This window comes from Tinamus guttatus, unplaced genomic scaffold (genome assembly GCF_059628265.1).
Source record: "Tinamus guttatus ecotype Peru unplaced genomic scaffold, ASM5962826v1 Tinamus_guttatus_pri_ptg000086l, whole genome shotgun sequence".
NCBI classification, from domain to species: Eukaryota; Metazoa; Chordata; class Aves; order Tinamiformes; family Tinamidae; genus Tinamus; species Tinamus guttatus.
The window spans coordinates 1,862,239-2,133,924 of NW_028288620.1; the positions used below are offsets into that span (position 1 = coordinate 1,862,239).

The following is a 271,686-nucleotide window of genomic DNA, read 5'->3' on the forward strand; positions in this document are numbered from 1 at the left end:
ACATTAAAAGCACAGAATTTGGAGATTCTGTGTTTTAACAGAGTTCTGACACTGGAGAACTGCTTGCTCTGAATTATGTTACCTAAGCCAGGAGCACAGGGTTCACAAAACTGGTCCGTGCCTGGAGGCAATCTGAGTTTCAGCTGTGTCCTCAAAGCCTCCCTTAGCTTTATGAACCATGAGGTCTCTCTGTAGCTTAAGCTGCTGCTTCTGGGAGCCAGACGTAACTGCCCTGGTCTGCAGCTAACATGGACCAGTTGCAGAGGGGCAAAGGACATTTGTAGCAGCTGAAGGGCTCTAGCTTTGATGGAGCTTTTCTAGGTTTTCCTGTCAAGATATGTGAATTGCTGTAGAAATTGCAGGGAAAAATCTATCGCCATGGGTTAATGAAACAGTCATTTAAGAAATCTGCCTAGTGGTAAGTATTTAAAAACTTTCTTATGGAGGCAGTGTGCAAGGCAAGATATAATAATACTGCATATTATTTCCACCGACCTCCTTTCAACGCTCCACAGGCAGCATATTCATCATCAGCTCCTCTACAAAGAACTTCTTTCCAGTCTAATGCTCTGGCACCATCAAACCAGACTTTAAAGACAACCTTCAAAAAGTTGACGTCACTTCCTAGTTAAGACATTGCAAAAAAAAAAAAAAAAAAAAGGTAACAGGTAATGAAGAAAAACATACACATAAACACAAACATGCTACTTAAAAATATATATGTTTTTAAAAATTTAAATACTCCCTGCAACACTAACAGAAGTAACTTTATGTTATTTCCACAACAACAAAACCTGTTTTTAAGCAAAAAGCATTCAAAAATACATGAATGAAAAAAAATCAAATTTATTTTAATTTATTCAATAAAAATAACAATTTTTACTCAGCACCACAGATAACCCAAATAAACGCTCCAAGTTGAACTGCAGGAGATACCACTCCTGCAGTTTTAAGGATGTATTTATTACAAAACATTTGTCACTTGATAACCACCACAACGGCATCTCTGTAGCGAAACAAACCTACCTCAGCACCAAAGTTTTCACTCAGAAGGTGAAGATTATGATACTGCAGATTTAACGGTAAGTTTAAAGTTGGATTTCCCTACATAACCCATTACCACACTTCCAGCCTAGAGAATATGCATATCCTTAGCAGAAGTCCCGCCACACCTGGATAGTCAAATGGTATTATCTCTCCCCAAAAAAAAAAACAGATAAGAAGTGCTTGTTTGCCACAAAAGCTCATCTGCTTCTTCTGGACAAACGCATACGTACCTGAGCTGCCTGCGGTTTCAAAGCACAGCGCAGTCGGCGTGCAGAGCTCTGGTAACTGCTCAAGACCAACTCACGTGCACTGATTTCCGAAAATGCTTTAGAAATCACCTTTTTTTGGGTCCATCGCATTACCAATTCCTTATGCAGTCACAGAAACTGCTCTCCTAAATTGTTTAACACTTTGAGTGAAGTGTTAGGTTTTTGCTTGTATCATGTTTTTGTTTTTACATTTATAGAATATAATTTTCTCTGGCAAGAAGAGACTTACGTGGAATCCAGGTAAGCACAACATTCCAGATTGGTTTATTTATCATGGTGCAAGGTGTTATATTAAACACGAAGGTCTGAAGTATAGTATCTACAGGACAGAAAAGCATTTCATATATTTAGTGTGAATAGACTTCTACAGTAAAATAATAAAAGCATACATGCTTATTTTATAAAAACACATATATTTTAAGTACTTATTTAATATAAGGCACATACTGTAAAATTATATAATACAAAATATATATAGCAAGCAGCACGTTATATTTCACAGAATCACAGAATGGTTAAGGTTGGACATTGGCAAAGGGACCTCTAGAGATCATCTAGCCTGACCCCTCCTGCTCCAGCAGGGACACCCAGAGCACGTGGCATCCAGGCGGGTTTTGAAGATCTCCAGAGGAGATTCCACAACCTCTCTGGGCAGCCTGTTCCAGTGCTCTGTCACCCTCACAGTAAAGAAGTTCTTCCTCACATGGAGGTGGAACTTCCTGTGTTTCAACTTACACCCATTACCCCCTGTCACTGTGTCACTGGCCACCACAGAGAAGAGCCTGGCCCCATCCTCCCTACAATCACCCCTCAAGGTGATTAACATTGAACATGTTAATCAAATCTCCTCTCAGCCTTCTTTTCTCCAGACCAAACAGGCCCGTCTCACTTAGTCTTTCCTCCTAATTTCTGATTGTTCATATGCTTAGAATTCAAAACTAAAATCATATTAAGTTCAGATTAAGTTATAAGAAAAGTCAATTGTTAGGTTGATATTTTGTACACAAACAACTGGAGGCAAAAGTACTTTTGTTTCTATTCGAAGACACACGCTTTTTATTAGCCTTATGTAAGCATGGTCCTCTGATGAAAATATCCCTTCTTATACTAACCACAGAAATTGTAGAAACCTGCTAACAGCAGGTAAACATGATTTTAATGGACCAGCTTATTTTCCAGAATAAACTAAATGTGACTATATTTGCTTTATGACTGAGTCCCTTCACGCTGTATATCACAAAGCAAATCTCAGCATTAGATGACGCATATCTAATCAAATTCAGGGCCTGATACCTGGTATTTTACTTAAAAACCATCATTTATTACCACCCTTTGGAAGGAATTCCATTCAGTACTTTTATCTTAATTCTAGAAACTGCTTCTTCTGCTTTTCTAAGCATGTTCCTGTTAAACACCATGGGCTTGCAGATAGGGTGGGAGGTGGATGTACCTGCATGCTAAGCTGCTGCTCACCTCAGAGAGCAAAAGCAGTGTCATGATGACTTGAAAAGAGAAGTGCTGCCCTGTATTTTGGGGATTAAAGCAACCAGATGTGCAAAGGGAAATTGATTAAATATCAGTAATCAGCAACCATTTTCTTATGACAGAAACAAAAATGCAGGAAAATATGACAGAGAAAGGGCAAACATAACTGGTCTCGAAGGCTCAATTTGCAAGCTTAGGGGGTTGCAACGTTTTACACTTGTTAAATTTAAAGAGTGGGCATTAATTCAAGGCAAAGTACATAAAACGAACACTCCTTCTTGTGCCTTAATTTATATAGCTATTTTCCAAGTGATATGCGCTGGTAATGCCCAGAGATTTTTAAAAGACATGGTCTTTTCCTTGTGAGATATCTCCTCAAAAGCCCACTTTTTGCTGCTGAGTTCACGTGGGCACCCTTAAACGGACCTCTGCTTGAGAGGTCTCCTAATATCAGGGCTTACTTATTACAAAGTCCATGAAAAAAAATCAGTAGGAAAGTAGATAGATCCAACAACCTATAACACAGACATGGCAAGGGAAGAGGTGTGAATAGTGTTGTCCCAGAGCACAACAGGTTCCCCAACCCTACAGAATCTCACATTAGGCCTTCCTTTTCCCCATACACTTAAAGCTATTGATTCAAATGCATTGGTAAATCCACGCGCATCATTTAGGCAATATGGTGCTCACAGATCAAGTTTAAATCTCTTACCTTTTAATTTTTACCTAAACCAAATTATGATTGCTTTACTTAGTAGTAAACCTCTCTTTTTTCATAGTTGATGCAACCAGCCTTGTATACTACTTATGCCAATGCAGTGCAATTCCTATAACATGGTAATAGTAACAGAAATACACTCTAATTACCAACCAATTTTCTTTCTTTTTTCTGTATTCATCAAAGAAACAAATGAGAAAGATCACATTTCCTTAGGCTACAGTAGCTATTGTGCAAATACCATGTAAGAAAAAAACAAGCCATCTTTTACTTACCACAAAAGGTATACGATATTTCCAGATCTGATGATTTACAAAGCAATTCACTGTTTCCAGCGGTGAACAAAAAGAAAAGAAAAACTTGGAACATATTTACTTTTCTTGGTTTTATACAATTTGACGGAATGCTTCGTTTCGGCGAAAGAGGAACAAAAAAATAAGCAGACTCATCCTCAGTCACATAGTTTCAAGGAATATTCAGCTATTCGGTCAAATTCTCTGCAATCTTAATTAATCTAACTGTAGCGTTACCACTTTTATCATTGCTAATTTGTGAAGAAAAAGAATTTCTGCCTTTGTTGTTACATTTTGTCCAGACACTGTAGCTCAAGTCATGGGTGAAAAGTGAAAGAGAAAACTGCGTAAAAAGGGAAGTGGGAGAAACTAAAAATAAGATTACCAGAAACACGTAAAAGGCAAGTTTCGTTGACTCATCAGACATAACATTTGTTAAGGCATAATTTCAAAGGCTCACAAAGTTCCCCATGCAAAATAAAGAGGAGAAAATCTCCTTTCAGATGACGAAAAACAAGGGCAATCTCTTATTCGAATGTTAGCCAATACTTTTCACAAGTTCTCAGAATGAATGTCAGTTCAAGCTCACCCCACTTTAAGGATGTTCTGGTACTGCGGAGGAGTCTAATTAGATGACATATTTCCAAATGTAAGCACGGATGGGAATTTATGCAGCCATCTGATATGTTATTGACTCAAGCCACTCATGTTCTGTACTCTGTCAGGTACGGCCTTCGAAGCTAGCACAGTGATACTCTTTGTGAAGAACAGTTTAAAAATACAGAAAATTACTGCTGATGAGTCTGATCTCCCCCTTCTTCACTTCTCTCCGTCCTGTTCTCATGCTTTGCGCCGGAATGGCTGAGGGAAAACCTTGCCCTATGCAATAGCAGAAGAGCAGAAAGCCCAAGCACTGGATAATTTGGCAGCCCAGTGCACAGGCACGTGGCCAGAAGGGTAGGAACAGGATGCAGTTAATAACAAAAGCTGTCAAATTGTGACTGAGAGGTTTTCGTAGGAAAGCATAATCTCCCTGTCATAACTAAAGATAGATTAAGAGTCTGTTTTTAACTTAGGGTAGGACTATGTTGAAAAACAGCAGATTCTGCTTCTCAGGTCTGAAACAACAAAAGAAAAATTATTTCAAGCACATTTGAAATTAAATTCCTTTGTTTTTGACTGTCAACGCAATACACAAACACACGCACAAAAATCTATTTTCCGTTTGTCTGCTATATCAGCTCTGTGGACTAAACTGGGTCAGCTCCTACTCCATTAAATCAGCAATATTGCTAGTCCCAACCATGGAAATAGATAAAAAAAGTTCAGTGCCTCATCTAAGAATGCACAATCCCCATCTAACTGAGAGAAAATAAAATTATATATATATTTTAATATAATAAAAATATGGAAACTTGTATTAATTGAATTATTTCTCGTGACTTACCTTCCTGATTTATACATATGTCCACAGGCTCTTTATGGATCAAAAATTGTATTTGTTGAAAGTGAAAAAGCAGCAGTATATGCAAGACATAGGTATTCAATTTTATGCTATGCCAGAAATCCAATAAAAAGTACATGCTACAAATATAACATTCTAATTTTTCAATTAGACAGACATAGTATTTAAAGCACTTCCAGCGTTTATTCACATAACGTGTGCATATGCTAAGGGAATATTTTACACATATTAAAGAAGCCAAAAAAAAAGGAAAGGCTTTCAGAAGCCTAAACTTATTTAACCCAAAAGATGGCTCAAGGAATAGCAATACTCAGCAAACTCAGCTGCTAGTACCCAGAAAAAAAAGGAGTACACAGACTAGTCAAGAAAGATGAAGAGAATTTGATTAAAAGTACTTGCAAGTACCAACTGCTGAGCTAATAAATGTAATAATTCATAATGAAAGAAAAATCTTCAAAGTTCAATAAGATTAGAGAATTCTTTTTGGTATTTTAAGTGTTTCCACAGACAAGAATTGTACCACCTAATCAAGTACCGCCTAATACTTGGCTTTTAAGCCTGACTTCAAAAATCACATAGTTTTCCTGACAGATCTCCATGGTCCATGCATCACACACAGAATTTAGCTGTTGTTCAATGGGACACAAACTCTCTTTAAAATGGACACGTTATGTTTCAGAACTGTGTTTCAAAAGGGCAAAATTTGGCTTAAAATATTATTTACTTAATTCCTTATTTTAAAGTATTATTATTTGCTTTTATATAGTGATAATGACAGATGATAAAAACATACAATGAAACTAAAATAAAGCAGGAAGATTTCAGTAGCTACAAAGGGGAGGAATGCAATAGCCACTAAAGAGTAACTGCCTTGTGCACTGAATCACACAGAAGGGTGAGGTTGGAAGGGACCTCTGGAGATCATCTAGTCCAACCCCCCTGCTCCAGCAGGGACACCTAGAGCACGTGGCACAGGGCGGCATCAAGGCAGGGTTTGAAGATCTCCAGAGAAGGAGACTCCACAAGGAACCTCTCTGGGCGGCCTGTTCCAGGGCTCTGTCACCCTCACAGTAAAGAAGTTCTTCCTCATATGGAGGTGGCACTTCCTGTGTTTTAATGTATACCCCTTGCCCTGTCATGGGCCACCACCGATAAGTGGTACAGTCTCCGTGCCAGAAAGGCTTCGTGTGGCTGTTTTTGTGGCCACAGATTTGCGAGCTGCTGAGCTGAAGCGAGACTAACGGGCAAGGAGGCAGCAGCAGGGGCTGCGCTGAGGCGCCTGCCGGTCCCATAGACTTAGGGCAAGTGAGAGGTTGGTTCTGAGAAGGTGTGAGGGCCTGTTGGGGTGCAGGGCCCAGCTCAGCCCACTGGAAGTGTCTCCGATGCTAGACTTGGACTGGCTCTGCTGCCATCAGCGTCCCATAAACTCAGGGGCAGACTGGAAAAAAAGGCACTGCAGATTTATGAGATTTTATATCAAAACTCTTTTAGGTTGCAGGAACATAACCTCTCAGCAGAACCCTGTCACTTGCTAGAGCTGGATCTAGAGGTTTTTTTTCTGGTACTTGCTTCACTGAATGGCATAGATGAGGAATGAGTCCCCCCTGGTGGCTTGTACAGACTGTGTTCTCGGTTACTCCTTACTGGAGTTGTACTGCGTAAGTCAAGACTATTTGTTCTAAAATCAAAATAACCTCAGTAATTGTGCATCTTTTCAGCTAATCCAGGTTTAGTTGCACGTGTCTTCTTATCAATGGCATCCATATAGCTGAACTCCTGTGATGCTTGTCGACAAAATCCCTACAGTACTGCCCTATAGGGGTCTGCTTTGGCCCCTATGGGATAGTAGAGCACTGAAAGGAAGGGGATAAAAATATCTACATTTTATTTTCACTAAATACTCTTTATAGTAATCTTTTTCTTATATACTCTGAGGAGGAAAAAGAAAAGAAGAGAAAAGTGAAAAGAAGAGAAAAGTGAAAAATGAAAAGGAGAGAAGAAGAATTGGGGAAAGCTACACAATAGTGCTATTCTACTAGAGTTTTATGCAAATTAATTCACTTGTTTTGAAATCCTTTGTAACTGCATTTAATAGGAATTGATTCTCATATCAGGTTTTAGCCATATCTAAAATAAATGCAAGTCCAGAAAATTCAGAGCTGCATGCCTATGACTTTTCATTTTCTTTACATTTGAGATGCTAAGGGAAGTTTAACACTAAGCTTCCTTGCTGATTTATGTTTAAAAACCTTATCCCCATATATGATTTTTTAAAATTTTCAGTAAACCAAACATGCTCAGTTTATATGTGACTGCTTTTCAAACTTATTGCTTTGTATCGAGTGTGTTGGCTGCAGATGAGTACTTTTGACCTGAAGAGTAGTTCAGTTATATAAGTCATTGAAATCTCCCTCAGGAAATATTTATATACATTATCATAATATCACAGGAAATAAATATTAACAATATTCCAGTGTAGCAAAGTACTCCATTTCAAAGTGCTAATTAGACAGAATTATAAGTCTTGAGACACGTATGTAGATGCACTTCCAGGAGACACCAATACATCCATGTTCTCAAGATGTAACAGCATAGTTGCCAAAATCTCATGTTAGCTGAAAACTCTTTTAAGATGTTTTTCTGTGTATCCAAAAGAAAAAAAATAAAAAAGAGGAAATGATAGTTTAATTTTCTTTGCAGAATCATTTGTGACAGTTTTCAAAAAAGATCTTCATACAAGTGAAAGCAGACACAACTATTGCTTGCGATTCAGGGTTTGGGATTGCTGTTGCAGATACTCCAATACAAAAGGACTATATATATGGCATTTGTTCACATGACAAAACATCTGACAGTCAAAATGGAGAAGAGAAAATAGTAGCAGTTCCATAAGTAAATTTCCCATTTTCAATCTTCTCATCCCATATTTGACAGTGTTTATTTAGTGCATATTTTATGCATAGTTTAAGCAAAAAGTCATGACAAGGGAGACTAGAGAAAGAAAGAGGATCCACCTTCTCTGCATATGGCTGATGAAGTATTTTGGCTTTCTGTTTTAAGCCGGACACTGTTAAAATGAAGTAAAACACAGACTAGGTGCTATCCTATGGAAACAACTATGCTGAAATAGCCCTGTGCCTGATGCTAGGAGGGTCACAGTTTGTTCTTTTCAAGCCAAGTTTAGGATTAAAGCTTATAGCTATGCTCTAATGAGTACATTAAACCATTAAGCTTGGCAGGAAGAGGAGAAATCAGAGGGTAAAGAGACAAGCAAGGGTTATGTCCTATCTGATGCTGATATCCAAAACAGACACTACAAGAGCACAGTCTGCCATTGGTATTCCAGGAATGGAGCTGGTTGGACACATTTTGTGACTGTGTGCTCTTGTTCTCTCTTTTTCCGTGCATACCATAGTGTCTCTTTATAGCTCAGGTGTGCACAGCTGCCAGGTAATCTTATCCTTATCAGTGGATCCAGCTCTGAGCCAGCAAGCTGGCTCCCCTTCTTGGCAGGAGGGAATATGCTGCGCTGCACGTGGGGTCACGAAGAACCTCATGGCACAAGCACACAGCACCAGGGCAACCAAAGCACAGCAGCTTACCAAGTTTCCACCTATTAAGTTATATATACTGAGCAATTATAACTCTTCACTCGTGTGCTCTAAGTTTTTATAGCACCATCAGAATTTCATGATGTTTCCTGGCCTTAATTCTACTCTCTGCAGTGTGAAAGAGTTATATAACTTTTCTTCATCTCTGCCAGTGCAGTGATTCTGATTTGTAGTAAAATAAGCTCAAGCGAAAAAAAAAAAAAAAAAAAAGATGCTTTTTAGTTCTAGAGACATTGGTTGAGAGCCTGAAGTACCTCAGAGCTTCAAAGACATCTCTTTAAAGTATCTTAAGGGGGTAATTTTCTCATCAGAAATTCTTTGGTGACGAATAATTTAATTTAAAGAATAAAATAAAAGAATGATAAGAAGCTTTGTTACAAGTTAAGTAAGGATGAGTGAATAATACTGTGGACAAAGCCAAAAACTTGAGGAAAAGGGAAAGGAGCACTGGCAAGAAAACAACATGTAATCAGAGAGTGAAAAGAAAACCCTCTAAGAACACATCCTGTGTGCCTTCCTAGGAAAAACAGCAGTCATCTCTGACCTTCTGTGGAACCTCTAAGGGCTGGAAGGGAATAGGAGACGAGTCCAGGAAGGAGCTTTGAGTCATTTCATATGTCCCTGCTCTTCATGCCAGACTGAGGGGAACAGGCAGCAGCGTGAGTAAGACGTGAGACCCAGCTGCTGGTGACAAGCGACCGGCTGGTACTGGGAAGGCTGCAGGAGCTGGCAGTTTTCACAGCAGCTCCAGTCTTGCAAATAAGACAGCTCGTGGGTCACGTATTTAACAAGACTGGGTCTATGAATCAGTATTTCCTTCTGAATCTCCACCCAAATGTATGAGAACATCGTGTAGGTCTTATAAATTACTCTTTCTTCCACACAACACCAAAAAGAAATGGCAGGAGGAAATGCTGGCAACTTGCAACAGCTCCGTGGTAAGAACTGTTTTACGCCAAAACTAAAGAAAAATAAATAAGAAGAAACGAATAGCTTACAATATTAACAGAATTGTGAAGGATATGGAGCTGATGTTAAAAAACAGCACTTAATCAGGCTTTGGGAGCTGCTTAACTTAAAGGAAACTTAATCCCAGTTTCCTGAAACACTCACGGCAGGATTCCTTAGTAGCAAGGGGGCGGGATTTGCTCTGCCAATGTTTCACAGGGACTGCCTGCAAGGCAGGAAGCATCGGCCTCGCGCGCAGGAACACGGCATTCTGGGATGGTCCTGGGATTCTGGGATGATCCTGGGATTCTGGGATGATCCTGGGATTCTGTGAGCGTGCTCAGCCACGCACCCGAACCCTGGGATCCGCGGAGAGGCCGCGCTGCTCTCATGGAAGGAGTGAGGGGCTGCGGCGTCCGCGGGCTTGACCTGCGTCCCTCTGCTTCAAGACCTGCAGGCAGAAGAAAGAGAATTTTAGTTCTACATGTATAATGTGTATATATGTGTATTTAGTATATGTATTTAATCAACTTAGTCCCTGAAATGGAAAACTCTTACCATTATTAGATAAAACTGAATTAGCAAAGCCCTCAAATTTATTTTTTTTTTTTTTGCAGTAGAAAGAAAAGGATGATAATTTTGTTGTTTTCTATGTGGGTTTCTATATATAGTTTTTGGGCCCTTTTCTTTACCTTCTCTTGCAAGCTCTGATTCCTGCTCTCCTTTTATTGGGCATTTAAAGATGATGATGTTAACTACATCTGCAAGCACAATACAAAGGGTGTGAAGGCAGCAGGACTGGGAAGAACAAAAATATTATTTTTAATTAGGTGAAAGATCATTTTCAATAAGCACAAGTACTAAAAAAATGGTGATCAGAACTGCACGTTGCCAGTTCGTGTTTTCTGTATAATGTATGGATTTTTTTGTGTGTGTGAATTACTGGTCACTTAACCAGTGTTACTGACTTAAGGGAGGCTGAATTGGGCTTCCAAGATTATAGCTGTTCCAATATGAAAGCAATATCTCAAAAATATCAAGATGGGCTGATTTGTTTTTAAATCACTCGGCAAACACATCGAGAATAGTTTCAATAGTCAGAACAAAAGTATTTCAAATAAATAGTACTTTACTATGCTCTATGGTATCATCCTCTTATAGATCATTAATAGTCTTAGAAGCCATTTAGATTTTTAACATAATTCTTTTTATGCAGTTTGCATTTAGGAAACATCTGTTAAGATAGCTATAACTGTTTTTCCTTATTTGCAACATCAAGATGACTTCATTAGTAGCAACCATCAGATGTACTTACTACAAATTACACTGCCAACACTAAAGGAATAACGTGAATTTTGTTCCTATTCTTTTTCAATTTGGTATTTCTTTAAACTTCAAAATGTTTAGGTCTTTCATTGTTAAAAATAAAAAGTATCCACCATTTTACATGGCAAAACTCCAGCTGGGCTGAAAAGAATTTAAATCCAATTTCATGTTCAGAGTGTAGAACCCCTCTAACAAATCCAGTCAGGCAAAAAGATCCAAAGGTCTAATCCCCCTTTTAATTGAGCTACAGGTGTCTTTCTTGGCAGAGCTAAATTAAGAAATAAATAGATAGAGAAGCATTTTTAAAGACAGAAAATCTAACCAGTACTCTAGAGAAGATTCCATTTGCTCTCCCAGCAAGGTTTCCACTTGAATGTTGCCCATTTTCTATTTGAAAGATTCCAGTTTAACCATTGTGTGCTAGGGTTTTCTTTAAGTCAGTACAAGTGCAGCACGCACTTTAGGCAGTGTTTTGACCAAGCAGGTATTGTGCCAGAAGGGTTTTTCCCTCCCCGCTCTATGAACAGAAAGACTTGGTGAGGTCGCAGCGCAGGCTGCTCAGGCTGTGCATTTCACAGCTCTCCTGGACGTTTAACCATCGAAGTCGAGCCAAGAACAAGCAAGCACAAGACAGACATAGGCATTTGTTTTACTGTGGTTTGTGTCATTAACTCTGAAGAAACCCTTCATGTTGTTTACAAGTTATTTAAAAAAAAAAACAAAAAACACAGACTTCAAGTTTTTATACATTCCAAAATGCATCTGAAGAAGTCTAACAGTATCTGATAATTAAATAAAAAGGCTACAGAATTTTACATTCTTCTACATAGGCAGCACTGTGTACCACAAATAATGACATTCATTATCTTCAAATCATTTGCTTTCAGTGGCTTCCTTTTCCTCCTCCAAGTCAAAATAAAAAGGCTTGTCAAAACCCATGAGATGTTCATAATCCTGGGGATTCGGGAAAAGCACTGGATTAACAAGCATGGACTTAGTTTTAGCATAAAACGTTGTGAACATCCTGCTGATGTCCGGCAGCTTTACATCCTCCTGCCGGAAGACGGTCGTTTTCTCTGCCAGGATGGCGTTGTACGTCACGGCCGTGTACGTGTCCGTGGCATCTCTGTAGTAGAGCCGAACCACGTAGCCCTTCGTGAGGACGTGCAGCGTCACCGGCGTCACGAACGTGAAAAACCCGATCAGGCCGCAGAAGGCAGCTTGCACCAACACGCTTTCAAAGCCAAGGCCAGTTTTCAGCATGATGTAGGGCATCATGAAGAGGTTGAAGATGCTGGTGGAATAAGAGAAAAATTTCACGCCTGTGCCAAGAAAAAAAAAAAAAAGGGTAGAAATCCAAGGTTAATATTTGTGGGTAAAATTATCTCTATAATTATGTATGTTTTGCTCCATATCACCATTGCATTAGTTGAACAGTTAATATTACTGAAAAATCTTCTTAGTTTGTTTATTTGTTGATTATTTTCTTGGGTTTTACACCCAAGAAGATACGAAGCCCTTGCCAGGAAGCGGAAGGTTCAGCCCTTTCCTCCTGCCACTCTTGTGGTTTGTTTGTATGTTCGTGACAGGGTTCATCAATGCCAGTAGAGCTGGCTCTATTTCTACAAGTGACACAGCTACTAAACTATCAGCCACCATGAACAAACTATTTGCTGAATAGATACAGTACATGTCTAAGGGAAAGCATCACCTAAGGTTCAGCGGGGGAGGGGGGGGAAAAAAAAAAAAAAAAAAGAGGTGAGAATATGAGAACATTTCACAGAGAAAGAGAGATTTCCCTTTGCTCCTGGGCAGGATAATGCACTCCAGAAGCGAGCTGAGAGACCTGGAGATGCAAGATAGCTGCAGAGTTCCCTGAAGACCCCCAAAAAAGGAAAATAATATTAACATAAATCAGCATAAACTATGGAAACAAGCATTAAGGACCACAAAATTCGTTTTTGTGTGTAGACAATCTTGGTTTTCACACAGGTGGAAAAAGCCCGATCCGCTCTTAACATTTTCCAGCAGTTAAATAGTTTTTAAAAAAGAGGCAACGCACAGCACTTGGAGGCACGCACCTAGCACGGCCCTGGCGAGGTTCCCTTTATAGATGAGTCTTCCATGCTCGGAGGGCTCCTGCGCCGGGGTCGCGCAGAGGCTGCGAAGCGCCGGCACTCGGCAGGACGCGGCCTGCAAGGCAAAGGGCAGTGAGCGCCGGCACAGCCCGCCGGCACGCGCGGAGCTGCCCTCCCGCTGCCGGGTCTGCCGCCCCGGCCTCGAGCCCAGGCAGCAGCAGGAGCGGCACCGCGGCGAGGCCTGGAATGGGCACTGTGGCACGGCCTGGAACGGCACCGCGGCACGGCCTGGAACGGCACCGCAGCGAGGCCTGGAACGGCACCGCAGCGAGGCCTGGAACGGCACCGCGGCGAGGCCTGGAACGGCACCGCGGCACGGCCTGGAACGGCACCGCGGCACGGCCTGGAACGGCACCGCGGCACGGCCTGGAACGGGCACCGCGGCACGGCCTGGAACGGGCACCGCGGCACGGCCTGGAACGGCACCGCGGCGAGGGCCCACGGGCGCCTTGCTCAGCTGCAGGGCAGGTTATCGTGGAAACACGGAACCATCAGGGTTGGAAAAGCCCTTCAAGGTCATCAGGCCCAACCGTAATCCATCCCCACCCTCCTGTTAAGCCATGTCCCCGAGTGCCTCAGCCACCCGGTTCCTGAACGGTGCCAGGACGGGGACTCCACCGCTTCCCAGGGCAGCCTGTTCCAACACTTCACTACTCTTTCCATGTAGAAATGCCTCCTAATGTCTCACCTGAACCTCCCCTGGCCCAACCTGAGAACACTTCTTCCTGTCCTATCCGTAGTTATTGCGGAGACTGACCCTCGCCTGACTGCAACCTCCTTTCGGGCGGTTGTAGAGAGCCATAAGGTCTCCCCGAGCCTCCCCTTCTCGAGACACAATAACCCGGCTTTCCCTCGGCCTCTCCTCACGAGCTCTCTGCTCCAGCCCCTGCACCAGCTTCGCTGCCCTCCTCTAGACCCGCTCCGGTGCCTCCATGTCCTCCTGCTGGCGAGGGGCCCCGGTAGCCATAAAGCAGCCTGCCCCGGGGCAAACCGGCACGCGAACGCCAACCACGCGCCTCCCGCAGCCCCGGGCCGCACCGGGCCTCCCCCGGCCGCACCTGCAGGCGCCACGGGGCCGAGGCCGGGCACGGGGCGGCGAGCAGGGCGGGCAGAGCGGCCCGGCGGCGAGCGGCGCCCCGCAACCACGCGGCGCTGGCGGGTCGGGCGGCGCGGGCGCAGGCCGCAGCGAGCAGCAGCATCGCGGCGGCGGCGCGGCGAGGAGGACGGAGGTCGGGGAGCGGAGCCGGCGCTTCGGTGCCGCCACCGCGCAGGGCTCGCACCTCAGCGCGCCGCGGCCGCCTCCAACATGGCAGGCGGGCGCGGGACTACGCGCCCCGGCGTGCCCCGCGCGCGCCGCGCGGCATGGTGGGAGCCGCGCGCCTCGCCGGGAGCCGCGCGCCTCGCCGGCCGGAAGGGCGCCGTGACCCGGCGGAAGCGCTCGCGAGGCAGCTGGCCCGAGGCGGAGGGGCCCTGCGCGCAGGGCGGCGGCGGCGGCGGCGGGTGAGCGGGGAGCGGGGCCGGGAGCGAGCAGGGCCGGACGGGAGGGAGCGGGGCCGGACGGGAGCCGGGCGGGAGGGAGCGGGGCCGGGCCCTGCGGAGGGGCCGGGAGCGAGCGGGGCCCGGGCCAGGCGCCGGGACAAGGTGCGGAGCGCAGGTTGCGGCGCGCTGTCTGGGGCGGTGCGGCGAGCCGGAGCGCGGCGGGTGCTGGGAAGAGCGGTGCGCTGCCTTGTTTGCATTTAGGGGAAAGCAAAAAGGCAAAATCCACGGGGTCTTTGCTGCGATCTGCGCCTCACGGAGCGATTTTACCTTAATGTAAGTGAGCACAGGCCTTGGCAAGTGATTGCCTAAAATGTTCGCGTGACAGAGAAAGGGTGGGAGGCGGTATTTTCCTCAGGCTCGGCTGTGTCTGGCTGTGTGTAGAGCTGGTATCCACAGGTGCTTCCCTTGCTCCGAGCGGTGCTGGAGGTGTTGAGTGCTCCAGGTCCTGAGATGGGGCTCGTACTGCAGGGGAGCTTAGGAAGTCGCAGGCCTTTGGTTTGCTCGAGTTTGCAGCGGGCCACTTGTAGAAGTTCAGCTTGGAAGGAAGACAAAAAAATACCTGCTTCTCTCACCCTTTGTGGAAGCATTTACATTTCTCAATATTTCTTCCCATGCTCATTTTTTTTTCCTGTAAGTATAATAAGTAAAAACCCAGAATGTTTGTAGAGAAATATTATTTGATAACCAGAGCGTCATCTGGAAGGGGAAAGTGTTAATTCCCTGCAGCTACCCTCTCTGAGTGTGTGTTACACGTTGTGTTTTCACACCAGCCTTCTAGCAGGTTAAAGTTACATAACTAAAACTTTCCCTACCAAGATTCCTCGGTGCTTATGTCCACAGAGTTAACATGAGCGGGAGTTTCAGGGCAGATGTGCTTTAGAAACTTTCAGCACTTTTAGCATTTTCTTTTCGTTTGCTGTAAGAGCTACAAGTTAAGCTTCTCTGTTTCACTGTAATGGGTGCTGTAGCAGATGTACATCTACGTGCAGATGTAGCTACTGTCCTGAAGCTTGGTATGGAGACGTAACGTTGGTCCCTGTGCTACAGGACAGTGAAGAAGGAAATCCAACTGGTTCTCTCAAATACCTTTTCCTTCCTCTCGCTCCCACCTCCAGATTGTGCCAATCCCTATTTTGTGTTCATAGTCATGTCACTTATGCTTTCATAGAATCACAGAATGCTGAAGGTTGGAAGGGACCTCTAGAGGTCATCTAGTCCAGCCCCCCTGCACACACAGGGTCACCTAGAGCACGTGGCACAGGACTGCGTCCAAGTGTGTCTCTGCTGCATGGAGGCGACTTAGTATCTTTTGGGAACTTACCTAGCCGCAGATGTTCTGCTGTCTTTTTGCAGTTCTGTGTACGCACTGCGAGAAAGTCTTGACTATTTTTCATAGTACTTCCCTTTTTTGGTGTTGGGCTTTTGACAATTTTTTTTCATATCTAGAAGGATTTGAGAGTTCATAATCTAGTTATCTTCATGAAGGGATAATTTGGGTTTTGATGTATATTTGTCATGAGAGAGGGAAAATCCAGTGGAATACGCTGGCATTTTTCCCCAATATGCCAAGAATTATTCAAGGCTTAGTAAAGGTTATAATCAAGGCTTTTGTTGTAAATTGGGGAAAAAATCAATAAAGGAGTTACTGAAAAAGAAATTTTCCTTAGGAAAAAAAGAAAATTTTGAGCAAAGTGTCATCTTCAATACTTCACACACACACACACACACATGCAGAGTACAGTCTGCCTGAGTGCTCCAACTTGAGGATTGGTGTTTATGGTATATGTATATGGTGTATATTTTACCAAGTCAGCTGGTTTGGAAATCATCTTGTGTGCCACTTTTTCTCATAATTTTATAAAATACACTACAGTCCTTATATTGAGTGTTTCCTAGTGTGCCCTGGGCAATGAATGCTAAACTGAAGTGCGTTATGTTTAAATAAACCAGATTCTAGTTGTAAAGCTAGAACAGTGCTAGGACTTGGTTGCCTTGGGACTGAAAAGGGGGCTGATGCTTTAACACATTACAGCATTTGCTTATTAATGAACATTTAACTTACTAAAAGCATCCTGCAAACTCACATTTGATTTTTAAACTAGGAATTGTGAAGGCATTTGGGTAATTTGCCTCACATTTTCAAAAAAGGAAACAACACAGAAGACACAAGAAAGATCCCGAGCTGAAGTGCACAAAAGCTGTGTGTGTGTGCTACAAAGCTAGAGAATGGAAGTCATTGAGGTGCCCTGGACCAGAATCAAAAACTCTTAAAGTTTTCTGTGGGATCAAAGCATCTGAGTGCTTCTAAATGTTTGTGTAGATTTAACTTGCTTGCGCTCAATTAAAATAAAGCAGCGGAGATCTGGACTCCGCAGCGCGTGCACATGCTTGGTTAAATTATCACGTGCCTCCAAAGTGATGTATATTCCAGTCTGTAGACATACAAGGTGTATAAGGAAATGTCATGCTGCAAATCTGGGTAGAGACAAGCCCTGAACTTGGGGAGGAATGGGGCATGTCCATGACATTATCCCTTGCACTCCGTGCTCCGGAGAAGCAGGGAAGGAGTCACGTTTGCTCTGCTATAGTATTTACTCTTGAGGTTGTGGAAAGGAGAACAAAACACTGAGCATGTGTACAAGAGGAATGCTTGGCCTGTGTAGGTTAATAATCACTTTTTAGGATACAAACCTGAATTTTACATTGTAGATGTAAATATTCTAGCGACCTGTGAAAAGTTTCGGTTCCCTAACTTCTGGGCAAAATGTTGTCTCTTGCAGCAGCAACAGCTTCCTTCTTTTATACATATTTTTAAAAACATTTTTGAAAGTTCTCTCTTCTGTGCTAAATATTGCTTTTTATTTTATTTATCTTTGATGGAACTTTTTTTGTGCAATCTTTCTCTTAATTAATGCAGTTTTAGCTTTTTTTTTTTCCTTTTTTTATCTTGTATTAAGAAGGCATGCAGGAAAACGAGCATACCTAATATATATAGATTTTGAGAGAGAAAGCAGGAAGAAGAGCTATCTAATTCAATGCCACATAAGCTTCTTGAAGGGGAAGAGAAAATATATTTTGAATAAAAATTAGTGATTTTTTGCGTGAATCTCTTCTCATGTTCAGGAAGCTTAGACTGATCTTGCATTAGTGTGATTTTGGTGAAGTCTGAAAAAAACATCTATAAAATGTATTACCTAAAATACAGGCACCTTCATAAATCTCACCAAGTGTTTTCTTCATATTGCCTTGACAAACATCCTCTGCATCATTTCCAGTATACAGAAGGAAAACATGAGGTGTTTTGCAATATTACAAAATACATCCCAAGAAAAATAATTCTGGCAAGAGGATATGCTCTTTGACTCAAGTTTCTTGTTCCTAATCTGTCATTTAATACTTAAGACCTAATTGTCAATCTCTTAAAATACAGAGTGTGGGGTGGTATTTTTGTGTGGAAAGAATTCCTTCCCACACCTTTTCCAGCTGTAACGTCTGCGAGGCAGGGATCTCCCTTATCATTTACCTGCTGTTACTCCCGTTCTAATTTATTTTCTCTGTGGATTTGTTTTCTGTTCTTTAAGATGTTGAGTATCAAATCAGATTTCTATGGAAAAAACGTCAAATGTGCAGCTGCATGTTTGTTTTTATGCCAGCTTTTCAGGGTGTTTATTCCATTACCTTTGTATAAACTCATAAGCTAATAATATAGTCGACGGAGGAAAGGAGGCTGTGGCTTATGTGGGATCATGTTAATGCTCGCTCAGTCAACTTGGGCATAGTTGCTGGGATGAAGATATTTATCACAAAAGAACCATTTCTAATGCAGTAAATACTAAGCTAATTCAACACCTCTAGATCCAGTAGAGAAGCCCAGAGACGCCTACAGGTTGTTGCTTTTCTGATCTTCTGTTTGCCCAGCTTTCCTGTTTTGTCCTTTCCTTCTCTCTCCTGTTTTTACGTTGAGCCCTTTAATCTTTCTGTGCTCTCCACTGTCTGTAGGCTGTGGTTAAATCTACCATGCTGATACTACTCATGAATCTTGTTTTGTATTTGTTCAGAAATTGCACATTCTTTGTTGTGCTGGAATAGAAACTGAGTAAAACCAAACGTAGTCTCTTGTTTAAACAACAAATGCCTCATACAGTGGAATATATACATATTTTTCTTAAAACTAGTTTTTAGTTTTTAGCATTACAGTTAGTTTCTACATTCCCCTGGACTCAGATTCTGGAGTAGCAATATTGATTTGTTATTTGCTAGTTTATGTTTTTGTTGGACTTAAACTGAGGAATAACGTTGGAGTGCTCCTTCCACTTCGATATTTATCCTCATATTAAATTATATTTATATTCTTTCCAGCTTTATTTTGAAGAGTAAGCAAGACTTTTTCTCATGCAACAAGCTCTTTGGTCATGTCAGTTCCTCCTTTCTGTAATTTGTTGAATTTGAACTTCTTATCCTTGAAGACAGGTAATTAGAATCGTATGTGGTACTCCAGACCAGTTGTCACCCTAATGATATTCCCCTAAGTCCTTAATTTTTTTTTTTTCTCCTCTCTGGGGCTCCATCAGTTTATAGTTGACCATAGGATGGCTAGAACTTCCAAGCCCTGATAACATAAAAGAAACTCATTAATCCCTACCTGTAGGCTCTTGCGTTTCATATGATTTCATTTCATCTAGCTTCGAGTATGTTATTTTTCAATATTGTTCACTTGTTTATTATAAATACTATTGCTTTCCACATTTCTCCCATCTTCTTTTGGTAGCATTGTCAAAAAATAAGTCGTATGTCATTTTTGGAAGAACTTCACTAGTATTTTCCAGCCCCATTGTTTCATTTTTGTACTGTTATGTGGCATTGCTTTAGAAAATACGTATTTTTTAAGATTCTCCTCTTATTTATTTAAGCTCAGCTGATTTACTGAGTCCAGATTATATCTAGCTGCCATTATAAAGGAAATGACTGGTTCCTTTTTTTAGCTACTGGTTTGGTCTAGCATGTCGTAACTCTGCTAACCCTTACTGCATTTTTATCCTGTTTTCATTTATATTTCATACACTTGAATTCAGACCACTGGACCCAAACGCATTTTTTTTTCCATTGGGTATAACTGCTGTATTTTTTTCTTTCTAATCATATGAGCATATTCCATTTCATTTAATTAAAAGACTAATTAGTTTCGCAACTTTTTGAAGCTGTAAGGTTTTGGGTCAGGAATGGTTTCAGTTTTCCCAACTTTAAGGTATTAGTCCCTTCAAATTATGCCTTCACTTTGGGAGGTGTTAATGTACTCCCATGCCCACTAACTAGCCTGTCTTTATCCCTCCCTGTAGTTAATGATATTATTTATATTGAAAACAGACATATTTTATCCTACCACTGTTACTTACACAAAATAGTATATATTCTTTTGTTTACAAAAATAAGGTGTTTTGCCATCCTTTTGGAGTTTAGGGAAGAAGTTTGTGGCTAGAGAAAGGGGTAGCACAAGCGACCTTCTGATGTGAAAAAGATATATAATAAAGTAAGGTGTCCTATCAGTTTCTGAGCAACCATGATTTGCCCATAGGGTGTTTGAATTCCGTTTGCACAACCTGTTGAAATGGGAGCAAAGATCCCTTCAGTTTTGTGCTGTTACTGTACCTGAGCGTGCACCAGTGGAACGTCGTTTCCTTGGAGGAGTTCCTGGAATTAATGAAAATGGCACTGGCATTTCACAGTTCACACTGGGAGATCTCTGTGCAAATTAACTCAAAGGGCTTTCTTGAATTTGTGTTCAAAAACTTTCCACTTGCAAGAGTGCAGGTGGAGAGTGGCCCTGTGTAAGTGGGAAAGGAAGGTATTTGTAAAAAGGTTTCTGTAAGATGGAGACAATTTTTAAAGACAAAACCAATGTAAGCGGAAGATGCGCTTTTCTCCTCAGCTAGTCAAGGACTGTTGTTTTTTCTCGTGTCATGCCTAGGTAGTATGCAAAGCGTCTTCCTGGGGAAGCCTGAAAAATAACAAAAACAACATTCAAGCCACTTCACATTCATTTACATGGGATTGTCCTGAGAAGAGAGGATGGAAAAATCAACATACCCTGCTCCAAACTGCAGCTGAAAAGTGCAGCTACCGAGAATGGCAAAGAGCTACGTTTTCTCAAGAGCTGAATCTTTCATTTTGCTCAACAGCATTTCTAAAATTTTCCCTGGAAAGTTTGCGCTGGAGGGAAAGCTTCCCAGGCCTCCCTTCGGCTTGCCTACGTTGTGGGCATTTAGCCAGACGTGGGAGGTGGGGTTTGGTGGTCTCCGTTCTGTTCTCTCCCTCCCTCATACCAGGGTCCATCTCCATAGCGGGTAATTCCAGCTCATGCCTCTGCTGTTGCTCACTGCTTTTCCAGGCAAAGGCAGGGATTGCCGGAATGCTTAGCACTCTCTTTGCTGCCCTCAGCCCTGGACGTCAGCTCGGAAACCAAGCAGAGTGGCTGGGGAAGTTTTCCCGGATCTGCTGGCTCCCAGCAGTACTTCAGTGAATTGCACTAAGTTAATGATTGGAGAGTAGCTGTTGGCATGTAATTGGGTAGATGGAATTTCTGTTCCAAAGTTTTCCTTTTTCACAACAGAAGGGCAGTTTTAGTGTCCAGAAATATGTCTCGTGCCTGAACATACCAGCTGTGTTTTGCAGATATGTGCTTTCATTTCAGTACCTCCTAGGATATGTTTACATGGGAAGCCTGTGTGTAGCAAGCTGTTTTGAAGGTATAAGCTGTGGCAGCTCCTGGGTAATTTACTCTGTGAATACTTACGTTCAATGTGTAAAGTAGATTATCTAGTTGATGCTTATGTGCTGCTAGCTCTCTCAAATGCTTATCTGTGCATTAAGGGCTCTTAACTCCATCATATGGTGGGTTCTCCAAAATCTGCTGTGCCATCCTTGGTTCCCGTGCTGCGTGTTTCTAATTCTGCCTGTATATTCACTGAGAGGCAGACTTGTGCATACACAGAATGAACTCGTCATCCGTTAACGTGCCTTGTCTCTTACGTTAAGCAGAATACTTTGAACGAAAGTGCTGTCACTAAATACAAATGGCAACAGTGGCACCTCAGTGCTGTGTGGGGAGTTAACAGAACTGGGTGAATCTGCAGCATCACTAAATAGAAGGGAATGGGAAGGACTCCTGGAGATTCGGTCAAACACTTCTGGTCAGAGCAGGGTCCATGGGGATTGTTGCATGGAATCTTGTCCAGCTGGGTTTTAAATCCCGCCAAGGAACCTCTCCGGTCGCCTGTTTCAACCACTTTTACATGAAAAATGTTTTCTTTAAATGGCACATCTTGTGTTTTGCTACCTGCCCAGCGCATCTTGTCCTTTCCCTGGATACCACCGAGCAGGGTCCGGCTCGGCCCCCTTTCCCCTCTACGCGCTTTACAGAGTTGCTCAGATCCCCCGAGCCGTCTCGCGCAGGCCGCGGCGCTCTCGGCCTTTCCAGGGTGGCTGCCGAGCGCCCTGGGTGCCGGCAGCCTCCGGGCCCTCTGCTGCTTCCCCAGCGCAGGCCTCTGCGTTCCCCTTCGAGCTTCCCGGGACTCCCTCCCTTCCCCAGCCTGGAGCATCTACCGCTCCTCGATTCACATCGTCCTAAACTGGCCCTGGCTTCTCTTCCTCTCCGGACAAGCTTCTGCGCTACGTACTGCACTGGCTTGAGGAATAACTCCGGCTTCATGGTCGAGGGCCTTAAAGAGCTTCTGGGTACAGTTTCTTTACAAAGTAAGCTAAAATTTCGGTTTAGAGATATCAGAATATGGCGAGCAGGTAAGGATCTTTGGGCAGTGAAGATAAATTTCAAAACCTCATATTTTAGGTATTCATCAGCATTGCATGTTGTATATCATCATATTTTTCCCTAAGAGTGTTTATAACAATATAACTCTAATAACAGAAGCTGACTTGAGAAATGACCATACTGCTGACTGAAAGCTCTGCCACTTGTGTGTTTTATTTCAGACGCTCCTATAGCAAAAGCTGCTGTTGCAAAGAAATAAGAATTTTTATAAGAGAATGGGTAAGTTCATTTTCTTCAAGCTTTTTTTTTTGTTTATTGTAACGCGAAACATCTTGCCTCTTACATTGGTAGAGAAGGTGGATTGTAAGACTCATTGTCACTATTTTTCTTATACCTTAAAATTATTACAGAATTACTGGAGTGTGCAAATATAGTATTCCATGGCACACATTTTATTTGTTCTTCCAACATTGTTGTTCCTGGTTATGTCAGAAAAAAAATCATAAACCTGAGAAAGCTTTAGTTTAAATAGCTTTTAGGAGGAATTTCTCAAGTTGGTTTATTGGAAGGCTTATTCAAAATGGATTTTTTTTTTTAATAAATTCCATTTTACTTAATGGATATAGCTCTGAAAATATGCATGCTAAAATAGATTTTCTGTAGGTTCTGTAACAAACTGAGATCATAGACTGGAAAATGACATGTGCTCTTAAATACTTTTAATTGCTTCCTGATGTCAACCTATTTAATTCTGGCTAAGGACAGACATTATAAGGACAAACTCTTTCTGAGATACTCTGTGGTGTGTGTACATTGACTTTAAACATTTAAAACTCTTTTCTATATTCAAATGACTGGTCAATGAAATGAATTTAAAACAAGATTGGGCAGATTCTGGTTTTATTTATATTTTTCTGAATGCATTTTAGCATCCTTAGCACTGGAAATACTGTATTAAGATTAGCAATAACTGTATGGTAATTCCATTTTCATTTCAAAGTCATAGAGCAGTATAGTTTATTGGAATGTTGTATTTGCCATAGCTCTAGGTAAGACGGAGTGCACTTTAGTATTTCTATTCTTTATTTTGTGAGCTGGAGAAACAACACCAACAGTCAGATTTTGAGTTTGCAGTCTACATCACTTCTATCTTTCCTACTCCTATATCCTTCTGAAAAGGAATAGGTGGCCAGTATTTCATAGCTGCGTTATATTTTTCCAAGCTGTAGGAACTTTAGAGATTTTACATTTCTGGCAAGAGTGTTAGTTTTCTGAAGATAAAGTCTACATGCAATATAGAGCTCAAATGTCTTTAATTGAATTCCAGCAGGACTCCTGTAGAATGATAGAATCATTATGGTTGGAAAAGACCTTTGAGATGAAAATAGCCTGAATTTGATAGAAACTGTCTATTTATCGCAGAGTGTTCAGCAATTCCTACCCCAGAGAGCTTGATGCCTGAGCAGCTGAGAAAGGTGCAAGACAAGGAGAGTGCAAGAATGCACAAAGTGAACAGTGGGATAGTAGGAGAAAATAAAGGGGGGGAAATAAAGAAAAAAAGAGAGGTAAGAAGGCTAAGGGTCCATAGAAAAGTAAGGTGGAAAGCAGGTATAGTAAGACAAAAGGGAGAAGGAGGGGAAAAAAACCATTAAAAAAAAAAACCATTAAAAAAAAACATTAAAACTGCTGTGGGAGGAATGTCCAAGTTTCCTTGATTTTTTTTTCGTCGGTGTTGTGCACTTTCCTTATTTTCCACCAAAGGACATAACGTGGCTTCCACAGATGCCTTAACCCTGTGTGACTTAGGAGAAATAAATCCTATTTCAGGTCCCTTCAGCGCAGGAACGCCAGCTCTGGCTGCTTTTGTTCTTGTCTGTGCTTCCTAAAGGTCTTTTTGCCTTACAAGCTATTTTTCTTTTAAACATTGATAGGTATTTAGATAGCTTTTAGTACACTGTTAGCATGATAAATGTGGCTGTCGTCTCATATGGAGGGAAGAAGTAGCATGCTCTTAAAAATACTTTCCATTTGATAATTTGTCTAAAGGAAAATTTGAGCTCTTTGTAGATTTTTTTGAAATCATGTCAATATTTGGTGATTGAGAAATGAAGGAGGAGGGAAGTTAAATCTACTGAGTTTTTCTTTTTTTTTTTTTTTTTTTTAAATCCTACTTTGAAACAGGCTGCACTCTCTTCAAAGAAGTTTGCTTTTTTATTTTTTTCCCAACTATAAAAATACTTCTGTCTTTTCTGTCTTATTTTTGGTGGTATTGGAAGTTGCAAATGCAGCTGTGCACAAGACTGCAACTTACATTCTTAGTAATGCTCATTGTGTCCTGAAACTATTAATCTGTTTTCCATTATAGATGGAGAAGAGAAAACATACGGTGGCTGTGAGGGCCCAGATGCTATGTATGTAAAGTTAATATCCTCTGATGGCCATGAGTTCATTGTAAAAAGAGAGCATGCATTAACATCAGGAACAATAAAAGCTATGTTGAGTGGACCAGGTAGGTACAGAAAATATCAATACCTTCATGTCCTTCGTTTTCTTTATTGGGAAGCTTGAATTTATATCATGCAGTGAGTGAAAGTGGAAGTATGTAGTAACTTTCCCCAATCTGGACTAGTTCCTGTTTCTGTTGGAACAGAATTCCACACTTCTGTGGAATTGTACTCCCAGCCATGTAATTGGACTGTCTACTTTTGAACTGTTGGCAATCTCGTGGTGCTGTTGCTACTCATTTCCTCTATTATGGGAATTTAAGGGCATTAAATGAAGCTTGCAGCTGTCGAGAGCAAACACCCAGGAGCTGGTAGCCCTTGCTGGCTGAGCCTCTTCCATAGGACCTTGTGAATATCAAGAAATTCCTCGAGTTTGTTGGGAAAGTAGCTAAATTCACAAAAGGAAAACTCAATGTTACTTGATATTTGAAACCACCTCTAGCTTAAGAAGCCTGAAGGGCTGGAGAAGAGAACAGGGAGGTTACCCCTCTTCTGGACCCACATCTTGGGTGTTTGCCCTTCGCCGCTTGAGCAGCCAGCAGCAGCATGGATGGGCAGCAGGGTTCTCACCCCCTGCAGTTGATACTGGAGTCCCTTTCACATTCTGGTGTGGGGAGGTTGCTGGAGAGAGCTCTTGTATTATACATTTTGAAAAATTTCAGCAACTGGTAGGCAGAAAAGTTGGAATTTTTGGCTTAATGACGCACTAAATGTCGCTGTAATGTTTGCACTTGGAACAACACGGCAGAGCTGTTGTCTGATGCAGTTCCTAGCAGCAGCCAGGCATGTAAGAGGAGGGAGGTTTCCAAACCCGCTCTGAATTTGTTCTGTAGTCTGTGTGAAGACATAAAAGTCAAATCACCCTGCTTAGAGGGCTAGACGCTGCAGAGGAATTGGTGTTTAAGCACCTTTTGTATAAAAACTTCTAAGAAAATGGGCTTACAAGGAGAGGCAGTACAGCTGTCTGGTTTAATACGTCGATGTGTAATTGATGTGTGAGTATTCTCTGTTGCAGTAAACGTTAGTATCTTGCTACTATCTGTGTTGATTCCTACTTTTCCAGTGCTAGAACTCAAGCCGGACTGGCTTCAGTTTGTCTGCTCAGATTTCTGTGTAAAAATCAGTGAATAACTCAGTTTTGTAGCTGGTATGTAGGGGATTCCTGCAAGGGCAGCAGAACTACAGCCTGCTAGGTCTCCCACAAACGCTGAGTTCCTGCTATTTTTTGTCTTTCAGCTGTATGAGTTTACAGTCTAGAGAGATGAGGAAGAGAAAGGGAAAAGATAACAGTGGTAGGGAGGCAGTGGGACTAATTACAGGATAATTTTGCCTTTAATTTCATGCTCAGAGGGACCAAAGAAGGCTCATTTCAGTTATACTTGTGTTCTGAGATTTGAGCTTTTGGCTGGGTTCTTCGGTATCCCAGATGATATTGACGAATTCAGTTCTCAATTCTTCATCATCCTGGAGGATAAGACTGGATGAAATCCCTGGATAAACTCATCCCGGATCTTTTCTCTAGTACAATTGGAGCTAGGGTTTCCCCTTTCCTTCTGCCTGTTCCAGAGAGTTGATGAAGTTTGTGCGTGTCTGAAGTGTCTTCCCTCTGGCAGGTTTGCCCCAAACTGGCCTAGAAACTCAGAATTAGTAGGATCACTAAAGGGACAGAACAGGAATGCATACATAAATGTGGCAGATGTGTAGGCTCTTTTATTCCTCTCTAGACAACCATGGAAGCCAGCTAAAAATTTGGATTGGTACCTCTTTTTGTAGACATATTGTTACTGTGGGTGTCATAACTGTAAAGGCTACGGTCTTAAAGCACCTTTAGAAGGCAAGCAGATCAAAATTAAACCTTAATTTCTGGTGTCTTGTTCAGAACATTGCTGATAGGCTACACAACACTTTCTAGTGCAAATGGATCCTCAAGAATATTTCCTTGAGGACTGTGATTGTGGCACATACTGTTTTACCCAGAAGAATCTACTGCCCAGCAGCACAGGGCTTAAGCAATCTTATTTAGAGCGTGTTGCATTCAGCAGTGTGGTGTGTGCTTCATGTTGCAGTGAATTGAAGTGCTATTTTTTTTTTCTTTCCCTACAGGACAGTTTGCAGAAAACGAAACGAATGAGGTGAATTTCAGAGAGATCCCATCCCATGTCCTATCCAAAGTATGCATGTATTTCACCTACAAGGTCCGCTATACTAACAGCTCTACGGAGATTCCTGAATTCCCAATTGCACCTGAAATTGCACTGGAACTTCTGATGGCTGCAAACTTCTTAGATTGTTAAATAAAATAAATTATAATAAAAATGTAAACTTTTTTTCAGTATTTAATACCAGTAGTTCAGTTAGTTACTTTTTTTCAGATAGCATGCGTGTGTGCTGTTGAGAACTGTAAAGTTCACTGCAGAGGCAATTGCCTTCAGTCCTTTTGCATATAGCAATCATTCAGTTGAAATTTGTTTTGCTGCTTTCACAAATAAGGACCTTTTCACCAACTGAGACAAATAAACAAATATGCCAATTAGTAGATGGCTATGCCTTATCCTTTAGGTGTGGTAGAACTTTCCTTTAATGCAATGACCATGTAAAATACTGGAGTGTAGGCTAATGCTCTCTAAAAGGTAATGATAGCTAAATACAAGTCGCTGTTTAAGGCTTCTAACTTTATGTTCTTGTTGCAGTATCTAAACATCTGAACTTAATCTCCTTTATAAGATAGTTGTCCTTTTGGCATAGCCCAACCACCTAGCTTAGAACTGTCCCTCCAGGGTTTGTTTGCTAACAGTGCTACTCCATTGAGGTTGAAAGTGGAGTAGGAGAATGTTTAAGGCCGTTATTTAAAATGATAGTATAGATGTGAAGAGCGTACTCAATACATTTTTCTTTTGTAACCTAATTTTTCCCCTTTATCAATTAAAGATACTGAAGTCACGCGTCTGTATAGTAAGTCCATGACCCTACTGACAGTGGCTTTTAAGGGAAAATACAACCGTGTTACAATCTTTGTGTGTATTATCTTCTGTATAACATTTACAAGGTTGGACTAGATGATCTCCAGAGGTCCCTTCCAACCCTAATGATTTTCTGATTCTTAATGTCACTTGACCTGATAAGGATTTTTCTAGAAGTCGGCTATGTTTCTTTATTCTTTTTTTTTTTTTTCGTTCCTTGTGATTGGTTATGGAAACTCTGTATTTAACCTTTAGAGTAGTAGTCATTTAGATTTTCCAGCATAGCCATTGAAAGATACCCGTTATCCTTTACCTCTCCCATAGCTTCTCTTTCACATTCACAGAAAAAAACTGAACTGCAGAGCCCTTTTTTATTTGAAGGAAAGGTGCATTAAGCAGATGTTTAAGGAACTTTTTATACATTTCTTAGATATTTCCAATGTTTTTACAAATATTTTAGGGGGAAAAGGACTGGCAAGCCACTGACATAAGTACTTGATCAGAACACATTATCTCTGGTAGTTCATGTTGGTAATTGCCTATGCTATCAATTCCTGGTTCAAGTTTACAAAAAAAAAAAAAAAAAAGTGACAAACTGCATTTTTTTTTTCAGCAACAGCCTGAAGAACTCTTCTGCCAAAAGCATCTGTAAATGAGAATAATAAATGTACCATGAAAATGATGCAAGGGCAATGTAGTGAGCACTTCCCTAAGCTGTCACTACTTGAGATGTTTTTTATTAAGAATTGGCTATGGTCTCTTCTGAAAATGCCACTGTGAGGTGCCGGGGCTTCTTTATTGATGTGCTAACTTAAATAATGGTGAATTCCAAAAAAAAAAGTCTCCCAGCCTGCTTGCCAGCATAAATACAACAACTTCTGAAGAGATTGTCAAGGCAAAAGCTGGTGACCGCCGTGGACAGTGCGGCCTGGCGCGCGCCGAGCCGGGGCCTGTGCCGGGGAGCAGCGCCCAACGGCGCCGCAGCCGCTGGCGCGGGGTCCCGGCGCGCTCCGGCCCGGTGTGCGTTCACATTGGGGTCCCGGCGCGCGCTCCGGCCCGGTGTGCGTTCACATTGGGGTCCCGGCGCACTCCGGGCCCGGCGTGCGTTCACATTGGGGTCCCGGCGTGCTCCGGCCCGGCGTGCGTTCACATCGGGGTCCCGGTGCGCGCTCCGGCCCGGCGTGTGTTCACACTGGGGTCCCGGCGCGCGCTCCGGCCCGGCGTGTGTTCACATCGGGGTCCCAGCACGCACTCCGGCCCGGTGTGCGTTCACATCGGGGTCCCGGCGCGCTCCGGCCCAGTGTGTGTTCACATCGGGGTCCCGGCGCGCTCCGGGCCCGGTGTGTGTTCCCATCGGGGTCCCGGCGCGCTCCGGCCCGGCGTGCGTTCACATCGAGGTCCCGGCGCGCGCTCCGGCCTGGCGTGCGTTCGCATCGCACCCTGCGGAGCAGCTTGTTGTGGCCATCGTTCGCAGCCAGGTTGGCTCTGCGCCTGCAAGCTGCAGCGCCCTGCAAGGCTCTTGGCAAAAGGCAAAATCCTCTGTTCAAGCACTTGGGTTAGTGCTGTTAGTCACTAATTTTCAAGAGCACTAAAAAGATGAAAAAGACACAAAACAGAAATACCTTTTTATGCTGCTTTTATTCAAGCCACTAGAAATACCCTGGAAGTTGAAGGAATACCAACATGGCTCTTTTAGTCTCAGCTTCATTTCAGACTGACACACGCTTGTTCTTTAGCCATATTTTAACAGGCTTCAGGTTAGTGACTTGAAGTCTAAAATTTTAGCTTGAGATGGAAGTGGAAATTGAGCTTCATTTAAAAATGAGTGGGCTTTTTCTATTTTTTTGGGGGGTAACATTTCAAAAATGTGTTTAAAAATGCATTGCATTTTATGATTGCCTATTTCAGCGGTAAGGTAAAAACAGCTGTTTTATTTCTGGATTATAATTTCATGTTTTTCCTGCAGCCCAATGTACCATACAGTAGCTTTGAACACTCAGGAAATGCAGTAGTGTCCTCGAACGCACTATTCGCAAACCCTGGCTGTTAAGAGAACTGACCTGCAACTCTCTAAGGGGGAACTGGGCAGAGGGAATTAGTGCAATTTGCTCGACACTCACATTCGTGTGTTATTAACAGACAATTGGAAACGTACCACGCTTAACCCCAGTTCTAAATAAATTTCAAATTTGAAAATTTTTAAACCTGTGTTTCTGTTGATTTGTGACTTTTTTACAGCAAGGTTTACTCTGAGGAATGACAGTTTCCGTGACTATTCGGTGAGCAAACCACTGATACAGAACTCGTATTTGGGTAGTATAAATGGCTAATGGCTAACGTTTTGTTTTCAAGACTGTCATGAAATCGAAGTGGTCAGATGTCTTCACAGTCCTTTAATTAAAGTACTTGTCATTCTCAAAAAAAAGCAACAACCACTAAAAAAAAAACAGATGATACTCCTCAGCAACGTAGAATAGGATATAATACTTCATATGTCACACCTCCCTTTAATTTAATGAGTGAGCCCTGTATCTGATGCTTCAAATTTTAATCTGAATCAAGGATTTTGTCACAAAAAGTTGCAAGTATTTGCCAAGTGTAAGCAATGAGGAACGTCTTCATTGCTAATCATTTTTCCATAGCTTGATTAAAGGTTGCTAAGGAAGTCTTTGATGGCCTCCAACACAAAATAGTTACTAATAATAAGAAAAAGAAAAAACAGAACGTTGTTCTACAAGACATGAAATTCCTTTTTTGGTCTTGAACTGCAAGAAAGGGGAATGTTGAATGGCCTGACAGAGCTTGATGAAACAGTTAGGTTGGACAGTTTAAAAAGCACTTATTAAGGAATGACTAATAAGTGCAGAAAAATGAGTTGCTTCTGTCTGCATTTTATCAGTGTATGTCATACTTCATGGGCATAAGTTGCAGCAGGGGCTGTTTGGTTGTTCCCCGTCCTTGTTTTTATTGTGCCGTTGAGAGGAGTTTCCAACATCTACATCTGTTGGCTTATACGATAAATTGGACAAAAAAAAAAAAAGTATTTAATGAGATGGGAAAGTTAACTTCTCAATTCATGTTTTGTGCCCCAACATATAGGTGCTGCCTCTCTGCTTTGTTTTTTTAATCTCAAATTTGTCATCCTGACTGTAACAAGGCTGCAGCTGCTGTCCAGGCCACAAAAGCCTGTTACTGTGTGGGTGCTAAGGTGAAATAGCAGGGGGTTTTTCACAGCATCAGAGAGTGACTGAGGTTGGAAGGGACCTCTAGAGATCATCTAGTCCAACCCCCCTGCTCCAGCAGGGTCACCTAGAGCACGTGGCACAGGGTGGCATCCAGGCGGGTTTGGAAGATCTCCAGAGAAGGAGACTCCACAAGGAGCCTCTGTGGGCAGCCTGTTCCAGGGCTCTGTCACCCTCACAATAAAGAAGTTCTTCTTCACATGGAGGTGGAACTGCCTGTGTTTCAATTTGTACCCACTACCGCTTGTCTTAGGTCACCACCAAGAAGAGTTTGGCCCCATCTTCTTTACATTCTCCCCTCAGGTATTTGCACACGGAAACTAATGGTGGAGGCTCTGGTGCTTACCTGATTTCAACAACCAAATGAGAGAAAAACAGGAGCAACTCTATTTTGAGATGGACTGGACTTAGAAATTAAACTATTATGCTGCTCTTCAAAGGCAGGCAGATCAGAGCTTTGCGGTTAGCAAAAAGGTGTCTTTCTCCACTCCCTGCAATGGAAAAAGTTCAAATTTGAAAGTTTTTGGTTTTTTGTCAAACAATATTTTTTGCATTGGAGTTGGGTGTTTTTTTAAAGTAACTTAGTAGATGGTGTGGGAACACACCGATACCGTGAACTCGTGTTGCGTGAGACTGAAGCAGCACACAGGAGCTTTGGGGATTTTTCCTCACCTGTGAAGGGTTTTCTCTAGTGTCACCACTCGGACAGTGCAGAGGAGAGAGGCGGCTTTTTGTCAATTCAATAATTACTTGAAACCTTATTTTAACAAGAGCTCTGTGTCGTGAAACGAAGCTCTGAGTATGTTACATCTGCAAATGTATGTTATGGGGCAAACTGTCTTATATGGGAGAAAGGTCACCGAGATTCAAAAAAAATCTTTCTAGCACTTCTAAATTACCATTTCTTGTGTACAGAATAGAGGATTTTCCTCCTACACTGTGGCAAACCAAGGATTTTAAGATCATAATTATTTTTTGGCAAATTTTTGACAAACATTTTTTAACTGAATTTACTCAGCTTTTGAGACCTTAATCATATAATCAGTTTTGTAGTCTCAGTTGTTGAGAGCAGGATTTGAAAATTAAGTTTAAATTGCCCCTGAAATATGAACTGCTTTTTTGACTGGAGAAAGTAAAAAATTCAGTCTTTTTTTAATGCAATTTTAAATCTCATTGTATAATGATAAAGTTACTGGTTTTAAGGATCATTCCCTGGGATAATTTGGGAGGGAATACATGTGGATTAATGGTAGACCTTCTTTACTTGTTGCTTCTTTCTTTTCAGTTCAAAATTAATGACAATTCAACCAAGTTACTCTGAAATTAAAAGCAAAAATACTGTGAATTCTTTCAGTTAATTCAAATTTACCACTGCCTTTCAGGTAAGAATTCACACTGAAGGCTTTTCCTCCACTACAGAAAACAAGCAAACAAACAAAAAACCTGCTGATATTGTATTTCCAATTACTCATAAAAACCCTTTAAAATCACCACCACAGAGAGCCATAAAATACACAGTTCATGTCTTAGGTTACTATAAATTCTCGCTACTCTGACTAGTAAAACCATATTTGTCAAGCAGGTGAATTATCTCTCACAGAAACAATTCTCAGTTTTTTTTTTTTTGGTATCACTAGGCCTAAACATAATCTTGAATCTATTTATATTTGGCACAGGGATTTCATTTATCCTTTTACACCAGGAAAAAGTGTTGTGTTTTGCCATTTTAAATTGACGTATACTGCTTTCCAGAAATGACATTCCACCTGAGTAAGAATTATTTCTAGTAGATTACTGGAAACTTGTAAATTCAATGTTGCTGTAATACTGGGGTTGCTTTCAGACTTCTCCTAGGCATTTACATTTTAAGAAATCTTTAATTTGCAGTTATGACTTACATGAAAAAAGAAACTGTGGTGTTAATGTGAAAATATTTAGCTAAAACAAGCAAGTAACTGCTCATCCATAGATAAAACCTAAATTTCTGTATCAGCATCATCTTCATGAGTTATAAACTCAGATTCACTTCTGTGTATTTCTGATAAAGAAATGTCATGTATGTCTGGGTTTTACCACAGATGGCTTCAGGTTACAGTCTTCAGAAAAGAAAAATAAAACTGTGTACTGTATTTGAATCTTAAATCTGAATCTTAATTTGAACCCTTGTACTCGACAGATGCAGCAATCACCCTGTTACATGGGCTCTAGAAAAGGATGTCTTCTTAGGTGGGAGATTACCTCAATGATTACATTAGATTACACTTCTTAATCTATTCATTTATTTGAGTATGGGTCCTACATGGTCTTTTTATTATTTTAGTATTTTATAGCTTTTATCTTTACAGGTATTTCCCCAGGCAACAATAAGAGATGTATTTTGGCAGTAGGATAGTCTTCCCAAAAGCCACAGATCATGCCATGGCAGCCAAGCTGTTGTCTCCTCTGTAAGGGAAGAAATGGAAGCACATGGCAATGTTAGAGAGCAGGGAGAGCCTTCTCTGCAGGCGTTGCAGCTGCAGCAGATCACGCAGCAGGAGCAGCCTCTCCTCAGCCTCATTCTGTCCCTCCGTAACTCCCCGCGTGCTGTGGTAATGCGCCCCTCAGTATTCAAAGCTAAGAAAGACATAGTAAAACAAACCATTGCTGAAATACCTACCTTAGCACAAAGGAAGAAAATGACAACAAAATCTCAACAGCTCAATATCTTGAAATGTTCAAAATCTTGAACTGCATTTTTCATTTTTAGCTATGGATGCAGCTTATTTCACCTGCAGTCTCAGGATCTACTGTCTTGGTTTGATTCCTCATCTTTTGCTAGCGAGATGCAGTGTTTTCTGCAGGGCAGCCAGGTTTGCGTTTGTCAGATCTCCGTTTCAGAGCTTTTTAGTTTAGTGCCCTCCCTTACCCTGGCGAACAGCAGCCACAGGAGAAGTTGGCACAGGAGGCCTGGGAGGCAGGTTCTCCTCCTCCTCCTCCTCCCTCCTGAGCCCTGCAGCGCTCGCTTGCTCCGTGGCTGGAGTCACACAGGGGTTAACATGAGGCACTGCTGAATCCTGTGTGAGACGCAGCTAAAACGCAGAGCTGCAAAAGCACCGTGGCTCAGGCAGAGGAATGCAAGCGTGACTCTTAGATGGGCAGAAATTGTAAAGCAGAAAATATATAAAAGCGCAACATATATATATATGTATATTTATAAATAATACAGGAAAAAAAGGAACATCAGAGGAAAAAAAATAGTTTGGCAATGTTGTGTGTTGAACTGAAGAGATAATGGAAGAAATGGGACATAGAACTGTAAGGACCCAAATAAGGAGACACATTTGGCATTTGTGAAACTGGCTAGACACACCAGAAGATAATCTAATAAATGTACTTTGAACATTCACTGCCTTTTTTTTTTGTCTTTAATGCAAACTATCAAGGTCAAAGTGCATGGAATATTTGTATATTTAATTAGAACAATGCAAGATATCTCCTGAAATAATGAAGACAGATTAAATTCACATCAAAAGTTTTGAATGTTTGTCCTTAGGATTCTAATCTTCGAAGGTACCAGGAAAACTTAGGTTGACTCTTGCAGAAGTGGATTGTATAGGCCAAACAATAAAGCTTTCTTTAATAAAAATAACAATAATAAACTGCAACTATTGTGTTGGCTATCTTTACACCTGCTACAGAATGATAAGGGTTAATTGCAAAAGTAAATGTTTTAAAAGTCACATTTAAGGGATATATATATCTCTATAGCATTAGAGGCTGTATAAACATTTACTTTAAAAAAAGAGCTCTCTGCAATCTAGGTTACTGATATGAGACATGGGGAAAAGAACAATAAAACACAAGGATCATTCTCCTGCTTCCCTATTTCAACAACGACGAGAGGAGCTAAAACTGTTGCACATGTGTGTACAGATTTTTATATATATATATATATAAATTATATATATATATATATAAAAGTGATTGGCTGACACATGAGAAAATGAACAGGTGAAAATATTAAACAGAGATATCTTTAGTACTCCTGTGAGAATTAACTCCTCTCAAAGTGAAGCACAGCTTCTGCTCCCCGATTTCAGCTGTGCAGTAACCACAGCTGTTCTTACACTTGCAGTGAAGCCAGGGGAGGCTGTGATCCTCCCCTGGAGGGGGGCAGTTTATGGATGGGCAGATTCTACTCTTTGCTTTCCATGTCTGCTGCCCTCAGGAACAGGATTTTGCAGCCTGGGTGAGGTTATCTCAGTAAATGTTATTTTAGTCCAAAATGTGGCAGACCTCTGTTTTAGAGATTAAAAGCTCTGTAAGAATTGCAAGAAAAAGAATTCACAAACAAAAGAATGGTATAAAGCTACTCACCTTGCTTTTTTTTTCCTTTTTATTACAGAGTGGAAGTCATATTTGTACTGATTACAGCCAGCCTTAGTACTTGGAAGCTGCTGCTTTCATTCTCCGTATCTGGTAACGGATGAAGAGCAAAACCGCTCGGCGGTCTATGAACCTGAGGGCAATCTCACACCGAGGCCTTTTTGTGTCTTCTGACCTTAGAGAGGGTTTTGCGTAACAGGGTTAAGAAACCAAACACAACGGACTCAAATCAGTTTTATCCCACTGTGATTATATCAACATGAGCAGTCAATGTGTCCGTGTTTATAGCTGAACACATGTCCATTGCCTAAACTTGATGTTCTTGCTGTCTGTGCGGCATATGGTGTTAAGAAATGTATTTTAGGATAAACATATGTCTGAATCATGCAACACAACAAAGTCTAGTAAAACAGTAGTAACAGCATTGCGCTTAATACTGTAGCTGCCTAAGCTAGCTAGGAAGGATTGCAGGCAAAAGAAATTTTCACCAGTTCTAAGTGCCCATTTAACACAACAAATCTTTTGCAACTCTAACTGTGTTGAGACATATTACAGCACATAAACACTGGCTTCCAGGAAAGAGGGAGACAGAAAACCCTTACAACTTACGGGTCACTTTATTCAAGTCACTAGAGCAATGCCTGTTTACACTGCTCAAGGAGCCTACAGGTTTGTGACTGAGCTAATAAAAACTCAGCACAGCTGGGTTGGACAGGAGTCACCAGATGGAGAGTCACAGGATTTCACCTACTGGGTGCCCTGCAATGCTTTTCCCATCATTACTTTTGGTGGTGCTTTCCCACTCGGGAATCTACACATACACTCCCGTCATCAGCAAATTCCTGCACCCTGCCGGGTTCACTGCCCTCCGCAGCTAGTCCATGTCGGAACGTGATTCCTGCTGCCTCCGAGCTTCCCCGCTTAGCTCTTGCACAGCCACTGAAGCTGGATTCAAGCTGGAATCTGGCTCCATGCTGTCTGCTGGTTTTTGTTTTCCTTCCAGTTACCAGTTTTCAAAGCTGGGCGTAGATAAGAGCATAGGGGGAAATAAGGGAGAGCTGCAGATAGAAGTGACACATTCTGCAGCACCAAGTAAGTACCAAGGTTGGAGAAGGGGAAGTTTCCAGGTGCACAGCCCTTCTTTGAGTCCAAAACTGAAGCAGGAGTCTTCACAGCTAAATACCAGCACGGAACAACTGCTCAAAACGTTACCCGGCCATCTCCAAAGGCAAAGGTAGGTGCCACCTGCAGACTACAGAGAAGGCGAGCTGGAACGCATTCAAGGAGATTCTGTAGAAACATCCTTCCCCTCGTGAAGGGAAAGGGACAATCAGGTAGTTTGCTGGGTTTGTAATGGAGAGAGGGGATAGCAAGGACATGGGGATTATAACAAGCTATAATACCAGTATCTTTACCAGGTTCTTGTTTTTAGGTATCCACTATCTTCGGAAAAACTTTTTGCAGGTTCCTTTGGAGAATCAGGTAGGTGTGAAATACATCTGGGATAACTGTTTTACGTAAAGTGGTTCCCCCAGGGGGTTGATTCACTGATCGCAAGCAAGATAATTCCAGTGAGCGCTGCTGTTTATTTTCACCCACGCACAGTGGCTGGTGCGAAGGACAGAATCCCTGCAGCCCCAGCCCAGGGTGCTTAGCCTAAAGCCCGGCATCCTGGCGCTGCCCGCTGCAGATCCCTAATCCCGCTTCCCCAACGCTACAAATCAAACGGGAGCCCAACTTGCAGAAACCCGTAAAAGGAAAAAGCTGGCATTAAGTAAATCCCTTAAGGACCCTAGATGTGCAGTTCTCAAAATCCTTTAAAAATATGTAGGCCAAAGCTCACACACCACTCCCAATAACCCCTGCCAGGCAATGCTGTCCATCAGCAGGGAGAACGGTTCACATTATTTATTTATGGGGAACTGGTGAATCCCCTCCAGCTTTCAGAAGAACCGCAGCCGCTTGCTCCTCGATGTATGCCTGTATTTATTAACTGTGAACTGCTGAACCCCCTCCAGCCGTTAGAAGCACGGCAGCCACTCGCTGCTCCACGCACACATGCCCCATCCGGACGCTGCTCCGCCAGGGCGGCGGCAGCGAGAGCCCCGCACGGCGCCCAACGGCCGCCGCCGCCTCCCGCCTGCCCCGCGCGGCGCCCAACGGCCGCCGCCTCCCGGCCGGCGCTCCGGGGCGCATGCGCGGGCGGGGCGAGGCGGCGGCGCGCACGTGACCGGCGGGGCGGGGCGCGCGCTGCGTCTCCGCGGGCCCGGGCGGCGCAGCGGGGCGGGGGGCGGATCCATCATGGCGTCCATGCAGGTGAGCGGCCGGCGGCGGCGGCGGCGGTAGCAGCGCCGCGAGGAGCCGCTCCCGGAGCGGCGCCCGCGAGCGAGCGGTACCGTTGGGCAGCGCTTGGAGGCGGCGGGGGAAGCGGGGCAGAGGCGGCGGCGGTGGTGCAGAACCAGGAGCTGCGGGGGAGGCGGCGCGGGCGAGGCCGGGCCCGGCGGCGACGGAGGGCGGGCAGGGCAGGGCAGGCCCGGGTGGCGGCGGCGGCTTTTCCCCGAGCCGGGCTCGCAGGGCGGTCTCGCTGCCGCCGTGTCCGCCGGGGGCTGCTGTAGGGCGGGCAGCCGCCTGCGGCCTGGCAGGTGTTTCCACCTGGATTATTTGTTTAAAACCAGAGCTTCCTCTGGAGCAGGTGGAAGCAGTGGCTGCAACGGTGGGGGGACGTGTAGGAGCCGCTCGCGCTCCCCGCGTGCTCCGCGGGCCGCGTGGGGACTTCTTCTGTGGCACGGCAAAAGATCACTTGTTTTGTGGCTGTGTCTGTGCGTATTTCACCCAAAATTGAGCCGTTTGGGGATAAATGTGGTAGTTTTGAATTTTATATTTGAATCTGGGTGATCTGATACTTTCATTTTCCCTCAAGCTGCTGCTATTCTTTTTTTTTTTCCCTCTCTGTTTTCATTTTGGCCCAGTATAGCTTGTGCTGTGCTTGTCCCTGCTCATGGGGCAGCACGGAAGGAGGGTGCAAACTGAGTCAAACTACACGGAACTGGCCCCTCATTACCTGGGATCAGTGCTGGCCTTAGCATCGATAACGTGAAGTAAAATGTCACAACATCAAACCTAATTGGGTAAAAAAAAATGCCGTCTGGAAGAATAAAAAGGCATTGTATGTCTTTGAGTTATTGAAATGAAATGAGATCAAGAACATGAACATGCTGTACGGAACATTCTTGATTTAGTAGCAATTTAGATACGATAGACTAATCTGTCTTTATCAGCTCAATCTGGCAAATGTATTTTGTAATGCCTTTTTTGTGTGTGTGTGTTCAAACTTCTAAAAGCGAAGCTGCAAAATAGAAGCAATAATTTATAAAGCAGAGTCTTGTTTAGAACTGTGTAAAACCCCAAGGGAAGTGGGAGTTGTGAAACTTTGAGGAGAGGCTCCCCGGCAGCCTGTGGACCCGTGCGGCGCTGCTGTCGCTGGCCTATTAAATGACCTTGTGCGGCTGCCTCGCCGGTGCTGCTGCTGCTGCTCCCCTTGCGACAGGGAAATGGTGACTGTGAGCTCTGGGAGAGGGAGGCTCTTTAAAACACGCGAGCGGCAAATGCCGTGTGAAAGGAAAGATTACCAAAATGCGCTGAGGTAGTACTCATTTCCTGAAAAGACGGCAGCGGTAAGTCTGCTGTTGCAATGGCTTTCGTTTTAGGAATACTGCGTGCAAGATTTTCTTTTTTTTTTTTTAAATGATGTGATGTAGTGTTTTGATGAGAGATTCAAGGGAAATTATAAAGTATTTCGCTGCTATTCATAGCCATACAATTGTCTAACATTTTGACAGAATTCTTGTTCTCATTATCTTAAAGATGAGCGGTAAAATGGGAAGTATGTCTTTGTGGAGGTTTTCTTAAACTGTTTAAGTAGCTAGTGTGATATCTTGATGTGGTATTTTTATTTAAAAAAAAAAAATCATTTAAAAATTCCACCTGTATCTGGAGAGCTAATAAGCCTGGAGGGCTGATGACCCTGACATTAAGAAAAGATTTGAGAAATTGAGTGATAATTACAATTAACTTGGTTGACATCACACAAACACTCTCTGCACTATTATTTTACTGGTGGCTCAACATTTAAAAAAAAAATTCAATGACTCAAAATTTAGTTTAAAGTGTGAAAGTTAACAGCATGAAAAAATTGGAAAAAAAAAATCACTGATACATGAGCTTTCATTTCCAGTCAAAGACTCAAGGATAATAAATATAATTTTGGTCTTCTAATTCTAAATACATGTTAAATGTTAGATAGATTGGGAGGGCTGGAAAAGACAGACTTGTGCAGTTTCTTTATGATAAACGGTAGATTTTTAAAAATTGAGAGGTATATGGAATAGTGATGAGTAGAATGTATAGGTTTAAGAAAATGTAGTGTAGAACTTCTAGTCTTAAAGCTCTAGATAATATAAAAGTGTACTCAGCACATAATGTAACACAGTTTTTCTTCAGGCTTCAGTGGCTCATACACATTTTCCTCATCCCCTACCACACTGCCTAAAATGGTTGGGATGCAACTTGTGCGAAGCTTCTGCATTGCCAGTGCCTTGGATTTTGTGATAAAGTTCTGGACAATCTTAACTGTAGCATCAATTCTGTGATGCCATTTAGCCCCAAGAGTGTTTATGTTCTTAAGTGACTATTTGGACAGATATTTTGCAGAAAAAATCAAATCCTATTGCTGGAACAGAGGTTTAGTATGTTTTATTCTCATGTGTACATGTACTTCACCATTTCACTGTGTGTGTATGGCAGTTTTCAAGGGCAAAAATCCTACTCTGATACGTGGTGAAGGCTAACATTCTGTGCACTTTAAATACAGCGCTAAGGTAATTAATGACACAAGAAGCTTTATTAATCAAATTTGAATATCTTCTTTGATAAACCTCATGTGCCTAATTTAAATGAAAAGAAGCTTTTGTAGTGATAAAGTTCACCCTTAAAACTGTTTCCATAGCTGTGTTTTTGTTCAAATAGATCTGTTCAGAATCCATTTTTTTTTCAAGGAACTCGGTATTAAAAATATGAGGAGGGGAAAAGCAGGATGGTAGTAATTTAAAAAGTCAGCGTTATGGATACCGTGCATGCATCAAGTAGAAGGCATGAACTGTTGAGAAGATCTGTGCTTTAGGAAAAGGTGTTAATTCAGAATGTGACACTTCGTATAAAAGCAATGTATTCTTTTCTGTATTTTCAGCTGAGCTTCCTTGTTTTTATCCTTTACCTGCCCTTCCATTCTTGGAGCAAGTTCTATGTTTCCAGCTGCTCTCAGCTGGAAACTGTTTAACGACTGTTTATTGCTTAATATTTCTTCTGTATTTGCAACATTTTTATTTAATAATTTGGAAATCATTTCCTCTTTGCTGAGTTGACCACTCTGTCCAAAAAAGTTCTAAACTATTTTTAATGCAACTTTAAAAAAACCTCAGTGAAAAAAAAGAATATCAGTGAATAAAAAAAAAATCAGTGATGTTGCATGTGTATAGCCTGCTGTTACGAGTAATAAGACAAGGTGGTATTTATGTTATTTCACGTAAAATATTAGAAACAGTAAATAAAAATGTAGTTATCTTGTGTTAATATGTCAGAACTGATTTCTGAAAACTACCAAATTATTGGTAGTTACAAACTACTTGAGATATTTAGTGATGCCACTAGTAAAATACTGTCGAAGATGAAAACTTTAATTGTGCCTCTAAATGTAAAAATTCAAATAACACAAGTGAAACTATAGTGGAAAGTAAAAAATATTTTTCCTCTTGTCTAAGTGGTTTAGTCCTTTATGTAACCTTCAGTTATCTGTCCCTACTGATATGTAATATATTAGTTTTGGCTTCTAGCCATGCTACAGAAAAATAAGATAAATGCAGAATTTATTCTTGTTTTGCCAAGATAGTTTTGAAAAGACAATAAAGAAAGCAAGATTCGGGTGACTTGCAAATCAAGCACAGTTAAAAATTTGTACCCCGAAAGTGAGTAGAGGTAAATAAAAGTTGCGATTTGGGTAGTAAGGAGTCTCACTTGTTGGTTTTTGCGTCTGACTATGTAAAGTAGGATTTTAGAGCGAAAAACTGTACTGTGTAGCAAGCTTGTAATTTTAGAGCTAGAAGGGAAAAGTTAATTTTGTAAAGAAATGTATTAGATTTTAGTTTACATAAATGCCCAGGATATCAGCAAGTTTTCCTAATAACTTCAGCAGTTACATAGCTAGAAAACTGAATGCTTCTCACTTTCAACATTGGTAATTATATGCTTTAAATGAGGAAAATAAAGGCAGGTGGATATTTATTGTGTAGAACACAAGTCGTTCCAGTTGATTGTAAATATTTTCTACTCACCTTTTGATAATATCTTGTTCTTGCTTTTGGGTCGAGCAATTAGAGCTCTCAGAAGGGGAAAAGAGAAAACGATAGATTTTCCCAAGCTAGGGAATGTTGTCTTATTAAGCTGTAAACTTGGAAAGCTCGGAAGGTTTATAATTAATAAACTCAAGCAGCTTAGTTTGAATAAAATGTAAAACTTAGTAGGTTGAGCACTTCCCTTAACTGTTTGCTAAATATTTAACAAGCCAAGAGTTGCAAATCTAAGGATCTGAACTAGACAATATGATGGAGTATTTACCAATATAGCCTCTACCTGCAGGAGATACAATGAAATTGCCCCTAAAGTTATGAAAGAAGTAAGGCACAGCTTAAACTGAACTCTTGGCCTTTTGGAGCGTTCAAGAAACACAAAAGTGTTTAATATAATTATAAAAGACAAAAAGCAAGCTTTTTAAAGGAGTTCTCAGATTCCTGTTTTGTGGGGGAAGGGAAGCAAAGCTTTTTTTAATCTGTATTTTGAGACCAAAAAAAATGCGTGTGTCTGACATGCCCTCGCAGTAGCAAAGGGCTCATAGAGCTGTCCAGCTGTGGCTTGGTTGTTTTTTGTTTGTTTCTTTGTGGCTTTTGCTTTGTTTTTAAGGGAGGAGGAGACAATATTGCACATTCATGAGACCTGTTACAGCTAAGCTAGTTAAAAAAAAAAAAATTAAAAAGAGCCAATAAATAACTTTTTTTGTGATGAAGGTCAGGTAACCTGTCTTATGCCTGTCTACTTTTGACAGTTAAAGGTTCTAAAAAAAAATTCTAGAATCTGTGCCTGTTCTTGGAGATTTTTTTTTCCTCTGAAGTGACCTCTATCACTGGAGTAAAAAGCAAGTATTTGTTCTGTGGGAAAGAAGGGGTTGACCTGTCCTTTCTCATCTGACATATTAATATTAGTCCCAGGGAGCAGAAGTTATCAGTGGTACAGCAGGAATTGCTGAGACTCCTTGTTTTGGGTAATGAAGGATTTCAGGGAAAATGTTAACTCCTTTCATAGGCAGTTAAAAATCTCTTTCTCTTTGGATGATTATAAAATCTGAGTCACTTGTTATCTTTGTATTCAGTTTATTTAAAAATCCTGCTTGATTCACCTCAGGAAAATTTCCTGTGTATATGTTAATAAGTATGGTTTTAATAATAGAGTATAGTAAACATTGCTTCTAAAAATCTTCTAAAAATAAAATCCTGCAGAAACTTAGGCTACCTGTTTACATCAGTTTGTTTAATTTGGATGAGAAGTTGGTGATCAATAATGAAATGAAACAAGAAAGCCACATGGACTGAATTTCTGAAGAAAGAATTTCTCTCTATCATATTTAGGGATACAGGCTTAATAACTATTTAAATCCTTTTATATGTGGCTGCTTCTAGCATTTCGCTCTCCCTGCCAAAAGGCTTTTTGTCAGAATACAACGTTTTATCTTGGTATAACTTCTAGAATATCCTTTATAAGAATAAGATTTGCTTTAAATTCACAGGTGTTACGTCAGAAATGGGATTATCTGGAAGAAAAAAACCTTTAGATGCGGCGGTCTAGGGAGTGTGTGTGTGCACGCCATTGTCAATGATTGCTGTTTAATTGTAGCTGAATACTAGGTTGATCTTGTCTCTTACTGAATTTTAAGCCAGTCATATCATTGCCTTTGGAAGACAATGTTATAAAATTGTTGCCCACAACGGTGTCATCTCTGTTGCTTTGAACTTCCAGGCAAATATTGAGAAATTCACAGCTTGCCATATTGCTCTCTTTGTTTTAGACTGTCTGGAAGATAGAATCTTGTTTAGTGAACTGGGAAAACAATACACAATGTTGATGCTCCCTCTCCTGCTTCCTCCCCACTGCCCCGCACCCTCCCAAAAGAAAGAAGAAAACTGAAACACTAAAATTGCATACAAAGAAATTAATGAAACTTCATAATATCTCAGAAGAACAAATGGGTGGTGGAAGCTTCTTTTTGAGTAGTTCATTAAGACAGTCACGTGCTGCCTGTACGTCTCCTTGTAATGAGAGAAGCATACAGAGAGCCTGACATTGAGAACTTGGACTACGGATTGTTCTGGGAAAATAATATTGTAGAACTGGGTTGCCAGATGTTAACATGTTTTATTAGAAATGAGAAGGAAGAGACTAATCTGCCTCGGCAGTGCGAGTACAGATTGAAACCCTGATATTTAGCCAAAAATAGATAAAATTGAAAAACGATTCTTTAAATTCAAATCCGGGTATTAATTTTCCTAGCTGTAGTATTTTGTGATACAGTTTTGTTGCATGTTCTGCTGAAGCCTTAATTGGGCACATGCACTCAATTTATCCTTCTTCCCCCTCCTCATTTCTTCCTCTCGGCCTTGATTAAAGCTTACTATAAGAATTGTTAACTTCATTATGGAAAATTCTTGCAGGATCATGGTAGTCAAGTGTCTGGATAGCTTGTGAGAGTGGGAGTATGGGCCAAATGTTCCTATGTGAATAATAGGATATACTTTACAGCAGCTTTTTTGACTGTCCTGATTATTCATTAGGAAATGAGGTTTTTAGCCTTGTAGGAACATCTTTTTCATCTTTTCTGTAGATTATGTAGTAAGGTGGGCAGTAATAGATATATTTTCTGTAAATGTCACCATCTTTTATCTGTACCTTGTTTCTCTTTATTCTGTTTGAAAGCTTTGGCATTTGAAGTTAGATTTCTAATTAGAGAGTAACACAAAATTAATTCCAGAAATACTTACAGTGTTAAAAATACAGCTTTCTGCAGAGGACTCTTATTTGAAAAGTAGGGCTGCTTGAGCAGTATTTAGAATTTCCTGTTTTTGACTTGAGATGCTTTTCAGTGTGAAAAGTATGAATGTAAGAATCAAAATACGTAAACGAAGGCATTTTTGTTAGCCATATTCTTTTGGACTGGTAGTTTTATATTCCAGGCCAGCAACCGTTCCACATATGCAAGGATACAGTGGTGCTGTAACAGCAGCGTTGTTGTGGGCTGGCGGTAGCTCCCGCTCTGGTTCCTCATGTGCTTCCTTGAGGGTGCACTTTCCAGAATTATGTTGACTGTGTTGGAGGAGAGGAAAAAAAAATCTCCAAATCAGAAAGGATGTTTTGGGGAACAGAATAATATTATAACTTGAATGGGGGAGGAGGTGACTTGGAACTCATAAAGGTTGTTTTATTTATTTATTTATTTTTAGGGCCAGGATTACTTTGTAGGACTAACAGTAGTTCTATGCTAAAATGGAGTTTACTGGCTAAGCGAGATCTTAAGCAGTGGGAGAGAATCATTAGTAGTTACTGAAGAAATATTGTTGTGTGGTGTTTTTTTTTTTCTTTTTTTTTTTCCTGGGATGCCACTGCTTCTTCCATGTAAATTAGAATAGTTGGGCTCCTGAAAATTAATTCCATAACTCATTTTCACGCACTGTCATTTTCTTTTTGTGAAACAGTCAAGATTAAGATTGGGCCTACAATTAGCAGGATTTTAGAAGGGCCTTATGGCATTGGAACAAGGAGGAGGGAATTCTGTTGTGTAGAAAGTTTTTAAAGTTCAAGTGTAGTTGTTTGAGACACCCATGTTTCCTGGCTTTGTAGTATTTCGAAGCTGCTGTTCCATCATTTAGGTTTCCGACTTCATCCTGATACCCTGTAATTAAGCATGGCAAGCTGAGTCTGTGTTTGCGGCTCCAGGTGGAGCGGCCACCACATTCCAGCTTTTAATCATCCATCACAGCTGGTCTCAGTGTTAAAGGAAGGTGTGGATATTCACTTCAGCAGAAATAAAAGGAAGCTCTTTGCCTCTTTTCTGCTTACGTTTTCTGCTCTGCTGGCAGAGAGATTTCCCCCACCCCAACTGTTCCATAGCAGTCACGGTCCCTAATACACCCCACTTTGTACGGGCTTTCCTTTTGGGTTAATCAGCCCAGCTTTTTCATCTCTTCTTAAACTTCCAAGCCTTCCTAAGGGTTGTTCACAGGTAAAGTGTTTATTTAGGATAGTTGTTGGTTTAGTTTTCAGTGTACCCATTTAGAACCTTGCACACCTCAATGCATATCTTGAAGCACGAGAGGCGGAGCAGAGTCTTGAAGAACTGCAAGATCAGGCACTTGGACGTATGTTTTGAGGTTTCTTCACTTTTATTTTCTTTGTATCATTTGCATTTAGAATGTTTATATACTCAGGTGTGAGGAAACAATAAATGGGGAGTATGGGCACGCGATTGAACTTAATTGCATTATGGCAGGTTAACGCTTCATGCTCATTGGCAAGGCACACAGGCTTTGCCCACACCAGTTATGAAATAAAATTCATTAGCTAAAACAATATTCATTGGCTGCCTTAATTGCTGTCAACTTATATGCACATGTTCATGCTTGTTGCTGACCCTTATAACTAAGTGCGCCTTGTGTTTTCATTGTAAGCCTGTTTTTGTTTGCATAGAGTTTTATTAAACATTGACTCTCTCTAGGCTCCAGTTTCCCAAGGGAGGGGCAGAGCTATTGTAAGAGTTCTGATAGTAAAGGAGTATCACAATATCTGAAAGATATTTTCATATACTGACAGTCACCTAGTCAGTACCGTGCAGTCACTAACTGTTCCTAGCTGAACATATTGACTAACGAAGAGGACTCATACCTCAACAGTTACATATTTTGAAGTTTCTTGAGAAGAAAATACTTCAACTCTTGGACTCAAGAATTCAAAAATCAGTATGGGTTTGTGACCAAGAGGGAGATCCTCTGTAGTCTTACTGGTACTTGCACCAAAGCCGACGCACTGTCGGGCAAGTGAGATGGGCCTGTGTTCTGGCTACTTGCTGCTGAGACTCCCTGTAATGCTGCTCCTCTGAGTAAATAGTCTGTTCTTTAGAACATGTTCTTCATGTGCTGAAGATAAGAGGCCGCTGAGTAATCTTGCCAATGCTTCCTCAGAGGCAGCCTGCCCTGAGAGTTTACAGATAATTTTGTGCAGAGTTGAGCTACCACAGTTTGAAGAAAGTGTTGCCCAGCATAACTTTCTGACTACTCCAACAGAGATTTTTGCACTAAATTAAAAGCAGTGAAGCACATTTTTTAGAACTAGGTGGACTGCCTATACTCTTGGGAGTTTTAGTGTACCAGAAGTTGATGCATGGGAGAACTTAAACCTCTTATGAATTTAATTGTGGCTTTTGAGATCTTACCCCACCTGTTCCAGAGCTGGCAAAGTCAGATGTGTGCTAGTGGAGGAAGAAGAGTGTGGGTTTCTGCCTGGCAAAGATGGTTAGAAGCTGTTGGCTCTGCAGTTGTGTTTAACTTGGGAACTGTGACAGGCAGTGGCTGCCATATTCTTGGCTTACAATTATTTAGTTTGTTGTGAGCAGTCTTGGGAGGCAGCTGAAATTTTCCTCCACTGACACCTTGTTAATTTTGTGTTCTTTGCTGCCCATATTTCTACTTTGAGAACTCTTACGAGCTTGACATTTCTGAAAATCTGTGAAGGGTAACTGGGGGGGTTGCACAAAATCCTACTCGACAGAATTAGCAATGGAATACGAGGTATTACTATGTCAGACATGTCAACTACTCGAATAAACTTTCTTTTGGAATGGATGTTTGGATGGATCTTAAGCTGTGCTCTTTAATTTCATGACTGAATCACTCTCCCCTATAGAGGTAGGAGAATAAGTCATCCTGGTTTCAAAGACTTCTAAGTTTATGAAAATATCTGTGTAAACTACTAGTTCTATCACTACTTGACCTTTTGCAGTTGCTTTTGGTTTATTTGGGGGACTCTGGTGTTAACCAGTTGTGGTTTCTCAGCTCCCTACTCTGCTGTTCACTCTCTTGGTAGTGAATGTTGTACCAGATTGTACTTTTTGGTTTGCCTGGACTTTGCATTAGAAGAATGTTTAAACATAAAATCCCTTCTCAGAACTAAAAAAGAAAAATAAAACGCCTGTGCAAGCTTATTTCATTCCCCCTTTATGTAAATAGCTCCATGAGTGTAGTCTGCTGGCTTTCTCGGTGGTCTTGAATAAAATGTTGGGCTGTAGACTGACAAGTAGGAAGGGAATTTCTATATGGAATCTTAAGATGGTTAGGAGAAACATCAGAAAGATGCTCTTGAGGTCTGAAGAGAACCGCACAGCAAGCACAGATCCCAAGAGTTTGTCAGTGTGCAGAAGGTGCCTGTTTTAGTGAATGATGGAAATAACTTGGCTGTAGCTGCACTAGATTATATTTTGACTTAAAGGAGCTGGTTGCAAGGCTGGAAACGACTGAAATACATGATAGGAAGATGCATGTTTCAACAGATTTTGAGATTTAGGAATATGGAAGGTATCCTGATAACTCATGTGGGACTGCTCAAGTTAAAGATTTCTAGAAGAAAGGCTACTTTTACAGTGACAAGCTGTTTCAATATGGAGAAAAGTGTTTAAAGTACAGAAGAAGTCAATATGTCTATAATGAGTAGCAGTCTAATGTAGATCAAAACCAGTTTTGTACAAAAAGTGGAAATAATAGTTACTGCTGCAGCTCAGTATAAAAAGGGGCAGGCATGCAAGAATGAAACCAGTACATTGTGTTCAAATTAGCAGGTTTGAAAAACATTAGTAATCTCTTAGAAAGATGAAGAAAAGGATGAGCCCATTAATGGAAGAATAAAGCAAAGAACAGATGACACAGGTGCTTAAAATTGCACTGTGATTTACAGTGAGACAGTAAGTCACGCTTAGCAAAAGGGACAGATTCACTAGTTTTGGGGTGTTGGATGTATGAAAGTCAATAAATTCTACTATTTGTCAGGTTTTTGGGTTTTTTTGTGTATGTGTGTTTCCTTTTTTGGAAAGGCTGTTTAAGCAACTACAGTCGTCTGAGATTTTGGCAATTATATTGAGTATGTTTGCAGATAGCAGAAGAATATGAAGAATCTGTCAGGGTGCCTTCTGGAAAGGCCCACTGGTGGGCTGAATGGTCTGTAATTCTAATAGATAGAAGTAAACAATTAACCTGCAAGTACTAGGTAAAAAAGCATCCAAAATGCTTTTCCTAAGAACAAATCGCATTAAACTGACATGATTTCCTCCCTTGCTCGTGTGGTAATGATTGCCTCAGAGAGGAGCAGATGCTCTGCTTTCTTTTGATACAAATATTGACCTGTGTTTGTGTAAGATTTTAGTAACAAAGCAAATGTTGTTCAAATCTTTGGGGTCTAAATTTTTTTTTTGCCCTTTTAACTGCAGAGACCACTTCTCAAGGAATTGCTCATAATTTGGTCATAGTATAGTGACTTTTTTTCAAGGTAAGCGTCTATTTGAGAAGTGGCATTTTGTTCTGTTAAGTCGTGAGAATGTAACAAAGGGTGTTTTGAGGACAGTCTGTTCTGGCCTTCTAAAAATGTCTTGGAAGATTTGAATATAATCATTTTTTACAAAATGCATAGGTGACAGTAAATGGAAAAGCTTCAATTGAAGGAGCATTTAAATCAAGAAGATGCAATTCAGTAAGACAGGTAAAAACAGTAAAGACGAGTGAACCAATACTTATTCAGAAGAGGCTGTAGGTTACAAATTTAGACTTGAATATTAGTCAACAGGCCTGTGTTACTATGAAGCAAAAGCAAATCTCTGAGGTATATTCATATAAGTACTGGGATAAGACATTCTTCTCAACTGTGCTGCTGTGAGGCTTCAGCGCTTTGCATGCTTTTGAGTATCATGTTTCTGTATCTGAATGTTTTAAGGAGTCAGCTGGAGAGAGCAAAAATGAAATGCTTAGTAAACAAGACTTCTGTGGGGGAAAGTTGAAGGAATTAGATTTATTCAGTGAGGGTTAGGGAAGGAGAGCAGCAGTAAGTTTTAAGTAAAAGATTTTTTGTCAATGAGTATAAGGGAAGTAATTTGATGGCAGTCATTCATTTAGATCTCTTACAAAGAAAATTCTAATTATAAAAGCAGCAGAATGAGCAACAGCAGAGGCAGTGTGCTGTGGAAAACATTTTAGTCTTTTAAGAGAAAGGATATTTTAAGCGTACTTGATCTAGCCAAATGTTAGGAGGAAGGGGAGGTGACTTTCACGAGTCTTTCTTCTAGGCTTCTAAACTTTTAGAAGTGACATAGTTAAGATTGCCTGAAGATTCTTAATCCATTACACTTTACCCTGCTATATATGTCCCTGCTGATACCTATAGAATTTTGTGCCAGAAAAGCAGTTTTCTATGCTTGTGCCCATAAAATACAGGAAAGTCTTCCTTCCCTAAAGCTGTCCCATTTTAAATGCTTAACTTTAGAAACCTACAGTTGCAGGGTGTTTTTTTTTGTTTTGCATAAATGTCTGGAAATTCAATCTATTTTATTCTTTTTTTAAACATATTTTTGAACAATGATTTATTTTCAAGCAGTCTTACCACTCTGCATTTCTGATGGTGTGAGATATAATGCTCTTTAGATTTAGCTGGTCAGCTAGTACAAACATTTTTAACACAGAAGAGGAATTCATTTTAAGTTGTTGCATTTAAACTTTGGGTGTTTTCTGAATTTCTTGAGCTGAAATTTCTTGTGAAGCAGTGTGAATCTCGTCTTTGAGGTCTACACTTGAGCAGTTATTTTAGCTCCTGATAATCTAGTGTTGGGTTAATGAGACACAAAGCAGCAAACAAACCATGCTGAGTTGTGGTGAAGGGGAAAAATAAACATTAAAAATAGACCTTTATAATATCTGGAGATTAGCTTCAGGGTTTTCTGGATATCCTCAGCCACATACTGGGCTGTGTTGTGTGTGTATATAAATGTAGCCATTTAGAGAAAGGGATCCTTCCATCCGCTGTCTCGCGTGCTTGTGAGGTGACATCTGCAGTGTTCGGGGAGCCCCAGCGCCAGGAAGGCACCGCTGAGTCCCACAGCGCTGCTCGATCAGGGCCTGGGCTGCATCCCTTGCAGGGAGAGGCCCAGAGAGCTGCAGTCCTTCGGCATTGAGGAGGAAAGGTGAAGGGAAGATCTTGCCACTGGTTATAACGATCTAGTGGGAAAATATAGAGAAAACAGGTCTTGACTTTCCTCAGGTACGTGGTAGAAAGACAAGAGGCCGCAGACACCGTTTGAAACGTGGAAAAATTCCTGTAAGGCTTGAAGAAAACGCCTTGTACCACGAAGGTGGCCAGAGGCAGGAGTGGGTTGCCCAGAGAGGCTGTAGAATCTCCCACCTGTGGGAATACCTGAAGCTCGGCAGGAGGAGGCCCTGCTGTGACTGGAGCTGCCTCGACTGGCCTAGGTAGGGGCCTTCCGGAGGCCCCTTCTAACCCATGGGTTTCTAAAATAAGTCAGGTGGGTTATTTGCTTAGGGAATTAAATAGGGTTCACTAGAGAAACTTGTTTTGCTTTAAACTTAATAGGTCTTTCAATGAAGTTGGACCTTTTTTAATGTCCCCCCTTGGATGTAAGTTTCATCCAAGTATATAAATTTTGCATATGAAATATTAACTTTTCTGTCTTCACCTTGCTTATTTTTTCCCATGTATTGATCCCTTATAACTAAGAATTTTATTGCAGACATTTTGGATATGAGATAACATAGTGTTTTGTTAAAATATAATTGCAAAGGCTAGGAGAATATTTTTTGCTAGTTTTTTAAGAAAATGCTTATCTATAGTGTTTGCAATACATTAAGAGTATTCTGAGCATATAGATCTGATTCTTGGGTTCAAGATATTTTTGTACAGTAATGCAGAACAACTTCATTAGAAGATAGAACTCAAGTACTGTAATATTAAAAAGAGCAAATTTGCTCAACTGTTGTTAGACCCTTTCTTAAAGGAATTTTTTTAGTGGTCGATTGAACTCTGTTTAGCAGACCATGCTCCCACTAGCGATTTTGTTCTGTTGCTGTAGAGAATTCCTGGGCCTCTTCTGGAAAAGTTCTGTAGGCAGCAATTCTGTAGTCTATGCAGGAATAACCAAGTGAGTGCTTGGTGGGCTTTCACCAGAATTTTTCAAAATTTGTTTTGTACTGTTAAAGATACTCAGACATGTTATCCAGATATAATTCAATTGTAAGGCATGGTTAATGGAGCAGTAGGAAGTTGTAAAATAAATGGTGTCCCTTATTATTCCAAATGAAGGGAAGGGGGGGGAAAAAAAACAGGAGCTTGTATATATGTAAGTGTCAAAGCTTCCATGTCGGTTGTGCCAATAAGTCTTTATTTCTCTTGCTTTCTGTCATTAGATCATACAGAATAGAGTAAAACACTCTTAAAAGCATTTTTTTCCCGTGAGGTAATGCTTTGAGTCCCTTTCATAATGGATATTAGAGGAATGTATCATAAATTTGCATTGGTAGCCTTTAATTTCAAAGAAAGTTATGTAGAACATAAGTACAGCTGGAGTTGCATCTTTCTCTGTTAGAGAATAAAAACGAAAAGACACTCTGCCCTTTTCAGCAGTAGCTGTTGGTCGCTTGGCGAGATTTTTACGGTGGTTTGTGAGATCCTGTGTGTGTGTAACCGTGACCTCAACATGAACATTATAGTGCCATATGGAAACCATGAGGGCACGGTGTAGCGGAGAGCGCTGCTGTCATAGGCGTAGGATTAAAGTGGCAGTAATGCTAAGGCTGGAGGGAGTACCACCTTGTGCTGGTGTTTGCTTCTGATTGAGAATTGATTCTGATTGTTCTTCTGGGGTGTGCAGCAAGTTTCTTGCTTTCCCCCTCGCCTTTCCGGAGAGAGACTATGCCCAGGAATCTGCTGTTATTCACATTTGCATTGGAGTTTTCTTCTCAAGGCAGTCAAAATCAGATTTTCTTTGTGCATTTCCATGTTTCAAGGTGAAAAAAAAATATATTCTGTAAAACTTGTTTGCATTTGCTCTCCATTGGCTATATTATAGCCTTTCTTATTTTGGACATTTGTATTATTTAATCTACTTGAAAACATTCAGTGTGCGTGTCCATTCTCTATTGTGTTTACTCTTTTCAGCTTTATATGGGAATAAAGTGGATAATTTTTCTATTGCCATTTTCAATGGGAGCTGCATGATCTTTTGTCGATACCAGTTGACCTGGATATCTTGGGGGAAAAAAAAAAACATTTTCTGTGGTCTTTAAAAATACGATTTTGTTTACTGTGACACCACTTACCATTTGAGTCAAAAAGTATATACACTATTAATTCTTGGGGGTGCATTTTCCCTGTATTTCTTCTTGGAACTAAGTATATTTTTGGTATTGTAGCTGATGAGAAGCGATGTGTTGTCTGTATATGTTAGTTGCATTTAATGGGCAGGCACTCATGAAGGTGACAACAGAGATTTAAAATGAGAAGAATGGGACATGTCAGTGGCAACTCTGTTTGTCACGTACAGATTTTTCTTGTTTTACTGCTGTTCTAGAAAGAGCCACGTGAGAACTGAAAAACTGGGAAGCGTTTGATATTTTTGCACTGGTGAGATAAATGAAAAACTGACCAAAATTTTATTAGCCTGAAAATAAGGTTGCTGGAGAAAAGCATAGGTATAAACTTTAAATGCAAAGTTATTTTAAGTGATAATAATGTGGGGGTGTTGTTTATTTGCTTTTTATTTTTTAGTAGGATACAGAGCAGCCAGAACTTCCTCTTTTCAAATTGTCACTGTTTGATCAGATACTGATACCTTAATGTGAATGTTTTAGTTGAATTTTCAAATGAATTTTAGGCTTTATCTTTAAAAAAAAAAAAAAAAATCAAGTGTGTGGTCTGTCCACATGTATAAGTAAGGAAATCCACAGAGTCGTTTTCTGGTCTTCTGGTCTGGTATATATTAATTCCTTCATTGTTTTTTATCTAACATTTCCAAATTTCCTCTCTGGAAGGGAGAGGAAAGGGAGGGAAAGTGGAAGAATTTTCATTGACTTTATGGCAAAAAGTTTCCATCTGAACATTTTTTTTCCTTTGTATTTCCTCATGTGACAGTCCAAATGACAAGGCATATAGATTGAATTCACAGGTTGACTATCCTTGTGCTGCCTTTTATATATATATATATATATATATATATATATATATATATGATGATTTGTTTTGTTGTTTTGAAGTCATTTCACTTTTTGATTCCATTTTGATTCCATCTTTTCCACTCAAATTAATAATTTATAGAATGATTTGGGGATGTCATTTCAGTAAGTTTTATTGAACTTAATTCAAAATGTTCTATGAACTACAGTTGCTGTTACCTGTCTGAGACTTTTCTTAAGCTAGATGTAGAAAAGCAAATATTGAACACAAGGGATCTAATCTGATTTTTGCTGCATAAATAAATTATATAACTTATGAAAATATTAGCATAATTTTTCCATTTGCTTTTCTTCATCAGGATTATAACAACTTTTAATTAAAGTTGTTTCAAGGCTAAATTTTTCACTTCATTTTGAAGTTAACTACTACTAAACATGTTATTTAGACTTTCAGAGTATGTGCAAGGGTTGCCCAACTGAAGCTTTCAAAGCAGAAATGCCAAGCAAATTTTCAGGGCCATTTGATGTATTTTGAAAGGTAAATTGCAAATGTTTCTCAGTAGTTAAGTAGTTGTGTGCCTGGATTTAGTGTGGGCAGTTTTTAAAAGGTATGAATGAGATACAGGATGTATCTCTGTGCTGTCAACAAGTGTTTTAAAGTTGTAAATGGAATAAAAATAAAATACTAGAGCAGGTTGTCGTCTGAGTGGGTTAAATCCCATATAAGATTATTTTGATTTGTAAGGATAAAGGAAATGAAGTTGTAGTGGTAATTAATAAAATTAAAAAATACTGGTAGGAGAAAGAGCAAGAAATGAGCAGGCCTTGCACTTTGTCTAGTTGATTTGGAAATGACAAAACCTGTTGCACAACCTTTTACACGCAGAAAACACCCTCCGAAGGCATGGCCAACACAAACGCTTCGCGTAGGTTTAACTCCCCTCACTCGAAAGAATTTACAGCAACTGGCAGGATTGTTTCACACCGGGAGTGGTTGTGCTTGCTGATCTTTATCAGTGGGTCGAAATAGGCAAGGATTACTTGACATCCTGGCACAGCAGCTTTCAAAATATTGCAGCTGTGTAGGTTTTGAGCTGTAGTAACTGTGTAGTGACAGTCGTCTGCATCTTATGGTTTGTTTTGCACATGATCTTTTTTGCAAATGATCTTTTGGTTTTGTTTTCTGTCCTCCGGGGTTATTCAGAACAAAGAAAAGTTTTGCACAGACATCAGGCTTAAATATCCATTAAATGATGGGGAAGAGAAGGAGCTGTGCCGTTAAGAGAATTAACGATAAATCTGATGTCATCTGAGGAGTATGGAATCTGCTGTTAAGTGTGAAACCGTAACTGACGTCATTATGATACGACAGAATCCTAGGTGCTGCAGTGTGTTTCGTGATGCAATAATTCTTCACTTGGTAGCATTGCAAGCATAAGTGGAATTGCGTATAATAAAGACTATAATGAAAAAATACTAAGTTAAGATCCGTGAATATTTCCCTTCAGTTTAGTTTCTGAGAATGAGGTCTTCCTTTTCTCTTTCAATTTTGTATCTTATTTTTTCCAAAAAAAATTGTTTTACCTTTCCAAAAATGATTAAAATGTACTTTAGAGCATGATAATTTGTTTATCGTTAAACTTACTTTGCATAATATTTCAAGTACTCTATGCAATTTCTTTCTAGAAAAGATTACAAAAAGAACTATTGGCATTGCAAAATGATCCACCTCCAGGAATGACTCTAAATGAAAAGAGTGTGCAAAATTCAATCACACAGTAAGTATATAAATACACTTTTATTTTTGTCATCCAGCTTAAAAGTACAAGTGCTTGTAATGAAAGTATATAACTATGCAATGAAAAATCCCATGTGCTACTTACACCACTTGTTCCAAGTAACATTCTGATTTTATTTTATTTTATTTTTTAATTTATTGCCTGAAGCGCTATTCTGGTTAATAAATCTATTACTTAATGTGCAGACCACTCTCTGAAACTGAATAGCCAGTGCTTTGAACCTATATTAGGCATTTTACTGTCTTATAAAATGTCAATGGTTAAAAGCTTCTGCACATTTTAGAATAAAATAATTGAAGAACACCACTGTTTATAGCCAGTAACCTGTGAACCCTTCTAAATTTATGAAAATTGCCCACTACCTGACTTAGCTTCTCTCTAGTACTTGTGTTGAATATATTCCACAGTTGTTGACTTCCAGGGTCATCTTTCTTGAAAGCAAGTGGAGAGAAGTTCTTAAAGAAGCAAGAGAAACTTAATTTGATAACTCTGATTTTCATCCCAGCTGTGCTTTTATATATAGCTAGTATAACTGAAAGGGAGGCATGGTTAAGTGTTACATATATTTGATTGAAATGGACAGGTGTAGTTCCTGATTTTAAATTAAACTGCTTTTATTCATTTGTAAGTGAACTGGAGCCCAGAATGCTTTCCTGGGCTACAGTAGCATTTTAGATACTTTTGTAGTTATTTTTGTTAGCAGCTGTATTTGAAATCAGCATTAGGAAGCTCCTAGCAGAGAAACTCATTTGTATGAGTAGAAATGCGTGTTCTGGACTTCTGTGTTATTCATTGATGGTTTCGTTTTTGTCATCCTTCCTAAAAGGGTAAGTGATGAGAACTCTCCTTCATGTCAATTCAGTAACAATATAGAGCTAACTCTGATACTACTTCACATTTGCATTTTTGATAGTGGCACGCAGTGACCTTGCTAAGGAAGGCCTTGGGGCCCTGCGTGCTGATACACACCGAGTTAAATATTGTTGTTTTTCAAATGTTGCTGTTTTTTGCGATCAAATATGACTGAACCAAATTGAAACAGCACATTGCAGAATTAGATAGGTACAATTAATAATAAACTGTTGCCACCTTTAGCAAATTATAAGCTATATATTATTTTGAGTTTTCTGTGTCTACTGGAAAAGCAGAATCCTGCATCTTCTGAAAAAGAAGGCTCAAATATTGCAAATACTCTCTACTCTTATTTAAACAAAAAAATATAAAGTGAAAGTTCGGAGAAAATGGAGATGGAAAAAGGGTAGAAGAATCTGCTTCTACATATACTTCAGTTTCCATTTTCCTTAGGAAATCTCTTAAGTTACCAAAGTAATTCTTTATTGGTTTTACATGATGTGTTACTTTTCCACCCATTAGCAAATAAATTTACCTCTTGCTTATTGTCATACTAGTCTTTCAAATTTTCAGTGTTTAAAAGGTTTGTTTACTAGTAACATTAGTTTTTGCCATTTGAAGGTTATTGACACCAAGTAATATGTTCTAAGAGCATTGGTCAAGCTACAGCTAGAGCTGGTGCAGTGTAGATTTGTGTGGAAGTGTTAGCAGGGGTTTGGAAAAAGTCGAATTAAATAGTGGAGTAACTGGATCATTTAACACGCAAAGCAGTTTTCTTTTAAATAGCTTTTTCTTAAACTTCTAATTGTAAAAACTTAAAACACACAGGAAAGACTGATTCAATAAAGGAGGAGTGCCCAGGCAGAGCTGTTCTCCTTTACTTTGTAAACAATTATCTAAAAACGTGAAGGTGCCCCTGGGTCACAGGGGCGCCCTGAGCTGAGGACGTCGGTGTAGCAGGGGTGTCAGTGCAGAAGCAGAAGGTGGCTCAGGGTCCACGGGATCGAGCCCAGCTACATGAAGTCGTGGGACGTTCCCAAACCTGGGGCACCAGCACAGCATCACCCCGCCGCACTGAGGGGCTTTCCCCCGGAGAGCTGCACCACGCTTCGTGCGTTAGCAGAGAAGGCACTTTTCTTACAAGAATTAATGTCGTAGAGGGGAAGATATGTGCCAGGACTTGAAAAAACGACAGCTTAAGTACATGGCAACAGCTTATATGGCAGGTAGGATAAAGAAGTTGGAAACAGGGTTACAGACTGAAGGAGATGCCTTTTTTTTTTATTTCTTTTTCCCTGCTGCTCTGAAAAATCTCAGCTGCTTCACTTGAGATGGATGCAAGTCGTTCAGTGTGGGCAGTGGTGTTGCCTCTTGCTGGAGGTTTGTGTTATAGTCATATTCCTCAAATGTGTAAGCTCAGGCTAGGGTGAAGGATGGAAAAATGCAGGAGTGATGGTCGTTACTGCAGTGATCTGCAACAGAACTGCACAGTGGCAGGGATGTTATATAGCAGCGTGCTGGTCTACCTTCTGACTATTATTAAATGCATCTTGTTTAGCTATTTTGAAGAAGAAAAATAAAAAATACATATTTCCATGTTATGATGGAAGGAGCAGAAACAGAGGAAAAAGAAATCTGTGGTATGTTGGGATGTTATCTTAATTACCTGCTGAGCTAGATAAAGGGCAAGGGAGGAAACAGATCACTGAGCTGGTCAGTTGTAAGTCATTAGCAGCTTCCTTTTTTTGACCTTTTTTTTTATGCTGCTAACTTTTCCAGTCCTGTCTAGCAAGGACATGGTAGACTGTGTAACATTTCACCTTTGACTTGTTCGTAATATAAGGGGAAAGAGAGAAGTATTTCCCCTTCACCGCTCTGATGTTGATGTTTACTTTAATAAGCTGCACTTAGGTTTTCTCACAGGAAATAAAAACCAAAAACAAACAAACAAATCCCCAAAACAAATGGAAAGAGAGTATGCACTACTTTATTTCTGTCCTAGGTTGTTTTTGTATAGGAATAAACTTTGGAACAGGCCTTCTGTTTTGGCTTTACTGTCTCTTGTTAACACAATTACCTTATTGGGAAATGACAGGTCTGACCCGAGTTCAAGTGCTAATTGTTTGTATAGTTTTCAGTGCTATAGCAATGACTAAATGGAAAACACCAAGCTGCTTTCTGGCAAATGCAACCTTGACATTTTATTTGCTTTCTTGATAATTATCAAGATGGAATAGGAGAGTTTGGTGGATTTTGTTATTAGTCCTGTGTTTCAGGAGTAAAATTACAGTTTGGTAGTCTGCAGTACTAACTGTTACTCTTATGTTCCTAGGTGGATTGTAGACATGGAAGGTGCTCCAGGAACGCTATATGAAGGGGAGAAATTTCAGCTTCTATTTAAATTCAGTAGTCGATATCCTTTTGATTCGCCTCAGGTAACTGCTTGCTTTCTGCCTTCCTACCTAGCTCCGCTTTTGGGTTATAGCTGCGTGGCACATGCTGACTGGTGACATTGTCCGCACATTGCCGTATGTAAGGAGAAGTCAGTAGCTTTGGTTTGTATGAACACGTGGTGCGGGTGCCATTTCTCCATTTCTTTACAAAGTGACCCTGCAATGGAATACAGTGCCCATGGCAGCCCACTTGATGGCACAGAAGATTAAAGAGCAGAGTAACTTGAGGGTTGTTTTTTCCCTTTTTGAGACGCACAGGTGACTTTTTCCATCACATTAAAGAACCTCCCAGGAGAAGGTAGGCAGGTGATCCTTTATGGGGATACAGGTGCAGAGTAAACAGCAAACTGCTGCTTTGTCACCTCTCCTTTTGGTTCTCAGCTCTTTTTTTTCTCTCCTCTCTCCCTTCCCTCTCTTCCATCTGCTGTGATCGCTAGTACAGCTGGGCAACTCTTGTGACTTCAGTAGCGATCCTCAGAGGCATCTTAAAGAGGCGCCTGGTCTGCAAAGCCAATGATGAGAGTTGAGGTGTAAGCTGCTCTGTTGCTTTAGTGACCCTGGGAGAGCTGAAGCACTGCACCTGCTTCCATTGCCCGAGGGGAATGTTTCCAAGCATCTCCTGTAAGCGGAGGAGATGCATGTTCAGCTGTCCCCCACTTGGAAAAGGAGCAAGAAAAGCAAGGATGCCTCAGTCTGTCCTTGATGGTTTTGGCCTTTCAGCTCAAAGCTCTGAGAAGGAGAGTTAAGAATCTCTGTGGTGCTTTTCTCACTGTTGAAACCCATGCGGAGAGCCATGAGAGACATAACTATAAACACGTGGTATCTTTAGGTACCTGGGTAAAAACCAGATGCTGACTTTTCAGCCTTAGGTGGTTAAGGAACAAAGTGCCAGCTGCACCTGTCACGTTGGCATAGAGCCGCTCATAGGGGATCCACAAAGCAGTAGCCACTTTGGTTTGGCTCCAAGTAGGTAGTGCTTGTAACTACCCAGTGTGTGTGCGTGGCTGTGTGCAATTCATCACAAAACGTCAAACCATATCCGAACGTATGCACAACTTTTTTTAGCACAGAAAACAATTAAGTATTTTATCCTAGGTCTTGCATTGTTGTAAATAATTAGAATTTCCGTTGTGAAAATGGTGCTGTGGAGTGAATTCATTTCTTACTGCAATTCCTGGATTATAATTCTCTCCCCCAAATCTGCCTCCTGTGACTGGAGAGTTTAAACTTCTGCTTTTTAATCACTTGGTTGTTTTCTATCTCGAATGCATGTTGTCTATCATTAGTGTGGATGCTTTTGCTTCCTTAGTATACCTTGTTCTTGCTTTCTGGTAAAGGGGAGACATTAGTTTGAATGGAAATACATTACTGGATGAGGAAGGTAAGATGTTCCAGTGCACACAGCTTTAGTACAGAGGAACCACAAAAGGCAGACTGCGAGATTTTAAAAATTTACTTGGCTGTCCTTGCACTGTTGTAATTGTGAATTTATCTTTGCACTTTCTATGCTCTTCATAAATAAGAAAATAATAGTTCTTTTTTTTTATGTTGACAATAAGTTACAATAACATTTATTCTTCTTTTAGGTCATGTTTACTGGTGACAATATTCCCGTTCATCCTCATGTTTATAGCAATGGTCATATCTGTTTATCCATTCTAACGGAAGACTGGTCTCCGGCGCTCTCGGTGCAGTCCGTTTGTCTTAGCATTATTAGCATGCTTTCCAGCTGCAAAGAAAAGGTACGAGTGGGTTTTGTTTGGTTCTCTGAGTAAAATAAAAGTTAACTAGTAACTGTACAAAGCAAAGTTGCATATCTCAAATTTTAAAGCAGACAAGCTACTATATGTTGCAACAACCGAGGGAAAAAAAAATCCTAAGCTAGAACTGCCAAGTGAGCAGTGCAGGAATTCATGGTAATCTGTTCATATCATTACTGGAAAAGAGGCATGAGAAGAATTATTCTAATTGTACTGATTACAACAGTTCTTTGTAAAGTTGTTCAGACTATAAAGCCAGTGCAAGATGATTGTGTAGAAATGAATATTTTGCATAGTGTAGATATTTGTCTGTATTAGAGTATTGTTTTGAAATTACTACAGCTGCACATACAGCTGCAAAAACTTTTTAGAGTTAGTTATTTCTTTTATCTTTTTCACTTGCAGGAAAATAAGTAATGCTTTCCTGCATCTTTAGGCATAATTTTTTGGCACTGATACTGTAAACAGACTTTTTTTTGGATGAATATTCTATCATTTTACTGCTGCTTCTGGAGTGAAATTACCCAGGGGGGTAGATTTGGTCAGATCTCTCATATATCTGTGTTATTCAACGTGCCTATTTATATCATATCCCAGTCAATCCTAACCATGTGTATGAGGTAGAAAAAAAGCCTCAAATTGCTTTGTACTATATCTTGTAGCTTTGGTTTTGCACTGTAGCTTAAAATTATTATGAAAAAAAGAATATTTGATATAGTAGGTCTTTATCTGTAAGAGAGTTGAAACAAAGTTCATTTTTAAGCTACTCCAAGCTGTGAGTGAATGTGGCTTGGTTTTTAATTTTGATATATAGATCCAAACTGCAGAGGTTGTATTTGGTTCTTTTAAATAACCATTGGTCTCTGTTTTCTTTTTGCGCTGCCACCAACCCCCCATTTGGAATTTTCATGGAATTTGTTTGAAGGATCTCTACTCTACTCAGTTTTGTTAGAAGGATTATTGAAAGATGATTTTTTTATTTTCTTGAGCAATGCCTAGCACTCTGCTCATCATCAAAAGCATCTCCCTTTCCCTGCATTCTTGTGCCAGCATTTCATAAGCTTATTTGAATAGTTCATGTATTTTGATGTGAGGATTGCTTGATTATTTGTAGATGTTTTTTTTTCTGTTGCAGAGGAGACCTCCGGATAATTCATTTTATGTAAGAACATGTAACAAGAATCCAAAGAAAACAAAATGGTGGTATCATGGTAAGTATTTAACTAGAACCAGGAATTTTGGAGTGTGGTGGGGCTTTTTGTTTTTGCGTTTTTAGGCTGAAGACAGTGAAAACATAATAGAGTAGGATGAGTGGTTTTTTCCAAAGCCCTTTTTAATATTCAGTTTCTAAGATATGCATGGTGATTTTTTTAATCATTCTTTAATTGCTGAGTGAAATTTAGCACAGGATTGCATGAGTTTTAACCTGTAGGATTTGATTTGAGTAGGAGAATTCTTGTAAATTGTATCAGTCATTGACAAGTCGTAAAGGCTTGGGGAAGCTACTTGGTGAAACAGGTTTCTTTAATCAGTATGTTGGTAGTGCTTTAAAAGCTTGCACTACCATTAAAATGCCACTCTATTTATAAGCAGCTGTGATTTCAATAGATTTCAACTGTTCCACAGATCTTCTAATGGGGGCCAATTGATTTAGAGGTTCCTAGGAACTAATAGGCAGTAATACGGCAGCGTGATTCCACACGTGCATGAATAAAGATAGATCCTGAAGTTGAAAAGTGTATCGCTACAGTCTCTGCAGCATAGAGCTTCCTCCTTTCCTTGCCACATGCTTCTTCCTGTCCATACAGGAGGGACGCGGACTGTGTCCGTGTTGCATTAAGGTTTGTCTGTCCTTTCCTTCCACCTTAGCACCCGTTGTCCTCTCCCCAGAGCTGGGGCTGGCTGCATGTGCTCGGCTTGCCCACGAGCCACGAGGAAGGGAAGGAGGAGGAAAGATGAACTCTTTTTTTCTTCCTCCTCTCCTTGGCCACCACTTTCTTTGCCTTGCCTAGGAAAATGCTAGTTATAGGAAACCCATGCAATTTTCAGGAAGGGATATGTCAGAGCAGGAAATACTGTGTGCCAGGGTGATCAGGAGGAGCAGGTCCCATAAATATCTTTCCCTGAGCCCTCCATCATGAGCCATCCTCTTATTTTTCATTTTTAGCTGCCTCCCCACCCCAGGGCTTGTTCTGTCTCCCATATGAAATAGGATCAAATATTTGAAATTACAGTAGTCAATGAATGGAGAGAGAAAGACCAAAGCCAATGCTCACATTCTTAAGCCCGTGGGTGCTTTATTTTAAGAGCCTGATAGTTCCGTAATACCTGCTGACACTCATAAGGCTTTTTTGATAGCTCATAATGCAAAAATGAGCTCTTTATCATAGTGTAGTATCCTAACAGTCTCTCAAAAACAAGTTGACTTTAATCACAGCCGGAGGAGTGCTACATGTCATGGGATTAGGAAATGTTTAAGATGCTTAAGACTATTGATCATGTGACTTGCATTATGTTGCTTTCAAAATTGTCTCCAAAAATAAAAAAAAATCATTATCCAAAAGCCTTAATAGGGTATGTTCTTCAGCCACACTAAATTCTTTAGTAAAAACCCTTTTTTCTTCCGCCATCTCCTCACTCGTGTAACTTGTAGGGTGCTTCTTCATCTCTCCTCTTGCTTTCCCTCTGTTGTCAGTTTCCTGATAATTTGTTTCTGGTGTTTTTATTTTATTTTTGTTTGCTAGTTTTTTTAAAGAGAATCAACTGAATTTTCATGTATTAACTTTTATCTTGTGATTCAACTATATTTTGTTTGCTTTAAACCTATAGAAAGTCCTGTTTTGATTCAGGACTGAAGTCTCTCAAGGAGAACAGTCTACAGATGCTACTTTGATTTCTTATTCATGCAATTCAATTAGAGAAACTCCAAATGAATATAAAAAGACATGTGATTCTACTCTGAAAGTCACTGTATAGTTATGACCAAAAAATCTAACTTCTTATATACCATTGAATAAGTCATTGAATTATTTGGAAATAATTACCCAGTGTTTGCTTTATGAAAGTCAGAAAACTGAATAATCCAAGAGCCAACCTAAAATTCTGGAAAGAGTCGGTTCATGTAAATAACTCTTACTGTTTTTTATTTATTTCAGAATATTTTCATTTATGTGACTTTTGAATTTTTTAACAATTGAATGGGGGAAAGGAGAGAGAGAGAAGCTCATTCAACTTTTAAATGTGATCACTTTTGTAATTAGTAATTAGAAATTTCAACCTCTTGATGTCAGTTGGGCAAACAACTTTTCATAAAATTTAGAGGTTTTTATTCTCAAATTTTGTGCCCCTCTTTCTCCTTTCTCAGCTTCAAGTGATTTGCTTCCCTTCCGTGGCTCTATGACAAAGCTGCCAAGGGAGGATGTTCACATTTTCAAAGTTTTTCCTAGTTGCTTTGAAAAACTGCTGAACTGCACCAAGGAAGTGTACTTTGATACCTTCACTGCTAGTTTTAACCCCTTCTTTCTGGGCAAGAGCAGTTTCCGACCCTAAATCTTTTGACTTGAATGGATTTACCAAGCCTTTGAGAAAGGTTCTTCTGTCGTCTTATTTTCCTGCTCCTGTTTCCTTTGGAGGGCCATGCGTCTAACCGTGTGGTCGAACCACTTTGACCTAGGTGGATTAGGGCAGGAAAAACATAACACTAAGAAAAGAGGAGGAAAAAAAAAAAAAAAAAAGGAAAGAAAAGAAAAGAAAAAGCCCAAGGGTGACCACAGGGTGAGCTAAGCGCCAACAAGAACTCGCGGCAGGAGAGGCCGTGGTCCTGCTGCTCCTGCTGCGAGCTGGCCGCTGGGCTGCCTTGCTGTGCAGGGAAGTTGTGTCTTCGTGTTCTCCTACACTTGTGGTCTCTCCTTGTGAAGGGAAGGGTCATCACTTCTGCCACGTGCCTCTGAAGGATGTTTCCTGTTCAAGGAGGGAGCTGGAGCTTGCTTGGCTGGGAGCAAACGCTGCATGTTTGGGGATCGGTGCTCAAGCAAGCTGATGCAGGCACAAAGGGGACACAGTGGCTCCGAGATACTCGCACGTCTAAATGTGCTCTCTGCATGCTTAGTTTAGTAGAGCTCTTAATATCTTTCTTCCTCCCTGCCCAGCATAACAACTTATTCCACAAGTAGCAAAATGAAGAGGTTTTGGTACAAACCAGCATAACAACTTATTCCACAAGTAGCAAAATGAAGAGGTTTTGGTACAAACGGCTCTCTTCTCAAGCCCTGTCCTAAAACTCCTTCTTCCTCTAACTTTCACTCCCTTCAACAGCTAGAAATATCTCTAGATCCTCTCCTTTGCTTTACCTGTATGTTGAATTTCATGCTGCCCATCCAAGAGCCAGTCCTGCCCTCTGAAAGACACACGAGGATTTTTCCCCTTGTGGGGAGGGCTGTCCAACTTTGTTCCAACCTGTTGTTCCTTGTGCTGTAGGGGCAAATTCTGTGAAAGAGGAGGCTCCAGTCTTCCTTCAGAGCCAGCACCTCCTTATTGTGGTCTTTTTTTTTTTTTTTTCATTTTTTAAATTTTTTTTCTTGAGGTTTGATTCTGAGAAAGTGTTTTCTCCAGTATTTGTCCTAAACTTCTAGTATGCAGGTCAAACGCCCCTTCTGTCTCCATCTTTGTCCTTTTCAGTTTTTTAATTTTACCCTCCTGTCAAGATGAGCTTTCTTTCATGTAACACAGCAAAGGTGTATATAAACCTTATATATGCTAGAAATGTATATGATGAGGCTACATTTTTTAATGCATATTGGTGTAACCTTGCACACAAATAGTGAATTTGCTGTCTGTTAACAAGTGGGGCTTTTCCTGAAACACATTTTCCTGGCCTGGTGCAATAAAGTGGCACTGCGAGGACTTCTTTTCCCATGCCAAGCTCTTATCAGATGCAGTTGCATTGTAGGCCAAGGTCTGGAAAAGCAGCTGTAAAAGGGAAAGCTTTCACAGATGTAAATATGTCCTTAAGCATTATTCCAAGCATAATGCAAAAAAATTACTTGGAATATACCATAGGAAAGGCATTCTAACTGTAATATCTGAAATGCAGTGAATGCGAGCTGTTTTCCCATGTAAGACTTGAGCATTCCCGTGGCAGCATCCCGCGTAGCACCGCGTGGGGCCCGGTGTGCGTGTTGATTCAATTCCGGCGCGTTAGCCGTGCGCGCGGGGCTGGAAGGGAGCGCGAGGAGCAGCGCAGCGCGCTGGCCAGCCCTGCACATCCCCTCGGCGTGCCCTGGGAAGCACCTGGAGAAGTGTCTGTAGCGTGTGCACGAGCCTGCCTTCACGGGAACGTGAGGCGTATCTGGGGTTTCACTTTCCTAAGGAATGGGTTTCTTAGCCACGTGTGAAAGTACTGTGCTTCTAGTGGAATATTCGCTAAAAATGGTGTGCTGGGGGTGTATACAGATAGAAACTTGGGAAGCTTTGTTGGACGGGGTCTCCTTTCCCAAGTCCTTACTGAACAGCACCCAGCGTTATCCATGTTTCACTGCACGATCTCAAGGCTAAAAGTTGTTGAGCACCTAACCGACGTGGGCTGAGAATGTTTGCGTGTTTTCCATAAACCCTTTTTTCTTCTCTTTTATCTTAAAGACGACACGTGTTGATGCCACCGTTTTGTGATCCTCGTAGCAGAAGATAGTCCTACTGAGAAAATGAGCACTTTGAGCATTCAGTCTTTGAACTTAAACCTTTGACTGGAAGTGACCTATAGGCAATGAAGACTACTTCCTTTGACTGCATTTTTACTAGTGTGCATTCTGGGCGCATGTTGATCGCTGGTTCAGTCCATGCAACTGACATGCTTTTCTTAGTCATACAGTATTAATGCAGGTGTCCAGAAATGTCAGAATAATTCCATTATTTTTATTTTAAGCTTTTGGAAGAATTCCAGGTCTTCATATATTGTGCAATAACACTGAGCTCCTTGACGGTTTTGGTGCATCCATTGCCGGCAATGGACATTGTACCAGGGAAAATTTTTGCTCCTGCCACAAAAAGATTGCATGATAGAGCTTAGGAGAGTTTCAGATATATTTGGTTTATAAGCAAGGGATCCACCATGACCTTAAAAGCCACCCCATTCTTTTATATTTGGATTCTATGCACTGTGATCACAAAAATAACAGCATGACTTAACATGCTTAGCTGAAGGACTGTAATAAGATCATTGCATATTTATTAGATTGTTTATCTGCTGTCAAATTGTTTTGACATGGAAGGTTTTCAGGTGACGGTGGCAGAGAGGTACAATGTTATCCCTATGGTGAAATAAAACTACTTCTTTTGTATATAGTTATTCATATCTCTGAAGCAAAGGTATGAGTAATTTAGGGTATGAGTGATTTAATCAAGAATTTATTTTGGAGATGAGAGAGGATGGCAGTGATATAACTGAACTTGCTGCAGTCCATAATTGGGCTTGTAATTTGTACTTTAGAGCTTTTTTTCCAAATAGATTGCACACTGTTATTTCCTGCTAGCCATCAGCATGAGCCCTATTGCCTACATCAATATTTCATTTATTTATGTGTTTGAGAGCAACCCATATAACATTTTTTGTTTGCATTCACGGTTTCTTTTGTTGTTGTATGTCATGTTTGAATGTTACAAAACAATATTTTGATTGAAAAGCTTTGTCAGAAGATATTTTCATGTAAATTATTTCTTTACCTTGTAAGCGTCATCTTGTCTTTTAATCCTGTACTATAAAAAAAAATACATTTTTGACAGAGGCTTAATGTTTTGGAGAAAAAAAAAAAGTGTGGGCCTTTTTATTTAAGTTTAGACTAAAGTATATTTTATTAATTTGTTTGTCCCTGGCAGCCATACCAAATTTCCCCAGACTTTTCCTCATTAAAAAGGAGGGGGGGAGCGGGGAAAGCCCTAAAATCAGATAGACATTTTTCTGCAGAACAACAATTATTGAGGATGGATAGTTGTTGTCACCATTCTGTAATATTTTGATACTGTGATAAAGTTGTCTTTTTAGGGAGCACTTTTATAAACCGAATACCTTTACACATATGCAAAATTTCTATAACATTGCTTTTTTTTTTTTTTTTTTTTTAAACTGTTGCCTTATTGTTGCACTCAAAATCAAGTGGTCAAAGTGTGAATGTCTAAATTGAATAACTACTTGATTAAAACAAAAAGCCAATCTGGAATGAATAACTTCAATAACAAAAAAAAAAAGGCTGAAAATACTGAAGTGTTTTTTCTTCTTTTTTTACAGCTGTGTAATAACTGACAAATTTTGTAGTCTTGTACATACTTCTCTGTTAACGTTTAAAACGTATTTTAAAGTATAGATGCTTTACTCAGGGTGGTTAAATTCAAATGGATTTGCTTCAGAGAAGTGTTTTGTACAGCAGCTGAATTACGGATATTACTAGTTAAGTGAGGCAACTACGAACTTCAGGAACTGCTGTTTGTTTTTTTTCTACTGTATTGAAAATATTTCTTTAGAACTTGATGGTAAAATCTAGCTGTGGATATAAATTTGATGTGTATATACATTTTTCACAATGAGCCTTTAAAACACAGAAGTTAATTTATTTTAAGAGCCAAAAATAATCATTTTAAGCAAAGGAAATAGTTGTGCTTCTAGCTTTGGTTTAGTAAAATTTTACAGGTAAGAGTAATCAAATCGACTATTTTTGCAGATGATAATATGAAAGAGCAGTAATCTATCCGCCTCCTTAGTCTGCATATCCACGTGAACTGCTCTGTGTAATTGATGGGATGAGTTGATGCATCTTGGAAAATCCCCTGTATTTCCACACAGCTGGGGCACTTGAAGGCTCTCTTAGGTAGTCCCTGGCAGTCCCAGAGCCGCTGTTGGGACGCGAGGTGCTGTCGCTGAGGACACACACGGAGCATCCTCGCAGGCCCGTGTGCGTCTCCTGCCCGGACTGCCCGGCTGCAGCGCCGGGGGCAGCGAGGGCAGGCGGGAGCAGCGTGTCCCCACTCACTGCAGCTTCATATGGGCCACTGTGAAGTTAACCACACCTATGCTGCTCTTTAGTAATAACCTCACCTGTGGTGTACTGAAATCCCTCCCCGAAAATGCAAGGTAGATGAGAAGAGAACGTGCATGAGGTCTTTTGGTTTACAACACAAATGCCGCCAGAGTCCTGTCCTGGTCCTCTTGCGGATAACTGAGCGGATAAACTCACCGATGTACAGAGGGACAAGGCAAAACCTGTGAACCACTCGAGCCCTCAAAATAATGCAACTATTCTGACAGTGCTATGGTGTCCCAAAATGGGGTTTCAATGAGATGAAGGTGGTGCCATCCTTCCTCTAGGGTGACGCTGTGTATGGAACTTTCTTCACTTCAAGTTTCTCACGTGAAGCGGTTACAGATTTGGCTTGGAACAATCCTTGCTTTTCCTGTGTGTCAATGCTCGTGCTGTTAAACACTGTTTTGTGTTTAGTGTCTTTCTACTATAACACAATAAATTCTTGTTTTAAAATAGTCTATTACCCTTGAATGGAAGTACGTGTGAACCTTTTCATGGTGGAGCGCAGAAGCCTTGTCCGTTGCGTTCAGCTACTCTGGGGCAAAGGTATCAGTTATCCCAAAGGGAAGTGATGGATATCAAGGCAGGAATGAGCATAATGCTGAGGTGCTTCTTCTTTCCTTCTCCAGAGGACATCTGTTATAATGGCTGAAGAAAATAGTTCTGTAAAAATTTACTAAGCTTACAGCATCCAGGAGATCCACTGAATCATCAAGTAACCATGAGCCTCCTTTTCCTCTCATTGATGCTTGAAGAAATTGCTTGGCAAAGGGCAAAGAACCATCCCAAGCACTTCACATGCTGAAGGGGAGCTTCATTTCCAGGCTCTTCTCCTTGCTCAGTGCTGTGGAAGACAGATTCATTGTGCGATGTGTCAGGGCTGTTAAACAAGATGTCTGCTGCCTCGTATCAATAATTGAGTTCACTTTTGTACATTTTATTCCTTCAGAAAAAATATGATTTGTCTGTTTCAGACAAAGTAAGGCACTTGCTTGATACCTTTAAAAAAAAAAGTGAAAAACTCCTTTTGAATTCCTGTATCACTTTTTTTGATGTTTGATTTTTAGTCATTGCTTTATTTGAAAGTCTGACAAAATACAATTAACACCTGTGATTATAAATCTGAGAAGACAACATTTCAATGCCTGTAATTTTTGCAGAACAGATTAGAAAATACAGTTGTCAGGAAAGGTAGATATAGTTGGCAGGTAGATATAATTGGCAGTAAGACTCTTCGGGCTTTTCTTTTTTGGTGTACAGAAATGTTTATTAAAATGAATGAAGCTTAAAAAAAGAGGGGAAAAAAAAGTGGAACTCATGTCTTAAACCATGTCCTGTTGAAAGTTTTGTACCGGTACATAATATCTGGCTTAGGGAAGGTGCTAATACAGCATTAATCTGAGGTAAAGTAATTCAGTGTAATGTGCTGCAACTTCCCAGGGAAGCTCCACAAATCCTGCTCATTCAAACAGATAAGGTTAGAGCAAACTAGTTATTTAATCATCACCACTCGAACCAGCTTGGATTTGCTCTCACAAAGCAGTTGTCTCTCTCCAGACTTCTGAGAAGGCTGAAATGGGAGTTAGGCCGGTTCAGCCATCCCATCCTCCCTCTTCAGCGGCAGCCACACACAAGCAGTGGGAAGGAAGACTCTGCAGGTAGTGGTTGGCCTCCTGTTTTCAGGAATTCTGTGAGCACTTTGACCAAAGTAAAACGGAAAGGGTAGAAAGCAGTCTTCTACTGACTGAAGTTTAATTCAGAAATACAAATTTGTAAATATTTAGCCACTGCTATTATTTAATTGTAATGCTAGTAACAATGCCAGAAATTTTCTTCACTTGCCATGTTTTTCTTCCAAATTGTAAGTATTCTTTCTAAGCATCTTTTGGATGCAGCTGCAGAAAGCTCCTGTGCAGCTATGGACGGTGAGAGCTTAAGTTACGCCGCAAGAGAGGATTCAGCAGTTTTGTAGTTCAAAAACAATTCCTGGTACAAAGCAGCTTCCTCAGAAACCCTTATAGATTTAATGCAGATTTTTTTATATATATAAAAATCATAAGTGCAAAACTGATGGATTGCAGAGTACAAGATACTACCAGGGTAGCAAATATATGTATTTAAGTCTCAGTCTGCAGTCTTTTTAGCATAAACCTTAAAGGAATTCCATATCTTTTAAGGTATATCATGTTACCTTTTGAGGGCACCAATAGTAGATTGAACTGTGTTGAAGGCCCTTCAGTTTGCATACATACTATCCACAAGCATAATACTGCCCCTGGAAGTTCATTTTGTTTTTGGCCCCTGCTGGTGAAAGAGCTGCTTATGGGAGGTTTTCTGGAGCAGGAATCCAGTGAAGCACTGTTCACCTCACTAACAGATGCCCATAGAGGTATAAAATCCAGTATTACTGACTACTGCTTCCCTAAGCTGCTCCTACTTCTGGTATTTAACATTTTCGTGATAGATTTTACAGGAACCTGCCCTGTTTTCAGCCCCTGGGAGCTTCTGCTGTTGCAGAACTGTAGAGCGCTTCCTGGGGCAGGTTCAGCCTGCTTGTAGGAGCAGTCTGGGCCTTCTCTCCTCCCGGGGCTGCGGTATCTTGTGGATGGTGCCAGAGCTGGTCTCCAGAGCACGGCATCAACGCCCACGGCAATCAATGGAGCGGGGTTCCTGCCACTCAGTGTCTGCTCTTCGTTTGCTGCCTCTGCAAAGGAGGAAGTCGGATGACTCCTCCTTCCTTTCCAGCCTCATGATTCACGTTCCTACCTTGCATCAAGTTTTGCTGTGGGAGCCTGAGATGATTCAGCTTGTTAAACCACTAGGGAAATGAATTCGGAGAGAAAAAGTGAGAACCTTTCTTCTCAGTTAGGAAATCCCATCAGTCTGCAGCATGATCCAAGAGTTGCAGAGCTAGAGGAAATAAAGATAATTGTGCAGTTGAGGATTGGGATGGGATAGCCGAAACCCAAACCTTGAGACTTTATTTTTTTACGGTATAAAGTACTAAAAACCTTATTTAACATGGAGGCCTGCCTATGACTGCCTGTGTCAGTTTGGGCAGGAGCTGCCCTTTCCCTGTTCTAACAGGGTTGGATTTGTGTTTTTGTGTGTGTGCTTCCCCCTTTGCCCTGCCTTTGGTCCCCAGTAAAAATTCTCAGGATGTTCCCAAGCCTTCAAATGATTTGTCTTCTGTTAACTCTTCATTTGGACACGTTCGTCTTTGTGTCCAATATTTCTTCTTTTTGTTGATGTTCTAGATTTTCATTTTGTTTTTATTTAATGCTAGCAGCCTTGATATTTGGAAGTCTGTGTTGTAGTGTTGTGGATACATGGATACGCTATTGTATTGTTTTATACGTTTCTTAGAAGTCTGCTGATATGGAAGAGTCCCTAGATGCCTGAAAACCCACGTTTGGGCTTGCAGTTGTCTCATCTCTTGATCCATAAACTTGTATCTTTACTTCTGCTTTTATTTCAGGTATGGCCTTTAGAAAGGACGAGTGTCATTGTCACTGTTTTCAGGTGCTGTCCGTGCATCAGAACCGAGTTTGGGGCTGGAGGTGTATTTGTGATTCTGCCAAGTAAACTGCAACGTGGAAGCACAGGATGGGCTCTGCAGCTGTTGCTCTGCACGGGGCAGTTCAGGAGCTTGTGCGAGGACAGAATTTCCCACACAATTCTGGGGACTAGGGATCAGAGTTGACCCATTCTGCACCCGTGGTGCAGGCTGCTCCCTCGGAAGCCGCATGTGGCACCTCCCCACTTGCTGCCTGGTGTTTTCACCCATCTTCTGAACTGCCCTCACTCGGAGCTCTGGCTCATTGCGTTATGTAGAAGCTCAAGTCAGGAGGGCCGAGGTGGTGAATGCTAAAAGGCAGAGTTAGCAGGGGATTGAAACCTCCCAATAAGGACTTCTGTATTTTGAGTGTTCCCTGTTCAACAGGGGGAAAACTCGCAGTTAATCTGCTGTCTTCCCTCTTCCTTGAGGCTGTCCATATGAGCCCTGTCAGGCATCTCTGTTCTGTCATCCCTTTTCTGATATCCTGGCATATCAAGTCTTCATGGTACAGTTGGGCCATTTTAGGAATTATCTGCCTTTGTTTCTAAAAGAAAGTTGTCAAATGTCTATATTTATTTTTTATTTTGTTAGAAGATTTGCGTGTACCAGGATTGCAGCTGAGATACCTAGGGTGTAAAGCTGCTGCTGAAATCCCATTCTGCGTTTACACTTTCCCTGGCGTAGCTGGGTGGTGAAGGAACTGCAGGCTCTGACAACACCTGTAAATGAAAAATATGCTCTTTCACAGACACTAATCTTTGATGATAAGGTACTATAATACTAGGAACCTGTGAAGTGTTATTCATTTTTTTTTCTCCCTCTCCAGTAAAAGAAACTTTTCCTGTATGGAGGATGTATGCTGTACAGGGAATTTCTCCTTTCTGCTCGACTTCATGTATGGCTGAGATAATCCTTGTTCCAAGAGAATAATGATTCTAAAATTTACTGATTTAATATCGGCTTAGATCATAATACAGCTTTATCTTACCTTATTGCCTTAAATGTTTTTATTATTATTATTTCTAATTGTTTAGTATGACTTGCAAAAACAAGTTCCTTTCAAGCTGTTATAGAGTTTAGTCCTGTTACCCACCCACCCACAAAAAAAAAAAAAAAGAAGTCCTGTAATAGGAATTTGATTTTAGAGAATCTATTGCTTCTTTGCTCTGTGGTCACCCTGTGGCTTTCCCATGCTTATCTTATGAGGAAAGCCCATGTTTCCTCAGGAAGCAACAAACCCCAGGAATGCCGAAATGGACCATTCCCACATTTCTGACCGTGACATGCCAATGGTCTTAAACTTTGTAGATTTGGTATTACTGTTATTGCTATCATGAAACTATAGTTAATTTGCCTTCCTTGCCTGTGGTCATGAGGTTTCAGACATTCACTGAGCTGAATTACTTGTTTTTTCTCCCTTAAAATTTTATAATTTGTATTTTACAGATTTTCTAGATTTTTCTAAGTCTGGGAAATACATAAGAAATAAGAGAAGTTCCCTGTGTTCAATTTAAATGGTGAACTTGTGTCCTAAATAACTGTATATACACACAGGAGTTTATAGGGTTAGCATGCATGATAACTATATTATATAATAACTGTATTATAGCATTTTCTCTAGCTGCAAGAAGGCAGGATGACTGTTTATAAAATTTCCTCAGCTCCTGATGAAGCCAATAAATTAGGAAGATCTGTGGTAACAGAAATAGCTGACACAAATGTCTTTGTAACCTACAACAAATTTCAAATGTACTCTAAAAGGAGAGATTTTAAGCCTAATTTTCATGAAGTTTTAGATACATGAACAAGGATAACAAACAATGTGAAGGGTGGGGTCTTTTTGTTTGTTTGTAAGAATAAGTACAAGCCCTACGATATACTATGCAATAACCCGTCACGATAATTTTCTAATTTACACTAGGATAATTACAGTAGTAAAGCCTTTATTTTGACAGGGCCTTATGCTTCCTACATGCATGCAAGAGCAATGGGAGCAGGTAATTACAGGGAGATGCATTTGAACCTGCAAATATTTGGGCTGATCAATGAAGAACTGGGTTTGTCACTCTGATAAGGGACCCAGATATCCTAAACCAGTGGTTGCCTCATTTTGGTTGGATTCACTTTTGTGGTGGGTTCTGAAAATAGCAGTGGTAGCCCAAGGAGATAAGGGCCTAAAACTTGCACAACATGCTTAGCAGCACCATTAGCTTTAGGTGAAGGAAGAACAAGGGAAAGTTGATTATGGGGTAATAAATGGAAATTTTACTTGATTTCACTGTGCTCTTGAGGAGATTGCACGATGCATCTGGTTTAGGGCACTTGAATTTTAGATACGAATCGCGGAAAATAAGATGTTCTGTGAATTCTTTTGAAGTATAATACTCACCATTTTTCCTGGAGTATAAAGAATAAATGGTTTCCATTTACTGAGCAAATGATCGAGTGTTTACTTGTAAGCTCTACAGATGTATTGTGGTTTCTTAATGCTTCGCATTTATGTACTGCACAGGAAGATAAATTGCTTTAGTTAATTATATAACACACATTGTCACCAAAAATGTACTTTCGTGGTTACACTTCTGACCTGTAACTGGGTAAAGCAGCAAATGCAACCCCAAGCTCCTGGCTTTTGCTTTTCCAATAGTTCTTAATTAGAGGAAAAATACTGTTTACAAGTTTTAACTGATCCGTGCTCTGAGATAAAGCTGCTAGAGGCTTCAGGGCCTGGTCAGTGGAGCCAGTGTGACGAATGTAAATAATGCACAGAAGTTCCCATTAGTATATTACAAGCACACCATACTAGTTATTGCTTCAACTTTAATATTCAAATCTAAGTTTATTATTATAGACATTAAAAATACGGCTAAAACCTTTTATCAAAGCCCAGAACAGATGGCTCAGAAGAGGTTGTAAAATCTCTGTTCTTGGAGGTGTTCAAAACTGCTGGATGAGGCCCTGGGCAACCCGGTAACTTGAAAATTGGATCCAGCTCTGAGGCTGATCCTGCTTTGAGGAAGCAGGAAAGGCGGTCGACCCGGGGGTGCTTTCCAACCGGTGTTATTCTGAAGCACTGGCCTGTCTCTGTGGTGCTGCCTCTCTCCTCTCTGTTAAATACATCCCTGAATTAATTTTCAATTTCATTTTCAATTCTACTAAAATTAGCAGTAAAAAATATTTCCACTTGTAGAAGACAGTTTCAAAGTGCCATTTTATGATGTTATTTTCCCTGAATTATGATGTTGGAAATAACAAGACCAAGTGTTTTCAAGTATCCTGCACTCATGTATACAGAAGAAAAGTAGGACTGGTTTCTTATACCTCACATCAGGTGTTCTGCTAGGGTGGTTTTTCTTTTTGCCATTAATACAGGTGATTCATCCAGTATGCTGCCGGAAAACAAAATCACCTACTAAAACACTCTGTACCCACTGCAGTGTGATGAAGCAGAGTGGATGCTTATACACAAAATAAGCATCTGTATGTTTTTGTTTTTACTTTGCCAAGGCATTTTTTGTTTATATTTAGTTTCCTTGCTGGATGAACTAAGTCTCCTTTATTCCAGATCTCAATGGAAAGGGAGATGGGGGGGAGATACTTTATGAAGGCACAAGCAGATCTAGAGGCTGGCTAGTAACTTGATGTAACTGTTCATGTATATGATGCTCCTAACAATTTTCCTCTCTGATTTTTCCTATCAGAAATTTATTAAATAGCAAACCACATCATTGAAATTATTGTGGACATAAATTATTTTGGTCGTCTGCTTTGTCACTGAGAAATACTAGATACAGAGGTCTAGTTACATGGTAAGCTTCTGGATAAAGCTCACTCTGGATTATTCATAGGCTTCTTCAGGGTCAATTTGGTTTTCTTTCAGCTATACGTGTATGGCTTGTGACACAGGACGTACAATTAAGTTTTGAGCTGTTTGAGCTGATAGAATATTTTAAAGGCATAAATATTTTTTACGTACAGTATCAGCACAAATGTAAAAGTACAGACTGCAGATTTTAGGGACTTGTTAGAATTTTATCCAGCTACTGTAGAAAGTTGGGAAAACTTTCCTGATGCTGACATTCCCTGAACACATTTTTCTTGTGGATACACTAAGCATATGCTGTCTTATAAGGTTGACCATCAGCTACTAACCACTGCATAAGTAAGTTTTTATTTTTAAGTTTTTATTTTTATAGACAGTGATGATTCAGCATAAGAAGAATCTTCACTTACGTAAAAACTTGTAGGAGGCTAATGAAAAGTATTTTCATTATTAACCATCACTTGAAGACATCAGAAGAGTACATAGGACATCGCAGTATATACTATGCACTTCTGAGCTCTATTTTTAGATGAAATGAAATACGGGATGAGGAATCTCAGATGCAGAAAACTAAACAAAGAGTAAGGAGGGAAGGGTGTCAAGTTATCACAGTTGGGGGGGAGAAAAAAGATGAGTGTATCTACAACCATGTCTTAGTAACTGCTGATGTCCCAATGTGAGCTCGAACTATCCATGTCGTATTAGTGTTCTGTTAATGTGATCAAAACTGTGATATCACTTAAATATCCAAAGTAAAATCCTGTTACTAGGTGAAATTACTGAAATTACAGTACCTGATGTGTTTATTTCCTTCCTATAAGATACAAGCTTATGAGTAAAGCACATATGGAGGGATGTGCTCTCAGCTTCCAGGTGATGATACCGTTAGCACATGGAAAGCCTGGCAGGATTCAAAGTTTTGTTCTTTCTTGTTCTCAGGTGTACAGCACTTGTTTTAAAGTCACAAATTTATAACATTATAATGGAGTGGCCTAAAAGGATATTGAAGGATATACGACTTCTAAATTCATTCTGATTTTGAATGATTATTTATGTTAGTCTTAAATTATATGTGCTATATACACCTAATGTTCTGTCTCTATTAACTATCATTAGAGTACAATTGCATAGTAAAATGATGTTGACAGTTTTCCTCAAAATTGTATTTTGCTTTGAAGCATAAAAAGTTTAATTAGTTTAGCAGAAATTACTGCTAAATTATGTGAGAATTATGTGATCCCTAGTTTAAAGGAAGACTTTTTCCCTCCCAGAAATAATTTTGTCTTTAATCCCTCTGTTTTGTATATAGTCACATCTGGCAAGACTAAAGTGTTTTGCCTCGTATCCCCTCTGTCCTGATCTGCCTTCTGCAGGTGACATACGCAAAGGCTTCCAAGATGGTGACAAGAGGAACGGTTTGTTCCTGTAAAAATCCCAGCAATGTTGGTGGGAGGCTTTGGAGGTCAGCCCGTCCAGCCTGCCACCCAAACCGAGCTGTCCGAAAGCACTGACGTGATGGATGGGGCCTCCCGGTGGTGGCCTCGTGTGGTGGCCTCTCATGGGGCCGGGCCACCACGGAGGAAGAGGCCTTCTCCAGCGCCCCGCCTGCCGCTAGAAACACCGATTGACCTAACAAGGGATCTAGTTCTGCAGAGAACAAAATGTGCAGGTCTCGGCAGGCGGTTGTCTCAGCAGCCTTGTCTCACTGTTGGGGGAGGAATGGAGCAGCTCCCTTTTCTGGAGATTTTCAGGAAGGGAGTAAAGCTGAGGTTGTAGGAGAGAGGTTAGGCCCGACCTTTGTAAATTCCCTTCAAAACCCCTAAAATAGAAAGACTCTTCATGTAAACTGTTTACATGTTTCCATGGTGCTTTGACTAAATACTGGGAGCTTTACCCAGTACGTAAAATGCACTAAAACCAGGGAAATGTGTAATACAATATAAAAATGAATTCCTTTTTATTTCAAGCTTAGTATCAGATTTAGTACGTTTTGAGCTTTTGCTGCTGGATTTGCCAGGGGCCGTTTCTCAGACTCTTCAGGGCTTCAGTCGCTACCAGGGATGAGCAGCGCTTCAACTAGAGCTGCCCAAGGTCTTAGCTGTGTTAAGGGCTTGCCTTTAATGTAGCTTGAAAAAGAAAAATGGTAATAATTTATTGGATTAAAAAAAAAAAACACTTCTTTTCTCATCTATTTCTTGTCCCACATCCAAAATGTGGTTCTCACTTCTTCCTAACCTTCTCCTTGTAAAAACCCTGCTGAAGAGGGGGGCAAAGGACATGAAAACACAACTCCTGCGCCCAAACTTCTCGCGGGCCGCCCTGGGGCCGAGGCTGAATTCCTGCGGGCAGCCCCAGCAGCCGGAACAGCGGTGATTTCCACAGGGCTGGAGTGCGGGGCGGGCTCTGCCCCTCTGCGTGGGGCCGCTCTGAGGGACGCGCCGGGGCAGCGCACGCCATGTGGGGGGGAAACCCCAAAGGCGCCGCCGAGGGGACGCGGCGGGGCGGTTGTTTCGCCTGCTCCGGGCGAGCGGGGCCGCCTCAAGCCCGGCGCGTTGCTGGCGGCGCCGCGGCGGCCGGAGCCGCTGCCCCGCGGCCGCCTTCCCGGCGCGGGAGCCGCGGGGCAGCGGCGGGGCCTGCGGGGCGGCGCGGCGGGGCCTGGCGCCGCTAGGGGCGCTGCGGGCGGCCGGGGCGGCGCTGCGGACGCGGCCATTGGCGCCGCGGCGGCGGGGGGGAGCGCAGGCCGCGGCGCGGCGGGGCAGCCCGCGGCGGGGCCGGGGCCGGCGGCGGCGGCGGCAGCGCCGGCGGGACGGACGGACGGACGGAAGGAAGGAAGGAGGGAGGGGGCGCAGCGGCTGGGCCGGCGGCCGCTGGGGTCACTTCTCTTTAGTGTTTGCCGATGTTGGAGGCGCCTCCGAAGCGCCCGCGGGAAGCAGGTAACCGGCCCGCGGCGGCGCCGGGGGTCCCGGGAGGGGGCTGCCCCGGCCATGATGCCCGCGGCCCCGCGCCGCCCTGGCCGCCCTCGGCGGAGCGGCGCCCGCTCCCGCAGGGCCGCGCGCCCCGCTGCCGCCGGCGGGGATGGAGGTGGCGGCGGCGGCCGCGCCATGCGCCGCGGTGCCGGCGCAGGTGAGCGCCGCTGCCCGCGCCCCGCCCGGCGGCGGCGGTGGCCGGCGGGGCGGGCGGCCCCGGGCCTGCTCCGCGCCGCGGGCGGCCCCAGCTCGCCCCGCCGGCCCCCTGCGGCCTCCTGGCCGCCGTGGCCGACCCGGGGCCGGCGCCGCGGAGCGAAGGCGCTGCCGCCGTCCGGGCTCCGGGCGCCGCCTGGGCGCTTCGTCCCGCGGGTGGCGGGGGGCTGCGCGGCGCCGCGCTCGTCCCCGCCGCGGGCGACGTGAGCATCGGGCGCTGGTCGGTGGCTTCCTGGTGCCCGCGTTCCCCGGTGAAATCCGGGGAGAAGGAAAAGTTCTCCGTGGTGGCAGCCGGGCCTAGCGCTGGCGGCCGGGCTCCGGCTGTGCTGAGGAGCGCCCGTGGGCCCCGGGGGCGCCGCGGGAGCGGGGTCGCGCCGAGCCCGGCCGCCCGCCTCGCTGCCGGGCCGCGCGGGGACGCGGCGCCGCCGGGGTCACGCTGCCCTGTGGGCACAGGCGAGGCGCCCTGTCTGCACGGGTCGTGTTGTGACAGGGCTGCCGATAAACAGTGCCCGCCCGGCAGCTTTCTGAATGGAATATGTGATATTTTCCAGGGTGAAGTGGCAGCCTAACGTTCCCAGCGTGGTTTTCCAGTCACTGAACCGTAGCTTTGCCCTGGAAGTACTCCCGAAGGGAGAGGTTTCTGTTCTCGTGTGTCTTTGCAAAGTTTCTCGCTGCTCTCTGCCAGGAGTGGGTTTGAGACCCCCATTTGCTCACAGACAACTTCTGAGGTCAGGGGACAATTCAAAATTTTCCTACTTTAAAAGAGGAAATTTCAGTGATGTCATGTCAAAGTGACATGAAAAGTGACCTTGGGAAGGTTAGACAAGAGGCCGCAGTCAAGCCAGATCTTCCCATTCCAAGTCTGCTTCTCCAACCCCTAGGAAAGCTGCACCTGTTATGCTCTATCCACACAGTTTGTTTTGACCTGCCCAAAATATGTGGCTATTGATTTGTAAGTCTTTGAAAAGAAGAATAACCCTTGTGCCAGTTCGATCCAATCCTGCAACAAAAATGCATCTTGTTATTGTGTCATACCATTGGAAAGTGTGCCATGTTTTAGTGATAAATTTATATATACATATATATATATATGCATGCGTGTGTGTGTATGCACAGATATATTCTGTTCAAATATTTACTTGCTTATGTGGGTCCAAGTGACATGGTGGAGAAGGACCTAAACCTCCATTTTTTTTAGGATAACTGTAACAACAACCTAACTTCTGTTAAACAGCCACCAAAGCTTCACTTCTTTCTCTGATTATGTCGATTTTTGTATCAGCAAAGGCAACAAGAAAACCCATAAGATGAGGTCTTGGCCTGTCTTGTTTGCCAGAACCTTTTTTTTTTTTCATCTCTAATCTTTAAATCACTTACAGTCTAATCTTTAAATCACTTACAGGCGACTTTTTTCACAATAGTTCCTGAGGAAGGCGTGTTTGTTTTTTTTTTTTTTTTTTCCAACCAGGTGGATAAAGAGAATGTGCTGTCAGCAGAGCCCATACTGGAAATCTGAAATTCTTCTGCCCTTCTCTGCCTCCTCACTTCTCAGCTGCTCCTTTTGCTGGTTTTGCTATGTTGTGCTCATCACAGCCCTTCTGTAGAGAGTCAAGGGCATCCAAGACCCTCTTTTTGACCTGGCCACCCCTCTTTTCTCACCCGGTTGCTCTTCATCAGCTGGTACCAACACGGGTGTAAAACCAGAAACATAGTGTAAGGGGGCTGATTTGGAGAGGTAAAATACTCCTTTCTAACTACTTAGTAGGCTTTTAAAACGAGATCTGTGCTTTTAGAGATTGCTGGGTCTGCTCAGTGTCATCAGAGCCCAACCATGAGCAGAGTTATCTGAAATAGTACTTATGTTTATATTACGAGATCGGAAGGTCAGGAAAATTCCCAAAGATGTCTTGTCACGTGTTGTTCTAGAAACTCTTTAGAATGAAAAAAACCTCCACTTGTCACAACTTCAAAACTAAAAATGCGTTTTGAAGGACCATCTGTGGTAGTGTCATAGCGAAGTCGCATGTATGTCTGTAGCCGTTAAAGTTTGCTTGTGCTTCACCCCTTTTTTGTTGTTATTTTTACATTTTTTCCTTTTTTTCCTCTAAGATAGTAGTATCTGGCATGCCTCCCAGCATTTAAATCTGTAGTCTAGAGTTCTCTCCTGTGTTGTGGCACATCTTTGCTTTTGGCTCAGTCGAGTATGCTTCCGTACAGTGTATCCTTAGTATGCCACAGATTTATTGTTATCTAACCAAATCAAACCGAAATACGTTTTTTGTGGTAAATAACACTTTCTGGGATTTTTTTTTTGCATGTAGGAATGACTTTATTTTGTCAATCAAGTATATTTCTGTATCTCTGTAAGGATGTATCTCCTCCAATTTGTTCCCTATTAAAATGATGGAGGGTCCTCTTTTTAGACTAAACTAAAAGTCGGTGTTTGAACACAGATTTCGGTTGCTGTCTGGGGAAGTCCCTAGTAAAAAACAGCAGCTAAGTATGCCTGAGAGTGTGGTTTAATCAGCTATCCTTAGTTTCTGCAAAACACAGTGTACTAAACTGTTTATTATAGCACCACAAACTCAAAGGGTGTATTTACGGTCTCCTCACTGCTTGGAAAGTTCCAAAGGATGGTGCAGAAATTGGGCGTCTAATTTTTGCTCTTGGCAGCCTTGAGGAACCGGGGAATTGGTGCTGTTTGCCTCGAGGCTGAAGAGAGAGTTTCTGAGGGCAGGGGATTGGGTTTGCAGTGAAAATAGTCACCTGTTGGAACAGCGAGAGTTCTGTGAGAGACGATTCGTTTTTATTATTATTGCTATTCTTAGTTACTCTTGCTATGCTTAGTTGTTCTTGGCAGCTGTTGCGTGTTTGTGGCTTCCAGTTTCTTTTATACAATAAACTCTGTTTGAAAGGTAGTGTCAGACAATGTAAGATTTCAGTCTGCCAGTAAGTGAAGTTATTCAGATAAGTAACTGTCTCTATGTGGTGGAAGACTTCTCCCATGTCACCCAGGTAGTACGTGCAGATAAGTTTTTGCTGGGAAGAAATATATCCTGTTTGTAAGAGCTTGCTCTTGTTAAGTAACCTAAGAACAACAAGAAACCATCTGAAACTTCTTGTTAAAAAAGGCTCTGTGCTTTTTTCCTGAACTTTTTTTTTTCCCCCTTTTTCTTCCTGATGGTGCCTCCCTCCTTTTCCTTCCAGAATGTGAAAGTTGTTCTCTCTGCTTTTGGTTTGTATTTGTATCGAACGATACTTTAAGCTACCTTCCTCTGTCCGATGAACATTGCTGATTTGTTTTTTGCTTAAGAGAAGATTATACACCCAAGAGATACTCCTTTTGCAAGTGTTTAAAGCCTGAGGATCTTAATGAATATCAGGAACGACTCCGAGAGATTTCCTTGAAAGTATTCCTGTCCTTTTATAATTCAGTCCAACACCCTGAATGGCCTTGTGTGAGGTAGATGTTGTCCCAGCTTCTGCACTGCAATTGAGGCCTCGTGAAGCTGACTGAGAAGCTTGGCTTGGATCAGCAGGCAGGTAAAGCCTTGTTTCTCTGCAAGGCTTCTCCCAGCTGTGCTAGATCAAACCATACAGTTAGACGTGGAATTTGACCTCTGCAGAAGCGAGAACAGCCACACCATCTTTCCATCACCCCTCTTCTTCGGCAGGACAGTTTTCATCACCGAGACGTAGCTTTAAGCAAGTTAAAAGTCATTGAAGAAGCCAGAATTGAATCCTGTTTCCATGGGGTCATGGACTTATCCTTCATGAGGATAGTCTGGATGTGAAGGTGCAACTGTAGAATTTTTTTTTCCAGTTTTAGGAGAAAAATTCACTTTGCAACTCTCTGCAACTGTTACGTTAGTGCCCCGTCCTGCACAGCACTGTGAGCTGCAGGTCACCAGGGCAGCTGGCCTGTGAGGCCCTGTGTCAGTGGACTTTTTCATGTGCCTATACTTGACTCTCGCAGGAAGGATTCTTTCTCTGATTTTCTTTGATTCCTACTGCAGTGAGAGTTCCTTGATACTTTGTAAGAGCCATTTTTGTTAAAAATAGGAGAGGAAACTGCTGTTGCAGCTAGAGAAACTGATCTTCAGTGCTGCAGCTTATGTCAGACTTCCAGCATCTTAAGATATGGAAGCAATGACTTACCTATTCTGGCTTTAAAATTGTTTCATTCCTGATAGTACTTTGAGTGTTTCCAAAGCTTTTAAGGCAACTCCATGTACACTGGGAATTTTCACATGGATCATGAAAAAGAGGATGCTCTATTTGGAGGCCCTGCGAGCGGCGCTCCGTGCCCTCGCGCAGGACGTGGTGGCCGCGGCGCTGCCTGCAGAGGCGGTTCTGGGTCTGCAGCCGAGATTGCGGAGGGCTGCGGAGCCGAGCGCGTCCTTCCCGCGTCGGGGCCAGGGAGGCGCCAACACCCCCTCGACACCCACGCGTAGCCGAACAGGGGATGTCCTCGGGGAGACCTTCGAGGACAGGGTCGTCCTTCCTCCCTGAACGCTTTGTGTTTGTCTGGCTGCGTTTTGGAACGCGAGGAGCTGGCGGGTGAGCTCGCCAGCCAGCGGCGGTGTTGGCTGCGCGGCGGGGGCTGAAAAGCGGCCTGTTCCCTCCGCCCGGTTTCGGGTGATTCCCGGGGAGATTCCTAAAGGCCGTCGCGAGGTCAGCGCTCTGGCTTCCTGCGGGGAGCCGCTGGTGAGGACGCTGGTCCTCCAGGGGCAGCTCGGAGCGCGGTTTTGTCTGTTTGTCCCTTCCAGCTCCATCTGGTCCTGGGCCTGTGCTGCTGCGGATATTTTTATTGTTCCTGTTAGGCTTGAACCTTTTCTGATGGTCCATAGATTAGGATTTTTCCTTGGTGTCCTTTACTTTTCTCTACAGTTTTCTTCACACCATGAGATCTTATTTATTTCAATTTGTTTATTTGTTTATTTTTGTAGATTCTGTTTTCTTTTGAATTGTTTCACTGAATTGCGTTGCTCTTTCACCCAAGGTTGTTTTCTCTCTTATTTCTCTCTTTTCTTTATCCGTTTAAAATTACTCAAGATTCAAAAGAATCTCCAATCCACGCATATATTTTTTCATAAATCAGTTTTGCTTATAATGTCCTTCGATGTAGGGGACCAAGTTATTTAGAATCATCAGCTACAGGAATTGAGAGCGTTTTGTCATACGGGTTATCTTGTTCTATGTCTTCCTTTGTACCCCTTGTGAGGCACATAAGCAGCTGGAAGAAAAAGTCTCCCTTTTTGCCCTGCTGGTTGTATGTACTCACAGCGTGCTCAATTTGAACCGTATCTCTCTTTGTTAGCACTCTTTCTTTCTGTTCTTCTTTGTTAGTTTAATATCTTCCTCACTGATTCAACGACGGGGATTAACCTTTTGCCATCCTGCTAGATTTCTGCTGTCTCTGCTCCTGCAAGTTTCTATCCTTCAGCCTCACACTAATCATGGATCCAACAGCTTTTCTTTAGTGCTCGGTGCCTTTGCTAACTCTGTCAACTGAAAGGACCTCTCAAGTGTATCACAAGGACTTTTTCTTCCTTCCAAGATGATCAGAATCTTCTGTGCAGTTTCTTATGAGGATAAGTCAGTCGTTTGAGCATTTTCCTCACACAACTTGACAAATTCTGTCCAAAACGTGGTTTTGCTACAAGGAATGAACACACCACTGCTTTGTTGTGTACTTTGCTGAGTCGATGATGATGATGCTTTGCATTCTCAGGATGCTTGAAGAGTCTGTATTGATAGCCGGTTGCTACCGATATACCAGGTTATATCAGTGAGTTCTGCTCCCTTTGGCATTTTCTTAGCTCTTCTTGATGTCTGTCTCTTGCCCGCTTGCTTGCAGGAGTGCAGTGTTAGTGGCACCAGGTCATCACTGGCTGCGAATGACTTGCTCACTCTTCGTTAGCGCTGTTACTGAGCTGGATTTGTGTCATCTCTTCTGCAGCACTTGTGGGCTTGCCCCAGCAAATGATTCCTGGGGAGATTAAGCCGTTAATTTTCTCCAGTTGAAAACTTGGATTTCATTTGTTTCTTTGGTAAGGAAGTTTTACACATCCAAAACAAGACCCAGTAAGTATTTTGTCTTTATTCATCAGATGTAGTTGAAAGTGAAGGAAGGGATTTTTCTCTGAAATTGTTCCAGGTTTCCTGATGCGGCTGGTGCTCTGCTCCTGTAGGCGGTGATCCTGTTCCATGCCCTGGTGATAGGGAGCAGATCTTACGGGCTGTGTATCAAGCTCATCTTCTGTACCGGTGTCACAAAACACATGGCGGGGCGGGCTGAGAGGAGGAGAGCTCCAGGGGCGGTTCGGGAACAGGAGATGGCCATTTGGCCCAGATTGTGTCTGGGAGCTGCTACTTTTGGGAAGCTGCAGGAGTCTCAAAAGTCATCGGCCGTCCATGAAATGCTGCTCTTGGTCAAATGCAGTGCAGAGAACAGAAACAAACACAAAACACGGAATTCTCTCTGCTTCTAACGAACATTAAAGTGCAACATCTACCCCTTTAGCCGGTGGAACGTCCTGCTCTGATATTCTCCTTGATAATAGGGGAAATTTTGTAATGTGGGGAGAGCAGGTAGCAAGAACTGAACTTTTTTGGATGAAAACAAATAAAATAAGGCACATTTCTACTACTTTAGTAAGCCATCTTGCTTGAAGTGATATGGAAAGCAGTTTCTTGCAGGCAGCCAGTGAAAACCTGATCATTTTCTGAACCCGTTAACAATATGTGATTTCTGGTTAGGGAATAAACTTTTAGTGGCGATATTTTTTTTCTACTCCAGAGTAATAAAGAGGTTGTAGGGATGTCTTACTTTAGAATAATCTGAGAAATATGTTGTAATATAAAGTTGATCAAACCTCGTTTCCTTGTTTGAGATGAAATAGCTACTAATTGCCAACATAAGTTTCAGTAGGTTTCAGTAATTATTTTGCAAATATATATCACATTTTTTTTTAAATACAATCGAATAAGACACTGGACCATGTAAAGGAGTTTGATTAGACAGTGGTATCTCCAATAAGGAATCAATTACAGCTTTGATGGAAACAATTTTTCAGTGGCAGCGTGTCAAGCCTGAGTCATGTTTTTCTCATTTACCTACTTAATCTCCTTCGGCACTTCTAAGCTGCTGATTGATTGGCAAAGTAGTGGCTTAAGCTTCCACTCTTTTCAGCCCTTCGCCTTCATGAAAGAGCTTAGTAACTTATTTTTGTTTGCCCCGGAGCACCGTGGTTTGCGTGCCCGTCACCTTGAGCAGGGTGATGTGCTGAACTCCGCGTGCAGCCCCTGAGCGCTGCCCTCCAGCCCTCCCCGCCAGAGCCGCCTGCTGCTCCGCTGGCTGTTCGAATGGTTGCACTTGAATGACCTGTGCCAGGAAGTAAAGACCTCGATTCTCTCTGAGTTTTTTCAGCTTTGGCTTCTTTGTTTGCAATTTCTGGAGCTACTGAGCTAATTAGTTGTCAAATTGAACCTTTCTGGCATGTCCTATGTGATGAATTTTGAGGTGGCTGTAAAAGTTCGGCTTCATTTTTTTGTGTCAGTGGTGCTTGGAGTTGCTCTTGAAGATTATTCTGCTCTCCCTTCTCTGAGGATTGTGAAAGCAGATGAGGTCACCTTTTTAAAAGCTTAGAGATACGACTGTGTCTCATGTCATGACTGGATAGATACACGTTTCGTGGGTCTCTGGAATTTTGCACGTCTACTGCATGCAAATTTACATTTGCAATTTTGGATTCAGCTTCTTGAGGTGACTCATCTGGCATCAAATCTGCTTATGAATTAATTCCTTTAATTAATTAATTTAATGAATTAAACCTTTAATTTAAGTGAGGCAGGAACTAACCTCAAAACATTTCACCAAAAATACTTTAATTGAGAATTTAATTGAGCAGTTTCCTTTAAAACAAGTGATTTTCAGGTCTCTCTTGTTTTGTGAGCAAAATATGACACCTTTTCCAATTTTTCAACAAGTCATAGAAAGAAATTTTTAGATCTCTTCTTTGCCGTGACTGTTGGATTATGATAGTAAAGAAATCCATATTACTGGATTTCCAACAGGAATTGCTCCCTGTTATAGTAGACTATTACAAAAAAAAAGAATATTCTCTCCCAGTTCGGTGGAAGCTTGGCTCATCCTGGTGGTCGGGAACTTTCTCTTTTCTCGATCATCACCTTCTCTTTCTAGAACAGCGATGACTAGAGACAAACAGTCTTCGTTGCTGTGTAGCATAGTGGCCATCTCTATAAAACAGCCTAATCTTTCCCCTTTGGGATGTGGGTTACAAACGTGTTGAGAAGTGCTGCAAAGCCTGGCTGGCTCAGTTTCTGCCACAGTGTATTGACTTCTGTTATCTTCCAGCTTTCTGCGGGCATTGAAATCGCCAAGTTGTTGGTAATCTCGTTATCCCCCGTGTCATTTCGGAGTGGGGTTTGCAGCAAAGACCTCTCAATCCCAGTCAAGTAGCTGTCCCTGCCCGAGGGAAGCAGCGTTTGCCCTGGGCATGGCCTGTCTCCTCTGAGGCCTTTCCTGAAGGCCCTTTCTGCTTGTTTCCACCTCTGCATCCATGTGCTCCAGCATCAGTGAGGTGACACCAAACCCTGTGAGAAGAGGGAACTCTTTCCCCCGCTTGGTTCAGCATGAGCATCGTTGCAGTCTCTTCCTTAGGAACTCTGTTACATTCTTGATGCTGAAGTTCCCGCTTGATCTAAGTGGTTGCCCAGCATACGTGGGACCAGGTCATCATCTTTCCATCAGGGAGGAAGACCTGGCTCCTTTCCTGGGGGTTATTCGGTTTCAGAGCCTGCAGGAGGATGCAGTGCTGCCCAGCGTGCTCCTTTCCCAGAGCTTTCCTAGCCGCCTTGCCATTGCCACAGAAGCAAGAGTTACATTTCCGAGGGTCGATACCTTTCACTTCCCACCAAGCTTGTCTTGGTGCAGGTTTTCAGGCTGTGCTACGTGCGCAACGTTAGTCCGTGTCAGAGCGTCTCCGTTGTCCACCTTCCCCTGGCAGGCAGCAGGGGAGCGCGTTCCCGATGGCGCTTCCCTGCTGTCCGCAGCGCTTCGCACGGTGTTCCTGGCTCTGGAGATCCTGTTCTGTCACGTTTAACGAGAGCTGCCCCCGCTTGCCTGTCCCTGAGGAGCGTTCAGCCAGCGGCGCTCGTGCTGCCCGCGGCACCGCGGGTTGTCCCGGCCGACCCCGACACGGGTGCCTCCCTGCTGAGCACCTGCGTGACTCGCGCTGCTCTGGCCGCGCTGGCTAGCGACACAGCGCGTTTCATTCAGTGCGTGTGGGAGAGCCACTGCGGATGGCTGGGTTGCCTGTGGCGGAGGCCACGTGCGGGCTCAGATGGCTCTTTTGGGAGACTCCTGCTCTGCTTCTGCCCCATCTGCAAGTGTGGGAGCTGGATGGGGTGTCTTAGAGCATCTCAAGCAACACCAGCAGTCTAGTAACAGGCAATATCGAATCCTAAGTTGTATTTCCTTTGCCTGCGGCTGAGGCACCTTGCTGTCCTGATGCCTGTGTTTGGGAGTTACAGATGCCTTTAATCCTTGACTGAATGCTCAGGTGTTGCGATACAGCAGCGGCCTAAGGGGTGGGTTACTGTTCTGGCGCAAGATGCCTCATGCGCAGAGATGGTGGCACCGGTCACGCGCTTTTCTGTTCATTACCTCTCTCTGGCTACAGCAGCTTAAGCAGTTTACTAGATTGAAGATGTTTGCTTTTCGGTCTCCTCTTTCTCTAACATATATTATGTATTTCAAACCCGCCTGGATGCCACCCTGTGCCACGTGCTCTAGGTGTCCCTGCTGGAGCAGGGGGTTGGACTAGATGATCTCCAGAGGTCCCTTCCAACCTCAACCATTCTGTGATTCTGTGTAACATGAATATTATCTCAACTGCTGGGCTGGCTTTTGCTGTTTTAGTTCCCTGGTTAACGCACGATAGTGTGGCCATTTGGCCTTTTTTTTATCTTGAAATCCTTTTTTTTAGTCTTTGTTTCTGTAATTTGTTACATGATTTGTTTTGTTTTTTGTTTGGAGGTTTACCTTTCTCAAAATTTCAGAATACTGTTGTTGCAGCAGGGTTAAATCTGGGACAGATGTAGACTGTAATCTAATTAATCTAATTAATTTAAAGACTAGTGTGTTTCATGTAGCATCTTGGGTCAACATAGCATTGGCAGTGAGGTAACTCTTCAGCTTCATAGTGAAAGAAGTCTGAAAGATGGTAGTTTCCAGCTCAGCTGTCTGATCCTTTTCATTTGTTTGTTCTAATGTACTTTTTTTTTTCTGTGTAGTAATGCAAACGGGAAGATGAGCTGGTTGATATTCCAAGAAGTGGCTGAAAATTATTGCAAGATTTCGGCTCTTAGTCTTCTGCTTGATTTCTTTTCCCCCAAAGAGAGCATCCTGCCTCTGTATGGCCAGCTTCTCGCCGAGTTTGCAGGGGAAGCAGTTCTTGCTTCTCTGTAGAGTGTTGCTCTGCGGATGGTAATATCCTTAACAAAAATAACTGCTGTATTTTCTGGCGGGGTTTACTGTTCTGGCCTGGCTTTCTCTGCACTTGCTTAATTGGTTTGGGTGCTGGCGAAGGCAGATGCGAGGCAGGGGACCGTCAGCGGGGGAGCGCTACTAGGGGCCCAGCGAAGCCTGGGTGCTGGTGGCCTTTTCTGAATATGTGAGTAACAGGCTGGTGGATTCGATGGTACCTCTGCCGTGAAGTCAAATCTGATTCAAGAACCGTATTCCTACTGGCTTAGTGAAGTTGCCTTGCAAAAATTCTATATTCTGGTCTTGTTTATTGCCTTCAAAACGCAGAAGGAGCTACGTTAGGGAAACTAGAGTATGAAGTCATTCCTGAGAGGACTGCTTTAGTGCATTGCGTGCCCAGTTTGTCTATTTTGTGTATTTAAAATGTATAAACAGGACAAATTTTGTTAGTATGGTTAGATAGCCATCTGCTTGCTGTTGCTTCAAGTCATGCTCTCGCTAAATTGCTGCTGTGTGGCTACCTCCTGATTTGATTTTACAGAGCAGGAAAGATTGAATTAGCAGCTGCCGCGAAGGTGAGGGCAGAGCTGGATGTTTTCAGTCATCTCCAAGGGAAGCTGCTGAATGTAACAATTCCAAAGTAAGGAGAAAAACCATGAAGCTCAGCACCTAGGAGCAGCACTCTGTGCATATGTATACATTAATGCAAAAATACTTATTTTAAGTGTGAGAAACAGCACAAAAACATGTTTCCTCTTTTGAGAGGTCTGTATGCTTTTCTATATGTGAATAAAGTATCGTAAGGAGAATTAGAGGGTTTAATAGATTTTCTAAGGCTAAAAACAAAACTGAAGGATCCATAGTTAGGAGACCCTTAACTGTGTTGGTGTGTCACCATTTGTGGTTTTTGGGAAAAGAATCACACAGCAGGGATTGCTCGTAGGAGCCGTGTCGCGGTGCTGCCCGCTTGGGCATGGAGCAGGCAGCCACGTGGTGCATTTGTACCTGCTGCAAGGCAGGGTTGGAGGAGACGGTGAACATTTTAGGTGTGGAATTAGAATTCAGCGACAAAGAAAAACTTTGTTTTGTCTTGGAGGCAATCAAGGGAAGGCAAGAGCAGAGCCTCTCGTTGCCTGCAGAGCACTGGCTTCGTGGACAGAGCAGAGCATCAGGTTCTGTCTTTATGGGCCGGCTGCTGTTTGCAGACGGGGTCGGGGCACAGGGTTGTAACCGCCCGTGTAGCAATTCTGCAGAGCCTGGGATCCTAACGTGGAAGGGCAGTGGGAAGTAGGTGCCCTGTTAGGATATATAAGCAAAATTATCATGTATATAAGACACAAGATATGTCAGGTGATCTGTTTTACTCACCAGTGTTGCTAGTTTTTGTAAAGCACCTCACAAATGCTGACTGTGTTATTTATTATATACCTGCATGAAAATGAAATGTGTGCATTTCGGTGCGCGACACAGTAGTGCTGTGCTTGAAATTGCCCTGCTACATATAAATATTTTTGCATTTCGTACAGATAAAATTCAGTTTTTCACTTTGGCTGTTCAGATCTTTAGCTTCTCTTACTGTGTGTTGATTCTTCACATACCAACCTGTATTTCAAGTCAAATTTTTGCTTTTTAAACTTCTCCACATTGTGAAAGTATATTTTACTTCAACTCCTGGTTTCTGCTTTTTGTTCCGTCTTAACCACTTTCTTCTTACTCTGTTACTATTCTATTAATTTGCCATATTGTAAGAATCATTTCGTCTCAGCATTTAATTTGTATCTTACATCATAAGACTTAAGGATATAAAATGGTGTGTACTCCAGAAAGATGCTTATCTAATGATAACCATCAGAAAATATAAAAATAATTCTTTATGTTGCCTGAGGTGCTTTTAGCCTGGCACAGGTGTATTCACATTCAGAATGTTTTTAGCTATGAATATAAGTAAACTAATGTTAGTTTTTCCAACTTGCAGGAAATATGAAATGAATAGCTGATAGTAATATTTTCACTCTTAAGTGTGAGGGCTTTTTTTTTTTTTTAGTGTGAGAGAAAAAAATCACAGCTGTGTGATTTTTTTGTTGATGAATAAGAAAGTAAATATCTAAAGTATTTAGTGAAACCTCTGATATTGCCTGTATGTAAAATGCTTTCAGATGTGGAAATTAAGTATAATGCCACTCTCTATAGTTGCATATAGTAGTATGCAAGTCCTTTTAAGTGCCCATTGTAGGATTCCTGATGGTACCTATGCAAGTTGGAGTTAAAGAAAAACTTTACTGTATTTCAGAAGTCACCAGAAGTTTTTGAACTACAATTCTGCAATCTTAAAAAAGTTATGTTTATAGACTTCGAATTTAAAGGCACGTATGTGCTGAAAACTAGTAGCGTGGGGCCGTTGGTGACTTTACGATGAAACCAAGCTGGTAGTCGGCAGCAGAGCCACAACGATTCCCAACAAATGTCCCCGTGACTGCGGTTTAACATACAGAAAAATTCTGCCAGATGCTGTAATATAATAATTTCATAGCTGTAAATAGGGTTAGCTACTTGAAATGAGGTCTGGAGGCCATCCTAAACCTAATCATAATATCCCTAGAAACTGCCCCTTCTTGTATATGCCAAATTTCACAAAAGTGATTCACATAGAAGGTTTAAAATTATTTGGCTATTTAACTGTATGCACGTCTGAACAGCTCGGTAAAATCTCTTTGCCTCTGAGTCCTAGGTTTTGCTTTGGAGTAATAAATAATTTTATGCTTGTGGCTGGAATGACTCAAAATGTCCCCTTTTTCTAAAATGTTACAACACTGGCATATACAAAGCAATAGAATGGAAAGATTTAGCATCTATGTGTTCTCCCATTTCTTGTATCAACAGGATGGATTATTTCCTTGGTAATGTGAAAATCTCATTACAGCACTGTGTTCCCTCCCTGTTCTCTATATATTACTATATTTTTAGGATTGATTACAAAATACCTCTGCATCTCATGTGCTTAAGAGCTGGTCCCTACACGTGTATTTAGTTTCCAGACAATTTGTCTGTGCAGGTAACTTACAGGGCTGTTGCCCATCCTTGCAGGACTTCCTCAGCTGCAACCTCAGCTTGCTGGGGTTTTAGTGCAGCAGTGCAGGCTGCTCAGGTGGAGCCACTGGGATGTTCTTCAACAGAGTTTTTTGGAGGCCAGAAGTACTGATTTAGTCGATGCGTGTTTGTGTACATAGTTGTGTTGGTTTCAGTAGGAGCTCAGTTGCTTTCTCAGGTTTCTGGGATAGCCCTGTCCCAGCTCTTCCCTGCAGGGCTTTGGGAGCAGCCAGAGCTGTGCCGGGGTGCGTATGCGATGGAAGAGCATGAGGGGGCCCTGCCCTGGCCCTGCTTCCTGCTCTCCTGTAGACTCGGCCAGACTAGCTCAGAAACCCGGAGATGGAGAGAGATCCTTCGGGCTCGGTGCATTCCAGGTGGATGCTTTAGGCACTGGACTGCAGGCTAGAATAGGAAATAGGTGGTACCCTTATAGTCATTTGGATGAGGATTGAAGTTTTATTGGTTGTTGACTGGAAGCAGTGGAAACTTTTCATAACTTCTCAAAATCTCTTTTTTTCCTCCTCTATGTACTTATTATCTTCTTACTTTGGCTCTTTTGTAGTTTGAAAACAGGCGGAGTAACGAGGGATTTTCCTTCATGACCTTGTTTGGTATTTTGTCTGCATCTTGCCGTAAAAACGACCGCTAGTGCAGTATTTTTGCAAAGGCAACTCCTCGTGGAGAAGCTGGCAAGTGCTAATCTCATCTGCAGAAGATTCATGTGGAATTTTATTCCAGAATGACCCTTCTTCCTGCCATATTTTAGACAGGATTATCCCACAGCTAAGCAGTGGAACCTAGAATGGGGAAGTAGGGTTGCGTGCGAGTCAGGTGCTTTGGCCGTGGCCGTATCGCTGTGCCTGTGTTCCAGCTCCGTTTGGAGCTGGTGTTTGCAGGGAATGACGTTTCCCAAGGGCTGTGACCCACGTGAGAGACCCCGTGGGGAGAAGAAGCAGCGCTGCCGCTTGCCGCTTCCCGTCGCCGTTCGGGACGCGGGGCCGCCCCCTCACCATTATCTGTTCTTCGCAGTGACGGACAATGGCACAAGTTAAGATGCAGACCGCAGCCAACCTCTCTGGACCTGCCATGTCCCCTATGGTGCTACCCCTGCCCGTGACGCCCACGGCTCCGCTCGGCCTGCAGCCCTCCCTGAACGGATCCGTTCCCGACTCGGCCGCCGGCTGCGGCAGCCCCGGCGCTGCCCTGGCGGATCCCGCGCCCGCCAGCAGCTCCCCAGGTAGGTTGGGCCAGGTGGATCCTCCTGGCCACTCAAATCAATCTCTTTGATGACTTACTAATGAAAAAAAACCACCCAAAAGGCGATGAAACTAAAGAAAGAAAACTCTGTAGAAAAACATTTTGGTTAAATCAACTGTTTACTAAGTCAAGTTTCTTGCGCTGGGGTCAGTTTTGCAGTGAAGTCTTGGTTAATGATAATAAAAGCCCAGAAAGAACATGCCTTTTTTGTCAGATTCTGACGGTATCTTTTATAGGGAAGTTTTAGTTGTGCAGGAAGGTCTCCAAGTGTATTTCTCTTCCCTAGAACAGAATGTTTTCAGGCTGCTTGGCAGTATTTGGTGTTTCCTTTGTAGCCTAATAAATGCTGTAGTTCGTATGCTAGCTGGATATAAAATACAGAAAGGTTATCCTAAAAAGTTAAGTAATTAAAGTTTGCGTTAGGGATAAGTATGCCTCAGTTAAAAGAAATAAACAATAAAAGGATAACAAATAGCAAAGACATAAACATGAAGTAAATAATCTCTTTAGGAAAAGCAGAGCAAAATCCTTAAAAGGGGTGGAAAGGGGATGTTTGGGAGCTACTCTGAGGATGACTCGATTCTTACGAGGGAAATCTAAAGCATTGAGAAGGAGAGAAAAAAAGGAAACGAGGACCACAGGATTTCACCTGCTGTATTTATCATGGAACTCTTACGCTACCCACCTTTGCAAAATGTTTAGGATTCATTTGGAAAGAGTAGTTAATTGCTGTAACTGCTCTACTACTGACAATAAATTCAGTAATCTTGTAGAAAAGGTAGCATATATATGTCCTCCTACATTATCCTCTTTTATAAAGGCGTTTTGAAAATGATTTTTTTTGCATGTAATTGAAATGGTCTTGATAAAATGCATACTGTCAAATGATTCATCTGTAACTAGTATTTAAGCATTGTGTTTAGCATATTTGCAAATATTGTTTTTAGACAAAGTATTTTCTTTTTAAGCACTCTACTGCTTTTGCAAAGCTGTGAAGAACATTTCTCCACAAAAACTTTACAGACTCTTTGTTTACAGCTCCTCTCCAAGATAACATGGCAAACCCCAAAGAGAAAACTCCAATGTGTCTGGTAAATGAGTTAGCCCGTTTCAATAGAATCCAACCCCAGTATAAACTTCTGAATGAAAGAGGGCCTGCTCATGCCAAGGTAAGGTCACAGTTCCAGGTTATGAGCCATACCTTAAATTCTGAACAGATGTCATGGTCTGGACAAGTGCACTTGTCAAATGCAATCACGTTTCCAGTGTAAGGCATTTCTTTTGTTTCTTTTGCTTTGCTTTTATTACACTTCCAGAAAGTATTTCTGTTGAAGGTCCTCAGATCATTTTGTGCCATACTGTGACTTCCATCTTTGAGTTTATATTTGTTGGTCCTATACAGACCTCACTGAAGGTCTTTTCAGAGCATTGCTACCCTTTCTGAATCACCATGGAGTTTGCTTTTAAGCTGCATTAATCCTTCTCCCCAGTCTTCCTCTGATAATTAGCTGTGAATCTATTTCATGATAGCACAGAATACTATAGGGCTTATTTGTGTCATTTTAAAGTATTTATATTAATATGATTTTGTATTCGTAGAGTGGATTTGTTACAGGGTGCAAACTATGTTATTGCTGTTTCCCTTAAAACCCATGCAGTCAGTTTTCAAAGGTTTACAGTGAGGCTAAAACCCCTAAAATGACTGTAGTTTCAAGTCAGTTGGCAATTAATTCTCGTCCGTTCTCATATCTTCATTTCATCCAGCTTCATTTCACAGCGATGTATTAGCATGACCTCAGGTGACGGGGCACAGGGGAATAGTCTCACGAAAATCATTTTCAAACTTCATTTCAAACTTGCTCCCTACTTAGGAGCCATCTGAGGAAGGGGAAAAAAAAAAGCCTGAATAGTGCCTGGAGTGAAAATGGTGTAATTAATAACTTCTTTACAGTCACTATTTCGAGAAGGGGGCAGCAGAATAAAGCAGCAGGCCCAGGCTGCAGGTGAGCAGCAGTTTGCCCTAGCAGGGGCTGTTCCGTGGGCCGGCGCGGCGCTCCTGCACCGCCCAGCCGCTCGCATCCCAGCGCCTTCCCTGCAAACGGTGTCTCCGCGTGCAAGGCCGCTGAGAATCAGCAGGGTCTTCGTGTCCCTCCGAAGGAAGCGAGGCTGAAGCACTCCTCCTCTTCCTGGAAGTGGTCGGCACTGCGAGATAGTCGTCCTGTTTGGTTTTAGGTTATGCCGTGTTAAATTTGTTGTGTGTTCTTGATTTTTCCCCGTTGTGCTCCTTGTTTGCTGTGCTAGTGTTATTCCATTGCTGTGGAGCTGGAGGTGCTTCAGAAAGGGGTGTGCTAGACTGTTCGTGTTCCTCAGCAGCTAAGGCGTTGGAGCTGTGCTGCGTTTTACTTGAAATTCTGCATGTAAGAGCTCAGAACTGCTGAAGGATTAAAATACAGCTCACACACTAGTTACCTTAGAAATGCCTGTATACTGAATACATGTATACAATGCCTGTATGACTGAAACAGGCCTGTGAAAGACAGGTTTCCTGTGTATTTCCTCATTTTTCAGTTATTCCGTTTGCCTCTTCTTACTGTTTACATTATGTCCATAGTTATGAGCTTGGCAGACTCTTGCTACTCAGAAGAGTGTTGAGTCTGTGCCTTGTGCAGCAAACGAGGATAGAAAGAGGGGAAGGGGCTGAAGAAGAGTGATGTTAAGAGGTTTACACAGACTTGCAGTCTTTGACCTGTGGAAGGCAGTGGTACAGAAGTTTCTCTGACAGCCTTAGCTGTTTTGCAAGCGTTGCTGCTGTCTTGGTGCCCTCCTGGATGGACTGCGTGGAGCAGAGGGAGGTCTCCGTCGTAGGGAAGGATGCGCCGGGAGGGATGCGGTGCTGTTGCTGTTGGCCATGAAGGACTGTCCCGCGGTGCTGCTCGTGTTTCCTCCGCGGGTTTTGTTCCCTTTCACTACGGTTTTGTGTGATTTTCAGAGCAGTAATTGATGAGACAACTGTCTACGTCATCACTGCAAATGCTAGTGAATTTTTATATCCTTTTTTTTTCGGGGGTCTTTGTCAAATTTTGAGGACCGTGATCAAATGGGAAGCTGGTAACAGTGGAGTGGCTAGAGAAGTAGCGCTTACTGGAGGTGCAGCTATGATTTCTAGAATTGTGCCCTTTAGGTGGATTTTTCATCACAAAAACAAATCACAAAACCTTTGTTACCATAAAGCACATTTTTCAAGGGGTGTTAGTGATCTTGGTCCCTGATTATGTCAATGGCACGTTAGGAGACAGACTTAAATAATGTCAAAAGAAGCTACATAGTGGCACAAGGAAAAGGAAGAGTGTGAAGGGGCCAGCATTTCAAAGGACTTGGAAGGAGACAGGAAAATTCTTCATGCAGAAAAAGTGGGGAGGAGAGAATTGCCAGAGCCACGGGAGACTGCCCTAACCAAGACCATGAAGGGAAGGAGCCCAGAGCGTGGTAGCTTTTGGCACTGCTGGTCTCTTCCCGTAATTAGGTTAGCCTTAAGGAATAGAAACTTCCCCAGAAAACTAGTGAGAAATACCTACAAAACTGAAGCAAAACTGTCAAGCTGGGTTTTCCAGAGCTTGAATATTTCGTTAATTAGTCCAGACTCTTTTTAGCTAGTTTTATTTGTTTATTTAAATTCTCACCTGCTATTGTGTTTTGTTTGTTTGTAAAGCAGGTTTTTGTCAGATGGGATAAGTGAGGAGGTTAGTGCTCTAGATATAGGGTTTAGGAATAAGTCCTTTTTTATCTTGAATTCCTGTAGATTACCCTTAAGAGCTCGAGAGAGATATAAACCCAGGTAGATAAGTAGCCCTTAGCGATAATATTTTTATTGAAATTCAAGATCATTCTTCTCCTATAAAAGTACTGATGCTTTCTTGCAGAAATTTGAAATATAAAAACTCCACATCCAGAAATCAAATTTTAGTTCTGTTAGGAAGAAGGATGTGTGCTTATGCTGATTACGTAATTATGGGTATTTAGCTCTAATACCCAGCTTAGTATTCAGGTGAGGACAGGGTTTGCCAGAATGCAAAATTTAAAGATTGTTTGTCTCTGTTTAGCTTTTCCACCTTGTCCATGAGGAGCATATAACAGCAGGAAAAAAGGGAATGTCAATAGGAAATGTGATCCTGAGACTTGCACTGTGATTCTGAAAGATACTGTAGGCCAAAATTCAAGCCTGTGATTAAGATGAAGTTATATATTTATAGAATTCAGCTCCTTACAGAGCTGAGTTTGGAGATGAGTATGTCTTTGTGTTCAAATGCTCATTTGCAAATACATACGCTATAAAAAATATATGTACAGGGAGCTATCAAAGTTCTCTGTCATGCCTGCCTTTAGATACCTGCTCCTGCATCTAGCAAACTTAACTCATTTGGAGAAGTGTAGAGCAAGCAAGTGTCCAAATGGAAATTTTAGCTTCTGCGCTACTCGCACTGATACGGACATTTCTTTGTGTTGTCTCCAAGGAAGCTAGTCTGGTTCTGGTTATTGCTATATCTTAGTTTACCGTGTGCATCTGACAATTAAACCTTGTTTTACATATGTGGGACTGTTACTTGTAAAAGCCACCAAGTTCATCTTTTTTTACTTGGTTGTTCCTGTTTCAGGAAGTTCCAATGGAACATGAGCACATGCAGCAAATGTGCTCTATCTAGTATCTTAAATATATGTGCTTTACTGTTTATCTTTGTAACTAATGCAGCATAGGCAATGCTTGGAATAATCCTTGACTGTGGATTTATAAGTGTATACAGTTTAATCAGGAGTCAGTTTCTGGCCTCTGGATTGTGATGGTTCCTGTCTTCACTGTAGACTCCACATTAAAGAGCTACAATTCTTTGTAAGAGAGTAATACTTTTTTTTCCCTTTCATGCTTTAAATTGTTTGTTGTGGCTCTACCTAACAATGTGTGTTACTTTCAGAAATGAGACTGTGATAGAAATCCTTTCACTGTGTACAAACATTTGGACCAAGTTGCCCCCTTTTTGAAGAGTGTGTAGTCATTGATAGCTGTTTAGACTTGTTATGAAATTCCATTCTTTTTATAGCATGCTGCAGGTAAAAATGACTAGACTTGGTCAAATGTGTGAAGAAACGTGGTCTTAAATGACATGTCTTCCAAGAGCAAGGGACCAGTTTGCACTTGATTGGAATAGGACTGCCTTCTTTGACAGGGGATGTCATATCATGCTGTTTGACTTTTGTCATTTAAAGGGCCATATGTTGCCCACTGATAAGGACTCTCTAATCTCTGTAAGAATCGACTGTGTGAGAATCAAATGTTCAATCTGAGAGTTGAGCTGCGTATAATAAAAAGGGAGAGTTTCTCTTCAGGAACGTAAGTTTTTACCTAGGTTGGTCTAACAATGATAATCTTGCCAGTTTTTACCTGTTCTTTGTCTTTGAAGATGTTCACAGTGCAGCTGACTCTTGGAGAGCAGACATGGGAGGCTGAAGGAAGCAGTATTAAAAAGGCCCAACACGCTGCTGCTAGCAAAGCACTGAATGAAACCACCCTTCCCAAACCAACTCCTAGACCACCCAAAAATAATGTTAATAATAATCCAGGTATGACATTTTCCTGTGCGTAATAACTCTTGTTGCAGTGTTGGAATATTAGTCCACTAACAGATATTCCTAACTAGATACAAGTAAATATGGCAGGTGAGAATCAATACAACTGTCTTCCAGGTGTGAGAACGTAAGAACCTAATGTGAGTTTGCAGTGTAAGTTTTAATGCAACATACCTGAAACAGTTGAACCATAAGTGAATGTGATTATTTACCTAAGACTTGATTATCTGTGATTAAAAGTAGACAGTGAGACAAAATGAGATTGAAATAGCCATAGTAAAATACTGATTTTTTTCCAAGTGATTTTAGCCGGTTTTAGTGAAAGGGCCAAATTTTACCTAGTCCACTCCTGTAAAAATTACATCTGTGGTATAAATAAAAAGATCTGGTGTGAGAACTGTAACAGATAGTCCTTGTATAATGGATTTTACTTCATAGTAACATAAAATAAACCAGGAAACAGCTTTGGAATCTTTATTATTTGAACAACCGAAAGAGCATGTTGGAGTTTGGCATCTTCCTTTGAGTTGCCTTCTCTGCATGCAGCACCTTTTGAGGTACACAAGTCAGTCTTGCACTCGGTGATTTTTCTGTTTTGCTTGATGAATTAAAGAATTTTTTTTATTCCTAATTTTATTTTACACATATATTAAAAAAAAAAAAAGCCAGGCCAATGAGGAGAAAAAAGCAAATTTCATCCTTTTCCTTTTTTCCCCACTTTTTCCCTCTCTGCCTCCCCCTGCCCCCTTCCTTAAAGTTTTTCAGGCACTTCCTGAGAGAGGATTCTTTTTGCAGTTTAACTGCATGTTGCCAAAGAGCTGGGCAAGCTTTCCTCCAGAGCAGCATATCCGCATTATCTGGGCATTGGCCGTCAGGAGGTGGCTGGGAATGGCAGTCTGTCCTTCTCTTGCCATGCTGGTCATTGCTGCTGCAGCCCTGCAGGGTCCCTTCCTTGTAGAAGAAGGATCCCATGTTTGACTCTTGGCATTGCAGCATACTCCCAAGTGTCTGTTCTTGCCATTTTTTAAAAGAGAAAAGCAAATAACAAAATAAATCACCTTTGAGTATTCAATTAAAAATGTATCACAAAACACTATAATTCGCTTTAGGATAGGGTTTTTTTGCACATGCTCAAGTATCTTGTAATCAAACGCCATTTTCATTTTTATTGTTGAATTCAAAGTCTTTTTTTTTTTTTCTTTTTTTTTTTTTTTCCCCCCCCTCAGGGACATATCAAAGCTGTACTTACTGAATGTTTTCACCTGAATATAAAACTTTCATCATCTGGCATATATGAAGACTTAGTGGCAGACTGCTGCATTCGTGATAGCCCTTTTAAGACTAGATTCTTTGAAAATTCTGAAATAGTTTGAGTCAGTTGAACTACTTTCACTGGAATGCATTTATGCATTTAACTCACTTGGGAGTTTTTTCATAGCAGCAGAAGGGAGAATACCATAGTTGAACATTTTTTAATGAAAATATAAATGTGGTATATTAAAGAAATATAAACCTTTTATTTATTTGTTAAGGGCTTAAGATGAAGCTGTAATGTAGCTTCAGGCTTGGCATTTTGGAGACCATGTCAACAGGCAGAAGTGGGATGGTTTTTCCGTTCTGCATTCTGTCCCCAGTAGGTGGCTGTAGTTGCACTGATTTCCAACAGTTACACTTGTAGTTTGTTAGATCATGCCAGTTCATTAGGTTTTAGTCACAATGATAATTTTTCAAGTCTTATTTCAGTACATATTTGCTTTATTTGTGTTTTTACTTAATGGTATTCTGTGGGATAATATAATACACTCTTAAACAGTTTCAGAAAGTATAACCTTATGTTCCAGATACTCTGGAAAAAAAGAATAACGCGTTCACTTATAGTGTGGAGTCTTTCATCTATGAACAGTAATTTACAGAAATTGCAAAGGGAGTACACTAAAATGACTATTTAAATGCTCTTTTTTATTGTTTGTGATTAAGTTGGCATCTATATTCTCATAGGAAAACAACATAGTAGTGAGAAAGCAAAAAAGATCATGCAAGTTTGCTACGGTTTTCTTTAGTAATACTATGTATATGTTTTGCAGGATTTATATTTGAAGTGTCGTACCTATATTCTTATTTTTTTCCAGGCAGTATAACTCCAACAGTGGAGCTGAATGGTCTGGCTATGAAAAGAGGAGAGCCTGCCATCTACAGGCCATTAGATCCAAAGCCAATCCCTAATTATAGAGCAAATTATAATTTTCGGGGCATGTACAATCAGAGGTTTGTATTTTTCTCTTATTTGCAGTTCTCTCTCCTTGTCTATTAATGTGTATTAATTCTTTATGAACATCATAGATTGTTTCGGTGTAAAATAAACTTTTTTTTTTTAATAAGGAGAGTCTGAGCAGCCTCATTTAGAAATTCACATAACCAGCTTCTTAAGGCAGGTGCCATGAGCATGTCAAAAGGGATAAATAGGTGTAAAGCTTTTTTTTGTTTAGCTTTTAATGTGCAAGCTGGAGTTGGTCTCTAGTCATGACAATAAAAAGGCAGAATATTATCTTCAGAGAAAGGATTTTTTTTTCTTTGCTGCTATTTTATGTCATATGATCAGAATCTGTAGCATTAAAATGAAGCACTCTTCTTGGAAGTGAGGTATAAAATTAGAGGGGCGCTGCATTTTGACACCAGTCTTGAAACCATTCTCAAGTTGTACCATTGTTAAGTTATAAAAACTACCAAATTCAAGTATCTCAGTTTTCTGCATTGTGTCAATATTTGATTTACAAAGATCCTTTATTTCACAATTTTAAAATCTGTATTCAGAGCCATCCATTGCTGTTGTAATGGCTGTAAATACTTGGGATAATATTTCAGAAGACAATATTGGTAATTTTGCTTTTAAACATACAAGTTGTATGTTTAAAAACCTTAAAAAAAAAGAAAAAGAAAAAAAAAGAAAATATTGAGTGAGAGGAGCCATTTTGTTAACTGACCAACCAAGTATATTGTTCTTTAATATGTTTCACAAACATCTTTGTGTTTAGTACTTGTGCAATTTCAGTATAGATAGAAAAGCTGTTCTAGTTCATCCTGAATCTTTGTATAAGTTGTATAACGTAACAGTTGAAGAGAAGCTCAAGGTAATATATGTATTACTTGTAATCCCAAAGATCCTTTCTCTAGAATATATATATATTTTTCCCACATTTTTTCTTATTTTCCCCAGAGGAACTATATTAGATGAGCTCTTTTGAATTTGAGCTAAAACACAAGAGTGATTTAAAGTATATTCTGTAAAATAGGAAAAAAGACTGCTCAAAAATGCTCTTTTTCACTGAAATTCACTGGAAAAATGCCGCTTTTCTTGTAAAGGGTTTGCTTAACAGATTTCCTATTATTTTTTATATACCTAATTGTTAAAAGGGTAGAGTAGCACACCGTGAAAAAGTGTTTTGATTCAAAATTATTATCCTTGTAGGACTTGAATTTATAGTAATGTTTAAAAAATTAAGGAACTTGAAGTGAAAATGCAGCATTTCATAATTGTGTAAGGAAAATGTTTCAGGTGACTTCATCTAAGCATTCTATGATTCTATCTAATTTTACTTTCTCCACAGGTTTTTAAATCATAGTCAGTTTTGGATTTGGCCATTTCAGTCTGAATTTGTTTAGAATTGGTATCTAGAACTCTTAAAATTATCAAGAAGACTGTTTCATAACTTTACAGAATAGTATCTGATTATTGTGTTACTTGGGTTATATTTCTAGTCACTGCTACTCTTCACCTACATATGTGATGTGCTCAGGTGGCTGGCTATGGTTCCTGAAAGAAGTTTTGTTAATTTTTAGAATTACACCTAGAGATTAATTTGAGTAGTCAAGGCTGGAAGAAGTGCAAGGTAGTAAAACACAAACTGGAATTCCGGAATCTGGATTGATTTTCTGAATGTTTTCATCAAAACAGAACCCTAAGACACTTAGGAGCTGCCAACTTCCAGAACATTCCTCCTTTCCTAGGAAATGAGTACAGCAAGCGCAATCTCCACGTTTACCTCTGTCTTGAACTGAGTTCCCATGTTAGGGTAAAGCAGTACAGGAACACTGATCTCCCTAGGTGCCTGAGGCAGCAAGGGTATTTATTTTATTTTTCTATTCACGTAACAAGTAGAGTGGGACCGAAGGCCAGGATCTTTGTGTGCCAGCTTTACTGCACTCACTGCAGTGCAGTAGCCCGTGTGAGATGACTAGCAATTTCCTGTGAGTAGTAAATTAGTAGGTAACTACACCTAAGTAGTAAATAACTAGATAAATCTATATAGATACGTACAGTCTGCCCCCTCACACATGTACGCTAGCTCACTAATACTAAAGAGTAAACAGTAATGATGCCACCTGGTAGTATGTTTATAACTACTGCTGTGTTGGAAGTGATTCTTAATCACCTCCTGCCTACCCTCACCAGAGATACGTTTCAAGACGGATTCTGGCTCTGTTGCAGTAAGTCAAGTCCAGTCCCACGTGTGAAGCACATGTTGAAGAGTTATGTTATTTTCTCATAGTATGATATATCTTATGCATATTACTTCTAAAAATAACTTATTGCCATATTGTAGGCAGCATTCGCTTGCTGATTTTTAGCAATAGCATACTGGCATGGAAGTGCTGGAGTTCCCAAGTCAGTGCAGACTTTAGGATCTGCTTAAAAAGAACATAAGTAATATGCTGTGGTCAGTATGTTCTTTTTTTATCAGTTTCTGACTCTAGATTGAGGAAATAACTTTGATATTAAAACAGTTTCTAAATATGCTAAATGAGTCAAATCCATTTTTTTTCTTTTATATGATGATTAATTTCTTGTTACTAATCTCTGTTTAAAAATACGTATTTTTCAAAGAGATGAAGATTAGGACGTTTTGTAGGAACTTGTTTCTGGTAAGATGAATGACTCCAGGGGAGGAAAAAAGAAAAGTATGAAGTTCACCCCAGGGCATCTCTTTAGACCAGCTAAGTCTGATGTTTCAAGAGACACAAAAGATCCTTTTTAGCAACTCGTGGAAATGTGTCCTAAGAGCTACTATTTGCATGCAAAGTTGAGAGCTAGTTTCTATGTGAGCCAAAGATAATTCATGTTTAGGTGACTTCGATTTCTGTCCCTCCCTCTGTCCTCGGCCTTGGGTCCTTGCAGTATTCCTGGCTTCAGCACTGGGAGCTGAGCTGCTTGGGAAAAAAATGTTTTTCAGCAGGGGGAGAGGAAAGGAGAAATTACTTTGACTTTAGATGACTAGCATCTGTTGTCAGCTCTTCACCTAGGGCTGGCACCAGAGAGGGGACAGGACTGTGTGTTTGGGAGCTGAGGGCTGTTAAACTTGTGAGGTCCGTAGCTGATCGCCTATGTTGACACTAAAGGTGGAAGCTACCCAAAAAAGTGTTCCAGGTGAGGACAGCTCTGGTTTAATCTGTCCTTGCACTAAGTAAGGAAGTGCAGGGGCAGTTTGGTCCTATCTCGAGGACAGTTAAGTAGGCAAAATGCTTGGGAAAGTCCTTTCACTCACACCAACAAACGCAGTGCTTAGGAGGCTGCTCAGAGCACGGGCCCTTGTGGTCGCGCTGCGTCTGCAGCTGAGGCGATGCGGCCTGCGCGGTGCCGCGCGCAGCCACCCCGGCGCTCCGCGTGCTGCAGGTGCCATCACCCTACAGATACACCTGAAAAGTCTTTTTATGTCTGGTGAGACATGATCCTTGATTCATCTCCACATTTTCCTTTATTCAATTAGGATCCGCACAAGTCTGGTGTGCAAGGAGCTTGATGGTCTTTGATAAGGCAAAACTCTTAGAAATTGCTGTCTACCCTGTTAGATAGTTTTTGATTCAGTCAATTTACTACTGAAGGAGATTAAAGTAGAAAGTTTTTGAAACTCAAAATTTCAGCGGTTATACCATAGCCTCTTAAAGCTTGTTCTGGAATTCTGAACAATTTCATAGCCTTTCAGTATAAATAATACATGTTACGGGAAAACCAGTGCTGATAAGTTGCATTTTAAAGTTTTTTTTTTTTTTTAAACTAACTATGAATGGTTCTTTTCAATTCTAATTGAAAATAAAATATCCAACCAGTGCTCACTGAAGATAAGGCAAAGTAACAAACTGACTGTAGGAATGAAGTGCTGATGTTTTCAGAAGCATTTTGTTAACTGGTTTGAGTTGCATCTTGTGTGCTCGTCGGCACCTTTGGCACGGTCTGGTAGAACTGTCAAGCTGCTTGGAAGAGGGCAAGCTCTGAAACAGTAAGTCAAGACTGCAAAATACTGGCAGAAGTGGGGATGAAACCTGCGCCTGCTACTCATCCCTGCAGCCAGCACTAGAGCCCTCACATCCCTGAATGTGCAGTTGGCTTCAACTGTGTGGCAAAACAAAGAGCTGGCTGTTCAAATTAGAACAGTTTAGAAAAGAAAAGCTCTCCGTCCTGACTGGTCATCCAGCTTGCCTTGTCCCCACTGAGTGCTCGTTGGTTTTATAACAAGATATTTTGTCTTCGTTTGGAATTGAAAAAAGTCATTTTTGAAGTTTAATTGTCCTGCAGGATTTTCAATTCTAGAATGTCCATAAGTAACAAAAAGAGTTCTGAGATGCTGCAAGCTTAAGCAAACGTGTGCTCTCAGCCAGGAAAGGAAATCAGTAGAAACTGAACACCAGCTTTTGATGCATTAGTGTGGAAAGTAGTGTCAAAGGGATTACAACCCATGTCTTTTGGGAGAATTCATAAGTTACATGCTTTTATATAATAATTCCTTAAAACTGTCTCATCCCAATTTAGAGATCCTGAAAAACCTTTATTAAAGAAAAAAAAACCTTTCAAAATCGAAAACACTTGTGAAGTGTAGGAACAAAGGAAATACACAGCAATGACAAGCTGAAGGATGGGAGTAAAATAATTAAAGGAGATTTTTCCTTGGTTTTGAAGAATTTGATACGGTGTGATAATTCCGTAAGCTTATGTCATGGAAGGTGGTAATGTCCTTGGGATAAGTTGTGCCTTCTGTGCTCTTTGACAGTTCCTGCTGCACTGAGCATTCGTATTGTACAGGATCGCTTCTTTTTTGCATGCGTGTTGTGAGCTGCAGACTTAGGAGAAGGTTATTACCTTTCTCCTCAGTGCAGGGGGGAGAGTGCACAGAGTGCCTGTGCTTTGCTTTTCTTCTCCTCATAAGCCTGTCATTCTGATTCTGCGTTTCTTTGATGCTAGTGAGTGCTCCTCTACAGTGCAGTTTGCAAGACCAAGACTCGAGAGAAGTGGAGAGGAAGCAGATTTGGCCTCCTCTGCAGCCAGCCACAAAGCACAGGGCATCTCCCAAAGTGGACATGTTTTTCCTACCCGTTGGGTACGGAGCTGTGGCAGTGACTGCTTGCTTAGGCTTGCTTGTGAAGTTAAGCTTAATGTCCCAGTGGACCAATGCCCTGAATGCTGAGCCCAACACCAAAAATGAGGTGTAGTAATCAAAAATTTGAGGAGCTGCAACAGGCCAGCTACATCTATAACTGTTAGCTTCGTAGTGGGCTGTCATGTTCTCCAAATGTCATCTCCTGAGTGAACAAAAAAGAGTGTGTGTGATTACTGGATAAATTAGTATAGCTGTCAGATCAGCTGAACAAATGATTTTACCGTGAAATTAAAGACTAGAATGAAGATGAAAAGTTGTTCTGTGAATGCTCAATTAATAAAGATAAAATACATGTGTCAAAGAACAGTTTTGAGGTTAGTGTTACTTGACTCTGAGCGCTTAGCTATGCAGTCCTAATCCTAACCCAGCATTTTTTTTTAAAGTTGCATAGCCTGTTGTTTAAAAAAAAAAAAAACCACAAAGCTAGGCAGAAGTAAAGAAAAAGCAGTGACATTTTCTGATTGGGGGTTGCTCTTTTTCTTGATCTGCAGAAGAAAACCTAAAATCTACTATCTCCAAAAGGTATACAAACCCAATTTCATAATTTATTGAGGCAGAATGGAGGCTGAAACTCTTCAGCCTTAAAAGGCTTCCTGCTCCTACTGGAGCACCCTTTTTTTTCTGTCCAGAAGGAGAGTTCTCTCTGTACAAAAAACTTCATCCATTTGCAACACAAATAGTCCTGTGACCAATGTGGGAAGGGAGATTTGATGTGCTGATGTTCATAAGGAAGATTTTTCTCCCACACATACGGGTTGTGGCAGGTCCAAAGACACCGAGTTGTCTAAGCAGAGGCAGTTTGAGACACTGTAGGGTCTCTGTGACATCCACATGAAGACCCAAAGGAGGCGTTTCTGAGAGCGGCAGTGGAAGGCCGGGCAGGATAGCGCAGGCCGTTTCGGAGGGCTCTACCTTCCTATGCTTCGGCAGTTGAGTCAAGCCCTAAAAGTAGGATTCGGATCATCACATCATCTTAGATCACCACCTAGACTCGGCGGTGCCTTCCATTCCCTGGAAACGAGTGCCTGCCGTGAATGAGGTCTGCGTCCCGTGCAGGTGCCTGAGGGGCAGCATCTCGAGTGGGGTTAGTTATATGCTTGTGTTTGGGCTGCAGGCTGCTTTGTAAGGGTGAGGTTCAGCCCCCAGCTCAGGTGTCTAGACAGAGGCTCTGCCTATGCCCTAGAAGCCTTCACTCCCGTTATAACCAGGGGGAGGTCTGGTCAGGGCCCTTGCAGCGCAGAACCCGTGTTGCAAGCCAAGCCACCTCCCTTTGCTCTTGCATACATCTGCTCTCCAGAGCTTCATGGACTGTAACGGGAGCTTAGGCGCTACACATCAGCTGAATAGCTGGTGTCTGAGTCTGGAGCTGAATTCCAACCTAAGAAATAAGGATGTTGATAATGTAATAATTTATGAGTGCAGTTGTGGGAGTCATCTGACTCTCACAAATATCTCCGATCTGGTTCTTTGAAGATTGCTTTTTAGTTGACAGGAGAGAAACAGGCACTTTCCAGGGTGCTGCTCAACCCATTCCATTTAAAATAGGCAGGAGAAATAGTTCCCTAAGCATCTTATGTTAGGTCTTGTCGGTGCTGTCCTAGGTGGCCAGGACAGTGGCATGAAATTATAGTGTTAGGTTTTGAGATCTAATGCCTGAAAATTTTTCTAGTGAGTAAAGAAAGCTCAAATTTCCGCTATTATGCTTGCAGGTACTTCTCAAAGGATGTATTTTTATAAGTCTAAGAATGGATGAACATGACAGAAAGATTAAAATTTCTCCCCAGAGAGAAAAGTGCCAGAAGAACAAAGTCTTTAGAAGTATAGGAGAGCTTAACTTCTTCTCATATATCTGGTAATAATTAAAAGGAGAGCCATGTATGCAGGCTTTTATGCTGTATTGCTTTTGATTTAACCAAGCAGTATTTTCCTGCAAAAGGCTGTGTGGTTGCAGGGCACCAGTGTCCTAAGTCACTGGGGTTCCAAGGCTTGTTGTATTAAGCAAAATCAGAGGAGAATGTTGAAGGTCCAGAAGTTGGATGGAGTAACAGTAGGATGGGGTAACACTGTGATTTTTTTTTTTTTTTGCTTTATGTCTGCGCATGTCTGTTGTCAACTTAAAGCACAGTGTCTCCCTTCCTCTCAGGAGTGAGATGTACAACATCTCTCAGACGAGGGAAGGAATTTGAGATGGTTTGTCTGTCATTTCTATTCAGTGTTGCAGGGTTTTAAATTTTCATTTTATGGAAGAAGAATATGAGGACAAAGGTGCTATTGATTTAGTTTACTGATTCACTTTGAGAAAACTCCGCATTCCTCACCCTGCATCTTTTGGAGAAAAAGCATTTTGGAAGAAACTTAGATTGGTAATAGAAATTAAGAGTTTTATTAGAATACATTATTATCTCCTTAATTTTGATACACTTTCATTCTGAAGACTATATATGGATTAGAAATAGTTAAAATTTAGGGAAGAAAAGTATAGTGTGAACAGTGACAGAAGTTACTGTTCAGAGTAGCAATTTAATTGTGCAGCTGGATACGCTTGATTAAGACCATTAGATGGCAGCATGAATTTGTGTTTTGGTATTTGAATTTCAGAGCAGAAGCCATCTCTAAAAACTTAGGTTTCTTCTATACTATACCTTTTTCATTATTTAAAATGTCATAATTCCAGCATAAAACAATTAAGAACAGGTTTGCCGCAATGTTTTGTCTCCTTGTTTTCCTCAGGCTTTCTCTGCCTAGAATGAATGGAACTACAGTGCAGTAGTTTTAATGCGTGTGAAAGGTGCCTCAATTTTAATGCATGTAAAAAGCGCCAGTTTGTCAGCAGCAAAAGTCCAAGTATTTGGTTTGAATAAAGAGCTACAGCAGGAGCAGCAGGATTCTGGGTTTCACGGTGGCATTTCTCCTAACCTAATGCCATTTCCTTAAAGGCAGGCTGTGCCTCAGTCCCCAGGCCTGAAGTCTGTTCATACTCATGTTGCTTCCTAGTGGTGTGAACAACTATTCACTTTGAGGGAATTGAGCTTCCCAACAGATATTTTATTAGGTTTTGTGGCTTACCAGTTGAGATGGGATTCAGATCACATGTTAAAGCAAAAGCTTGAACGCTCCAGTATTATTACCCTGAGTAACCCAGACCAGCTTTAGTGCATCAACATTACAGAGCAATAATCCACCCAGAGATTCTTAATGAATTCTTTGTATCCATCTTCTGCATGTTACGTTTCACTTCCCCTGGTCTGTTTGTTCCCAGTCGTTGCATGCCTCCCACACAGACATATTGTTATAAGGAAAGTGTTGAGGACAGCTGTGCTAGATTTTTCTTTGCTAGTATTTGTTTCTAGGAAAGGAAAAGGGAGAAGGTCCATTTCCTGTTGGTTTAAAACAGCAGAAACATCTGTGCGTCTTAAGATAGTTTTCCCTAAAGAACAGTGGCAAGGGAGCCTGCAGGTGATGAGCTTTGCCATTGCCAGTAGCTATCAGTTTAGGAGATGGTGATTAGTATTGTCGGCTTTAAAAAAGAAATTTCCTAAGTCTGTTGGAAAATGACAGAGGATATTTATTTCGGCAGTAAAATAAATGACAGCTAATATTTAACTTCTACAATGTTCTAAATCATAAAAATACATAGAGCAGTATCTGGGATGAGAAAACCTGCGTCCCACTGGGATTCTCCGCAATCCATTAAGGTTTTTATGAAAGCTTTTTTCTGTGCTCTCCTCGTCCTGCTGCACTGAAGTTCCGCAGCCAGCGCTCGCAGACGGGTGAGAGGCGATGCCTTGACACGTGAATTGAATCCTTTTGACAAATACACACTATTGCTGCCATCCACAGCATTAACGGGTGCATTTAATCTTTCAGGCATCAAAAAATATATACTCTTAACTGCATGTACAATATTAACATTGAGAGCTGTTAAAATGTTGTTGCAGGGGGTAAAATGAAGCTGACAGAATATAGAGTTGACCGTGGATCATGTTCCTGGCACAGTGTGCCTTTATTCTCCAAGTGAACGCGCTTACCTGCTATCGTTAAAACCTTTCTAGCCTCAGCAGTATGTGAATGCTCCGTCACTGCTCAAGCATGACATTTTACACCATTGCATTCTTCTAAACCATCTCTTACTTGAGGCTAAGTAGTTTTGTCACTGACCCTTCGACCTGTTTTTATAGGGGAGCTCCTGAGCCCATCTGCTTTATTCTCCTCTCGATTAATTAGTGTTTTTCTTTGTTCTCCTCAGCGTGTAGTGAGCCCGCCGGCCACTGTACACTTTCCTTGATAAATAGATACAGAGGGTCCTCTCCTTTTTGGACTTCACTTTCTTCTTCTGGCCCTTGGCTCAAATTTTGATTATTTCTCCCAAGGCTTCCATCCGTGAACAGGTATCAAACACCTATTTGATAGAGTCTTTGCCCTGGAGAAGGCATCTCTGCATCTACATCTTGTCTCCAAATATCAGCCATGACTTTTCTTGTTCTTAATTGGTCTGGAAAGCGTAAACAGATGAAATACAAATCATCTTAGTCTTCGGCTGCTCTCAGTGTCTCTCCTTCAAACTTTTTCTTCCCCTTGTGACAGTTTCTTTGAATCTCTCTGGCTGAAGAATCCTCAGTGCCACCAAGCTGCCTCAGGACCTTATGAATCTTCTTTAGTCTGTGGTTTTGCGACCTTCCAAGTGTCCCACAGTTCTTGTTCTGTACCTGGTTGTATTAGGGCCATTTCCAGAGAACATATTGAAGACTCGTGTTGTTGGTATGAATAAAAATAAATCCTGATCCCGAATGCTCTTTCTGGAGCAGGAATACGCTGGGTGTGTTGCATTCCTCCTACAGTTAGCCTTTTGTTCACTCTTAACTTGGTCCTCAGAATGATGATCTGCTGAACTGTGGGTGTTTCAGCCAAGATACCTATGAGTCTTTAGGTTCAATGGAAGCAAACCTACATCCTGTTATGGCCTTTATGCTCTGACCTGAGCTTAAATGTGGTTACCAGTAAATAATTCTTTTCTTCTCCTACTTCTTTGGTAATGACACAAGCAAACTTCCGTTAGGTTTCAAATCTCTGACTGTTGTCAGAGAGGCTGACATAATTGTCCTGGTGGAAGCAACTGAGAGAAAGTTAGTGGTTAATTTTTAACTTTCTATAACCAGATTAGACCAAACTGGAATTACACAGAAAAAATTATCTCCCCAGGCCAAAGTCCTTCTCCATTAAATTGAAAGTTCTGTCACAGAGTGAAAGTATTACATTTTCTCAAGAACGTTTTAAATATTTTTTTATGAAAAATGAATAAGGCATTCTAAATATAGAACTTGTCACCAGCAACCATGATATTACAGTTTCTCTTAATGTCTTTTTGAAGTAGTAATTTTGGTGACTACTTGTTCTTTTGAAAGAAAGTACAGTTAACAGCTCTTCAAAAGTGCTAATTCTCAGGATCTTCTGAAGATCTGGTTTTGATGCTAGGATCTTTGTAAAGAGGAATGCCAGTTTGAGTTGGTTATTGTCAGGGAAAGGTCAGATGAACTTAGGGACTCTGCACTTTGACATGAAGATTTGTTTGGATTAATTGTTGCACTGAAATGGAGCTGTGTCCCCTAACAGTGTGGTCAAAAGGGAAGTCATTTCTGAAAAAAAGCATCTCTTACCATAGTCTGTTTTTCCCTGACAAAAGAGAAGAAGAGTCTAATCAACTTACTCATTTAGATTCAAGTATGACTTTCATGTCACTGAAAAAGTAAGCTAGAGTTCTTAAGGAGATGGATATTAGCAGCTGAACTATAGTTCAGGAACGATACCTCTCTGTTCTGAATTTGTTTTTCAACTGTCAAAGATTATATTAGCCATTTTGGGTATGTATATGATCAACAGTCCCTGTTAACTCTATTCTCCAAGTCTTTTTCAGCATCCCTGCTTTTTAGAATACAATCCCCCACCATTTTATAAAGATTTTCTGCATTTCCTACTTTCTAGTAAGTATATGATGTTATATTTTGATGTATTAAGCTAACATGATTAACTTTTTTTTCTATATTAATATGCAGTACTGAATTGCACCCAGTGAGTCAACTGAGACAAGTTGCTTTGCATCAGTGGCCACTACACCTTTATTGTTGTCATTACAAGTGTAGCTTGCAGTTATTTCATATTTACTTGCAGATCACTGCTGCAAATCCAGTATGCTTACTAAAGTTAGAAAATTGAGACCATTGAAAGAGAAGTATTGTACCTACCATTCATGGATAAACTTCCCTATAAAATACAAGGTTTTTTATGCTTTTAGGTAGAAAAGAATAAAAGATCTGAAAGATATTGCCACTGTTCTTTTTACATTGCTACCTTTTTTCCCTCTTCAAAACTACATTTTAGGTGGTTAACAAACTTCTTCCTTTTTGATCAGGTGCAGCTAAGGCATCCTTTGTAGGGCCATCCATGTTACTTCCAGCATGTTGAGAGGATCACTGTAGGGTAATGCAAAACACACAGTGCTCAGGAGCTAAGAAGAGACTCATTAAGCCTTAATTAAATGGGATGTTCAGTCCATGTTCATAGTTTCAGTCATTTAATTGCCGAATTTAAAACAAGTTACATTTTTGACTCAGTCGGAGTAATGCAATTCAGTGTGTGTTTGCATTCCCACAGGTCAGAACAGAATGTAGCTCAATACAAACTTAGCTCCGTTTAGGTGTATTTGGATGGTGAGTTAGAATCATTTCAAGGTTTTGTTTTGTTTTTTGGTGCCTTCTTTCTAAATACATTTTTTAAGTTGCAGTGTAAGTAGTTCCCGTGAAGTTCTGGGCTTGACAATAACATATAAAAGTAAAAACATTTGTAACATTTGTAACATTTGTATTGGTATTATATTAATGGTATAAATGTATGGCAGTTAGGTGAATGAGGTATTTTGTTCTCTCATTTACTTAGTCCTAGGTTGGCAAGTAACAAGTTTCCTTCTGTGTGAGTTTCTTATGCAGAAAGAAAATGTCATTTTAGTCAGATATGCAACATTGTTTATGTTCTTTTACTGTAATGGGTATTTGGAAGACATTCTCAGCAACCACTCTGCATGCTTGTAAAGATTAGTGAGTAATACAGTTCATGAGAAATTTTATGAGCTGAAGCAGATAAGGAGTTTGAGATGTTTGTCTTCTAGACATCTGTTTTAACCTTTAAGTCTGCAGCATACATCACAGCTTCATTATAATTTCCCTTTTATTCCTATTGTGCTTGTTTTTGTGTTACTGGAAAGAACATTTTCTTTTTACTTTATATTTATCTTTTCCATATCCTCTCCCACCCCAACATCTCTATTTCAGCATTGTCCACTTGACATTTTCCAATGACTTAAGCTGTGGAGGCAGCATTCTTGTTATGTTCTTATATTATTTTTGCTATTTTTGCAGTCAAGAATAAATTGAAATTGTGTCAACCATTTCCATTCCTTAGTTATTTGGTCGACAGATAAAAATACTTCTTCAGAGGCACGTAACATCTTATTCTGTGCTCTTCCCTTGCTTCTGATTATTGGTTTTTCACTTAATTCTTTCACCTTTGTCTTTGGAAGGCTCATCCCATGATTTTTTTATCCTTAGTTCTTTTTCCTTTTATTACTTCTATTTTGCTTTCCTCCCATTTTTCTTGCGCTAGTTTTCCTTCGTTTTATAAGAGGGAATTGAGGCTGGCGTTGAGACAGTTCTGCCGTTTGGAGAAGTGCGGGGCTTTAGGCCGAATCCGCGAGCAGAGCGAGATGTGAAGGCGGAAGCCGGGATCGGAATTTGCAGCCCGTGCGAGCGGCTCCGTGCGGCGAGCGCTGCAGAGCCAGCTCCGTATCTATAGTGTAGGGCCTCTTGGGTTATCCATGCCTTTAAAAGTGTCCTCTTTATAAGTTCTGTAGCTTCCTGCTGGCGGCTTCTGATTGCTTTTGCTGAGCGTTTTTTCCTTGTTGTCAGTGTACAGACTCTTTCCCGTCACAGAGAAGTGGTAAAAAATGTAGTGGTGTCCGCCCACGGTCAATACTGTGATTTAGATTTCAGTCAAATGTCCTTATTGAGCAATTTGGAATACCGAGATATAATGATGTGGCAATATTATTGTCTTCTCATAACAAGCTCTTCTGGAATGATTCCACATTAGGTAATGTTATGTAAAAGTGAATTCCCATTCCTTCTGTTTTTGCTTAGAAAAGTTTTAAAACGTTTGATACTGTGATAGCAAAAGCATGAGTCAATTTTTGATAAACTTAATCATATTGTATAGAGGAACTTTGTAGCCTCTAATCCAAAATTTTGAAACTATGGGTATGGAAGCAAGGATTTTAAATAGATCTCCCAAGCTGCATGTGGTAATTACATAACCAGAGGATGAAAAGCTTAGAACCACATAGGGTAAGATTAAAAAGAAAGGAATCACTGTTAGTGTTAGTGTCATGTAATATTCACAGACTCAGGACAAAGCTTAAAAGAAAATATAGACAAAGGCGTGGAGATAAATGTGAACCAGGAGAAAATTCAGCATGAAGTTGCTATATACTAAAGGTAGAGTGCATCTGACTTGCTAACTAGTTACGTGTTAATTCATTTTTTCTGGGATTTTTGTGAGATGACTCGAATTTTGTGGGATTCAGCCAGGCATTTTGTAGCATTCAATAAGAATATTGCTTTTATTAAACTGAAGGTGTTGGGTCTTAATATAAAAAATGCAAGATAGGAAAGGAGAAGAAAAATTGTTGACAGTGTTAGAAAGCAGTCTTGGAGGAATGTCATTAAGTGCAGTTTCTCTTCCGGTTTTAGGACCAATCTTTTTTGTTATATTGTTAAAGATGTTTGTGCAAAAGATGGGAATATACTCATAGCATTTATAACGTCACATGAGCACAGAAAGATTAAGTTGTACAGGAAGAGCTGGATAACCCCGAGGGGTTAGAAATGGGATGAGATTAAACTTTTCAGTATAAAATGCAATGCATTTTATCATGGTACATAGCTACCAGTAGAAAAAAGATTCTGCTTCAGATGAGCATTATTTAGATGAAAATAGCAAAACAGGAGAATTATCTAATTTTTTTTTGGAAGATGAGCTGTGAAAACTGATGCCCTGGGACAATGAAAGAGGTAAACGTGATATTTAGGATGGGCTGTTGGAGAGCACTGTCAGGCTTTCATATGGAATTTTGTCCACTGATTTTGTCTTGACTCTTATGGTCGAGAACAGGAGCAAGAGAAGGACTATGCAGGGTTATCAAGATAGTGTGGATAGCTTTTTATGCAGAGTGCTAAAAAAGGTTGAGCTATTCACTGTTTCCTCATGAAGGCCAAGTGGGAATGGGACTGCTTGCCTCAGAGGGTAAGCACAGCAAAAAGCAAAGAGCTATTTAAGGGAGATTTTGACCCAAAACAAAACAGGTAATACAAAACAGGTAAGAAAATTCCTAACTGTCACCTCAGCTCTAGAATATCCTCCTAGGAGAAGCGTTGGAAACAAGTAATCCAATTTGTTCTCATTTGGACCCAAAGAGATAAAGAGGACTCTAATACTCAGCTGCATCCGACTCGCAGGACTCAGACTGACTGTAGCTCTGGATTTGTTTATAGTCTTACATTTGAAACAGAGAAAGAATTGTTTTTTGTATGCTCTAAAATGGAAAACATCTTTGTTATGTCTTCACATTAATTTTTAAAAATTATCAGTGGTTTTTAATGTATTTCTGTTAATATTTTTCCATCACTTAATCTTAAATTTTGACATAAGCAATTATATGGCGTTTCGTTGCTTAGGGGATTTCTACAATCAGATCAAAAGTGATCTCATAAAGTGAACTTGGCAAAAATTACATGTATTAAAATGATAAAATAATCTAGAATTAATTACAGTAACCTCAGTTTTTTAACAACTCAAATTTTAGTTTAACATCATCTCTCAAAGGAAGACAAATCTGGGACATGTATAATTGATTTTTATGTATGTTTTTTAATCTTATACACGTGGCTGATGGTTTATCGGGTTTAGAAAAGGAGAAAACAGTCTCAGGCTGTATAAACAATCTGCAGAACAGAAATTTCAGAAAATGATGGCCCTATCTAGTAAGGGCTTGAGTGTTGCTAAAAATGCAATATAGGGCTTTACCTTTCTAGCTTTACAATAAGTGTGTTTTTTTTTTTTTTTTTGATGATGATGATGATTTTGGAGGTAATCCAGCAGATGACAACCGCACTGATGCAGGGGTAATGGACTGTAGCTCTCAAAAGGGGTTCTTGGACAGGGGCGTCCTTGTTCCCAGGCGCCGCGGTGGAAGCCGCGCAAAGGCCCAGAAGGTGCAGGCTGTGTGAAGATGAAAGTGGCTGCACTGGACGTTTCCTTCTCCAAAACGTAGAACTGACTCACATCTGTAAGAAATCCATGTGGCTAATGGACTGCTTGGAAAAAAACAGGGCACGGCCAGGGAACAGCTGCACTGAGCAACTCGCTCCCCTAGAGAAATTTCAACCGTTACGGAGGAAAGGCTGCTCGCGGGGAAGGCCGTTTCAACCGTTAACGGAGGAAAGGCTGCTCGCGGGGAAGGCCGTTTCAACCGTTAACGGAGGAAAGGCTGCTCGCGGGGAAGGCCGTTTCAACCGTTACGGAGGAAAGGCTGCTCGCGGGGAAGGCCGTTTCAACCGTTACGGAGGAAAGGCTGCTCGCGGGGAAGGCTGTTTCAAACGTTACGGAGGAAAGGCTGCTCGCGGGGAAGGCTGTTTCCGAGGCCGCTGCGCGGCCTGCGGCTCTCGATCCCTGCAGCCTCTTCCCAGCTAAGCAGGGTGGGCAGCGCTGCCGGCTGGGCCGAGCGGGCGCGGAGCCGGTGCCGGAGGGACGAGCGCGGAGAAGGGCCCTGCCGGCGGGGAGCTCCGGCTGCCGAGTGACCCTCCGGTGCCGCTCCGGATCTGCTGGTTTGGGTCCCTTGGCCAAATCGGCCCTTGTTCCTCTTCGCTTGCCATTTGAATTTGGCATGACGTGCCACTTAATGTAGCAGTTCAGCAGTGGAGAAATAAGTGGGTTTATGTGTTCGTTTTTTACGTAGGTGAAAAATACACTGGCCGTTAGAATTTAGGCAGAGCCTCCCTGGAGTTTTTTAACAGTCAAAAGGAGGCTAAATCCAAATAAAATCCAGTTTCCTTGAGCCTCAGGTTGCACTTGTTTCTCTTTCCCCCTTCTAGGAATAAAGTAACTATATTTAACAGAAATATTTATGCCATTGAGGAATCCGGAGAAATACAGGAAATGCAGTGTGAACATATAACGCGTGCACTAATACTTTATTTGTCTTTGTGTGTGTGGATTTGATGGCCAAAAAGGAAGAGGCCCCAAGGGCTCCTTAGTATGCAATTAATATTTTGGCTAGAAAAGCAGCAGATTGTTTCAGTATGCTTACATGTTATGACATCATATTCCAGTAAAATTATAATGAACAGAATTTTTGTTTGTCTCTGTGGCAAACCAAAATGAGTTTTGTAATTGTCAGCAGACCTTGGTGATTTATTTAATTATAGTGGCGCCCGCTCACACCAACTTAGTTAAGGTCTGTCAGCATTTCTGTTATGAACCCCTATTTTTAGGGGTTTATAACTAGCTGTAAATATTTGCTCATTGCTGAAACTTGGCATTCAAGGTCACGGTCACTGAGCAAATTTCTCTTTTCACGTTGACCGTTCCAAAGTGATACCAATGGAGTTGCCTAAAAAGCAGCTTTCTGATGCGGTGAAACTTAAAGGGGATAAAGGGAATCTGCTCTCTTATGTGAGGGATATTCTTATGAATCTCAAACATCTAGGAGAGCTAGATGAAAACTGACTTGTTTTTGTAGGTTATATGTTCCTGCTTGATAAAAGTATTATCCTTTATCGTATTTGTATCTGTCAGTTGAGGATATCGTTTCATATGTTTATTTTTTGTCCTCAGGTCTTGTAATTCTTTGTCACTTGGTTTGGACAGTCTGTAAATCAACATTCTATGAATTGTGGTTGTATCACATGAGAATCTTCACTGAATATTTGAGTTCTGTCACTGAACAGGTTAACAAGGGGGCTAAGAAGCATAGGAGCGAAGTTTAGGAATCCTTGTGACAGCAAGTGCTAATGTGTTATTGTATAAAAATCAACAAAATATATGTAAATATACCCAGGGTTTTTAATGCTTTCAGTGCTTTTACATGTAAAATATAGGGCAAGTTGATGGAGGATGGGTGGCAGATAGTTCCTTTTGTTGGGGTGCCTCTTGGTGCACAGAACTACCCTATTAAAACTCAGGGTAGTGGTTGTCCTCTGCTTTCACATTGTTATATTATGGTTACTTTTGAGGCTTTCACTAACGCTGCCCCGTTCTTCCATCTTCACTACTGAAAAGTTGGGGATATTTCTTTTCTATTTGACACCATCCAAGTTGTCGAGAAGCCAAGATACTAGCAGATTTAGTCCATTTTCTGAGGACTTCAGGTGCTCCTTTATGCTTTCCTGGCAATATTCATATTATCAGTGCTCTGTTAACTCCTCTTGAGGCCAAGCAGAGCAAGAAAAGCTTAATGAAAACCATGTAAAAGCCTAATCATTCTGCCAATGCCAAAGAGCTGCATGAGGCTCTAGAGCCACAGGCTGAATATCATTTTTCCATATTATCACATAAATATCTCCCTAAACACTCTTTAAAAGAAAAGATGGGGAGAGGGAGGGAAAAAGAGAGGGCCTGTTGTGGGACCTGGGTTTATAAAGTGGATTAAGGTACATATGCTTTCTTCCATCGCCTGGAATGGAAGAGAAGGGAAGCCTAGTAACTCAGCAAGAAATAGGAACTTATGACAGATGTGCTATTTATCCCCAAATTTAGGTAGTTGTTGACAGCTCTACCACTTTTTTTTTTTTCTTCAAGAGAACTGTGAATTAATAAGGTGAGATTGGCCATCAAGATACCTACTGCTTTTTCACTGCAGAGTTTGTCCTTCACTCTGCAGCCTACAGAGCAGCAGCTTGCAGGTTCTGCTTCTAGATCTTCTGGGAATTCTGGGATCACTGGAGGATGCCTGGGAACTCTGAGGAAATTCAGGACACCTGCTGGCACAGGGCTGGGATAGCTGCAGGAGGCTGTGAATTCTAGGAAGCTCTAGCAGCAGTGCAGATTGTGGTGCAGATTGTGGTGCAGATTGCGTAGAAGGGGCCTAGAAGCTCTGCTGAGGACAGGGTCTGTGGTGAGGCACTGCAGGGCTTGGTTCCCCATGCCAAGTGGAGCAACTGTCTCTAACATTCCAGAGACCTTGACTCGGATCATGCTCCAGGGGGAAGATACAGCGTTGTAGGTCTTGGATTGCAGGAGGTGCTCAGTCTCCTTCATGGAGACTGGGACAGGAGGAGACAGTCGCCTTGTCTGTAGGAGGTGTGTGGTGAAGGAAGATCTGTCACCAAGTAAAAGGACTGTGAGAGGCCATCAGCAGACTGCATCACTTAGAGGTGATTAGAAAGAGACTGGATCTTCTCCAAAACCCTGTAGATACGAGAGTTTGAACCCCCAACTGTACCAAGGGAGGGACAAGAAAAGTTGATACTTTGGGGATGGGAAACAGAGACTCCTGTGATGACGAAGGCTGCAAGCTTGCAAATTCTGGCAGCAGGAGGAAGGCTCCTGCTCTGCTTGCAGGTCTGTGACTCCAGAATAGGTTCAGTGCAGTCTGGCAGCAAGACGGGGCAGGGAGCTCTGTCCAACAAAACATCCAAGGCAGCTGAGCCTGAGCTATGCAGCAGCACCAGGAGGAAGCGGCAAGTAAGAGCAGAGGGTCAATTCCTGGTGCAGGGGATGGAGACCCTCATCTGCAACGTAGCCTGCTGCGTTGGTAGATTTGCTGCCTGCTGGGGCCTTGGGTCGGGGCACAGTATAGAGTGACTTGTCTGGCCCTTGAACTATTATTCCTGCTGCTCTTCCTCATGGGCACCTGTGATGCAGATAGGGGACAGCTGGAACATATCAGGCATGGCTGTGTGGCCCTGGGAGTGATAGTCCAGGGCATGGAGGCCTAGGTGGTTTTCTCCTTAAATCTGCCAGTGAGAGGGAAGAGCTTGAGAAGCAGTGGGTGCATCCTGTGGGTCAACATTTGGTTGCACAGCAGGTGTTGACAGCAGAGATTTTGAGCAATTGAGGAGGTTTCTGGCATGCATCCATGACAGCTTCCTAATACAGGTGATTGAGGAGCCAGTGAGGGGAGAAGCTTTGGACTTCATATTTCAACCAAGGAAGAACCATCTGTGGATGTGAAGCTGGGGGCAGCCTTGGCTGCAGTGACTATGAGATAGCGGAGTTCAGTCCTGAAAGGCAGGAACAAGACAAATGGCAGAATAATGACCCAGCACTTCAGGAGAACAGGCTTTGGCCTCTTCAGGGATCTGCTTGCAATAATATAGGATATGGTCCTGGAAAGAATAGAATAAATGTATTCTATATATTCTGAAATATAATATATATATAGCATATATATTTAGCATATGTGTGTATATATATAATATAATAAAGAAGATGAACCCTTCTCAGTGGTATCCAGTGAGAGAACAAGAGGCAGTGGACACTGTAAAGGTGACTGGAGACTGAGCAGTTTTCCCAGAGAGGTGGTGGAGCCTCCATCCTTGGAGATGCTGAGCGCGCTCCCAAGCAACCCTGCTTTGAGTGTGGAAGAAGTAGAATTATGAGCCTAACCACTCATCTATTCCATTGGTAGTGATTAAACTGAGAAAGCTTTCCTTTATTTTTCCCTGGATTTTTCAGTAAGTAATATTTTTACTCTTTTTGAGATACACTGTGAGCTATGTTTTGTGTCAAAGGCCCGTGATTCTTAGACTTGTTGTTATTTAGATTTACTGTCTATGTCCCTACATTTATTTTTAATGTATTCCCTGTAACAGTATTGCAATCCAAATAAAACTAATAAATCGAAGTGTTGACATAGGGTGAATATCACATAAACTTATGAAGCCAACAGAAATGGTGAAAATCTACTGTTAAACACTGTGAGAGAAAGTTACCATTCTTTTTGATGTAAATTTCACCCTGAAGTCACTGTACTTTGTCTAAGAGAGAACTGTAGATTGTACCACATTAATGTTGCCTTGGTTTTATTTTTGTGCTCTTAGTTTAATTTTTGTGCATTTTGGTAGTATATAGGGGAGGCAGAAGGGGATGGTATATGTCAAAACCAGTGAGGAACAGAGTGGAGTGAGTTCCATATTGGAGGGCTACCCATCTGTTTCTCTGCTTTGGTTTGTCAGCAGCTTAGTTAATAAATAGCAGTATCATATTTAATATTCATATAGGGACTTTGTAGTGTTTCCAAAAGGTGCCTGTGTTCTATTTTATAGTTTTTTGTAATCATGTGTGGATGATATAATGTGTCATATATATTACATCACATATATATATAAAAGTATGCACATTTTTTGTGGATAGTATTTATAATATTACAATATAATTGCGTATCTTATAACGAAACTTAAATTTAGATGGATCAGTTTAGAAGCATCTGATCTTTCTAATTTTTTTTTAATGTAGGCTTTTAAAATAAAATTTATTTCCATTAATACTCCCTTCACAATGTTTAGTATCTCTAATTTCTCTTTAATGGAATATAATGGTTACTTGCAAAGGGAGATAAAGTAGTTTCTAATTTGGTTTTCTGCTTTTAACTCTTAAACTCCTATTGCTGAGGACATTAAATCAGCTAGACATTCACTCAGTTTTTAACCTCACTTGAACTGGCACAAATCTGAACTAACTTCATTGGAGCAGTCTAAAACTAGCAAAGTAAAGCCAAAAAGATAGTAGTATTCTTTTTATAGCTTTGTGTCACTAGTCATATTCTGTTAAAAATATACAGTGATAATATACAGTGTTTTACTCTTGGTAAGACATAACATACTACCTTGAAATGTAGGTTTAATCAGGCTACTAACTAAGAGAATCTCGTTTTTGATTAAATACAGAAAGCTGAAGCTCATTTGGAAATGGAGCTGTCTGGAGGTGTGAATGTCAGTGAGAATCACAGCAGTTCAGCGGGCTGGATGGAGCGAGGGCCCTCGTGCCAAAGGTGCACAGAGGGTCTCGGTGCTGCTTTGCCTTCATCTCTGCTGTCAAGGTCTGGTCTCAGGCTTCCCGGTGCCTCCTGGCAGAGACTGGGGGAGTAAATTACTAACCATGGTAGGGAGGAGAACTTGGGGATCAAGAGGTACAAGTCAGTGACGAGCTCTGACATGCTGGGGGAGCTGGTTTGGTCATTGTAGAGGCCACTGCCGATTTTCTTTTGTAGTCTGTAGTGACTGGAGGAGGTTGGATGATGGGAAGAAAATGTCATGTGTCCACCTTTAAGAAGGACAAGGGATAATTGGATCTTGCAGGCTACCAGCGGGTGAACCTGGCTTGGTCCTCAAGGCAGAGGAAACAAATTGATGACTTTTGTAACTGAGAAGTCAAGAAGTCGTGAGGGAAAATACGACCACCTGCATCAAGACAAAAATGAAGTGAATATGTTTCAGTAAGTGTGTTTAGTAAGAGCAAGGAGGAGAAATGTTGGGATTTGGAGTGATTCTGGCTTTGTTGTGATCGGTCCAGCTTTTGGCCAAGCTGTGAAGTTTTGGGTTTTCACACTGCAGTAAAATATGTGCAAGGTCTATGTCATACATGAGAAACCATTTCCAATACACATAGAATTCTTCTGAGGAAGAAATCTGAAGGGTGTTAGAAGAGCCATTTCTTGAGGAAGGAGCTGCAGGCATACTTGATCATAGAGCACAGAGTAGAAAGCAAATTCCCTCATCAGAGGGAATTTTCTTTACTTGGATTTTTTTTTTCTTAATTTTCTCTTAAAAGATTATAATTATAACAGTGACAAGAACTCCGTGTATTGAATTACTTTTCTTGGGTCAAGAGGGAGAAAAAACATTTATTGCTTTACTCTAGAAGTTCCTTTGACAAGCTCTAATTTCTGTGATGGGATATTCCAAAACCAAGAATGGCATTATCTCACTGTCTTCGTTCTATGCTAGCAGGAGGGATGTTTCTGGCTTGGTTGGATTAGCAATTTTTATTACTGAAAATAGAAATGTGGCAGCCATCATTCAATATCATCATTCTGGATGATATGAGTAAAGATGCTACATCCTCTGAGGTAAAATAACTGCACTGTTTTACAGGAAAGCTTCCAGCCTTTTACTTTATCTTTCTGTCAGTACTGTATATTCAGTTTTAAGAAAAACAAGCCCTTATATTTGGAGATTTTTCTCCAAATAACAAAAGACAGAAAGAAAAAAAAAGGCGGAGGGGGAAGAAAAGGAATGGTGGTTCCTGCCTTTCTTCAGTAGGCCTGGATAATGCTCAGTGTAGGAAGGGAGCTTCTTCCTACCTTTTATTATGCTCCTTCCTGTCCTCTTTTCAGAAATTGAGCTTTAAAAAGAGACTAGAAGGCATTTTCCACATCCTTCAGTCTCTGCCGTCCGATTTTCTCCATGTTCACTGCCAGATCTGAGGCATGCAGGCATCTTGCAGAACCCTTGTGGGAGAGACCTCACATTGCTGCTTCCTGTCTCCAATTTCCCTTGGGAAAGGCACAGTTTCCCTCAGTGCTTTCAGTTCTACTTATGCTTAATGGTCTCAGGACAAAAACCCTAGGGAGAGCAGAGCTGGGTGGTTTTACCTGCAGTACAGTCCAGCTCATTGCAGAGCAATGCAAATACAAGCACAGAGCTAGTGGGCATGGTAAGATTGCTATTAGAATTACCAGTGGACTAGCTGAGGAACGGAGACATATATTTCAGTGTTAGATCTTACCCTGTGAGAGGAGATAACATTTAATGGTAACTACTGTTGCATATTGCATAAAAATACACATTTAAAATGGATAACTAGTGTTACTGCTTTCTATAGAGAGTATAGCAATACATTAACTTGTTTATGACCTTTCTCCAGGTATCACTGCCCAGTGCCTAAAATTTTCTATGTCCAGTTAACTGTTGGCAACAGTGAGTTTTTTGGTGAAGGAAAGACTCGTCAAGCTGCTAGACATAATGCTGCAATGAAGGCCCTTCAAGCTCTCCAGAATGAGCCTATTCCAGAAAAAATACCTCAGGTTTGTGTTTCAAAAAATATACTTTACCTAATCTTCACATTATCTTACAATTTATTTATCAGCTTTTAATGTTTCATTTAGCTTTTTTTTTTTTTAACCCTATTAACCTCAGGTGGAGATACAATAGTAAAAGTCATTAGTACTATTTCTGAATAAAAGCACACCTAACATGGAACTGGAATCAATTATTAAAAGTAGGAAAGTGTTGTAAAGATGAGAGACATATCAACAGCAGTTAATTAAAACTAGAAATATTTGAAATTATCTCCAATGTATAGAAATAGTCCATTTAATCAGTGGCTTTATTGATTTTGCACGTATGTTGTGCCATGAATGTGATCTTTACAGCAGAGATGACTTTGTCCCTCTATGAGCCTGAATGACCTTAGTGATAGCTACTGAACAGCTGTTAGATGGTTTTAGGCTTTTATCCACTTAGCCCCTTTTTGAATATGTAGTTTTCTCACTGTTGTGTTTGCAAATTGTGTTTATTTTTGCTTATAAATGAAAATATTGTGTTATATTTTGAAAATATATTTGCAGAAAAATTATTCTTTGCAAATTCAAAGCACAAAAATAATAAATGAACCAAATGAGTCAGAACAAATGTATCAGGAGACAATTCCTTTTTTGTATTCCCTTTTCCAGTGACTCCTACTGAAATACTGTGCCCAAGAGCAAAGCATTACTAAAAGCATCTTCACTGTCTTGTGTGGTTGCTTCAAGCTGCTCTTTAAGAATGGAAATAATTTTCTATGTCAAAAACACATCCATCTGCCTCACCCTATATCCAAATGAGTTCCTTTTTATCCAGAGAGTGTTTGAGTCACCCTTGTGGTTTGGCAATATCATTTTTCTGGATCAGGAAATTCTCTTTAAAATCACTTACTAAAATGAGTATTGAATTTTTTTTTAACTGAAAAAGCTATTAAAATGAATATGTAAGTAAAGTCTTAAGCAGAATCTTCATTTCCTTTCCTGTTTTTAATTCCCTTCCTTTTTCTTCTGGTTTCCAGACAAAAACAGAGGTTGATGAATGCTAAGCATAGAGCTGAGAGGGAATGTCATATTCTTGAACTGTGCTTTTAGATCAACATATCCTTATATTTTGAAAATTACATATATAATATTCTATTTTATAAAAAAGAATCCTTGAATGTCCACTAATCAGCATGGAAAGTGAACTACTGTTATCTATGTGCGTAGGATAATAAAAAGATAGATGGGTTTAAATGCTTAGTTTTCATAGCCTCTGTCTGTGAAACCTGGCTAACATTTATTTACTTAGCCAAAGTAATAGAAACCTAAATTCATATTCATGTCCAATTTGGTCTATTTAGTGTCTGTTTAGATTAATGTCTCTTAGGATATGTAAGCTTTTAGGAGAGGATGCAGTTGTGGCAAATTGAGTTTCCTAAATCTTGTAGCAGTCCACATTGTTTTCTCTATCTTGAGCTAATAAAGTAACTTCATTCTTCTCTTTGCCACCATAAATGGTGTGTGTAAGGAGGCAAACGAGGCAGGATTGCCAGGAGCTGGTCCCCTGGCGTTGCCGAGGTGTTCACACTCCGCTGGCACGACCAGCGGGAAGCGCCGGGATGTGCTGGTGCAGCAGCAGGAAGCCAGGGAGGATCCTGCAGGATCTCAAGGGGCAGATGTCTGTGGGTGGGAAACCGAGGAGTCCTTGGTCACGCTGAGGGGAAGAGGTGCCGTGATGAAGAGGAGGCTCCGTCACTCCTGTGAATTCGAGTCGTAGATGCCGGTGCGAAGGCGGGTGAAGGCCCGTGCGAAGGCGGGTGAAGGCCCGTGCGAAGGCGAACCCATGCTGACACCGTGGCGGCACTGGGGGCAGCTCTCCAGCGGGCTGACGGGTCGAAGCAGTGTAAGGACTCTGCCAGGCGGGGCTGGGGCTGCCCCTGGCCACATGAGGCACGCACGGAGCTCCCGTGGGCTGCGGAGTGCAGGCACGTGCCCGCAGCGTGGGCCCAAGAGCAGCCCACCAGAGCTGTGCTCCCTGCAGCCGCACTGCTCTGCGGGATCCGCACCTGCGTGGGAGGTGCGAGATTTGCACCAGGCTCCTCAGACGCAGCTCAGAGCTAGAGCTCAGAGCTGGCCCCATGGAGCTGGCTGAACCTCGCTCTCCCCCAGTCACCTATTGCCACGGTGCTTCCAGTCATGCCAGGGAGCAGGGACAGAGCCACTGAACCCAGTCTGTCCCCGCACGCTGTTAGTCATGAAAAGAACGTCGCTGGAACGAGATCCCTGGCGGATAGCACAGTATACATGTGGTTTTGCCTTTTGATCTACACAATTGTGTTCGCTTCATGCATATTTATTTATATTCTTTCATCGAGAGATACCAAGATTTTCATTCTTTAAAACTAAGCAAGTCAAATGCAAATTTTTATCCCATTGAACATTGAAGAAAAACATTGTTTTAATATTTCTTTGCACAAGTGTGTGGAAAGCATAAGGTGAACAGAAACAAGAAACAAACAGCAAACAGAGCAGGGGTATAGGTGACTTGCTTTCATAAAAGAACTATTGTATGTCTGCCAAAGCAGCTCTGCTGCCTTGTAGGACCAGAGGCCTAAGAAGGGCCGTGCAATTAAAGTGTCAGTTCTGGAATGAGGATCAAATTTAAGTCCAGAGCACCTTAGACACTCTGGGACATATTTTATCTTTCCGAAGTGAGGGGAGTTAGATGATTAACACTTGAAACGTTATTGCTCAGTGCTAGGGTCTAGGCCTTAGGGGTGTATCCTCCATAGTCTCCACTCACTTAGGCTTTGTCGTTAATGACAGAAGAATAGGCAAGGACTGAAATTTTAAGAGTGGGCATTTAAGGATTTGTTGAGTGATGTGTTTGTATTAGTCATGGCATTTTAAACAGCAGTTTCTACATTAGACTCTGCACATGTGGTTAAGCCAGAGTACAACCTAAAAAGATCTTGACTTAAAGACTTAGTAACAGTCCAGTGGACCCTCTATAATTTTATGGAACTTCTACCAGTGATTGATTGTTCTCCCTTTTGAAGATAAATTGTATTTCTTCTAAATTTACTCAGCTTTTATTTCTGCCTAATAGATCTTCTCATGTCATTATTAAACCTAAGAAATGACTTTAAAAAAAACTCTTCCCCACATAAGTTTTATCAGTTATGCTCAAGTAACTTTTAAATGTTCTTGTATAACAGATTGTGTCCATAATCTACCAGTGTAAAGTGCTTTGTCCAATCAATAGTTCATTCTTACACCTGCTTTTCTCTGTTTTTCTGATTATCAGCCTTCTTCATAAAACACAAGCTTAATTGAATACGATATTAACTAAGGTTCTCACTGCAGTTGTTTATAGTGATAATAGTATCCCACAGTTTCTGTTTGATACTTGTTATAATCTCCAAATACACGTGTGCTTTTAAATGCCATCCTTTCATCTCTGTTCAGTTGATTATTCTCTGTGAACTGAAGTCCTTTACTGAATCACTGCTTTGCCTGTCCTATAAATAATGACGCACACCCTTGATTTCAGTAGTACTTTACATTTCGTTGTATGAAATGAGCCAGAGATGCTTCGTTATTTCATTCTGGCTCCCCTTGCTGTTGCTTAGTACTGCACCCTTTATTTCTGGCAGCTTCTGCATAGTTTATCAATCTTTTGTTTTGTATTTAGCTCCATATCCCTGGCGGGGAAATAAATTGCATTTTCCACGCAAAATTTTGTGAACACATAATGAAATAAAGGCCTTTCATGTCTCTCTATTCAGGTTGCCTGCTTCTGCTGTATTTTGGTCCATCTTTGTGTTAAAGATTAAGAATTAACAAAGAGTATATAAAATCTTGATAATTTTCATTGTTATTGTGAAGAACTGTTTTTTTTAATGTTTTAATGTTATTTTATAACTTCAGTATCTTGACTTTGTATTTATACTACTGGGTAAAGATTTATATCAGTCTTTATTATACAAGGCTGAAACTCTGCAGGAATCCACCTAGTTCAGCCCTATTGGTTTGATGTTTACCTCCTCTAATAAAAAATCAGGAGTTCGGCCAAGGCAACAAGGTTGTGGAGCAATCTCAGTTGGAAACCTTCAGGGCTTCGTGTTTGAAAGGAGCTGAAAGTTAAACCTTTGAGAACCAGGGAGAATGTGGCCTGGGGTCAAAGACTAAAAGGCAGAAGTTGGAGAAGGTGATAGTTGGTTGACTGGTCCCCATACTGGTGGCTTTCTGAGAAAAATGGGACTTACCTAAATTGCAAAGCAAAGCTGAATTTTAGTTAGATTTAATGTTGATATATTCCTTTTGTTGTTTTATCCCTTATCCTCTCTGTTTGTTATGTTCCTATGGATAAATAAATAATGTTTTGTGTTGAGCAAGCTGTTCTCTGTCACTACCTTTTCATACTGGTCAAATCTCCCAGAGGGAAGGCCGTGGAGGGGCCATTAACCAGCTGGACCTGCTGAGGACACCTGCAACCTGGTGACCCCGTCCAAGCGTAGGGGCGAATCGCCGAATTTCCCGTGTGAGAAGTCCGGCGCTCGCCTGTTCCTTGGAAGGGGTGCCCGTGAGGGGAGCCTGGGAAAGGGGTTTTCATAGTCACGTTAATAGTCAGACACCAGCCATGTGCTGTGGTGATGATTACCCATGTTATTAGTAAGCCAAAATCAATAGAAGTTACTTTGCCACCTAGTAGTCGATGTCTGTGTGTTCCTTCAGTATGAGCAATATGAAGTATGACTGAATTTATGCAGCTTTGGGAGAAGAGCGTGTTTAATTATTTTGTCTTCTAAAAATATTTTCCTATGGTCATATTGTATTCATTTTTCAGAATGGAGAAGCAGGAAAAGAAACAGAAGAAGATAAAGATGCAAACAAGTCTGAGATCAGTGTAGTGTTTGAAATTGCTTTGAAGCGCAATATACCTGTCAGTTTTGAGGTATGTGTTTACATATTTATTTGCTTGCTATGAAAGTGTTTTAAAAAAACCTACCACTAAAATTCAGTAAGATTAAAAACAATAATCAGAAATATGACACTTCTAAAAATAATGCAGATTATGAATAGAAATGTTTGGTAATACACTAAGGCTAATACACTAATATATTAAGACTAACACACTGGTAGTACACTAACCTAAGACACTGAATTTCTACTATTATATGAGTTTGTCTGTCAGAGCAATATAGACCTAATATTTGGTTGGTAAGCAGTGAATGACAGGAAGACTGTTCAAACTCCCCTGTATCAGTGGCCACGTTCGATCTGAATTGAAATCGTTTTTCAAAAGGGAGTCAGCTGAGATGTTTGCTGTAGCTAGAGGAGATTTTTGTAAGGCATGGGCACACTGCAGAAGTTCCCACTGAGACACTTCACATCTTTAGTGCCGTTTTCAGAAGCTCATAGGTGTATTTTTGTCTTGCACAATGTTCAGTGCCTTGTCAATCTCCACTTAAGCCACCATGATTTTTCTTTTTTCACATTTCATACAGATTTATCTATGAACCTGCCCTGACACCTTTATTTACCTTAAGTAATAAAGAATTTTTGGAATAGCTCCAGTACAATCAATAATTTAACTATGGTAGGATGAGTAATAGTAACAGAATTTTGCCAATGAGAAAAGTTTATACAAGCTGCTTGTAAAAATCTAATCTTATTATTGTAGAATCCAACAAATTTTAAGTTTTAATTGTCATTTAAATGTCAAATATCCTGTTCTAAATGATTATATACAGTTGCTGGGTTTTAATTTCTGCTTTTTGTTATACACTTCTACTGAATACTTTTGAAGGACATTGGTAGTGCCTCTACTGATAGTGGTGATTTTCTCCAGATTTTTTTTGTACGTGAAGTACATACACATATTGACATGTCAAAAAATACACTGCGATGTAGCATGGTGTATGCAATTTACTTAAATGTGCCCAACCCATTTCCATGAGTTGGCAAATGTCAAATGAGCTGTTTAGACCTTTTTAGAAATCTGAGTGTGAACTATCATACAGTAGTCAGGAGGCCAAAGCTATAGAATTATTTTATTGACTGTGGTTATATATTATATACACTTCAGTGTATATATATTTTTACCCCTGTGTGTATATAAGCACACCTATGCATACATACGTACATATATATGAAGTATAGCAAATGGACATGTGTTTGGTGGTCTATGATTGGAAAAGGATATAATATGGGTTAATAAGAAAACAAAGAGAAAGTAAAATCTTAGGGGTAGAATTGGAGGTGTTGCCATATCAATCTGCAACTATACGGAAAGCCTAGTATAATTTTTATGTAGAAGCAGACACAATGGAAACTCACGTCAGTGCTTCAGAAAATGAAACTCATAATTAACATTTCAGTTTTCACAAATCATTTTCTACCTTAAATATTAAAAAGAATTTGAAATAGTACCATGCAACTCAAAGCACTAAAATACAGAAAGATGAGTGGGCTTGGATCACAGATTATCTGGAAAGTGGGAAGAAAGAGGTATAGTACTTTGAGTATATCCTTAACCTCATTCCAATGTTTTAGCCTCCTTAAGAGACAGCGTTTAGTGAGGACAGAACGATGGTAGTAGAGGAAAGTGTCTAAAGTCTAATGAGACTCTTTTATAAAATGCTGAAAAAAGACAGTTCTTGCTCTCCCAACAGGTTTTGTGTTATTTCCTGTCTTGAAGTAGGGGCGATGTTCTTAAATAGAGTTCTGGTTTGACTTAGGTATTAAAAGATAGCTTATATTTCAATAAAACTACTGAATAATCACAGGATCTGATGTTTATAATCGGGTTCTTTTTACAAATGGTTTTGTGTTATTCCAGGCCTGCTTCAAAGCTTTCTTTAGCCTTTTTTTTTTAATGTGTGTGTGTGGTAGCTATAAAATGAGCAGCCTTTTCTCCATCTGACGAATGTTCCAACAGTGCTGTGTTATGCAACCAGGCAATGGTCATAAAGATACGTGCAGTCCTATGTAAACATGTTTTCAGAGTTGTATAACAGGTGGGGACCAGGGCGAGCATGCAGAGCCCGGCTCTTGCACGATAATGTCAGTGGGTCCTTTGAAACCGAGCGCGTGGGCTTCAGTCCACCTGCCTTGCCAGGGGGAGTCACTCAGGATCCTGGAGAATTTAGAAGACCAAATACAATAATCCTTTTCCTCCTCCTCAGTACTCGGGTTGAGGAAATGTAGGGCCTGAACAAGCATTTTTTTCTGCCCGCTCTGCTCTTCTGGGGAAAAAAAGAGTTGAAGTTGACCGTGTTCCAGTCTTAGTGTAGCGACACCAGCCCAAATTCTGCATTTTGAACTAGGCGCTGACTGTGAAGTTGCTGACTTTGAAAAACGGAGCAAGTCCTTGGCATAAAAGTTTCACACCCCTCTGGCTGCTGCTCTCCTGGCAATTAAGGCTTTCAGAGTAGATTAGGGGCTTATTGGGTAGCCCTCCTCCTAATTTTGGATGAAGGGAGGCCGACCTTCTTCCCTCCGTATTTAATGCACTATCCAGGCTCTCTCTCACTTTTTTTTGTTTTCTTGTAAACTGTTGCATGTCTGTCAGTTGGCACAAGCTCATAAAAATACATCGGTATTTTTAAAATTCTAAATAGTCATGCACATAGGTCACATGTTTTATCTGACCTATTTTTGTCTTATTTTTTTCATTTTTTAAGTCCACTTAATGTTGTCAAAATCTGTTGAATTCCCTACCTGTGTTCTTGGTAGTAATTGAAGCAACATTACTCTTTCATGGTAATTGTGCTGGTGTTTTCCATTTGTCAGCGTGATTTGTTAAATTGAGCCAAATTCACTCTTGATGTAACTTGACGTGTTCTGGCCCTGTGTGTTTTCTCTTGTTGGAGTTATTCTTTAAATCAGGGGAACAGAAAAAGAAAAGCATATTGAACTGTCACCCTTAATCAAATTCTCAGCTTTAAATTAGCTGTGATTTGGTTGAATCTTTCAGCTGAAGAAAGGGTTTAGTGAACTAATACAAAGTGTTCTTGGGTAGTAAAGACTGAATTTCTTCTTAGTGTTTTGTGTCCCTACGTTTGTAGATCAACTATTTGAAATCACATGGTATAAAAGGATCTAAATTCTGGGATTAACCAGAAGTGGTCCTTGATTAATGTTTTTTTTTCTAAATTACCAAATTTGGATATTGTGCTTGATCTGGAGCCCGTGCGAAGCCTATGGGATTCGTTCCATGGACAACACAAATATTTTTTCATTTACACTCTTAACAGAAACACAGTTTTGAATGTTCTCCATGAAATTATTTACCTTGTGTCACACACCTAAAAGTTTAAAAGGTTAAAAACACCGGAAAACATTAGTTTTATATTAAGATTTATTTTTTTCATGTGTATGAAAATACAATCTCCTATTAAAATTCTTTTTTTCCTGTATATATTTGTGCGCATTCATATATATGAGAAAACGTACATAAAACCAATAATTTTAGAAGGGTGACAATTATATTCCCTAAACAGTTACTTTGTCCTTTTTCATCCGGTCAGTGTAGACATTCTTGTGCATTTTATTAATGCCTTACATTGCGCGTAAGTGAAAACACCTATGGAAGGGTATTGAGAAGACGTAATCACAAGGAGATGAGGAGTCTTGCCGTTGGTTTGGCCGTGCTGTGGAGGCGGTTTGCAGCCCTCGGAGAGCAGCACACGGTCGTAAGTTGAGATGCACCTTCGAGGAGGGGGTGGAGGTGCTTTGCTCCCGTCCGGAGCCTCCTTACGGAGCCTGGGAGCGGGTGGTCCTGGCGCTGGTTCTTGACTCCCGCCGAAGGCAGCGCCAGCCCCACCTGGCAAGGAGAGCGCGGCACTAACGGGTCACTTCTAAGTGATGTCATTTTGAAACAACTTGTGAGATTTTCACCTTGGAACTCAGCATAAGAACACTCCTAGGGTACAGCGAATAAATCCCATGCTGGCACAAACGTCGTCTTATTCTGGGAAAGCATGGGCGAAGTTTGCTGTTAATTTTCATTTTGTGTCTTTTTATTGATGTATGCTGTGATAATTGTATTTGCCGGGCGGAATTGCCACAAAAGAGAGCTTAAGAAAGAAATACAAGCCTAAGGAGACCTCATTACAGTGTAATGGCAAAACTAAATAATGCTCGGGACATGACCTTGATAAAAAGAACGTTAATACAAAACACGTTGCAATAATACTAAGGTTGAGAGTTTCTGCCCGTAAAAACACAGTTGTTGCACCAAGAGCACCCTAGCAGCGTTGCCTCCGTTCCCTTTCTCTTGGGAATTGCTCTTCCTCACTATGTGGCTTGATGTTAATGCACCTGCTGGAAAGTGTGTGTCCGTATTGGTTTTGAGGTTAACATGAGGAGGGGCCTCTCAGAAATTGTGATCTCTTCTTGAACACGTTACATAGCAAAAATTAAATTAGGGAGCTGCCTCTTCCTCATGGAGAAAAATAAGGGAACCTTTTCACAAATGAGGTCTCTAGTACCTTAGAGGTGCTACCCAGAGCAGTACGTGCATGAATAGGTGGCTTTGCTAGTGCTAGCACTGCTGTAATTTGTTAGTAAATGTGCCCTCGTGCTTGAACCTTCTAAAAGAAGTCTCATTTTGTGGAAAGGTGAAGATGGAAAAGAGCTCAAGGAAGATACACCAGTCAGAACTTCTTTGTTTTATGTCGTGATAATATTTTAACTTTTAATAGGTAAGAGGTATTTAAAGCAGGTGCTTTCGTTGGTTTTCATCCTGAACAAGTCTGGAGAAGAAGTATGAATTAAACCTTGCAGAGCTGTTTGCTTTCTGTGTGTGGGTTACGGGGGCTCTGTGGCTCTGTCCCGTCAGAGCTGTTGGGAGGCCCGGCTGCTGATCTGGGAGGCTGGGCTGGGGCACCCTGTCACCCTGTCACACGTGCAGGGTGTCGCTCCACGCTGTCTGCCCTGGCAGGGGAGCGTGGAGAGCAGCCAGGCTGCCGGAGCCTGGCCGGCAGAAAAGGGCTGCTGTGTGAGACTGAAGCTGGGGACCTTGCGTGAACATCCGTGTTTTTTGTGGTGATGGGAAAAAAAAAAGAGCAGATTAAAGTGAAGCCTTATGAACATAATTCTGAATATTGTACCTAGAGAATTAGCTTGAGTATGGTGGCCTTTGATGAATTAAAGTATGTGAAGTGCCTTGCAAGGAAAACTGTGCTTGCCTTGGTCTAAATATGTTCTGTGTTGCTGTAAACTATATGTTCTGTGAAGGACTGAATAGGATCTTTAAACTTGTTTTACCTCATCAGCCTTAATTTTATATCTTCAAACCTGATAGTCTCATTAATACTCGTCCAGATTATATGAAGCCCCCTATGAATGCCTTCAATGAGCAGGAAGGTGACATTAGTAGTAGATGCCGTGTGTGGCAGAGTGAAGTTAATAACCAAGTTGTATTCTTACAGGGTGCTTTGACTCAGTGTAACTTCTGTTCAACAGGTGATTAAAGAAAGTGGACCTCCTCACATGAAGAGCTTCGTCACACGAGTTACCGTAGGAGAATTCACAGCAGAAGGAGAAGGGAACAGTAAGAAGCTCTCAAAGAAACGTGCTGCAATGGCTGTCCTGCAGGAGCTTAAGAAACTTCCTCCTCTTCCTGTGATTGAAAAGCCCAAGCTGTACTTTAAAAAGCGCCCCAAAACAATATTGAAGGTGGGTGTCTGCCTGTGTGCCAGAATTAGGAACATCTGCTTAGGAAGGAACAGAATTACTCAAAATGCAAATTGGGAAAGACTCATTAGCCATTTTTTGTCACATGTACCTTTTTAAATTCTAAGAATGCTGTGAAGTTTTCACCTGTAATTGCTTGTAGGGTGCTATCTCTACTCAAGCTGACATCCCTGGGACATGCAGGAGTTTGTCCAGATGTGTCATGGAGGATAAACCTCTAGAAAATTGCTGCACATTTGTGTGAATTTCTGGCATCAACTCCATTGGGAGGCCCTTCTGGAGTATATGATGGCTCTCTCCCTGCTCCTGTCTCCCCTACTCATTCCCACAAAGGTTTCATTTAAAGAGCAAGATATATGAAAGAGCAGATACATAGGGAAATGTCCATAGTCCACAGTCCAGCTTTGTCCCCTCAGGGAGCTGGATTTAGGAGTTTTGTGGGTTCAGCCTCATTTTGATTGTCAAAAGAGCTGAAAGAAGCCCAGCAGTTTGTTCATCTCAGCTGAGTGTATCACTTCTCAAGCCCCAAAGAAAAGTACTTGTTTGTTTCATATGCCTATGTTGAGGTTAGTATTTGATAACATTCAATAGCTCTCAAAAAGATAGAAAATTGCCTGGGTCTGATTAAAGACTTGATGACTTTGAACCATCCCTACATTAAAATATGCCTTGTCTCAGAGGATGTTAGTGTGTTTCTTTCTGCACTGCTGAAGATTCCTTTAGAGGCTCTGGATTTTTCCAAGCTCAGGTTTCTTAAATGGTGCTTTTTTTCTCCATGACAGTGGATGTATTGCTGCTTTAATTTGAAAAAAAAAAAAAAAAACTTGTAATTTGTAAATAAAGACATACTTGATTTGAACAAAGATATGTTTATTAGAAACCTCTGTGTTCAGTGAAGGATGCTCTGAGTGCAGGATTGCGTAGGAGCTAGCAGGAAAATCATCTAAAATAAGCGAACACTTTGGAAAGGGCAAAACTGGATTTCGCCATTCCACAAAGTCCTTCCCGAGTCTTCTTCCTCTTTTCATTTGCCTTCAAATGAGATATTTTTCAAAGAAATCAAGGCTAATGATATATCTAGTTCATACTGAAATTCTAGGCAACCAATTTCCAAACACTTTTAGAATTTTAGCTACATATATATATATACACCCATATATATATAAAATATATATTTAATGCAAACTTGTCAGCATTAACGCAGCTTTAAAGGGTCAAGACCTGAAAGTCAGAAGACAGTGTTGCGGAATTTGATGCTGTCTGGCTGTCTCACTTTGGTAAATATGGCTCAAGTACATGCTAAGTAGAGTTAGATCGAATATAATCAGCAAAATCTCTTACATCACTATATCCATATAATTGCCATATACCATCACAATCTTAAATTAATTTGGCCAAAATTGACCACATTAGGAACAGGCCTTAATAGTCAAAATGTCTATATGCAGAAGGTCTTTATTTTTTGAATATCCAAACCTCCATAATCTGAATGTACTTCGAGCATTGAAGAAAAGTGACTTTTTAAAATACGAAAATGAAAACAACTTGTGTGTATATATTGGCAAGGTTATATTGTATTGCCTGCACTCTATTTAGCCTGCTCTTCATTTTGCCTCTGCCTGGCTCCTTGCCCATGCAGCTGCCCTTCTTCATGACATTGTCCTGATATTTTCACCTGTGTGTTCTCAAACACCTTGGTGATTACAGTATGAAAGATTTGCTACACAACTTTTTAAATGTATTTTCCCTCTCTGGTCTTCTTTTCAGTTGCTCTTCTCTTGAGGGTCTTGATCACCCTCTTATTCTTTTTTTGAGAAGCATGACATCTGATCTTCTCTGATTCTGCAAATGCCTTCATAAAAAAAAGCATAAAAATATAAAAACAACTCTATCTTCAAATTCAAGTTATGTTTATAAGTTCTTCCTTGTGCATTATGATGTATGAATTAGCCATATATGATGTCACATAAATATTTTTTATCTTGATTCCTTCTCCTTACCTTCTGCAAACAAGTATTTTGATACCTATATGCTTTGAGGGAACCTTGTACATAACATACTAGAAAGATTTCAAGGCTTGTTACAGGTATTTTGTATTTTTTCCTGTGGTTTACCTCATCCCATCAGGGCATGCTGTTGCCAACACGTGCTGACTGAGAGGCCTGCAAAACTTGGGAGTTTTCTGGGGTCCTTCCGTAGGTGGCTCACGGAGCATAGCAGGGATAGGTGCTGTGGGTGCTTCCCTCCTCTTTTCCACAGAGCACAGCAGCATTGCAAGGGTTTATTCCTGTGGCACACAAGCAGCCCCCTGCAGCTTCCATTCCTTTGCAGCATGGAAAGCCGGACTCCCAAGGGAAGTGACGACTTCCTTGCTTTATGGCAAATCTTTGTACCCTGGGTAATTCCACCCCCGTAATGCGCCGCACGTTGCACTGTCGTAGCAAGCTGTTTTAAGGGGCTGGGGGCAAGGGTCACAGAAGCAGGGCAGCCAAGCGCGACTGCTGAGGCTGCTTAATGTCATCCTGCCCTTGGGAGCTCCGTGGATAGCCACGGATAGCCACAGATAGCCACGGATAGCCACGGATAGCCATGGATAGCCACGGATAGCCACGGATAGCCACGGCCGGGTCTGCAGCCTGCCCGCAGCAGAGGTGGGCGGCCAGCGCGTGGCGCTTGCTGCAGTTGTGAGCCTGAGGAGCCTCAGCTTCTCTTGCGTGATCAGGGGGTGATAGGAAATTTATTTATTTATTTCTTGTTCCCTTCAAACAGATTCTTAGCGAAGAGAGGACGTGCAGTACAAGCTTTACCCAAACACTGTAACAGCTGTAGCGACATATGCTAAAATCATGGTTTTCTTTCAATCTTTTTTTTTGTTTAGACCGGACCAGAATATGGTCAGGGAATGAATCCCATCAGCCGCCTGGCTCAGATCCAACAGGCCAAAAAGGAGAAGGAGCCAGAGTACGTCCTCCTTTCGGAGAGAGGAATGCCTCGTCGCCGGGAGTTTGTTATGCAGGTAAAAACTGCTGTTGCATTAGAGGCCGTTCTCTTGCTCAGTTATGTTTGAAGGCAAGCAAAAATGTGGCATAACACAGAGCTGATTCCTCTGTGTTGTAAATCTTGTAGGACCTTGTGAGTCCCTCCAGACTTCCCCTCTCTCCATGGCTTTGCTAATACCTGAAATGCCACAAAAAGTCTTTTATCACCTGCTTTAGCCTGTGCAGTGAAAGGTCCTGGGCCTAATGGAGAAACAACAGATCCTTAATGGTCCTTTAATTTTTAAACTAAGAACATTTGCAAAGGTTTAATATGGCTGTGATATTTGAGTAGCTAGCACAACGTCAGGCTAAGCAAGACTGAAGTGTTTTGTGGTTTTGTTTTTGGTGTGTGTGTATGTGTGTTTTCACTGAGGTCATTTTGTGCGGGAACGGTTCAGAACAGCATAGCAGAACATGTTTTGACTTGTTGTCTACAAACCACACCAAAATGTCACTTCTGATCACAAGCAGAATTTAATGTCCCAGCACCTCCTTTTCTAGAAAATCAGTTATATTTTCACCTAAATCTTTAAATCCATCTTTAATGCCTATCTAGATTTTCGGATCTTTGAATCTCAAATGTTCTTTCTTGAGAATTTAGTATTTTTCTTCTTTAATATTTTTCTGTAAGAAAGTTTTGGGGTTCTTTTTCTGTCTACAGCTATTGTTACAGAATCTGCATATAAATATCGACAATATAGATTTGGATTTCCAACTTTATTATGTGATTTGAAAGTATTTGAAAAAGAGTGATCCTGTCATAGACCATTTTTCCTTCCCCGCTCAGCTTTGTTTAGGGGAGTCCATGATCTGAGGGGGTTCTTTGAGGTCTCAGGAAATGGCTGTGCAATGATTGGCAGAGAATTTCTTCCTTCCTTGGAGGATTCTCAAAAACAGTAATCATTGGTCTGAATCAAAAAATAAACTTGCAGGAAGTTAATACATAGGAGGTTCCTTTATCTAAAAAGACTTGTGAAAGGGAGAATCAAAGAAATTCCATAGATCAGTTGCATTATTATGTGCACTTTAAAATAATGTAGCCTGATTTTTAAACTTCTTTCATATTTATACACTGGAATCATTCCGGTGTTTCCCTGTCTTCAGGAAGTCTCGGTGGATTCATTATGACATTCGAAAAAAAACCTTATCAGAATAAAAAGCCTTTGTATAAACTACTTAAACAATGTTTTCATTTAATTTAATTGAATGTGGAAGTAAAATATCCAGAGATAATATGTTCATTTTTATCTGTCACACAAAGAGCAAGTTTAGATGTGATGAAATGGATCCAATTACTTGTCCTTACCACTAAATAAACAGCAGAAAACCTCTGATGACATTAGTTGGTGTTCTGTTCCCAAAGTCAATTTCAGAAAGCTCCTTCTCTTTGTAGTCAGACCTTTAATCCTTGATAGAGGTTATAATAATAGCTGAACCAGTTTTACAGGTCCAAAAAATAGCAGCACATTGATTTAGTGTAAGCTCTGTTATAAATCATCATTTTGTTTTGTCCCATTAAAGTCCTTCAATTTTATTGCATGCAAATTTGCAGCAGATTGTCTGTTTTCTAGTCATGATTGCATGACTAGAAATTCATAAATTCTGCATAAAAGAATTTTTTTGTTTGTTTCATGATTACTAATATTTCTGTTTTGTGGCAGAATCTTTTTGTTTGGTTATGTATATATTTATTTCCAAGGGATATTTACAGTCATTCTTATTTATTTACAACATTTCTTTTTTATTTATAGTTAATTGTATTTGAAATAAAAAAATAACTAAACTTTTTGGATTTTATGAAGGTCAATAATTACTGAATAACAAAGGTTAAAGAACACATTTTTATTTAACAAGCATGTGTCTGTTTAATTTTTTTAAAGCTCCTTCCAGAATATTTCAGCCCTTTCACCTGTAATGTTTCCTTTGTGCCGATTGCCTTGTGTGATTGTTTTTATTTTACTTTGATTTCCTTTTTAAACATGCTTTTGAAACCGTCCACTATTTTTAGAGATAATTCAGCAAATGCAATGGCTTAATGCACCGAGTGACACGTAGCTATTAAAGAGCTATGAGTGTTCTGCAAACAAACACAAATGACAGAGCTAGTATCACGCACAGATGAGGCACATACGTTGGGTACCAAACCCAAAGAATAAATATAGCCACATTCTTGATGGATGTATTGTCTGCAATACATCTTCATTTTTACATTTTAACTTGTAGTTTTATGAAAAGCATCTTGCTTGTCCAAAAACCTACAGGTCCAGCGAGGGGCCAACTTTCCAAGTCATGTCTTGGTGAAAGCAGGTGAGGGACAAGCAGTGGGGAAGGACGCGGCCTTGTGTCCTCCTTGCGCTTCTTCCCCTGGATCTCTGCCCCTGTGTCTCACTCTGCCACTCAGGGGCAGGAATATGCACAAGTTTATACATCTGTGTATCATCTTTCTGTAGAAACCACAAAGATTTAAAAGATTTAAATCTTTTAAATTCCCAGGTCATTTGTTGTGTCTCCCTTGTTCTGGATACTGTCGTGGTCGTGCTGGGGAGTTGCTGCAGGCCCCTCTTCTACAAGGAAAAGAGGAAGCTCAGATCCTGTAGCACCTTCTCCTTTGAAAAAGATTTGAGGGCAAGAGCCGGGGATACCCGGCAGGGAAATGGGGCTGGTAGGAGGGAGAGGACTCCATTGGTGCCCCATAGATAAGCAGAAAAAGAGCTTGTTGCTCCAAGTTTGGGGATCTTCTAAAACATCCAAGCAAGCTCGCCTGTGGGAAGCAGCCCTGTAGTTACAAGATCACAGAATCACAGAATGATTGAGGTTGGAAGGGACCTCCAAAGATCATCTGGTTCCCTTTTGCACTATTCTTATTTTTTGGAGACTGCATCTTCACGAAAAGGACTCGTAAAGCTCTTGGGAGGTCAGCAGGTTTATTGTGTGGTGATATTGAAGGGTCATGTACTTATCATGTTTATGATCAATATTTTGTTTTAAAGGTAAAAGTAGGTAATGAGGTTACTACTGGAACAGGCCCAAACAAGAAAATAGCTAAAAGAAATGCAGCAGAAGCTATGTTGCTACAGCTTGGTTATAAAGCCTCTACTCCTCTTCAAGACCAGACAGAAAAGGTGAGAACCAGCTGTTTTGATGGCACCGTTTTACCCTTTGTCCACTTATCTTAGCTGTATCAATATAGTAAAAACAGAACCTTAAATATGTGCACCCAGTGTTACTGTGCTGTATTTGGGGGGTTATTCCTCACTCGGCTACAACTCTGTAACTACAGTCAATAGGGAGGGCAGCCTGTGCTCCTTGGAGTAATTAAGAACAGAAATGGAGTTCCAAGACCGTAGCGTGTGTGCAAAAATGCATATTTATGACACACATGCAAATATCTCTACTTAAAAAAATTAGGACACACATGCCTGCTGCTTTTATTCCATTTTTGGTCTCTGTGGTAGGATGTTTCTTCTCTTATGAAACTGGGAAGTCCTGCATTATTAATTTGTACACATGATGTTATTAGTATTCATATGTGAAGTAGTCACAGATGTTTGTCGTACTGTCTAGTCTACTGCATGTAGACCAAAAGCATTGCAGAAAAATAATGGCCAAGAAAAACGTGTGAGTGATTTTTGAGGTGAAGGAACAGTTTACCTTTTCAATTCATTTGTGTGGCAGGTATGCATTTCTGTGCTAGTGATGTACAGCGAAGCAGTCCTCACCTCTCTCGGGTTTATTGAAAAACCCAACTGACAAAATGGGAGTGTTCAGACTTTGCTTTATGTGTCCTGGAAAGACCCGGGCAAGGTGTTTGGCTAAGCAGTAGACTCAGCACAGCTCCTGGCAGATGCACGAACGCAGAGATTCTGATGGCAGCTGCCTCTTCACTGTGACTGCACTAGCTGGTTCAGCTCAACCCAGGGCTCTGCTGTGGCTTCACAGGGCTCACAGAATAAACCTGTGTACATATAGTACTGTAGTCAGTTTTCAGAGTAGTGGCTCAGTGGTGACTTCCATTTAGAAAAAAAATGTATGTATACATATATATACACACACACACTTTTATATGTGTATATGTATGTTTGTATATATGACAATACTTGGTTACATATGCTTTTCTGTTTTTTTTTTTCTCAAGAAATACCTGTTTTAGCCAGGCAGAGATAAATGCTATACTTGCTGGTTGGCTACCCCTGTTTCTGTCACCTCTTCCCTTGAAAGGAGGAACTGTGTAAAATATTCACATGCCCTGAACTGCATCTTCCACTGCGTATCTTAAACCATCTAGCCTCAAAGGACTCAGGTGCAGGACCTGAAACCAAGTACTTTGAGACTAGATGGTATTCTCAGTGAGAACACACTGTGCAGTCATTACCAGAGAATCAAGTAAAAACTCATTTTCACCAGAATACTGGAACTTCTCTCCTGTCAAAGTTATTTTCTGCCAATTTCAACTTTTTGTTCCCCTCCAAATTGGCTGAAGGGCCTTTCAAAAAGTAAACCAGAAAAGTCAACTTATTTTATGATAGGAAAATGTAGTTTTTCAGTCTTGAATTTCAAACTAGCTGAACTATTTTTATTCGGTAATTCTCAGAGATAAAGCCTGAAAAAATTCAGCCCATAGCATAGTTGCTTGGAGAGCTATGCACAGTGGAAACTCATGGTTTACATTGAAATCATTAAAAAGAATGGGGTGGATAGGAGTGGGTGCTGCTGCTTTGCTTTCCTATATTTATTAGCCTATGCTTCCAACTACATAGTTTTCAAGAAAATAGGCCTAATTACATGCTCTGCAGGAGTAGAGACTTTGGAATTAATAGAATAAATCGTAACGTAACATCCTAGTATTACTCTGAACATAATAAGCAAACATGATACATGAAATGTGAACTACTCCAATTTTATGAGTATTCAAGACACTAGAACAAATGTTTATAGCGTCACTGGGGTCAAGGACAGAAGATATCATTAGAACATCTAGTCTCATCTTCTGCATATACTAGACAACTTTTAAGGCAGCTGCTCAAATTACTCTGGATAGATTAAAGCAATTTAGTAAGCCGTGTTCCCTACGTGTAGCGTTAACGGTAGTTCTTTGTTCCAGCATAAATTGAATCTGTGTTTGAGATTTTTATTACCAAATCACAATGCTAAGACCCCCTGAAACAAAATAATCAAAAAAAAAAAAACTCACCTTGTTAGTTCAAAATACATTGGCACTTTTTTGTGGATTAAATTTGTATTGCCTGACTTTATTTCTTTTGACAGACCTGCAGTTTTGTATCTGTACATAGTGTGGATGAAATGTATTCTTCTGAGTGATCTGAAGGGCGCTTGAATTCAATATTGAAAATTGTTGAAGCCTCCCTTGAGAGTCAGCGCAGTCTGGGAGCTTGTTAGGCAAAATCTGCTCGGGATGATCTCCTCAGCCAAAACATGTCCAGGGCCAGAGAAGAAGGGAAACAGCCCTTAGACCTCTATCAGTTTGACCATTGCAGAATTTCTTCCATATAAATAGCACAATAGAGATAGTTTATAGATTATAGATAGATTATAAGGTATTTCTCTCTTTAAATCACAAATGGGTCCCCAAAGTAGATCAGCTGGACATATCTACTTGGCATATAAAAAGAGAACTTTCATTTTTCCTCTTTATTTCCTGAATCCTTTCATCCCTTCCTTCCCTCACACAAAAGAGGCAGAATCAAATTCAGTGTATCTTCCTCACCTCCCTGATGCTTGGAGTTTGACCATATTCATCATTTTAATGAAGAGTTAGGAGTGCTACATTACAGGGGCAATGCATGTTGCTGAGGGCAGTACAGGTACTCCAAGTAATGTAAAAACAATAAAAACTCTGCCCTTTTTCTGAAATAATCAGATTCTTGGAATAATTTACTAGTGTTTGTGCCGAGCCCTGAGGACAGCAATTTGAGAATTTGGGATTATTATTATTTTTTTTTTACAGCTATGAGAATTTTAGCTCTGTGGGTAGAATTGGAGAGTTGTAATATTCTCAGTTTTTCACGCTTTCATCTTTTCATCTTGACATTTCCTTGGGAGGAATATGCCTAAGTAGATGGCCTATGTGTGAGACAGCAGCACGAAGGCTGGCTTGCCGATCCATGAATTCTTGTTAAGCTCCCCATCTTGATAAAGTTAATGAACAGTCAAAAGAGAGGAGTGGAGTTGGAGATGTTATTCTTCGTACCCTGGTAGTGCGCTTGGCCGATTGTCCTCCTGTGTTCTGGCTTCACGGTGAAGCCGTGCTGTCTAACAGACAGCAGTCAGTACGGGTGTCCTTACAGCTTTCATATTGTCTATGCATTTGAAGAACTATCAGTCCTGTGTTTTCCAGTATGCTTTTTGCCTACTTCATGGTAAGAATTAGAGCAGTTCTGTGAAGCTAAGGTGAACACTGCTATTTTATCTTGCCTGTGTTTCACTTCCGGGATGGCCATGTCTTGAACTTACATGTTAATTGTTTTTTTCTGTGTCAGAATGATACCCAGTGTTAAACTTAATGAAATCCAATTGCAGGCAATTAGCCTCCTCAAAAAAGATCTATATATTAAAATAATGGAAAATTGTGGGAGTCCGTATTGCTTCCACTTCAGGAAGCAATCAAAGAACTAAATGGATTCCTAGTGAGTAAATATTTTAGAATTATACCCAAAGTACTTTATGGTGTTTATGCATTCCTTCACAGACAGATATTAGGTTCTTCTCATTTCAAAATGTAATTTCTCTGTTGCTTCTGTTGCTTAAAATATTTGATTCTGAGTATGATTGGGTAACATACTGAGCTGAGTCTGATGCTTGGGGAAACATTTATGTTTCAGTGTTGGGCAATAGTTGTAAATGTTTATTCATGAAGAGTACAATCCTCAAATAACCTATTTTAGACCAAAATTAAGATACACATACCAAGTCATCCTTTTCAGATTTTTTTCAAACACATTTCTAAATCTGAGTATTTTGTTTAAAGTATGTTTTGCCCTTTACTTACTTGTCATTTTCTACCTATTCCAGCTCGGAGATAATAAGAGTTGGAATGGCCAGAATGTTGGGTTTCCTGAGCCAACGAGTAACAGTGAGTATTACTTTTTATGTTTATATTTACTTCTTTTTGTCTCCTTAGGATCTAGGTTACTTCGTATATTAGGCTTTATATTGAAATTATACTTTAAGCATTTTATTGCAACAAATTAACTCTTGAAAGTCCTTTGTATGAATATAGGTGTGAATGGATGAAGGAACAAGAAGATTTTTATTTACTAAATGACCCTAGAATCCTTTCAGGTTGCAAGGGACTCAAGGTCATCTAGTCCAACCACTTGCTCGAAGCAGGGCCAACACTGAATTCAGGCAAGGCTGTTTGAGTTTTTTCTTTTTTTCTCTCAGATTTTGAAAACTGCCAAGGATAGAAATTCCACAGCCTCTCAGGGCAACCTGTTTGAGTGTCTAATTATTCTCACAATGACTTTGTTACTTGGTTTTGTTTCTACTCAATCATGCCTCTCCTGTTTCAGTTTATGGCTATCATCTCTTGTTCTACTGTGCGTCTCGGGAGAGTGCCAGGCTCCTTTTGGCAACCTCTTCTTAGGTATTGGAAAGCTGTTACCAGGTCCCCCAAAGCCTCCCACTGTCCTCTCAGCACAATCATCCAAACAGCTTTTCCTCGTCCAGTAGACCGTTCACCTAGACTGTAACATCTCAACTTGGATGAAATGATGCTGTGGGAGACACGGCATCCACTGCTCTCCTCTGTTCATAAATCCAGTCATTTAATCACAAAAAGCAATCAGGCTGTTCATGTGTTAGTCCTTCTTGGTAAATCCACGCAGACTGTTCCCAATCGCTTCCTTCAGAGTGTGGCCAGTAGCAGCTCTTAAGAGGAGCCAAGTGAGGCTGACCAGCCTGCAGTTCCCCGCATCATCTGTCTTGATCTTTCTGTCTTTTCAAAGATGATAGAGGGGGACCCCACAGTGACACTGGCTAGCTTGCTTGCACCCTGAGACACAGCCCGCCTGGTCCAGTGGCCTTGTACAGGGCAAAATATTTCAAGAGATCTCTGACTCTTGATCCGCTTTCACGCCTGGGAGTTTCTCTTTTCACTGCACTCTGTCTCTAGACACAAGGCCTGGAAGACCTTGTTGGTTTAAAACCAAGGCAAAGAAGGCATCTGTGTCTGCTCTCACTAAATCACCTGCTTCCTTCAGGAGCATTTTGTTTATTCTTCTACTATTAGGGTAGTGATAGAAGCTCTTCTTGCTGCCCATGAGATCCCTTGCCAGTTGCAGCTCTAGCTTTAACTTTCATTACACCATCCCTGCCATTGCTGGGCAATATTTCTAAAGTCCTTGTTGCCTGTAGCTGCTTCCACTTCCTGGTACACATTCTTTTTTTGTATTGGAGCCCAGTTACGAGTTCCTTGTTCAGGCAGCCTGACCTCCTGATGCAACTACTGTTTTTCCTGAATATCATGATAGTCTGTTCTTGTGTTTGGAGATTTTATCTAAAGAATTGTGAGCTGTTTTCAGCTCCTTTATCCTTCAGAGCTGCCTCTCATGGAATCTCATAAATTAGTTCCTTGAATAAGCTGAAATCTGCTTTCTTGAAGCCCAGAGAGTGTGTTCCACTACCTGCCTTCCATATTTTCCTGAGGATCTTCAGGAGCATCAGTGCTTCATGATTGCTAAAGCCAAGGGTGCTATTGGTCACCACACCCACAACAAGTACTTCCTTGGGTATTAGTAGCAGATTCAGGAGAGCAGCAGCACTTTTTGCCTCTTCTGTCATCTGTGATAAGAAATTTTCTCTGACATCCCTCAAAAAAATGGCTTGCCCTTTCAGCACAAGTCACAGAGTAAGAATAAGAATCTGTGGTTTGGAGACTTTCTCGTGTTTGCAGATTGCAAGTTTTCACTGAATGAATTTATAATACTGAATTTGTTCTGTTGTGTCCTGAGTACACTTAGCATGAGGGAATGTAGCTAAGAAAACGAAAGCAAGAATGAAGTTTCCTAGTACATTTGGAAGGAGGAGGAGAAGGAGTGGTGGCCCCTAGTTAACCATGGTAGAGGGGAACTCAAGAACTCTTTTTAATGATACTGTGCTTACGTACTGCAGGGCTGAGCACACTGGGCGTAACCAAATATTTAAACTCCAGATTAACTAGAGCAACATAGTAAGATGTTCAAGGTCTGCCTCCGTGAAGAATTTTATAGCAATGGTTTAAATGTTTAAGCGTTGTTACGTTTCCCCAGGTACAGGAACAGCACACAGTTTTAAGCCTGGCAGTTTTAAAGAGATATGAGAGAAGTTTCTTTCAAGAATGAATCTGGTCGACTCTTTATTCAGATTATACACCATACCAAACACTCTGGTTCCACGCTGTAGGCAGTGAATAGAACAAGCCTTTGCGACTTCACGGATAGATGTTTTCCAGCTATGGACTTGCTGTGGAAAAGATGATACAAACAGCACAGCACGTTCTTCTCTGTACCAGGAACCTCCTGTTATTCTCTAGTACTGTGTTGGATTTTGAATTTCAAAATCATCCCAAACATTATCTCACTGAACTAGGATTGTAGAAAGGCATATACATTATCTACCATGTAGTTTTTGCCTACATATATCTGAATGATTTGGTCCCAAAGACAGGTTTTGAGAGGATTCGGTATATTTTTCCAATACATTTGGAGTCTCCCAGTCCCCGGACCCGGGGAAGAATTGTGGGATAATTTGTGCTTCGGTTTACACAAATCTTACCTATACTTAAAATTATCTTGAACTCAACATAGGTCATTGTGTCTCCTAGAAAGAAAGATGCTATATGAGCTAAGACTTTTTAAGAGTTCTAAGTCTGGGATGTTTTTCTCATGCATGGAAGACATCACTAGGTGCTCTCATTTCTGTTCTTTTGAAACCCAAGAAAACTGGAAGTCAGATGAGATGTAGCTGTAGTGCACTTTTGACCGCACTGTGCTTAGTCCCTTGGACCCTTAACTCCTTTTTATGTATTTGAATCCAGAGGTAACATGAATGATAATCAGCTGATTAAAGCGGCTCGTGTTTGTTTTTAGAGAGGCTGTGTTATCCTTTTGCAAACCAGGAATGGTTTGAGTGCTATAAATAGGCATAAAAATATTTTTTTACCTCAAAGGCCTTTCTGGTTCTAGTGCATTTTCTTTAAAAATTACAGTGTAACTGTAATTTCTGTAAAAAAATCATAGGAGAGGAATGAGTCTGTTACAGTTAGGGAGGACAGGTAAGTCTTTCTTCACCTTACAAGTCATCTTCAGGACACTCATTAGACTCGTTGAAGACAAGGAATTGCATTTTTCGTCTCTAAAAGCCTTAAGTGATACTGCTCTCAGCTGAATGAGTTGCTGATAGGTCTTCTTACTGAATCTCTCTAGTTATTTTTAAATTAAAATGCCTTTCTGCTAGCACTGAGCACTGTTTCAACAGGCAGCCTATTAATGTATATTTCTGCTTCATATTTACTTATTAATGCTGAAATATACTACATGGCAGTCCATAAGGACAGAGTCTGCATTGAGTTCATTTAGTTTGATGCACAGAATTATTGCAGGTATCTCAAAGCATTTTTCTAGTTCTAGTCTTCCAAATATTGCATCCATATTAAGGTAAAGTATTATTAGGAGTTTTCCATTTGTACACCTGTTGATCTTTCCCTTAGCTTCACAGCTCTAGATAACTGAGCTTCATAGTCAAGGAGAATTGAGGGTATGTTCCCCTTCTGTGTGGGGAAAAAAAAAAAAAACAGATCACTTTTATGAAAAGTGCAGTTTTTTAAGCAGTGTCACTGACAAGTTCCACAGTTGGAAGTCAGAAGAGCTGCATACTTGCAGGTATGAATGTGCTAGTTTTTACTTGAGAATAGTAGTTTTTGGTAAGTGTATCTACTCTTGCAGTGTTTTATGGAGCAACTTCCTCTATATTATCTGTGTTGTATATATATAGAGATAGATAGATATAGATACATCTAGATATATCTAGATATAGAGAGATATCTCTATATGTCTGCTTACAAGAGAAATGTGTAGCTTGCATTTCCCATGACCCTAAAACTTAACTGAATATCAGAAGTATCTGTTAAGAGTCCTGCCTCTGGGATTGCTTGTTTGGCATGTACTGTTGGTTCAGATTTCCAGTAATTTTATTACAGGAAAACAATTGTGTCCAGTTAGGACAACATATTGTATATCCGTGTCCTTTTGCAGGCAGGTACTCTATCTTAGTGTGCATAATGTACTGTGTTTTCATCTGCAACTGGAATAGTAAAATGAACTTGTGTATTTTAGTAAAATAAAACCGGAAATTATGTAGAAGAATAGGTGCCATTATTTCCTTACTACAATATTTATGTTTTTACTAATACCTTTCATTCTGCATCCTTTAAAATACCCAATACATTTTTAGTTTTCCCTATTAAATGCCCTTGAAAAGTAACCTCTGTTCCTCTCTATCAAGCACTTTCACAGCTATCCCTGGAGCAAAGCTTCTTTCCAGAAATTCACCTTTCCTATTCATTTCACAATCTTAAAGATGACTTCCGACAAGAAACTATTTGTTTCTAGTTATTGGGTATTGTAGGAGCTTTTCACATGTGAAACATCAAAAGCGTTTAATATGTTCTTCCATGATGGTTCTGCAAGAGACTCTGAAGAAGCTGTGAGAGATCATATGAAATGTTTACTGTCAACAAAATGCTCATCCGTTTATCAGTATTTGACTTACCCAGGTATCAACAAAACCAAAATGCAAAATAAAGAAAATCCTATTGAAAATTGAGTTCTCAATGGAGCATATTCAAATTCTGATTTGATGTTTCTCAGTAGGGACTATCATTATTCATTATGTGTCCTAGAAAAAGCTGTAGATTAGGTATGGATTATTTAAAATGACAAAGTGTACACAATTACAAGAAAGTAAAGTAACTGTGTGATATTTTTTTTAATATTACTCAGAAGAAAGAAAAAATAGCCCAGCTGCTTTTTATCTGTTCCCTCACCCCCAGTTTTCCAGAGAACACTTTTGCTGTGTGTGTTTCTGCCAGTCTGGGGGAGTCTCCAAGCAGACACTGGAAAGCCCAGGCTCAGGCACCCCGCTCACAACGATGCTGCCTCTCCGTGAGGACGGCCTCCTTGTTTTGCTTCCCGCACGTTTTATTGCCTGGGATTCTGCAGGGCTTTACAATCTTTGTTCTGCCGAGCACATCTGCTCCTGCTGTTTGGGCACCACCTGAAATCATAAGCATCGGCTGGTGACCTCACAATTAGTTACTGTGAAGATGATTAGATTGTCACCAGCAGATGATTATGATTTCAGACGGTAAATGAGCAGCAGGAGCAGATGATCTCCTAGGGAGCAAAGATACTTGACCTCATGCAGTTGTTCTCAGGGAAAAACAAGCAGTGAGGAAAAAAATAACGAGATGCTCAGAAGGAGTTTTGTAAATCTGCGATCAGGAAGTTTCAGCATTTGTCCACAACTAATGAGTGTTTTAGTATTTTTACATATACCTAAAAATAAGAAATGCAAACTAGGGATAAAGGAAGGATGGAAATACATGGTTCTTGTTATCTAGGTGCATCTTCACCAGTTTTGGAAGGAGAAAACAAATACAAAATAAATCGTATTTTCACAAAATTTTGCATATTAATACATCTTCGCTTTGGAGGAAACAGTTCCATTTGAACTCCATAGTTGTTTTATTGAATAGTTTTATGATCTTTTTTTATAGTCCTCTATATGTTTATTTTTCAACTGGTATTTTTGGTGAAGCCCTCCACTAGCTAATTTAATGCCCATGTATTTGCATGAACAGTTAGCAGTTTAGGGGGTAAAGTGTTGTGGGGTTTTTTGTTTGTTTGTTATTTCAGACCCTTTAAATTGTAATGAATTTAGTTATATTTTACTGAAGTATCTGCTTGGGGGGTATTTCAAAAGTGGATGGACTCTATATTTACTCACTAATTAGTGCTTTGTTGGACTTGACTTTTGAACTGCTTCCAGACGTACTAAACTGTCAATTACAGTGTGCAGGGGAGAGGGTCTAGAGTGAAACATCGGTAGTTTCATTGAATTATTTGTCATTCTAAATAGAAACCATAGTAAGAAGAGTTGACAACACTACTTACTTAACATGCCACAGGCAGAGCAGGAGCTTTTGCTCCGTATATCGTTTTGTTTTTCTTTTGTTTGTTTGTTTCGAGCCAACCTGCTGTCAGGTTAGCCTTGTGCCATCACGGCATGTTTCTGAGGGCACTTTCCCCAGCTCATCCGCCAGTTTGCGTGGCGTGGGTGTCGCCACTGTTACTGGAGTCTCTTGAAGTTGGTCATGCTTAAGTATTACCGTACCCACTCAGTTTATGTACTGTTTTAAACAGAGATTCATCCCATCTTCTACAGAGGATCTGAGATAATCATCTCTTCTTTCTAACTGAAGGCCCAGGAGAATCAGATTTAGAAACTTGAAGAGATTTTTCCAGTTTTATCTCTCCCCTGGGGTCACCGAACTTTGCTGTTCTACGAAACCTGTTGCGTGGCTCCTGGCTGGTAGAGATTGTGCGTATATGAGGAACATACCCTTGGTCTGTGGGGCTTGTGGTTTGATTGCCTTTGGGATGAGAAGAAATTGAATCCAGGCCTTCGGCCTTCTAGGAGACTGCTTAACCATTAGGAGCAGCCACTATGACAGTAGGCACTCCCAGAGAAGAGGGGTAGTTACAATTTCAGGGAAATTCATCTTCTGCATTTCTCAGCGCTCTGAAATTCTGGTATCAGTTGCATTTGTTCATGGTTACTAGACTTTATTCCTGTGAAAACATCTGCACATTGCATAGCAAGGCAAAGCTCTTTCCTGATGTTAATTCTCAAATTCAGATTTAAGAAGGTAATTCTGAAAATGATCTGCATGTCTCAGCCTAGGCAAACTGAGCAATATCCCGTAGGTAAGCTTAGTAATAGTAATGTATTCTAAATACTTTCGATGTTCTGTTTTTTCCCTTTTTTTTTCCTGGTCTCTCTCTCTCCCATACCCTGTCTCACCTAGGACCCCCCACATGCATCACTGTTAGACTAGCATAGTAATTTCCTCGAAGAGCTGGATTGCCTGAACTGAGGCTTTATTGCTGTCAGAACCAAGACTTCATTCTCCATCCTCGCCTCTACCCTCTCTCCTTACATCAGACATCTTGCCCCTATGACTTCCACTCCCCCACTGCTCTCGCCTCCTCCGATTTCATTTTCACTCGTACCTACGCTGTGCTTGTTGATGTCCCCCTTGACCTTCCTAGCTTCAGCAACCTCTCCATCCTCGTCTGTTAGGGTGGCTTATTCTTTCATCTCTTCTGTGTGTAGGTCATGCCTTTGTTTTCATCATCGCAATTCTCATTGCCCTCCTAAGCTGTTAATGAATGGTCTTGCCTACACAGGTCACTCTCTGGTTGCACTTAGGCACTCTCCTAATTGCATTACCCTCTCAAAAATCACTTTCTTGCTGCTTTTACAAGCACCTTGATCTGTCAGCTCACTAGCTTGATTTGCTTCTCCTCCTCAAAATTTGTTGATCCTCTCTACTGATAACAAGACTGTCCTTTCTTTTGCATTTTATGGGTTCTTTGCAAAACCCATGTCATCTTAATCTTAGATTTTCCTGCTATACTGAAATATTCTATGAATCTTCCAATGCAGATAATATCATGTAAAAATAACAGTCTAGGTGTTTTACCTATGTCTATAACAACATTTCAAAGGATTTCCTGTGGAAATTCTGTTACAACTACTAAAACCTATTTTTACCAATTATGCTTCTAATATCGTTCCTAATAATATCCTAATATTAACACTTATTTTTAGGAATTATGTTCTTAGTCTTATGTTCCTAAGTGGAGAAGTAAAGATTCTGAGTTTCAAATTTCAAAACAATTTTGTCGCATAGGTTAAACACTAAATCTTAGAGAAAATGTACAAAGTAGAATTGTAACTGTGCTAGTACAATTTTATTGTACTAGCTGTACCATAGGCTGTACAGAGAGCAATTTACTAGAATTAAGGATATAGAGAACTGAATTATTGAACAAGAAAATACCTCAGTGTCATGGTTATTTTAAGGTTAAATAAACTATTTTTCAATGAATGGTTTTATATAACATCAATTTGCTTAAGGTCATGTAGAGAAGATCATTTGATTGAAGAACATTGTGTAATGGCAAAACATTTTTTGATGTCTGAATCCTGGAGTAGCTGGTGACTTAAAAATACCACAGATAGCTGTGTTAAGTGAATAATGTGTATGATGGAATTTCTAACCAAGATTGTGTGTAGATTATTGCTGAGAACATCATGTCCATACTATTTACCTATTCGATTGCTCGACTGGTGTTTTCTCAGATTCCTAGTGACATAATAATTATTTTTAAAATATTTCAGTATATAAATAAGCTTTTACAACTAATGTAGTTGTAATTACTTTTTACAGTAATATTTACATTATTCAATCTTGATACTGAAATATTTAAATTTATAAATTCTCTGTTGCAGCTTGGAGCGGGTCAGGAAGCCAGTTCCAGCTTCTATGAAGTTGTTGTCTGGCATTCCTGACCCGCTCCAAGCTGCAACAATTCTCTTCTCTTTTTGTGCTAGGGGTTTTAGTAATAGGCCTTTTTCTAAGATATATTGAGAATCTGCCAGTTCTGTGGAGAAGTCATTCCATTGGAAAGCTCTCTGAAAACACTTTCTGTTTTAACTTACGTTATAGTAAAGCCAGGGCTGGATGTTGATCTAAATCTTGATACTCAGTACCTTACTGTAAACTTTTACCACATATATTCAGCATCACAGTAGAGAAATGCTTTACTCGAATACAGGTAAATGCAGGAATGCAGGCAAAATAGGAAAGAAAGGTTTTTGGTGATTGATTTTTTAAATTCAGTTCCCAAAATACTGATTATCACAGAAACATAGAAGAGTTGGTGTAGGAAGGGACCTGTGGAGACCACCTGGCCCACCCCTGCTGGTCCAGCAGGGCCACATGGAGCAGGTCGCTAAGGGCTGGGTCCAGTCAGCTTTTAAATATCTCCAAGGATGGAGACGCCACAACCTCTCAGGGCAACTTGTTCCACTGTTCAACCACCCTGACAATAAATAAGTGTTTTCTTGTGTTCAAGTGCAATTTCCTGTATTGCAGTTTGTTGCCTCTCATCCCAACACTGAGCACCACTCACATCTCCATGTATTCAATGTCTTTTCATCCAGTAATGTGTTATTTAAAAGATTCAAGTGTTAATTTATGGGAATGTCGTGTATATCCTTTGCATAGCTACAGAAAATACAAAAGTGCTGCCTTGTGCTGGTGGCCCTTATGCTGGTACCAGGAGTTGTAGCACAGCTCACCAAGGATATCAGTGCAGCTTGCACGTTAGGTGACATCATTTTGACATGCTTTCCTGTTGGACAGATCATTCCTTTGCCCCAGGAGCAAGTTATGGTTCTTCACAAAAGAATAAAGTTGCGGTTTAGGCCAAGTGTATTGCATGACCCTGAAACAGGAAAAGTCATTGAGTGAAGGCAGAGGGAAAGCATCTCAACAGTGCTGTTGAAGCAGGAAAGAGAAAATAGGTCCACTATATATGTTGATTAAAATACAAACCTGGTCTTTCATCTTTCAGATTTGAAATGATAAAATCACAATCTCAACCTTTCATTTTTTCTCATCTTCCTGACAGAGATAAAAATGTGAAAATGAGATACCTATTACTCGTGTAGAAATTTCACAGAATGACAGAATGGTTGAGATTGGAAGGGACCTTTACAGATCAGGTAGTCCACCCACCCTGCTCAAGCAGGGACACCTAGAGCACGTGGCACAGGATCGAGTCCAGGCGGGTTTTGAAGATCTCTGAGAAGGAGATTGCACCACCTTTCTGGGCAACATGTTCCAGGGCTCTGTCACCCTCACAGTTAACAAGTTTTTCCTCATGTTCAGGTGCAACTTTCAGTGTTTCAGTTTGTGCCCATTGCCTCTCATCCTGTTGCTGGCCGCCTCTGAAAATAGTCTGGCCCCATCCTCTTGACGCCCTCCCTTGGCGTATTTGTACACGCTGGCAAGATCTCCCTGGGCCCTCTCTTCTCCAGGCTCAACAGGCCCAGCTCTCTCGGCCTCTCCTCACAGGAGAGATGTTCCAGTCCCCTAATTGTCTTTGTCACCCTACCCTGGACTCTCTCCAGTAGCTCCACGTCCCCCTTGTACTGGGGAGCCCAGCACTGCACACAGTACTCCAGGTGCTGCCTCACCAGGGCTGAGGAGAGCAGCAGATCCCCTCCCTCGACCTGCCAGCAACGCTCCTCCTAACACCCTGGGATCCCACTGGCCTTCTGGGCCACAGGGGCCCCCTGCTGGCTCGTGGTCGGTCTGTGATCCAGCAGGACTCCCAGCAGGACTCCTCCTTGTCTGCAGAGCTGCTTTCCAGGAGATCACTCCAAGGCTCTACTGGCGCATGGGCTTGTTCCTCCCCAGGGGCAGGACCCTGCACCTGCCTTTGTTGAACCTCAGGAGATTGATGCATGCATTCAAAATGAAAATGCATTTATGCATTCGTGCATGCAAGCAATTCTGTCATCACTCCGAACATTTCTTAACCTTATAATACACTGTGGGGTAACTTGTCACTGTCCCTGTAGCACAAAAAAATCAGTTTATGAGGACTATTTCTACACAGTGACGTGTTCAGTGATCCTGCCAGTATCCGTCCCCACAGCCCCTATGCATAACGTTCCTCAGAAGTTTTCCATGAGCTCCAGGTGGAGTGAAGGTCCAGATGATGGGAAACCCTTCTGCAGAAAGGTCATCTGCCCTGCCAGGTGTGAGACCTTCTATAAAAAGGATCAGGGATAAAAACAGCACCACTCAAAAAGATTTTTTGAAGACTGCTTCTTATAGTGTCATTATGAAAAGCAGAAGCCAAGCACATCAGTGGGAAAGCTTGGAAGGATAGCAAGGCCCTTTGCTAACTTAATCACACATTTGCAGTAGAATCCAAACTGTTTTGCAGTTGTCTAGCATGTGATGGCAGAAGTAGACAATAGAAGATCAAGGTTTTTACTTTCTAGGTTAGAGAGGTCTTCAGTTTGGTTTGGGATTTTCAGAGGCTGTAGCAGATTTTACAGACTGCAAACAATTACCACCAAGAACGAATAAGACATGTTTGTAAATGTTAGTGATTATAGAGCATAGCCAGCCTGCATATTTTCCTAATGCATTTGCCCACAGGTTTAAATAATACATGTGGAAATTTTTTTAATGAGGTTCATGAATTTACCTCTAAGGCATGTCCAGCAAAAGCTGCAGAGTTGTTGGTGTAAATGGTGGCATTTTAGTTCCTGTAACTGTCCCAGCAGTTGAGATGTTACCTTTGGAATAGGTTGAAGTTAGTACGGGATAAACTTATGTTTAGCAGACATCATGTATTTTTTTGTTCAGGTGAGTGATTAACAAATGTATGAGACTATCACATAGTAAATGATATTCTAATGCAATGTGGAAAATTGTTAGAGCATGGGTTTTCTTTTTGCTATGGTTTTTATTAAAGTGCCTGTTTGAAGATGAGTTATGATAATTTCTGAAGAGCTCTTTCGTTCCTACAGTTGCTCCTCTCTTGATGTCATACTTCTCATCTTGTGATAGCATCAGTCCCACAGTAACTAAGTGGTTATGAACACACGCTTTTAGAATTCAACAGAGTTGCACTGGATAGCAAAGAGGGATTATATTAAAAAAATCCTCAATAACCTTTTTGGTTAGTGGTAAAGAGTTACAATAAATAAGTGCCGGATAGAAGTTTTTTGAAGAGACCAAGTTTCACTGCCCTTTAAAGCAGGTTTCTAAGTAGCTTTATGAGACATGGCACTGAATATAAAATGTTAGTAGCTTGCAACTATATTAATATAATGCCTGGAATATTACATTACTCTGTTTCAAGAGATACTCAGTGATGGTAATATAATACCTCTTGGATCCAATGTATGATTTAAAATCATTATTGCTTATAAAGCACTTTGAAGTGTTCAGTTGAAAGGTGTTACATAAGTGTAAAAGTTCTATTATTATTATTAATTTAACATCACCATTAAAGTCAGTACTTTAAGAACATTTGCTGTATTATGCTCAATGACTTTTTTTTTCATCATATGCTGCATATTAGTTATTTTAACATTTAGAAAGCTTAGTAATCTGGAAGTGTTCCAAACTATTGTTCCAGACAGCAGTTAGATATTTGGGTGGATCATGTAAAAACAGTGAAATGGCTGAGAAAGCATGTAAAATGTTTGTTTTAAGTAATATTACATCAATGAAACAGACATCTGCAGTAATGGTTTTGGTTTTAAGCTTCTTTAAACTTTTTTTTTTTAAGTTAACACAGCACTATTTTTTTTCTAAAGTTGATTTTTGGGGGGTAATATATTATTTCTAAACAAATATATTGTTTTATCTCCTTCTGCTTACATATTCATTTCTATTTCTCAAGTATTTGTATAAAATCAGATTTACAATAGGTGAGGTCTCAGGAGGTACTGGACACCTGTCACTCGGTATTGTTGCTACTGTTTATTTTTGTAATCAGACTTTTAATTGCCAATACCTGTAATATCTATTTTGAGTTTCATTCTTGCTATCTCATGAACAAGAATATTTAAAAAAAAAGAAAAAATGGCAGACCTAAGAAAAAGGAACGCAATCATATTGTATGGATTACACATTATAAACTAATGTTGCCTGTTGGCGCAGTAGTTATATTGCAAGGTTATATTCTAAATGTCACACATGGGGCAAAAAATCTACTAGGGGGAAAAGAAAATGTAGAGACTTCATCCTGTGCCATGAATCTGTGCCCAGCTCCAGGGTGTTGAGTGCAGGAGTCTCTCCTCTTGGAGCTGGTGGCCAGTGTGGATGAAGTGCCCTGGGCTCTGCAGCACCAGGTGGGGAGGGCAGAGAGGTGGTTGCTCAGCTGAGCCCTAAGGACAGCGAAGGAGCTGAGCGCAGTCGCTGCTCAGGTGTTACCTGTTCCTCTCCCCCGTGCTGCTCAGAGCAAACAAGGTCAGAATTTGGGGCCGTGTCCTTCTGTGCTTAACTTGTTCGAGTTGTTCTGTCAGCATCAGTGGAATGAACTTGGCTTAACACAGATTACAACATCAGGCTTTCCCCCCCTAGTTTTTCCTGCCCTGATGTAAAATTAATGGCAGCACTCTTTAAACTATTAGTGCCTCATGGTGTAACCAGGTACTTTATGAAACTTTGTTGGCCCTTTTAGAATGGCAGAAACTGATGTTCTTTCTACACCCAGCATTAAGCTAAAAGCCAAACGTGTGAGGAAATCGATTAAAAGATTCACCTGGAAGCAGTTTGCTGGGTCAGCAATGTGGAAGTGCAATTTTTGCCATGCAGTTGAAGATCCTAATTGCTAGTAATATTTTTGAGTCTTCTCCTTGCAGAATACATTTGGTTGAAAAATATTACTTGTATCATTAGGTTGAGAGGAATTCTTTGGAGGAAACTACAAATTAATTCTCCTCTTTGAATTTATTTTACATTCTGAAGTGACTTGAATATGCACTGCAAGTACATTAATCATTGAAGCAGGAAATCTCTCATGAACTTGCTAAATCAGTTAACAAACAGGTTTTTCATTCCTAAAATGAAGTGCCTTATGTCTCATGTTCACAGTCATTATTTCCAGGTATATAATAAAAGATTTAAGTGTGTTATTAATGTGGTATTAAGCATTCTCAAGGTTACTTTTTAATTTATTAATAATTAGAAAGTGTTTTTCCTCTTATATCAGCAAACTGGATGCTTATGTTTCATAGAAATAGTTAATTGCATATAAAAACTAACAAAACTCAGCCTTAATTTTGCACACAAGAATATCAGCAAAATTGCTTAACTATGTACCCCCTGTGTACAAGTGAGCTGAGTGTCAAGATGTTCTGGAAGAACATATTTAAATTTTTGAAATGCAGACAAGTTATCCCTAATTAAGATGTCAGTAGAAATATTTAGAAGTTTCCTGCAATTTATGTGCGTGAATTCAGATCTTTTCGATATTCCCCTAATTCCTGTTGATGTTAATCATGAACAAAGAAGGCGTTTACGCTGTCCCAAGCAAGCAGCTATTTGCAGGCTACAGAATGCCATGTATGCAGTTAAATGCAAAATAAAAAAGGAACATCTCTTCACTGGAGAGCAGACAGTCAAATGAGGGTCATTAGCACAGTAATGATGTGGCTGCGGGGCAATTTAAGAATATTTAAGCACAGGCTGCTGTTGTGATTCAGAAAATGTTTTAAGCCAGCTCTGCTCCTGCAAGAAGTTGCCGCCCTGCTCCTCCTGCCTCCGCTGCCCGTTCCCGTGCGTGTCCCCGCGTGGTCCCGCAGGTGCCTGCGCTGGCGCGGGAGGCCGAGCGGCTTGGCCAGGGCAAACAACAGCTGCAGGTGGGAGAGAAACGCTCTGCTGCTTACGGGGACCGTGCTGGCACGAGACAGTTTAGGTTGTTTGTCCAACAACAGCCTGAACTGTTGCAACAATGCAATTGTTGAATTGTGCAGGAGGCACAAGACTGTACTTAAATGTTGTGCTGCTAATTGCAAGTAACAGCAGTTCCTTGTGGTTTACATAATTGGTCAATATTCTGTGCGTGCTACAGTTTTAAAGTACAGGTTTATAGCTTGGGAGGAGTGGGAAGGAGGAAGTAGAGGGTATTTCACGTCTGCTTCGTTGCTTAAATAGATTATGCAATTTGAGTTACAGTTTCTGCAAAGAAAGAATGAACGTGACTTTTAAATACTTACTGTATTTTCAGGTGAAAAGTATTTTAATGAGAATTGTCTGTCAAAGCCATGCTAGGGTAATGAGGCTGGTCTTTGCTTTTATTTTCAGCACCAAAGGGAATACTCCATCTCTCTCCTGATGTTTATCAAGAGATGGAAGCAAGCCGCAACAAAGCAGCCCCTGGTACCACTGTAAGCTATTTGCCCTCCAAAGAAATGAGCCAGACTTCTAGCTCTTTCTTCAGCATATCTCCTACAACAAATAGCACAGCTACCATTGCCAGGGAACTTCTCATGAATGGAACGTCCCCAACTGCCGAAGCCATAGGTCTGAAAGGAATATCTCCTGCTTCCCCCTGTTCTGCAGTGCAGCCTTCAAAACAGCTGGAGTATTTGGCAAGGATTCAAGGCTTTCAGGTATGGGAAGGGGAAAATGAAGCTCTTCAGCCAGAATCATAGCATTGCCATCAAGGTTTCAGTGTTGCCCTCTTGAATGTGGGCGTGCATGTAACTTATCTTGTAAAATTATTAGCTGGTGTCCAAGGCAGTTCCTGGGTCCAGGGGATGTAACCCTGCCCCATTATACATGTCCCTTCTTCTCTTTTTTGTTCCTTCCTTCCCTTCACTTTACTGCAGGTCATTCTCTGTCCTTTGTTTATTTTCCTTAAGTAATTATAGGCTTAAATGATACTTTTTACTTGCACTTCTTTGAGTATCTTCACCTCTTGGCATTAGAAGCTTTACATCCCGCTCTGATGTTGGTTTCTCTCTTCCAACCTGATCCAGAAGATACTGACACAGTACCTTAATATTTGTCGTCTTCTGGCTCAAGTTGTTAAAACTGTTATTCGGTTCCCAATTGTAACTGGTAGAACAAAGTTGCGGTCAGAAGGTGCAGCCTGAGAGCAGACTTGGTGTCAGAGCCGTGTAGAATGTTCTCAGATTCACACTCAGCCCTAGTGAGTGTAGGATCTACCACGCTGTACCAGCGCATTAGTCCAGCAGCACTGATAATCTGCACCCAGCACCACAAATACTGTACATTTCCTATGGCAATGAAAGCCTCTGGAATACATTCAGTCATTTCAGGAGTCTAGAAGATGGGAAAAGGAAGCCTCTTCCTAAACACCATTAGGAAACTACATGCATAATTACATGCATATATATGGACAGTTGCTCATTTTATTGTGTTGCACCTCTGGAGAATAGGACCAGCTGTGTAGAAATACTCTTGTTCCTGTCTTTTTTTTCCCCCCCTTTTCAGAGTTGTGAATTTGTTTCATTTGAAGACTTGGCTTCATATGTTTTAGCATATGTAATTTGATCATGTAACAAAATTATGGAAATGGAAGGTCACTGTGAGAATTTTTGCATGCCCGATAATGACATTTTTCATCAAAGCCCATGTAATTTACCAAGTATGCAGTTGTTGGAAGTGATTTAAAAGAGGCTGCTAAAGTTTGAGAAACAGTGCCAGGTATTTCTCTGGCATAAGCACTGTAGCTCAGTTACAGATAAATAAATCAGATATCGCCAGTTATGGATCTGGCCCAATGTTTTTTCTCTCTAAAATGTACTTCCAGATTTCTTTCAGTCTTCATTTTTAACATGCATCATTTTTGATTAATTAGTTTGCATTTCTCTTAATACAAGAAACCGAGTGTAAAACGTATCACAGAAGAGTTAAGCTGCTAATAGGAACTCAGTTTTTCTGAGTTCCAATTGTTATCTGCCTACACTAGAAACAGATGAATTCTGATGAAAAGAAATTCAATCCGTGAAGTTTTCACTGCTTGCTTTCACATCTTGTCAGATTGCTTGTGTCTACTAGTAACACTTTATTTTCATAGAACCAATGCACAATTTATGTTACTGTTTTGATCCCTACTCACCTACATGATGTGGTTACTGTAAAATGCTTAGTTGTTTGTCCTGTTTTTTTTTGTGCTTCGATTTTAGATGCTTATGTAGAAATTGTTTTTAAAGGGTCTTACCTCGAGCCAAAAATATAATCCGTTTCACTCATAAACTAGACTACTACTTTTTACTTGGCTCCGATGCAATACCACAAGTTCGATAGAGCATTTCTATTATTGCCATATATCCTCTGTGTATCCGACTGATGGTTTTCCATCATCTTAGCATGCTTTTTAACACCTCGCTTGAATAAGTCTGGTTTTGATGTGAAACTCTGCCACTGCTGGATCACTGAGCTGAGGTGGAGCAGTGAACAGAATCTCTGTGGGAAATGGCTTAGTGGCCTGTCAGGTGCATATCACAGGTCTCTACCATTTCAGTGTAGAAAGCTCTTTGTGTTTAAGAGTTTGAAAGCCTATTTCTTTACAGGTTAACTTTCTCAGGCATATTTACTAAGTAGAAAACTACTGCATTTACAAACAGGTAGCTTGTTTCATGTTGACCCAAAATGATTTTTAAATTGTTAGCATGTATTTGTATTCTGGTCCAGATGATAACCACAGTTTTGTCTTTTCACTGAAGAACGTATACATTCTGTTCTGTTACAATGTATTTTTGAATTTTTAAAAAATCAATAAATACGCATATGATGTTTCATTTGTAAATGTAAAAAAAGAAATGTTTTTTGCTTATTTGAATGTTTCTTTGAAATTTCTTAGCAGAGGATACGTCTTAAAAATGTGACTATTTAAATTCTTTTAAACCATTTGTGTGTGATCTCAGTCATATTCTGTTGTAAGCCCTTAATATTAAGAGTTATTAGGACCAATGTATGGAAAAATACTAAAAAAAAATGCATTCTATGTCTTATGGCTTATTATTCTCAAGGCATTTGTAATTGATAAGCAGCAGCTCAGTGTCACTGAAAAACAGGTGTTTTGCTTGGATACTTTCAAGGCTCAGGCTTCAAATTACCAGTGATAATTAAACCAAAATACTGCTCCAGCAAGCCTTTCCAAAGTCTCAATAAAGCATTTTTAGTGCTTGCTTCATATTTATGGACGCAATCTACCAGTTAATTATATTGCAGGCTTTTCCCAGAGATTGTTTAAAGGAAGTTTCAGCTTTGGTTAGAATTGTTATTTTTAAGTGACTGTGGTGTTGTAGTCATTGTTTTGTAAGTAGATTAGGAAAGTTATAGTTACATTTGCTGACAATTTAAATGCAGTAAATTATCCAGAGAGTTTGTTTAATCTGAAGCATTTAGAGAAACTTTACACATGAATAATTGGAGCCTCCAGTCTCTACTGAGGCAAAACACAAGTTGCAGGTAGAGTCCAGTAGGAAATTCCCCTGGGAGTTTCCATGAAGTAAAGGCTATAAAATTTAAGAGGCCATTGCTGAGAGCCCACAATCCCCGTGCCTGGATGGACCCGTAATGGGTCACAGTGGTGTTAGTCTTACACGTGCCTTGCTGTATTGGCAGGACTTAGATACCTTAAATTTTATCTGTAGTGGCTACGTGGTAAAAGCTCACACAGAATGTAGTTTCTATTTGATGCATCTCATTGATAGCAAAGATTACACAATCTGTTGTTTATTCTTTTGCCCCACATCTGCTTAGTTGATTGATTTTAATGTTGTATGTTGGGCGCTTCCAGATGTTTCTCATTTTCCCAACCGGTAGTGAAGAGTTAGTTACCTTTCCGGGGGGTTGTTCACTCTTGGGAAGTCCTGCTGGATGCACTAGACGTAGGGCTACGTGCAGCCCGTGCATTTCAGCCTGTGGTTTAACCTGTAGCGAGAGATGGGCCTACTCAAGCGTCAGGGCTGGTGTTGAGGCCAGGCCTTCCTTCCCTACAGCAACTTGGAGCAAAACCCAGAGTGCTGCTTTGTGGAAGCTTGGATTTGGCAATCAGTCTTGCAGTATTTGCATCTTACTGCTGAGCTGTGTTTGTGAATTTCAGATAAATTGTAATCTCAGTGAATTTCAAGTAGAGATCTACCGTTTTTGCTTAATCTACATGTAATTGCAAACTTTTTGGAGCAGGACCCACAGGTCACAATTTAAAAAGCACCTAAATACCATTTTAAAAAGTGACATAGGCACTATGGATGCTAATGGCAAGTGTTTTTGAAGTTGCAGAGGTGTCTCTTAGGTACTTGACTTCCAGTTCAGTCGAGACCTGAGAGGGAACCCTCTGTCGCGTTTTGCAAGTCGGTCCCTCTCGTGCCACCCTGTGAACAGGCTGCTGGAAGCTGCTGCCGGCTGCACATGGGCCTGCCTCTCTGGAGACTTTCTCACCAACATTGTTAGTGTGATGGAGAACGTTACATTCCCCGGTGTCTGCTCCGCCCTTCTGCCAAAGGCTGTGGCCACTCTGACAGGGAGAGCAAAACGCACACGTGTTTCTTTCTTTACTATTCTTTATTCTGCTTGTTTGGACCTGGCATAGAATTTGGAAGAGTCATCAGCTCTAGTTCACACAGGGCTGTGAGCTGTAGTGACTGAGGCTTCATTTCGTGGTGCCTCTTAGACGCAGCTGAAGCTGCTCAAGACTTTTAATGCCCCAGGACTGGCACTTGGCTCCCAAGATGGAGGACGGCCGCCTTCTCCTCCCCTCCTGCTGAGTTAGCACAGGCCTGTGAATCTGGGCCTGGCTTTTATCCCAATCTCTTTCTGTTTGTCCGGCATTAAGCTCACTGTTAGCACCTGTTAACAGTGTTAAAGAAAGTTTTGTGGTTCCTGGTCTTTTTAATACTGGAGAAATTTAGCCTGAAACCCTTATTCAAGCCAATCTCTTAGAGGTGAGCATGACAGTAAGATCTGAGCTTGGTGGGGATTTCTAATACCAAAGGAATAAGCAAGGGATTCAGGGATAAGCCAGAGAAAATAATTGGGATATAAATGGTATTCACTTCTTTTCTCTCTATGTATATTTATATATATAAAAATATTTATTTATGTGTGTGTGTGTATGTATATATATATATATATATACACACATCTCCTTAAAACTTGATGCAGGTACCTTTAACGTCCTTCATTAGTGTTTTGTTTCCAAGTATGACAACTCCCCAGTGATGGATGAAATAACAGTTTCAATTCAAAAATTCTTTTCAAAAGCAGGCCACAGTTAAGAAAAAAATGCTTACTTGGTTAAATTAGGATTCATCCCACTTCACTGGCTGGAAGCAGCTTCCCTTTCATGAGTTCTTGTTAGTTAGACGACCCGGTGGCATCTGCATATTGAGTTTGGCAGAGCTCCCTGGGAGTGTTCACGTTAGCCCTTTCCCTCCTCCTTTCTCAGCTCTGAGCTGCTTTTTACCTCAGGAAAAGCAACACCTTATCCGTGCTTTTTGGTAATGCTTTTTCCATTCCCATGGCAAGCAGAGCTGCAGAGCTGTTTTTTGTTGTTGTTGTTTTGTTTTTGTTTTTTTTTCCCATTGAAGTTTTGTCAGTCTTTGCTCATAGGATATTTCTTTTTAACAATCTTTGATTTAATTTCTGAGTACAAAACTGAAGGCAGATCATTTACTTGCAGAAGTTAATGCATCTCTGGAGGCACCAGAGTAGGTCACTGGTTGCATCTGTGCAACAGGACTGTCCTTTGAAATTTTCCATAAACCCGTTACATTCATAAAAACAGCCATGAGAAAATAAAGGTGAGGAGAAGACTACAGCAAGATGTTTGCCAGTCTTTTAAAGTCTTCAAGAACAAGAATCTCTGAATTAGTTTTGAAAATTGCAAGAATTAGTGGTATCGATTGCAGGATTAGGGTTAAAACCAGCAGAAAGAAATGCTGAACATGCTCCATCAATCCCAAATTCAAATAGCTGCAATAAAAAGAACTGCTGATTTTCTTTAGGCGTTCTATTGAATGGAAGTAGAGTGAAAGCATGCTGAAAATGTTCCGTATTACATCTGATGCTTGCAGAATCCTCCTGCTGAAGGTGAACCTAGCAAAACAGAGATGAATAAAAACGCTCCGACAAAAGTGAAAACTCACAATATAGAGCCTCCAGGCAGCACATTTCAATGAGGCTGCATGGTTTTCCAGAAAATCAGTGGGCATTTGCTGTCTCTGTGTCTTTGATAGAGTACAGAGTAGCAGCATTCCCATCCCAAATATGCTCTCTTCATTTTTAGAATAGGCTGCCTTTGTTTTCTGTTGCTATTTTCATTTCTCACCCTGCTTCTCCTTGCTTCTTTCACCTTTTCTCTTGACTCACTGCCCTGCTGTGGGTAAAGTGATGCCCCACTCTGCCACACACGTGAGCTGTTCTTCACTAGTTATCTACTGATCCTACCTTGCACAAGTTCTAGATGCAAGTTTACTCATTTTGTGTTGTTTGTTTCCAATGGTCTTACTGTGTTTTGGGGCAAGGGTTCAAATTGTGAACTTTTTTGCAAGTCTCCAGGGAAAGCTGATCATAGAAAGTATAGCAAGTCCTAAAAGCCAGAACGTGAACCCAAATGGTACTGCTCTGTCCTTGGACCTTTCAGCTGCAGCAACATTGCAGCGTTGCCAGCTTGGAGCTGAAATCCCAACATATGTTCAAGTAGTGGGGAGGGTAAAAATCTCAAGACTAGTCTCATCACTTTTCCATCACCAATGGAAAAAACATAAATAGCTAGAGGAAGCTTTTGAAATTGCAGTAATCGGTCTTCCTGGCATCTTTAATATAAAATGGATTAATGCAATTTCAACAAATAATTTTTAAACAAATGTTTCTGTGAAGACCTCAAATTATGGCATTTTAGGGTAATAAAAAAAGAAAAATTTGTAAAAATTGTTAAGATAATAGTTTTGCAATCAGACTGTTAAAGCAAATTTTGCTTTATCCACAGTATAGCTCAAAAAACCCACTGTAATTCTATGTATGTAACTGTGCATCTGGTCCCACATTGAAGTCATTGGAGACTTCTTAACAACTGCATTGACCAGGCTGCAAACATTTGTGAGGTTGTTCTTAAATAGTAGTATTCATGTGGGCCCCAGAAGGAACTGTGATCGGGTTATTTACTTTAATGTTAACACTGGATAACAGTGGAGAGAAGGTCAGTGGGAATTAGTGACCTTTATATTTGGAAATAAGTATTTGTGGTGCATGTTGGAGAAGCTGTAGTGTGACTGTGCTGCCGTACGTTACAGCTCTCCTCTTCTGCAAAACACACTGCAATCGAGTTTTGGTGCCGGTCCCAGTACCTTGGATCCCAGTCAAGTGTGTGAGGGCTGTACGTGCCCGCTGGGCGGATCGGTTTCTGTACAATGATGTGTGGAAGGATGTGGTGCTCCGTCGTGGCTGGAAGTGGTGAAATCTGGCTGTTTGCAGAAAGAATATCTCCCTGTGTGTTCATTCTAGGCCATGCTTAATGGCCAGTGCAGTAACCTCTGCAGCAATATTCATCCATTACCCACAGAGAATATAAACACCTGTAGCATTAGTTGGCCAGTTTCTTATCTTCTGAATACATTTTCTTTCTTTCTTGTGTGTGTGTGTGTGTTTTTTTTTTTTTTTTGCTAATACAGAATTTGCAGTTTCATCCAGTACCTGATGTTCAAGTTCTTATTGGCTGCCCAGATTTAACTAGCATTTTTACCACTGTTCTGTACAACTAGGCATAAATCAGGAAATGAGAATTCTCTTACCATGTTCACTTACTGTCTTTATGTTCTGAAGAAAATATACTCTAATGTAGCAGCTTATTTTTCCCCCAAATTCCACCTCTGTTCAAGATAACTGTTATTGTTGTCATAACAGTAATACAGATTAGGAGAGAAGGAAGCTTCCTCTAAGCAAAAGCAACAGATAAATCAGGATTTTATTAATAAATCTAGTACCATCCAATTTGCACAACCAGTTTATTAGCTCCTATTAATGGAAAGTCCTCATGTGTCCCTCAGAAACTTGCAGGTGTCTTGCTACACTGAAAATCACCTTGAAATCAAAGGAGTATATAACATAGATAATGGCTTCAAGGCCAAAGCTGCAATTGTGGATGACTAGAAATTTTTTTTAAAAAGGGGGGGAATGTGGAATAGAGAGAACAGAACAAGACCTGCTCTTGAGAGAGCTTCATGTAAAAATCAAAGCACCTGGACTTCATTGCATTCTGTCTGACAGGTTTTTTTAATCAACTGAACTTCATAAAAAAGGTTGACAGTGTCATACCCTGTGATCCAGAGTAGATCTATAAGATGTGATTTTATTAGATTCCGTGTATTTCAGAAATGCTTCTGCCATCTAGGCCTATTTTTCTCCTCAAAGAAGTTAAAGTGGTAGTAATTCTGCAAAAGATAATAGCCAAGAGGATCGTTCTCTTATCAGCCTATTTAAAGAAAAAAAATGCAAGTTGGGGAAACTTAGAGTATTCACAAAACACAGTATAATATCTGCTACAGGAAAATGTTTCTAAGCTAACTTAAGGGCATGTAGAATTAGAGAAACAAATGCAAAGATATCTGCAAAGGTCAGTACATTTTCTGATACAAGGCTGTGGTCTGCAAGTGCCCGGCTTGTTGAAAATTCCAGGTGCAGCTTTTTGTTTCAGTTTCTAGAAGGAAAAAGGTAAATGGAAAGGAGAGAAAAGAAAAAAAAAAAGGAAAATGGCACTAAATGGTATTGCATGTGAGCACAGCTGGGGTCGGTATTTGACTTGAGCAACATTTTAGCTTTTGTTCTCAGCAACTTTCAAATAACAATTGAATTTCTCCCACATATCCATGCACATAGCTTGGCCCATGAAAAAAATGTAAGTTATGTTTCCATAATCAATATTAGGAATTAGGGGTTTTATACGTATATAGAAAATTGAAAAGTTATCAGGATCTCCGAAAGTATTGCAGCCAGCACTAAACACACCAGGCCTTTCCCCCTGCCAAAATCTTTTTAAATAAATCCTAACGTGACTTGATAAGTTAGCTACAGACCTGAACTTGGAAGCAAGCAAAAAACTTGAATGACTGGGAGTTCAAACTAGCAAAAACATGGAAGTGTGATGCTGGATTAATAGTAGACTGTGGCTTGGTATTACTTATTATAAGAGATCTGGTCTCTGAAGGAGATGCAGTGTTACAGTTTCCTCCCGTCGCTCTGCCAGAGGACCTGGTTTTCCAGGAATGAAGGGTTTTTAGCTGTCGTCTCATTCGGTCTCATTCAGGACAGGGGCACAAAGAAGCCAGGTTATTTTCAGACGTGGAATGATTTCTTTGTTGTTGATACACTTTATTTAACTTGTTTTTAAAGTATTCTGAATCTTTACGTATGATGTCGTATCTCTAGGTTAATGCATAAAAGCAGTGTCTGTACCATCATTGGATTTTTTCAGCAAATTTGGGCAGCTGGTTTTATGTTTGCAGTTTCATAGAGATGCTCTTCCATGCTCTGACATAATTTTTTCACTTTGGCCTTTCGCTTGCAGTTTGTAAGCAGAGAATAGGTAATCCTTAAATCCTCACTTACGCGAGACTTCATAATGAAGGAGAATGTAAAAGAAAACATGCTCCCATTGATGTTGTTGCTAGAATATTTAAAACTGGAATGATTTTCTCTCTCAACACCAATGAAATTCCTCTCTCAAACGAGGCAGTTTTTCAAGGCGATAACTGAGGCACTTGCTCCTCCACAGATACTGCAGAATAAGCTCTTTCTGTGCATGCTCTGTTAGCTGGTCACAATCTGTCATCTGCCTCATTTTTTAGGCTATACGATAAAAACAGGAGATCACAGGGATTCCTCTGTATGAAGTTGTCTTTTTTCATATTCACTTTGACCATAAAATAGAAATTTAATTTTGATTCTTCTCCTTAAAAACACACGCATTATCTGAATAGTTGCCTTTAATTATAATAGAGAAGTTGCTTCTGCTAAAACCGTGTCAGGTGTAACTTAGGTTACTCTATAGTGCTTTGCAGTGTTTTCCCTTGTGAATAATTTGTTATTTTTTCATCAGGTGTTTCTCACTTACTGTCTTCGGTGTTTTCGGGGATATTGTATTCAGTAACTTAACCGCGTAACATTAAGGTGTCTAGGTACATACGTGTTTTGGAGCAGACACGAACTGGACGGGGCGGCTGAGGTGCTGTCCGGTGTAATTGGGTTATTTTAAGGGAAAGCCGTGTCCCGTCTCCTGATTCCAGGTTCCCTGCGTTAACAGGTTTCCCCTCAGCTAGAGGCAGGCGTCACAGTGATGGACCAGCCTCGGTGGCAGGATGGAGCTGCCTCTCGCTTTCGCCCCTGAGCGTAGTATGTGCCCCAGCTTCCCAGGTTGCCTTCATCCCAGTGAGCAGGAGAGCCCGGCTCAGAGGATACGGAAATAGCATGATATGACAGTCAGGCATCTTTGCCTCAGATAAGCTGCTTTTGCATTTACCACATATTTTACATGTTCCCGTTAGGAGCTTTATCGAACAAGCCTTTTCAGCCCTGTTCACGCGTTACGCGCTTTCATAGACGGCAACTCTCTGCCTTTCCGTAACGAGGCATATAAATAACGAGCGTGTAGGCCTATGGCAGTGTCTGTCGCCTGCCTCATGTCATCAGTTTACGGTACAGCAGTGGTTCGTTCCTCAGTCCGGAGCCTCGGATTGCGTCTCCGAGCAGAGATTTAAGGCCCTGATCCTGCCGGCGTGCGAGCCGGTGTTGGAGCAGCAGGAGCGTCGCTGCCGGCCTGTCAGTCTTGCCGCTGCCGAGGGCCGTGGCGGTAGCTGCCGCGGAGGCGCTGCCCGCTGCTGGGAGGCAGACACGGCGATTAATGAACCTGAGGCGAACTCATCAAACCTGTGTTTTCCTGACACAGGGATTGTGTTATATATCACATGGGAGTGCACGGGCCTTTATCTTTCCTTAATGATCTAGCAAGGGGGCTTTTTTTAAATGCGGGTGTTTTTCATGCGCTCCTTAGATTTGTTCCACGGGGGGTGGCCATTAAAAACATCTGACAGGCATGCAGTTAGCCAGCGTCCTGCTGAGATTAGTAAAATACTATATTTAGTAATCGCACTACATCAAGGAACTCCAGCATTGCAGGAAACAGTTTGATTCAACGCTTTTTTTTCTGATTTTTTTTTTATTTTTATTTTATGTCTTATTTTTTCATCTGGGACATTTTTTTTTTCTTCATCTTGGTCTTGCTCTTTGCGTCTTCAACTTTTCATGGAAGACTTCCTTCATACTCTAGGATATCCCCTAATTTTCTTTTCTTTGTTTTTATTGTAGTCCTGCTGTCTTACTCACACAAATAAAGTCTGTGGAATTGGGAAACATATTAAGAATGCCATGCAGTATTTTGAATTTCTGGTATGCTACTCAGCTAATCTGTTATTTGTTGGAAAATCTCAATAGATGATCTGCACTTTTAAGTACTAGAATAATATACTCTGGAAAGTCTTCAAATGCAATTTGGGAGAATGATTTGAAATTACCAAGTATATTTAAATTATTTTAGCACCATGCATACTTCTTCCCTGGATATAGGCATAAAGCAGAGTCTGAGCGCCAACAGGGTTTTTTTTTAATTTACTTTAGCTGAAGATCACATGATTCCCAGTTGGTAAGTCACAGAAACAGTAATATAAAAACAAATAGGGAGAAGAGAATTATCTCACTAGCAAATTAAAGGAATAAAATGCTTCATGAGTCCATTGCCCAAGTCAAAGCTATTTATTGTAGCATTCGATTTTTGAGTCTAGCTTGTTGGCAGCTGTAAATCCAGAGCAACCTCTGTGGAATCTCTGAAATTATCCTGTAAATTCAGGACAAGATTTGGCACTTTCACTTTAAGGGGTAAATTTAAAGGAATGTGGACCTTTGTTCTAACAGAATAGTCCTGGCTTGTCAATCCAGAAGATTTGTGCCCTGCTGAACATAATGGCATTTTATTACCTAGTTTATTTCTGTCTAGCATTCTAAGACTCCTGCTGATGCTTTGACTCAGAGTAGTTTTTGGTTTGGAAACATGAACTCAAGTGTCACAGATGACTTCTTTCTTTTAGTAATTCATATTATTTCATTTAAGTTAATAAATGTTCAAGAAAGAAAGCATTTGGCCAGACTGAGTTTGTGTCTCAAACAGTGAACATCTAAGCAGCAATGTGTGAAAATACTAGCCTTTATTTTTGTGCACTTTGGTCTCTGTGTAGTTAGCTTGATTCAAGCAGTAGTTTAGTATCTTACAGTTAAGCTTAGTTGTTATGTATGAGTATAGCAGATATCTTCCCTTCCTGCGTTGTGAGTCAGTAAAACACAGCTCCCCCTTAGCCTGCGTTGGTGCAAAAAGATGCATGCTTGAATTCAGGAGTGCCCACTGAGGACCCGGAACCTGCTCGTGTGCTTTAAGTTAGGGGCATTGTATTTGCGGAAAAATATATACAGGTTGACTGTGGCTCTTGTCTGAAGTAATTATATAGCGATACAGTGTTTTAGGCTTGCTTCTTGCAAGAGAAATCCTGCAATATTTTTGCAGTTTCTATGAGCATATAGTAAAGATAGATTGAAGGAGAATTGGCATAACTACAAAAAAGGACATTTTTCTACTTTTTGAACAGTATTATTGTAGAAATAGCCTTACCTTTAATTTCTTATGCAGTTTTACACAGTGCAATTTAGTTTTTCCTTTATAAAAAAACATAGAAGATTGAGAATTTTGGCTATGCCATTCCACATGCAGTTGTAACATTGCAAACATTCATTTTATATCTTTCTTTATGGGGTGCTATAAATGTACTTCAAAATATTTGCATCTCTTCAGTAATGTAAAATATTGCAAACAAGGGCCAAATTTTGACATAGTTGTAAAATGGATTCAGACCATCATATATATTTCAGTATACGTTTGCCATTTTGTAGGAGCCCTGCATGCATAGTCATACCATACAACTTGTTTTATTCCTGCCTGAAGGAATTTTCTAAAAGGGAGCATAGTGGCAACTCCTGAGAATATCGAGCATAAAGGCCTACATGTATATGTGCATGGCATGCACTTACAGAAAAAAAAATCATCCGGAATTTACTTCATTATTTTGATGCCTGGGATGCACTTTGCATTTTATAGTGAGAGGTTTTGTGCTGTGTCTTTGCAGAACAATGGAGCCTGTGTTTGGGATTCCTGAGCTAGTTAGAAATGATTTATCTCCGATCCTACAAGTGTGTAGTTACCCAGGAGAAAAGCTAGCAGTGCTGTATGCTTTCTTCCAATAAATGAGCAGACTCAGAGTTATTGCCAGGATCTTGTTGTGGCACTGCTTGGTGCAGTGTAGATGTACCTTTGAAGAGAATTACATGTAAATCACTCAGCCCGAGGCTGGATCCTTGAATTATGCTCAGAAACTTGCACAACCTTTCTACCCATCAGTACGCTAACCTGGACATTATTTTCGAACCAAATCCTTATGTTGTTCTGTAAAGCCTCTTATATGTTATCCAAATAAAACATTCTGAATTTTAATGAGAGAAATTTCATTGCTGCTTAATCCTGAAAGTGCACTGAGCTAATTTATGAATGTGCCTTAATTACAAAAAAATTAAAGCCTGAAAATTAGGCACTGCACTTGGCTCGTAATTGCTTTCATAACCCTTTTATATTTACTCCTAATATATGGAAAGGGAAAATGCCCAATTGTGGTTAAGCTCAAGGCCTTAATCATGGGTTATAGTCCCAATGCTGCCATTCACTGCTGCCAATTTTGAGTGAATTTAGGCAACTCATTTAACTTGAGCCCACAAGTTGCCCTTACCTGCCTAACAGAGCTATTGTGAAGATGAGCAGTAGTTATGCACTCACAATCTTAAGCTATAGGCACTTAGTAACTTTAAAAAGCAATGTATTATTGTAGTTATTAATCTTAATAATCTTAATAATGGCTGTACTCTTGGAGCACTTGGCCAGCCTTCTGTTGCCACTCCTTGATGATAGAGACCAAAGAAAACAGTTGCTCTGTGCTCTTGCTTTAGATGATACCCTTAAACCAGTTTTATAGATAATCGGGTTCCTCCCATACTTATTCATGCTAGTATGGGCATATAGACTGAAACATTTACGGCATACTTCTGGATGAAAATCTAGAAGCATCTGCTGCTATTCAGACTATTCCATAGCTATTAGACTACTACTATTTTTTCCGAAGTGTGTATTTTGGGCATTCTGCTTGGTTGACAGAAAACAGCCTTTAGATCCTAGATCAAATATGAAGAAGAAAGAGAATTAAAATAGAGAGAGCTTGAGAATGTAACAGCTGTACTAATTAATAACAACAGATTTACTGGGATTTTACACATACGCATGCCAAAATGTGTAGAGGAAATCAGAGTGTTTTTGTTGACTGTACAGAGATCTGTAGCCTACAGAGATTTGATGAAAGGACAAACTTCTATTTTGTTACCTATTCAAAGTCCAGTCGTTTGTTTTTATATCACTGATTTATATCATTGGCACATAAAATGTTTATTTTGGTTAAACTGAAGAGCTTCAACATGCTATGAGATAACTAGAGAACTACTAAGCAATAGTCTCTATCCAGTAAGATGAGGGCAAAAGTGCATCAAGAAACTCCTTCAGTAGCTGAAACCTAGAAAGAAATTAGGCTGAAGAGATTTACTGTATTCTCATCTTGGGACTACTAAGGAGTCACAGATTGAATCTCCTGCTGCTTCAGATTATGACACCACGCAGTACTTGGTGTGATCTTTCTTCTCACTGTGTCTTGTCCTGCGAGCCTGCAGCCCAGAGGACATGAGTGAGGGGCAACTGCACCCGCACCGTGTGCACGGCCACCCAGCCTGCAACACGCAGCAGCTCCCAGAGCTCCATCACCCCCCGCCTCCATGCGTTATGGGTGCAAGGTGAAACACAGGCAGTTCCACCTCCATGTGAGGAAGAACTTCTTTCCTGTGAGGGTGACAGAGCCCTGGAACAGGCTGCCCAGAGAGGTTCCTTGTGGAGTCTCCTTCTCTGGAGATCTTCCAGACCCTCCTGGATGGTGCTCTGTGCCACGTGCTCTAGGTGTCCCTCCTGGAGCAGGGGGTTGGATTAGATGATCTCCAGAGGTCCCTTCCAACCTCAACCATTGTGTGATTCTGTGCTGTCCCTTCTCTGGGAAGCGGCTCGCGGCGCTCGGCGGGGCCGCCTCAGCCCGCTGCCTCTCGGTGCCGCTCGCGCAGCTCATGGCCTGCAGCAGGCGTGACGCGACGTGAAGCCTGCAGCCCCATACCGCCCTTCCGGGCCTTGCTGAGTGCTTTTCCTAACGGCAGTCCCTGGCGTTTAAAGGACTTAAGGTGATATTTGCAAGCCAGATTTCATACCTTCATACCTCTTCCGATTAATCAGGGTTAAAGCATTGTATATGTGAAGGGGCCTCTTGTGGTTTCTAAGTGAGCAGTATGGCTTTTCTGGCAGGGAGCCACGGACAATTTAGTAGGCACATATTGTGAGGCTGGAGAGAGGAAGAAAGGATGGACCAGACAGCTTTAAGAAGGGCTGAATTAAGTCAGTATTTCTATCCACAGTAAAAGGAGAAGCTTGTGTTCTGTATCTTACTTTCGACCACAGCTGATCTGTCTTTGTGTGTTGTCTGTCATAAAACTAATTCTGCAATGTGCCAAGGACTTGCTTTTCCTCTCTCTCAGTGAGTTTTGCATTGGTTTTGCTTCAGGTGGATTGTTCCCAGCTTGCACCTGTGGCAGAGACGAGTTAGGCAAAATGGGGATAGTACACACTGTGTACACTTACATATTATGGGCATCTCTGTATCCCTTTCACAGGAATAAGTCTAATACAGTTCCTAGTTCTCTTCAAAAAAAATGTGTTTAATTTTGTAGCCTAAAAGTAAAGATGAGGCTTTATGATATAACTTTCCCTGAGATCTGTGCAGTTGTAAATAAATATTAACATAAAAGGTCTGTCTCCAGCAGAGCTGATCTCGCTTTCCATTTCTGACAGGGGTCACACAGCCAGTGTAAATTACCCCTATAAACTGAATTCCACCTCTGCTGCAGAACAAAGTGCTTGATCTGCCTGCCTCGAAACCCGGAGCTGCGTAGCAGATTGCAGCATTGCAGCAATTCAGCATGAGTGGCAACCTGTTCCTAGTAAAGAAACACTGGCAACATTTAAATTACTTTTGTCTCAACAATCTAAAATCTGTCCTTTCTTTAGGGGACTTAAGAACTATACTAAGGTGGCTACAAGGCAAGAAAAGTAATTTTGGTAGAAGCAGAGTCTTCTTCTGCATTTCTTGCAAGAGTAAGGTTTAGTGTGCACATCTAGACGTTAGTAGGGAATGAATTGCCCTTAGAAAAGGATAGCCTAGACCTAGGCATCTCAAGAAGAATGTTCTCCACGTTATCTGTTGTTTTGATTTAATTAAAAAATCAAGTTCAAATATACAACCTTACATAGCAATATCAAAAATGTTAGTCTATTTCACTGAAAAGACATTGCAATTGAAAAATTAAAACTACTATTGCCAAGTTTTTGGAGGTATGATTTTGTGGATGTTCTATAATTAAGCTACAAATTGCTGTTAAGATAATGTCAAGGTTGGAAACTCTAACTTGAGACTAATTCTTAGAGCTGTATAAATATAATGCCTTGAATTCAGCCCCAAAGGTCTCAGGAACTGAAGAATGTAGCACTTAAAAACTGTTCAACAAACATGTCACAGAAAACTTGCCCCCAGTTCAGTACGTGTCTACCTAGAGTATCCTTGTTTTGTATTAAAGATGAATTCGATGTAAATGTACGGAATTCTTCTTATAAACTTGTTGAAAAGGGACAGAGTATTTTAGCATGACTCCCTTGTGCAAACCTGGTGTTTAGCAGATTACGTATGTTATTCTGTTATAGGTACACTACAGTGATAGACAAAATGGCAAAGAGTGTATGACCTGTTTGACACTGTCTCCTGTGCAGATGACTTTCCAAGGTATCGGAAGCTCCATTGAAGCCAGCCATGACCAGGTATAATACCTTCACCCACACTCCTCTGATTTTATTAATATCTAGTAGGGCCAGAATGTCAGCATTAGAACATTTCAAATCTAGACACATCTCTGCTTTTCATATGGCATGTGCTTATCACTGGGATTTGCCTATTTTACTGTAATGGGATTAGATCTAAGGAGTGACCGGGAAATAAGACAAAACTCTCTATGTGGCCATTTTTCGGATTTTTAAGGTATATTAGGAAAGCCCAAAGAGCTTGCTTTGGTTTTAGAGGCAGGCTTCTGTGAAGGTTTTGTTTAATTTAATGCATGCATCAGGTTTTGCCTATCCACTTTTTACTGGAGGATTATAGGTAGATGGAAAACAAGTGACATGAAGCCATCATCTGTCACAAGAAATTGGTGTTTGAGTGGGGAAAGGAATTGTTAGACTGTGAAAAACTCACTTTGTTTGGCTGTTCTTACAGTGTTTAATTGAAGCTTCTGGCAGACAGGCCAGGAGAAAAAAATCTCTTTATCAATCACTTATTACCCAGCTGTTTCAGGTGGGAATTGAGGGCAACTTTCATGCTGATCTTGTCCTCCAACAGTCTTAAACAGTCTAAAAGAGATATTCAAAAGATTTCAAAGGAAAAAGAAAAAAAAAGGAAACAAATAGAAGAAAACTTTAAAAGAGTCCTTGCACCTTTCAGATCTTTCGTAGGTGGGGAAAAGAACCATTTCTGTCTGTCTCTACAGTCCATCTTTAAATTGACTGTGCTAACATCTAGTGTACATTTTTTTTAGGCCATATGTAAGATTCTCTAGGGAAAAAAGGAAAAGTCATTTTAAGAATTATCAGAATTAGTGACTTTGGGGGAGAAGTTCAGATGCTCTTAGCCATATTTTAGATGGTGTTTTTTTTATTAGAAGGTTGTAAGCAGTTAGTTGTTAACATAAACTAAACTCATCAGTTATTTACATGGTAACTTGAGGATACTTCCTGTCCATAAGTGTTTGGTACTTCACACTAATGGAGAGCTGTGTAAGTCAGATTGATTCGACAGCCGTATTTCATTCAGTTCCCATCTCATCCAGCAACTGGTTTATACTGCTCTAAACTCTGGCAGTTTTTCTTTCAGTAAGGATCTCCTTTTAAATTGTAGTTGCATCTCAAATATAATATTTAGACATTTCAACAAACTGAAGGTGGTCTCTGTCAGTTTGGTAACAGCTACGTTCTGGGCTACCCGCCAGCTTGGCCTTTGTCTAAGCATTTATTTAGGCTAGGGTATGATATGTAAACAGAAAAAGACTATGTAAGCAAAAAGCAAGTTTAATCCATCTGAATAATTATATATTTAAAATTACTAAATGAAAAAACATTATTGAGCCTGCAAAGTCAAGCACCTTGGAGCTAGGAAATTCCAGATTATGTGCAGCAGTAGTTTCCTTGTGCACTCATTCAGTGCTCCAAATAGGACACTCTGGGAGAAAAAAATACATAAAATCATGTAGCTAAAGACTAAGCACTGCATGTCCACAAATAGGTAGAATTAACCTGCTTGGGCCACTGTGAAGATAGAATTTCGTAAACTTGCTTCAATTTGCAGTGTGGAGAATGTTCCTTCCTCATTTTTCTTAGATATATAATTTCCCACAGGGTTGTTAAAAAGGGAAAAAAAAAAACATTTATTAGTACACGATTGGGTGGTTATTGCATCACTGAACCCTCATCACTTGTGCCTAGGTCTCTTCTGAGCTGCGAGCAGAAGAAAATGCTCATCTAAAAGCCAAGTGGCAACTGGTGGGTCACAGATAGATCCAAGTGCTGGTCAGGAGTCACAGTTAGTCCCTTCCTAAATATCAAAGGAATTCCCCCTTTCTGGGGAGGACAGATACTCTCTGCTGCTTGTGTTTGGTGGGGAGGATGGCAGCACTGGAATGAAGTGTTATTTCTCATTATCTAAGGAGAGAAAAGTGCATCAAACAGAACAAAACAAAACAAACAAAAGGTGTGCCAGGTATTTGCAAGGCACTGGAATTAACTAGCAACAAAATTAGGGCTCTTAATGGACTGACTAAAACATCCTTCCCTTTCCCCTTCCTCTGTGATTTGGTGTTGGGTTTTTTTTGTTCGTTTTCCTATCATTTCCCTCACAGCAGGTTTATTTAATACCTTCTCTATAAATAGGCTAAAAAGGAGTGCACTTCTTAAGTTTCAAATGAAATAAGTGCAAGCTGCCATATACAATAAAATTTAAATTCTGCAAGCTCTTCTTTAACTGATGTCATGTTACTTGTATATCATCCCTTTCATGTTGCATAATAATTAGGATGAACCAGTTGCCTAAAAGCCTCAATAGTGGCATGTTGATTTGAATCAGAGTGTTCGTAGGATCTGTCTTCTCTGCTGGTGAAGAGCATTTTTTCTCATTTTCTTTCTAAAATATAGCTTCTATAAACTCTGACATCATTTCATGGAAAGCTGTCTGAACAAGTGTGTGGAATAGTTTCTCAGCAGGAAAGTGGTGGAATCTTTTGTATGAGTGCACCTAATAAACCTGCTCTGTACTAGAATTGTCAGGATATTGTGGCAAGCGGATCAGAATTGACCAAATACCTTTTTTTCCATCTATCTCTTATTCTGCTTTTTATATTTGCTCTGTAGAAACAGCTCTGTGATAAATTTGAGTGGTATCTTGCATATATGGCTATTCATAGTTAATTTTTTCTTGGAAAAAAAGAAGAGATTCCCAGTGGTATTTCCAGGGCCATAGTCTACTCGTTTGAATGGTCTTGCCTTTTGTGATATTTTTCATTATACATTCCTAGTGGGACATTTGTTACCTAGCAGATACCAGTGTGGCTACAATCCAACATCAGTCTATTTTCTTGCATTTTCAAATCTATTAAGATTCAGCACAGCAATTTTTCAAATCACTTACCCCTGCATGATGTGGAGAGCTCATTCTTTAAGTTACTTTAGTTTGTGATTTTAAAGGATTTTTTTTCCAAATACTTCGTACACTTGATCTATTCCAGAGTAGAATTCCTATTTCATATTGGTGCAGTGTGCATTTCAGATACCTGATTCCTAAGGCATATCCCATTTGGTCATGAAGCATTGCCTTGGAAGCTGTTCTTGGGCTGTACTTTATTCCTAAGTGTAACTTTTGTTCTCTTTTTATTATAAAGAGTAAAAATGGGAATCATTTCTGTAATATCAATGCCATCTAGCCTGCCACAGGTTCTATTGGGTTTTACATTCAGATATGTACCTCTATAGTAGAAATGCAAATTTTTTTAGATTTTTTTTCCTAAAATACCTTTCTGCTTCCCAGTACCAAATAGCATCCTTATCAATTTTCCTTCTTTCTCCTAAACGACCACTGTTTTCTTTTTTTTTTCTGTGCAATTTAGCTACGAGTTGCTTTCAGTTAAAACAGTCACCATTTCTTACTCTCCCACACTTCTATGTCTCAAAAAAATAAACAAATGTGGAGCACACTGTCCACATTTGCATGTGTGTTTTGGGAACTTGCAATGTTGCCTTCTTTTGTAATTTTGTAATTACGGGTGTTCTTCTCAATGCTTCACATCTGAGTCTGCATGACTGCAGAACTCAGCTTCAGGGGTGTAAATATGCCTGCAGTTCCCATAGTTGTTAAAAAAAAAAAAGAATCTCTCGGGTGCTCTATTATGGCTTGCAGGACAGAAGGCAAATTAAAAGTATAAAACATCATTTTAAAACAAGGGCATTTTAAGTCAGTCCTGGTAGAGTAAGGAGAAGAGAGATAAAACCCATCTACAGATTTTCGAATTTTTGATGTGGAATACTCTGTCTGTAGAATTTCAAGCCAGAAGAACTTGATGTTCTTAGAGGGTTGACCAGTTCGCTACTTAGACAGCTGAAAGACTGGTGATATTCTTAAAATCTGGTTACTTTAATACTTTTTGATAATTTTGAATATTTAATGTTAATTGTTTTTAATACATGATTGTGAATGTATTCTCTTTTTTTTGGAGCTGGCATTGCTGCCAGTTAATTTATTACTGGCTTCAACTGTTTAGTTCACCCAGTAGCTCTGATAATGTGTTTCTGAAACGATGAAAATGAATCTTTTGTTCTCAGCTTGTATCTTGAGACCATGCTCACTTAATCCCATGTCACAATGCGTAAAATAGAACGCTTTTATTTTCTAGGATAGATAACAAATTGTAATGGTTCCCTTATTGTGTGATGTTATATATGACCTACCACTATTACCAGTTTTATTTTCAAGTGTAAAAATAGCTGCAAAGTGAATAAGGGTGGAAATAGTAGAAATGGGAGCATTAGTTATGAGATAGTTGTGATAAGAGAGTACAGCAGAGAGGGAGCTGCCCTGAAGGTATGATGCCACCATCAACAGTTTCAGGAATTGCTGATGGAAAGTCAGCTCATGGAAAGACGGGCAGCAATAACAACCAACTTGGAATGTGCTTTGTAGGAGACCTCCACTGTCTGACTGCAAACAGGTTTTCTGGGGCAGGGGTAGGGGTGATGCCTTGGGGTGAGCAGCTCTTCGTGTCACTCGAATGCAGCAAAGTCCTCGAGGGATGAGAGACCCAGGAGGTGGGTGAAGAGGCCGAGGGATGAGCGCTTAGAACATCAAAACTCCACACAAGGTCTAAGACAAACCTTATCTTGAGAAACCGAAGACACATGCTGGGGAGGTGGAGTTCCTTTTCGAACCAGTCTGTGGAGCGTGCTAGGAAAAGTGTCTTCTCCTAGGGAATGTACACCAGCCGGCCTCCCCGACGTGTGTGTGGTGGGGCTGGCCATCAGGGCTCTTGGTTTCCAGCCTTAGTGCTACTTCTCCCCTCTCCTCATGGTGCTACTGATTTTGCTGTTCTGGCTGTGGGCAATGCCTCCTTGCTCGTGCAGGACCAGAAATCCCAAGCTGAAAACCAAACCGATGGTGCTGCGGGTGAGTATGAAGAGGAGAGTTTGTGCACTGCTGTTAACCAGAGATGAGTGGCACTGGGATTTTCATTAAGATACCTTTTCTCATCAGATAGATAAAAGAACTTTCCTGGACACCAAATGAATCAGTGTGGCTGCTTAAAATGAATTTTGTTCTGAAATAAAATAACTATTTTTTAAATGTTCAGATTCACTTCATGGTAGTCAAAAGGCAAGATGTTAGGATCTTCTTTAAAAAAAAGAATGCATTCCTTTTCCTACTGGTATTATGTGCTTCCCCTGCCAGCTCCATTCTGCTTCACTTTCCTCTGTTCGGTTCTCAGTTCTTTGGGGTGGTTTCTGTAATAAAGGATAAAAGCCTAGTTTGACTCAGTAAAAAACTTCCAGCCAGTTTTCCGAAGCTCAGTGATTCCTTCCCGCCCCCTTCGGAGTCAGGACTCCAACCTGTCCTTGTAAAAGTGTCTCATGCACCTGAGGCTCCTTCTGGCTGCACCGCCTGGGCGCTGCTGCCTTTTCCTCAGAGGCTCCGTAGCCCTCGGGGTGGCTCAGCTGTAGCCGTGGTTGAGCACTCAATACTCTGAAGGAGATGGTTCATAGATGGTACATAGAACCAAACTTTCCTCTTTTTTTTGTTTAAGTCTGGAGAGTTGCACCTTTTATGCTGGCATTCCCATCAGGAGTCATCCCATCATGTTTTAGTTTTGCTCCATAGTTTGCTGCCTTCTCTTCAGTGCTTGCTGCTTGTCTGCTGTGTGTGGAAGCTTTAGGACATTTCCATTTTATTCATCTTCTGTTTCCCATTAACTCAATTGGGATGTACGTGACAGAGCATTTGCTTTTTCTCCCTCGCAGCCGCCGAAGCTTGCCTTGATGAGCCCCAGATCAAACGCTTGTGTTTGTCCAGAACGTGTAATCTTTCATTTTCAAAAAATAAGTTAGCAATTAAGGGCCAAATGGGAACAGAATGTAAACCGAGGCAGTGCTGTCTCCCAGGCCGGCTGCTTCAGTGCTCCCCTTCAGGGCTTCCCGAGCAGCTTTGTGGCATGAGTGCCTCTTGCTGAAGATGCAGAATGAGATTTCTCAGAGCTCCATGTACATATCTTTGTTTACACTGTAACGTGAACAGGGTATGAAATGCTACTATTGCAGCCTGATGGTATCTTACGTGCTTGGCGTGTAAATGATAGCAAAGCAAGGCTTTGCCAATGTTTTGGGTACTGCGTCCTCTTCTGCTGAGAGAATTAACCAACAGACCATCCCTACGACAACCTCAGGTTTCGCAGGAGTAGCGAGGTTGCTCCCGCCCCGTGGCTTCATCGCCAGGCCTGGCCGTGTCCGACACCACCAAGCAGGCAGACCGCTCTCCAGGTTGGTGAGTTGAGGTTTGGTGAGTGCCAGAGCGGGAGCAAGGCAGCGAGCAGGAGAGCAGGCTGCACCGCGCAGGGAAGGCGATGGGGCGCCGTGCCCCTGCGCACGAGCAAGCCCGCGGATCTGCCTAGCCATCTTGTAACGCCTCCCTTGAGAAGAAAGAGACAAATTAACCCCACATCAAATAAAAGCGAGTTTTCTTGTGCAATTTTTTATCTGGACTTTCACCCTTAAAGCAGTCTGCTGTGCAATAGCATGATCTGGCATAAGGAAGGGAGCAGGAATGCTCATAGAAGGAAGGAGGAAGAGCAGAATTGTAGCTGTCTTGACCTAGATGAGTTTAGCTTTCTTGAAACTGCACCCTTCAGAGTCGCTTGTGTGCTCCATTAAAATACGTTTGCAGGCTTTGAGTGCAGTGCAGCATGTGGAAGTGAAAAGAAAGGCATAAACAACATGCAGTGAGCCAACCTGCCACTGGCCTCTGTAATCTATCTCTGGTTTGGTTAGTTTTACTGCTACTTTATGATCATCTGGCCAATAGAGAAATGTAAAATCTTTTATTTTCATGTTGCTGCTGTTGCTGTTTGGGAAGGCCAGAAGCTTAAAATGGACACGTACTGGAGACGTTTGGGAAAGCTGCAGGTCTCAGTCTCTGTTTCATTGTTACACTGCAGCAGGAAATTCAGCCCATTTCCAATATCAAGAAATCCCAACATTCTCTGTGTGTGTTTGTCTGTTTGTTTATTTGTCTTTCTCCATCAGCATCAACTAGACATCAGGGCTAGGCTTAGCTGTTACTGGCTTAGCAGTTAAAAATAGGTAGACAGACATCCGCTAGACAGAAGCTGGTAACAAATATGTAACCAAAAGTGAAGTGAAAGGGGTCCCCCTTCCCAACAGCTGGTCTAGACCACTCATGCCAGCATGTCCCTTTTAATGGCCAAGTCCATTTTTGTAGCTAGGACTGCCAGAGTCACTTGAACCTTGTGAATTAAAACTAACAGTCAAAACTTAGAATGGTATTGGAATGATATTAGCAGTACAAATGCTCCATTTTGTTGCCCATCCCGTGCTTGCCAGAGTTGTTCTGTGGCATTTTCCACACTCTAGTCAGAGTAATGCCATGTCTGTTTGTTGATATGTGTTTAATCACATCCTTCAGTGAAGTTGCTTAATATGCTAATTATATAATTGGCATTTCAACATACATCACATTTTCTTAGCTGTTCTAGCAGGCAAATTAATGATTTGCACATGTTGCATCTGCAGAACTGTCTTTTTGACAACGGTTTTTGTCGCCTAGTTTTCTCACTTGTTTGAAGCAATACAAAATGACTAGTGTTCTGCATTTACCTAGTACAAGCAAAGTTTCATAGCTTCTTGCTTGCATAATCATCATACAACAACTGGATCTATATAGTGCAAGTAGAAACAAAATTTGACATCCTAGTCCCCTTCCTTTCAAAGAAGCCAGGTTCTCATGCTGAATCTTTTCTCAGTGCACTTAAAGGGAAAATGAGAAACCCAGGTTTTAGAAATATTTGCAACGGAATAGCCAAGCCTATTTAGAATAAGCGCTTCTGAAAATTTGGTATTTAGAGAGCACTGTATTGTAAGCTCTTGCTATCTGTTGTGTCTAGATTACTTAGGTTGTTACTCCTCTGTATGCAGTTTGGCCCCTGTTCTTAGTGCTGAAGTACTTTTTTTTTTTCAGTCTGTTGAAGGTGGGATTACCATAAAAACAAATGAACAGTCTTGTCAAGTAATGGAAAGAGCAGAACAATAAGCGTGCATGCATTCTCAGTGAAAACTGTGCCAAGTTTGTGTCCAATTCAAAGTTCGGTTCTGAATTTAAGTTACTCTGGGAGCTGCGCTGTTTGGAACACAGTATGTGTGTTAGAGAGCTACATCTCTGCAGAGTAAGGGAAGTTGTGGAATTATATTTAGGAGCACAAAGATTAAAATCTGTTCCTAACTATGTTGCAACAACGTCCTGTGTTCTTCCTTAAACTGTTTTTGTGTTGTGAACAAAAATGCCTAATGAAGAGAGAACTGAAGAGTAACTCTAGTTTGCTCACTGGTGGTTTGCCTGAGAAAGTGATTTCACTTTCCCCATGGTTGCTTTGTTTCCTTGAAAAAGCATGAGACATACAGAAAAAGCATTTTGTCTCTTGCTTCTCTTATCTCCCAAGCTCATTTCAAAGATAGATTTTGGTAGTCACACGAGGTTTCTCTAGTATGTGAGGTAGGACATTTCCCTATTTGAGAGAGGAAGGAGTCACCAACCAATTTTTTCTTGAAAGCATCACATGTACAATATTCTCATTTAGTGCAGGAGTTCCTACATGCCAAGGATCTCTATGTGTACTTGTGTTCTCTGTTCTGTAGCACTTAAAGACCGTGTTTATCATGCATGTTACAATAATAGTCCTTCATACTGTGTGCACACATATCAGAGGATCTTTTACATGCTAAATATAAGAGTACTTCCAAGTTATATTGCCCTCTCAATGGTCTGGGACTTGAGACAATAAACATTAAAAGAGGGTATCACGCTCAACCCAAATAAGGAACTCTGAGTTAAACTTTAAATTATATATGAATTTCCTTATCTGTTTCCCATCATTAGAGAGATTGTGAGACCTAGTTTTCTACAGATCCTTTGGGCTGTACAAATAATTGATTTTACAGTCCAAAATCTCCTCTCTCATCCTTCATCCTCTCAAAAAAAAGTTCAAGTTGGTCCAAAATAAAGAAAAAAAAAGTTCTAGCCAAAAAAAATAATCAATTTTGTACTTGGGTATTTGTAGCGAAGCTAGGAAAATGGCTGAGATTCCCATAACTGGTGGGAAAGATGATGCATGAGCCTAGCTGCTAGCTCAGTGTGAGGGTGCTCGTGCAAGATGCAGAACACGTGAAGTTTATTCTATCTCTGCCATCAACAGGAATATTCTACAAGAAGTCTCATTCTGCAGAGCAAAATGGTCACTGGAACAGGAATTGATGCCCCCAGTCTTCACTTTCCTTGACTCTGAATATTTAAACAGATCGTGCCAAGCAGAACTGCAAAAACGGAAGAGTGTGAGGGATTGTCATGTTGGACTATCCCACAACCCCGTGCCTACGCCTCTCCTCTGAAAGATGAGGAAGAAAGGTTCGGATCCCATGTGCATCAAGGGATCCTTAAACTATGGTTTTCCACAGTCCACACCCTAGCTATAGATTATCACGTGGTGCTGAAACCAATTGATGTTTTGACTCTTGCCTTTCGGTTTTAACTACAGATGGCAAAAGCCAAGCAGCTCATAACAGATCATTTCAAAGTTTTTTGCAGTCAGAATAGTATTTGCAGTTGAAACTGTCAGAAGTTTGAGAACAGATGTCGTCAACCCCAAGCCGCTTTATCTACTTGCTCGTTGGTGTGTGTGTTTGAAGAGGCAGGTGCTCACCTTGGTGCGCAGCCAGCGCGCCTCCTCGCCACCGGTCCGTGTCCAGCTGGTGGCGGCATTGGCCAAACCTCCCCACCGGGTGCCAGGGACCGCTGGCAGCTGCCACATGGGTCCCTAGCAGCGACTGCCAGGGCAGGCCACAAAGACGGGTGAAGGTAGTGGGACATCTTCAGATAGAATCGTGCTCTTGCCCCGTGAATGCCTCGCAGCACGACCTGCAGACAAAATGAAGCTTCACTCCCTCAAAATTCAGCTCTTCTGAGCTGAATTCTTCAGCTCGCCTATAAAAGAGCATTGCATTTGCTTCAGTATTTTTTGAAACGTGGTTGTATGGATTCCTAGCAGACATTTGGCACTCATTCATAGATCTACTATTGCAGGATCTATGAGATGGGCAGCTTGGTAAAGTAGGACACATGCTGAAGACTGGGTTCTCAGTGTGATGAGAACATTGGGGCTCCAAAAAGTACCAATCCTTATAGCATTCATGCTCCAAAAACCTACATAAAAAGCATTCCAATTATTGGTATTTACAGGGTTCACCCCAGCATTTTAAAGATTTTAACTGGTTTGTGAGAGTATAAAAAAATGTATAGAGCCATTACTCCAAAATGTTGGGCTGCTCAACGAGTGAATCCTTTCAGTCTGCTCCCTAACTATTTCCTACTTTAACATCGTTTAAAATAATTGGGGTAATACTTTAGAGCACAGCGTGCTGCGTGGAATTGTGACTTGAGGAGTTTTCTGTGTTGTCATACGTGCTTCAATACCCCATTGTCATGTGAAGTGGTGCAGTACTGCCCTGTCACTCGTTTAGTCAGACAGCTGGAGCTCCGTGAAGCTTTGCTCCTGCGAGGGCCTTCGCGGGGTGCCGCAGTTCATCAAGGCAGATAGCGCGGAAGGGCTGGGGCTCCGTGCCGGATTGTGGCAGAAAACAGGATCACTCTGCGAAAAAGTAGTGAAAAAATAAACGGGTCAGTGTGGAGGACAACGTTTTTCAGTCGTCATGCGTATGTGCGTGCTTGTCGTGATAGGAAAACAGTAGCAATTCAAAAGGAGTGTTTGGTATAGTTACCTGACCTGCAGAGTAATTAAGGAAGAAGATACAAATGTGAAAGGGAGGTGAACAAATAAGGAGGAGGCCTCAAATGCTGCCTTGACCAAAGATGCTTAAAGCCCTATTTAGCTCTACAAAACAAAAATATTAGTGGAGAAGTCTGACACTGTGGGAGTTATTTCACAATTTAAACATGTCAAAGTACTCTGATAAATTTTGCAAAACTTGAGAGCTTTTTCGGGCATAAGTTGGATAAACTGAATCTTGAGGATTTTTTTCTTAACTAACACTTGAAATGAGTTTGGGCAAATAGCCTTCCTCATGCAATTTTATGTCCTTAGTTTGGAAATCATTTCAAATGATTGCTTGCTTCCTTTAGCAAATGCTCAACTGCTAGTTTTCTGATCCCTTTAAAAAAAATGAGCAAGGTTCACACAATAAAAGTTCATTTTTTTATTCCCAAATTAATTATTTTGAAATATCTTACAGATTACATCAGTTTCTTACTCGCATTCATGTTGCAAGATGGTGGCTATTATATATTGCTAGTGATGCATTAAATTAGTTGTTTACATTATAAAATCTAAACATATTAGAATCTTTTGTGTTTGTCTTCAAAGATTCCTATTCTAATAAAGCTTTCTGAAACAAGTAAGGTTGTCTTTTTTGTTTAGTTAATGCATCAGTGGAGAACCTAAAGATTTGTAGCCTCTAGCAATCCCTGTCTGTGTTTAGTAGAGTGTAAGGAAATTGTGTTTGGGACAATACGTGTTTTCCTTTGAAACAGAAAGCTATACCTTTAAAATAGTCATTTCACATTTAGAAAAGGTAGCACCTGAGCTGAATGTAGATGGAAAGAGTCTAAATTTATCCTCTTTTTTGCAGAGACTCTGTTTTGCTGTAATTTTTAACTGAAATAGAGCAATGTGTACAGTGTACTGAAAAATAAAATTTCAACTTCATCCTTAATATTTTGATGAATCTCTCTCTTCAGGTCAAATAGAGTCTGGGGGTCAGTGGTACAAGACCAACCTTGAGTAAAGAATTTTTATTCTTTGGAGTGTTAAAGAAACGCTTCAGTTTGGACTCTCACTTTTATTCTTTAGCAAATGGGTTTAACTGGAACCTACTGAAATGTGAAGAAGGGAAAAAAGCTTGCCAGCTTTAATAGGGCTGAAGGTGCTAACTTGCAGTGTTGAGGGAAGAGCTCGAATATATTTCCAGTAGCAAAGGAGCCATGGCCCTTCTTGAAGACACAACTGAGCAGCGTGGTGATGGTAATCTCCACACCTTCTCAACAGTTTTTAAGTACGGTACATCTTAGTTCTTCAACTAGAGAGATCCTATATTTGATATATTTGTTAGGCTATATTGCGTTTACCTTATAAATCTGGCTTTTAACTTGTTTAGACATACATCTGCCCACCTTGACAATAATGGCAAGTCATGAAAAATAGCAGTATTTTATTCTCCTATCAGAAAAAAAAACACTTGATTTAAGTCTTTGTCAAAATGGAAGTGTCACAGCTTTATTTCATATCAAAGAATGTTACTGAAAGGAAGAGGAGCAAGCTAAGTGTTAACTTCAGAAACAAGTTGTTTTCTGCTAACAAGATAGGACTTTTAGAAAAACAAGCCAAAAGCCCTTCATATCTACATAAACTGTGGAACATACAGCAATATAACAAGCACCAAGTTATAGTAAGTCTTGGGAAATGTGACACAACAACCAGGGCATGGAAGAGAATAGTACTGACCAGTTGGAAAAACAGCAAATATAGAATTTGATGAAATTATGACATATCTTAAGGAACATCTTGTTTTTGATCATGACTCAACAGTGAGAAAAGTGGTAAGGAATAAATCTACTACTGTCAATAAGCCCACAGCTTTAAATTAAAACCAAAGTGATTTTTTACTGAAGTGGTGATTAAATAGGAAAGCGTTGCATTTTATAGTAAAGTGTACGATTGAAAAAAGTGCATGAAAATGTATTCCTGTCTGCTTGCAAGATTTTTTTTAGGGAAGAAAGCTTGAGAAGGCAAAAAAAAAAAAAAAAAAAAAAAAGATGTGCTGGCCTGCCAGAAGTTGTTTCAAGAGTTAGCACTTCTTAAGATATTTACAGAAGATGAGTTCCATAAGCAGCGTAATGGACAGCGCCAATATGAGAGGATGGTAACACTCATCCCATCTGGACAGTTGTAGCAAAGTTCAAGTTTAGTTGTGAAACATCAAAAATAATATGGGTTATAGTACAAAGTACATATTAGAAGTTGGAGAGAAAGCTTTCTCTGATTCTGACATTTTATCTGAGATACCTTAGGTCATGGTATTTAGAAGCAGCAAGCACCACTGCTTTTTTAAGAGTGTTAGCTCTGTCTTTTGCAAGAGCTTCCCCTATTCAGTTCATAGCGATTCCAGAAGAGCAACCACCCTGCTAGTTCATTAAGGAAATCTTACCAAGTTTCCTGATACCAAGACGTTTGGCTGCTTATGTATCTTTGCATACAAACTGACCCATTAAGTTACCGGGTGATTAGTCTGAACAAACATACATACAGCCTGACCTGCAGGTTCAACTGATGTGGATGGAGAGGGATCTCATGTAGGATACCAGACATGCAGCTACATTGCTTGGGTTTAGCACCAGCTCTTGTTTAAGCTAAGGTTTTGTTTAAGAGTGCCACACAGAGAATAAAACGTGGTATTCCAAGAAGGATGAAAAACTGAAGTTTGCGTTCATATCAAATATTTCTATAACAGAATTAATGTTTTTTTTTTTGTACTTCTGTACTTTTCTTTTTTCTGTCTTGTTTTACAAGTCACTGTAGATAGCACTGGTGAGCCCATTGCCTTCTTCTACCTGAAGGTTAAAGAGGAAAATTTTTTGTGGTTTTAGAAAAAAAAAAAAGATGGAGTGAAGTACAGAAAAAGAGAGGCTCATTGTTGGAATCAAGGTAATTCACTGTCCTTGTTCTGGAAACAGATGTATATTCTGGGTTGTATTTTTAGGAACCAAAGAGTCTGATAGTTCTCTTTTTGGTACTGCCTCTTACTTCCAACCTAGACTTCCCTTTGAAAATCTTGATCTAGACAGTGAATCATTTCACTGTGGAAGGAGCAGCTGGCAGCCCAGAACATTAGAGCCTGTTGTTTGGCTGAGAGTTTACACAAGAGCACATATTGGGCAGTGGTGGTCTCTATCAGGTGGGAGAAGATTTCAGTGTGTATGGTACACATACACCAAGTGTAGTAACGGTTCCCTGTTTCTTGATACTGCTTTGACTGTGTGCCTTATGTTATTGTTCGATGTTGTAGCCATCCCGTGACTTTTGTTGGTGTAGGTTGGTCCGTTTTTTTCTTTGTCTTCTGTGGAATAAATGAGTGGCATCTGGTTGAGATGGAGCTTGCGTCATTGTAGATCACCTGTTGAAGACTCTGTTTCTGCAATGATAAGCTGTCAACATTGGGGGTTTGCTCTAAAGTAACTTTCTATTAACTCTTCCTCTTTGTTAGGGAGAGAGCAAGAAGAGCATACTACCTGTGTCAAAACTTGGAAGTCTTTACGTACAGGCAACAGGATTCAGCTGACCCTAAATTTCATAATTTCATGACTTGTGTTCCTTGAATCCTGGGAGTAAAGTTCAAATTTTGAGTATGCTGTTGTGATTAGGGTTTTCTTTTGCTGAACGTGATCAGTGTGGGGTTGGGCTGCCATACAGAATCAATCAAGTTAGTGCCCAGTGAGTTTCATGTCATTAAATGTCATTAAAAGGTGCAGACTGTGTTCTCTCAGTAATTTTGCGGGATATTCTCTGCATAGTAGCCTTACCGAGTGTCAAAAAATTCCATGAAAATAAATCTTAAAGTTCAAATCTTCTGAACACAAATACGCAGGAGATGGCATACATCGGGCTAATCTAACCCGCTTGATTAATCCAGTCCTATCAAAATACTTCTACAATGTTGAATAAAATAAAATTGAGGCTGTAAGTAGGAGTACAATTCTTACAAATTACCAAAAAGCAAAAAAAAAAGGTTCAGATGCTCTCTGTAAGACAAAGAAAGCGGTGTATATATATGTGTTCTTATGCAATTTGCCAAATTACTTATGCATCTAATTACAAAAGAGTTATACATATAGTTCAGGTTAATTCAGTAGGATTACTTGTACACGAAGTCATTCAGTTCTATAGTGATTTCAAGATCTGGCCTAAGTTATATGTATTTATGAAGATACTTATAACAACTTGTCACTTTCGTATATCTCATATAAATTGATAATCTGTGTATACATCAGGTATGCAGTCAAGTTACATATTTTCTTTTGATATAAATTTCTTTAGTACAATGTTTTTTCTGCTGAAATCTGAGATCATCTCTTAAATTGTGTAGTCTTGTGTTTCAGTAATTCAAGTCACGGTGCAGGTGGTACATGCAGTTTACTGATGCTAGAGATAGTGTTTAAACAACTCCATGCTCTGAGGTAGTATATCAAAAGTTTTTAAATTGAGGGTGACAGGAATTGGTGCTGCACTTTCATGTTGTCCAACAACGTGGAAGAATTTTGACGTGCAACTGGAGTGATCAAACTGCAACAGCTCTGCTTTCTAACTTCATTTGACATGAATTTCAAAGGTATTTGGAAATTATTAAATTGTATGCGATGTTTGGAGAGTTTGACTTCCTTAGGGAACCTGTCTATAAAGTCTGATACGAGGGGGCTTATGATCTCAAAACATTGCATAAATCTGGTATATTTTTGGTAAATCTCTTTTTATGTTTGATTTGTGAGTCATGCAGAAGCTGTAGTTTTACAGGAGCTGTTACTATCAAAGTGAAGCATGCAGTACTAACCTGCCCGTGTTACTTTACAAACATATTTGTTTTACTGATGCAGGAAGAGGTTGGTCTGAAAATATGAAAGATTACTTCAGGACATTAGTATTCTGTGAATGTGTAGGAAAACTTTGAAAGATAAGTAGCAACAGGAAGCTGAGTGTGTAGGCTGACGACACAGATTTTGTTCTAATTGACATTACAAATGATCTAATTTGTGCAAGCTCAATAAGTATTGAGGTATCTTTATTGATTTGGTGCTGCTTAACAAAAAAGCCAAGAAAAAATACCTAAATCTTTTTTGTTGTTGTAGTGCTTAATGATGATGTCGCTCAAAGGATACAGTATAAGCATCTAGATAAACACTTTCTTACAGATTAAAACTGTGCAATTTAATATGTTGTATGAATATTTATATTTTATTAGGATTCCAACAGCCATGACCCATAAGACTGTATTTTCTTATGCAGTTTCATGTGTATTTGAGTCACATATAAGATAAATTAGGTTCTCAAAACTTAATGTAATTAATACAATTTGGAAAAAAAAAGAGTGGCACAATCTCACGTTTGAAAGATGGTTAGAAAAGAATTATTGTTGAAAAGGGCCTTCTGGATTTTTTTGCTGAGCACCGTTTTGTCTAATTTCGAGGAATACGAAGCATTTCCCTACGCTCTCATTTAGGGCTTTGCCATCGTGATGCCTCTCCGTGCCGTAGTCCCAAGGGCTTCCTGCGCAGTGACTCATGACGTGTCCCTCTAATGCGGTGAAGCATCGCAGAGCTACCTGGCAGAGCAGAAGAGGCCACAGAGGTGTTTGCTGTGCTTAGCTGTGCCGGTAATAAAGGATTAAACCCTTCCCGAGCTACCGCGCTCACACTTGCCGTGCTGTGGCTCAAACAGGCAGGAGAGACATGTTTTTGGGCGAGGATAAAACTCAGCCACAGCTCCAGGAGAGAACTGGTTATTTTAAGACAAACCCTCAACGCGCAGGGGTCCTCTTAGTAAAACCAGGGTGCCGCGCGGCTGCTGATCAGCGCTGAACAGGAGGGCCGGTGGGGGAGGCTTACGGGCTGTGATTGAGGAACCTGTTGAGAAAATAGGGCAACTATTGACAAGTCTGATTCATGACTGAGTGACTGCTCTGCGAGTCTTCACATGATCCCCACAGCGAGCGAGCCCCGACCGCCTGCTAAACAAGGGCCGTTTTGAAGTTTCTTTTTAACATTTCCAAGACGTTAATGCAGCAGGACATCTCCACTGGGGTTCTCCATGTCACCAAATCAGCAGCTGTTGAAATCCATTCACTTCAGCATGAGATGTTTGTGTAAGGGCTTTTTTTCCCTTGCTTGCTTTTATTTGTGACAACAGCAAAGTAAATAAAAATTCGGCACTACTCAAGCCGCATGTGTGTGAGAACAGCTTCTGATGGCAATTGCAATCCTAAAGCAAAAACTTTATTTGTGGAGAGCAGCGACAAGCTGCAGAGTTTGTTCTGGTACAACAAAAAAGTACTGATTTTAGGAGGTATTTCTGTCCCATTTTTGCAGCGCGACCATCCAGTTAATTTTTGTGCCCACTGTCAAGCTCTCAGGAGAAGTGTTTTTAAGTGGAATATCCTTCTTTTTTTTTTCAATTACACAAGTCTTAAAAGGTTATAAGCAAATTCTTATGTTTCCTATTTACGACTCCGGTCAGTAAATGAAACGCTGTTTCTCGGGTAGGAAAATATTTCTATCTGACTCACATTTCCCTGAGAGAACAGCTTGTATCATAGCACTAGCTTAGTTTGAAGGGGAAACAGAACAAGGCAAAGACAAGTAAACATATTACAAAGCTGACTTTGATATTGAAATGCTTTTTTTCTTTTCTTGACCATCTGAAAAAAGGTGTGGTGAATGTAGGCAATGGTAAATAGAGACTGTAATTTTCAGTCAGCCTCATTGTTAAACCTGAGAACTGCTGACCACATATAAAGACTCTGGTATGAGCTGTTTCTCTTCTGTTTATTAAATCTGTTAAGACTTAAGTGTATTTTTACAAGTTCATTAATGTATTCCACTCTCTCTGATGTATTTTTTCCCACTATTATCAGATTTCATTATATGGGAAGATTATCAGATCAACCCATTATACAGCCAAGCAGCGTAAGTCTGATTGGAATTTGGTCTTCCTTCAGTTTACAGGGAGAATATTGTGTAAATCAGACTCTCTAGGGTTTCAGTGGGAGGCACAGGGCTGCACAGCATCCATTTGTCAAGTTGATTGCACCTCGGTGAGGTTGCATTAGCTTGTCTTTGAACAGAAGTGAAATCCTATGCGAAGCTCCCCTTTCTGTCATTTACACTAACATCCATCCTCTTAAACCGGAGGCCTCAGAGAAAAACAAAGTGATGGCACAAATAAATCAGTCACTCAAGTTGTCTGTCAGCTGTTTCTTTAGGAAATGACTTTTAAGTTAGTGGAGCAGAAAATTGAAGAAAATTAGCAAAGGTTGTTGTCGAAGCAGGAGGAATTTTTAAAAATTACAGATGTATGGGAAGAGGTGCCGCTGGAGGCTCGCAGCAAGGGAAAACGAAGCTCATTCTGCTTCTCAGTTTAATGCTAACGTAACACCAACGTAGCTGATATGTAATAATACTATTTCTACTTTTAATTAAATTTTATTCATAAACTGGAATTGGGCTGTAAACGCACAATAAAAAGTCTGTATGCACATTTTCAGCTTTTATATCAGTGACCGTGTTTTATGGCGCTGAACACTCGAGTAATTTGCACTCTTTTCCGTGTGTTAGGAAGGCTATGTGTGTATCTCAGAAATGTTAAGCTGGAAAGGATGCTGTAAACAACTCTGCAAAGGTGCTTGCAAGTCTTCTACAAGTCAGAGAACTGAATTTTACCCTGGTGTCTGTGCAAATGACAGTAGTAAGTAGCGGTACTTGTCTAAACTGGCGTACAATTAAACACACACAGCAGTTACTTAATGGCATAAAGGAAAGGAAGATCAAGAAGTTCGTTTCGGACAAGATAAAAAGTAACACGTACTAATATGTTGCTCTTTCATCTATCTTTGTGACTTTAGGCTTGCCTTTGTTTGCTTTAATTCGCGAATTAATTTTTTGTTTAGTGCTTTTTTGATATAAATCTGTTTAGATGCTGTTATGGATTCATAATGCCCAACTTTGGTTTAACTTCAATTGGTAAGAAAAGAGTTTTCTCTTATCTGCCTTAAGTGAACAGTTTTCTTTGCATGTTCTTCTAGGGGAGGGTTGTGAGCACCTAGTTAAAATTAGAGCGAAGTAGTGCATTCCTGCTTTAAAAACTCTGAGCTACTGCAATGAACTAGTGTGAATTTTGAGTTTATTTTGTTATTCTGGTGCACAGAGATTCCTTCTAAGGGCTTTCTGGACATGCCGTAAGTGATGTGACTAGCGTCTGTCAGACGTGCTGTTTGGTTATCTGCAAGGAAAAATGGCATGTGCTCTTTATTTATTTATATGATGCAGATAGATAGAACAGTCTAAATCCTACAGCTCTGTAATAGAAATAGGATGATCTTCATGCTATTCCTAATGTTTTCAGTGTTACATTTTTGAGAACCTGTGTTCTTCTGTACCCCTTTTTTGTCCATTTCCCTACTAGCAGTAGAAACAGAATCTCACAGAGCAGGGCAGATTGTTCAATTCCTGCTACTTACAGTTCCTGGAAACTTTGGGATGGACTGTGATGTGAAAATATAAAATGTATGTCAATGTACTATTGTTGTCACTTGTAAAAGAGAGAGGAAATGCAGAAAAAAATGCTAGTGTTTTATATGCTGTGAAAAGCATTTGTATAATTTCCATTTTCTCACACAACTGTAGTTCGCAGTTAGTTTAGTTTTTCAGTCAGTAAACAATAGGCTTTCCATGTATTCTTTGAAGGAAGCTTACATTTGCTTTACAATCTTGAAGACACATAGTTCTGCATGTCTTTATTCAACAGACATTATATACATTTAAATTAGACGTATGCATAAGCGCAGGATCAGAGTAGAAGTAGTTCCATGTTTCTCATCAAAAATAAGTCTTAAAGATTTCAGAAGAAAATCATAAGCATTTAAAGCTGTTTAAATAGTTACAGATTATGTAAACATCAAGTATACTGCTCACACAACTCGCATTTCATTAAGATCTATCACTGGAGGTTGTGATATGAAGATGATAATGGCTACATTTTACACTTCTTTCCCCTTTTCCAACCTAGTGTTAACATTTAGGAATTTGGGAACTTGAGAGCCCTAGTAGATCAATCTTGATTAGTTTATTTTTCTTTGTAAAGATTTTGATAGCCTGGTAATGCTTTTGTTTGAAAGGGTATTCTTTACTTCCTCCTGTGGGGGATGGAATAGCGTTAAACCCAGCTCTTCCTCTGAAATAGTGAAAAACAATTTAGGTAACAGAATCTTTGATGAGGAGACCTTAGATTGAAAAGTCTGGCATTTAATTGCCCTTTTACTCATAATTCTTCTACATTTAACCTCAAGGTGATTTAAAAAGTTACGTCTTAATTGCATAGCCTCATTCAATCATTAGTACTTTGCCTTGCAGCAATTTATTGCAACTTTATTTCCCTGAACCATCAATGAAGATGATGCTGAATTTTATATTAGCCAGATGTCCTTTTGAGATTAATGTGGTAATATGGCTTTTATGCATGCTTTCTCAGCTTTAATATTTGTGTTACAGATTGGGGCTATAGGTATAGCACAACTGCTGTAGTAGTTTAGAGAGCCCCTTACATGTTACCTTAAGGATCGAGGCCTTAGATTTATTTGAAAATGTCCGTCTGCAAGAGGAAATTATAGCAGCGTGTTCCCTGATGTACTTTCTAGCTATTTTCACAGCTTACTCACACTGGGTTTTCGCCTTTGAAGACAGTAGTTCAGCTCCCATTGGGAGGAAACACCATCTGTGGTCCAACAGCCGAGGAGATGGAGCTGTGGGCACCAGCGTGCGTTGCCACAAATGCCCCTGCTGGCTTGGAGCAGGCCACCTTCTCTGCCTTTAAAACGTGCTTCTCCTTCATAGGGGTCTTCTAGAGGTTACTACGTTCTGAAAGTTCTAACGTTTCCAAATATTAAGGCTATGAAATACCAGAAAACTCTTGTGTGAGGATCAAGGTAGAGCTTGTTCTGAGCATGTCTCCTATCATATTCTCTGCTTCACTTGGGTCGGTATTTAAAACATGCCTGCTGGAAAGCGTTGAGCCCCTTTATGCTTCTCCATGGAACTGTCATAATGTAAAAATTCACAGCTTCCCCACGTACTGTATACCCATGTTCTCCGAACCGAACGAACAGCTACCGAGGTCTGCCGCACGCACGGAGTCATGTGCACGAAACCCGGCAGATTTCAGTGGCTGGGACCCTCCTGGATGAGTCCCTTCAGCCAGGTGTGCCGACACGGATGCCAGAAGCGCAGTCCTGCCTTCCCCCGCGCTTGCCTTCGCACTCCTGACCCTCTCCCACTCTTCCCTTTGAGCTGTTGCAGCTGTTTATCCCACAAGGAGTGAAGCGGATTGGGATGGGGGAGGCCCGCACTGCTCCGTTGAGGGCCACCACGGCCACCACCGCCGTAAATGCTGCTTGTTCATGGACTCTGAAGCCACCTGAAGGAGGCCCGTAGGCAAACCAGGAGGATGGCCACAGTGCTCCTAAAACACCAAGTTTTGGCACGTGCATTGGGGTGAGCTTTGGGGGAACTTGACGGGTGTTACCTCCTTTAAGGAACAGGTAAGCAGATTTTAGTAGCAGTTCAAACACTCACAGCCTCCACCCTACCCGCAGGCACATTTCACCTCCTGAAACAAAAGCATGTGTGGAGACACTCAGGAATTTGAACTAGGTGGAAGAAGGGTATGACTGGATATTAAATTAAGCTCTATGGAAATTGGGTATAGCTGGAAGAGAATGACAGAAAGAAAAGAAAGAAAAACAGATAACGTGGGAGAAAAGCATAGCAAAAGACTCAAAGGAGAAACAGAAAGTAAAAAAAAGAAAAAGACTTAGATAAACTCCATGAAAAGCCTGCAAAAGAGAAAGGTCTGAGTGCTGGCTGAAAGAGGCTTTGCCAAGTGGTGACAGAGTTTTTATTGTAGCTGTGTATCTCCTGTACTCGAGGAAACATAAGGTGTGAAGTTGGGGAGGGGAGACTTTGGGGGTGTTTTTTTTTTAACAAGATTTGCGTAAAGGATGCTTGACTTCATCATTTTCTCCTCCTAATAGAAACAGCCCTCAGGGCCTCAAACTTTGGCTAATCATTTGGGTCAAAAGGGTAATAATAATGTAGAAGACCATGAATTAGAAGTGCACCCTGGGGAAAGCTTGACCCAATGCAGAAGTAGAAAATAACCATACAAAACTCTGTAATGGGATCCTCTGAAGCTGAATGGGAAAATGAGGGCTCATACAAATATGCTCACCATCTAATATGAAACATAACTCCAGAAGTATGTATTTTTATTCCCTGTTACAAGAGAGAAACCACAGTGGAGTTACTGTAACACCGAGGCTGAACTAATCCCATCACAAGATCAGATCTTGATAATAAATGGTTCCAGGTGCAATCCAAGGACTAAGAATGTTTCGATTAGTTTAAGCTGAAAGGTGTGGAGTTTTTTCCACTTTTCCACTGACAAGGCAGGCCTGTATGAGGTGCGTAACTCTGCCTCTCCAAAGGGAGACCTGCCTATTGCACTGCACTATCATTGGGGAATCTCAAGTACGTCACCAAGAAAGGTGGGCATCATTCTGCTTCTGTTACCAGTAGGGAAATGAGCCACAAAGAGGCCCAGCATCTTTCTGAAAGTCACTCCGTGTCAATGGCAAAGCTGGCAGTATATGTCCTGGTATAGTGCTCTGTTTAGCAGCTCCAGCTTCCCCTTATAGAGAAAACATCTTACAACTGGCCTCTTTCTTTATCATGAAACCTTGGGTTTGTGGTGGGAGAAGTTTAGAGAAGATCAACTCTTGTATCTTGTGGATGGAATGAGGCAGGAATGGTATGAGGCAGGAATGCTATGAGCATTTATTTAGAGGTTTTATCACACTGCATGTCTGGAAATGGCCATCCTAAGGTTGCATGGGCAATCTCATAGCCATTGCCTCTGATTTTTTCAGGCTCAGTTCTGTGTCTGATGTCTAATCAAGCCTTTGGAGCTCTATACTTACACTGTAAGTATGCAGTGTGGTTATTACACTGTAAGAAAGGCTGTACTTCTTACACATAGCCTAATTTCTCAGTTCCCTCCCAAAGGCCATCTTGGCAACAGATAGAAAGTGTAGTGACAGATAGGGTTAGTTAAATCAGAAAAGAAATTCAGCTCTGCCCATATGCTGAAAAGGGAGCTGTGCAGAGTTGGTGCTGTGACACACAAAGCATTTATATCTGTTTCTGAAGCCATGGTCACTGATCAGAGGAGAGAGAACTGTTTCAGAACAGCGGATAAGTGGACACTTCCACTCATAAGCCAAAATTTTCCATGTGTGCATCCCACTTACAAGCAGAAAGGCAGTTTGTGGCCTCGAGCATTTTTCCTTTGCCCCTAATCCATTCAGCCAGAGAGAAGAGTGGAAATGGCAAAAGCCAAAGGCAGCAGAGAAGTCTGCTTTCCTGCTGCCTCCCCTAGCACGTCCTAGGAGGAAGCAAGTGGGTGCTAGATGTCTGTGCAAGGAAAATACCACCAGTAGGCATGGGCTATAGGGCATCAGGATACGCCGTGCTTTAGTCTGTGCTGCTGAGCGGAGGCGCTGAGCCAGGGACACAGAGTTCTGGGACACATCCTCTGCGCTGCTTGCAGATTTATTGAGTAATTCACAAAGCTTTTCGACCCCTTTTTTTCCCCCACCCTGCACAAAGCCAATCCTGTCATGTAAAAGGGCTTGTGAAGCTCTATAAAGAAAATTGCTTAGCTCTTTAGCCTTTATATAGACATTTCTGTGCAGTCTTTATTATTCCCCATTTTCAGGAGCTGATGAAGCTGACCACTTAGTTTTTTGCAGAGTTCACACACTGTAATAATTTGCTTTCCATGTCTTTATTAGGGTTTTACTGCTTTATTTACATTTTAATAGCAATAGTGATGGTTTGCATATAGTCATATTGTCTTTGACTGGGAACACCACCAAGAAAACTGATTACTTTATGATTTAATTATTTGTGTTCTTATGCAAGAGTAATTAAAGGATCATGCCAAAAGCCTTATCAGAGCATGAAAATTTAGTATGCCAAGACTTAAGCTATTTAAGTGACATACCAGTGATTATTTCCTGACAAGATGCTCTTTTAGAAGCTCTCTTTTCACTGTTTCACTACTGATAGGAGTGTAAAGAATGTAGTTATCAAAAAGTGTTAATACAGAACAGAGTAGTGTTAGTATAGAATAGATTTTCAAGAAAGTAGTGATTATAGATGCTTCAATTAAAAAAAAAAGTCAGAAACTGACATTTTTCCTCTGAAAACCTGATTTTTCAGAGGAACTGAGCAAACATTTTCTGAAAGTCAACCCATGGGCAAGTATTTGAAATTCAACCAGCACTAACACAACTACTCTTACTAATCTTTTTCTAAGTGTTTATCAAAAAGCTTTTGGACAATGTTTTGACATCTTTATTCATCTGGGGAAGCGCTGTTTTAATCTGTAAGTATTAGCTTTGATTGGAAAAGTTTTACTGTTCAATAGGAGAAAAATGATGATTAAATTGTTCTTCATATTTAGAAAAAAAAAGCTGTAGAAAAATGGTTGCAGTTTATGGTCCATACGTGCCTAATGAAATAAATTCTTTATTTACTGTTAGATCTTCAGTCACAGGTAGCTACCTGTTTTTTTTCTAAAAATTTTCTCTATTAATCAGACCTGTTAATCAGCTTCCAAACAATAAATTTAACTGTCTACAGTAAAACAATTTTGCATGGCACATATATGTTAACTTACAGGATCAACCCAAAGTTTTTCTTGAAGCATTTTTGTATGCTTACAGATATTGCTCGGTTGAAGGAGAAACTCAATAGAATTTCTCTGTATGTGCCTAGAAGAACAATTATTTATCAGAGTAGCATACAGATCTACGGATCTTGTTTAACATTCGAAATATATCAGTAGCACCAAGTTAATCTGTGTTTCTCTGCTTAGCAACTAACTGATCCCACATAGCGGATCATCCCTGTCTTGCAAAGCGCTGATCTTCAGCATTTTTAGTGCTTTGCAGAATTGGTTTCTCAGTCCCAAGGCAATTGTCCATATCATGAAAGTGCTGCATACAATTATAGTCGGAAGCCTCTGTTTGAGAGTAATCCAAGAACGAATACCAGTGTTTTGTTTCCAAGTTCTTTTTATTAAAATATTTGGCTCTAAAAAGCACAGCTAATTTTTCCAAGAATCTCTGAAAGCCTTTAGAAAAGACATCTTTAGAAAAAGATGTCATTTTCCTACCCGTGTTGCTAAAATTTGCCACAGGAGATTTTTTTTTTTTTTTCAGCAAAGGGACAACAGACGTATTTTGTCTCCCATATATTTTTAAATATATGTATTTGAGTAATCATATAAAAGAAGCAACATAAAGGTGCTGTATTGAATTCATTAACATGTCTCTCTCATAGGTAATCCCAAGTATCTAGATCCTCATAATTGTATTGGCAAAGAGAACAAGTAGGAAACTCGATATATTAGCTGGGCTATGGATATCTAAATATTAATACAGTTTCAAGCGCGTGTTCCTGCTTGGTTTTTGGCCTTGCAAGGGACATTAGTGCTGGTCCCAGCCGGTGGCACCACCTCCAGACGTGCCGGCGGGTGACGCCACGTGCGGAGCCCGTTTCGGCAGGCCGGTTTCGCCCGCGGAGCGTCCCCTGCTCCCCCGGGTCGTCCGGTGCTCAGCGTCCCGGCTGCTCTTTGGTCTCCAGAGCGTAACTGCGAGCGCAGGGAGGCAGCACGTTCGCCAGGCCCTGCAGGGCTGCGGTTCCCATGGCTATAGCTGCCCAAGGAACAGAGGACTCAAAGAAAACCAGAGGTAAAGAACAGGTCATCGGTTCCCTCCTCTTGTTCTTTGATATAAATAATGATGAGGAAACCAAATTTAATTTTCACCTCAGGTTTTATCTGACATAGTGACATCTGCTGTTGTTAAAGAGCCCTGATGGCAACCGGGCGTCAGTAGGGGAAAATACTTTATTTTTAGGTCACCTGTGTGAATCCGGCCTGGGGCATGAGTGACTGAGAGCTGCTCCAGTCGGACGTGTGCAGGAGGCCGCTGGGAAGTCAGTCGCAAGCACCCGTCTCCGTAGGCAGGTGTGGGCGCTGTGGGAGCTAGGGATCTCCGCTGGCAATCCGAGCGGCAGGGAAGGCCCGAGGAGAGCGGGCACGGAGCCGCCCCGCCGCCGGCCCGGGGATCTCACGGCCGTGTAAGCGCCCTACAGGATACAGCACACGAGTGCAACTCGCAAGGCCCTGTCGCAAGGTGCTTCGTAGGCGCTGCTCTCTAGGCTGAACGCTACCCTGCGCATAGCCCTGCAGAAAGTCAATGCCACAGGAGAGGATTTAATGCCCTCCACTATTTGTCTCTGATTCCTTCCTGTGAACTTGCATCTCTTCAGTCCTTTCTCCTACCCCGTTAGTTTGTTGATACTTTCCCATGCAAGCTTTTTTTTTTCCCTTTGTAAATGATGTGAAGCAAATATCTAATGTTATCTTTAGTGCTGACGCAAGAAAATTAGAAGAGGTATATTACAGTATTCTTTCCAGAGAAAACTGCTGGTTAGGTCAATTTACTTGGCACCGTACACTGCTTTAATCTTAACTTGGGGCCTGCTGTAGATATACAGCAGCTGGGTCTGATGTCTTCATGCATGGCTGCAAGTCAGTCAGTTAATTTCTGTTTGTTGAGAGGTAGGAATCAAGCAAATTTTTCTCTGTTGAATGAAAACATTGTGGGGCTGGTAACAGGTGAATAAGCAATACTGAATAAGAAAGCAAAGCTGGAATTACCGCCTAAACTTTGAAGGCTGGATTCCACAGCAGAGAAGTCACAGGCAACAGTTTAGCCCCAAATCTTTGATTAGAAGAATAAAAAAGCCTGGCTAGAACCTTGTTCACAGGACACACGGAGGGACTAGTGAAGGAATGCTTAGTTGGAGTCCGCTGTAGGCTACCAATTGGGGTAAACCTATGCACAGCCTATAAAAGGTATGTGAAATGCTGCCCCTGTCATGTTCAGATCTGTGCAAGCTCCTAAAGAACCTCTCATGTTATACCCGCTACGCTTGTTGCTGCAGGTATGCAGTTATATAGGACATTACTGATAGCATGAGTTCCAATCACATCCTGTGCAATCAAAGATTAGGACTAAATTTACCAGACCTTTTGACTTCATTTAGCTCTTCAAAGATACAGACACAGATGCAACTACATAAAATTAAGTCCTACTTTACACACCTGTGTTTTGGTTAAATCCAAGATTTAGAGCTATTGCTCTATTCCTCAACTTAAAAATGTTTAAACTCCTATCATGTTAATGACGGTTTACTTCCAAATACTTACTGTTGTGCCTTAATATTACCTAAGGCATTTTCTGTATTTTGCAGTAAAAAAAAATTCTGTGGATAAGATACTCAAGAATCTTAATAATAGGAAATTAAACCGAGGTCTGCCTTCTTCCAGATGGCACCTGTAGAGTGGGGCACCTCTTTGCTGTCTTTCTGGGAATCTCGAGTCCTTTTCCGCACAGTAGCACAGCATCAACAGCAGCGCAGAGCAGACTCCCAGCTGAGGCTGCAGTATGGGTAAGATGAGAGAAGTAACCCGAGGGCATAAAATCTTTTTTTAATCCACCCTAATTCTCCTTTGTGGTTGTTCCTGAATCCATGTTCAGGGTAGAAGAGCATGCTTCCATGCACCGTAATATTTTATTACAAGACATTCCTCACCTATCCAGCCTAGCTGCTGTACCCTAGTGCTTAGCTACTTTTAAGAAGTGGAAATCTGAAGATAATAAAGATACTGAACCAGCCTCTCTAAGCTGAAATTACAGACAAAGTCTCTGTATTGTCAAACCACCAACTTGAGAAAAGTTGCATTTTGGAAAGGCCTTTTTACTAGACCCTGTCGTTATAACTTTGCGGTATGACACCAAAGAATTATAAAATGCTATCAAATCTGAATCCCCACACCTGAAAATAAGCAAAACCAGAATTAATCCAGTATGTATAATTTCTGTAGAATATGTCTCCACTGTTAGTTAAAAGGACAGCTAAAATATAAACGTTAGTCTGCTGTTTCCTATCAAACTTGACTGTTTGAAAGATTTTCCTGCAAATTTTCCTTCAGGAGACTGTGCTTAGAGAAAATGAACTCTGCAAAAATAGGTGAATAGATTTATGGCTTACCTTGGGGGACTTTCCCTTGCTGGGGGCAGGAGCATAATCCAAGAATGGGAGGGGAGAGATAGGACTACTAAATTTAGCAGTGACGAGGTGTTGGTTTGACTTGGTTGTCTTGTCAAACTGGCCAAGGTATTTTGTGGCATAATCGCACATTACCCAATAAAGCTATGGTTCCTGTTGTGAGTCAGCCTGTGCAACTAAATTAACTTTCCTAATGAATTACGTTTCTCATGCTATTCATAGGGCATGGCTGTAAAGACATTTTCTTTAACAGATGCATCAGTGCCAGCAGTGCCGGCCACCTCCCCCTGCCGTGATGGAGCAACCAGTGGGGTGTTGAGACCTGCAGGATGAACAAAATTGGGAAACTGATTCACAGCAAAGATAGATAGCTTTTTTTTTTTTTCTCTTCATTTTGTCCCGGGAGATTATTTTGAAGCTAGAGGCTTCACTGATATGTGCACTGCTACGTCCAGATGGACTGTTACAGCAGCACAGTTAGCAGCAACAGGGACACTGGAATAGGGGCAATAGGGGAGGGGAGAGAGAAGGAAGAGAGAACTGCTTAAGTGGACATTGTAACCAAAAGAAATCTCTCTTCAACTGTTGCCTTAGTAGGGGTTTAGGAGAGGTTTTTCTTTATCTAAAGTGTAAGAGGCATTTGCTTGTAGGAGCAGAAGATGTGAATGTAACCGTGCTCGCAGTATGCCACCTTGTGAATCGCTGTGACAATCTGCGAGATGAAAGGGGTAATGCAATTTGCTTTACGCTGTCAGTCCACATGGTGTGACCCTGGGCCCCGAGGAGGGTGTGAGATAAAGGAGCTGGCTGACCAAAAGTGGCAGTAAGTTAGTTCTCCAAGGAGCTCCTGGGATTCGATAGCGTATTCGGGGCTGAGCGCTCACACAGTATGGACCGGGAAGGAAAGGGCTGGAGAAGGGAGGGAATTGTGCAGGTATCATCTCATCCAGATATGGAGCATGCTTGTATTATTGAAATTATCGAAGTTATTAAGTTATTGAAAAATGCTAAAATGGAGCAGATGGACTGTCTTACAAATCTGAACCTGACAAATATTGTAATTATATGAGTACATGCTCCTGAGTAGATGAAAAAGTTACACTGACGTCAGCCTCTTCTAACTTGAGTCTGCTTTCTGCCTGTTGGTATTTTTTAATAAATGCCATCATGTGGAGAACTAGGGGACCGACACGTTTTCAAACAGATTCTCAGCCGGAGGGTACCAGAGTGAAGGAGAGGGGCAGCAGGATAGTCCTGCAGCACGATACTGGTATTTTGCACACAGTTTTGAAGCATTTGGCTGTGCAATACTTTGCAGTTGCCTCAAAAGTTCTCTGATGTCTTTAGGAGCTCTCTGACGCCTTTAGGAGCAATTGCCTCCTAAATCCCACCATATGCACCAGCCTTCCTTTCAGATTATTTGTAAGTTCTCAAGATGCCTCGTACAACTGTTGTGTGCTGGTTACACGCTGGACACACGCGTGACTCAGGGCCCAGCTGGAAAGGTGCCCAGCGCCCCATGCAGCCCTTTGAAGTGCCCAGTGTCTGGACGCTCCACCACATCAGAACCTTAGCAAGCGGCCGGCGTTGCCTCAGCTTCCTCTGAAACATCAAGTGCTGCTCTTTTAAAATGAGCAGTGCTTTTCCTTTCCTCTGAGTTTGCTAGAGCAGGCAAACTTTCTTCTGGGTAATTTGCTGTTGCTTTGCCCTGCGCTGTACAAAGAAGCCAGGCTGTCATTCAGAGGAGACTGCGAAGCGGAGCTGTAGGGCATGTCACTGGCACGTCAGGTTCTTAGGCTAAAAACAGTTTGTGTCAGTGCTCCCCATTAGCCGCCCGCACTTTGAGATGGAAACTTACTGTCACTTCTGCTTAACTGCATCGTTTCCTAACCTGTAGTGATGTGCGTGTTTTGTTTTGTAACTGTGCTGCCTGCAAAAGCTTTGTAACGAGACCCGAAGTGTTGATTTGTTTAGAAACTGAAGCGTGCATTTCGCCTCATTCTCTTTCCTAAAACTGTTCCAAACAAAGACAGAACTGCCTGTTTACAGGTTTTCTTTCTCTCTGTGCTAACTGGAAGTAACCTTTTGGTCTGAATAGGATCGTTTAAAATGCTCTTGATGTATGTCTGCGAAGCATGGCTACATATTACGTTACACATTAAAAACTTGGAATATTGGGCTGATAGAGGACTTTACCTATAATTGTCTCTATGACTCTGAATGAAGTACACAAATGCTGCTTGTAGCACCATTGCCTTCTATCGAAAAAAAAATCGTTTTCCTCTAGTTTCTGCTGAAAAAATCTGCATTTCTGATTATGAAAGGGAGCTGTTTATGGCTGTCGGAGGTGTCTGCCTGACAAGCAGTCATGCAGAAATCGCACAATGTGTAGGCTCCCAGTATAAATAGAAACAATCGTGATCCAAACTGTGGATAAGTAATTAGAGTAATAACCAGAAATAAAGAAGCTTTGTCAGTTTGCATTCCTTCTTCTGAAGCAGCTAAGGGCAAGTGTAGAAACCGATCCTTATCTTTAGTTATTTCCCCCCAAATAAAGATAAAATTGGATTTAAGAATAAGAGCTTACCATATGAATTTAGGTTTATGGAGGATGTACTCTAGACTGTCAAAAATAGCATGCCTGGGGCAGATTTGCTTCTAAAAAGAAGAATGCAATAAAGCTTAAGGTTATATTGAAATCAAACTGCAATATATTATGAAATACTTTGGTTCAGTAATTCCTGCATTGTTTCATTTAGATATTCAGCCACTATGTTTTTTGTTGATTAAAAAAATCCTCTGATAACTGCCAAGGACTAGTGAAGTTAAGGGTCTAACTTTTTTGACGTCTTGAGAGGTCTGAACCTCTCAAGACAGGGAGGAGACAGTAATTTACACTTTAAAAAACTGAGCAGTGGCCTGAAACTACTAAAAGTATTTCAGAGCTGGTTGAGAACAGTGACAAGGAGACTCACCCCAGCGAAAAGTGACCACTTGTAGGAAATGTGAACAGACCCTCTCGGCCCAGAGAAGCTGCCTTGAGGCGTTTTCCACCCTCTGAACCAGGGCCCAGAGGAGGAGGTCGGGGAGGCTGCTCCTGTGCGGTCCCTGCGCTCCCTAGCAGGAGTTAAGCAGCCTCAGAGCTGCTCTGAGTTACCCCAGAACAAGCTGCTCTGCTGATGCTGCGTTGTATAATCTGCTGAACATAATAGTCTTTGGAGATTATTCTTTGCCACAGGTTTGCAAGTGTTATGAGACTAAAAACTAAGCATATGAAACCCGTTTTTATTTCTGGTACTGACGGTTGTTGTTTGTAGCCTGGTTGTATAAATAGCTCCAGGACATCTGACATCTTTTTCCTGTAAAAACTGTTGGCAAAATTTGGCGTGAATTGGTACCATTTCATCAACTTTCTTTCGGGTTATTTTTTTCTTTTCTGTGGGAGTAATTGCTTTTTTTTTTTTTTAATTTAATCATTTTGGAATTTGAAAGTTTATGCATATCTCCTTAAGCGTATAATAGTTGAGGGAACACATAATCCCTTTTAGGCAGCAGCTTTTACAACATGTGGTAGGTGCCTCTGAATCAGCATCAAATGTTGGCATCTCCACTTCCTCCTTCCTCATAAGTAGTGAGGATTCGTCAGAACCGGCGAAAAAATTACCTTGGAGAAAGTAAAGAAGTAGTGCTTCTTTCCTCAAAAAAAAAAAAAAAAGAACATTGAATTTGCTATTATATGGAAGATCACACAGCCAATTTTCAGAAAACATCTTCCATAATTTCCCCAAAGTTAAGGAATTTAGAGTTTCTAATAGAGGATGGGCACCGTTGATAGCTAGAAATTTGAGCCAAATATGTTTTGTCGTAAGACAGAGATCATTTGCCTGCATATTTGTAATGTGGTTTGATGGGTTTTCATGAGTGGAAACATGGAAAGCAGGATATCCTCTTCCAGGCAGGTCTGGAAAAGAGCAAAATTCAGAGTAATGTCATTTCCAATCTACATGATTAGACTGATGTGCTCCCCTGCTACCTACTTGCTCCAGCTTTCGGATCCATTCGACACACCTCCTTGGAAAAACATGCGAGCTCCCGATTTACAGAGGTTCTTCTGGGAAGCTGTTGGAGCTCCTGAGGCCGGTGCACACACGAGCCACCTCCTGACCGCTGACAGGGACAAGAGGTCGGTGCAGAGCAGCCTCCCTTCTCCCACACCCCAGGGTTCACCCTGCCCCTCTGCATCCCAGAGAGGAGAGTTGAGCCGCAGGCCCTCGTGGTAGTCGCCGATGGGAGTGAAATATTTGCATTAATAGCATAGGGATCGTGACCATCTCCTGCCTGATGCTCATTTCTCAAGTTACTCCTTTGCGTCCAAATCTGCCTACAAACTTTAAAGCCGATGCGCTGAACTCTGCAAGAAATAATTCAAGCAAACGCTTCAGGCGATGGAATGTAAAACTTAGAAAGATCCAAAGGTTTCTGCTCATAATGCGATCCCAGAATCACTTAAATTCTTGGATTACCTGGTGCTTTTTGTTCTTAAATTGGATATCTATAAGATGGAAAATCTACAGTGGTTTAGCTTTCAGGAGCTCAGTGGGAAGAGCCAATTATACTATAGGCAGGTATAATCCTGATCTCTCCCAGCTGGAGAACAGGTCACTTTATATAACATAATAATAACTTGGGGGGATTCATGGTTTTGCTCTTCCCAGCTTATGAGCCCAGACACAAAAGTCTGACCAAAGCAATGGAGCCTTTAGAAAACCTTTCCAGAGGAAGGGCTGGATGTCTAAGCTGTTTTCCTATCCCAACTCAGAGAATGGTTTTTCTAGGATCATATATCAACAAATAAACTTTTAGCTAAGCCATGGGAACAAAACCAAGATGTGTTTTTGGCCAGCAATAACATCACAGTTGAGCAAGGATGATGCAGAAACCTGAATTTTCAGAACTTAGTTTTTATGTATCTGATTTCTAATGCTCTATTTAAAATTAATAGATGACATTCTATCTTACTTGTATCTTAACTTTATTTCACAATTAGATTTGTCTTCAAAGCCACAGCATTTCTCGATGTTAAAATCGATTTTCTCTGATAACTTAATTCCTGTTCTGGATACAACAGGCCTAGATTCCTTTCTACACTAAATGGAAACAGAGTGCAGGTTATTTAATATCCTGTCACTGAGATAGTGCAGACTGCTACTATGTAGTAAATAGCATATAAGTGTATGAGTTTTAAAAATTAAAATTAAATAGTAGGCTAATAAAAATAATAAGATATTCAGTGTTTTTTACATCTATGTAAGGCTACCCTAAATAATTTTGGGCAGCTTGAATTTTTGAATACTCATTCTTAGGCTTGTCTGGGCTACTCACTCTATATAACATTAATACTTTGAAATAATTCATTTTAAAAAACTGGAGGAAGCAGAGCACCATGCTTAAGACTGCAAGGCAATAAAGACAAATTGGTTTTATATAAAAAACTATTTTTGAAGAAGCAGCACAACTTTAGGAAAGCACTGCTAATGTAGCAGGGTAGTACTAATGTAATAGGGCAAATAAATACCCACATGGGCCAGAACAGAGTAGTTATTAATCTGCTTTAGTAATCTGAATTCAGCACCTGCATTGTTGCCCTGTAGGCAAGATTTCTTTGGAGCCTTTAGGATATTTTGGGTTAATGAGACGCAGTTATTCTGGAAGCTGTGAGCCTCAAGTTTGATAATTTACATTGCTGGAAATACTCAGCTTTCATTCTCACGTTATAACAGCATTGCAGAATAGGTATCGCTTTTTTTTTTTCTCTTTTATAGTACTGCTGAGAATGTGTCAGAGTAAGGCAGACACAGGCTTTAGAATCCAGGCCGTGTCTCATAGGTATACCTTAAGCCTAAGCTTCCAAGGGGGTGTGAAGAGGCCACTGATTTTGAGCAGACCATCTCTTAGGCTCAAAAAGGAGGGTGCATTTGCCTGAACAGAAATCAGGTATTTGACATGCAGTGTCTTATTGGCCTGTATAAATATCTCCATTTCAACCTGGTCACTGTTTTATGCAAACTGAAGACTAGGGAAGAAAATATGACCTGTCCTTTTATTTTTATTATATACAACCTTTCCTAAGTCATCCCGAGAAATGTGTTCTGGTATATAATAGGCTCTAGTTGTTCTTCTCTACACTTCACTGAAATAAACCCTTCAAAATTCAGTTTTAATTTTCAGTCTTGGGTTATATGCAATAAATTCATCAGTGATCAGGAAGTAAATATAAATGCATCTCTGAGTAATGTTTGCTGATAGCACAAGACCAGGAAGAGGTTAAATGATGGTAAGCCATAGAATACAGTCTGGGAAGGCTAGTAAATTCAAACAAAATCCATCTCATTATAGCTAACTGCACAATTATTCAGCAAGGAGCAAGGAGTCAGAGCGATAGCGACAGAATGGAGAATTTTGCCCTAGAAGTAAGCCACTTCGGAGAGGAGTCGTGCAAGGAAGGTAACTAAATAAGAGTTCCCATTGCAGTTCTTGACCACGAACAACTTGGATAATGTAAGGATGAGTTACGAGATATGTGCTTGTATGTGGCATTGGTCAAGCTCATGCTGGAAGAATTCACCTAGTCCTGAGGTCAACGTTTTTAAAAGGATATGGAAACATTGAGGCGAGTTCAGAAAACAGTCACAAAATAAGTTTTTTTTCTGGAGGAAGTGGGGGGAAATGCTTTCTGGTGAGAGTTTTGAAAGAATTTATTTGATTTAATTTCTAAAGGAAAAACCTGGGAGCTGACTTGATGATTCTGTCGAGGTACCTTCAAAGCAAAAACTGCTCATTCCTAAAGGACCTTCTGATCTCGCCAAGAAAGTCATATTCAGATCCAATAGCAAAAAGCTGAAGCTACTCAAATTCAAAGGAGAAAGAGTTTTGAGCAGAAAAAAAAGTGCTTACCAATGGGAAAAAAAAAAAGTGCTTCTAAAAGTCCCTAAAATTCTGTGAATTAAGATAGCATTTCTCTGGTCAACACAGGACAGGACTAAGATGGTAGGGCATGCAGGAGGCCAAACTCAGCTAATGAATAGTTGTGGTTTAGAGCTACTGATCAGAAATTTCACTAAGCTGTAACTTTGGTCGCTGATCTGGGTAGCACAGAACAAAAAAATCGATGCAAATTTCCAGAGCAAAACTGAAGGAAGTGTGCCGGGATGCGGTGCCACCTTGCTTTCATAGTGAGGTCTTGGATGGAATCCGAGGAATCAATTTTGCTGCCTGAGGACGCTTGGTTTTGAACTTGTGGATTTGGTCTGATCTCTTTTTCACTTCTCTTTGGTGTTTTGCATAGTGGGTTCGGTATTTTTCTGTGTGTTGCTCTTCGGGCCTGCCTCTCTCTCCGGCTCCTGTGGAAGCAGTTTCTCCCTCGGATGAGTTTCTCAAACGAGGGAAGGAAGCCTCGTATCCGGTCTTTGGTTAATATGTGCATAACTCACTCCTGCAGCTTTGCAAATGGCTTAAATCAGCACAATCGGGCTCAGTCTTTGCTTTCTTTGCTGTTATTTTCTGAGGGGAAGGCAGAGTTGCTGGTTATATTTTTACATATAGCAATATCCATTCTTAATTCTCTTGCTGAGCAGTGTGATGGGGGAATGGCTATCTGAGTACTGAATGTAGTGAGACGCTCTGGACTTCTTTTATCCATCTAAGAGATTATTTTTACAGTTACTGCTTTTTCAGCACTGGTAGTTTTCCCTTTTTTTTCAATAAAGAATGATGAATACTTTCCTGTGGATCTTGTGCCTTACCACAATGTGTGTTTGCTTCTGCAATGTGCTTCTGTTTGTAGAGTGAGCATATTTTTGCCCATGTTTTATGACTGTATGAAAGCTTGAAAACTGCAGAGAAAGAAGTTACATAAAAACTATCAAAAATATATGGTGACTTAATTTGGGCTGTGAATCTGCAGGTTCAAAGCCCATCTTGAAACTTGTGCTCAGAAAGAGAGCTGTAATTCTCAGGCTGAATAATCCCTGCTTGATGCATCATTCCAATGAAAACACCGTCAAGGTCTGTTTTTGACCAACACAAGGAGTCCTCTTTTTCTGAAGATCTCCTTGTTCTCTACCAAAAGATTTATTATTTTCCATTGCAATATTAAAAAGCTGGATTTCATTTAGGCAGATTCACTGGATCTCAGGGAATTTCTCCTTAAGCCACAGAGTTGTGCAGTGTAGTTAAGTGTCTCCAGTGCAGGCTTTTCATTTCGTCCCCTCTTAATAATCAGAACCCTCTAGCAGGGCTTTCGTATCCACGTCAATCCAGCTCAAGTCATTATCTCCATACACTTCCATGAGCAGAAAGTAGGGGCCTGCAGTGCACAGGGAAACCCTGCTCTGCTCCAGGAAGATCTCTTTTTCGTTTTCTTTTGTTTGTTTTTTTTCTGCCTACACAAAGGAGCACTGAAACAAAGCTTTCAGACGATTACAAAGCATCTTGGTTAAGCTAGTTTTATAGGTTCCCTATAGTGAAAGTACAGAGAGAAGCATTTGATGCTTCCTGCCACCTGAATGTCCCCGTTCAGGGCAGAACGAAGCATCCTCCCGGGGTAGCTCTCTCCTCCAGCTGACAAGAGACACCAAATTTCAACTGTGTCTCAGAGAGTTCAGGGTAAGTGAGAATAGATCCATCCGTGAATTGTTAGCCCTTTTTTTCTTCTCTCACCAGCAACCTTTTTGAGCTTTTATTAAAATTAAAGGTGCTATGTGTTATGAATCACTCAGCTTTATAAATAGGGATAGTTCAAAGTTTTGCGAAAGAAATAATCTCAAGTAATACATCGTCATGCACAAAAATGTTTGCAGGAGAAAAGTCTTTTGCAGATCAGATACATCTGGGCGTGGTAAGTGGTACATGGTATTAGGATCTTGCAAAATCAATTTTTGGAGGTAAAAAGAAGGCAGTGGAGTTCTTGTTCTGTGCAGTCCGGTTCACAGCAGCTCCTCCTCTTCAAAGGAGGAGTTCTGTTAGCTTGAGTTTGAGCACAGAAATGTACTCATACTTTGCTCTAATAGAATCTTTATTTCACTGATAGAGGAGGCAGATATAAGAGGATGGCTGTAAACAGGAGGAAAAAAAAAGTTTTAAAGCAGAGGAACACATTTAAATTCTTTAACCTCCACTCGTATTAGCTACTTCTTGGCTTCTAGCGTAAGAAAGCTTCTTGGCATGTGCCCTGCCTGGGGTCGAGTGGGACGTGGGAGAGATTGCGCTTGGATGTCTGGAGTACTACCACTTGGGGGGAAAAATGTGTGGCATTCCAACAGATATAATTAATGACAAGTGTTGTTGTCTTTCTCCTGTGCCATCCACCCACTGGCTGCTGGTGCTGACCCCTTGCTGTCCTGCTGACCTCTCCAAAGTTTATTTTAAAAAGGCATCCTTGCTTTCCCAAACTCTTCAGCTAGGCTTCCCTTGGGCTGCTCGTTCAGGGCATGCCCAAGGCTGTGCCTGTGTCCGCTGCTCTGTGATCAGACACAAGTGTTTCCATTAGAGGAATGATTAATGGAACCTTCCTTGGGAATGGGACACGGAGAGGTGGGTAACAGAAGTCAAGAAAGGTGTTAAAACTGAACAAAGAAACTTTGTTTCTTTGTTTCAAAAAGATTTTTTCTTTTTTTTTTCAAGTGTTCAACAAACTGTCCCTCCTCCGTCACTTGTTCAAGGTCTACCCACATCAATAAAAACCTGCAGTGTTTTTCCACAGTATTAGGCTTGACAGAAGTGAGTGCTTTCGATCCACTTCATAACACGTCACCACATCAAATAAATTCCCCAATTGAACTGGCTTCCTTTTTAGCAGATTTACTAGATACGTGGCTTAGTGCTTGGTGGTGCAGTTGCAGGGAGTTTTGTACATCTAAATGCAAAATCCTAAACCGATGTCCAGAGCTGAGGAGCACAGAGGAATCCAACCTGACTCTTAGGAGAGCGCAGCCATCAGTAGCCAAAGAGAAAACTCCACGGCCACGGTCCTCATCCGTGTGACGACGATCACAGATCACCTTCTATCTCGTCTCAAGTCTCACCTGACTCTCCAGTTATGATGTTTTTCTTGTTTCAGGAAGTTTGAGGCATAAAAAAGCCGCATTTCTTTCGTTTTCATTAGATGTAGCACTTGACTCTTGCGATGCCTAGGTGCAGCCTGCGTCCTGTTCGCCAGGCCCACACGCGGATCGGAGGCACAGCGATGAGACGGGCAGGGGGCCTGCAGTTTCACTGCTGAAGGGAACTGTTGGAGACTGAGAACGAGGTATAGAGAAGGTAACATTCCTGAGAGGAGGCGAGGAGCTTTGCGCTGCCCCTTCACTGAAAATAGCTGAAGTCGGGTATTTCTAGTGCTACCAGGCAGGACATTTCAGAAAAGCTTTACAGGGAAGAACTTTCACATTTTTTTTTCCTAGGAAGAAAGAAAACAAACAAACAAACCTGCTTTTACTTCTCTTTGAGCTCTACCAGTGGATGAATAACTTTGTAAAGAAAAGAGGCAGAATTTACTTGCAAGTGGCTGGTGCTGGCCAAGGTCTCCGAGGGCCTGCGCAAATGCAAGGCCCTCCGCCGCTCCCTGGCACGCTGATTTTGTGGCATCTGGGCCACCCACAGCTGTTCTAAGGAGGGGTTTGCTCTTTTTAGAACTAATTAGCAAAGTGAGCATTTGTTAAAACACATGGTAAGTTTAAATACTATCAAGATTAAAGCAATTTTATTCAATCAAACTCTGCTACAAGAACTATCGACATACCTGTGACAGTTCATGGAAAACCCTTCCTGCTCCTTGCCCCAGTAAAGGTTGGGAATTTCATTTTGGTTCAATATACAACTTAAAGGGCCTCTGGAAAACAAAATATTTTCTACTCAAATGATACATGTTATAAATTAGAATTACACATTGTAAAACATACAAAATATTGGGGAAGTTTTTTTGACTTTAAGTCATACATGACCAACGTTGATGAGATGACTGTACCAAATAAAATACAAGAGATTTAATGAACACTAGCAGCAGCTAAGGCATTTTTCCTGTGTTTCCTGGTTGTTCATGTACAAATGTCTTGTATGCAACTGCTAGCAACACTTACTTGAGTAGCACAACGCAGCCAGACGTAATGCTGTAAATAAGACCTGGAAAAGATCAAATGTCAGCAAAACAGGAATATCAGAGTACAAATGTCTGTATGAGGGAGCAGTCGTGGTGTAAATATTCTGTCTGCAGAAGATACTTTCTTGAGAATAACCATTTTCTTGTTTTAATACAAATTATATTTAACTCTTTTTTCCTGAATAATTAAAGTGTTCTTTCATGAATTTTTAAATGCAAAAATGGCTAGACTTTGGGGGTATTTCTCCAAGACTGTTGAGTTCTTGTTAGCTACCAGACTTAATTTATTTTACTTATATATAGATCTTTCTACTGCATTTGAATGATTGATATTCATTCATTGTACTTTTAATTGTTGCAATTTTCCTGGAGAGGACTAACAAGCTAATTACTGCTTCTTTTGTTTGCTTTTGTATGATCTATATCCATTGTTGATAGCCAATTACAGTTACCTCCATTGTGATTTAAAGATGAGAATGAGATTAATGTTAGGGAAATAATAATTATTAATCAATTTGTGGAGCATTGGTTGGAATGAAATAACTTGCTTTGTGATGTTCAGATATGAACAACCAGATTCCTGTATGGTGTAGCTGTAAATAAAGAAATGACATTGCTTTTAGTATTGGGTGGGAAAGGGAAGGTGGGGGTAATCACATCGCCAACTTCTGTTTTGAGAAAAATATTTTTGAGCACTGTAAGATCTTAAAATCAGTGGAAACAGACCAAAAATGGACGACGACTTTAGTCCAGTGCTTTTAGAGTTCTTAATGTTTTTGTGCGACTTCCATCTTCTGGAGCCCAAGCTAAACACTGAAAATGGGGTTTTATACCTCAAGGAGATACCTATGGACCAAGAATTGACCATACCATTTCACATCTCTTCTAGACAGACACATGCTTTTTTCAGATCTAGAATACATTAGTTTTGGCTGTCAGGGTGGAGAAAAACTATAGCTTTGAGGTAGAAAGAAGAAATTGAGAAGAACTACAGTCTACAGCAATACTGTTTTCCTGAAAGAACAGAAAACATGTCACCATTTGAGCTCTTGTTTTGTGTGTAGTCCCTAGGAGAAAGAGTTATGCTGTATGGCATATGTATTTCTAAAAATTAGGGGAATATTCCCGCACAGTAGGTAAACACGAGGACAAAGCAGGGTTCATGGAGGGCGGGTTGAAATGCAGGAAGCACTGGGCTGCCTTAGCAAATCCTCTCCTTTACTGTTAGGCTCAGGCTTATTTTTACGTAGCTGAGTGTGTGTGGCAGTTTCGCAAAGACACACAGGAGAGTTATTTTTCTCAGCATGGGAATTAAACTTACTTCTCTTCGCCTTTTTTTTTTTTAAAAAAAAAAGTGTTTCTCATCTCTGAGAAATATGGTTAGATAAACGTAAAGATGTTCCTCGCTGATGGCTGTTCCAGGGACTTGCTCTACTCTCTCCTTAGAGCCACTGTACTGTTCTCATCTGCAGGCTGACGCTGGTTTACATCGCCGTTTGGATGATCTTCTCCAGTTGTATAATCACAGGCCAGCATGCAGAGTCTGTGGGTGGCTTTAGGAGATTTTCTAGGCTTCTTTGTTTCAGGAGTTTGGTGTCCAAACATTATATGATTTGTTTATACTGATTTCATTGTGAAGGAAAGAATAAGTCTGATCTCCTCCTTTCTTTGTGGTAACTTGATAGCCTGACAGTTATCTCAAGCCTGGTTTCAGTTAGGTCTTACTGTGTCTGAAAAATATTTCTACATAATATGTATGGTTATGAGTGTTAGTGTTTTCTCCTCGTCTGGTGGCAGCATTCCCTTGACGCTATGATCGTATTGTTTATGTGACAGATATAAGTATTAAATTTGTAGAGCTAAGTAAGCGTAATGTTTTAGTCTTTCTGCCATATAAATTATATTGGTATTTTCTCTTTTGTTAAGAGTGTGTTGATTTTAAGGAATTTAATTTTGCCCTATCGTGGCAGAGTAGAAATCCTCTGCTAAGGTTTGCAGAGCTGAGCTGGCTTATTGGAATCGTTTGCATAAAGACAACTTGAAGAAATAAAGATTGTTATTACTTATCTAAATAATAATCTTTTGTTAAGATACAGCTGTATTTTAATTTAAAAGTGTTGCAGGGAAAAATATTGAACAAAATAACATCACAAAGACTTTCCACCTAGGCTATGCTTGGAGGAGCTGCTAGTTGTTTCTGTACTTTGTGCAGTAGCATGAACTTACTCAGGAAGGGTGAACTCGGACCCTTTTCCTTCCACAGCCTTAAGGTGTTCCTGATGACATCTCACAGGAGACTGTGCATGCAAGGAGAGCTGTTCATCTGCCTCATGGGTAATCTGTGCCACAAGGAATGAAAATGCTCAGGATCATAAAAGGAGGGCTCAATAAGAAATATTATTGTATGCTACTGATTAGAGCAGCCACTGCAAAGCAGAAGTACTGGCTTACAGTTCCAGGTTTCATCACATAGGAGCTTTGTGTCAAAGTGGCAAATAGATAAAGACAGAAATAATCTGGGAAACAGGGGATGATCCTCAGGTCGCAGCATGTTAAATCCCGTGACCCTTAGCTACAGAGTGAGGCTCTTTCTAGCATGTTTTTCTTATACATCTTTTCATGAACCTGTGAATCTTGAATTATTCTGCTGCATAGTTGCCCAGTTTCTAGAGCTGACTCGTCCTTGTCACTGAAGCTGGGGGTTAGACCAGCACTAGGAGATGGGAAATGTAGTTTGTTTGCTTGAGGCTGAGAAATCTAAAATCCGTATCTCCTGTCCTCTGGGCAAGTGCTTTAACATCTGGGCCATTAGAAAACACAACTATAGTCTCACCTATAGCTGCTTCTCAGATAAACATATTTTCAGTGAAGACAGTGTTCTGTGCTCAGCTCTGTAGAAAGCTGGAATAGCCAGTTACCTTGAGAAGGCAGCGGTGTGTCCCTACATCCCAGCACACCAGGATCCCAGGTCTTGACCCGGCTTTGCACCTCAGAGGAGCAAGAGCTTGGAGCTCCTCATTGCCTTCAGGTAGCTCCGTATGCAGCACGTAACTTTTTCAGGTGGTTCTTCAGAGAAACTTAACTTTCCTCTTACACTGAATAAGGTAACTGAGAACATAACTTTAGACCTTTGATTCTGTTCCAGGGATCTGCTATTTAAAACCTTGATATTGCAGTGCCTAATTTGTAAGCACCTAAATTCTTTATTGAATATAACCCTGACAGGTTATTTTGCAACCATTAGGATTTTCAGTAATCTCTTTTTGACAGCTGTGGTTAATGGCTTTTAATAACAGGCGTTAGGATGCAATGATAAAATAGCCGTTAGCAGATCTTCCAGTCTACGAGCCAGCTGTTCAGGGAAGTTGTGGGACATACATCTGTCTTTTTGACTGTAACTGTAAATGGAGGAAAAACAGGTCTGTAGTTGCAGAGCTCAGTTAATCACAGCCAAGGACCGTCTAAGCCGCATTGCTGAGCTGCCAGGTGGCAGTTGCCAGTTCCTGACTTTAAGAAATCAGAAACTTGGACAAAATCTGCTACCTGTTGTTGATGTCTCTGTTTAAGCACTTTCCGAGCTATTCGGCACCCTGTGTATGCCTTCTTAAGAGAAAAACATATAGGACGGTGTTCACAGAGGTGACTGAAAGAGCCTGATCCACGCGAAAACTTCAGGCCTGCCCTTCGGCCTGTGCTGCCAGCGTGGCCAGGAGAAGAAGTTAAGGGCTGTAGGAGAAACCCAGGTGCATGCAGCCCGTGGCCGTGGAAATCCTCATGCATACTGAAGCAGGAGATGAATCTAAGGGCAGATTTGGGCTTTCCATTAAAATGGGAGCTTTTAATGGTAGAAAGTACAGAATAATTTAGCATGAAGTGCATCTGATCTGCCACTTCATAAAATAAATAGGAAAGCAGCTGGTAATGATTTTAGTGAAGACTAATCCTTCACCTCAAGATGTACTTGCTAAAGAAATGGATTTTTTTTTTGTCTAAAACAGCAACATTGGTATGGATGAAAGAAATTATGTATTTCTAGAGCTTTCTGTAATGCTCTCATTTAACTTAGTCGTTGAAGTGATGAATAGGCATATTAGCTTTTCTCCACTCTTTCTGTCACCTTTAAGAAGTATTTGAATACCCTTGAAAGACAAGGTCGTGAGGGAAAAGGAGAAACAATGAAGTCATGTTACTGCTCATTTATCTAAAAAGACAGGTTAATGTATTTTACTTTAGCAAACATAACGTGATTAAAATATGAATATAACTTCTAAAAGGAATCTGAGGTACAAAAATAGTATAGCTTTCTTATGATGCTAAAAAAAGAAGTTTTTTAGACTTTTCTGCTTCCTGTACAATAAAGACAAACTTTGAGGTGCCTGGGAGGAATTCTCACACCTGAGAGACAGGTAGGAGCTGATCTCCAAGCTGAAGTCCTCCCTGCTGCACTAAAGGGCAAGATGAAAGGGCGCAGATTTTGCAGTATCTTCCAGGCTTTTCAGGTAATGTCAGACTCCTCCGATGCAACTGATAAGCTGGAATTTATACATCCAATCCAAAATTAAAAAAGCAAAACTCTGTGGGAGAAGTGCTCTGTTTGAAAATTAACTTTGCAGTCACCCTTTTCCATTACACTAGCCACACACTACGCTTCCCCCAAAAGTTGTTTTATTTTGCAGTTCACCTCTGATTCCCAGCGCTGAGAGCCGGAGCTGCTGGACACTATGTGCTAGTAAGGAATGTATAGGAGCTTAACAGCAGGAGCAACAGACCCAGGTTAAAAATTCAGTGACCAGGAACAAATATGCCCTTTATTTCATCTTCCAGCTAAAATCCTGGATACAGTTTATTGGCTTTAAACTTTTCTCATTTAGTAGAAAACTCTAAGCTTAGTGGTTCTTCTTAATAACAGCCACTTTAAGTAGGACATATATGGCACTATAAATTAAGCTAGCACAGAAGTAATCTTTGTTTGAAAGACCTGGAATTGTTTGGCAGTTAACTATTAAATTGTATCTAAAATACCTGGCATTTCCTCTTAAGAAGTATATACCTATTTCTACTTAAAATGACAAAATCAAATTTATATCAAAAGTGATCAAAATATAGTACCTGATGATCTCAAAGTCAGGAGCTAAGTATATGGTTGAAAAATATTGAGCTAAAGTGGTTCTCCGAGGTTATATGGCAGATTAGTGGCAGAGTTAGTCTTTTAAATGAAACAGATTTTTTATTCTACATAAAATTGTAAGGTTTTGAGTATTTTCAATCACTTTGAAATGATCTGGAAACCTCCTGACATTTTTCATGCAGAGGAACAAGCAACTATGAACCTACCACCCCAGCAGAGTCATTAGCCCAGTGGTTATATGGGTATGGCACTTATCTGTGATATTTGGACTGAACCCCTGAAAAGGTTTCTTCCTGGTTTTAGTGTTTTTCTGAATTTTGAAAGACTTTTGATCAGCCCTCGTGGTGACTCTTGTTCAGTGTCGTAACCAGCTGGTCATGTGTCCTCCTCAACAAATACTAATCACCTCTGCAAGGTCTGCCGCATCTTCATAATACTTACGATGTACTTTTTTTTCCTCCAAATTTGGATCTTGACATAAAAAAGCTGGAATGAAGGATATGGTGTTGTGCATACCCAAGTGAAGGCAGAGAGCCAACAAAATACTGTTGTAATTACAAGTGAACATTCTTGTATCATAAAACTGTAAAGAAAAAACTATAAATCAGAACTGGCCTGGTGGTCCCTGGCAGCAACGTGCAGGAGATTTGAGCTCATTCCCTGAGCTCGCCAAGACTGGGATCCTTGCGGAGACAGCCGGCTCATTCCAAGGGAAGGGCATTCCTGGTGTCTCCGGAGTGATGTTCATGGAGCCCTGATTTTGGTGGGAGTCAGATCCAGCCCTGCAGGAGTAATAGTCTGAAAAGTGCTGGTCACAGTGGAAATTAAAGCTGAGATCTGGAGGAATTTTATCTTCCAGTATCCTCTGCATGCGGTGAGGAGCCCACCGCTTTCGGTGCTGGTCCTACAACTGTGTCCAGATACTGTATTTGGTCATTTATTGTGCTACTTGAGTATGTGAAATTATTCTTAATTCAGGTACGTAGTTTCATGTTTCCATATGCTCACTCATGATACCAAACTGTTCTGAGATCTTTCCTATGGGCGATAGAGAATTGGATTTAGGTAATACTAGCTAAAATGTCTCTACTGAAGTTCTTGTCACTAATAAACCTCAAACTTCATCTACAGTTATAAGTGGCTTTTTCTTCTGTCCTGGAACATTTTTCCTTTTTTTTTTTTTTTCCTTTTTTTTTCCTCATGATCATAGAGCTTTTTAAAAATCATTGATCTGTCTGGCTATTTTAGCAGTTTCCAAAATAAATAAATAAGTAGCAGGAGGGCAGGAGAGAATTAAAGTTGTTAAATTGGGCAGTTTTCTAGAAACTTTTAACACAAGCTGTGTGGGTGGGGGGGTATTTCCTGCCTCTGAAAGATGTGGTCTGAGCTGGGCCCACGTTTGCAAACAGTTGGGAAGGAAAAAAGAAAAAAAAAAAAGATGATCTACTGTTGTTTAAAGCAAAAATAAAATAAAAAATCTGAAAGTGTACAAGTGATTACGGCAAAATAAGCCTAAAATTGACAGCTGCATAAACAGCACTTGTCCAGTGAGTGCAGTCGGGCCCTACGAATGCCCAGTTAATAAGAATTTATAATTAATAGCACATTTGTGGTCTCTTCTGTAATGGTACCCCAATTTTGTCTGCTAACCTGATTATGGAGGAGGCAGGAGAGATGGCATAGAAATGCAGAGCCCCACTTTGCCGGGTGCATTCTTTCCACAGCAGCGGAGAGCAGGACAGAGCGTTTCCCAGGATCGGCCCCGGCGCTGGTGTAAGAGCCGCGGTTGGGAAAGGTGAGGGGCGCTTTCTTTAAAAGACTCCCTTCAACTCTGATAAACTGCCCCCAAAGATGAGGCAAGTCTGTACCACACAGGACGTGCTCAGCACATGGAGGGATTGAGTTAGTAATGGCCCTGATAATTGTGGATATCTCTTTGTAGGAGTCAGTTTTTATTTAAATTTTTTAATAGGAGCATACACATCTGTCTTTATACCCAGCAGCTTTTCTGGCCCACAAGAAGTCCTCTGTGAGTTTCCCCAACTGAGCTCAGTGGGATCTCTGTCAGCTGCAAGATTTATGTCATCTTTTTCAGTCCTGAGAACTGTTCCTTAAGCTTTTCACATCTGGATTTAATTGGAAAGACATTAAAAGACATTAAGTGTGCTGGAAAAGCATATTTTAGAGAAGATCTTTATAGACACTTCCATTAAAGGAGCTGATGGTTATAGGTTAAAATGGGATGAGGACAAGCCATCAACAGTTAGCAAGGACAAATTCACATTACAAACTGCTTCATATGAGGAGTCCAGCCTGTAGCTCTTGGGCCTGACTCTGATCTCACTTAAATCAACTTCGATTAAGAGAAAAACACCAGCTAAGGCTGTATAAAAATAGCGTGAGATCAGAATCAAACCTTTTTTGCCTGTATTTTGGAAGCACTCGTATTTCTACAGTAACTTTCTTGAATTACATGCAATATGCCCTAAATACAGTGCTTCTAGCTGTCAGTCTAGGTGTGATCCTTTGCTGTCCATGCACGCGCTCTGTAAAACGAGACTTGCAGGAGGAAGAGGCAGTTGCTCGTTAGCACCTTCAGGGTGGGAGGACCCTCTGCAGAATGGCTGTGTCCAGGCCACGGGAGCAGAGCTGTGCCAAAGCAGGGACACGCTATAATTTAGTAAGTGGGCTTCATTAGAGACTTTGTAATGCAAGAATCTGCAGCCCTAAACTCCCTCTTTGTTCAAATAATCCGATGGGCAGTCGTTTGCATTAAGTGTAATCTATTGCTTTTGTTCTCACATTGAAATTTCTAGTCATGTTCAGTCTGACACACACTTAAAATTTAAGATAATGGTCTTGGCATGAGAAAGCAAACGTTTTTGTTGTTGTTTTTTTAAAATTACTAGGAACAAGGCAGCTGGTATTTAGGAAATCGCTCCCATTTCTAAAGCGTAGTCTTTAGATATAGTAACTAGTCAAACTTTTAAGTAAGGAGTAAATAAAAGATCTAGATGTAAAATATTGTAAAAAGAAGGTTCCTTAGAACATTTCAGCAAACAAATGAATTTATTAGAAGCTCTCACCAGCCCTGTTCTTTTAGGAGTGGTTCTTTTTCTCTGTTGGTTCCTGAAAAGTGCCTAACAGTAATGGGAGGATTATAATTTGCTGGATGCTTGCAACCAGAATGAGCGACTTGAGTTAAAATCAGAGCGGCAGCGTAGGCTGTGGTTTTATTCTCTGTCGTTAAATACTACTTCCTATTCAGAATCTTCCACTGTCTGTGTAAGGATATGATGAAATGCTGGTAATCTAGTAAAACCGTGTTCTTTGAAGCTGATTCTTTGTTGCTTGATCTTGGACCAGTCATCTATGTGCTTGTGCATCGTCTTTGCTTCAGTTTCACCCTCTTTAAAAGCAGGAATAATAAAGCTGCCTCTGCTCCTTAGTGTCGTTTTGTCTCACGAAGAAGATACTCGCCAGTGGAAGCACAAATTAGTGCGTGGGTTTTACAGATTCAGTTTATTTCACGCGGAAGAGTAAGCATGTTGGAATAAGCCCTGAGTGATATTTGATGGCTTGAACTTTGTTGTGTGGAAGTTTGGGGCTGGATTTTCTCTGTGGATTCATAAAAATATTTTAATACCTTTGTTTTTGACCACTCTACATTGACAGTTGCCTATCAAAGGCGCAGAGAAAATGCTTAGATCCTGTTCTACAACTCAGTTTAGATTGCATTCTTTTGTTAAAATAGTTTTGGCCACATCTACACTTCTGTGGGTCAGGGCCATTCCCTGACCTTGGGGTTAAATGGCATGTTTTTTGTTTCCTTTGTGTACTGTTAGCAGTGCAGCAGAAGCTGTGGCAGTGATGTAAGAACAGCACGTGAGGGCCAGACTAATGAAGAGGATTGGCTGCCGCAGCCCCGTGTAGAAGCGATCCCCAAATCTGACACAGCCAAGAGCTTTAGCCCACCTGTCTAAAATCAGGGGAACAAGATCTCCTGCAATACAGACAGGGTTAATGACAGTCAGTGCACAAATACATAGTGGTGGTGAATTTGATATGTCAAAATGCTTATAAATAAATAATTAACTAAGCTAAAATGTTCTGAGAACACAGCTGACAAGGATATTTTCCAGCCATCAGTGATGAAAGAGACAGTGATTCATGGCCTTTCTTCCCTGCTGGTGCAGGGCTTTGCCTGAGGATACATATTCTGCTGTGTTCAGTTTTCATTTTAAAGTCACATTTCTTAAAATTTCCTACAATCCACAGCTTCTCACCCCTGGTGCTGTCCAGATCGTATGATTTAAACCCCTGCCAACCTATCCAACTATTAGCCATCTAAATGTGATCATTTGGCAGTCTCCAGTTAATGAAAGCTTCTGTATTAGATGGCTACATCCTTCTGAGAGTTAGTGTTTGAATAGCTTTTGGCTGGGGATGCAAAATTGGAAGGAAGATTAATTTAAATTAATTTAGACCTCTTCCTAGATGCCCTTGCTTTCTCCAAGGAATGACTAGTGCTTATTAACATAGTAAAAGCATCTCGAGAAGCAAGTTAGAACAGACAAGCTCCCCAGACTATCTTACCTCAAATGTTCACTCAGCTGTTTCTTGAGCTTTAAGCTAATGCCTCGCCATCCATTACTTCTGGAATTACTGTGTAGTCACAAGAATGAATGTCAGGTTCTAGCGCGGTTATTCACACACTAAAATAAGCCTGTGCCAAACTGATTCTCTGTCCTGGTGACTCAGTTAGTCCTGCTGCTTAAGTAGATTGTTGAAAGAGAAAATCTGCAGAAATAAAATTCTGTGTTGCATAGACCTTTTGGAGCAGCGAGTGACATGGGGGAGTTCAAATTGTGAGTATGTGTGTCCAGGAAAACTGCATGAAGGAAGGTGACGTGCGTGCTGCTGTTGGTAGAAACTCTGCTTAACATATTGGAAAAATTGATCAAGAACAGCTAATCCTTGCTTTAGGATTACCCCACGGAAGCTGGCAAGCTCGGGCTCTATGTGGATGATGTGTCATGTAAATGCTGGCTGCATCAGTTGCCTGGGGGTAGCATTAGTAGCTGGGACAATTTCAGAGGTGTTTGAAGCTACATCCATGAATCACCCTTCTTTGTTCAAAGATACTGGACTCCTTTGCTTGACAGGTTCAATCAGTATCCTCAATTCTTGTGCCTATCAGGTGACTATCCCCTTGTGCGGGGATTAATCAGTTTGGAAAATACTATTTCCATGTAAACGACATGAGTTAATCAGATTACAGCCCTGTGGTTTTTATGCATGGCATAAACTATGCGAGCAAAGGGCTTAAAGTCGTTTAATTAAGGTTTACATTGTGCAGTGTGAAAAGCCCTTCTGAAATTTAATTTTTAAACAGATGTTAACATTGGTTCACATGAAATCTGATCAGCTGGGGAGAACGGCACATTGTGAGGAAAGTGGCAAAAACTCCTAGAAAAAGTTACTGCTTGTGATATAGTAAGTTCACTTGTAACAGAAGCTGTGGGGAAAGGGGATTTGTTCACAATACCCATTACCTAGTTTTTTTTTTTTTAGTTTGTATGTTGCCAACGTGGTAAATCCAGATGGATTAAAAGGGTAAAAAATCTTAGCTATTTTGTATGTATATGGATATACCACACAAGCAAATATATGTTGCTTTTGTCCATTTGTGCATGCATGCAGTTTTGGATGTGGGCAAGGTAAGGCCAGGCAGAGGCTTGGTCAAAAATTTCTTCATCAAGGGAAAGCAAAAAAAAAATCAAAAAGAGCGTTAATTTTAATACATTCAAATTTAAATAGTTGCCTAGCTTCGGGACAGTCAGTCCTCCAGCTCACCTCCACAGCTGTGACATTGTTGGGTTTTTTCAATAGCTTTAAATGGGAAGTTTAACTCCACGCATTAAGAAGTCACGAGGTGGATCTCGCTGCGGCTGCAGACAGCTCTGCCTCCGCGTTGCTGCGCCGAGGCCTGGGCGGCCTGCGCGAGGCGGGAGCCTCTGCCCTGGCCTGGAGCCGACGAGCGCCGGGTGCTCCGAAACCCGCCGTCACCGCGGCACTGCTCTGAGCCAAGACCCCGGCTTGGCTTGTGCCTTAGCTGTTGTGCTTAGTGTAGCATTAACTATAGACTTGTAAGGGAAGTTGGGATGGGTCTGGATGTGCCTGTCGTTTTAACTCGGCGTGGAAGTGCCCTGTCGGGCCTAACCTCAGGCAGGGCCTGAGCCTGGTTCGCATATGGCGTGTGGCAACAGGCAGGGTGGCTGCAGGGAACCATCTGAGTCTGCAAACTCGAACTTGGACCCAGCTGCTGGAGACAGTAAGTTCCTTCCCTCCATGGTCCAACTCTTACAGTTTTGCACCAGTGTTACTCCTGACCATATTTTCATGTCTTCAGGAAACACTGGTTGTGGCCAAAGTGAATAAATATGTTTTTATATACTTAAGAAACTGAAGTTTGGAGACATCTCACCAGTGGATTAACAATGTCAAGCAGTGTATTTATGAGGATTGTTTTAGATCTCTTTACTAAAGTCAACTGGAAGGACCACAGAGAACTACAAAGTTTTATTATTTTCAGTTTCATGGAATAATCTGAAATGGAATAAAGATTTAAGGGGAAAAACACAAGCCACATACTGTGCTAAAACAAATGTGAAACCTTTATCATAAGTCTGTGAGCATAAATGTGCATAGGCTAGTGTAGTGCCTGTCTGCTGTTCTTGCTAAAAGAATGATCTAATGTTACTAGACTGCCATTACAAGATGCTTAATCCCCAGAGTGGGAAACAGGAAGAATATTCACAAGTTTCAATGCTATTTACTAATTGCTAATTGACTTGAGGAAAGCTAAAAAAGTGACTGGAAACATCCATCCCCATTCTCATACACACACATAGCAGTAATGAAGTGGCAGCCAAGACAAACAACTAGCAGCGCGGTGCATCCTGTTGGCATCGTATTTTTGGCACTGCTGTAGCTACATAGAAAACAAGTGATACAAGAAATGTGTAAGGACATCTGTTCTGTAACCTATGGGGCTTCACTCACAAAACAGTTGTAAAATCTTCTGGGGGAGAGAAATATTTCTCTATATCTGTGCAGATGCTCTATTGTAAGAAAAATATCAATGGAAGGAAGTGTTGAGCCTTTAAAAGAGGAAATTGTTCACCAGATTCACTGTCAAATGTTCCATTCTTTTCTTTCCTTTTCATTTAACCTAAGTTATCTGCCATTCACAAGTTATATTTAAGCCAAGCGTCTGAATCTGCTGGGACCAATAGAATTGAAACATGGATTAAATTAGCCCAGTGTCTCCTTGTAACTCTTCTTCACTGCACTTCTGCACTGCTTGGGCTCTGTGTCACTCTGCCGACTATTCTGGTCACCACCTCTTAGCTACCAGGTTCCTTCCTAAATCTAGGATTTTCATATCTGCTTCGGGGCATGAAGAGGTGGGGAGAAGCATTTAGTACATCTGTTAAGGTCCAAAATATTGTTTATTTAGGAGCTTCTCCCAGCTTTTCTGCTCCATCCAAACATAAGCAAGCTATAGGAGAACCAGGAGAAAGAAAAACAGGAACTTTTAAGATAATCTAAGCCCCTGCCTTTCATCTCTGGCTCTTCAGTCACATGTAGTTAAGCAGCATTTTCAAATGGAAAGGAGCTTTTCCAAAATCAAATGTTGTTGTAAAAAGTCATGAAATAGGATGTTAAGGCTTCCTCCCAGACATCTTATGGGGAGAGAGACATGTTTCCATGCAAAAGAAATCATGTCAAGTATTAACTTGAAACACATTAGGAAACTGGAAAATAAAGGAGGGCTGTAGGGTGTAGGAGCTTGGGAGGACCTGTGCAAGGAGAGCTTACTTATGGAAGCTGAGAGTACCTGGGGAATCTTGGGTGGGAGAGAATTTAGGAGCAGGAAAAAATAGGGGCCTAAGTATGTGAGGATTTGTGGAGCAGGAGAGATGAGTTCCTCTGTTGTTATGTAAGCTGGAGCTTTGGGATGGAAGGAGTAAGGAGGGAAGACCAGGGACCATGTGCTGGAGGGACATGAGACTGAGGCTGAAGGTGCTAAGAACTGCAGCTCCTCTGTGAGAAGCCTGAGCTTTGGGAAGGGCTGTAGGCTCCCAAGAGAAGCAAAGGTGGGAAACTAGGCAATGAGGGATGGCAAAAAACGTGACTTTTCAACAGTAGCTGGAGTAGCAGGAGTGGCTTTCCTGCCGCTCACCTCTTCCAATACTTGATTCCAGAAATATGGTAGTTTTGAGGCCTTTTATTTTCTGTCATGTTTGGATTGGGGAAGGGTATAGTTTGAAGAGGGTGCGATGGAGAACTGAGAGCAGTGAGACTTCACTGTGTAACAAGCATTAGGATTTGAAACTTGTGGTGGCATAAAACAGTGGTTATCATTACACGTCTTCATTTTATGTATTTCCTCTGCAAGTTCTGTATTTGCATCCTTGACATCAACATAGTGATGATACATGCTGACATGCAAGTAAGCAGACCAGCAGTAAGTAACAAATGCACTCATATCCAGAGGAATTCTGTAAAGGAATTAAGAAGTTTGGGTTGGTTCAATTCCTCTGCCGATTTTCTGGGGATTTTAGCAACCACTGATCAAGATCAGACTGCTCTGCACATCATATGATCAAAGTGTGATCTAATCTTCACTGAAGTATTACTTGGCACTTCTTGCTACTTATTGTGATGAGGATCTCATTGTGTTAGCCACTGTACAGGCGGATAACTTGAACAAATAGTTCTTGGGCAAAATGTTTACAATTCACACATCAGGTGAAGAAGCAAGACGTGGAAGGTGGGTTCAAGAAACAGATGAAGTAGCAATAAAACTCTGTAGTAGTAGCAGATGTCTCAGCTTCCTTTTCTCTTCACAGCCCTACCTGGTACTAGTTCATAGACTGCCTTACATAGAAATAAATAAATGAGAGGTCATCATTTCCCCAACATTTATTAGGAAAAAACAAGCGAAGGAGAACTTAAGCAGAGAATGCAAGTGTTCTTGTTAGCGACAAAGCTGCAAGTTAGGAGAAGATTAGCGGGATGTGTCCCTAAATGCAATGAACAAGATCCAGAATATCTGTTTTAGGCAATCAGCCTAGGCTTTAAGTTGCTTAAAACTTCGGTGTCTCGCCTTAGTAGGATGTGAGTGTCTCAAGTGGTCTGAAAATAAATCATCCACGAATAAAGGACATGGGAGTCCAGCTCATACCTACCCCTGCTTGGCTCTCCACCTCTATCCCCTGTGCCCGTTGAGACAGCCTGTAATGTGTATATACTCATACATATTTTAATTTGGCAGTGTATTTTTTAAGCTAAATTGGTTCGCTGACCTGTTTCCCAGCTAGATCTGCCAAACAGTTGTGCTGGCTCAGCTAAGGGAGCATGATGGCATGGGCAGACATGGGATCAAACAGCATGAGAGCAATAAGAAGGAAGTTAGGCTGGAAACAACATATTTTGGAGCCACAGACCAGGAGTGCAGCCTCTGCCTAAGGGCAGTAGCTGGGTCTCTCCAAAAAGTGATCAAAAAAACCTGGGCTCTGAGCTGGTCCCCCAGCTTAGAGAGAGGGAAGGAAGCAGGATCAGTGGCAGTGGCACCAGCCATCTGTCCTCCTTGCCCTGCCTTGGCTCAGAACTGGACATCAGATGTTCATAATCCAGAGTGTGGCACCTGATTGAGCAGGATCGCCACCACCCATGTTAAAATGGTGGGGACTGCACGTACCTGCTCTTTATTTCTAGCTAGAATTAATTTTGTCTACTTTAATTTGAACTACTCCATAGCCAAGCACAGGACTAGGTGAATGCCAGCAAGGTAGCCTCTCTCTCTATGATTATAATGCCATACCTGGAAAAAAAAAAAAAAAGGGAAACAAAAAAGATTTGGCAGTGGGAATTTTGAGATGATGTCAGTGGATGGCAAGAAGAAGCAAGTAGATAGCAATGAGATACAGGAGGCCTAGAAGACACGGCAAGAGGAAAAGGAACAGGTAAATAATAGTGATAGTCTGAGCTTTGGCAAGACATTTTAAGAAATGTTTAGCTTTATCTTTGTTTACTAGGACAAAACTTCACAGGCTGGGAAGATTCCCCCCATGTCAATTATAGATGGGGGTGCCTTCTGAAGCTCTAGAAACTCGTCGTTGCTCTGGACAAATCTGGGATACATGGCCTTTCAGTCTAGGGCAGCCTAGCAATTCTCGTGCTGTTATTTATCTTGCCAAGATACACATTGTCTAATAATATTTAAGTTGTATAAACATACCTTTCAAGAAAAGGAGCTGTTGAGAGAATCCAGACAAAGCATTACTGTGGAAGCAAATCTGCTACTTCACTGCAATGGCAGCTCCTGTTGTGGACAGTGTCCATGTTGCCCAAGAGAAATGGGAAATGGAGATAGAAACTGTCTTGTCTTGTCAAGTAAAAAAGAGAGCAACTCTCACATTTCTAAAAGGTGCTTGCTGGTCTGACCATGGAAAGCAATGCTGCAAGACCTGCACTCAGTTCCAGTGTATGGGATGTTACTTTCTATGGTAATGCCAAAGAAAAGGGTCTCCCCCACCCCCCCCCCCCTTTTTTTTTTTTGTGATGAGTCTGGAGTGTAAGTGACTACATAGAGTGATTGAATAGAAAAATCTGTTTTCAGTTTAATTTTGCATTTCACCTCTAAGACAGAAGTGGCCTCCACTGTTTTAATGTGTTGGGTGTGTTTTTAGAGGGAGGCACATGGTATCCATGAGTTTCGTAATCAACCTTTGCTAAATTAATTATGAAAAATCATTTTTCTTTTGCCAGAGCAGTTAGGGGAGGGAAAGACAATTTGCTTTACAGAACTAAAGCAGGCCTAGTGAAGGGGAGAGAGAAGCTCTAAAGAATAAAGAACGTGATTATGCAGAAAAGATCGAAGCGGTAAAATTGATCATTCTTCCATTGTTGCTCTGTAACCAGTCTGTTTTGGCTCACCCTATTTCGCTCACTTGAGTGAGCTGTGTGTAAGACATCGGTCTGTTGCATTCTTTGAAATCTAGACCTGGCCTGTTGGTACTGTCCTAGCGACCCTTTTTCTGCAACTCACAACTCTTGCAGTCATCCAGAAGACAGGAATCCTTCCACAAGTGCTGCAAAAAGCACAGGCTCCAGGAAAGCATATGAGAAGGCTAGAGAGACTTCACAGGATCCTGAAGGTTTATCTTGCTCTTCACTTAGGTAATGCAGCTTTCATTAGCATGAATGGAAGTCTCTCACATGCCCAGGAAGATGAAGATACCCTCGAGCCTGCGCACACACACAGCTGTTTGGCTGGGCACTATATGCAGCTTCTTTATTAGCACTGTAGTCTCAATGGCCTCAAACTGCAATAAATGATCTAAAAGTAAAATACCTACCTTCCTTCACTTGGTGTTAATATTGTTATGTTAGTGGGGTTTTGACAGCTCATTTTTATTTTAGGCAGCGCTAAGTGCCTTGAAACAGTTTTCAGAACAAGGACTGGATCCAGTGGAAGGGGCTATGAAAGTTGAAAATGGATCACTTGAAAAGTAAGTGCCTTTTAAATTCTCTACATTTTAATGCCTGTGTGGCATGGTAGATAAGAAATGTTAATTAAGGGCTTAGTTGCCCTTTTAAACCTGTGCAATAAAGATTTCCTTTGGTATTTGCATATTTTTTTTCACAATTTGAGAGGATAAAAAGGATTTCACATTTAGCTTTACTGGCAATTACCAGTTCATTACTTAGTAATGAACTATCCAGCAGTCAGTCCTCCTATGGAAATCCTAAAGGAAAAGGATTTTCTCTTTATTTTATGGATTCTGTGTAAGTAGCATAACACGATTTTTGTCAAATGTGTTACAGCACATGATATTGCCTGTAAATAAGATAGCTATTCGCCCGTAAGTCCTTGTGTCTGCAAGATGAATTTTATCCTAGAGAATGTAAAGTAAGATAAAATTTCTGACAGATCTTAAAAACCCATATCTGGAATATTAGTATTAAGTAGCAGACAATAGATGCAAGTTTCACACTGGATTTTCAATTATTTAAAAAAGTAGGATTGTCTGTAGAATCCAGTATAGATTTTTTCCAGGTGTTAGTCTCCTTAAGTAAAAAGGTAGCCTTCTCTTTCTAAGTAATTTAGGAAGCCATAGACTAAGAGGAAGAAAGACCACAAGTGGCATTTGGAATTTTCGATAGATATATTGTGGTTTTTTATAAACTAATTTAATCAGAAACATTTTTTCCATATGATCTCATCAGCATAGTATTTGAACATAAATATTGTTATTTCACTTTAAAATGTTACCTTGCACAGTGACCTTTGAATCTCATGTGCCATCTGCTAATAAACATGCCTTAAAGATGTGCAACCCTGGACCTCACCGCTCTTGTTGATGTATTAATCTTTCAGACAAGTCAAGCATCTGGGAGAGAAAGCAGACAATAAACAGACTAACTCAGGCACCATTGCTCAGGACTGCAAGGATTCAAAGGCTGTCGTCTAGGAGCTTCCCAGCGCCCACGGCTGCCACTGCATCCTTATAAACCTGTCAACACGCAATAGGGTGTATGTGTACAAGGAAATGAATGACTAATACCATTATTTGAGTCTTATGTGAAGACAACGCTATTCTAACACAAGAGATAGTATACATGGTACTGTTTATTCAACTGTGGAAAAAATAGAATTGAACATTTCCCTCAGAGCTTGAGATCAGAGCATAACTCAATTGCCCGGAGGCAGAAGAAGTCTGATCATGTTACTGGAGGTCAAAATAACAGCTAATTAACAAAAGGTGTTAGATAAAAAAAGGGAAATTTTAAAATTGATTAATACTGAGGAAAACAAGTCAGCATTGGTTCAGTTATACATTTTTTTCGTAGTGTAGTTTAAGTTCAGCTTACTGTTTTTTAAATAATGCTTGAATATTTTAAAAATAACCAATGACAGTGCTGTGAGAATTGTAGTTGTTGTCTTCATATATAGTCATACAGCTTCTCTTTTTATGCAGACATTATGCATTCTTCATTCTATATGAATATGTATGACTTTAAGATGCACTACTCAGAGTTGTATGCAAACAGAAGTTTAAATCATGACAAGTATTTGCTTAACATGAACAGATGTTAGTTATGATCAGTCTCAATATACTCCAGGAAAAGCAGATATGGTATTTGATTTTCCTTGCCATAATCAACTAAAGAGGCGTCTTGCCTCCAAGCAACATTTTCCCCTTCAATTCTGCTCTCTGTTGTGTGAAGCACATCTACACCCCATTCTGTGTGTTGTACCAGCCCACCGTTTGCATCAACTGAGTGTTTTTAATCTCTGCATTCTGACCAAGGGCAGAAGACAGGATTGCAATGTTATCTAGCCAAGGAAGGAAAACTGTTGATGTAAAGATGGTGCCGTTGTAAAGGGAGTAGCAGCAGAGATAAGACCTGTGGCTGCGCTCTGTGCCAGCATATTTCATTCAAGTGTGTGGCCAAATGCAGTAAAACCACATCAGTTCATGTGTACGATGGCAGTGTCGTCTCTTTCTTTATTGTTCACAGGTAGACAGTGCAGAGATTGAATTGAAAGAAAAATTACAAACTAGTGAATGTCTGGCCAAAGTGCCAAAATCAGGGTTCATCATATCTTTCGCTGTGCCTCCACCTTCTGCAAACTTACTATGTTAGAGCAGTCATACTGACATTTACGTTATTTGTTTGTCTGAAACATGAGTATTTTTTTAAGCCTTATGCAACAAACACATAAGGCACCTACCAACTGCATGGCAGTCACGACAACATTGCACAAGATTTTAGAAGCGTGTAACAAGCGATCACAACCCAGGTGACTCACTCAGGAAAACAGACAAAGAGCAATGTGAGGAAATGGTGCAAGATACAGTGGAATTGATTCACCTCTATGAAAGACTTTCAGGGTAACATCTATCAGGCTTTTACAGGGTGAGTAGTTGCTAAAAATTTGAAGTCCTTTTTCTCAGGGATATGATTCACTCTCCTCCCAACAGATTAAGAGCCTTTGTGCGCAGAGCTTGCAGTTTATCTGGGGTCTGATTCTGTGGCGTGTAAAACTGTCTGGAACAAGCTGAGCCTTTCAGTTCCCACAGAACTGGGAGGCTGCCAGAGGCATTTGGCACCTGGCAGACTCAAGTTCTTAAGGTAGCAGCATACAAAAATACTTACATCTTCCACAGTGTCTTTCTCAGGGATACTCTCCCTGCCCAGCTGGCTACCAAAGCAGAAATTCCACTGCTCCTTCACCGTAGCAGCCAGCTGAGGTGGGTCTGAAGCAGGCTCGGTCTGCGCCCAAGCAGTGCCTTCTAGCACGCAGCGTACGCAGGGCATCGCTGCCCTCTCCCACGGAGAACAGGAACAAAAGAAGAGACAAACTATTCATGGACAGCTCTGATCGTTAGCATCTGTCTCAAGGACGAGAAGCTGAAGGTGCTGGGAATAACATGACAAGGAGAGTGAGAGCATGGTTTCCCAGGTATTACCTCTGTGGTGTGTTTCTGGGCCAGTCATCACAGAAAAACCCTTTAGCAAACCAACTTTGTAGTTCTTGCCCGGAAACTTAGGGCACAGTTTGACACTCTCTCATCCATCAGGGGACCAACCAGATTTCACATAATGTTCAACCAGAGCAGACCCAAGCTTCCCTTGCTCAGCAGAAGCATCAATGATAAAACCTTAGTCCTTCCAAGTCCAGGTGTCAGCAGTTGCTGCAGTGTTCTTCCTGCAGCTCTGATCCCACCAACACAGTGACATGTCCTAGGTGCAGCCACAGAAATGCCTCCAATAAGCTTCAGAATAGCTGCTTTGTTGGCGGTCATGGCAGACGGCCTCTCCGTTGAGCACTGGCCTTGCTACAGTGCACATGGCAGAGCAGCAAAGTGGCACTTACCTCACTCCAAACAAGCAAGTTGCAACTAAAGGCATGTGGCTGCTTATGTTCGTCCAAGCTGGCTTACTCGGCTCCCCCTCTTCATGCAACAGTACAGGTCAACTCTGTGTAACTGTCTGCAGCTTAGGTCCTCTTGTTGGTCAGAGAGATACTCGATTCTCACTCGGATAAAAGCAAGTCAAGTAACTGGGGAGCTTGTCCATTTTTTGAAACTATAGAAACATGGAGTAGATTTATTTGGGGGTCATATATCAGCAAGATTTCTAACTATTTTCCAAATGCAGGATTACCTAGCATTTGCAGTAATCACAAGTCAGAAAATTCTGTTCAGTCAGAGGTAAAGTGCTCACAGATGGCAGTTTTAAAACACCTCCCAAACCGCAGGTTAAAAGCGTCACCAAAGAGATTCCACTGAGTCTAAGAGCTTTTCCTGACATAAATCTGAAGAAAGAGTTCCTGCTCCCTACAGGTATGAATGAGGGCACGGAGACCTTAATATGGAGCTCATCAAGATACCACACCTGAACTCCATTATGTTGTTTTAGTGTTGTTTTAACACACTGCAAGGCCCGTGTCTCAGATTTCAATCTGTCTACCTGCATAGCACATACAAGAAGTTTCTTAAAGAGAATTCTGCAGTATTCCCACATACTCACATATACAACAATGAACTTTCGGTGCAGTTTGGCTTTATCACTAGCAACTTCCCAAGAGCCTGAGGAGAATCCTTCGCCAAAGGTCTTGCAGCAGTAGACACATCTCCAAACTTCAGTCTTGTTGGATCACAGCCATTCCTGTTGGTTTTTGAGCTAGTAGCATCTGAAAGCTTCTGGGGAAAGCTTCAGTCCAATGATGTAAATATTGTTTTTTCCTTCAGCAGCCCTAGTCAGATAAATGTTGGTAAATAGGGGCAAATAGAACAAAGCACCCTTTATATTTGTTTGCGCTTAATAATTAGCTAATGATAGTGAATATTGGAAAAGAAACTATGTGCTTTGAATGTGACTGTTCGTCCTAAAATGACTAAGGGCAGTTAATCATTTTTATTTATATTTTTAGATTGTACTATCTTTGAGGTAGAGACTTTGTCAAACCTCTATTTGCAAAGCACCGACAATACTCTAGTTTCCTGCAGCTCTCATCCTGCATCACAAAGCACTTTCCAAGAAGGAGAAAATGCCGTGTTTTAGAGATCTGCATCAGAGGCACAAGCTGGTTCTGAGGAATAAAGCTGGAAACCATGCCCGTTTGGCAAAGACTGCTGAGAGCGCTGTCATGAAGACTCTGTTCAACTCCTTTTAAGGACTCAGGAATCCAAATTGTCATCATTTGTGGACAACGCTTATTAATCAGGAGGAATTATGCTTAAGAGAAACTAATACCCTCAGGTACCCTCTCAGAAAATCTTTTCAACACCTCCTGGCGATCAACAGCTTACATAAGAAAAGCCTCAGACTGTAGGTATCTGATACAACTAGAAGGAAGAGAATTGACATGGCTAATTTTATATCTAAGTTATCACCTGCAATTGCACACTGACCTGTCAACAGTTCAACACATTCTGGAACTTTTTGTTCTCACATTGACACACATTTTGCTCTGAGTTCCAGATAGACAGATGTGCTGCTTGCAATGAATGCAAATCACAGCAGCATCTGGACTGTAGAGTTGGAGAAAAAGATGCAGATGTCTACGGTTCTTCCTCCACCATTCACTTCCCATTTACAACGAAACTGAATTTACCCCTCAGCTATAGTCCCCCCTGCCGATTGCAACATACCACCATATAATTACCCCTAATTGAAGTGGTAGCCAGAGGATTTAAAAGATGAAGTGTTGCTCAGCAGCATTTCTAAAGGGTCTTTATGGAATGAGTAGAACCTTGGTTCTTGTTCTCTCTGTTGTCTCTCCCCTGGTTAAGCATGAGGAAATGGGGCTGCACCACCACAGAGTTTAAAGATCAATATGGGAGTAGTCTAGATGAATGACTCCAGGAATATGGAATCCTCTTCTTCGTGGCCTGTGATGACAGTGCAAACAAATCCTTCCGAAAGTATATGCACAGCCCTTGATCTCTCTGACAGCACTTTATTGCACACATTTTATTGGTGGGTGGCTGCTTGTTTTGGTTCCCTTCGCTTCGGCCTGCTTTGGTTCCCCGTGAAGCAGCACAGAGTTTCCCATTTCCTGCAGTGAGAGTTGATCAAAGTTTTTAGGCTGGATTTGTTTCCCAGTTAACAGGCAGAAGGGTTTTTTTTTTTTTTTTCTCTTGTTCCAAACGCTATATAAAAATAAACACCCCTGGTAACATCTCTTTATCCTCACCCAGAAACATCCAGGATTTCTCCACCCTTAGTTGCATCCCAAAAGCCAATAGAATTGTCATTCTTTGACCAAATAAATATGTCCTTTGTAACAGAGGGAAAACAGTGGAGGATCGAAGCTTGTATCTGAGGACAGGGACTTGTCAGAGGCCTGAATACAATATAGCATTATTTTGTTTTCAGCTTGGGATATTATTCCACGGTAGGTGGTAATGGATGGGTATTGCCCTTCATCATTTTTTTTTTTTTTTGCTAAAGCCCCGCAGGGTAACAGCACCGAACTACACCTAGGCCAGTAGTGATAGGCACATGTATTTGGCATAGCTCCCCCAGGACATCTGCAGAAGAGCTGAAAGGAGAGAATTGTATCCCAAGGAAGAGCTAGCTCCTACCTTTCACTGTCTGTGAAGCTGGGGCTGCAGGGAAGGATGTCATCAGAATGAGGTACACAGAGTCACAGAATCACAGAATGGTTGAGGTTGGAAGGGACCTCTAGAGATCATCTAGTCCAACCCCCTGCTCCAGCAGGGACACCTAGAGCACGTGGCACAGGGTGGCGTCCAGGTGGGTTTTGAAGATCTCCAGAGAAGGAGACTCCACAACCTCTGTGGGCAGCCTGTTCAAGGGCTCTGTCACCCTCACAGTAAAGAAGTTCTTTCTCATATGGAGATTAAACTTCCTGTGTTTCAATTTACACCCATTACCCCTTGTCCTGTCACCAGCCACCAAGGAGAAGAGCCTGGCCCCATCCTCCCCACAATCACCCCTCAGGTACTTGAACATGTTGATCAAGTCTCCTCTCAGCCTTCTTTTCTCCAGACTAAACAGGCCCAGATTGCTTAGTCCTTCCTCATACGACAAATGCTCCAGCCCCTTAATCATCTTCGTGGCCCTATGCTGGACTCTCTCTAGAAGTTCCATGTCCCTCTTGTCCTGGGGAGCCCAGAACTGCACCCAATACTCCAGGTGCGGCCTCACCAGAGCTGAGTAGAGGGGCAGGATCCCCTCCCTCCACCTGCTGGCAACGCTCCTCCTGATGCAGGTCAGGATCCCATTGGCCTTCCTGGCCATGAGGGCACATTGCTGCCTCATGGTTAACCTATTGTCAACCAGGATTCCCAAATCCCTCTCTGCAGAGCTGCTTTCCAGCAGGTCAACCTCTAATCTGTACTGATGCCTGGGGTTATTCCTCCCCACGTGCAGCACCCTGCACTTGTTCTTGTTGAACCTCATAAGGTTCCTCTCTGCCCACCTCTCCATCCTGTCTAGGTCTCTTGAATGGCAGCACAGCCCTCGGGATGTTGGCCGCTCCTCCCAGTTTGGTGTCAGCTGCAGACTTGCTGCGGGTGCGCTCTGTCCCCTTGTCCAAGTTATTGAAGAACAAACTGAAGAGCACCGGGCCCAGCACTGACCCCAGTGGGACACCAGGGGCCACAGGCCTCCAGCCAGACTCGGCGCCATTTACCGCCACCCTGATATGACAGGTACAGGGAAATGCAGCTCCCGCCGGGCAGTTACCTCTCACACAGGTTCCTTTCTGTTCGCGGCTGCGTTCCTGGGCGTCATATAGGCCGAGCGCGTGCGCGTGTCGCCGCGCCGGCTGCGTGTGGAGCGTTTTGGGAGGGTGATTCCTGTCACTCCACATGAGCTGCGCGGCCTTGTGTTTCCGATCGTGCAGCTCGCTGTTTGCTTTACGCCGGTAGTCATGGTCGGCTGTGCGCTTCGTCACTCGGGGTTTTAACTCCGTAGCACTTCAGGACAAGGGAAATTTTAAAAACAACAGTGGAAATGTTTCTAATCTGTTCTTAATTAAATAGCCCTCAATAATTAATTTATAAGAAGAGGGAAAGCACAACAGAGTGGGCACTAACCTGAAAATATCAGTTATTTAAGGGCCAAAATCTCCTTTTATTTATGACCCCCAGGATCTAGTGAGAGCAGTGAAGTTTTATCCACTAGCACTCCATAAATGAGAGGAAAAATAGCCCAGAAAAGGCAGTTTATGCCTCTCAATGCAGTATATTAAAAATGTAAATTGTGCACTTAAACAGACCACTTAGGCTTGCTTATTTACTTTTGTTTATGAGTCTATATGCAGCAGTTTTGCTATCACCTGTTAAAAATATTGAAGGGCAACAATAATAATGTAAGCATAACCCCAAAGCCTGTTTGCAATGGCCCATTTCCACCACCCCTCCAATTCACTGTGGCTGGACATAGCTTGGTTTTTGTTTGTTTCAATTACTGAGGTTTAAGATGGGGGTCTTAAACACATGCCCATTTAAATGTGAGGTGAAATAAAATCAAAATGTGACATTTCTCTTAAAGCCAAAAATTGCCTTGCCTGTGTCTAAAATACACCTGAAATTTCTGAAGCTGAAAGCCTAAAGGCCAGCCCATGCTGAAGACAGCAAGTTTGTCAATTGGCTTCAGCAGAACCTGCATTTAATTATTGTCCCCCTAAGCCATGTAGCTGGTTAGATCAAACACAGTTGTGATAGGCCAAGAGCTACTTAGGCAGATCTTTTTTTTTTTCCTTATGTTAGCATAAAATGACACAATTTGTTGCAAACTTGATTTAACCCTCATTTGTAATGAAATTTAAAGGCATACAGATATTCTTTCCTTATCAAGGAAGATCTACCAATCCAGAGTGCAGCATAGTAAAAATAGGCCAGTTATTATACACGGAATTATTAGCAAAATCCATGCTTTTCATATCACTAGTGCTATTGATGAATCAAGATTTAACCCCAAAGATGACTGATAATGCTGGGAATTATTTCTATACTCAGGAATTCTGCAGGTAGGTATCCGGTAGGCAGAAACCACAGTTTCCATGTACAGTAAAGGGTAGGAATAAACAAGTTAATGCCCCGAAACACAAACAGTTTCTTACAAACAGAAAAGTCAGAGAGCCCAAGGCTATAAGTTGCTTTATGCAGCTCAGCCCACTTCAACAGAGCTGCTCTTATTATTGTGAAATATTTGTTACATATGATCAATACAGTTCAGAGAAGGATGTTGCTAATATTTCCGTGTTTCTTCTAACTCACAGACGAAATAACCCAGGGCCACAATTTTAATAGCACTGACCCATTTGGAATACACCAAAAGGATGAGATTTTCAGGAGAGTTTTTGCATTTGACAGCTGACCTCTTCTGACAATTTGATTCCAACTGGGCTTGAATATCTTCACTGTTACTTTTGGAGTAATTTTGAAACTATTTTCCAAATAGAGATAGAGCTGTTCTATCAGTCTGTCATGATGTTCTAGAAAAAAGCAACTTGTTTCTTTCTTGGGAAGAAAGAAAGCAATGAAAGACTTAATACCATTATATAGAAAATCTTATTGCAAAATTTAGCCTGAATAAGGGCATTTGAGGGCAGAGCACAGAAAATTTCTGGCCCTTGCCTCAGCAGCAGTCGTACTCTTGTGCAGCCTCTGCACAAAAGCTGAGGCAAAAGTTTCCACACAAATGTCAAAAAGACTATAAAAATACTGGAACAGAATTTTTTGAGAAGTCAGATGCTTAATATCTTCCATGACTTTTTAAAATATATATATATATATTGATTTAGTTAAAAAAAAAAAGAACTATTCCTGAATAAATCTTTTTTTGGGGTGGGGCTACAGACAGGAGTCCCTCACATGCTGCCTCAGAGAAAGAATAAAAACAAATTGCCAGTTTTGCAAAAATTTGGAAAAGGGGACACTATTGGTCTCTTTTGAATGGTATTGATCCATCAGCCTCTTTAAAAACAGAATGCAATTTTAATAAGCACCTCTGTTCTAAATAAACAAATACGTAAGTGTCTTATTTGGAGGCAAGCCAAATCTGCAAAATCTCCATTCACCCGCAAGCACAAAAAGTCTTAAAGTCCATAGACAGCTCCTCAAAACTGAAGATTCCCCCCATGTTAGTGTCTATTTCTGAGGAAGTTCAGAACCAAATTAGCTTTAGCCATGTAAAACTGCTTCTTACTCTGTGCAATTTGGGCCTCCAAAATTGGATTCTCCTCTTCTCTCCAGGAGAGGGTACCTTACCTGATACATGTACAAGAATTCTTACTACTTTGGGCAACGTGTGAAATACTGTTGAAGGAGGAATACCGGCTGTTCCTGCTGCAAAAAGGCATTTTACTCAGTAGTTTAACACTAGAGTTGAACTTCTTCCCCATGCCCTTGCTTTGGAGAATGGCCTGAGCCACCAGGACATACTCTGCTCTGAAGCAACGTGCCATTCAGCCAGCTGATCCTCTTCACTTTCGGTAGATTTATTCACCATTCCCTGAATCAGTGAGAAAAGGTAATTATTCCTACAGCCTAGTGCTAGGGTACTTACACAGTACGATGAGAAGGAGACAGTTGTTCCATTTTTTCTTCCATAAAACAGTGAAATATCAATATAAATTAATCGACAGGCAATTACTCATGTTCACTTTTGTGCTCCCTGAACCACTGAATATTAAATTATTCTGTACAAAGTAGATTGGTTTCCATGGAGCTTGAAAGTAGCCTGGTGACCTCATTATTTTGGTGGTTAGAGCATTCTTTGAAGGTGGAAAAGTACATACAACCTGCTAATCAAATACATACTCGAGATGATGAAAATTCACAGGAATCTCTTGCCCTGTGCATCTTTCTATTTGACCTCATCTGAAAAAGTACCTGGAAAGTACAGTCATCTAATAAGAAGTGCAGAGAGTCCCTTCTCCATAGGAAAACAGAAGTCTTTTTAACGAGAAGGAAACTGCCTTTCTCTATAAGTGCTAGTTTGCTCTGAGCAACAGGTGACACAATTCAGAGCATACGCAATCTCTTCCGAGTAGGGCTTTGCTTTCCTATGAGTTTAGAAACATCTGAAGTCAAGAGGGGATTATGTTCTAACAACTACCTTCGTTTTTTCCCTTTTAAAGAAAAATACCTGGAAGCCTTTTGCTTTTTCTTTCATCCCAAAGTTGTATTATAGCATCATGAGGAGTTCCAAGTGCCCGCACCCTCTTGGCTCTGTTTTGGCTTGCATATTTGTTGTCTTTGATTTAGTCTTTTTTTGTTGCTTGACAACTTGGATTCATTCATAACCAATCATCTGTCATATTTCAGAGAGAAAAGAGTATAACAATATTTCTGAACAGAAAGGGCAAGTGCATTGGAAATAAAATTAGCAGTTTTATTTTATTGGTCAAGGCCTTCACCAAGGAACGATTTGTGCAACACTGCTGAAAGCCAAAGGAGGCTTAACACAGAAACAGTCAATAGTTTGATAAAACCCAGACCTCTTGTGTTATGCAATTAAAGTTTAGACAGGGTGATAAGGGCTTTAATTTACCTTTGGGAAATGCTCATCAAATTCTGTATTCATTTAAAATATGCTTCCTGTGTGTTTCTTGCTGGGCAAAGGTCCTCCAATGTTTCCTCCGGCACAGAGGAAGCAAAAAACATTTTCCCAAAGTGGGATGAATTCTGCAAGCCTAGATATTCTATCAGGAGATTTTCTCCAAGCTCTGTAATCCTGTGATATTTCTGCTAGCAGCCAGGAAAGCCAGCGGTATGAATTCCCATATGTGCGTGTTTGATGTGAGTTCTGTTATTTTTAATTATTTATACAGCACCATGCGTGTGCATGACTCTTTATAGACAAAAGATAATATCCCCACAGAGCTTGCAAACCAAATGGCCCAGTGGTCCGAACACTTCTTTAGCTTTCCTAGGTCGTACTACCTGGACTAACCCAGCAATGTCAGCGGGCTGCTCGGAGGCCGCTAAGTGCTCTGCTGGGTAGGAAGCGTTTGCGGGATTAGGCTGTAGTTAGAGCATGACGCGGTCATTGGTGACGAGGGAAGGCAAGGCGAGTGTTCCAGCAATAAGATCATGCTGTCGCTCGGGTTATAACCAAGGTGTCGAGGGGTTAGGGCAGTTTTTTAATGTTTCCCGTTATTTATGATCCTGTTACTAAGGAGGAAAAGCTTGGTTTTACAGGCCACACGGAAGAGGCGAGTTTGCGGGAAGGAAGCCTGATGTCGGATGGGGAGAGGGGCTCGGCTCTCCGGGTTAGGAAGTGACCTCCGGAGATGGAAGCAACACGTCCCAGAGACACCAACCACGCGCTCCACGTCCTCGCCGAAACTAGCACTCACCCACCAGCCCCTGGAGAGCCTTTCTTTTCCTAATTGAGGGCATTTTCAGAAGTTTCCCAGAACATTTCCAGCTCTTGGCAGGACCCGGACACATCTGTGACATTTAGCTGATAGCCCCCTTAGCGAGGGGGAAGTTTGCCAGCAAACCCTTGTGCAACTGTTTATGCTGCAAACTGGAGTGTGCAATTGCCAGTCTCACTCTTACAACACAGAGCGCATTTTTCCTCCTTAATTGAAAGTGCGGAGCACAACAGAGCCTTTAAATACCAAGAAAACAAGCGGCTGAGACAAGCAGTAAGAGAGACATCAAGGATGACAGCCCGTGGGCCCTCTGCCCAGCGAGACAGGCCGCCAGGGCATGCTCTATTTTGGAAAGCAACCTACAGCCCTTAGCAAGAACCGGCACCTGGGGGCTGGGGAGATGTTCTGGCATCTCCCAGGGCTTCGCAGAATTCCCTCCGCGGGAGGAAGCTGCCCCACGGGTACCTGCAACAAGGCACAGAGCAGGGCTGGGGTTCAGCGGGGAGAAGGGGTGTCAGCGGACATCTGCCTTGGCAGATTTCTGCTTTGTTTCTTCTGATTTTCCCTTTGGGACAGTGTAGGAATCAGTAGGAAAAAAAGAAAGAAAGAAAAAGAAAAGCAACAGTCAGCAGCAGCGCTGAGCACAGGAGCTGCTTGTTGGTGAGTTCCATGGGCTGACAGTCTCCCGGCAGGATCTTCCTGAGGCTCAGGACCTCTTCCTCTCCTTGCCCCCAGTGCCATGTGCTCAAGACCCCCTCCCTGCTACTTTACAGCTCTTGGCCACTGGGAAAGGGCAGCCAAGAGAGCAGGAGAGCAGGATCAGGAGGAAGAAGCAGCAGAAGGGTGCCTGAGACACCACGTGAGGAGCTTGCACTCTTTTTCCCCCATCTTTTCCTTCTTTCTCCCTCTTTTCCTATTTTTTCCTCTCCAATCCAAGAATTAAAATCTGGATGAAAATTATTTTAATGATAGTAGCATCAAAGTGGTAGAAATTCAGAGTAATTCGGATGATAGGTTATTATCTTATTCTGCTTTCTATAGCAATACAGTATGGATACTTTGAGTTTTCAGCATTTTATACCTGAACATGTGGTGCAATGATTAAATGAACTGAGACACCTGCTGCTAGTTACACTTGGAGGAAGAGGATTGGATTGCATAAAGGAATCTTCACCAACCCTCACTTTTTGGAGTCCTCTCCCAACACAGTTCTTCCATGACTGGTGAGACCATTATCTCTCCTGAACAAGTCCATGTTGTGGCCTGAATTAGCTTCCAGACCTTTTAAAAGTTTTTAATTAATTCTGGCAGATCACAAACAGCACTTGAAGCAAACATGTGCATGTAGACAGACCCACAGGTTATAGAGCTTAGATACTCTTACCTTTTCTCTTCTCTTTTTGTCATTTAACCTGTTCCAGACAGTATTCCTGTTTTCTCTTACAAGTTTCACATTTTCAACTTTTTTTTTAATATATATTTTATTAGTAATGTGCTTTGAATTCTACATTAAAAGAGCTAGTGATGTAAACAGCCAGATCTTCCTGTCTGACAAATCTTTTACATACGACAAATATAAAACCAACAATGATACGGTCTGGTTCTGAACTTGTTTTCCTTCCTGTAAAGACAGCTTTTGATGTAAGAACCCTGTATATATTGACTCAGTACATCTGGAACTTGAGATTTAGCTTCTGCTGGTGCAAGACAGCCAGCCATTGTCCCCGCAGGTGATTAGGGCGCCTCTCCCTTCTCGGAGGGACCTTTTCGCAGGAGCTTCTGATCTCCGGCGCGAATGACGTCGTGCATTCTTTAGGTGCAACGCACACACAACACAACTAGATGCACTGCCAGGAAACACTCGTGCTCTCGCTCCTGTTTGCACTCAAAGACGAGGCAGGTTCCTCACAGGTCCAAGTGGTGGCTCCTAGTTCTCAACAGAGAGCTAAGCCCGATCCTCAGTAGCAGGTAGGTGCTTGAATCAGTATTGGCATTCTTGAGTCAGTATTAACTAGCTCTGCTATTTAGGCATTTGTGACCTGGTCCTCTGCAGTGGAGACAAAGATCCAGATGGATCAGAGCAGATGCCGTAGCCCTGAGTGAGGAAGTGATTGGTCCTTCAAACGTGGCCGGTGGCTGGAGTGCTGCTTCCCACAGCCCTTTCTCTGAGAAGTTAGGTAGCAGCACACCGAGCAACCCAACACAGAAGGGGTGTTGCCCTGCCACAACTCCAGCTCTTTTCTGCAAAACCTGGGACACTTTATTTGGCAGATGCCAGGGCCTGACTTGTTCTTTCCTGTGAGATTGCTGTCCTATTTATTTCCCTTTAGGCAAAACCTTAAATTGTTGGAGTAGAAGACCACATCATTCCAGCCTTCTCTGGAGTCCATCTGGCCTCATGTTTCTCCCGGGAACATTGTCCCATGATTCAGTCAACAGTCAAGGGAAAAAAATTCACAGGGAACGAGTTTCCTCACCCTCTTCCTTCTGACCCTGGCAATAATGGTGACATGCAACACCACCTTGGCCAGGCAGATGCAGCTTCCAGCTGCGTGTCACCGCTGCCAGACTGCAGATACAGAATTTTATGTTAGCTTTTACACGGAATTGCCAACAGAAATCTCTGGAGATTAGGTCTCAAAAGTATACTTAAAGAGGGAATATTGTCTGGATGTAATTTAGCTGCTGTTGCCCAGCAATTCCATAGATCCCTTTGATTCATGACATTAAGTATATGGAGCAAGCATAGGAACAGATTAACATGCAAGGTCCTATAATTAGCTGTGTTATTAAATTTGCAAAGTAGTTGTTGGGGGGGAGAAGGGTTCATTTGCCATCTGTTTAAAAAGTATCTCTCTCTTCACTGAAATCTGGATATAAAAAAAACACAAACGTGGGCATGACTACTTTACATGCATTGCTGGGATTATTTCCCTTGAGTTAACCAAAGACAAGCATGATTCATATATCAGTAAAATGTTGTGCAAAAATGCGCATAGATTTTTTTCACATAATGTTCTTTTTCCTTCACGTTGTAAATTATGAATCTTGTAAACGTCATGAATTACACATTTTATGGGTCTGCTTTTTTTTTATTATTTTTTAATCATGACCCTAAAGCTATGTAATGGAAGAGTAATTATGCCAGGCAGGATGGTAAATTCTTCCATGATAATGATTTTTTAATCCTACTCTTGTTGCTATGGAACAATGTAACCACACAATCGTTTACTTCAATTTCCCTCGAAAATTTACAATAGCCAAGCTATGATTTTAAAACACAGTCACACAGACACACACGTACACATTCCCAGTGACTTCAAATAGAAACTATGCTTGTTGGCACAAGAAGGAAAGTTGGCACTGGTTAAAAAAAGAGATCCGTATTTGCTATTTAATCATTAGCACTAGTTATTTGGAAATTTCCTTAAAAATTTGAGAAAGACTCCAGTCTAAGAAGCTTTTAGTCTTGCAGTAATACTTTAATTTGCTTACTCTTCAATGGTGCACTATCATTCAGTAGTTCCATGAAAGTACTGTGAGAAAAAAAACGGTTCTCAGAGACAGCATACAAGTTTAAAAAAAAAAAAGCCAAAAATTCTCCCAAGTATGGAAGACTCCTAGTATGGTAGAAGAGAGTGCCATAAATTGATGCTTGTACATAAGTCCTTATTTTTAATGCCATATTTCTTTAGAAATGACTGTGATGAGCTAACATTTGTGACTTCAGTCACTCATTTAGTAACAGTTTCTGCAGCATGTAGAGCAAGTGTTTTTTTTTTATTATTTTTTTCCAAAATGTACATTAAGAAAATGGTATTTGAGGAAAACATGGTTGAAAGCAAAAGAACCTGGATATGAGCAGGATTTCCACTCGCTGCAGGCTGCCTGAGAGCAAGGTCAGTTCACGCAGGGCAGAGGGAGCCCCTCCAATGTTCTGAGTTTAGGGTTCTCGCATCCACAAGGATTAAATTAAAAATAACAGGAAAGTAATGGCGAAGGCATAGTGTAAACCAAACAGGGAACGTAAGGAGAAGGAAGCTGTTGGGCACATTGATGTACTCAGTCTAACTCCCCATATATGGCTCTCTATATAGTCATTGGAGATGGCTAAGCTTTCAACTCGTGTGCTCCGAGTCACTGCTTGGAGGACAAGGGGTGACTATTTGAATAGCACGTTAGCACGCAGGGGTATATAGGAGGTCTAAAGTTCAGAAGCTGAGCGTGAAAGCTCCCCAGAAGGTGTGGAGTTTGTGTGTCTTTCTGCTGGCCATTCTATCCCCTATCCCCCTCTAAGCTTCCTCTAAGCCACATTATAGAAGGCTGAGGAACATTTTGATTTGCACAAGCCAGAAACAGCACAACCAGTGATCCAGGCCTAAGTACCTCTGGCTGGGATCTCCTCTCTGGCAGTGGTAAAAAAGAAGTTATATGCTGGCTGTTTGTCCCTGCGCAGAGCAAAGTGGCCAAGATAAACTAGCTGGATATCCTTTGCATGCAAAAAGAAAAGAAAATGAAAACTGAAAAAAGAAACCCCCTAAGAAGGACTCTCATCCATCTGTTTTTCTTTAGGGATGCTTTAACATTAGCTAAATATCACTTATTTACACCTGAAGAAGTTAAATGATCTTGTTCCCATGAACTCTCTTACAAATGCTGTCCTGGCCTGTGATTTATATAAAAGTAGCTGTTCCCTTAATTTTATTCACAATAGCTTCATTCTTACCGTATGAACCTGCTTTGTCAGTATTCACTTTGATTTATGGAAGATTTCAAACTACCAAAATAACTATCCCTTTTCTTTTCATTAAAGCTAATCCCCACAAAGACACTTTCATCTACTGATTAGTCATGCTTCAGGGATCCTTGCTAACCAGAGGCTAAGTTATTGATGTGTTAAAGATGTAATCGCAGGGATTCAAGACCACTGAAAAAAATTCGACGTGTTGCTTGACAGCGTCAGAACATAGCAGTCTTTTGCCTTATTTAACCAGCCTGGGTAGCCCACGCTCAGCAGCATGGCCAGATCTTCTCAGTTAGGCTACCTGCAAGAAAGGACTTACCAGAAAGTGATTCAAATGCACACATGCTCAGTGCATTACGGATCGTGAAGACACGGTGCAGGAATTTCCAAAGTACTTCAGGGAAGCAGGATCCCAGCCCCCTTTCAAAGTCACTTTCAAACTCCCAACTTTCTAAGCCTAAGGAGTGATACATCGTCCATTAAAAACTGTACCCTTAACTCTGAGAAATTCACCATCAAGATTGACATTTCATAGGCCTGTACCAAGTTGAATGTTTGTTTAGAATTTACTTAAGCAAACCCATCTCACACATTTCCATACTTGGACAATTTTAACAACTTTGAAACAAAACCTTCCTCCTGACCATCACCATCTCTAAATGGTTTTGATCTGGGCTACAGTGCCAGGCCCACGAGCTAGCAGCAATTTCCTACGAATCTGCAAAGACGATTCCCGCAAATGCTTAATATATATCCTAAAGAGCATAAGGTGTCCTGGAGCTCTATATCTTGGCTTAGATGGATGATTCAGGATTAATCCACTGCCCAGCAAGGCATCTTGTGCTACATATAAGCAAGAAGAGCATATAAGTCTGAATCTCCTTCTAGCAGTCAGCACCTGGGTGATAAAACTGCAAATAGCAGATACACGACAAAAACTTAAATGCATCTGAATACATCCTTGTTGCAAGTGCATTGCAGTTTTTTTCTTACATTTCTCTTCACGGCTGCTGTTTCGCTACCTTGGCCCTAATACCTCTGTGCTACTGAGAAAGCCAAGCATGAGGGAGACCTCCTCTTAATCCCAACTGTCTTTACAACTGGCACTTAGAGGTCACCAAACAATAACTAGATGGAGCCCCTCTTCCTGGGGCATAAACATATACTCAGCTGCCACTGCCTGTAATTATCCAGCTGTAATAAGACCCACTTCACTCAGTTCCTCTCTGATGTTGGTGGACAATTGCAGATTACTGATATTATGAGGCTGATTGATAGGGTTGCCACAGTCAGCTTAGGCCTGAAAATGGGTTAACCATTTCTGTGTAGAATGGAGCCTGAACCAACAAGTCTTGCTGAGCACAAGCTGGCTGCCTTCAGGACCAGGCAGGCATTGCTGCACAGCGATCCCTGAAATGCACGGGAAGAGAGCGCAGAGCAACGCGACGGGAGACAGCACGGCGGTTTAAGAGGGTCTGGATCTGTCCTGGCACAATTCTGGCACACTCCAGTGCTGGGACTGGAGCTAGACTGGCTCTGTGCAACCACTCAAGTGTCTGTGCAGGAGTTCTTTGGTGTCCATCTTATTTTGCTCATTATCCCAAATCCCTGTTCCACAAGCAATTGGGCACTAGTTGTATTAACTCAGATTTCACTTGTCCCATTTTCAAAGCTTTTGTGTGGATGAGTCCATATTCTTTTGTCACTATATCTGTTTGATATTTTGTCCCAGGCTTGAGCCCTCGGTTCCATTAACTTTTAACCTGCTCGGTCTCATTATCTGTATTTGACCCAGATCACTACAGACGTGCATCTTTGCTGTCTGGTGTCAGTCAAACTCTAGCAAGTGTTGTTCAGAGATAACTGAACAAGTCTTGCTTCTTGTTTTGAGCCTCTATCTCCTCAGGCTCATGTCTGCCCACGTACATTAGAAGACACTCATGATGATCCTTCTCGCCTGCCCAGCCTTGTTCTCTTAGCACTCCTTTGTTCTACTGTAGTTTTTCCATGTGGTTAAACTTTCCCTCATACTTTGTCACTTTCCCTGTTTTTCAGGGCAAACTCATCATCTCTCCTAGCTGTTTAATAAAACCATGAGTCAGAAGACCTCTTCCTCATGGATATTAGATGCAGAGGTTATGTGCAGGGTTCACAGCAGCCAGCTTGCTGCCTCCGTGCTTGCAGCTGCTTCCTTGCCTGGTGTATTTCTGTGAGGCCAGTGTCCAGCTCCATGGCAAATGCTTCTCCTCTAGGAATGTTCTTGGAATCCACTAATTGCTCCTGGTCTCCAAACCCATATCCTCTGAGCACATATGAATTGGTCCACTGCTAATTTAGGCTGGAAAGCCCCACTCAGTATATGAATATGCCAGGAATACAAATCCTTGCAATCTTCTCTTAGCTGAAGCAGATTCTTCTCACTCACTCGCTCACTCACCTTTCAGCTTTGTTCCGGCCACCTTAGGCTGACGACTGCACTGATCAGTATATCAAGGATTTGCTCCATCTGGGCATAAATCACACTCTGTGGGGAGGAGGTTTGAACTCTGAACCAAAGCCAGAGCTTGTCCTGCAGACTGACTGCTGGGTGATCCCCTCTCCATTCTATGTCAGCCAGTTGTTTGGTACTGACATTAAATCAAACTAAGCCCAATGAACTTGTCAAAGATTTAACCCTCATGTATTTTCAGTATTTGGGACAGTCTGATCTTAGCCTATATAGTGAATAAAAAAAAAAATCTGCAAATGCCCCAAGTAGATCAAGTCCTACCTCATTTGGACCACCAACCACTGATTTGGAACAGGTCAACCATTCACATTTATTCTGTAATTGCAAATTTAAGGTAAGGGTTTAGTTCCTGTATTTTGTGCAGACTAAATGCTAGACTTTAGAATAGGACTTCCATTTTGCGATACCTTCGTTTCTTCACTTTTGGAAAATGATAAATTACCATGAGTAATTGAACAGATTAAAATGTACAAAATCACTCATAACCTGTGCGTGTCAAATTCCAAAGCAATTAGATTATTACTAGTGAAGAAAGAGACAGCACAGAGGAAAAGCTTGTTCTTACTGTGACCTGTCAGTTCACTGACTCAGAGAGAACATATCTACACCAGATCTGTGAAGCAATCCAGAATATTTCAGCCAGATGGGATGCATAACACTGACACACACAAGACAGAGCCAATAGTTGCATCTTCCAGAGACAGAAACAGGAGTCAGTGTAACCAACAGGTGCTGTTTCCTTCTAGAGGCTTTGAACTCATGCTTGTTTTATTCTAACGAAAAAGCAGTTTAGTTTACATCCACACTGATTTTCTGCAGACCTCTGAGTGCTGAGGCTGGTACACTGGTAACCAGTTTGTACCACTCTGTTGGTGACTCTTCATCCCCATTGCAGTTTGCATACAATTCTATGTGCACATAGCAAAAATCTTTCCCCGTTCCCTCAGCCCATGTGGCTTTTTTCACACTCTTATTGAGGCAAGTACCTGGCCTCTTTGCTGTAACTTTACACATCTCCTTTAAAATGCACAATGTGTCTTTCTTGAAGGACCAATTAATCAATTTGTGAATACAGCTGCATACCCCTCTGCTGATGGCTTATCAAGCCTTCCTCTTCTAGCTACCTGAGAAGATTTTATGAAAATCCTGATAAGATTTCTTCTCCTGACAGCAGTATGATCAGAAAATAGTCTTTTAGGTGGACTTCTGAGTCCTCTTCTCTGTTTGTTTCTATAGCTTCTTCTCTTGGAGAGTTACCTTAGAGCAGGAGGAAACCTGCACTGTGGCAGAATGTCGCTCACAGTAGTCAAACCACTTAGAAATCATATGGAAAAATGGCCTGGACAGCTGAATACTTCTTACTCCACATGGCTAGCAACTTCCTGACACATGGCTAGCAATTTCTCGAAAGAGGCACCTGAGAAAGCACACCTGCAAATCTTCAGGATTAGAGCAACTTTTGCACAATTAAGACATGCTGATTTCTCTGGAGAGTGCTTGGGTGGATTCCCTCTGCCCTTGTGATCAGTTTTCCCCACAGCACACATTTTTTCCAGTGTTTCTCAAGTGGTTTTCCAAAAAAACACTGCTTTATGACAAAGTGGGGGTGGAATTAGCAAAAAAACATTCCACTTTTTCCATCCCCAGGACTTATATCTCTATCAGTAAATTCAACTCTGCCAAGAAATATTCTCTGATGCTGAGTCCAAGGGCAAGTTCTAGCTACACCCCCACTCTTGAACCCTCAGCTGCCAAAGCTACTTCTGTGGACACTCGTGCTCGCAAAGCTTGCTCTTATGTACATATGCACATAAAAGTGGTCCTATAACAGAAAAGAATTTGTAGAGCATTTGAGTGACAGCTCTGAGAGAAACTTTAGTTTGTTTCTCCAGTTGCATCTAGCACTTACGGATATTGCTGGAAGCCAAGACATCCTGCTCATATTTGCAAGCCTATGGGACAGAAACTGTTGGTCTCACCTCTGGTCATGCTCTTTGGCTCTTCACGGCATAGAAATTGCCACTGGATGTTGGTAGGCTTATGGAGAAGCCAGGTTGAATCATACCTGAAGCATGAGTGTGTCTTTTATTCCAGGATATTCTTTCACCAGAGAGGTTCATAGCAACTGGTCAGGTCCAGGGAACCTGAATGTTCTGCTGTGCAGCCTATATAATTTCTGTTGTAAACCATAAGTCCACTGGGGAACTGAAGGACTTCCAGTTGCCTTGGAAAGCAAAACTGCTGGTGTGACAGAGGGTAATATAAGTGGTCTCATTCCTTGGCTATGGATGAAGATCCTGGCTACTGATAAAACCCATGAATGGTCACAGAGGTTTTGCCTGATGCATCTTCATTATTAAAATTAATAGGATACCTACAAGCTTTAGTATTGCCACCTCCTCCTAATCTATTTATTGCTTGTAATCGGGTGCCAATATACTTAGTTCATTGCTGAAGAACTTCGTATTGCTTTTTTATAGCAGATATCCCATACTTTTTTTAGCTTATATCCCATACAAGGCACTGATTCACAGCTCCGAGCACAAGTATGTAGAGGGCATTCCAGCTGGGACTAGGAAAGAAAAGAACATTAACATTAGATTACTTAAAACCAGTTCATTTCCTCCTCTAGTGCTCCACCACCCACCATCCCAGCTGGCTTTGGATTTCTCAGTTCAACATCCCACTGATTGCATAGGACACACCACCCTCAGAATGTACCTAAGCACAATAAAATTCAGTTCTTATCTCCACGTCGAAGGGCCCCAGGCTGTGGGTCACTAGTGTAAATGAGTGCAGCAGAATGCTTTTCCGTTTTCACTTTTGTTTTTACCATGGGGTTTGAAGAGCCTGTAACATACAGTTCTGTAGTATAACTTCCCTTTTCTAGTCACAAACAAATGACATCTGGCCACTTATAATAATAAACTTGAAGAGAGGGAACATTTCCTTATAGCTTCTTGGGACCCTGCTTAACCTTAAAATTCCTAGAAAAAATGGAGAAAATAAATTAAAAATCCCTCAATAATTATTCAACAGTAAAACAAAACAAAACCCCCCAAACAAAACTTTCTTTAGAGCCTCTGTGTATAGTTTGCCTCACACAGTCTCACACGACTTAGTAGAGTCGATGTTTGAAGAGCTGTTTGCTGTTCCCACTCTAGTTCTTACATCATAAAGGAAACACGCTCAGGAAATGAAAATTCAGTTAACCTTCTTCACCCTCAACACTTTGGACTTGGGAGTCCAAGGCAGGAAGCATACATGGAAGAATTAAGCTGGAGTAAGAGCAGCAAAGAGGCAGGTCAGACACCAAAATATCTTACACCTTCCACTGCCCGTCTGGCACTATGTTGCATTTTCTTTCCAGAGATGCTTCTGCCAAGGCATCTCCATTTCACTGAGCAGGAAAGTGTTGCTCCCTATCCAGCACGGTGACTTCTCCTTCAGAAATGTGTAGGTTGAGTCTGATTTGTGCCTGCATATTCCCAGTAGGCATTTTCAAAAGAATAAAAAACAACCAATCCCCTCTATTGCACTTCTTAAAGTGTGAACGAACAAGTTCCCCATTCTTGAAATATCCCAAGCCTGGATATTCTTGTCATCCTAAGGTTGTGGTGGATCTCGTCAGAGCAGGGAGACCAGAGTTTCAGTAAGGCTCACCTAACAGCTTTTTGCCCAGAAGCAGTAAGCAGAGAATGACTGAGGGTATCAAGATAAATAAAAATTGGGAAATGCAATGTAAGCAGTGGTAATAAAAAGCTCATTTCTTCTTTGGTTGTTAGTCACCAGAAATACCAGACACCTAATTTTAAAAGATTAAACTCTTAAGGCCACCGCAAATGGTGCAATGTATAGTAAGTCCGGAAGTGGTAATGTGATGATGAGTGTGCAAGGAACCACAAGTCCTCCTCCCCATGTCTTTAAAGAGCCCCTTTCCAAGCTGCTTCAGGACAATGGGAAGATTTCCCCTGGTTTCCCTAAGCCGTAGCTGAGGTCTGGACAACAGCACCATCACAGCTACCACAGCTAGGCAAATGTTTTCTAGATAAATGTCTTTTTTTTCCCCTTTTATTAAAAACATGGACACGCTGGAGTTGCAATGTTAAATGGAAGTGTGTCAGCTGTGAGCCCATGTCACTGAGGTCCTGCGTGCCTGGGTTTCTGCCCGTCCCCCCGCGCCAGCTGACTGCCCACTTCACTCAGTTTCCTTAGAGCTTCCCTGATGGGCTCAGGACTTCTGCCTTGCAGTGCGTTCAGAAAAGCACCTTTCATTTTCAAAACACCAGGCAGTTCTCCAGAGAGAATGATTGGTTGTTCTCAAGGGTAAATGAGCAGCTCTTCCAAAGCAAAGCTAGCAGGGAGCCAGAGGTACAAACTTCAGGATTTCATCACAATTTGAGACAGGAAAATTAAATAATAATAATAATATTAAAAATTGCTTTTCTATGGACCCAGTTACTGCGGAAGATCCACGAAGTCTCTGTAGAAAAAGAGGATCCCTTGTGACCCTCACACTAAAGAGCGCTGCCGCCCTGGCCTCAGTGAATCCCACAGGCATCTCAGGCTGTGCCAGGTACGGCAGCTCGGCTGTGCCACCGTGGCGTGCAGTGTGCCCCAGGTCCTTTAACACCACCTCTTCTTTGGAGGCAACTCACAGCCCCCAGAGTACAGCTGGGTGCAAATTTCTGTGCAGGAAAATGCAACCGGGCCTCTTGTGGCACAAGAGGAGGAAATGCTCTTTGCTAGCCCATTGCATCCAACAGAGTTGGTAAGCTCTTAGCTGTTGCTGACACGTGGCCTTTGGGACATACCTTGTTTGAATGCCAGCCAGTACAGGTCCCCTGTGACTAGCCATGTGGCTACATTCATCTGGGAAGTCCTTCCTAATCTGAAATGCCTCCTGTGGAAGGCAGTGAGCTGGCCGGTCTGCTGATGCTAACGTCACCAAGTCACATTTGGGCCCACTTGCACACCCATCTCTTACTTGTAAAGGTCTATTAGGAAGGGAAATTCATCCCTAAAAAAAGGAAAAGGGACAAAACCAAACAGCAAGCAAAAATCCCTGACCTCCTCCCACAGTCATGTGCTGAAGCAGCCAGCGGGGTTTAAGGAACATGCCAGTTACCACTTGAATCACAAGGGGGGTGTGTGGTACAGTAACACAGCGCACCAGTTTGTACATAGTTTAGCAATCAAACCTCTGGAGTGGCTGTGTCAGTTCAGTCTTTTGTGCAGTCTCTGAAATTGTGGAATAATATCTCTTAAGGCAAGAGGGAAAAATCTGAAGTGAATGTTTTCATTTCTCTTGCTGCCTTTCTTTCCAGGGATTGTCCAGAAGCGCCCTAGCGTGTAGCCAGCCACTGGACATGCCACTGGAGAGCACTGGCAGCACCGGTCCCCCACCACTGCTCTGTAGTCGGTACTCTTGGCATTTGGAATTGAAGAAAATAAAGAGTTTTTAAATGGCCACATCCATGTATGGAAAGGAAAACTGTAAGAACAAGCAGCAAAACCAGTGCTCCTACTGCCTGTCTGTCCAGGTGTCACAAAATGCCCCTTCAGAAAACTCCTTGAGATTTAACTGGTCTCTTTCTCTGTTGCCTTCTGAAGTCCTGACCCTTCAAAGCTTGTTTTTTTCAAAGCTCCTCTTTGCTGTAGGGACTTCTAAGGAAAATACTGTCTGCTCTCCCAAGACTAGTCAAAGCACTTGGCCACACTGACTTCTACTGCGAAACAAAGAAAAATACTACAGTGCTGCTTAGAGCTACTTAACGCTTACCCTTAGTCTCTTAGTAAGTAGTGGCTGGGGACAAAAAGGCTTGGACCATGTCACGGAACATGGGTCACTGACTTTGGAGCCTTAGGTTACATACCATTCCCATCTCTAGTCAGAGGGAACACACTGGGAGTCAGCTTAACATTTTAGCCCAGGAAAAGTTCATTCATAGTTTACATTTTACAGTATTTTCATGGTGACTAACAGTGTTGTTGAACTCTGAGTAGGGCATTTCTCTGGTGCTGAGCGACTAGCGAGTTGTACACGTCCCAGCCTCATCTCTGGCTCTTACCTCCTGCGCTCTGCTGCCCGAGTCCAGGCTGGCCATCCTCCTGGTCCCTGAGACCCTGCAGTTCCAGGCTCCAAGGCCTTCTCCACATTTCCCTGACCTGCTGCAAATCTCTCTCACCAGAAGTCACCATTCCTCAGCTTACTCCTGATGGAAGTAGTTGATGGAAGTGAAAATGTGCTCCCGCTGGCACACTCACAGTACAAGGTCCCCAGAAAGCTTACCTTGCTTGGAAGGCCACAGTGGCAGTATCTTGATGGAGCAGTGTACAAGAGTTTCTGTGTTTAAAGCAGAAACACCAAAGGCAAAGCCTGAGGGATGCTTTTATAATCAAAATCATTTTCTATCCTATAAGCAGGAAAACAGAGAGGCATTGCAAGAGAAGGAGATTTTAAGCGGATTATCATATTAACTAAAAATAAAGACTGGACATACTTGGAATTCTAGGATAATCTCACTTCTCTGGTAACAATAGAAACTGCTCAAGCCACTCTCCTGAGCTTTCTGCAGAGCTGTGGCTCCAAAATTCAGAGTAGCCAGTTAATTCATGAATTTCTCCATGCTATATATAAAAAGGCATGTCTATGTATAGCGCACATGCTGACAATCTTATCTAGATGATTTAGCAAATGTATGCTGTCATGGTGCAACTACATGCTGAACACTTAGCCATGAATTCTATCCTTAAATAAGAAATTGATCTTTTTGACTTATTGCTTCACATTTATTTCTCATATAGCATCTCCCTTTTGTTTTGTCCATCCAAACTAATGAATCAGATCAGGGAGAGAATTTTCCAAGCTTTCTATGGTAATCTTACCTTAAAATTTCAAACCTCCACACTCTCCAGCTGCTAGCTCTAGTGCAGGGCCTAATGCAAGTTCAGACCCTGGAAGCAAGTTAAGCAGAGGAGTGGAGTTACCCTCAGCAGATCATGGTGTCCAGCCCTGGGACATGCTGTGCCAGCTTGGCCAGCTCCAACCTGCCCATGGGGCAGATGTTTGGACTGCAAAATACTGGATTCCCTATGGTGTCCCTGTTGGGAGAGCACGTGGAAATCCAACAGCTCTGTCAGCAGCACGGGACACTTGGTGACTGCGCTACCTACGTTACTTCTGAGTCGTGTTAAGGAACATTACGGATTTGCTCTCTTGCATTGGCAGCCCTGGGGAGGCCTCCTGGTACGCACACTCAGCACTGCTGTGGTGTTTTGGTCCACTTTCCAGCTTGCAGCTCCAAATTGTGGGTGTTTCAGACACCCCCTCCCCAATCCCTTGGGAAAGACAGTCATTGCTGTGTGGGTGATTTTGGCTACCCACAGTGGCCTACCCGTGGTTGTGGTCTGTTCACAAGCCAGCCTGAGCAGCCACTTGCCTTCCTATCTCAGCAGATCTATCCCACTCATCCTATCAACCCTGCTCCACTGCAACCTAAAGTGATTTCCTCTTTCTAAGCTGAAAAGATAGCTGAAATATTTCAAGAATTAATGAAAAATAAATGCCACAGCTTTCTTCTGGAGGGAAGTTCCTATACGTGCGCATCCAAACGTGTGTGTGTGTGTGTTTTCTGTGCATATGGACACATACACACACACTGCACAGTTTCAGCAGGGGACTTTCTATTTTGCATTCTACTTGGACTAACACTTGCACTTTAATACCAGATATCACTGTGAGACATAATGAGGGTCATTAAATATATTTATTAGCTTATTAAACTAAACTGCCTTCGCTGTTGCAGCTGGACTGTGTTTTATAGAAAACCCAGCAAATCCCCAAAGTCACACAACAGGAGCCCAACACACTTTAGCTGATGACAGTGTAAATATCAAATTTACTAGGGCTAGCAAGTGGCAAACACAGTTCTGTTATATTATTTAAAAACCTGCCATGAGGCATAGTACGTAATTCTCAACTCATAAGGCTAGCATTGCTTTGGAAGGAAACATGAGAAGCAATTTGATAGGATTTACTGACATTTTCAGGGATATAATTTAATTATAGGATACTAGCTGCAGGTCTGATCCAACAGCTATTGGAGTAAGTAAAAAGATTACAGTTAGTTGGGTGGGTTAGTCTAACATAAGCATAATATACCAGATATGCTTGAAGTATCCACATCTTTATCAAAATCTGCTTGGAAAATAAGTTTATGCTTTTAGTTAAGTTCAAGCATGGAGAGAGAGACCCCAGTGGGCTGTGACTGAGTAAACGGTGTGTCTTTAGGTAATTGTTTATAGGGTTTTCTGGTGGGCAGCATTCCTTCTTCATAGCCTTTTCCTCCTGCTTTTGAAGAAATGTGATTGTACCAGCTGGCTGTGGATGTGGATGTTTCTTCCTTCTCACCAGGATTCCTGATCCTTCGTTTCAAGCTCTTGGAGGACCGCGATAGCCTCCGTTTCCACCACCCTCAGGGCTCCACACACGGGTGTTTGCCGGTGTGACCAAGTGCAGGCTGGTGTTCAGCTGCCCACAGCTCCCACCACCGCTCCCCGCTGGGGCCTGGTGGGGGGAAGTGTCTTTAAATTCCCACCGGGCTCCTTAGGAACCCGGTTCCTGCATAGCCCCAGTGCCAACGGGGGGATGGAGGGGTTGAACACGTGGCTCCGCTCCCTGCTGCCTCCGCGCGAGCCGCGGGAGGGGAGCGCAGGACACCCGGAGGCTCCCAGCCCCGCATCTGTGGCAAGCGTTGGGAGCCTGGAATGGTGCCAGGCTCCGGCAGCCCTGGAGCCCCCGCTTCCCCGTGGCCCCACACGTGCGAGGGCGATGGGAAAGGCCGCAAGCGTCCCAAGCATTTCTAAGCTATTTCTCCAGGGCAAAGACGAATGGGCAATTCCCTCAAGCCAGGGGCAGATACGGAATCAGCCACGCTTTCTGCTGTAGAGGGCTGCGCATGGCCGAAGGGAAATTAGGGAGGACTTAGTCCCAGGGAAGCACATTTTGTACGTCAAAATGCCTCTCCACCAAACACCTCTCCTGGACCTGGTCAGAAGGAGACTCTCCCAGGGCATGGGATGAGTAATGGAGCTAGACGAAGACATAGAAGCTGCTGAGTTGCTTTGAGATAACCATGACCAAAAATGATGACCTCATGAAACGATATATATACATACATAAAACCCTGTGCTCCTTTTTACTCACATTGTGAGGAACTCGTGAGTAGTTTTGCATCGCTTTCCCCAAAGCGAAAGGAAAACCCCTGCTGAGGCATTTTTCCTCTGTCTCCCTGTCCTGCTCTAACACCCACAGTTCCTCCGAAGATCCAGTCACCGCGTATGCAAAGTTCAAGTGCGGAGGGACCTTAACAGGGCTGCCAAACCCCGTCCCCTGCCCCCCGCCCCCGCCTGAGTCACTGGCAGCAAACATAATGGCAAAGGGTGTCACATTCTTCTTACTGTAATCCTGTAAAGCAGACTGGGATATTTCTGAGATTTCTTGTAAAGCTGGGTGCAAGCAACGCTCTGTGTGTGTGTGCGTACGTGTGCACTCACCCAGTTGTCGGTAAATCGTCTTAAACTACACACACTTGGAAAATTAATGTCTCTCTTCTTGCGATGAAGAGCGTGCGTTCAGATTGCTACTGAAGATCTACTCCTTCATGCCTTGTTCTTCCAAATCCTCTGTGAAATTTCATACACAAACAAGCAGAAGTGTATCCCGGATAGCTGAAAGGCATGAATTATAAATACTCACACCCCTCCACACACGGTTTTATAATGGCTTAGGCTGACGTGAGCCAGGAGATTCAGAGTTCAGTCTGACGTAGCCTTAATTCATACCTTTGAACATACAAGGCTTTCTCTCTGCAGGACTATATTTTAAAAATAGCCAAGGGGACTTAACCTTAAATTTCTTTGTGTAACCTTGATTATATTGGCTCTTCCTTTTCAGATTTATCTTTTACTACTTTTGCTGTTCATTTTTCAAAGGTTGACACTTTAAAAGAGTGATTAAGAAAGGATTACTTAGTTTTCCATAGAATGAATGTTACTTTGGAAGCATGGCATTTTTTTTCATTTTAATATACCTTAAACATGTTTATGTTTTATATGCGCTTATGAACACTGTGAAAAGTATCATAATTAGCTGTTACAGGTACAAATACTCAATGGTAAAGAAATGCCAAAATAAATTGCTTGTACAACCCTATTCACCTCTCTTGCACTCACCTATAGGGCAATGGCCTCCAGTTAGGGTCAATCCCAGTTTGCTCAGAGACTTGCTCTTTCTCAGCTCCTTCTCCCATCACTGTCCTCCAGGGTCCACGGCACCTTGGCCAGAAGCTCTCTCTCCCAAAATACTCATCCGATCACCCTTCCTGCCTTTTTTTTTTTTTTCTCCCCAAGCTACTTCTAGGCTTCTGGTCTGCAAAAGCCAGAGCCTTTTCCCAACTCTCCTACCAAAGTCTCACCGAAGACTTTTGCACGCCGTGGTGGAGGGGAGCTGACTGTAGGTCATGCAGTTATTTTGCACAAACACAAATGTGTTTTCCATATAGCACGCTTTGCTCCAGCACACCTGGCCTGCAGCCTGCCCAGTTCAGCCGAAGCTCACAAATACTCTCACCTTGCAGGGAAGGCCACAGGGGCTAAGGGCAAGGGATGAGCAAGGGTTAAAAGCCAGCCTGGCAGTTTGGGCCATTTGCAGGGTCTGAGCAGCCTGGACACATACGATACCACACACGTGCACAGACCTGCTTGCTTAAGCGCAGTCGGGCTGTTGTACTAGAGCCATACGTCAGGGCACGGTGGGCATGCGCCTGCTCAGCATTGAGGACGTGGAAGATGGCCACTAGCATGGGGGCCTAGAGGCCTGGCAGGCCTAACGTAGGCAATAAACAAGTTAGCAAACGCTGAAATTGTTCATGTGGAGGAAGCAGTAGTCAAAACCACGTCTCGCCTGCATGAAAAAGGCCTTCACCACCGTGCGTGTTCCCACAAACTGCCTTTGCCAGAAGAAAGCAAGGCTCCTCGGCCAGCAAGGCTGCAGAGATGGGGTCTTGACTCTGCACAGCACGGAGTGATAGGAGACTTGTCTATAAAACAATTGAATTCTGGTCTCCCGATCTTTCGGGTTTTTTTTGCTTGTTTCAATCTCAGATTGATCTCAATGACTTGTCTGCACGAGAAATGTATAACCACATTTCCCCCAAAATAGGCCCCTTCTGCCTTGCCCCTTCTTACATTGTCTGTATGATTTCTCCATGGCCAAAATTTCTCAAAAAATGTGATTCTGGGAAACGTCTGGGGAAAGGCAGTATCCTGAGCAGAGCACTGGCTGGCAGCATGTGGAGCAGGGAGCACAGGACTGTCACCTGCAGTTTGAGACCTCCAGGGAAAGCATAGTTTGAGGATTTTTTTCTAAGTAAACAGGATTGCCGCAGAGAGACAGCTGACTCCATCTTTGGTTTCCCCTGCAACACCTGCAGCTCCACAAATTTGGCTGAAGTTTGGGTCAGAAAAAGGGTAACATTAGTATAATCAAAAGCAATGTAATGAAATTAACTGAGTGAAGGGTTTCTAAACAGCCCAGGGTCTTCTGGCTGGGACTTCGAACCTGAGAACTTGTCACTCTTTCCCAGCAGTATCAGCAGGCCCTGCAAAGGTACTAATACGTCTTCACTCACAGGCCTATTGAGCCGGCATCGCAGATGGTGCCTAGCAAGGCTTGCACCCATGTGGAGACATTTCTAGCACGGCTAAAAGAGGTGTTTTAGGACTTCAGCTCTTCTTCCCCCTGTCCTTCCCTTTTCCCAGCAGAGAGGATGGGGCCATGGTCCTGGCACTGCCCACTGAAAGTTGAACATAAGGAGCATCCAGGATTCACCCTTTGAACAAAATCATCTCCTAATCATATCCCAAGTATTCCCTTAACTCCATAGCATTTTACTTTGTTCATTTTCTTGAGATGTACTTACATTCCCTGTTTGGCTTATTATGGTCACCAGAGCTATGCCAATTCCTTTCCATCTGCATAATCCTCAGTTTACATCCCTTAATAAAGATATTCCCTCTGGCTTCTCCTCTCCTGCCCCCCAGCCCAAAACCTTCTCATAAATGTTACAAAACTGGTACCCGATGATAAGGAGCAGCTCGATGTTTATTCTCACTACACCAATGAGTAAATGCAACCAGTGGAAGAAGGAGTTGGCCCAATGCTGGACTTCCCCTCCAGCATTGCCAATGGTCACCGAGAACACAAACTAAAAATAAACCCATCTAATGAACCTAGGAAAGGAGACACTTTCCGTAAATTGAGGTGAAAGGCTTCTTTACACTAGCTACTTTGTGTGGTCAGGAAAACTGGGTAGAAAAGCTGTGGTAGCCGTTTCCTTGCCTTTCGGCAGAGGCAACATCAACTGGCTTCGTTTAATATAGTATTGCTTATGTCAGATAGATGCAAAATTGCTGTGTGCAGTAGAAAATTGCTTGCCACATGCACGGGTTTTACCTACAACATGCCAAGTGGTTTGGATGCATATTCAGGGTACTGAACAAGAGAAGGCAAGGCTGAAGGTTTTGTGGCATCCATACGCTGTGCCTCTCTCTACAAACCAGACATTATAAGCTGTGTCATTTCAAACTAAAGAAAAGACACAAAAAATTATTGTCAAAAGCAACTGGTATGGGCAGGAAATAACAGACTTAAAATCTAAAATCTCTTTTTTTATCCTGAACTTCCATTCCACTCAAGTTTCAGTTGCTTCAAAGACCTTTCCTAAAAGAAAAGGAGGAAAAAAAAAAAAGGGCAAAAAGCCTGAGCAGCAATTTGAGCTTAGCCTTTGTGCAGAGGTCTCATGATTGAGCTTGTGGAAGTATTTTTGCTTTATCTTTGTTTCAAGACACAGACTTCTCAATTCACTAGCACAGCTCAGACCCTGCAAGTTATCACATGGCTAGCTAGGGAGCTGGCTGAAGGATCTGGCCCACTGGGCTGTTTCTGTTATCCTGTTTTTTTGTTTGGTTATGTTTATCTCCCAGCGGATGAGCTTTCCAAGCTCAGCGATATGCTTTTTGTGTATTAGCCATCGGGACACCGAGCACACAGGTGCTGTGAAAGACTTCGTCTAGTATTAGGTTACAGAATAGCTCTGATGTGATCTTTTGACTTTGGGTCTGATTGTTTTGTTTTTTTTTTAAAAAAAAAAAAAAAGAAAGGAAGAAAGAAGAAACAGTTGACTATATTTCATCGGAGCATTCAGTCCAGCAAACAGGCCAGCAGGATTTCTTAATCCTGGAGGCTTCATTTTGGGACCTTATGTGTAATATCAAACAGGTTAAATGAATTGCATCACTCCCCAGTTCAGCATGTGCAGACCCTTGCAGTTGAGGTTTCCCAGCCAATCCATCCTCTTCCCCCCAGTCATAAATAAAGTCAGGAGTGGAAGATTCCCTTCAAGGAAATTTATCTCTTTGACAGTCAAGCAGGTGGCAAAGTTAATGCTAAGTCTCAAGAGAACTTGGTTGGTAAGAATGGTTCAGCAATAACTAACCACAATGATTTACAAGGGACTAAATTGCCAGATTAGGCCTTGATAATTTTTCAACTCTTGACTTCATTATTACCTTGTGGATCTGGATCTTACATCACCTCTAGGAATGCCTGGGATCAAATTAAAGTGGAAACACCTGGTTGAAAGTCAGTTCAAAATACAAACTTAAGAACTAGGGGGCTATTTTTGCTTTCGGGATCTGCTTTTTATGCTTGGTGGACCCAGCTATAAAATTCTGTTTTTCGATGCTTGAGCTTTATTTTCAAATGCCCGCTTGTACCATGGGTGGTTACTCTGCAAGTACCCTCACTGCACAGACATCTACAAAACTGAGGAGATGATTTAGTGCTTAAGTGCAGTGTCCAAGTGAGGTAAATGGCAAACTCAAACAGCTAGACCAGGCTCAAAAAAATGCATTTTGATCTGCTACAGTACAACTGTCTAAGGATGGAGGCAGAAATATCCATGCCACAGGGTTTCACCAAGAAAAAAATACTGTGGCAAAAAAGTCATGCAAAAATTTTTGTTTAGTCCCACGTGAGATCCGAATCCCAATTTTTACTAGGAATCTGTGGCCTGAATGCTGCAGTGCAGTGCTGGGAGACGCAGCGGGTACTGATGTAGCGAAGGGGAGCACAGAAACCGCTCGCAGCGCCGCCTGTGCAGAGTGTTTGACAGGAGTTGGTGCTTCCCTTTCCCTTGTTGCCTCCGTTGCCCTCTCGTTGCTCTCTCCGTCACTCCTGCTAAGCCAGGCGAAGCTGCAGTCCATGTCCCAAGCTCGAGGTTGGGTTTTTGCCCTCTGCTCATTCAAGCCCTGGCGCAGCTCGTGCGAAGCAGCAGGGCCCTCCTGTAAGTAAGTCCCATTACTTTTATTGGGAGCCCGTTGGGATGGCACTGCGTGCCAGATCCGGCCTAAAAACCTTGATCTCCAGACGCAATCAGTTCAGGCCCGGTTCCAGCCCGGAACGGCTCAGCTCCATCCAAGCCGTTGCTCCAGGGGACGCTGCGCACGGCTGGTAACAGCCACGGGCTGCAGCGGGCCCGGCAGCGGCCCGGCTCCTGGCGAGGCCGGGGAGCGCTCGCGGTGGTGCCTCAGCAGCTCAGGAATTGCGTTTCCCGGGTCTGTTTGTTCCCTTAGCTCCTCTGCACATGTGGTTGCTCTCTATTGGCAACACTGCATACATCCTTTGCTCTGGTCTGGGGAGGCATTGAGGGCGTTTGGTAAAAAAAATGACCTCCAAACTCAGGCTTGCAGCAAGGTGGGATAAGGGCTGCCCTTTGCTTTGCAGGGTGGGAGAGAATATGTGTATTTGCTGCTGAGAGGATAATGTAGATCCCTGGAATGGCTCCGTCCAGTGACCTGGATATCTAGGTACACCTCTGTACACGCACGTGTTTGCACACTCCTCCTTCTGCCAGTATAAGGCGGGAGAGGAGCAAACGCACAGAGATGATGGTGCATAACAACATCCCTTTTCCCTCTTGGGAATGCCATGGAAGCCTCCGCTTTGCCGTGTGGTTCCGCTCCTGCCTTGCCTAGGTCAGAGCGGTCACCCCCAACAGGGAGCACAGCCCAGGATTCAGCACCTTGGCAGGTGAGAAACCTCAGAGCCCTAAGCATGACATCGGAATTATCTTCAGGGAGTGGGACTCGAGGAAAAACTCCAGACAGTGACAGGACAGGAAGTTACAGCAGCTGGAGAAGCTGCGGTTAATGAATTTCCCAGTGGGGCTTTAGCTTTTGCTCTGTCTTGCTCCCTCTGGCCCAGAGTGCTGTATTAGTTTCGCTGCTTCCCAGCCGTCCCGGTCCCACAAGCTGTTTCGTGTAAGAATTTTCAAGGCAGCAGATTGTGTTATGAGTCCCCTGTGATAGAATAATTTTAGGTCCGACTCCAAATATTTAGTAACAAAGGCTTGGCTTCCCAAGGTGAATCCCAGGAACACTGACAGCATCTCCACATCTGATCATGCAAGCATCAGGAGGAAGACGAAAATGAAAATACGCATTTTTGAGAAAACAAGAAACTTGGGTCTCACAAGCTCAAGGGTCATGGAATTGCATGTGTAATTTTGCCCCCTCAATAAAAAGGGGCTGCTTTGGCTGACCTACCCGTTCCTATTAGATGCTCTAGGTCTTCAGAGAAGAACCTTCACAAGGGACTGCAAATTCTTGTAATACCAAAAAGCCAGGGGAAAGTTAAAAACTGTGTAGGAGGCTCTGGGAACGCTTACCTCCTGCACTGAACTCGCTAACTTTGGATAAAATCCTGTGTCTTTTCCAGCAATGGAGAGCTTGGGCACAGCTTTCTTGCAGTCCCAGTCCCAACACGAGCTAGACAGTGACTCAGTGAAAGGTACTGCTGTTCTCTTTGAGTAAAGGTGAAACAAATTATTTCTCTGAGAAAACACCATCTCACCAACAGCTGTGGTTCATAAGCATGTCTTAGCTTATATATCCCTTATTAAAATATATTTCAAATTATTTTTAAGACTTGTTCCCAAAGCTTATAACTTTTTCATACACCTGGGAGCACTGTAACAAGCTTGGTTTGCTCCCCTATCTAGTAAGGACACTTCCACATCCTCTAATTGCTCCGCTTGTTCAGGCCGGCTACATAAAATTAGGAAGGGAAAGAAAACCAGACCAGACTGAACTATCACCTGGGCAACCTGCCTTGGCAGAACCATCTAATCCTCCTCAGAAATTCCTGGCTTACTCAGCGACTAACCAAGTGCCTTATTTTGCATGTGTTAAAAGATCTCGTACGTGAGTTGCCTATTATTTTTAAATGTCAAAATTGTTAATCAAACAGCCAGGAAAATAGCAATTTCTGCAAGTAAAATGCAGAGAGCAACTGTTTCCATGACTTTTTATTCTCAGTTACTGCAAGCAAACAAAAGCTGGCATTTCTTATCAGGTTGTTTGGATTGTGGATACAAGATGAGAAAATCCCTGTATCAATGTTTTTGCTGGACCGTTCCAGCGACTGATCCCTCCACTGGAAGCCTTGGTCTCATCTGCCTAGCACTCGTTTCCCACAACTGTGAGCACTTGTTGGACCAGGAGCAGCGTTTCCAGCGCAGCCGCTCACAGGGCGCCCTGGGAACGCGGAGGCCTTGCAGCCACGCGGGTCCCTTGGAGCCGTGTCCGCCCCGCGGCTCCTGCTGCCGCTGCCCGCAGCAGGGCTGTGCCAGCAGGAGCAACAGGACAAGAGCTGGGGATGAAACCTCTGCAGACGCCCATAAAACGTCTTCGGCACCAACTTCATTTTGGGGTACTTAGGAGACCTTAACCTCACCCTTTCTTTCTCTTCCTCAAGAATTTTTGCTAGCCTGACATGGGAGAGGATTAACTAGTCAGGTTTTCCTTTCAGAAAAAGCTGGAAAGGTCAATATTCATGGCTCTGTCCTTCCCGAGAGTCAGGGATGCAGCCTGAAAGCCTAACAACACCCCAGCTATCCTGGCACGTTGCCGCCTGGCCATTAACTACTGGCGTCGGTCAAGTCTTCCCTTGTAGCAAGTGAGGTTTCTTCTAAACACTCGCTGAAGTTGTTCCTGCCTGGAGAGAAACCAGACTGTGCCTGAGCTACCTTTGCTTATCCATTGCTTAAGTGGCCACGTCCTGACATAAGTCTGTAATTATCTCCTGAGGGCTTGTTTGGATGGGACAGTTGCACAGCTCGGAATAGGTGAGGCGGTCGAGCTGCACTGGATTATCCTGAACATCCCCATCCCCTTCTTACTCCAGAGCCTTGTTCTTGCTTAAATTAAACCCAGCTTATGCTTATTGCAAAATAGGAGGGTGCACAGGGGCAGACCCAAATGCCGCAGGCACTGGGCCAGGCAAATTGGTGGCTGAGCTGTTTTCAGTCGGAACGGGCAGTTCCATCAGAAGACACTTTGGTCAGGCCGCATAGGCAGGACTGTGTATAAAGGCTTGGGGTTTTGAAACCCGTGGAAGCTCCTCGGCTACGAGTTGGGACTGCCGTGTTTAGGAGAAGGGAAACAAACATCCTGCTCATCTGACCTGCACACACTTGATCCCAGCTTCTGCACATTCATCTTCGAGCTCAAAAGCGTTTTTGTTTTGTGGCAGAAATGAATCGTTTGTGTATTATCAGCATTAGGCAGATAGATAAGTATGTAAGCTGGAATGTTATTTCTGAAGTTATTTTAAATATTTGGGTTGTCCACTTACACCGTGTTTAAATAAAACTAGTATGAATTTGTTCATTGCTTTGATGGCATGATAAAGCCATGCTTTCCGTAGCTACATACATCAGCATTTAATGGCCAAGCTGAAGCATATCAAGCTAATTAGTATATACACATATAATGTAATTACATTTCTGGTTTATCAGGAACTGTCCCAAGACTTTCCAGCTTTTCTGCAAGGAATGGGAGCAGCCGACTAAACACCTGGAATTTAACATTAGTAATTTCGTGACAAAACTGCCTATAATGGAGATAAGCTCATCTAACAGCCCCTAAAAGAGGGAGTGAAATAGAACTCAAAGGAACCTGGTTTAAGGCTGAGTTTGTTTCATATTTCTGCACCATGAACTTGGCAGAAATTTAAAACTACCCAGGAACCCAAGTTTCCATATTTGGAAAGCTTCGTTTTAAAGCATTAATAGACTGAAGCCGACTTAAAGCCTAAGTAGCTAAGGAATTGGCTGGTTTTGTTCTATGATGCTCTAGTTTAGTTGAACAGATGCCTAGGATTTGCCTACTCAGAGAAACAGAGAAAAATTAGGAATCAGCTATGGGGGCTGATGCATTCATACGCACTAAACCATTGTGCAGATGCAGTTTTAGCCTGACAGTGGTTTGTACTTAATGCTTTCATTTATGCACGCTGAATACAACAACATGGATTTCTCCGAATTTTCCCAAGTTCTTTGTGAAGACGAGCCTTGGTGGTGTCCTATGCGCAGAAGTTGCGATGGGCTGTGATGATGCCCCAGAATTATTTATTCATTGTGAAGCACAAGGATATTGTTCCTGCTGAGCTGACCTCGCTTCCCTAGATCGTGGTGACTTGCAGAG

The 271,686-nt window shown here is 41.3% G+C and overlaps 5 protein-coding genes across 8 annotated transcripts in view; 3 read left to right on the plus strand and 2 right to left on the minus strand.

Moving 5' to 3' along the window:
• LY96 (lymphocyte antigen 96) overlaps nt 1-4,028 on the minus strand; it is an 8,411-nt gene extending 4,383 nt beyond the window's left edge. The window contains exons 1-3 of the mRNA XM_010225446.2: nt 3,795-4,028; nt 1,546-1,635; nt 496-624 (exon numbers count right to left, since the gene is read on the minus strand). Coding sequence (XP_010223748.1) covers nt 496-624; nt 1,546-1,635; nt 3,795-3,888 — 313 coding nt within the window. The 5' untranslated portion in view covers nt 3,889-4,028. The remainder of the gene's footprint in view (nt 1-495; nt 625-1,545; nt 1,636-3,794) is intronic.
• A 7,770-nt stretch (nt 4,029-11,798) lies between these two features.
• TMEM70 (transmembrane protein 70) lies at nt 11,799-14,501 on the minus strand. The gene is made up of 3 exons (XM_088520344.1): nt 14,359-14,501; nt 13,244-13,757; nt 11,799-12,484 (listed from the first exon to the last, which is right to left on the minus strand). Exons 1-3 carry the CDS (start codon nt 14,497-14,499, stop codon nt 12,036-12,038), a joined length of 1,104 nt encoding a protein of 367 aa, XP_088376470.1. The 5' UTR covers nt 14,500-14,501; the 3' UTR covers nt 11,799-12,035.
• Nucleotides 14,502-22,798: 8,297 nt separating this feature from the next.
• Nucleotides 22,799-27,641, plus strand: ELOC (elongin C). The gene is made up of 3 exons (XM_088520313.1): nt 22,799-22,883; nt 24,970-25,113; nt 27,212-27,641. Exons 1-3 carry the CDS (start codon nt 22,880-22,882, stop codon nt 27,400-27,402), a joined length of 339 nt encoding a protein of 112 aa, XP_088376439.1. The 5' UTR covers nt 22,799-22,879; the 3' UTR covers nt 27,403-27,641.
• A 10,272-nt stretch (nt 27,642-37,913) lies between these two features.
• UBE2W (ubiquitin conjugating enzyme E2 W) lies at nt 37,914-67,271 on the plus strand. The gene is made up of 6 exons (XM_088520340.1): nt 37,914-37,991; nt 55,730-55,821; nt 59,027-59,129; nt 60,734-60,889; nt 62,043-62,118; nt 66,545-67,271. The coding sequence occupies exons 1-6, from the start codon at nt 37,977-37,979 to the stop codon at nt 66,556-66,558; spliced, it is 456 nt and encodes a 151-aa protein (XP_088376466.1). The 5' UTR covers nt 37,914-37,976; the 3' UTR covers nt 66,559-67,271.
• Nucleotides 67,272-94,167: 26,896 nt separating this feature from the next.
• STAU2 (staufen double-stranded RNA binding protein 2) lies at nt 94,168-236,010 on the plus strand. 4 transcript variants are annotated; one of them, XM_088520321.1, is made up of 14 exons: nt 94,168-94,374; nt 95,418-95,563; nt 99,848-100,007; nt 102,143-102,278; nt 125,408-125,567; nt 130,396-130,503; nt 136,020-136,232; nt 139,129-139,266; nt 142,279-142,410; nt 146,318-146,378; nt 161,253-161,560; nt 177,907-178,020; nt 233,875-233,963; nt 234,833-236,010. In XM_088520321.1, the coding sequence occupies exons 1-14, from the start codon at nt 94,176-94,178 to the stop codon at nt 234,924-234,926; spliced, it is 2,058 nt and encodes a 685-aa protein (XP_088376447.1). In that variant the 5' UTR covers nt 94,168-94,175; the 3' UTR covers nt 234,927-236,010. The 4 variants fall into 4 exon arrangements, with proteins under 4 accessions (XP_088376447.1, XP_088376448.1, XP_088376449.1 ...); XM_088520322.1 differs by having other exon boundaries at nt 95,433-95,563; XM_088520323.1 differs by lacking the exon at nt 177,907-178,020.
• Nucleotides 236,011-271,686: the final 35,676 nt, after the last annotated feature.

What these genes read in the sequence shown, in the direction of transcription:
- TMEM70 (XM_088520344.1), bottom strand. Translation starts at nt 14,499, where the DNA reads ATGCTGCTGCTCGCTGCGGCCTGCGCCCGCGCCGCCCGACCCGCCAGC. An exon ending in CGGCCCCGTGGCGCCTGCAG is followed by an intron (nt 13,758 to 14,358) that starts GTGCGGCCGGGG and finishes CCTGCCCTGCAG; the next exon opens with CTGAGCAAGGCGCCCGTGGG. An exon ending in CCTCGCCAGGGCCGTGCTAG is followed by an intron (nt 12,485 to 13,243) that starts GTGCGTGCCTCC and finishes TTCTTGGCACAG; the next exon opens with GCGTGAAATTTTTCTCTTAT.
- STAU2 (XM_088520321.1), top strand. Translation starts at nt 94,176, where the DNA reads ATGGCACAAGTTAAGATGCAGACCGCAGCCAACCTCTCTGGACCTGCC. An exon ending in GCCGGGAGTTTGTTATGCAG is followed by an intron (nt 139,267 to 142,278) that starts GTAAAAACTGCT and finishes TTTGTTTTAAAG; the next exon opens with GTAAAAGTAGGTAATGAGGT. An exon ending in GAAAATGGATCACTTGAAAA is followed by an intron (nt 233,964 to 234,832) that starts GTAAGTGCCTTT and finishes TTAATCTTTCAG; the next exon opens with ACAAGTCAAGCATCTGGGAG.
- ELOC (XM_088520313.1), top strand. An exon ending in AGCTATGTTGAGTGGACCAG is followed by an intron (nt 25,114 to 27,211) that starts GTAGGTACAGAA and finishes CTTTCCCTACAG; the next exon opens with GACAGTTTGCAGAAAACGAA.
- UBE2W (XM_088520340.1), top strand. An exon ending in GTGCAAAATTCAATCACACA is followed by an intron (nt 55,822 to 59,026) that starts GTAAGTATATAA and finishes TTATGTTCCTAG; the next exon opens with GTGGATTGTAGACATGGAAG. An exon ending in ATCCTTTTGATTCGCCTCAG is followed by an intron (nt 59,130 to 60,733) that starts GTAACTGCTTGC and finishes TTCTTCTTTTAG; the next exon opens with GTCATGTTTACTGGTGACAA.